The sequence below is a fragment of the Rhinolophus sinicus genome, linkage group LG04 (genome assembly GCF_036562045.2).
Source record: "Rhinolophus sinicus isolate RSC01 linkage group LG04, ASM3656204v1, whole genome shotgun sequence".
NCBI lineage: Eukaryota > Metazoa > Chordata > Mammalia > Chiroptera > Rhinolophidae > Rhinolophus > Rhinolophus sinicus.
The window spans coordinates 177,471,268-177,720,596 of record NC_133754.1 but is presented as its reverse complement, the minus strand read 5'-3'; the positions used below and the strand labels follow the sequence as shown (position 1 = coordinate 177,720,596).

The window sequence follows — 249,329 nt, the reverse complement described above, 5'->3', positions numbered from 1 at the left end:
CGCGTGGCCCTGTGAATGTGGAGCTCAGGGCAGCCGTAGGGCTGGGTATAAAAATGTGGGGGTCAGCAAGAAGAAAATGGATGGCATGTAAATCCATGGTGATGGTCCCTGCTGCTGAGGAGGAGCCACACCTTTAGAAAGGGTGTGTACTCTTCAACTCACCCCAACCCCCGCTCCACCCTCCATTGGCTCTCGACACTGGGTCCAAATGTCATCTGAAGTGGGCCTGCTTCAGTCGATCACATTACCTAACAGGCCACTGAGGCTTCATGCTTTGTTACTGTGGTGTTTTGTCAGGGAGTATTCAGGAATATCATCCAAAACTTGGAACTAAGGCCAAAGGAGGGCAGCTTGTCATTCCAGGATCCTACTGAGTAGTGTTTAAGCCCTGCCCCAGGACTGTTGCATCATCCAGGGGAAACATATTTACTTGAGTTACTATTTACTATGTATTTATGTGTGTAGCGTGTGAAGTTACATGCTAACTTGTAGATTTGGGGCAGGTAAAGATGCAACCCCGTTGCCTATGGTTTATAGCCCTGGAGGACACTCATTAGTTTTGACTAAAAACACCACCATGCTAGTTGTTCTTACTATCACTTCACCATTTCTTACCAGAATCTCTCACCAAGACTCCCTACCAGGAACTCTCAGGAATATCTGGCCCTCTTCATTTTATGATGCTGTGCCCTGGAGGGGTCTTTTTCCGTCAGTTGTGCTGGGTCCTTCCTTCAGCTCTGGAGAATGTCCTTTTATTATTCCTCTGACCATTTTCTCCCTTCCTTTTACTCTTCTTTTTTTTTTTTTTTTTAAGATTTTATTGGGGAAGGGGAACAGGACTTTATTGGGGAACAGTGTGTACTTCCAGGACTTTTTTCCAAGTCAAGTTGTTGTCCTTTCAATCTTAGTTGTGGAGGGTGCCATTCAGTTTCAAGTTGTCCTTTCAGTCTTAGTTGTGGAGGGCGCAGCTCAGCTCCAGGTCCAGTTGCCAATGCTAGTTGCAGGGGGCGCAGCCCACTATCCCTTGTGGGAGTCAAATCGGCAACCTTGTGGTTGAGAGCCCACTGGCCCATGTGGGAATCGAAACGGCAGCCTTCGGAGTTAGGAGCATGGAGCTCTAACCGCCTGAGCCACAGGGCCAGCCCCCCCTTTACTCTTTTAAGAATTCCTAATAGTTGGATATTGGATGACCTGGACTGAGCCTCTAGTTTTCCCTCTCTCTCTCTGGTTTTTGCATTTGTGTATTTTGTTCTACTTTCTGGGAGAATACATCAACTTTGTATTCTAGCACTTCTATTAGATTTTTTATTTTTGTAAAAAGAAACTAATTGAAGCTCTTCATTGATTTTGTTTTTTAAATATATATATAGTGTCCTGTTCTTGTTTTATCTCCCTTAGGACATTATAGTTTGGAGATTTTTTTTCTTTTTAAATTTAAAATTTTTTTTATTGGGGAACAGTGTTTTTCTCCAGGGCCCATCAGTTCCAAGTCGTTCTCCTTCAATCTAGTTGTGGAGGGCGCAGCTCAGCTCCAAGTCCAGTCGCAATTTTCAATCTTATTTGCAGGGGGAACAGCCTACCATCCCATGCGGGAATTGAACCAGCAACCTTGTTGTTAAGGGCTCGCATTCCAACCAACTGAGCCATCCAGCTGCCCCTCTGGCAGCTCAGCAGCAGCTTGTTGTCTTCAATCTAGTTGTGGAGGGTGCAGCCCACTGGCCCACGTGGGAATCAAACCAGCAACCCCGTTGTCTAGAGCTCATGCTCCAACCCAGTGAGCCATCCAGCTGCCTCATGTTGTTTTTTGTTTGTTTATTTTGTTTTGTTTAAATGCTCTTTTCTTTTCTTCATTGTCTTTATTTCCTGTTTCTTTTCTTGGGCTGGTTGTTTCCTTCCTTCCTTCCTTCCTTCCTTCCTTCTTTCCTTCCTTCCTTCCTTCCTTCCTCCCTTCCTTCCTTCCTTTTCCCCCACCAAATAAGGTGCTTCGTTGCCACTAATGAAGCAAAGGCCTGGGGAAATTCATATCTAGTTTCTAGTACTTACTGGAAGTTTCCTCAACTGTCTGGGGGGTCCTAGTCATCCATGCTCTTCCTGAGTGTGTATGCACACGTACAGGACACATTGATTGGTGGGAGTCATTATAGGATGCTGGGACAGTGACGTACTCTTTGTATTGGGGAAATATCTGGAGGTCTTTTCTCCAAAGCCAGTTTTTCCAAAAAAGAATATTCCAATCAGCTACCTGGGGGATAGGTGCCTGGCTCTGGGAGCAGCGAAGGTGCTTGTGGGATGGGTGCTATTGAGGACAGAAGCTCATTTTACCCCCTCCCACCTGCTGTCTGCCCTGTACTTCCCAGAGCCCTCTGCTCTGCCTGGTGTTCCCAAGTCTGGAGCATATCTGGTTCGATTCCTCCAGAGAACAAATGTCCAGTTCCTTACAAGGAGATGAGGGATAAAGAGAAGTTTCCTGACTGTGTACGCAGAGCAGGGGGAGGAGCCTGGCGTGGGACTCCCCGTTTTCCAACCTAGTGCCCTGGCTCTGCCTCCCATCCTGCTGGGCCTCCCCGTCCTGAGCCTCTGGGGGTTCCTTGGGGCTGATCAGCCCCGGTTCACCTCTCCCTCTGCTCTGCCAACGTAGTCGATACTTCTTCACTAGTTTCCATCTGCCAAAGCTTTTCAAATTCACTTATTTACTGGTAATATAAGTGGTAATCTTGTTAGTTTTCTCCTGTCAGTATAGTGGTGTTTGGGGAGGAAATGAGATAAATGTGTGAGGTCAGTACACTTTGTTTAATTAGAAGACTAGTTTGGTTTAAAAATCTAATTCTATTGATTCAATATTTATTCTTTAAAGTGCTTCATGGTGGGTTTTTTTCCTGATTAAACATTTATTATTGATCTCTAGTTTTATTGCTTCAAGGCATAATGTGGCCCCGACTGTTTCTTGGGGTAACATTCTGAGGTTTTCATATCTCATTGTATACTCAACTTTGGGTAATGTTCCAAGTATACTTGAAAAGGTGCGCTCTTTAGATTAAGAGCTTCGTGTGTCCCTGCTTATTAAACCTTATGAATTATTAAAGCCCTCTGGGTTCTTATTGTCTCCTCTATCTGTAATAAACTGATACTAATGGTGTGTTCATGTCAAATGCAATCGTGTTTCTGCCAGTTTTTGCTTCCTATTTGATGCCACTTGCTCCACATTCGGAGGCTCACAGAGGCTCACAGCTTTAGTGCCTTTGTTATAAATGCCTTCTGCCCACATGAGATTATCTCCCATTCATTGCTATTCCCTTGAATTCTATGTTGTGTGACCCCACCCCAGCAGAGGGATGGCAGTCCCCGATCTTGGGGACTGCGGACCGCTGTATAGAAGCTGTGAGGGGGCCCGTGTCTTTGGCAATGAGGTGATGGGCTGGAGAAAGAACAGGAGGTGAGGAGGCAGAGATGGCAGGTCCCTGGAGGCAGTACGCATTAATAAAGGTCGGCTGAAGGGGAGGGAAGAAAACCCAGCTGGACCAGGTGAGACACAGGTGGAGACCTGGTGCTGGTAAAGGGCAGTGAGGCTGAACATTTAGGAGTGACTACGGCCTCAAGGGGTAAGAGGGTAGGGCCCTGGCCAGGGGCTGTCTTGGGAAGGAAGAGGGTCACCTCCTCTCCAGCGCCTGCAGGGATGAGGACTGTGGGAGCCAGGGGAGGGTCAGAGGTCAGTGCAGGCATCTTCCCCCAGAGGCCAGGTGTCGGGACAGAGCCCCAGAAAGCAGTTTCCAGGCTCTCGGCCTCACATAGAAAGGTGCTGGCTCAGGTAGTAAATGGCCATCAACTGTGATTGGATGGCCATCAGCTGTGGCTAGTTGGCCGTCAGCTGTAACCAGTGAGCCATTGGCCACTAATATAACTGCCGAGGCTACGCTAGCAGCAAATGGGGGCTAGCAAGAAGATGGCGGCTGAGCCAGCAAGAGTGGATTGCTGTTAGCAAATGAGGGTTGGCAGAAAGTGGAAGGCAGGTTGTGTGTAGATTGTGTGGCTCCTGCTTCCTGTGTCTCTAACCCAGCTGCCAGCGAGACTACAGTGGTGTGACTCCCTTATCTATGGCTCCCTGGATGTTCCTTTTAGGCCTCACCATATCCTGCGTTCTTATGTGGGGAGCGGGACCAGAGACTCTGCATGACACCCCACGTGACACCAGGAGAATGGCTCTTGGAGCAGTGAGTGTGTGGCTGGGAGGTCTGAGAAGAGGTCCAAGCTCGTCTTGACCTCTGGGGTGTGGCACAGAATGGGGGAGGCAGGAACCCACAGGGGCACAATGGGAGCTAGTTTTTTATTGTCGTGTAGTGTTTAGCTCCCAGAGAGCAGGGGCCATTGCGTGGACCCAGGGCTGATGTGGTCAAAGCACATACGGCCAGGAGAGGGGCCGAGGATGGACACACAGGGCTAAGCTTGGTGGGGAAGCAGCGAAGACATGAGCCTGGGAGGCAAGGAGCCCATCTGAGGACGCACCACGGTGTTATTGTGGCAGATGATGGGGACGGTGTGACAGGGAGGGGTCCTCACAGCAGACTAGAGGTTGAGAGCCCAGGAGGCCAGGGCGCTGCGCAGGGGGCTGAGGTCCCCCAGGCTGACAGTGGGAGGTGGGGGGGAGGGTGCAGTCGGGGAGCAGCAGAGATGGTGGTCCAGGGTATTAACATGTCCTAATGGCTGAGCATTGGAAAACATGGGTTTGGGGAGCAGGACGAAGCCCCACTTCCTCCCCCACAGAACCACAAGTGTTTGGAGCTACCCCAGGGCTCAGACAAGGGGCCCTGGGGGCGGGGGAGGGGTCAGTCTGGAGCAGAAGCAGGGTGGCGAGGTTGCACAGCAATCTGTGGGTGTTCTGCCCTGCCTCCCCGCCCCCAAACCAGCCCTCCCACTGGCTTCAAGGACAAGCCCAGGGGCAGCCCTGGGGCTTCTGAGAATGGTGGACACCTGGGCCCCAAGTCCCTGGCAGGAGCCAGACGCCTGTGCACGTGACAGACCAGGTGTGCACCTGGCAATGTAACCAGCTACATGCCTGCCCTCCACAGAACCTCAGCCCCCACGTCCCTGTTGTTGCTGAGGGGTCCAGCTAGGGCTGGGGCCCACACTTGAACCTCTGAGCCAGTCTCCTAATGTGTTGACCCCTAGGGCTTACTGTGCAGTACCTGGGACCTGCTGGGTAGGACCCAGGGCTACAGGGCTCCCTGTGCAAGGTGCAAAGCCCAACAGGCTTGCGGGCTGGTTTGCTCCCAGCAAAGGCCCTGGGCTCAGCCTTGCAGGTGGGTAAGCTTGGGAGAGCACCACGAGTCGGGGCCTTTCAGGCATCAGAAGCTTAACCTGCTGGTTGACCCTGGGCCAACCTCTTCCCCACCTCCCCACCCCATCCGCGGGCCTCTCCCCTCCTGGCGGCAGACTTCAACAGATGGGACAGCATCTGAAGCAGAGCCTGCCGGGAGCTGGTGTCTGCTGCGGGACAATGGGGCTGTGCTCCCAGGAGGCTGTGGGACCACTAAGGACCTTACTTGTGAGGTGGTCACGGCCAAGCGGAGGGCCTTCGAGCTGATCTGCTCTGCTCCCTGGTGGAGAGGATAACACCAGATCACTAAGTGAGCCGAGACCACCGCAGCCACCAGCTTTAGGGGTTCCCTGTCCACCATTGCCACCAGGGAGAACCAAGTCCTGGACTCTTGGTAAAGGACAATATGAAATATCAGCCACGACTGAGTCATCCCCGGACAACCTCCTGAGACACAGCTGAATAGAGAGGCGAGTCAGGCTTAAAATAGCTAAATAAATCTTTAATATTTCTAATTGCAAATGTACAGAAATTGCACAGCCACAGTCTTAGAACACCAACTTTCTCTGTACATTATTACACAGTTAAAAGTCACAGCTGGAGGGAGAGTCCAGCCAAGACTCCAACATTTGCAGTTTTGTTCTTTTCACATACTTACAAAAGGGGGAGCAGGGAAGTGGTGTGGGGGCTGCGACGGCTTTGGAGCCGAGTGTGTAGAAAAGGGGCTATTTCCCTGGACAGTCTGCCTTCCGCAGACAGACGGGGTGGGAGAGAGATAAGTGCACCCCAGGCAGATGCTCTGAAGGGTGGAGGTGGGGGGGCGTGGAGCTCTGGCCTCGGTTCCCCACCCCCTTACTGGGCAGTTGGAAAAAGTCTTCACTTATAGGAAGTTTGGCAGTTTCCTTCACCCTAAACATAAAAGTGAAGCACAAAAGTCAGGCCTCTGTGTTGGCAAAGGGGGGGAGAGCTTGCTCCAGCAGTCTGGGCTGGGACCTTGGTCCTCCCCAGGCAGGAACTGCCTTCTCTCACTCCCCCGCCCTCCGGGCCCTGCCTGCTGGCAGCATCCACACCAAGACACAGGTTCTGTGTGGCCCGGGCAGGAGCCCCCTTTGCCGGCCCAGCAGGGCATGTGTGCCCATCACCCCCACACAGACAGCACTTCTGCAAAGCAAACAAATAAATGCCATGGGCAGGGCCAAAACCCCAACACCCAAATCCCAAACCTCTCCCTCCTGCCCAATACTGTTCTCTAGATTAAAAAATAAAATACAAACCATCGGAGAGCAGCAGTCCCAGGCAGCCCTCGGCAGCACCAGGACTAAAGGACTATGTACAACCATTAGGTGAAATAGTTACATTACAGTCAAACACCAAGAACATTTACAAAAATTGTCAGACTTGCAATTCAGATAAAAATCTGTGAAGAGTCTGTACACTTTTACAGTTTTTGCACTAGGTAAATAAGGTTCTCGGCCTGAGAGCTCACAGCCCAGCCAAGGGCTGCCAGCTCTGACCCGTCGCCACTGGCCCCCTGTGCCCTGCTGTCGGGCCCTGGGAACCTCCCCCTGTATTGCTAAGACGTGCTCAGTCCACGGTTGCTGTACGAGGCATCAGCGGGAGAGGAGTGGGCTGGGGAGGAGGGGAGGGTTCACTGGGCAGTGGAGGGGCAAGACTGACAGAGGCCTCCCTGGGGCCACGCCCTGCCTGAGACCAGGATGGGGAGCAGGGCCGCAGCCCCCACGGCTTTCCTTCCTGAGGTCTGTGACCCTTGGGGGCCGCCCTCGCCCCACCAGCATGTCTCTGGCCTAAATTAACTGCAGGTTTCATCTAAGAGCCCATCCCCAAGTACGGGCCCAGAACAGGGTGCGGTGTGGTCTGGGCCACCCCTCCCGCACACCCCTGCTGGTGGGCTCTGTGGCAACGGGGCAGCACGTCTCCAGCCCCGGGGGGCAGGAAGGGCTCGGCGCTCTTTCCAAGGGTCTCCTCTGCTTCCTGAGGCTGAGCAGAGGGGTAGCTCTGGATAGGCCCTGACTCTGCTGCGGGGCAAATGTCCCAGCTCTTGTACCCAGGGCTGGGGCTGGGAACAGGGAGGTACAGAGAGACCCAGGCTCCTGCCCACCTAGGTCCCGCAAGCGGGGGCGGGGAGGGCTGAAAAGCTACAGAACAGCCTAGAGCTGAGGAAAACCGGCCCCAGCTGTGGGGTGTGCCCCTTGCCTGTCTGCAGCGCCTGGGTCCTTGGCTGGGGGCCCGGGAAGGGTGAGAAGGAGGCCGGCCGCACACACGGGGCCTGGTGCAGGCCGCTGCTGTCTTGGAGAGGGAGCAAGTCTAACATCCTCCAGGGCCGCTATTTCCCATGCAGTGCGCACGCTCAATTTAAAAGGCCCCTGTGTTCCAGCAAGCGAGCAAGCGGGCTTTTGTTTCTAATGCATACTGTGAAAGGAAAAAAAATCACAGTTATCCACCTTCTCAGGGCCCGCGGGCATTAGAATTTTTTAACCATCAATCAGGAAGATCAGCCTTTGTCTCAGGGTGAGCAACAGCGGCCACTCCCTGCAGGGTCACAGAAGGGCATGCAGCACGCAGAGTGCCGTCTGGGCTGACTCTGCCCAGGTCTTTGGCTTTGGGGGCCCCAGAACAGCAGCCTGGGCCTGGGTGGCAAGTAAGGGAGGCGTGAGGGCCCAGAAGACAGAGCCGTGAGCCTCCCTGGATCTTTTTGGCAGAACAAGGGAGGAAGCGGAAAGCAGGAGTGTGAGAACAGGTATGGGGTAAATCTTCGGTTCCTCACAGCGGGAAGGGTCCCCGACAGGCTGCATGCAGTGGCAGGTGCCCAGCCAGGCAGGGGACACGGAACTCTGGCAGCTCCGTCCTCCCCACCCTCTCCCCGCCTGGTGACCAACCTGTCAGCTCCTGGAACTGAGGGGGCAGGTCCCACAGGGCAGGGGCCTGGCTGCCAGGGAACCTGGGCCCCTAGCTCTTTAATCCCACACCTCTCCGGGCAGCTCCCTCCCTGGGGAGCGTGGGGGGTACATGCACTTGGCCAAATAAAGAAGGAAAGGTGACACACACCAAATTCAATAACCAACAGAGACGTGTTTTGGCTGGCCCCCTGCTCCCACCAGGCTGTCCCACTCCCCACGTGCAGTCTCTTCGGCCTGCACCCAACACGCTTCTTGGGCCGGAAGAGAGGGGAGCGGGCTCCCGCCGCGTCGGTCTCTGCTCCCTCTGTGGCCGCCTCCTGGACCGTGGGCGGAGGGCACAGGGAGATAAGCCTCAGCCTCTTGCCCCCCGCGCTGGGGCTGCAACTGTGGGGTGCTCCTCCCCAGGCGGAGGCCCTGCCCTGGGCCACCAGTCCTGCCTTGCCTCGGGCAGGTTAACAATTGCTGCTGTTTCTGAACTCGCCGTTCTCAGTAATCTGCAATTTGGTGGGGTTGGTGGGGGAGATGCCGTTACGGGTCTGCATGCTGTACCTCTCTTTGAGCTGAGTCAGGGCGCTCATGAGGCGGGCGTTGGCGGCGTCCAGGGAGGCAATGCGCTTCTCCTGTGGACAAAGATGGCGTGAGCTGGGGCCACAGGATGGGAAACAGATCTCCCTGGGGCGGAAGTGCTGGGAAGGGAGGAAGGTGGCCTGGAGGAGATGCAGGGATGGCCAGGAATGCTCCCCGTGCGAAAGGCACTGAGGCTGTGGAGCAGTGGGTGAGTGGGGAAGGGGTGGCCTTGCCACCTGGGCCACGACCGCCTTCCTAATGTCTCCACCGCATCACCTGCTTCTCATCCACACAGAGCAGCTCTAGTGGTGTCATCTATCAGCCACCCAGGGCCCCGAGGGCAGGTGCCCTGTTCATGTGTGTTTGCGTGTGACACAGAGGTCATAGGTCCTAGTCAAGTGTGTGTAGTTGACAGTTTGAGCAAGCCTGGGCCTATTCCTGGGTGAGTGAGAGGAAAAGGGCGCAGCCTTGGGTGAAGGAGACTGGAGGCCAGAGTCTCTAACACGTATCCCTCTCAATGCAGTTGAGAAGCCATAGCTCTGAACAAGAGCAGCCCCCCTGCTCCCTCTGCCCAGCCTGTGTCACCCCCAGCCTTCCCCATTTCCCTCCCAATAGCTCCCGCTCTTTGGTCAGCACCCCTGGTGAAAGGCAATACCCACCAAGTTGCCCCAGTAGGGGAGGAGTTGCCTCACCCCTTTCACAGCCTGTCCTAGAGAGCTTGTGGTCCACCAAGACCCTCAAGTCTGACTTCTCAGAGCAGAGATCCTAGTCTCCTATTCCTTTGCACCTTTGCAGGGGGTATGACTGGGGATGTGGAGAAGCCCAAGTCACCCAGTCCTTATCCCATGTCCTTTGCCACCTGTGGCTGACCAAAGGGCCAGAGCCCCCCCACCTGGGCATCAATGATCTTCTGTTTGGAGTCTACAGCTGCTTGCATCTCTGCGTGGTCCTTCTTCAGCTCCTCCTCCACAGACATCAACCTGCGACCAGAGACAAGAACAGTAAGGCTGGCACCTGAGGGAGATGATGAGGTAGGTGTGGGGTCTGCAGACCCAGGCCATGGTCCCTGCACAGAGGAGACACACTAGGCAGGCCCCTTCTTGGGCCACAGAACCCCCCACACTTGCCTGGGACAGACGCCCTCCAGTTGGACCCCAGCCACTGACTGGGGCTGGACCTACTCCTCCCTTATACTTCGCCTGCCTGATTCTGTTCTGAAATCCCCAGAAGCCCCTCAGGCTGCCCTTTTTCTGATATTCTTCCAGGCGCCAAGGTGGATAGGAGTGGGTGTTGGATCCTTCCTGTCCCCCAGAGCCAGGCAGGTGGTAGTAAGTCATGGGGCCAGTGGTATGGGTGGGAAGACAAAGGCTCTGGAAGGCTCTAGAGCTTTCTCTCCCACTCTGTATTCACTGAAGCTGTGCCAGGCACTCGTGGTAGCGAAATCAATAGAGTAGTCCTTCCCCTTAAGGAGCTCACAAGATAGCAGGGACACAGACTGGCAGACGGTAGTTACCACCTGCACGGGAAGCTTGGGGGCCATGGGGACAGACAGCAAGATGGAGCTAACTGTCCCAGAGGGTGGGGTGGAAGGGTGCACACACTGAACGGACATCTGAAGGGTACACAAGGTCTGCAGGTAGGCGCTGAGCAGAGACGACAGGAGGAATGCTGTCTGCAAAAGCTCAGGGTTAAGGCAAGTGTGGCTCTGTCACCAGCTGCCCCTTCTCTGAGACCCTTCCTTACCTCATTCTGCTGGTCTCATATACCTGTCAATCACTCTTGATCACTCCCATCTTCCAACTCCCTTCCTTTAGCTTTTGGACCCCATGCTCTCTGGGTTTCACTGCTAGCTCCCAGGCCATTGCTTGTAGACAGCTTGTCCCGCCTGCCCCTAGGATGTCAGGGCTCCACAGGGCTCTGCCTCACCTGTTCTCACTCTACACATGCTTCTCAGATGAGCTCATCAGCTCCCACGGCCTCACTTCTGTCCCTACCTTCACAACTTCTCTAGCCCAGCAGAGCAGTCCCCCGACCCCTGGCGAGCACTTGGCCCAGAGCATTGTACACGCACAGGAGGCCAGCGGTGCTGGGGCAGGTACCTCACAGGGCTGTCGTGAGGAGTCAGGGGGTTGGGCATTGGGCCTAATCAGGAGAAAGGGGTGCGTGCGGGGCCACACCAAGGGCGGGGCATTCCTTGTCACAAAAAGGTAGACATGGAGCAAAGCCTGTGAGGACCTGGGAGGGGAGAATGGGGGAAGAGGGGCAGGAAATGGTATTATCAGAAGGGGAATTACACTGGGGGGAGGGACTCCTGCTTCCAGTTGTGGTGAGATAATAGCAACTGGACTTACCCTCCTGCCATTAAAAACAAACAAACAAACAAACTAGAAAACTGGACAAGATATATGAAACAAAGGCTGCCAGACACCGAACAGGCAGTGTAGTATGAGAAGGGAATACACGAGGTGCTCGCTGCCTGGAGTGTCCATGCCAAACACAAGGAGGGAAGGGACTTCCCAGAGTCGAGGAGACCCAGGGAGGGCTGGGAGGTGAGACAGCTAGGATTCGTGTGGCCGTGCCAGAGAGGAGGAAGATGCAAAGAGAACTCCACCTGTCTCCTGAAGGGTCTCTGGCTGAGGATTGGTCTGCATGCCTGTGAGAAAATGGGGCAAGAACCATTGGAAAGGAGTTCACAAAACTACCTTAGGAACGTTCATGCTCCTTCCAAGCACGGTGGAAAAGAGGTACTAACATAGGGGGCCTCAGGCAGAATCCCCGGAAGAAAACTGCCTGAATAGTGAAGCCAGATTTGGCCTAGTTTAAAGGCTGTCTGGGACCCACCCAATAAAGTTTAAACATAAGCCTCAGAAGAATCAAACTAATAACAAGTAACCTTGTTGTGTTCCAGAACAAAATCCAAAATATTTAAAGACACACAAGACATCCAGCACCTACGTAAAATTTATAATATCTGGCATACAACCAAAAATCACCAAGCATGCAGAAAAGTAGGAAAATATAACCCAAAACCAGGAAGAAAATTAATCAATAAAAACAGTCACAGATGATAGAATTAGTAGACAAGGACATTAAAATAACTATTGTAAATATGTTCCACATGTTCAAGAAAATAGAGGAAAGCATGAGCAAGATGAGATTTAAACCAAAGTGAAAGTCTAGAGGTGAAAATACAATATTGGAAATGAAAAAACACTGTAAAGAATAGATTAGACACTGAAGAAGAAATGATTGGTGAACCTGAAGACATGGTAATAGAAATTATCTAAATTGTAGGAAAAAGGAAACAACAGAGCATCAACGTATGTGGGACAACATAAAATAGCCTAACATATGTGCAATGGGAATCCCAGAAAACCGACTGGGGAGGCATGACTATATCCCCACAGATCCAAGAGTTCAACACACTCAAGAAACATGACTAAACCACACCAAGGCACATCATAATCAAAGTGTTGACAATCAATGATAAAGAAATAAATCTTAAAAAAAATTCCAGAGAAAAGCAGTACATTAACATAATGACAGCGGGCCTTCTATTATAGCCAAGGTGAAAGCCAAATTGGGCTCACTGCCTGTTTTTATAAATAGCCACACAACACAAATAATTCTGCTATAATGGCAGAGTTGAATAATTGCAAGACACCATATGGCTTGCAAAGCTTAAAATATTTATTATCTGCCCCATTACAGAAAGTTTCCATCCTCTGCTGGAAGTGCCAAAAAAGAAATAGTAAGTGGATAAAGGAGATAAAATGGAACCATCACAAACACTCAATACAAAAGAGGGCAGGAAGAAGGGGAACCAAACAGATAGTACAAATGAAAAACAAGTATAGCAAGACACTAGGTTTAAACATAATTATATTGACAATTACATTAAATGTAAGTGGTCTAAACATTCCAATTAAAAGGCAGAAACTGTCAGATAAAACTTAAGAAAAATAAGATGTCTGTAAAAGAAACTCACTTTATAGAGACATGTACATGGGTTAAAATTATAAGGATGGAAAAAGACATAGCAGACTAACACTAACTAAAAGAAAGTCGGGGCAGCTGTATTAATATCAAACAAAGATTTCAGAGCAAGGAAAATGATGAGGGCTAAAGAAGGTGCTTTCATGACGTTGAAGACGTCAGTTCATCAACAGTACATAACAATTCCAAACGTGTGTGCATCTAAGAATCGTGTTTCAGTGTACATAAAGCAAAAACCAACAGAAACAAAAGGAGAAAGACAAATCCATAATCATGAATAGAAACTTTAATATCCTTTTCTCAGTAAGTGACAGAACAGTAAACAAGTAGAAAAAAGCCAGTGAAGACGTAGAAAACTTGGGATACTCAACCAAAGTGACCTGATAATCGGTGTTTACATTAGGAAGGAAATATACCAGGACTGGTGAGTGGAAATAAGCGTGTTAAGTAAACCACTGACTTCAGGAGGGCTGGGACCTCTCAGAGAACAGACACAACGCACAGCAGGGGGTTGAGCGGAAAAGTGTTTCCATTCTTGGAAGCACACACATGAAGTCAGCCAAGCGCAGAGCTGGCGGGCACGTGAGCAGCAGGTTGCTAGTCACCCCGGTTATAAGGCCTCTGTTCATGCTGACCATTTTCTAATGGACAAGCCCACAGGTAAGTGAAACAATCAGTAATTAGGAGCAGAAAAACAGGAGCAATTCGGGAAGGGTTTTTGTAGTGGACAAAGCGTGCGGCCAGGTGGGGATGTCCTGCCCACTGCACACGGGTGGAATCCATCCAGATGACAGGCTCTTGTACAATGTTAACAAGCTACAAATCCACACTGTCCCTCTTGTACCGTATCATTACTGTCATAAGGAAGGAAACTCCAGGCATGGGTCTCTGTGGGTTGGCCCAGAAGCTACACCTTGACTGCACTCCCTGCCTACAGACACGGAGGAGGGTGTATCCACCCTACCCACGAGCAGGGAGAGAGAAAAAGGGAATCAACACAGAATCTGATATACGCCATCAATAAAGATGAGAGCCAGCATTAAAACCCACAGTCCCCCTGGAAATCTTCCTGCGTTACCCATGGGCACCTTAAAACTCGACACGTCCAGAACTGGCATTGTCATCCCTCTCCCTCCTCACCCAAACTGCTCTTCTTCCAAAGTTCCCCAGCTCAGTAATTGGCACCATGACACAGCCAGATGCTCCTGGCAGAAGAAGTCTAGGGGTTATTCTGCCTCCTTCTTCTCTCTCACCTCCCACCTTCACCCACTGAATTAAGTGACATCCGGTCCGACGTCTCATGTCCTGCACTGGGACCTCATTGTCTTTCTCGGCGTCCCAATCCAGCTTCTAAACCCCCCTGAGAGCACTTACCAAGACGCTGTGACCCCTACAGGGCCCACAGGCCCTCGGCTGACCTCCCTTCTGCCAGGCCCAGCTCTGCGTCCTGCCAGCAACACACACAGTGCCACGTGGGGCTCCCCACACTCCAGGCTACCTCTTACCTCCAGGCCGGTGCCACGCTGTCCCCACCGCTGGGGTCACTCTCTTCCCTCCCGTCTCCCACTCAGCTCATCCTGCAGCTGACCGGCCCCTCCCCCGACCAGGAGCCTCCTGAAGGGCAGCGGACAGGTCTGTCCCCTGTGCACGTGGGGCCAGGCCTGGGGCCAGAGCAGGGACAGACCACGCTCACCTGCTGATGATGCCCTTCATCTGGATGTCCTTGTCCTCCTGCTGCCGTCGCAGCCGCTCCTCACCCTCTTCCAGCCGCGCCTGGTACTCCAGCACCAGTTTCTGCGTCGTCTCCTCCTGGCACTTGAACAGGGTCTCGTACTCCTCCAGCTTTTTGTTGGAGATTCGCAACTTGTCCTGCAGCACTGCCAGGTCCTGCCAGGAGGGCAGCGTGCCACGGGCACAGCACCCAGGACAAAGAGCACAGCCTCATGAGCCCGAGCAGGAGCAGAGGGTGGGAGGGAGCCCGGCTCGGAACGCCTCAGGCTGTCAGCATCACACGGCGAGGAGACGCCAAGCCTCCCGCCAGCCGGGCTCGCTCCACACCGAGCTCCCCGCCGCCCGCCCTTACAGCTATGAAGACTCAAACCCAGATCTCAGAAGTATGGATTTAAGTAGGGTCTTCAGCTTTGTATAATAAAGGTTAGAATACCCCGGAAAACGTTAAGGAGATCCGACAATGCCCTGTGGGGGCTCGCCAAGAGGGGAAACTGAGGCCCAGAAGGGGAGGTGACCCAATCATACGGAGAGTAGAATGACTGACAGGTTAGGTAAGATCACAGCCTCCCAGCCTCTACCTGACCCTAAAGCCAGGGCAGTGGTGGAGGGAAGTGGGGGAGAGAGAGAGGTCAAGGGCAAAGTGGTCCCGGCTTTCTGGACCTGATTTAGCCCAGCACACTCAGCCTTTGGGGAGCAGAAGGATGTGCATGGCAGCAAGAGAAGCAGCAAGCTGGGAGGCTGTGGGCTGGACGGAGGGCAAGGCAGGGTTAGCACCGGAATCAAGGGCTTTGGCCAGGGTACCGTGAGAACACAGGATTGGGAGAGGCAAGAGCCTCTCCTTGAATCCTGGGTGACGGGAGCCCAGCTCACTCAATGGCAAAGGACTGTCCTCCAAGGTCAGGAGACAACAAAGCCTGCAAGACGCAGCCCTACCCCAATGTAAACCCTGAAGCTAAGCTGGACCCAGAGGGGAGCCCGGCTCTGGGAGAACTGGCCCTGGCCTCATCCTGGGTCTTCTGCTCAGCTGGCCAGAGGGGTGTGGGAAGGGCCAGAAAGAGGCAGGACCAGGTCTCCAGGGAGTTCAGGGAACCAAAGCCTCTTGGGTTTGCCTGTGAGGGTGAGTAGCAAAGAGGATGAGAGAAGCAGCAGCTCCTTCAGCCAAGGGACAACGAGAAAGAGGACACTCCAGCTGCAGCCTGACCCTTACAATCGTTCAGGCAATCCTGGCAACTCACAAATGGGAACTGGAGTCTCGGAAAGGTAGAGCCTGGCCCCAGGTTCATGCAGGGAGCCTGGGGTGAGGCTGGCCCTCCTTGCTCCCCAGCCAAACTCTGGCTCTTAGAGCACTGTGCCCCATGTCCCCTGATCCCCTGCACATTATTATGGTGAAAGCAGGTGGATGCGGTGGACCCAGGGGATGGTGGAGGGGGCGGAATGCAGCATGCACATGGACCTCGCCTGAGGCCAGGGAGGGAGAACGGCCACCCTTAGCTCCATGCCCTTGCCTGAGAGGCTGCTACAGGCTTTCCTTGGCCAAGAGGGGCGAGGGCACCAGAGGTGAGTGGGGGACGTGGCTGCTGTGTGGGGGTCTTGTGCTGCTCCTGTGTTGACCTGGGCTTTGGTCTTCAGGAGACGAGACCCAGCCACAGAGCCGAGGCAGCTGCCCCAGCTGGGAGAATTTTGGAGGACAGAAGCCTCCACTGTCCACCAAATGCTGGATGTGTGTGGTGGGGGAGGACTTGGATATTTTAGAACCAGTTATTTCCCATGGCAGAAAGAAAACATCTCAGTAGCAACCTGACTCCGGCCCTCACCCTGGCTCTTTCTCTCCCAGGCCCTAGTAGAGACGGAGACTGGGAAAGAGCCAGGCCTCGGGCAGGTACCAGCCCTGTGCTGGGGGTGCTCTCCCAGCTGTCTCAGGGACCCAAGCCTCCACCTCCCCACGCAGGAGGCTCCCTCACGGGACTCCATGTATCTCTTTGGCACCCCCGACCCTCAAGTCCCAGATTCTCTGAAGCTCAGCTGCCCAGTCACTTGGGGACGGAGCCTCCCAGAGGTCCGATGACGAACTCCCAGGAGTCTGGATTCAGTACAAGTCCCAGCTGAGTCTCATGTGAAGCCCGTATGGGAAACCTCGGCTCTAAGCTAATCCCTCTTGCTGTTCATCCTCCAGATTCCACTGACCACTGTCCTCAGGGGAAACCAGGGGTTGAGAGGGGATCGGCCATTTGCAGGACTGAGCAGCACCGCCCCATTCAGGGCTCGAGAGGAGAGACTCCTGCCAGCAGCCAAGGGAGGCCACCCCGCCCTGTCCCCAAATGCCAGGGTCCAGCTTTACCTTTTCTGCTTGGCTGAGCTCCTCCTTACTCCTTAGCCTATCCCTGTGGGGGGGGTCTGGGCCCAGGCCCTCGTCTTCTAACTGCGCGTTCATGGTCAAGAGCCAAGCGGCCGTGCGGTCCAGGGCATTGGGGCTCACGGGTGAAGGGCCCTACAATGAAACACAGCTGTGAGGGGCCGGAGGGAGGCAGGGGGAGGGAAGGGGTGGGCATGGCACTGTGTGAGCCATGGGGACAAGTGGCTCAGAGGCACAGCAGGAAGGGAGGGGACCTTCAGCTGACCGGGCACCTACTGATGGCAGCAACTCCCAGACAGCAGCCTGAATCAGACTCAAATGTCCGGGTGGCATCCTGAGCTGCTCTCGGCTGCCCAGGTGAGAACGGGTGAGCTGGCCCCGGCAGACCAGGTGCTCTACCCAGACCACGTCAGTTCCACATACTACGTGCAACCCCTGGATGACAGGAATCACCCAGGTACCCTGCAGCTGAGCTCTGGAGGCCAGCTCAGGGCAGGTATGGGACCTTTGGGGGCAGCTCGACTCCTACCCTGAGTAGGGCTTTAGCAGGCTTGGAAATGAAGATGGACTAACCCTCCTCCTTCTCACTGACCCAGCTGTCTCTCGGGGATCTGGCTGAGGGACCCTCAGGCCGCAGTGTCCCTGGTTCACAGGATTCAGGCAGGGGCCAGTGAGGCCGGGGCCAGTGGGGCTGGGGGAGGGTTGGTGGTATGTGTGGCAGGCTGCTGGGATGGGGCCGAATGTGGCAGCATTCAGCATGGGATGGCAGCTGGGTGCAGGTGGAGATGAAATGACTGAGGAGCAGCATGACATGGGTATGACAACCTGCCTGGCCCTCCGCCCGCCCGCCGCCCGCCAGCAGCACTGACCTGTTTATGCACTGCGCGAGGCTTCAGCTCGGGGCTGTCGCCCTTGGAGGAGGACGACTGCTGCCGGAGCCGGGCTCCGGGGCCAGCCCAGTCAGGGGAGGCCGACGCCAGGGTTCCGCTCGAGGGCCGCGGGTACTGCAAGGTGCTCAGCAGGGTGGGCGGCGTCCGGCCACGGGGGGCCGGGGGCGGGGGCGGGGGTGGGGGCGGCGGCTGGTCGATCCTCCGCTGGGGGCCGGCACTGTTCTGCCGTGGCACCGTGGGCTGCCCGCCCTTTTCAGTCAGTGACATCTGCCTCCGCGCCAGCTCCCCCGGCCGTCGCCCGAGCTCCTCGGCGGCACTGCTGAAACTTCCCAGCTTGGCAGCAGCTGCCAACTCCTCGCTGTTGCTGTGGGAGCTCAGGGAGCTGTGGCCCTCAGAGCCCGAGTCGCCAAGGCCGCGGGGCGACAGAGGCAGGCCGGCCGCCATCTGGTACACAGGGTTCTGGAAGGAGAGTGGTGCCAACAACTGGGGCCGGCCTGGTGCGCCCTCAGAGGTGCCCGGTGTGGTTGGCGTCTGGCCTGCCCGCCGCACTGTGGCCAGCCCTGCCAGGTTCACTGGGGCTGCCCGGGCTGGCCACCCAGCCACCAGCTGAGTTGCAGGGGCCTGCCCGTCGGCAGCGAGGGCGTCGGGCCCCGCCGGGGAACCCGCCTCCCCGTCCAGCGTGCGAGCGTCTTGGAGGTCCACCATGGACAGGCTCTTGCCACCGTTGGCCATCTGAAGATCAGGTTCGTTGGCTTCCGAGTAACTTGAGCTGCGGGCAGGTGAGGGCTGGACCCCGGAGGACCTTGTGACAAAAAACAAGTCCTTGTTTTCGGGGGTTGGAGACGGTAACCGGGTGAAATCTATCAGACTGCAGGGAGACAAGCACACACAGGGAAAGAAGGGGAAAAGAAGAACTGTGAATGCGGCCCAGGCGGGTCCAAACCGAGAGCCCCCGCCAATCCGCCAGGCCTGGGAGGGGGGGCGAGGAAGGAGGTTCAAGGGCCGCGAGACGGGGAGAGTCCCGGGGACCAGTGGTCCAGCTGTAAAACCAAACCACAGCCTGGGCAGCGACCCTGGCAGAAGCCACCAGGGGGACTGAGTGGCTGAGATGGCTGCTCCTGCACAGAACCTCTACGCTAGGGGCCAGTATTGCTAGTACCAGGCCAGGCTGCTTGGAAGGCCCTCTCCCTGCTCAGCTGCATCTTGGGGTGATGGGTGCTGAGGTCTGGAGTGCTCTGGAAAATTCCCCTTAGCTAAGCCAAACCCACAACGCAGTGACTCTCTGCTCTCCAAGGGTCCTGCATGGAGAACTCCGACGTCAAAGCCACAGGGGCTCCCTCTGCCTCTTCCCTCTTGCTCCTGATCAGACTGATAAACGAAGTGGGGGCCTGGTGAAGCCTCCCCTGCCTGGCTTCCTGCTGCCTCCCCCTTGACTGACTGGCAGGCGGGGGCTGGCGTTACTGCCAAAAACAAGGCTTCAGAGGAGGATCCTCAAGGCATGACTCAGGCAGGCAGGTCTGCACCGCGGTGGCAGGCTGTGCCATCCCTGGGTCTTCCAGCCTCTCCCACGCCCCTCCCCAGAAGCCAGCTCCTAGGGACAAGGGACAATGTGGGGGCCGGCTGGACTTCGGAGGGGAGGATGTGGGGGTGAAAAGGGCTCTGAGTGGGCTGGAGGCAACAAGGACTTGGGGGTGTGACATGGGCTTGGAATGGGGAGTTAGAGTTGGCCTGGCCTGGGATGGAGAGAGGAAGCACCAAGCCCCACACGACGAGACAGGCAGGGCAGGCTCTGGCCACGGGGGTCACAGCACTTGCGGGCTGGGCAGCAGGAGGAGCCAAGAGAAACCCAGAGCAGCCGCATACCCGGTCAGGTCTCCTCAAAACCCACGTCTCTCAACCAAGGTGTATCCCCACCTGAACTCAGCTTTACCTCACTTGGTAGGTTGTATGAGTGAACCCCAAGACTCAGAGGGACTGGAAGTGGCACCTGGCTTCTTCCTGGGCCTCCAGTCGTATGCACCACATTCCCTAGATGCCTGATGTCCACACCCTTGCCTGCTTAAAAGCCTGTCACTGCTGCCACCTCTGGATGAGACCTGACACCCAACTCTGCTGCCCCAGCCTCATCCTCAACTACCTGGTTCAAGATGGTCCCTAGTAGGGAGGGAAGTGTACGAATGGGGCATAAATGATTCAGTATAAATACCTACTTTTTCCACAGGACTATCCTCATTTTGACATCAGCGTTCGAGAACATTTGCCTCCCTCACCATTGCGTGTGTTTTATTTACAGGGCACTAACCCGAGGCTAAGGGCTCAGAGTGAGGGCTGGGCCTCAACTCTCTCATTTTCTGGGGCTCCCAGCCTCAAAGCCTTGTAGTCACCCAAGCTCCTGCTAAAAACACATAGCCCTACACACCACTTCTGGAGATTCTGATTCAGGCCCAGAAAATACCAGACCAGATATTTTAACACACACCTGGGTAATGATCTGGAGGTATCTGGGACCAGTAATTGTTCTTCAATTGAATATACTGTCTTTCTCCAGGCCTTCATGCTAGTCCCTCTACCCAGAATGCCTTTTCCACCAATGAAAATGTTTCCTAAAAAGCTCAAAACCACAGTGCCACCTCCTCTAGGCAGCTTTCCCTGATTGTTTCCCCAAACGGAGTTTCACTGCTTAGGGCCTGCACAACACATTTTGAGTCTCACCCAGCTTGTTTTGTAAACACTGTGCAGGCATCTTCCTCCCCAGCTGAGACTGCAGGTGGTCTGTGCCTTGTCTGCGTGTGCACCCCACAATGTCCAGCACACCTGGCAGGCCTTACCCAGAGAGATCATTCTCAATCACCATCTTCTGCAGCCCGGCCGAGATGCTGCTGCTGCCAGAGCCAGGCGTGGAGGCCAGGTCGTTGGTCCCTGCGAGCTGCCCACTGCCTGGGGTGCTTAGTGCTGTATGGACGTCCCTTAGGATCCGAGGCAGGGGGCCCAGTTTGGATACGATGCTCTGCAAAGACACAGCAAGAGGAAGGTGAGACCTGCTGGGGCCCCCTGGGGAGCTAAGCACGCTGCGTCCAATCTGCGAGGAGCCAGGCAGAAAAGCAGACCCTCCCTGCCCCCCACCTGTCAGATCCAGCAAGTCTAGGGGAGTAGGGGGTAGAGCTGCAAATTACATATTTACATATTTCCAGGAATCTGCAAATTACATATTTACCAGCTCCCCAGACATTTCTGGGACAGGGTTTGAGAGGCTCACATGGAGAAGCGCTGACCTGGTCTAAGCCTTTGACCCTGTTCGTCCTACCCTGGTGCCTCCCCAGAGAGGAAAGCCCATGTGGAATCCAGAATTTCCCACACCCACACCGCCCTGTCCAAAAGGCTTCTGGGAGGGCCAGCCCCTCCCATGTCCCCTACTCCCCAAGGAGGGATGGGGGCTGACCCACTTCGACAGCTGAGCCCCAGTGGAGCTGGTCCAGGCACGGAGCAGGCACCACCACATGCCTGTCAGACAATTAACAAATGGATGGCCAGGCGGAGGGTGGCACCTGGGCCCATTTCAACTTCACTGTCATGGTTTAGGCTGATGGTGCTAAGGATTCCGGGCTGGGGGGCTGAGCTCAGGGAAGGGAACTCCGCCTTCACCTGCTTATGCAATGGCTTCCACGTAGGACTTCGTGCAAAAAGAAAATGGGAAAACTTATGCACCCAATAGTGCAGAGACTTGAGAGGCAAAGAGCTTGATTTCAAGTCCCTGCTGCCACACTGTCAGCGGTGAGGGCTGCAGACCGTGCAGAAACGGAGGACAGTGGCCGGCACAGGGGCTCCGTCAGTGGTGGCAGCTGGAGTGACCGGTGTGGGCAGCAGGGAGGAAGAGGGCCTTGGCCCTGATTTCTATTTCCCCTCCTGTGTCTCTCGTAGCCAAAGGGCAGTGGACACAAACGGGCAGAAATGACTACAATAGCAGCTGTCTGTGGTGAAAAGCTGGACTAACCCAAGTGTCCAGCAACAGGGGGCCGGTGGAATAAATTGCAGTCATATGACGAGACAGTCTGCGGTCACCAGAAGGTCACAGTGATGGCAGTACGCGCTACCGTGAAAAGACGTCCACAGCAGGGTGAGAAACGCACATTGCAGTGCACACGTGAGTTCTCACTTTAACACAGACAAAAAGGGAAGAGGACTCTGTGCTTGTGTCTGTACTTACACACACACAGATGTATCTAGAAGCCTGCACACCAGAGTGCCTGAGTGGTCACCTCCAGGAAATCGGACAGAAGTGGGGAGGCCTTCCAGCCCTGCTTCAGCGGGAGCTACTTTTGTAAGCCGGTCTCTTGGAACCCCGGAAAGCAAGATATTCTGGAAGGAGACTGTGGCAGACCCAGCCTTGCTGCAAAGAACCTGTTCACTGTGTGGACGGGGGCTGCCGGTGGGGGTGGGGGTGGAGGTGGGAGGCAGTGGACCCGCAGGCCAAACAGGGGACAACCCAGGTGACCGCAGCAATGTCAGAGGTGTGTGGGGCACACCCATCTCAACTGATGGTCAAGGGCAATTTCTGCAAAGGTTTGTAACTTCCTGCCTGCCACGTGGAGGTACAGCAGTCTCAATCTATCTTTTTCTTATCAGGGGCCTTGAAACCCAGTCAAGGACATTTTTGGAGAAACAGCTAAATCTGGCCACATTTCCCACAGCTTCGTATGTGGAATCCACCCACTCAACACCGAGTGCACAGAGGCAGAGCCGAAACCCCAGTACGCAGAGTGGGCTCCCGCGGCAGGTACTGGCAAGTGAATGTGGCCACCAGGAAACAGGGCCGAGGTCCCACTGTGTGCTGACAGGGCGTGGGTTGGAACCCTGGGCTCTGGCACCGAGGCAGGGCTGCTGATCTGCCCCACTCGAGGAGAACCTTTGCCCGCCCTCTGCTCCAGGGGGGCAAGTACCTGTTCGAGCTGGCTGACAGCCTCCCAGAGCAGCGAGTGCAGGCTGGAGAGCTCACGGCCCAGGTCGATGTAGCCTTCGAAGCCGGCTGTGTTGGAGATGGTCTCAGGGTTGGAAATCTCCAGGAGGAACCGTTGCATGTTGGTCCACTCGTGCTCCAGGAACTGGTTCATGAAAGACATGTACTCTTCCTTGCTGCCAAATCTGGAAAGAGCAGACAGTGGTCCTGGGTTCGAGGTAGGTCGCAGAAAGCCAGCCCCCCCCCCCCCCGGGAGGCCCCCTTCTCTGAGACACCCCCACCTCCTCAGCTCCCATCCACCTTGGGCCACTGTGGCCAAGTCTGAAGTCACCACCAGCACGACAAACCCATGCCGTCCTCGGGGTTCCCGACCCGAAGTGGAGACACCCCCGTTCACCAGACAGCTAAGCCAGAGCCTGGCGTATCATCTCCTTCCCCTCCCTCCCCACAACCGACAAGGCCTGCGGACCTTAGCTTTTCATCACCCTTCACCTTGCAGCCACTGCCTCCTGCATCGCCATCCCCTGTCACTTCTACCACTTTTCTTCTAGCCGAAACCACAGCTACGCTTCCCTCCAGTCTCTCAGCAGCCAGTCCCCCTCCCTTCAAGCCCTCACCCCACTGCCGTCAGGCTGAGCTTTGCAGGACCCAGCACAGAGGAGGGCCACGCTGACCCTTGCTTACAGCCCGCCCGTGGCTCCCCCTGCCCTGCCTAAGCTTGAAGTCCCTGCTGTCTTATCTCCCACTTCTCCCGGCCTGGCGCTTGACGATTCGAGATGCCACGGCACCTTGTCCCTCCAGCACCTAGCCCTCCCCAGGCCGCCCCCCTCACCTCCCCCGCTCCTGCTGCCCTTCCATGAGCGGGTGAACGTCTTGTCGTGACACGCAGCTGGGAGCACGTGTTCTGGGAAGCCTCCCTGTCTCCTCTCCCAAGCGGAGGGCCCCCCTGAGACCGTGCACCTCTAGCACTGCTCTGCTGCTTACTCTGCATTGCCGCCCCCTTCCCCTGCCGAACTGCCGGCTCTGGAGGGCTGGACCAGGTGTGATTTAACGCCCTACAGAGGTGGCTTGGAACTGGGCTCCATCTATGCTTTGTGAATGAGCGACCAGATGACCGAGCCCTTTCATTTCCACCCCCTCGCTCTAAGGTACAGTCAAAAACACCAAAGTGCTTGACGAGCAAGGACATCCTCGACAGCGTGAAGCAAGGACAGTCTGAATCAGCTCAAATGCCCAACCACAGGCGACGGGCTAAGGAAACGGGCCCTTCGCCTCTGAAGGCATGTTAGTCATTCATTTCAAAACGAGGCTCGTGAATGTTAAGTACATGGGAGACTCCTGATGACAAAATGTTAATTCAAAAAAGCAGAAGAAAAAAATATCTTGTCTTCTCACCTTTGAAAATTAAGGAAACACACCAAAATGGCATGTACTTTCAGTAGTGGGAAGGTGGGGTGGGGAAAAGATTTTATTTTGAAAAAGGGGGAGAGGGAGGACTGAGGATGACAGGGGTTCAAGCAGAGCCCCCTGCCCCCCAGCTCTGGGGCAGAAACACCCACGGCCTGTCCCCTGCCCCTGGGGACCCAGCTCTGGGGCAGAAACACCCACGGCCTGTCCCCTGCCCCTGGGGACCCAGCTCTGCACCCGGGGGACGCAGCACTCACTTGGCAAAGTTGGCCAGGTTCTGGGTAACCTTGGCGATGAGGGTGAGGGTGCGGGCTGTGCGGTCATCGGGGTACTCCTGCAGCAGATGGAAGAGTGAGGGCGACATGATGGCTGGGCACAGGAAGCGCAGAAACAGGGAGGCACTGATGAGCCGCTCGCTGATGTCCGGCCGGCCGCGGCTGCTGCACTCCTGGCGCCACGAGGCAAACACTTCCTTCAGCTCCCGTGGGAAGACGCTGTATAGGGACAGACAAGCATGGACCCAGTGGTCAGGCAGTGGCCCAGGACGGATGGCACTGAGCAGGAACCTGGTTCTGGGTCTGACGGAACCCTGAGTTCCAACCCCAACGGCTGTGTGAGCTCAGCCCACTGCCTGACCTCTCTGAGCCCTTTACCCTGCCGTTCGTCATCCATCATCCAGGGCAGGGCTGCTGGGGGAGCTGAGAGGGCACAGTGAGTGCTCAGCAAGCTGACGGAGCACACACCCCAGTGGGACAGAACACAAGCACAGAGGAGTCAGGTCTCTGTCCTAACCGGAACCAACGGCAAGGGCCAGCTCATGGTCCGGCCCCTTCCCAGCTTCCCCAGGGCTCAACCTTTCTCCCCAAACAGCAGGCATCTGGGTCTAGGTGAGGAAAACACAACCCAACAGACCACTGCTCCTTGGTTCCCATCACTGACTTTTGAGACTTACTCCCTTCACTCGAGTAACATTATGGGAAGTAGAGGTTTTCAGCAGAGCTCAGAGTGATCAAGAAGTGGGAAAATCTAACCACAGGGTGAAGACACAGCTCTCTACTTTCCAGACAGGGAAGGAAATGGAGAGAGGGACTTCCCTGGTTGATGTGGGCAGGGTCCCCAGCCCTCAGCTGGGGGCTCTCTCCACTGGGCATCCCTAACCTGCCACAATGAGGCCCCACATGCCAACCTCTAAGTGGCTCTCCTATCTTTTCACCCTAAAAGATGTGCCTCCCACACTGGGGGCAGGCCGAGATCCCGTGCTCCCTGAACCCAGGCTATGCCTGGCTCTGGCATTGGCTCTGGGTGCTCTTCCCAAGTGCCTGGTCCTCCCTGGCCTTCCGTTTCCTCACCCTTCCTGAGAACAAGGCCTGCCCTGCCCAGCTCACAGGGCCATCTTACGGCTGAGACTCCAAGGCCGTGAGAGGCCTTGGTGAACTTGGAAAGCTTCTGCCCAACAAACCCAGCACCCAGCCCGGCAGGCTGTTAGCAGGGCACGTGGGAGCACAAAGGCATGGCCAGAGAGGAAGTGAGGGCAGGCAGCCTTTACCCTGGCCCCCGAAGTGCCTGGCACAGGACAGGAGGGGGCAGACATTGAGTGAGGACATCTATTGATGGACTTGTCCAGAACTGAGTGGTGAGCAGTGCCTCTGGGTCTCTGACAAACACCAGAAAGAGGAAATGGAAATTGTCCATAGATATGTTTCCAAGTGTCCCACACCCGACCCGCCCTGGGAGCAGCAGGGCAGAGTGTGCAAACACAGGCTGGCTGCAGGTGGAGAGTGTGTTCCCAGAGAGTTCAAGTCCCTCTGGTCACTCCTCCACCCCCGGTGCCACAGGTCATTTGTGACCCAGCCTGAGGGGCCAAGGGGGTCCCAGGTGAGCACCTTGTGCAGCCCAGGGGCAGAGGGACCTGGGCAGTGGGGCACCAAACCCACTGGCTCTAGCTATTCCCTCTGCTCCCTCCCCAAGGCTGTCGCTCACCTAGCAGGCCTGTCGCTGCCTGTCCTTAGGGGGCAGCAAACCATTCCCAGGACCCTCCTGTGTGCCCAGGCCCTGAGCTGGTGGATGTGCCCCCCCTCCCGCCCCCAGGGTGCTCCCCCATGTGTAGGAAACGGATTCAGACACAGGCACAATCCCACTCCAATGGGATGACGGCTGGACACGGAGCCCAGGAGCGGGGAGCTGACTGCATCTGGGGACACGAAGGGGGCCATAGACGGGAGCCAGGTGTAAGGTCTTTAAGCAGCAATGGAAGGCGTGTGACGAAAGAAAGGGGTACGGAATAGCTGGGGGTGAGGCTGTGGGGTCAGGAGAGGGGCTCGATCTAGTGGGGAGTGGGATGCAGGTCCTAAGCTGGAGCAGTGACCAAAGAGAAACCCTGGGCAGCTCCTCCAGTGCGAAAATCACCCCACTGCTTAGAGCTGGCAGCAAGATCCCGACCCCGGACAGCCAGGCACGCCACATCGTGAGGAGGCTGGACTCTGCACTAGGTCAGACGGCCACCAGACACACAAACCCCAGAACGGGCAGGCGCCTGGGACGTTAGCCTTGCAGGAAGTGGCCCAGGGACTGATTCTGGCCCTGACTGGCCCTGTCCGAGCAGGCCACACCACACTCCCCTGCTCCTCTCTGGGACTGGCCTCAGCCTGCAGACCTCGCTTCTACTAGAAGCTCAGTCCTTTCTTCTCTGTTCTCTCCAGTCTGCCCGCTGTCCAGGCACCACGCAAGCCCCCGCTGAGCCCAATCACTAGCCTTTGATGAGAGCATCGAGCTACGGACAGACGAGGGCTACGCCATCCACCCACCCCAGGCAGCTGCCCAGGCAGGGCCTTGTCAGTCTCACGCTCTGTGCAGCGCTGGGCACACAGAGGGCGCTCGCTAATAAACAAGTGCAGTGGACTGCCGTCGTGTCCAAATTCTTCATTGTACACACTGCCTATGTTCTGGAACATTCCCTTACATCTGAGAGCTGCAAAAGGACCAGTCTCACAGCCCAGCAAGACTCTGCAGGGTCAGGCAGAGGATGGGTTCCACCCCAGAGCCAGCACTCTGCAGCGGGGGTGCAGGCGTGTCCCTTACGTTGTCCTTACTAAGCCCCAGCTCTCGTTGGTACGTCAGGCACAAGGGAAGAGAGCCCCTCACTAGCACACACGCCCCGCGCCGCGCCTGGCACTGTGGGCACCCTGGCAGAGAAGGACGGGTCAGACGCTGGGCGGGGCGCTGTACTGACCAGTAGGAGTTGATGATCTTGCAGAAGGCCAGCTCGCAGCACATCTTGAGGTTGCTCTGGTGCTCGGGGAGGTCAGCGGCCGTGCACTTGCTCGGGTCCACTTCGCAGTTCTCATCGGACTCGTATAGGGCTTTGATGAACTCGCCTGTGGCCGGGAGGGCAGGGGGGGCAGTGAGGACCTGGTGGGCACAGCCCACCCTCTGCCCACCTGCCAGCCTGTACCCTCCCTACCTAGCGCGTCCTGCAGGTACTTCTGGCCCACCAGCTTGAGGTACTCCTCGATGGCCTTGGTGGCCAGCGTGTTCTCCCGGAAGATGAGGTGCTCGTTGTCCCCACAGCGGTCCACCTCCGACATCATCAGGTCCGTCAGGAAGTCCTGGGGAGGCAGGCAGTGAGGAGAGGGGACCTGAGCAGGATTCCAGACCCGCTCCCTGGCCAGAAGCCCCTGCTTCTCACGGCTGCTCTACTGTCAAGCAGCTGGTGCTGACCCCGGGGACTGCCAGGGAGGGAGGCCAGGGCGACGCGGTCTCTCCTAGGGGAGACGCCTAGATGCTGGTGACATCAGAGCTGGGTCCAGGGAACGGGGAGGCAGGTCTGGGCAAAAGCCACAGGGACACAAGCTCCCCACATCCCGGTCAGACCAGCTGGACTCTAATCCCTGCTCAGCCCTGGCCAGGCCTGGCTGGGTGACCAGAGCAGGAGTCCTCCAGCCACCACCATCGATGCCAAAGAGGACAGAGGGGATGCCCTCTGTCCATCGTACAAGCAACTGCCACTATCTCCCCATTGCTCTGATGGGGTCTCCCGCACCAGACAGACTCCTCCTGTGTGGTCCCTCAGAGAAGGACGAGAGAGGCAGAGGCTGTCCAGCTGCCCTGCAAGGCAGTGAGCCAGTGCTTAAATGGTGAGAGCAGGGGCCTTGGCTGGGGTGGGAAGGGGCGGGCACCACTGGCCGCCTGGCAAACCCAGGTCAGTAGCTCCTCACCGCTGTGGGTCCCAGACTTCTTTGGAGGGCAGCTGTTAAGCCGATGAGCTCTCAGTCCCATAGGCAGGGTCACGGGAAGACCCCAGGAGGGACCTGAGCCCACACCTTCCTTCCTGAGTGGGAGGCTGTGCATTGAACCTGCTGCACCTGCCCAGGTGGGAACTCCCTCCCTCCAGAGCCCCCATCTCCTCTTACCCACAGTCAACCTTGTGATTCGGGGAGAGAAAGAGACAGGCAGGTAGGCAGAGACCCAGGGGAGGGCAAAGGGCAGGGCAGGGGCCACCCGACAGGGAGGCTGCAAGGTGGCCAGCATGGGCCAGGGTTTCTGCTGTGCACAACCTTGGGTCACTCTGAGATCACAAGTGGCTCTTGAAACACGGAACTGAGCTCTAGGCCCAGGAGACGGCCAAAGGAGGGACTGGGGGGGCTGAGAAAGCTGCGATAGCCTCTCTGGGGACCAGTGTAAGGAGCCCTTCCTCACCTACAGGTGATGTGTAGGGTCCCCTTCACCAAACACACAGAGGCAGAGGCAAGCACTGTGTAGGGCCCTGCTCACACCCACGGCCTTCCTGAAGTGCTGGGGTGTGTGCTGGGCCCAGCTGGGATGAGGAACTCTCCTCAGAGCTGGGACCCAATGGGGGAACAGGCACAGAACAGGAAAGTGACCTATCCAAGGCCACACAGCTACCTGGGCCAGATTTGGCCCAAGTCTCCAGCTTCCCAGGCCCCGTTCCTCCTGGGCTGCACCAAGGAGAGAGGGGGTGGCAGGGAGAACTCCAAGGACAGGACACTGGAAAGCCGCAGCCCAGGAGAGCGGAGCCTGGGCAGGGCAGCTTGGCCTCTGCACTGCGGGCCTTCGTCTGACGCTCTGCCCCTCACCACGAACACCCTGTTAGTTCCCAAGTTCTCTGAACAGAGGGGGAGCTCAGACACACGTCACCCCTTCCGTCTATTGCTCCCCCCACCCCACTGAGGGTCGCGGGGGAGTCTGGAGCCCAGCTTCCACCTCCCTCCACAATGAGCACCTCAATCCACCTCATCTCAGCTGGGAGCCCCGAGAGCAAAGGTCACTTCAGATTGGAGCCAAATCCAAGCCAGCCCAGCCCTCGGGGGCCAGGTACTAAAAGAACAAATACCATAGCAGAAAAGGACCCTGCTCGAGCCCCGTGCCTCCCTTGCTCCCTCTGGGGGCCGGGCCTGCCTCAATTCACGGTTTCCCAGCACCCTTCGCAATGCTGACCGGAAAATTAAGGACAGTCCAGCCAGAGGTCCCACTCACAGCCTGGCCCAGTCAGGTCCAAAGGCTGGAGGCGGGGGAAGGAAGTGGTCCGATGATATGGAGGAGACCGAGTGCTCCCGCTACCCCCACGGAGCCACGCTGAGAAAGTTCCTCTCCCCGCTCCCACACTCGCTGCACACCACGAGTCCAAAGGGGCCATAGGGCTCTGGAGGGCAGAAAGGAGGCCAGGGACTTCCAGCCATGGCTTCCCCTCCCCAGGGCCTCTGGGAACAGGTAAGAGGTTAGGGGCACCAGTGGAGTCACGCACCCTGGGCTCCGCCCTGAGGACCCGAGGCCCAGCGCCCAACCTGTGCCTCCCGATCCCAGGCCGAGGGACATTGACACAGGGCAGACCTCATCACAGGCCACTCGGCTCTCAACCCACACCGTGTCCGCAGGGCAAAGGCTCAACTGAGGCCAGCACATAAGCCTTTCTGCAACATGGATGGATGGGCCCACATCCAATCCCCCTCCTCCACTGTGGCCCCCGCAGGCAGCTACCCCGGGGAAGGAGCAGGGTGATGAGGGGGAAGGTCCACCTTTGAGGCCCCCAGAACCATGCTCCACTGTGCTGGGTAGGAAAGTGTTGGGGAGCCTTCCGGAAGGAGCCTACTTGTCTAAAACTAGGTGGGTGCGGCACGGCCTGGCAGGGAGTGAAAGGGGAAAGCAGGCGGGGAGGGGAGAGCGGGTCCCCTCCAGCCCCGCAGTAGGTCCTGCCGGGATGGTTTTAAACAAGTACTGTTTCTGTGGGCTCTGGGGCTGGGGACGACTGTAGCCATGACTGCTGACCGTCGAATGGCCGTAAGAGTGACCGCGTGTGTGAATCTGTGTGTCTGGGTGTGAGACTTAGGGGTGAGGCTGGGGCTGCGACAGTGGCTGTACCCTGGTGGTCACCAGTTGGGGATGTCAACCAAACAACACCTGCTGGACATGTGTGTCTGGGTCGCAGGGACTTCTGTGCTGGGAAAGGCTGGCCTCTTGACCTGCTCCCCTCGAGCCTCAGAGACCAGCTCCCTGGGGTAGTGGGGGAGGCCCCTACAACCCACTTCCTAAGTACAAGCTGCCATGCCATCCATCGGCTCCATACCTGCGCCTCAGCGATCAGATGCACCACGGGGCAGGAGCACGAAGACCCCCACTCCACGATGCAACTCTTGGGTTTAGGGGGCCCACCTGGCCATGACCGGTGCCCCCGTTAGGGCTGAAATCCACGACGCAGACATGGGGAGCAGCAGGCAACCTCGTGCCTCCTCGGGCCTTTCCACAGGGCCACGCGGCGTGGGGGAGCCCTCCCTGGGCCCGCACACGCACCTTCACCTTGCCCGTGCTCTGCAGGATGTGCACCAGGGCCGACGCCATCTCCTCCTTGGTCTTGGCACTGAGGATGGGCTCGAGGGCCGCACAGAGCCCCAGGTAGTGGTTGGTGATGTGCTCGGCAAACTCCTTGTACATCTCCATGGGCAGGATGGTGATGGTCTGGTAACGCGCCTTGATGCGGATCATGGGCCCGGGGCCCTTGCCGCCCTTGGGGTTGGGCGTCACCACCGGGTACCACTTTTCCACGAACTGCCGCCCGGCCACCGAGGTGGCGGGCAGGCTCACCAGGCCCAGGTAACTGTTGCGTTCCTTCTTCTTCTTCTTGTCGGTCTCCCGGTACAGGTGGACGGTGACGGTGCGCAGGGGCGGCAGGTTGTGGAACTCAAAGTGCTCGCCCCAGAAGACATTGTCCGTCTTGAGCTTGCCCGTGGTGCGGGCGTAGAGCACGTCGTCCAGGCACAGCTCGCACAGGTACTTCTTCTTGGCCGGCAGGTCCTTGGCTTCGATCACCCACAGCTTCAGGACGTGCTCCACACGCCGGCTGTTGTCCTGCACACGCCCAAGGGGAACTGGGGTCACTGGGGGGCCGGCTCCCTGCCACCGCCCAGCCCGGAGCTGTGGTGGGGATCCTGGAGGGGGAGGGGAGGGCCAGGGGCAGCTGTGGAGGGAGCCTGACAGTGTGACACGGGGCTGGACCTCTGCTCTGCCGCGTCCTAGCTCACTGATCTTGGGCAAGTGACTGAATCCGAGCCTCAGTTCCCTTTTCTACAGAACAGGAATAACTAGTGGGAGACGAAGGAAGAGGCTCGCACAGTGCTTGGCACACAGGCCGCCACTGTGCTGTTTATTAGCTTTTCTATAAAGTCGCCTAAGACGTGACCACTGCTGAGGCACCTTCTGTACTGACATGACAGTGACCAGGACAGCCCAGGCATCAGGTCAGCCAGGGAGGCAGACACAGCAGCAGGTGACTACAGCTGGGTGATGAAGCTGATGGGAGAGGCCCAGGGACAGTGGCAACAGAGGGCATGAGCCTGGGCTGGCCACGTTCACTGGAGGACAGGACAGTTGTCTAGGCTGGAGCTGGATGGGTGAGCAGGAATCGGCCAGGGGGCGTGGGCACAAGAGACCCAGGCAGAAGGATGGCAGCACCACCTCCCCACCAGCCTGACACTCGGTTCCCTGGCCCAGCCTCCTGTGTGTGGCTGCAAGGCCCACCGCGTTGGTCAGTCTGGCCAACAAACCCTACTGCCCACCTGGCCCTGTGTCGACGCGGCTGCTCCCACCCCCACCCCAGCCCACACCAGAGATCCCCACCCCTGCTCCCTCGTGTCGGAGGCTGTGCTTCTGCTCTGAGTCTAACCTCAATCCCCCGGCTTTGGGGCGGGGGCACAGGCCTACCTTGTTGGGGTGTACCGCTCGCCGCAGGTTCTCCATCCACTTATCCCGCTCGGCTGCTGACCGGCAGGAGAAGCACTTGCTTCCTGACGACGTTGTCACCTACGGGGAAGAACAGGACAGTGTCACAGGGGAGGGGAACACAGCAAGGCAGGGCATGGCAGAAGGCCTCTCGGGCTTGAGGGGCTTCGGCTGCCAGGTCTGCCGCACGACCTCAGGGAGGAGGCAGAACGAGGCTCAGAATGGCCCCTGTAGGTCACATCTGCCGGGGGTGCACTGAGGTCACCGTCCCAGAGCAAGTGACACAGTGGCCCAGCCCTGCACCACCTGGTGCTGTCCTGGCCCCCCACTCCTGCCTCAGCACCTCTGTCCGTAGGACAGTATCTTTCTGACTCCAACCCCTCTCTCCCGAAGATGGGAATAGAGAAGACTTGGGGGGTCTGCTCGGGTCCCAGGGCCATGTTTAACCCGAGTCTCCTTCCTCAGGAGGAGCCACAGGCACAACCATGGGGAGGCATCAGGACCACTCAGGCCTCGGCTCACACCTCCTGACAGTTCTCGTTTGCCAAGTGACAGTGATGGTCACAGAAACTTAACACTTTGGGGGCCAGACTGGAGAAATGAGAATTGGGCTATCGGGGTGTGCTGGGCCCTGGGGTCCTCCCGGCGGGAACTCTTACCCTCCCCTCGCCGTGGGGCTCTTGCTCGTCCTCCAGTTTCTTCCAGGTGACGGAGCCCAGCCCAAACTGCTCCTGCTCTGTTCCCCTGTCCCCGGCACCATGCCAAGAGCTCTGCAGCGGGGAGCCAGACTCCTCCAGCCATTTAAGGGCCTGCACAAGCCACAGCCCCCCTGCTGTGGACAAGTGCCAGGCACCATCTTCAGCCCGTCCCAGGCAAAGAAGTCAGAGCCCACAAGGAGCCCGGCTGGACCACGAGTCTTGAACCAGAAACAGGCACAGGGCTGGGGCACATTCTACTCTTTCCCTGGGGCTGGGGTGCCAGGAGGTTGCCACATTTATCCCCAAATGGCTGATTTTCATTACCAGGCTCATTCCTCTATCAGAGAGCTCCCCTAGTTATGCAAAATTCTTGTGGGTGGGAGTGGGGGGTGAGATGGGAAGAGAATATGAATAATGAGCGAAGCCATCGGCAACTCCCAGGAACACCTGCGACATTCATTACCCTGGTGCTGGCTTGGCCTGAGGCTTGTTGTGACCTCTGACATCTTGCCCTCTCTGGGCCTCAGATTCCCCAACTATAGTGAGGGACCAGACAGGTAACCCCAGATACAGCCCCGCCAGGTTGGGCTGCTGCCTTCTGCTTGCTCTCAAACCTTGGGTCACAGAAGCTAGAGCAAGAAAGGTTCTGGCTCACTTTATAGAGGTGAGACCGGGCCAGAAAAGGGGCCCTCTCCACCATCCTACACTGAATTTGGGGGGTTTCAAAGGAGGGTGAGCAGGTTCGAGACACGGGCCTGGGGCTTGAGCAATTCCGCAAGAGCTTTTACCCCCTTTCACCCCCAGGGGACTTTGCCCTCACCAACATGGAGGACAGAGCTGGTCCATCCTCAAGGAGCCCACAGAGAAGGAATGAAGCCCCCAACCTCCCAGCTCCACCTGGTCTCAGGAGCCGAAAGCTGTGAGCAGATTCTAGGCCAGTGTCCCAAAGCCGAGGCCACCAAGCACTCCAGGAGGGTGTCTGGAGGACCACCCCTGGCCAGGAGAGGCTGCTGGCGCCTGCCCGCCCCGACGTGACCCACCTCGAAGCAGTAGTCCTGGCCCAGGAGGCTGCTGTGAACAGGCTTGATGACCACGTCGTCCTCCATGCTGAGGTCCAGCGCGTCCACTGCGTTGCTGGGGCTGAGCAGGGACTCGTGGGAGCGAGACTCTTTCAGCCTCGGCATCAGATGGGACCTGGGGGGGGACAGCAGCTGTGTCAGGCTGGTCCCTCACTCCCCTCCCTTGCCCTCTCCTCCAGGAGGCCTGCCCAGACCCCAGGCAGGAGGCAATCACTTCCCTCTCAACTCCCACCACCCTTTTCATCTCACGACAGACTTGGCGGGGGAGGGGGCACTGTGAGGGTGGTGTCACAGAGACCCCTTATCAGTCCCTTTGCCCACTGCAGGACTCTGGGTAAGTGGTTCAGCCTCTAAGGGAGCAAGCGGCTGAGGACGATGCCACCAACTCAGGAGTTGAAAGTCAGCATTGAGTACGGGGTAGGGTCTGCCCTGGCTCCTAAGGGGACTCAGAGACCCACGGGAAAGAGCTGACCCCACCCAGGCAGCTTTCCCCACCCCCCTTCCCCTCAGCCCTGGTCCCCATCCAAGACCAGAGCAGCCACCCATTCGTCTAGAATGTCACTGCCAACAAAGCCCTTTCTCATACACCATCCCGCTCCACCCCCAGCCCCACTTGAGGCAAACGAGCCAAACGGACCCCTGATGCACCCATTTTACAGATGAGGACAGTGCGGCTCAAAATGGAAGGGATACAGCCATCTGCACAGTACCCAAGATGCCGAGACTCAGGCCAGGCTGGGTCCACATACTGGGGATTGGGGATCCAGGCCAGGGTCAGTGGGCCCAACACAGGCACAAAGAGCAGAGGTGCCCAAGGGGAGCCCAAACCTGGACTGGCTGGCAGACTTGGCTTCACTGGTCACCGGCTTTGTGGCTCTGGGCAAATGACTATCTCTCTCTGAGCCTCAGTTTCCTCAGCACATCATACACCTCACATAGCACCTGCACCGGTGCTCGGTAGGGTCTACCTCAGAGAGGTGAATGTCCCTTTCTAGAACCAGCAGCACACAGCAGTGCCCACTGGAGCCCCCGGGAGCTGGCATGGAACCAGCCCTGGGCTTAACTCCCCCAGTCCCTCGGCCATTCAGCTCCTGGCCTCCAATGATCCCAGGCTCAGTCCATCAGTCTCTCCCTGCCTCACCAAGCAAAGTCCCTCCCTCAGGCTGGCGAGGCCTGGCAGTATCACCACACACTTCCCCGCAGGCCACACATCCTGTAACCTCCTTCCATGACCAGGTGGGGTAAAGAGGGCTAAAACCACTATGTGTGGGCTCAAGAATCCAGAGACAAGCGGACGGGCTCTGCCCAGAGGGCCTCACAGGCTGACGGACGCCACCTCCCAGCCCCAAACTCCAAATCTCCATGGCAACAGCCAACATGGAGTCCTGTGCTAGGCGCTGCCTGGGAGTCAGAACTGGAACTGGGACCCCAGCCCTTGGGGACCCCACAGCCCAACCCAAGAGACCCAGTCAGTCTTCCCCCAACTGCTCCCCCACGCCTAGCACAAAGCTGGCACACGGTAGGGCTCAGACCACTTGAGCTGTATCGATGCCCTCAGGCAGAACTTCTGAAAGCTCTAGAGAAATGGACAGATCAGAGGGAGCCTGGGAGACAGGCTGAAACCAAGTTAGAACCAACCCAAACCTCTGCAGGGCCCACGCATGGCACTTCTCAGTGAGGCCCAGCCCACTGCATCGCAGCCGGGGTGCCTCTGCTCTTCCAGCACCCTCTCTCTGGGAGGCAGCGTTTCACACACATGCCCTGTGGTCTGCCACGTCACCCCTGCTGGGTGCCGATCGGCTCTCCCCTTGATGAGCCCTCCAGGTCCTGCTCGAATGGCCCAGTCTCCTCCCCCATCATAGCACTGACCACTGCCATGGGTGGGTCTGCCGTCCCCTTCGATGGGATTCCACCCTGGGCTGCCCACCTCAGGGGACAGACTCCACGCCTCCCTCCTGAATGCGGCTTCATACCTCAGTGCACGAGAAGCCCTGCCTTGGATGCTGGGGAAGTCACTTGACCTAGGACTGGCTGGGACCCACAGCCCCCTAGGTGAGCGTCCCGGGCTGAAAACCCAGCCTGCAGGTCGGGATCAGGCGGCTTCTGGCCCAGGCTGGAGACCCTGCCAGGTAAGGATGCTGGGAGTCAGGGCGGGTGGAGTAGGGACCCAGGAAGTGCGAAGGGAGGAGCTGGTACATTCGGGCTGCCTCCTGCCCAGGAAGCCTGAACGAGCTGGCTGGGGAGAGGAAAGGCAGGCTCCGTTCAGTGGACTGGGCCTGCCCAGGGAGACCCAAGGGGCCCCGGTTCTGTAGCCAGGAGCCCGACAGGCCCAGGCCAGACTCCAAAGCAGCCAGAGCCTGGAACCTGTGGCTGCAGAATCCTCCCCTTCCTTCCCACCATTCTACCCCACAAACATGCCCCAGCTGGCCCAGGCCTCACTGGGAAGGTTCCTGGCTCGTAGAGGGCTGTGGGCAAGCTCACAGTAAGGCAAGCTGGCGGCAGCTGGGCAGCCCTGACCCTCGCGTCACCCCAGTGCTTTCCACGTGGGAGGGCGTGCAGCAGGCCCGAGCTCACTGGAAGGAGGAGGCATGGGGACAAGGCTGGCCCGGAGAGGCCTAGTGGCTCCTCCAGGGGCCAGGCTGCTCCTTCCTGCACAGGGGAGGCCAGGCTCCGACCGCCGCCCTGTGCGGTGGCACGAAATCCTCACACTTCCCAGGAAGAGGTGGTGCCATGATTCCCAGGCCACAGGGTAGTGAGACCTGCCCTGGACCCCTAAGCTACTGAGTTGTCTTGGCCAGGGCATGTGGACAGCAGGGTAGGGGTGCCCCAATGGCCCTCTCCGTCTAGACCACAGCAGCACCCTCCTGCCAGACCGGCCCCTCTACCCAACATGGCGTCACTCCCAGCCCTCCGCTCTGCCCTCAAGGCCTGTAGATAAGGCCGGTACTGCGCCCTTCCTGGAACGCCCCCTTCTCCACCTCCCCCCCCAGCACACTGACCAGTGACCTAGATGCTCTTCCCAGCTGGTCCCTGACCGACCATGACCATCCTTGCCCTCTGGGGGCCTAAGCCCACGCTGTTTCCTGAACCTGTGCCACCTTCCCCGCCGAACGACATCCTTCTTTCTCTGTTTTCAAAGCCCAGGCCCAACGCCACCACCACCACGCTGTCCCTGGTCTCTGCAGACAGACGAGAGCTCACACCCAGACCGTGTGGCTGAGCCCCCACCCCACGCCACTTTCCCAGCTGTCCCCTCACCTCATTCTCATGCCAACCCATCAAGACTGAGGTTCCACACCTTCCGCACCTCAGAAAGGCCGGGTGGCTTGCCCAAGATTGCATGGGTGGCAAGAGGCCAAGTGGGATTTGAACCCCATTCAGCAGAGCCCGAGACTAATTCCGTCACCATAAGGCTGGTCCCACGGGCAGGCAAAGACCCACGGCCAGCTGCCCTGCTCACTGGGACCCACTCATTCCAGGTCCAGGAGGAAGAGCTGGGGGTGCTGGCTGGGCAGAGGCAGCCCCTGCCCAGGGCCCAGGAGCCCAGGAAACGTGGGCATGGCACGGGCACGGGCAAAGCTGCTGCTGGAGATACAGCCAGGCCCCAACAGCAGCTCATTGTGAGGCTGGGACGCAGGCACAACGGGACTTTGTCCCAGCTCCTGAGCCACAGCCTTATCTGATAGCTCTCCAGCCAACCCACGAGCTGTTTTCCAACTCCATCCTTTGTTCTCTGAAAAGGTTAGTGACACAGAAGTTTAGCAAATTCCCCATTATTTCAAGGAGGGAGGAGACCAAAAACCAAAATGTGCAAATATCAAAAAGCCCTTTCTGACATGGGGAGGATGTTCCCAGCCACGGGCGGGGTGAGTTGCCAATGGGGTTGTGCAGCCTGGAAGGTAAGAGGCTCAGAGTCACCCTCCAAATCTCAAAGGGGCAGAGCGTGCTGCCCTGTATGCCCCGAGGGCAGGGCCGGAACCAGGAGAGGCCATTCCAGCTCAGTCACAGCTGTCCCCAAATGGGCCTGGCTGGTTTGGTTTAGAGGGAGCAGGTACCCTGTCGCTGGAGGTGTGCAAGCAGGAACTGGGAGACCCTTTTAAACATGCCGCAGAGAGGGTGCCTGCACTGCTAGGGGGCTGTTGGGGTAACAGGCCAGGCAGGCAGTGGAACGAGCGCCAGGAGTGTACATACACACACACACACACACACACACACACACATGCGCCCTGCGGCTGGGAACGGGCAGGAGGGCCTAGTGTCAAGGGGGCCTGGCTATGGAGCAACTCTAGTCTCCACTCCTTATAAAACATGCAACTTGGAGTACTTTTAAGTCGCTCACCTCTCCAGGCCTCAGTTTCCCCATCTATAAGTGGGGAGAATGACTTCCCTTCCTCAAAGGGCTGCTTTAAGGATCAAATAAGATCATGCAGGTGAGATGCTCGGGAGAGCAAGGGTGAATGCAGTGATTCAATCAGTCACGCGTGGCAGTTCCTGTACCCTCTATCTGTTCTACTCACTGGCCTCACAGCCAGACACCACTGTAGGAGAGGGTACAGCTGTGAACGAGGCTGAGGAAGGACGTGCACGCTGTTATCCAGGCTGGCGTTTCTAGAGTAGGTGACACTCCTGACATTTGGGGTGACAAGATAGGGACTTGCCAGGCCATCCTCCGTCCCTTTCCTCTGATGACCCAAATCCCTTAGCTTCTCCATGCCTCAGTTTTCTCCATCTGCAAAGCAGGACACACTACTTCTACACAAATGCTGGGATGCCTCAAAAAAAGGGCTTTAATTTCCTGAAGTGAAAGAAAGGGAGAAAAGCGTACCTGGGAAGTGAGCAGGAGACCCTGCTGCGGGGGCCAGTGTAGTCCCTCTGCCTATGACTCTTGAGCAGAGTCCCCCAAACCCAACCTCCCGCTCACAAGCTTGTGCGGTCCCGAGCCACTTCCCACTGTCATAGCCAGGCCTGGAAGGGGTAGAAATCCCGGATAAAGTTAGTCTCCACAGAGGAGATGCCCATCGAGGGCTGGCAGGACCTGCGGACTCTGCAGTCAGATCAGAACATGCCAGCCATGCTTCTGCCTGGCACAGCCTGGCAGGTCCAGATCGCAGGGCTGGAATCTCTGTCCACGGTAGGATCTGGGTCCTGGTGCACAGTCAGAGCGAGGGCGCTGATCTCCGGGGAACCCAGCGGCAGGACACAAACAGCACAGTGAACCACCCGAAACAGCCAGCAGAGGCATCTGTCTCCAGGCCCAGCCTCGCTTTTCTAGTCTGGGAACGGGCTGCTCAGAAGACCAGCGCTCACTCCTGGCCCAGCTAGGGTCCCAGGGGAGGGAAGAAAAATGCAGCCGCCTAGTGGCCCCCAAGGGATCTGGAGAGAGAGCCTGTCCTTAAAAGGCAGGGAGGCTGGCCACCCAGCTTGGGAAGGCTTCCTGGGATGCCAGCGCCTGCCCTGGGGGCGTGGTCCCTTTTGGCCCTGGGCTGTCGCAGTCCAAGGCAAGGGAGCAGGTCCTAGCAGTCACTGGAAATGTGACCCTGTCCCCATACCCATCCCGAGCCCTGGGCTGGGAGGGGGGCCTGTTTTTCCCCTTGACACCACAGGGCTGAGCTGGCAAAGGAAGATCCACATCCTGGCAACCAAGATAGGAGGCCTGGGAGGCTTATTCGTGCTGTGGCTCCACATATGCTGACGGAATTACCAGCACTGTGACAGCCTGGACTTAAGAGCCACTTACTAAGTACCTACTAGGTGGTCAGCTATGCGACAGGTGTTCTTACTGAGGTAGGCACATCAATGCCTTCTCTGAACAAGCCTGCACAAAAGGCAGCATCGCCCCAGTGGAAAGGGGGAGCAGGAACGCAAACAGGTCGGCAGAGCCTGGGCTGCACACAGACCTTTCCTGCACACACCCCAGGTAACGTAAAGGATTAGATGAAGGAAGCTTCGGGACACCAGAGGAAGCCGAGGCTTGGAGAGAAGAGTGGTTTAGCCAGGGCACACGGTCCAGAAGTGGAAGCTGGGATCCTAGTGGACCACTCACCTTCTGTGGGACGGTCCTGGAACCTACTTCACACTGGGCGAGGCCTGGAGGCCGGGCACCCAATCAGCCCGGGGCTCCAGCCAGCTCCTGTCCTGGACCCTGAATCTCTGCCCGCGACCTGGGGCCCACCCTGTTTGCCTTGGACCCATAGACCTGCTGCACGGCCCTTCCCTCCTCTCTCTAGGCTGCTGTTTCCTCACCTGCTGAGCTGCTTCAGAAAGCGCCACCCCCCACACACACACATGTCAACTTCCTATAAACATAAGGGACCACATACTGACTACTACAGCTATCGCCTCCGCCATCACCATCATATCGTCACAGTGACACCTCATTGCTTCCTGCTGGTGACTTAGGCAACAAAGTCGAGGAGAGACCTGGGACGCAGGGGAGCTGGTTCTGGGCCTCGAACGGGACAGGCACCCTCAACATCCCGGCCATACCCCATCCCCACGCTTCCCAGTATAGCCCTGCAGCCTAATGGACTTTTCAAAACACATTCGGTAACACATTTACCTCCCTACATCTTATTTCTTTTTTTTTGGGGGGGTGGGGGTAGGGGTGGGGACAAAGGGCATGCAGAGAGAGAAGAAACAAAAAAAACTTTCCATCTAATCCCCTCAAGTCCTCCTGCAACCTGAATAATTTTGGGTTTTTAATCAATAGCTGTCAGACTTGTCAAATTACTTTGGGGACCGCAAAGCAGTTTTTAAACATTCATAAACCTCAGTGGAACAGTAAAGTGCCCTGAATTTTAAAACAAGAGAATGTGAGGAACACTCATTCAACAGGATGAAATTTGGGCAAGTCGAAAGTGAGCTGAGGGCCATGTGCCCCTCTTGCTTCTGAGCAGGGACAGCTCTCCACCCCCTCCCTGGTCCCCAGGAGAAAGCACCAAGCCTGGCCCAACTGCTCTGAAAGATCAGGCAGGGTGACATCCCCAAACTGTAAGCCCCCTTAGTCACCCTGAGTAAAGCGCCACGCCCAGCCCGAGGACTCAAACCCCAGCCTCAGCTGCCACAACCCCTGACACTGTCAACCCCAGAGCAGCCAGACCGCAGCCCATTGCACACGTGCTGGCCTCTGCCTGACTGCCCGTCCCCAGCTTCTCCCTTTGGGCCGTTCTTGAGAATGGTTCAGAGCCCTGGCCGAGGTGTTTCCTCCCTGCAAGCTCAGTGTTCTCCTCCCTGGGCCCACTGACATTTCTAAGACACCTCTCACTCCGCCCAGCAGGCAGAGCCCTGCTGGCCCTGCTCGCATGTGGGTTCCCCAAAAGCCTCTGCCAACCGACCCACAGACCCTCAGCCGCTCCCCCACCACCTCCCAGTCCCATTTAAGGAGAGATGACTGCATCTGGGAACAAGCGCTGGCATCCTAGGCTCCAGCCCAATGCTCATCTGCTGTCTCTTTAATTCCAGCCACCATTTGGGACAGAGGGGCTTTGTGGCCTCAAGAAGACAAGAGGCAAAGACAGAAAGGGGAAGGGGCTCTCGGCCAAGGAAGCAGACCTCAGGCTGGCCTCTCCTGTACCCCAGCTTCCTCACCTGTCTCCTGCCAGAGGCTGCTGCAAGTTCACTATGCTAACGCCTTCCAACTCATGGGCTAGTAAGTCCTGCGCCCCCGTATATAGTTACTGAGCACCTCCAGTAAGCCAGCTCTGTTCCTGGGGCCTTGGGACCCCCACTCCCCCTTCCTCCCAAAGCCTGGTATCTGGGAATCCCAGTGGGGCCTCAGAGCTCTGCATCTCAGATTGTCACTAGCAGGAAACAGCCAGGAATACTCAACAGCAGCGAAACAGCAGGAGGGGTGGTGCCAGCAAGCCACAGGCTCCCAGGCCACCAGCAAAGACTGAAACTCAGAGAAATGTCAAAAATAAAATCTGGGGTGTGACTGGTGAGTTCCTCCTGCTCCTAGGGGCCACGCATCAAAGCCATCTGTGACTCTCCTGCACCTACTCACCCAACACACACCATTGCTCCAGGCCCCTGGGAAGGGCACGAGGCAGCCACTGGCTCCACATGTAACAGGCCCCACACACCTGAACCTCAGGTAGCCCAGCTGCCCAACTACAGTTATGGAAACTGAGGCTCTGAGACCCCAAGGGCCTTCCAAAAGCTGAGACGGTGTGACAGACACCAAGAGCCCACCCTCTTTTCCTGCCCCACACTGGCTGACTCTAGGATGAGCTAGCCCTATCTGTCATTTGCCAGCTGGCTGACGGGATTCCAGCTAATAAAACCATACACTTTAAACACAGCTTCCAAGGTGCGTCTCAGCCCATCTCAGCCCCATGGGGCCGCAGTCACCCTGGGCTGCCCACCTCCTCTTAGGCCATGCCCAGCAGCTAAGTCCTACTTGTAGGTCAAGGGCTGGCTCAAAGACCACCACCTCCGTGGACCTGCCCCCGCAGGACTCACAACTCCCTCCAGGGTTTGCCCCTATGCGCCCACCCCAATGTACACCGGGAAGTGGAGGCTCGAGTGGCGAGTGGTGGCTCAGCGAGGCCCAGCAGCTTGCCCAAGGTCAGAGTTCACAGGCACCAGGGCAGGGCTGCAGGCCTGGCATCTGGGCTCCAATTTCAAACGCTCTGCACTGCCTGTCAACGCCTCAGGCTGTCACAAAACCTACAGAAATCGTGTGATCAATTTTCAAATAACTTACAGGAACCCTGAGTCACCACAACTATACTGAGCCCTGCCTTTTCACCTCCTGTATGGCGCTGGGCAAATCATTTCCCCTATCAGGAAAATGGTGAGATGGACACCGAGCTGGTGGGAATGTGATCAGTGAAAGTAGCTAGGACGGAGGGACACTTGTAACAAGCCAGGCAGCTCCTTTATTCCTCACAAGCCTTCTACAAGAGTCTGTAACGAGCCCAATTTCTGACTTCTCAGAGACGGGGACTCCCCAGTAAAGAGTGCCGCATCACAGTGACCTGGCTCCTGACAACTGTCCCAAATATTCACGCTGGAGCAAAACACACTCCAGGCCCAGACACAGCCTGGTCTCCCTCTCCCACCACCCCACCCTGCAGGCCAGTGTTTCAGGGAACAGACGTGGGCAGGGAGAAAGAGGGGAAAAAGAAGAGACTCGCTAGGGGGTTAGGCGCAGATGACATGGACCCCAAATCCCGGCACAGCCTCACCCAGTCCAGCTTAGCCCAGCCCAGTCCAGCCCAGCCCAGGGTTGGGCGACTCAGAGCAAAGGCCGAGCTCCTCAGCTCAGAAAACTTTCCAGCAGTTCCTAGCATTTCCCGTTCTCAGTGGAGCACGCCACAGAGCCATCGGGGCTTGTCTGCAGAAAGAAGCAAATGACACTGATTTCCTCTTTTTTTGAAAACTAAAGACAGCCATAACACTTCTCGGTTTCTTGCTTTTTGGCGGTGCTATCCTAATTGCTTCCACATTCTAGGCTGGCAGTAGATGTCTACAGAGAAGCAGACACCATCCCTGGGGACTCCTCAGCCCCACCCAAGGTTGGCATCTGTGACAGCCCCTCTTTGACCAGCAGCTCCCACCCCTTCACTTAGATCGCCCTGGGCCCAGGAGGCTGGTTGGTGGCCCTGAGGCTGGCAGCCTCCCTCCTTCCAACCTCCGTTCAGGCCACTCACCATCCCTCAGCGTGGCTGCCAAGCTCACCAGGCCCAGGAAACCACGGGGCCAGGCCAGCCAGCCTGTTGCCCACTGTTCCCCACTGGGCCCAGCCAGTCCAACCCAGCTCTGGTCCTGGACATACTACTCCAGCCCTGTCCGCTGGGACTAATGAGGCTAGTTAAACAAAGGCTAAGTTCCAACTCTCTGTAATGTGCTTTTAAAGGGCCAGTATCCCATCAGACCAGTAGGGGACTTAAAGGCACAGATCCCTTTTTCTGTACAGAAAATAGGACATCAAAAAAAAAGAAAATCCCCCCAAAGACATGATCAAACCGAAGGCCTTGGGCTTCTAAGGAAGACTTCAGATGAAATGCACAATAGTAAAAACCTGTATTTCACCCAAAGTTCCCAAAGATCCCCCAAACAATGGGGCCCCATCTTAAAAATACTATCACCAACCTAATAGTAATGGCAGCACTCACTCACTCTGCACCCAGCACAGCACTTAGCATCTCATAGCACTGCCTCCTTACTCCTCACAACCACTTCACAGGAAGGCATTACCTAACCCCCAGCTTACAGAGGAAGCTGCAGTGGCCAGAGGATTTCACAGTCTGCAGCAAAGCGAGGACCCAGACCCAGCCCCAGCCCCGTGAGGTCAGCCAAAGCCAGCATGCTTTCTCCCACCTGCTCCCTCCACCTCCCAGAGGCCCAGCTTTCCCCAGAATGATACCCAAGCCCCACCTGGTCCAGTCACCAGCACCTTTCCTTCATGGGGAAAATGAAGGGGGTCAGGATGAGCAATCACTTGTCACAGATGCCCCAACACTGGGCTTTCATCTGGGCCCCAGCACCCTGTGAGGTAGGTTCTATTCTTTCCCCCTTCTTGCAGATGAGAAAACTGGAAATCATGACATCTGACGCAACACGAAAGGAGACAGAGGCTAGGTCAAGGTGAACATAGGAGGAGGAGGGAGAGACGGGTGTCTGCCAGCCCTGTCGGGGTGGGCACTTCACAAGCCGGCCTCAGTGCCCTCCTGGACGAGTTGCATGGCTAGAGGCGGTGGCAGGTGAGGGGAGCTGTCCTTCCAAACCCTGGGCTCAGACAAGCTGGCCAAGGCCCTCCCACAGTCCACAAGAATAGAGGCGGCAGGGATGGAGGCTCTCCTGGGGCCCCTAGTCCCCAAGGGTGGGCAGGGCCTGCCTGCCTAGCTGGTGGATAAGAGGGGGCAGGGGACAGGAAAGGAGGAAAGATTTGACTGCCTGTGCCTCAGTGCCTAGTCTGGCAAGCCCTCCAATAAAGACAGGCCTTTTCCTGGCAGGCAGAAGGTGCTATATGGCTATCCTCCATCAGAAAGGCCAAAGCCAGCTAGAGTCCTCATGCCTAACTCTGCAGGGCCAGGTTATTCAAGGATTTACTGCCCTCATTCTGTTTCTATGGAGCCTGGCTCTCAAATATGCCTGATGCCCTGTAGCCTAGTGGCTAAGACCGCAGGCTTTGAAGCCAGACTGTCTGAGTTCAAATCTAGGCTGTGCCACTTGTAACTTGTGTCTTCTTAGGTAAGTCAAGTCACCTCTCTGGGCCTCTCTCAGTTTCCCCCTCTGTAAAACAGGCAATAATAATAGTATTTAACCCCACTGAGTGGCCATGAGGAGTTCAGTGAGTTACAGACAAAGCCTAACTCAGGTGAGCACCTAAGAAAGACCAGCCAGATTAGTGCAGTTGAAGGAAGCCGCCGAAGATAAGCTGGAAACCAGTGTCCTGGGTAGTGACCCTGGGCAAGTCACTTCTTTCTCTGGGTCTTAGCTTCTTTCTGTAAAGAGGAGGGGGTCCAACTGGGACCTTAGTGACTACTAGGCAAGACCACCCTCCTACCATGTTTCCCCGAAAATAAGACCTAGCCAGACAATCAGCTCCATTGTATCTTTTGGAGCAAAAATTAATATAAGACCGGGTCTTATATAAGACCCGGTGTTATATTATATATTATATTACATTATAATATTATACCCAGTCTTATATAAGACCCGGTCTTATAGTAAAATAAGACCGGGTCTTATATTAATTTTTGCTCCAAAAGACGCATTAGAGGTGATTGTCTGGCTAGATTTATTTTCGGGGAAACAAGGTAGCACCTCCCAGATGCCTGCCCTCCCCCAAAAAGAGCCAGGCCAGAGGCCATAAAGACTGAGAAAGGCTGGGCAGTGGCTCAAATCCTTTGAAACCTAAAATCAGCCTGCCTCCGCCTCACCCCCAGGCTAACTGGGGTCTGCTGAACATGGGAAGGGAAGAGCAAAAAGCCACGCTGCCTGTCAGGGGGCAGCATAAGGCATCATCTCTCCAGGTGGAGCCCAGCCCCACCTTGGCCTTCTCTGGGTCTCAGTCTCCCCACTCCCCAATGAGGGGCAGGCCCTCTCATCCTCAGATGTCTCCCAGGGGTTGTAGTGCAGCTGAGCTCACTTTCCTGAGGGGAGCTGTGCAGCAGCCACACAAGCCATCCCACATCCGCTATACAAACAGCCTCCCTCAGCCCCAAGGGCCCCCAAGGCTCAACCAGGTTCAAGGCTAGCCTCCTTCTCCCTTCCCAAAGCCTAAAGCAACCAGCATCTGTGCTGGGGAGAGCGGGATGGAGCCCCAGAGGAAACGGGGTGGAGGCAGGAGGAAGGCCCTGCGGCCTTGGCAGAGCACATGGCCACTATTCCTGAGGGGCAGCAGGCCCTTGGGTGGTGCAGGTGCCCCCATTCCGTCTTCCACCACGGGGTTAACCAGTCAGGGAGGGCGGCCTGATTGGGCACTTTGCAGGCCAGAGTTGAAATTCTAGTTGTGTTACTTAGCAACTGTGGAATACTGGGCAAGTCCTTTCACTTTCCGGAGCCTCAGTTTCCTTATGCGTAAAATGAGGAAATACACTATCCTCTGCAGATTAACAGCTGCAAAAACACTGGTTAACCAATGCAGAGACAGCATTAACAAAATAACCTGGGAGCCCAAAAGGTTCAAAGATCTGAGTGTTATTCATTCAATAGACACTAAGAATCCATCGGACCTTAGCATGGCTCCAATTCTACACCACCATCCCAAGCAAACACATCCTAAACTCCCCATATCCAGACAAGCCTGGAGGGAGATCAGGTCCTGGCCACCAAAATAGCCTGAGAAAGACCTCAAACTCTCTGGAAACCAAACACAAAGGAGACTTCCAGAGCAAAGCCATTAGTGTACATGAAGTCTAGCTCTGCTAGAGAAAAGGTGGAAAGACTCGCCGAGCAAACCCAGCTCCAGCTCCAGGACGCTCTTCTTAGGGGGCTTGCCTGCAGAGAGATGGAGCAGGGAGTGGGGAAGGGCAGGGTCAGGTGACCCCACCAGAGAGGAGGAGAGGCAAGGCTAAGAGAGCTGTGAAAGGTCATTTGGGGGAGGGGTCACTCCAACTCTCCAAGTCAGAATCTCTGGGGATTCAGCTCAGGATCCCGACTCATGTCCAAGGTTGGGACCCACTGAGTGAGCTGGTGAACGGAAACCAGAGACTCACAGACTCACAGGAGCCCCTCCGGGACCCTCCTTAACTTCCCAGACTGGCATGTTATGTTATGTTATGTTATACCCAGTCTTTTTTATAGTAAAATAAGACCGAGTCTTACATTAATTTTTGCTCCAAAAGACGCATTAGAGGTGATTGTCCGGCTAGGTCTTATTTTCGGGAAACAAGGTAGCACCTCCCAGATGTCTGCCTTCCCCCCAAAAGAGCCAGGCCAGAGGCCATAAAGACTGAGAAAGGCTGGGCAGTGGCCTGAACTTCGCTGACACTGCTGCTTCCTCTTCCTCACCTCCTTTTTCTATTCAACACACCTGTCCAGACCCCCGTAGTTCTCCTCAAGGTCCCCAAAGGCCTCTACGTGGCCAGCGCCAACCAGTTTCTGTCCTCTCTTTGCTCCATGGAGGACAGCTAGTTCCCTCCCTGAAACGGAGGCCACCACACCCTCTGGCATCCCTCCTCCCGCACAGGTCACCGTTCCTCCAGGTACAGTTTCTTAGGCTCAGGTCCCGGCCCTCTCCTCCAGTAAAGCACTTTCCTTTGGCGAGTTCATGCACTCCTTAGCTCTCATACTTCCAGTGTGCACAAGACTCTTTAGTCTCTATCCCCAGCCCCTCCTCCTCTGAGCTCCTGACTCACAGGTCTCAACACTGGCCTGACATCTCCTCTCGCACGCCTCATGGAACCTCGAGCCTGAAATGCCCACTGGCTCCATCTCTCCGGATAAAACCAAGAGTCTCATCAGCCAGGAATCCTCCCTCTTTGGCCAGAATCCAATCCGTCAGCAAATCCTGATACCTCCTCTCAAACCCTCACACCTGTCCACTCCTCAAACCACCCTGGCAGCCTCAGGCCACCCACTACTCCCAGTCAGGGAGTCCCAGGGACCCTTTAGAAATGCAAATTGATTATAAAACTCCTAGGCTGGCCACCCTTCCACGACTCCCTACGGCACTCTAAAAGCATCCAAAGTCCTCCAGAGGGGGAAGAAGTCAGCAGGAGTGGGCGGCCTACTCTGACCTCATGCAGCAAGCCCCACCCCCACCAGCAGCCCGGGCTTTCCCGCCTCCCTCGGGACTTTGTCCTCAGCTGCCAAGGCGGGAGTTCTTGTTCCACCCCCCATCTCCCGAAAGGCTGGCTCCAGGTGTCTTGGAATTCAGCCCTTCCCTGACTGCCCCACTCCAACAGGTCCTGCCCCACCCCCCTTACTCCCCACTGAAACACCTGGCTTGTTTCCTTCATAGCGTCTTGCTCATACAGCTGGCAAATATTTATTAAGTGCAAACCACGTGCCAGGCACCATTTTAGTCACTGGGAATCCAGATGCTGAACAAAGCAGACGAAAATCCCTGACTTACATTTCAGTGGGGGAACGTCCACCCAAGCTGGAGTTACTTTACTTACGACTACTTGTCTCTCTTGCCAGAAGGTAGGCTCTGTATGGCCAAGGGCTAGGTCTGCTGTATTACTGCATCCTAAGAGAGGCGGGGAGGGGGGTGCTAGCATGGCGTAAGAGCTCAGTAAGTATTTATCAAATGAATATGCAAAAACAACAGGGCAACAAAGGAACCAAAACCAGAAAGACACAAGAAGTCAAGAGTCCAGCTTTTGCTGCCTCCTAGGGGGATGCCTCTCACTGCCCTGGGGGTCTCAGGTGGGCACAAGGCTTCTGCCGCACCCCAGCCCTTCTGGGGGACAAACTAGATACAGAAGTGGCAGCGTTGGTTAGCTGCTGGAGGACCGAGATGACCACAGGCCAGTGCAGTCAGGGAGGGCTCCCTGAAGAGGTGAAATCTGAACAAGGCCAAGCCCCACGCCCCCGCCCCCCAAATTTAGGGAGAGGGAGGAAAACAAATTTGTGTTTTAGGGCTCTGACGTTCTTTGCTCTGGTAGCAAAAAAGAAAAAAACCTTGCTCCGAAAAACCCTTTACTTTTTATTAGTGCCTGGATCAATAAAAGTTTTAGGAGTAAAGCTTCTCTCCTGCAATACTAACTGCCACAGAGACAGGCTAGGATTATTAAACCTGTCTCCAAGAGCCCCAGTGGCTTCCCCTTCTCCCCACATGCGCGCTGAGAGCCTCAGCTAAGGGCCAGCAGGCGAGCACTCTCACTGGCAACACTGCTTAGGGGTCAAAGACCCTCCTCAAAACGCTCCCTGCCAACCCCACGGTTCCCTGGGCCTAGATCACATTCCAGGTGCCCCACAACCTTGCCAGCTTGGGGCTCCCCATCCCCACTTCAAGACTTGAAGCTGTCAGAGAGCAGGGCCTGATTCCCAGGAGGAGAAAGGAGCCCGCCTGCCACCCCCACCCCCCACCTTCAATCTTCTTCCCAAGCCCCTGACAGGAGTCTTCCATTCAGTCCCCTGAGGGGACCCAGACCAGGGTCAGCTAGAAGAAACGGCCCCACACCCTCCAGGTTCTATCCACACCCATCTGAGGCCCGGCCACCCATGGGGAGGAAGCTTCTTCCCTCACCCTGCCCCGCAGAGCCACCCACAGACCTTGGTGATGGGAGCCCTAGCCTCTGGGATGACCCAGCTCTGGTCAGTGGGCGCCCAGGAGCAAAATCCGGTTTTTGAGGATGGTGGGGCCTCCACAGAGCAGATCCTCTGGCCCGGCCCAGGATCTTGCCGAGGTTGTCGCCGAGGAGTCCCAGACCACAGAGGCTCATCCCCAAGGATGCTGTGCACCCAGGCGAGGCTCCCGGCCAGATCAGGGGACCTCTCGGTCCCGACAGGCATCTGAGAGGCGTGCCCAGGCAGGCTTCCTCTTCCTGCAAAGCACACGTTCAATCTGTCTTCCAACTTGAAATTTCACAAATGACTTAAGAAAAGCAGTGGTGACAACATCTAGAGATTTCCGGGTCCTCCTGGGAACAAGTGGAAAATTACAGTCTTCCATACAGGTAACCACATGGCATAACCTCCAGGTCCAAGAAGTCTAGAGAGACGTCTGGAAACAAACAGTTGCTTCCAGCCACACGCAAGAGTCCATCACAGGGCACCTGGGCAGGGTGCAGGCTCAGGGCACCCCCCTCTGGGTCTGAAGAAGCCTCGGTCTGGAGCGGCCCCTTCAAGACTCCTCCCCTAAAGTGCTGGCTCCGCCCAGGGTCATATCCTGCCTGGAGTCCCGCCTCTGGGTCTTTGCACTGGCCATTGTCTTTGCTAGGCCCTAGCTCCAGGCAAGGCTGGTTTTGCCTCATTCAAGTGTCGTCTCCTAGGACAGGCTGTTCCTGAGCCCTCCAGCTAGAGGAGCAATTCCCCCCACCCACCCTCATTTTCTTCATAGCACTTATCTGAAATCACCTTGCTTCCCCCCCTGACTTCCCCCATGATGAGAATGTCAGGTCGGCGGGAACAAGGGACTGTTCACCCTGGTAAGCCTGGCACACCTCGGGCCAGTGCCTGGCACCAGGTAGGCACTAACAGATGTGATAAATGAATAAATGTATCTTTCTGGCGGGTCTGAGACAGGCCTGCTACAGATGTGTAGGTGGGAGTGGGGGTGACCAACACATTGGAGGGGGCGGCACCAAAGCCACCTCCCCAGGGGCAGCTCAAAGAGCATTCCAGGCTTCCCTCAGGCGGGAGCCCCACCCCACAGGCTCTCACAGCAGGGCACAGCCAGCCCACTGGCCAGCGCCCCGCCCACCTGAAGCCATAGGCCCTTTCCTTCCCAGGCCCAGCGGCTGGGGACATTCCCTGGCCAGCTGCCCCCAGCTGCAACCACTTTCCGCTCTGACCATGGGGTGGGACAGGCCCCTCCTGCGCAGGCCCCACCCACATTGGTCTGCCTCTGAGGGGCAGCCGAGCCTGCCACCCACACCCAGGGCAAACACCCTCCCTCCCCTGCAGTTCCATTCAAACATTTTAAGAATGCCAACAGAGAGAGCAGCGTAGACAAGGCCAGGGGCTTACCAACCACAGTCACCAGGCTGGAGGGCTGAGGGGAAGTGGGACTCCCAACTCCCTACACTGATTTGGGACTAGACAGCGGTCTCCTACCTTGGAAGAACTAGGTTCCCAGGCAGCAGTCCTGGATTTAAGTTTCTCTCTGGTCCAGTCCCCTGGCTAAGGAAGCACCTGTATCCTGGGCTGGGCCAGTGGGGAGAGGGGAGGGAAGTCAAAGCAGGTGAGCTGGGAGCGCTGCCCATGTTTGTGAATGCCACAAGACCGTGGGGCAGACAGACCCAGTCAGGCCTGTGGGCAGAAACGCTGCCGCACCCACTGACCTGGGGCTTCATCCTTGGGTCATACTGACCCAGCCCTCACTGAAACGCAAATCCTAGGGAACAGTGCTCCCAGCCACCCCAACATGTTCACCTGGGGTCACCCCCTTTTCCATCCCCCTGCAGAAGCCACAGAACCATCTCGGGCAGGAAACCACCCAGCCTTCCCTTATAGGCACCACCTGGAGGGGCTGAGACTGAGTCCCACACCCAGAATCTCCCTAGTGTGGCTGCCGCACCACTTCCTGATGCAGGGAGATTATGGAATCCCATCCTTCCATGTAAATGCTGATAAAGCCGTGGGAGAACACAGGACCCTGGAAGGAGCTGACTGCTCCACCGCTTCTGTATCCCCAGGCGTCACAAGCCCAGTTCAGTCCCCAGTGGTTTCAGCCTGCTCTAGTTCCTCAGCAAACAGCTCAGCTCTAAGCGCCAGACTGGCAGGCACCTACTGTGTGCAGGCAGGCAGGACTCTGGCTGAGACACCCGCAGAGCTAGTGAAGAGGTCTGACTGTGGCCTATCCCCCAACCTGGGAAGTCTGTGACTCACTCCATCCACTGCTGTGTCCTCGCTTGGGCTCAGCTCTGGTCTGGGCAGAGGTGATCCTAACCACGGGTGATCCAACAATGCCTACAGCCGCCCCGCCCCCCTTCTCAACCCCAGAGGACTCGTAGCCAGCAGTACACTTGGACTGGTCCCTTCTTCTGAGGTGAGGTTTCCCCTTACACCTTTCATTTGGGATGATCAGATGTCTTAAAATTTCAAAACGGGAGGTGAGGCTATAGTCACTGGCAGAGGCCCTAGGGGAGAAGCAGCTCCCTGGGCTCCCAGAGCAGCAGCCAAGGCAACGGGGAGGGAGGGAGCAGAGCACATCTCCGAGTACCTCCTCCAGGGTGCAGGCCCCAAGGAGCTCAATCCCACTTGAGCTCAATCATGGCAACAGAGAGGCAAGGCAGACACTGTGACCACTTTATAGATGAAGACATCAATTCCAGAGAAGCTCAGTCACTTGCACAAGTTGACCCAGCTTCATCTGAAACTAGATATGCCTCACCCAGACAACCAACTGCACCTATTACTCGTCCCCTCTTATCTTCCTCCCCTATTCTAATACCCCTTCCTCCTGGAAGCCTTCCCAGATTTCCCTCAGCAAGAAGCCACACCCCTTGGTTGATCCACAGGGTTCTAATATCTTGCTATAACAAAACAGGCTCCTATGACAGGATCTCTCGCTTTGCATGATAGCTGTCACAGGAGGGGAACATAAGCTGAGAAGATATAAGCCAGGATATGGAGGTCAAAAGATGGATATCCCAAGTTGGGCTCCCCACACGCACAAGCTGTCTGACCATAAATAAGTTGCTTCCTCCATACTCTTCTAGTCTCAGCTCAAAGGTCTGTACAACCTCTTGCAAGCTCCTTCCCATCATCTTGAATATTATGCATAAGTACAGAGTGAGTATACAGTGACGGTCCTTGGCCACGTGAAGCTGGGGGCACTTCAGAGGCTGCTCTGATCCAGTCACTCCTGGTTCCAGCCCCAGCAGTGACCTGGGCCTCCCAATCATTAGGCCCCACACACCCACCATACACCCCTCACCTTTACACCCACCCCCCAGCCACAGGACCTCCTCTTCCATGTTCCCCGTGCACGCCCGGCTCTCGCTCAGGCCACTCCTGCGATCCCCACTGATCCCGTCTCCTGCTCTCATTTACCTTTCAAGCCCCAGCTCAACTACCCCCACCTCAGGGAAGTGTTTCCCAGGGTCCCCAGGCAGAGGACTGTGCAAGCTCTCTCCCTCTTCCTGAATTCCTGGCCTGCCTCCCCCTGTGCTGGGTGCTGCTGGGGGGTCTTCTCAGGGCTGGCTCTCCGGTCCTACACCCTGAGGGGCAACATTCTCCCCATAGTTCAGAGCCCAGATGTCTCATCATCGTTCAGATCTGAAGGTGTCTCACCAACTGGCTCTTTGCAATCCTCCCCCCTCAAGAAGCTTCCCATTTCCTGGGATGGAGAGAGCCAGCCCCAAGGCTGTCGAGGAGCACCCCCAGCCAGTGCCTGTACACCCCTTCATGTCTGGGACGGGGGGGGGGGGCTCTCCTGTGACCACGGCTTTCTTCTTTCTAGAAGCTGTGCGAGGACAGGCCCCCTCTGGCGTGCCCAGAACTGCCTGAGCTAGAAGAGGGTGCTACTGTCACCATGGCCTCAGGCGGAGTGTGTGGGGCTGAAGCAGGCCCAGGACGGCTCAGGGACGCCCTGCACAGGAGGCAGCCCCAGGGCCTGGCTGTTCGTGGATGGGGCGGGGCTTCTCAAGAGACCGGGGCTGCACTTGGCTGAAAGTGAGAAACTAATTTGGTATTAGATTGAGGGCCAACTCTGGGTAGCAGTTTCAAGGTGCCCCAGCTGTTAATTTATGTGAGTACATCTATACTCGTGTGGTTTTATCATCATCAACAAACAACAAACGTGTCCTGGCACCTGCGACATGCCAGGCCTGGTGCGAGGTATTTTACATACGTTATCTTGATTAATCCTCCCAAGAGCCATAAGCTGTGGGTATCCACAGCTACATTTTACTAAAATGAAGCGGGAGCACAGAGAGGTTGGAAAAGCTGCCCAAGGTCACAGAGCTAGTTACTGGCGGGAGCTGGCATTCAGGCCCCTCAACAGGCTGGCCCCACCCTGTCTTTCTGGTCCAAGATGCCAGTGGTCACCATTCCAAAGCCTCTGTTCTCTGTCCCTGGCCACCGCTCATGTCCCCCACTCCCCTTGTTTGGGGGGTGGGGGTTAATGTATATAGTCAGCCCACAGCCTCCCAACTCGAGTTCCAGCCTCCTCTTTACCTGCTCATGCCCACCAGCTCACATCCCCTCCTGCCTCCCATTAAGCCAGCCATGTTCCAGCCTCTCTGGCCACCTCCTCCCACCAATACCAGCCAGTGTGTATCACCCCATGGTTTGTATCACCCCCATCTGCCAGGCCCCCGACCAGTGTCTTGTGGTAATGACTACAGTTGGCAGAGAATCCTGGAACCTTTTCCCCCACAGTGATGTTGACACGTGCTAGCAAAAAATGTACTGTTTCCATCAAAGCATTCAGGGGGAGTAAATTCCCACCCATGTGACACCTCCTCAGAAAAATATAGAGTAAATCTAGTCCACCACGCAGCGAGACATAGTCAGCATTTCTCTTTGTTGGCTGTCACGGTGCCAAGTACTGGGCAACATCTGGCATCGTGTCCCAGGGACTGAAGGCTCTCCAGGGACCGGCTCCAGCTGATGGGCCTGTGACTGCTGGGCCCTCCGGTACAGTATGCGGCGCTCAGCTCGGGATCAGGCCCCTCATCCTTAAGCCCTGCCCCCAGAGGCCCCAATTCCACGGTGTTCACGCCAGAGCCGAGCTTCTGTGACCCTGACTCGGTCACCTGCTACCCAGTCCCCAAGGTATTTTGCATACGTTATCTTGATTAATCCTCCAAAGAGCCATAAGCTGTGGCTCCAAAGCAGGGCCCCGCCCTCACAGCCATCACCCACCATGTCAACACCAGGCCTGATGCCCAGCTTCACACACACAGCCCCTACTTTCACCACATCCCTGAAATGTCAAGGAATTCAAACCTCCCTGAACTATCCCCATACCCACCCCCCAAGCCCCTGGGAACAGCAACAATATTGTGGGGGTGGGTCATAGGGAATTCTGTTTCACTTCCTGTGCAACACTGCCTGAGGAGGAAGTCCGGTGCCAGGCACTGTGACCTGGGTGCCTGGCCTAGAGGTCAGCGGGAGGGGCACAGGGGCTCACTCGGCCAGCCCCACCCCTGGCAACTGGAGAGAACTGCGAGGCTGGAGCAGCCTGGCCTTGGGGAAGGCCCAGCCCTCTGTAGCAGAGAAGATGGACGGGCCACACCCCCATCACACTTCTCAGGCACTTCTGCAAACAGACAGCACTTACGGCCTGTCCCAGGGCCTCCCAGAGCCCTCTCTTGCATACTCCCTGCTTCAAGAGACTGGAACGGAAGCATGTGATTTGATTTCCTCCAAGTGTTTTCTGAGAGTCTGCTGCAGGTATCTTGCACAACGCTGCCATGTCTGATCCTACCAGCCTCCCTCGCATGACATGTGCCAGAGGGAGGCATCCCTGTCCCATTACTGATGAGTAAATAGGCCCAGCAAGGTTAGGCCCAAGCCACACAGCTAGAAAGGGAGTGACACCAGGATACAAGCGAACAAGACACACGGTCTCTGCCCTCACGAAGCCAGCAGTCCAGTGGGGGAGGGCTACGTACAGACACGAGTACCAAACAGAAACACACTAACAGACCGTGGGCCCAGAAGAGGCTGTGCAAGTATCCAGGGCAGGGCCTGGCCCAACAGGGGACCTATAATGACTGTAGAACCAACACATCCTCCTTCTGAGACGTGAGTCCCCTGCCGAGCTCTGGGCCTCACACGTGGTGCACCCCCACTACAGACAGGTGGTGGACATTGAGCACCCCCCACACCTGCAGCCTGCGTCCGGGACCGTCCGGGACCCTGCTCCTGCAAGCCTGCTGGCTGAATGAGCAGAGAGGATGGGCCTCTGTTCCCGAGCTCAGCTTGCCCAGGAATGGCCACCGATACGGAGTTATAATTGGTGAGCCTGGCGGCACGGAGCCCAGGAATACAGCGGGTGGGTGTCGGGGTTGCAGGGGAAACAGCTGAGCACAGCAAATATAGCGCTGACCCAATTCAGTTCTGTTCTGTCTTCGAGAAAATAATTGAGTTTAAATGAATAGGTTTCCCTTGTCCCCTCTGGCCTCGAGGAGGGTGGAAAGAGAGAGAGGGAGACAGGAATACTTCCCCGGGCTCACTGTGGGTTATTTTTGAGTCATTAGGCCTGTGAAAGGTTTCCTTCTTTCCTTGGTGGCCAGTGGGGGTCAGACATGGCTGGGAGGCAAGGAGGTGAAAGCCACACAGGTGGACACAGTAACGATGGGGGTTTAAGTCCCGGCCTCACCAGCAGCTTTATGGAGTGGCCCAGTCAGTCCCCTCAGGCTCCAGGCTTGTCATCTATAGATGGGATCACAACCCCCTCACCCCCGCATGCACACACGCCTCCCGGGATGGCGGGGAAGAACTCGGGGAAGGCTGAGCACACTCTTCCGGGGAGTAAAGGATTCTGGGGCGGCTACAGAGGTCGACTCTTTGCCCTACAGGAATATACGCCCAAAGATGCCACATCTGTTTTTTCCAGAAAAGCCAGAAATCCAGATTTTTCAGGTGAATGTTTTAGGGGTGTTTAAGTATCGGTAACCAATGGAAAAAACAACCACCAAACACACCTTTCCACCTTCTCAGACCAAATGAAACCTGCCTGTGGGCTACGTGTGCCCATGAGTCAGCCATGTGCAACCTCCAATTTAATGACAACACATGAGCAGCAATTTATGACACGCTGGTGTCCTCCCACCTGTTTACTGTCTCATGATTTCCTGTGGCCAGAAGCCCAAACCCGCCCTGCTTGATGGGGAGAGGCAGAGACACTCTCCCCTTCAAGGCGGGACACGAGCACCCCTGTGGAAAGGTGGGTGGGGATGCTGGGGCTGGTTTTACCCTAGAAATTAGGGGGCCCCGTCTCACCTCCTGCACTGCCCTCAACTCCCTGTTAGGGACTCAGCTTCCTCTTCAGCAAAAGAGGGTTTCTGAGAGGACCAAATAAGAAAGAGACAAAGTGAGCACACGTGTCAAGTCTCCCAGAGAAGTAGTGCCACAGAGAGGGGACATTGTACGAGTCGCAAGGCCTCGCTCGGGTCATTTCCCCAAACACCAGCTCTGGGCTGTGTGAGCCCGGGGAAGTTAATTAACCTCTCCATACTTCAGTCTCATCCTCTGTACACGGGAGGTAAGAATCTTTGGGACACAGAGCTGCTGGGAAGATTAAATGAGATGATGACGGTCGAGTGCCTGGTAGGCTGCCTGGCACATAGCAAAGGATCAAAAAATGATAGGAACTCTTATTACTGTTATTGTCAGTGAAAAGCATGCCAGGAAATCCTGACGGGCTGATTACAATAATGTGGCACAACCGGGCAAACTTGTCGCTAACAGATGAGGCCACCTATAATTAGCACAATCATTACGCAAGCAAATGGTGTGGCTTAGATGTTGGAGAAGGGTGTCCTTTGAAGTGTGTTCAAATCACCCCTCCCCTGGCTGCCCGGCCCTCCCCAAATCTTGTTTACACTATTCATTTCATTAGCAAACACTTTCTTCATAAAGCAAGACATAATTCCAAAGCACATATTCAAACCAAAGAGGTTTTAAACTACGGGAGCTCCTGCCCCCCTCACCTGGAATTGTTTGTGCTCTCCCACACCCCCCTGGGTCAGATGCAGACCTGAGGCCGCCAGTTACTGCCTCCCCAGCCTCTTTCCCCAGAGGTCAGGCTGGAGGCCTCGCTAACTGGCTGCCCTCTGCTATGCGCGCGGAGCGGGGAAGAGGACAGGAGGGGCCGAGGCGTGTTCTTGGCATGAAGCAGGCGCTGTTGGGGAAGAAGAGGTTCTCTCTCAGTGGCTTTCCTGTGACCGGGGAGTTCCCTAGGAGCCAAGGCACATACAGTCAGGCCTACCACAACACCTATTTACATTGGAGAAAAGCCAGACTCAAAGAGACGTAAGGAAGCAATGTGCCCAAAGTCACATAAATAGTAAGCTGGAGAACTGAATTCAAACTTGGGTTCATCTACTCCCTCCAGAGTCGGCTCTTTTGGCTTTGCCCTTGAAACTGCGCTTAGCACAGGCCTCTCCACCTGGAGAGGACAGAGTCCGTTAATAATCTAGAATTGATCCCAGAGCCTTTGAACAGGAATCGATCATCAGAGCCTGACCTGGGTTTTCAGTTGAGGCTCACAGAGGTCCTGTAATTTGCCCAGGGTCCTACAGGCAGAAAGGAACAGCCTAGATACTCCAGGCTTCTCGCCCCCAGCTAGCTGCTTTGGCATTCAGATCTTTAAACAGGAGATAATTCAACAGCCTTCCTTCCTTCCCCTTAACAGCTGTGTCAGTATCTTAACCATCCCTGTACCTCCTGGGCCCCCAGCACAGACCTAAGCAGACAAAAGATGCTCAGGAAATGTTTGCTGAACTGTTTTCTTAGCAAAAAAGACAACACTGAACAGCTGGAACAGTGAAGGCACACAAAGGAAGACGGGTGGTGGCTCAGGGGACGGGGGACGAGGGAGAGAGCAGACCATCCTCTGTGGGAGAACCTGGCCATCCCTTTCAAAGCGTTTCCCTGCTGGGTGCTTGCTCAAGAGGCAAGCAGTTAGTTCGCTGATTCTCAGCTTTGGAGGAAATGAAAACAGAAGTCTTAACAGATATGGTAGCCCCTCACCAGCCCTCTGCCGGCTCAGACCACCATCTGAGCTAAATGAAATGTTTGCTTTTCTCACTCCTTCCTGGGCCCCAGAAATTGAGGCTGGGAGAGATGAGTGATGTGCCTGCGGTCGGGGAGTCGTGGAGCCCAGGACCCAGGCGTCTTTGCTCTTTCATCCAGGCTCTCCCATCACCCCACCCCACTCCCGACCTCTGGCTCCCAGAAACCTAAGGGAGCCTTGATAATGATGGTGAGGACAATGGCGCTCCCCTTGCCGCTCCCCCAGGGCCACAGACACAGCCAAGGCACCTCCTCAGTGTGGACACTTTGCTAAGCGCCTCCCCCTTTAAAAACAAACAATCCTCACAGATATCCTGGGAAGTAGGTACAATTATTGCCCAGTTAACAGACAATGAAACTGAAGATCAGACAGGTTAAGTAACCTGCTGGGAAGTGCTGCAGCTGGAATTCAACTCCAGGGCCTGGACTATTAATAGCTCTGCTCTGGGTGGGGCCAGGAAACCCCCAGATGGGGAGTCACAACAAGTGTCCTGGCCAAGAGAGTGACACAATGTATTACCCCTCACAGCACTAGATCCTGCCAGGGGTCATTCAATCCATCCCCCTGCTTCCAGGCAAGGCTGTAAATAAACCTGGAATAGAGATGTGCTTTCTGGGGCTGAGGCTCAGAGGCCTTCCAGAACTGCCCAAGTCCAGCCAAAACATTTTTCAGAGACCACCCTAAATCTCTACTCCCCACCACCTCCCATTCCTAGTCTACCAGCATTCCAGGGCTGGGGACCGGAGCTCCTGGAAGTATCAGGGAAGGACAAGAAGAGACCCTTCCCCTTGAAGATGAAGGGGAAAACGGGGCCCTCAACTGCCGGCTTCCTCCTCCTCCCAGACACCCTCCTGCAGCCACCCTCACACGCAGCCGGGAAGCTGCTTCTAAAACCGCTGATCTGACCAGTACCCACCCCTCTTAAAATCCGTTCCCTGCCTTCCCAGTATCATCCACTCTATCCCCTGCCACTCCACAGGCCCAACACACAACCAGACGTAGGCAGCGACACGCAATTGCCAGGCCTGCCCAGCAAGCCCTTCCCCTCCTTTCTGCAGGCAAACCTTCCACCGGCCTTTACTTCCATCCACACTGTGACCAGACCCCCAACTCCACTGAGCCTCACTCCCTTCTGTCAGCCCCTCTGACCATGGGCTCTGCTAACCCATCTGCCTCGTCCAGCAGCCAGCAGGAGACTGAGGCAGCGCTGGGTGTGCCTGCCCCCTGCCCACGACAGTGAGTGCTGGCTGGCTGGAATCTGCCACACGGGGCTGGCTCCCAGGGACAATGAGGCCAGATCTAAGGGTGACCATTGGAAGGGGAGGCTCTTGGAGGTAGACCTGACTCAGGTTAGAGGAGGGCCCTACCAGGCACAAGCTTTCCATGGACGCCCAACAATGGCTGTGGAGATTCAGAGATGAAGTCATCACTCCCAGATACAGCTGATTAAGAAGCTGTGACGACAATGCAAACAGCAAGGCTGGACACACACACACACACACACTCCCCCACCCCACCCCTCACCACATGTGTCTGCACCCTGAGAAGCCAGGCAGGGCCTGAGCTCTTCTGGGGCACAGATGGTGCCAGGAACCAGAGCCAGTGCAAGGAGCCTGGGCTCCGGTGACACCGCTGGTCTCTGGGAGCTGCGGTGCCCCAGAAGGACACCCACCCTTCTTAGGGACTCCCTTGCAAAGGAGACAATTACAAAGGGACAACAGCTGCCCTGACCCTCACTTATGTCCTCTACCTGCCCCTGGCCCTCTCGGACACCCCCCACCACCACCACCACTTTCTTCTCTCTCTGCCCCCTTGTCCGCCCCACCCCTCCCCAGGGTTCAATCCCACCCACGTTTCGCACCCCACATTTTTGTCCTCTCGTGGGGGGCAGGCCTGCCTGGATTCCAGGGAGGTGGGAGCATCTGCTGGCTAAGGCAGGGCCCTGTGCTACAGACACTGGCCCAGTGCCTGGCTCTCTCTTCTTCTGTGTGACCATGAGCTGGACAAGTCATCTCTCTGGGCTTACCTTTCTCACCTGTACAATGCAGATAGCAATGTGCCTGCCTCATGGGGTAAGATTAAACAACATATGTTGATCTGTTCATTCACCAACCCTGTGTCAGGCCCTATTTTAGAGGCCAGAGACACATTAGGGAACGAGACATCAATTTCCTGCTCCTCCAGGGCTTAGTCTAGTGTGGAGAAGTCCCCCAGTAGACGTATGATAATATCAGGTGAAGGAGATGCTGGGAAGAAACAGAGGAGGGCCCAGGCTGAGAGGGAGGAGGAGACTGTGTTTGATGTGGTCGGATGAAATGAGGAAGCAGGTCACAGACATAGGGGCAAAGAGTGATCCAGGAGGAGGGAATGAGAAGGTGCAGGTCTGCAGCGCCTGCAGGGCGGGCGAGTCGGGGCAGTAAAATCAACAAGGCAGGAGACCAGCCTAGGGGTCCGCTGCAGGGTGCAGGTGGCAGGTGACAGGGCTTGGATTCTGCGGTGGTGGTGATAGTCCACAAAGCACGGTGCCTGGGGCCTGGCACAAAGTGAATCCTCAATATCTGTTCTTCTTGGCCCTGTCCCCCTCCCCATCACACCCTCACCAGCCCTGATACGGGGAGGACTCCCCTCGCTGGTCCCAAAGCTGAACGACTGTCAGGCAGACCTCCTTCCCCGGGTTTCCGGATGACCCAATTCCTGGCTCAAGGTCTCTGGGGCAGTGGCAGGCAGGGCTAGCACTCTGCCCAGACCGAGCTCTCCGGCCTAAGCAGACAGATCTCCTCTGTGTACCCTCCCTTCCCCCACGCAAGGCCCAGTCGTCAACCAGCTCTGTGTCTCAATCCACACAGGGCTTCCACTGGGAAAACATCAGACTCCAAACAAAACAACAGCACCAGTGTTTGCATCACAGATTTCTGAGTTCTTTCCTAGCCAGTTTCTCACGTGTGGACAGGGAGGTACTTCAAGCCCCATCAGATGATGGACCAGGGCTGAGAAAAGCTCCTTGGAATTTTAGTTAATTCCACCTTCTCCAAGAGCTTCCCTGAGCCCAGGCCAGCAACACTCCTGCCTGGGTCTGGCTGCTCCCCCAAGCCCCCCTTAGGGCCAGGCTCCAGGGCCTCTGCATGGCAGCCAGGCAGCCCACCAGCCCCGGGGGAGCTGGCCCCATGAGCGCACACAGGTAGAGACAGTCTCACTGAGGCTGCATGCACCATTCCCACCCCAGGCTGGGCTCCCCCAGGGCAGGCAGCTGATTCCTGTCCCTGTCCCTAGGGCCGAGCACAGGTGAGCCAAAACAGAAATAACTCAATCCCGAGGGTCCCTGGGGAGTGCTGTCTGCACCAGACACCCTGAGATAGGCATCCATCAAGCCTGCCTCCTTTGCTGTCACCCGTGGCTTCCGAATTCAGAGGAAGCTGCCGGGGAGACCATCCCCTCTTCCCTCCACCACCATGGAACTCCCTGGTGCGCACCCCCACCCTCCCCCCAGAGCTGCCCCCTCCCCACCCTAGTGTTCTGGGCCAGACAGCCAGTCTTCCCCTCCCCTCACAGGCCGAGGGGATAAGATTAAGCTAGACAACATGTTTTCAAGCACACAGATACATTTTTTTATAAGCCACAGAAAATCTGCAGGAAAAGCCCCCAACCAGTAGTCAGTGGTGAGGTGGAAGGAGAAATTTCACTTTTTGCCTTGCACTCTCCTGTGTGGCTAGCATCTTGTACACTATGCTCATGTTTTTAATTACCTCTATGTTAAAAAAAGAAGACTGAAGAGTAAAGCGAAGTGAATGCATTTGGCAAGTGTTGGCACCTGTTCCCCTGGGGCCCCATGAGCTCCGGAAGGCCGAGTGTCTGCCCTACGTGTTGTTCCTTCTGCCTGGTTCTCACCAGGCTGGCCAGCCACCCTGCACACTCAGAGAGCAGAGCGAGCAAAAGAAGGAGGGTGCAGGGCAGGGAAACCAGCCAGGAGCCCCTGCCCCAGACACAGGCCTGTGGGGAGCGGTCACCTCACCTCCTCCGTGACCGCCCCACCCCCTTTGCTGTCTCATTCTCCTTTCCACGGACCCCGCCGCTATCCCTATGTCTGTCCACCCCTTGGGCTTCAGTCACCTGCATGTCCTGGCCCAAAGCCCTGCACAAGCAGGTGCTCAATGAAAGTTTGCTAGACACATGGCCAGGACCATCTGAAGGACTGTTTACGCCAGGCGGTCATTTAGAAAGAAATTCGAATCTGGATTAAGGAGGGAGTGGCAGGCAGGGTGGAGAAACAAAGCAAAGTTATGGCTGCAGGCCTCAACAGGAAGATACCCAGACAGGCTTTGGCCAGAGCAGTGCAAACCCTCAGAAGAATGCTGGACCCCCGCAGGGCAGGGGGAGGGGAGTGAGCCCCCTTCTGAGGGTCTAGAACTTCTGGTACCCAAGGAGCTGCACAGCTGGCAGGAGCACAAATGCAATAGACAGGGGGAGGCCTTATGCATGCCTGGGCACACAGACAGATGGACAGCCCCCCAAAGCTGTGTACTTACACGTTTACTAAATAAAGATCAGGATACCGTGTGTTCCAGACATTTCGCTGAAATACGTAACGACCTTTCCTCCCTGCGCTCTTCCCTGACCAAAGCCTCTCCTTCACTGTGGCAAACTGGGCAGGGGACACAGCTTCCGCAGGCTCAGGGGAGATCTGCTAGTCCAGGGCAGCATTTCACACCAGCTAGGACCAGCCCCTCAGCAGCGCATGTGTGGCTTCCACAAACGGGCGTGGCCCCATCGGCCCTGGTGTCCAGTCCCCTTTACTCCAGTCCCCTACCTGTCCTGAAAACATTCGTGCCGATTCCCACAGCCACACCTTTGCCCAGGCGGCTCCCTCACCAGGAGGCCTTGCCTACTTCCCTCTGCCCACCTGGGTTTTATCCAACCCATGCTAAAGGTCTCCAACGGAAGAAGAGTATGGGCTGTATTTGGTCAACATGCATGGTTTGTTTAGCCCACACAGTGTCTGACATTTTTAAGTTTTGAATCAATTGCCAACATATAAAGATGTGAAATTTTAAAATGTCACCAAAAAAGCCCTAGATTTCTGCTTTCTCTTATAAATCGCAAAGCCCAGTGCCATGGCTCAGTGGCTGCTGCCCCCCTTAGCAGGACACACTCTCTCCAGGGTGCCAGTGTCTGGCCACATCTGTGACTGCCTTAGCTAGTGGCTCCTCTGTGACAGGACACAGGCAGGGCCCACAACACACATCTCCCAAGGACACACTCAGCACTGCTCACAGTAGGGACAAAAAGATGCCATGCCTCACGGTGCCCAGGACCTCCTGATTGCTTATCCACTTCCTTGCAAGAGCCCAAGCAGGAACAGACAATGCTCTTCAGTCCTGGGTCCTGTCCCCACGCCCCCCGCAGCAAGGCACACCCGCAGAGGGACACTGAGGGGAGCCTTCAGGGCTGTGTCTAGATTCTCACTCATCAGTATGTGATCTTTGCGTCAGTGGCTGTGTCTTCTGGAGGCCAGTCAAAGCAAGCCCAGGGATCCTGCCATCTCCCTGCCTTCAATACAAGTGGCAGGATTCCAGGGCAGCACACCACACGGATCCCCAGGACTTCTGTTAAACTGAAAAGGAGAAACTCGGCAGCAAGAACTGACAAAGCCAAGGCTTCCTCGATGCCCGCCTGCAGGAGGCCTGCCCCCTTTGAAGCTGGTAGCCAACTCTTCCCTTTTTCTGGGTTTTCAAGGTCAGAGTCACATTGGCAGGAAGGGTTTTCTTTGTTCTCCTGCCTCTGACTTACCCCAAACACAGTCACTGTTCCGGACAGCCAGGTCCTCGGCAGTGACGAAGGAGGCCCTGTTCCTGCTGGGATGGAGTGCTGAGCGCCAACCCAAAGGGCCCCGCTTCCTGGGTAACAGACTCTCTACGGGCCTGGCCTCCCTGGGCCTGGGAGTGCCAACTGTGGTCCTGAGCGCTCACTGAAGGCTGGTCAGAGGAACAGCTGACAGCCCCCAGAGAGGCACCTGCTTGGAGGACGGGCTGGGAGGACGAGTCAGCACGGCTCTGCCCCTCGCTGGCTGGTGTGACCTAAAGCTACTTGCCTCCTTCCTTTCTCTGAGCTTGGGTTTGCCCCCTAATGGGACCTGGAGGAGCCGTGGCAGTCACGGTGTCCCATGCCAAAGTTAATTATTCCAGCGCCTGGCAGAGCACCCACACACAGTAGGGCTCAATGTATCGTTCATGGTGCAAACATTTATTGGGTCCCTGCGCCGTGCCAGGCTGCGTGCAAGGTGCCAGAGGCCCAGAATGGAGGCTGCGCCCTGTGCATGGGAGGTCTGCCTTTCAACATGGCACACAAACAACTGCCATACGTGATAACTGTCAATTATGTGAAGGATCAGAGTGCTGTAAGACTCCAGGGGGGTCCTGAGCTCCCCGACATGGGGGTAAGGGACCCAGGTCTTACAAGAGCGCTACCTCGGGGCTGCAGAACAGCAGAGGCCAGAGTTGGGGCTGCCCGGCTGAAGGCTGCGGGCTACGCCACCCATTTCCCAACAGCCTAAAGAGAGAGCTGTAGGGCTTGGAGAGAAGCCCCGTTTTGTGAAGGTGCCATGTGCATGTTTGTGCCATGTGCACCTGGCCATGAGTGCTGGGGAACCAACAGTGACGTAGCACCTGTGTGGCCAGACCCAGTGCCACTCCTTTTACACACTCTGTAGTGGCCCCCGCCCCTGCTTGCCGAGTAGTGAAAATAATCCAGACTCATAGGGCCCACCTCCAGGGAGGTGATGCCAACCCATCCCCAACAGGCAGTGGTCAGGAGAGCCTGGAGAATCACACTGCCCAGGGCCCCTATTATGTCTGTGCCCCCTACTAGCCCGTGAGACCTGTGTTGAACCACCAAACCTCTAGGTTTCCCCAGCTCCCAGGTCGCTGTGAGCACTTAAGAGACAAAGCACCTGGCACCGAGGGGGTGCTCATCTTCGCACCCATCCTCCGCCTAAGCCAACCCAACACACACTCACCCCTCTGTCTCCAGCTCTCTGACCTGCTGCTCCTGCCTCTCAGAACTTTACTTCTCACCACTCTAATGCTCTGAGCCCTTCCCTGCCTCCCAGAGCAGCCTCATGTCCCGAAGGACAGAATGGTTCTAAGCCAAGTGCTGCACTCGCTCACGGGCTTCCCTCTAATTGCCCTTCTCCCCCCTCTGCCATCTGATGACCTCATCATGTTTCAAGCCTCAACTCCTGCCACTTCCTGTGAAGCCTCCCTAATTCCTGGAGAGCAGACCCAACTCCCACTCACCCCCAAGCAAAGAAGTGCAGAAAGAAGTGGGCGAGAGTTGCTCTCCTTGCGTGTAGGTATCCCTGGGAACACTCCCTCCTCGGCCTCAGCTTCCTTCCTGTACAGGGATCTCCGTGACTTATTCTAAGGCCCTAGGAATAAGCTTAGTCACAGATTTTATTTTGGGGGGTGGGGGAGAAGCTCCAGGTTCACCGGAGGTTCTGGAGGACCCGGGAGGAGCCAGACACTGCCTTGTTCTACCCAAGAGGGCACGACAGGTACAGCTCAAGAGACCCCAGCCAGCGCCCTCAAGTGGCCCCATGAGCTACCACTGGGGAGAGACCCAAGAAGGGAGCACAGAAAATGCGGAGCAAAGAGGGACGTGCATTTGGGACTGAGGAGGGGACAGGGGCAGAAGGAGCTAGGACTTGAAGGTAGGTAGGATTAAACGGGGGAGGCAGGGGGAGGCATTCCAGACAGAGGGAGCAACGAAGACAGGGACCTCCATCCAAGGCACAGCAGTGGCTCATGCATCTCAACGTGTGAAACAAGTGACTCTTCCCAAGGTGCACTGTACACATAAGGCGCTCTGCTGAGCATTTAGCTGCACATATCATTTACTCCTCTCCACACCCCTCTGAAACAGGAGTTGCTATCATCCCCATTTTAGAGTTCAGCAAGTTCGCGGAAGTCACAGACCCGCCAAGGGGTGGAGCCGGGATTTGAACCCAGGCATCCTGGCTGCTTCTGTGTGAGTAAACCGGTGAGGACAAGGGGCTCAGGGGAGGAGGCGGCAGTGAGGATGAGAGTCTGCGGACTCCCGAGAGACTTGTTAAAACCTCGAAAGTCAGCCTTCGTTTTCCCTGCAGCCTGATCCTGAACAGTCCCCAACCCAGGCCAGTGCTGACGAAATCCCCGCGCGGGTGGCCCCACCCACGCATGGGAGCGTGCAAACTGACAGTCTTAGGACCCCAGCTCTGCACTTGCTTTGCATGATCTGCCTGAAGGATGCAGGGAGCTGCTGGTAATGAGTGGGCGTGAGCGAGCCGGGGAGGGAGCTGGGAGAGTGCAGCCAGTCAGGAGCCACGGCTGTCAGCGGCCACACAGACAGGCTGGCGCGGCACTGTTGCCAGGGCAGCCCGGACAGTCTGCCTTCACAGGCGGAGTGATTTCGAACTGGTTGCTCTGCCTGGGCCACCTGCTCAGCGGGCCAGCGCCCGGCCCTTCCCAAACCTCAACACAAAATGTTAGGGGCCTGGTATGGGGGCCACTGGCATGCAAGAACATCAAGAGAAAGCATGGGCAGGCCTCCCATGTTGGAAACAAGTCCCTTGTCACAACACAGCCCAAACAGGGACGTGGCTGGGGGCTCGAGTCTTCTGGGCCAGTTCCAACAACGCAGGCTCATCTTGCAGGATGCCCACCATTAAGTCCTACCTGCCCCTCCTTTGAGGGGCCTGCACCTGCAGCAGTAAGTAGCCATGGGGCTGGAGGGGGAAGGGAGAGAAGGAAGTGACGGAGGGATGGTGGAGCTGAGAGGAGAATGGTACACGGAAGGCAGGACCCTGACTGGACTCTTGCCCAGGCCTCCTCTCAGTGCCCAGCACATGCTGCCATGGGGCAGGGTCTGACATGGCAGCCGGAATAACTCTGGGTAGGGAGAGGCCACCACACCTGGAGAGGCAAGGTGACACGGTGAAATGCAGTTCAGAAAGCCCAGGGTATTGCTAAGTCGTATGTTGGCCACACTGGAACATCTTAAGGTAAAGGACTGACAGTGTGATAAACATGTGAAACTTAAGTGACTCTACCCAAGGTCAGATTCACAGGCACCCCAATCAGGACTCCACCACGCCAGGGGGTAGCTACAGCAAGCCCACTAGTTTTCTACACACCTGCACCATATAGGATGCAGTGTTTCCTTTCATTTAGAAATGTGTTTCCATGGTGCACTGAGTGGCTTCAAATGTGACCAGACCAAAAGTCATAGGGTATCACCATCCTGTGTGAACCAGCCCTAAGGGAAGCTCAGCAAGCCAACCCTTCACAAGTGGCCTCTTAAGGTCCAGAATTCTGTTTGCCCCGAGCCCCACCTCTCAGTGCAAGACCCTATCCCCCAAGCCCATGAAGAGGCTGGCAATCCTGCCATGAGAAAGTGTGGCATCGCCTGGGAGTGGACCAATCCATGGTGCAAGGTGCTTCTCCGTGGTGGAAGGACGGAAAGTGGGGGACTGCCCCAGCTTAGGAGAGGCTGTGAGGCTGCCTTTCTGAGAGCTGGGTATGAGATTCGCCTTCCCTGAAACTCTTCCCGGGAGTCCAGTCCCACCCACTGCTAACCATTAGCAGCTAGAGATTTACAGAAGGAACACAATAGCTAAGCAGTCACCTTGACCTAGGAGAGAGAGAAAACAGGGATGACAAATCAGAAACATATGGTGACGAATCCTCAGGCTTTCTGCTGAGCAGTCCAGGTTCCCCAGGTTGGCCAAATACCACGATGGGAGCCGTGGAACCAAGCACAGGGGACAGCCCATTGTCTACCTGCAAACAACAGTGCACCTGTGAAAACGAGCAGGTGCTCAGGGTGCCCAAGTTGGGATAGAAATTGAGGGACATAAGACTCTGGAATCCATCCATGGCCCAGGTGGAGGAAAGGTGGGGGATAAGCCCTGGCCTAACTCCTTCTGCTTCACAGCTGCCTGGACTCATGTGCCCTGAGTCTGCCACCACGGAAGGAGAGGGTCTAGCTATGCGGAGACCCAAGATTTGGTACCCACAGTCAGAGCTGTGTGGTGACCTTGAAACTCCATCATGAATGGGTCTAACCTGCCTGGCTTTCTCTCTGAAGGAGGGACTGGCTCCCTGAGGAGCAGGAACAAGACCAAAAAGCTGAGCTCGGAGCACCAGCTCCAGGATGCCACCAGTGTCCCTGTCTGGGAGCACACTCGTGCTAGGATAGGGCCGCATCCCCTCTGTCCCTTCAGGGCCAGCCCCAGACCTGCCTGGAACCCCAGAGCAGATGCCCTGCTATTTATCTGAAGAACTAAGCAGATTTCTTTTGGAAGTGGAATCTGAGTGGGACCAAGGGCTCTTCAAGTAGACCAAATAAATACTGCGCTTCGACAGGGGTTGGGGAGTTCTATTTGGAGAGGGGCAGGGAAGAGCCAATCCGGTCTGAGTTTGGGCTGAAACTGGCTTTCCACCAACAGCAGTAGCAAAGCACCTCAGGCCGAGTTCCGGCCTTGTCTGGAGTTCAGGTGCCCACCTGGCTCTGCCCTACCAGTGTCCCTAGGGGCACACTGAGGCCAGATTCCCCAAGTGGGGGCAAGCAACAGTACATCCAGACCCAGATTACTCTGCAGCCTGAGAACCCAACATCCCACCACCACTACCATCCCTCAAAGGCATGAGACCCTTCAAGGGAGGGGAGAATTCAGAACTGCTAGCTGGAGGTCTCAATACTTGAGTGGGTCTCAGAATCACCAGGGGGACAGGGAGCTTGTGGTGAATACAGACTCTGGGGTCAAACTACACCTGTGACTCTTAACTCCTCTGGGTGGGGCTCTAGAATCTGTCTGCCAGGTTCCCATGGCACCACAATGCTCAGCTATATCCAGGCACCCAGACAAGGTGAGATGACCTCTGATGCCCCCCAAAGCCCCCTTCCCAGTGCCCACAGGAATGCTGGGTCTCTCCCCATCTGCTGGTGAACTTCCTAAAACCCTGGGGAGTTCACAGGTCTCTAAGCACCCTCAGCTGACCACACCTCCATCCCACCTCTGTAGGCAGCAGGTAGGCCCCCCTGGTAGACCACACCCATGACAAGCCAGCTGGGATGAATGGTAGGGAATAAATCAACCCACTTCACCGCAGGGAGAACTGCGCTATTTACAGTTTTCTCAAAGAGGAGTCATTAGCTGACTTGTGTTTTGATCATCAGAAATTACCCACGTCATGTTACTATTAAGAGTAAGCAAAACCCCAATAAAGAAGACAGGCCTGGCTTTGGATTGGCAAGGGGACCCCCGACCTGGCGTCCTATGCCTCCCAGCTCAGGAGATTCTCAGGCAGCCCTCTGCAGAGCCCTGCCCTGCAGGAGCGAGGTCCCTGACTCAGGCTGCAGAGACCGGGCAGGGTGGCAGGTGCCAAGGCCAGCTCCCTGAAGCAGGCAGGCATGCACCACGGCTTGGAGCTCCAAAGGCCTGGGTTCAAATCCAGACTCTGCCATTTAAAGGTTACATGATCCCGGGCAAGTCTCTTAACCCTCTTCAGTCCGAGTTTCCTCACCTGTACAATGAGCTAGTACCCACTTCCTAGGATTGCTGTGAGGGTTAATATCACACGGGTCCCACATCCCCAGACCCACTGGGTCTGTACAAGGTCCTCCCTCTGCCCAGGGGCTTCCCTGAGAGCTCAGCTCACTCGTCTCTTCCTTGGCGAAGCGGTCCCCACCACCTCCACACATCAAACCCCCCAGTTCTGCACTCCCACCGCCTTCAGGACATGTGCCTCAACTGCAATTACACATTACCTCTGTGGCAATTCATTCCAGCCTGTCTCCTCTATGAGGGGAGGGGCCGGGCTGGTTTCCCTGAACATTGCACCCTACGGCCCTCACTGAACAGTACTCCCTCTCCTGGACCAGGCCAGCAGAGCTCCCTGCCCCACCACCGGCTCCAGCCTTGACTACTCAGGAACTGCCATGGCCAGCCCCTACAATAGTCAAATCAGTGCCCTGCCCTACCAGGCCCTCCCAGACCATCAGGCACCTCTGGAACCTCTGCATGCCAACAGCTGCTTCCTGGGACCCAGCCTTGCATGGCTCTCCAGATTTCTCATAGTAACACCTTCTTGGAGTTTCGGAAGCAAACCAAAGTCATTTGCCAACTATTTTCTCCCATTAATCTCACAATGCATTTGCTATTTTCCCTCCATAATGACTCATTTAGCAGCAACAGAGCAATTAGGCAGACCACAGAATATTGATTTTCTAAGTGGGAGAAATGTCCGCACAAACAGCTTTTCATGCCTGTCTTGGGCTGTCTCCTGGTCCATGATGGGGCGGACCTTGCAAGGGCTGGGCCGGATATGCGGGCAGGATTCTGGGGTCTTAAACAGAAGCTCTAAAGCATCATGTGTACAAATGTGAGAATGCGTGTGTGCACCTGAGATGACGTAATAAAATGATCATGTGACACACGTGATCTCATGTAGACCACAGAGCCCAACGAGGCAGGCACCATTTTCATACCCATTTTAAAGATAAGGAGACAGAAGTTCAGAGATTAGGTTACTTGTCCCAGATCACACAGGAAGTTAAGAAGCCAGATCCAGACCTAGGTCCAGGTGTCAGCAGAATTCTGCTCATCAGGGTGCCCGTGTGGCTTGCTCTCTATGGCAACAAGGTAGATGTGTCACTTGGGGGCAATGTAGGCATAAAACAGTCGGTCTAGGTTCTGAAGTCACCCCTCAGCCTAAGTGCAGCCTCCAAGCCTAGCGGCTGTAAACAGGTTCACCCCAGGCGGCCCGTGGCCGTCCACCAGGCCTGGGCAGTGGCTCTCAGACGACAGGCCTGCAGAAAGACATGACAGCTGGACGCCCCCGTCCTTGCCTTCCTCCTCCTCCCGCCACCGCAAACCACTACCACCAGCCCAAGACAAGTGCCTACCCAGCTCTGGGACACTTCAAACATAGCCCACCCCATACAAAGAGAGGGCGGAAGGGGGACTCAGGAATGGTTTGATGAGCGGGACATCAGTCATGTTATGCCCATTACCTGTGTATGGCTCCAAAACCAGGCCCCACAGCTGGGATACTACTAAACAAGGTTTTAGCTTACCTCCTACCTCCCGCCCCCAGAATCTTACTCCAAGCAAGCTGGAATGGGGGTTGTAGAAGCAACAAGTCCCCAAGGTCCCAAGGATCAATGCCAGCCAACCTTTACCCCAGGAGTAAATGGTTTCTTGGTAGCCAAAGCAAAGAGGTGAAGATCCAGCCAGCAGACGGTGATTTAAATGCCAACTCTACACCATCTATGTGCCTTTGTGTGAGATAATTACCCTCTCTAAGCCTCAGTTGCCTTATCTGTAAAACGGGATAATTTGCCCTGTTACCTCCTTAGCTGGTAGGAGGGCCAAGTGGGAAATAATAAAGTGCCACATAAATGCTGGCTAGGGAAGCTCAACAAAGGGAAAAGTTTCCAAGAGCTGGCACTGTCCGTGTCCCCGTCACTGAAGACATGCAAGCAGACCCTGGATGGTCCACGTGGATGGGAAACAGAGCATCCCACACACCGTGCTTCCCCCAAAATAAGACCGGGTCTTATATTCATTTTTGCTCCAAAAGAAGCATTAGGGCTACTGTTCAGGGGACGTCATCCTGAAAAATCATGCTAGGGCTTATGTTCCAGTTAGGTCTTATTTTCAGGAAAACACGATACCCTCTTGTACACCCACATGCACATTAGCATATTAAAGGCTCCTAGGAGTCAAGCAGTGAAGAAACTTACTTGCTTTGATCCCTGGATGCTTCCCTGCCCTGTTTGGACTATGGAATCCCCTTATCTCAAGTGCCTGTCAGCATCTGCAAGGATGTGGTGTTCCGGGGAATCCAGTTTGAGAAGTGCTCGTATGGGCGCTTTAGGCAATGACTAGGGGAGGCAGGAAAGAGAGAAAAACCTTTCAAATATACTCTGGCTTGAAGAGACTATAGGACCTTCCCCAACGTCAACAACGTGTCAGGAGCACACCCTGCCCTCAACTTCCCGTTCTGGCATGACAGGGAGACAAACCCATATCCCCAGGGAAAAAATTCCCTTCGACAAAACAACACAAAAAGGGACTTAACCTCAGAAAAGAGTCACTTTCAGGCTACCCTGACCTTAATAAGGCCAGAAACTTTAGGGACTGAAGAAGAGAATGACCTCAAGCAGAAATGCCTCCCATCCTTGCTCTTGCCTGAAAATGCCCCATCACTGCCGTTACCCCCAGGTCAGCAGTGCCTCCCCGGCGACCGGAAAATGGGGCTAAGTCTCCACCACAGTTGATCACACAGCAGAAAAGAGCTTGTGGGACCACACAAAGCAGGAGACAATCGAATTCCAAATCACTGAGTGTTTGAGGCCCCGCTTATCGATCCCAGAGGAAACAAGTGTGCACCACCAGCCCCCCCAGTATGATGCTACGGGGGCACACCCCCCTCCCACCCGGTGCCCCCTCCTCTCTCTGAGGGGCTCATGCCAGGAAAGGCCCAGGAGTCTGGGAACCATCGGCTCCCTGGAAGAGCTCTGGCAAACCCATCCATAATGGTGCAGACTTTGCTCCCAGCAAGGACAGAGCTTTATTAATTATTCAGGGGACAGTGCAATTATGCAAATCAGTGGGCAGCCTCTGTCTTCTACAGGAGTCCAGAGGGGGAGGGGAACGCCCAGAACCCAAGATGCTGAGGGCCAGCAGGGAGCCACCTAGTCCGTAAAAGGGAGTGTAAGCCCCCCAGGCCCTGAGCTCACAGAGGACTCTGCACAGGGCCAGGACCCATCCCACACACAGGACAGTTGGTAGCTGCTTTGAGGAATGGCTCTGAGGACCTGGGGATGCCTCATTCCAAAAAAACATGCCCCATAACTGTTGCTGGGCCAGCAATGCCATCATTCGAGGCTTACTCCTGCAGGTCCTAAAGGCATGGAATACTTCGCAAGTTCCCTCTTAAAAGCACGCTTCTAAGGACAGGTAACGCTTCCCATCAGTGTTTACCAAAGACTGTTCTGCAGAACACTACTGCTCCACAGATGTCAACAGCTGCTCCTGCGATGGGTGGGGGGGACAGGAAGCCCTGGATTAAACGAGGTGAGACTGTAGGGCCTCTAGTCCGAGAAGTCCTGAGTCACAGAGTCAGGATGACCACACGCCTGTGGAAGAAAACATCTAGTCGCACCTCCAGAAGCCTCGGGAACAGAGTTTGAGAAACTCTGGACAGATTGCTCGCTAAATCCCCTGCCCACTCCATCATCCTGTAACTTGTAACTCCCCTGGAGCAGGCTTTCACTACTCCCGTGAACAACCACCATCAAAAATGTGGGCTTCACATGAACAGGGCAACTGGACAAGATTACCGTGGGCAGGCAGAACGGGATTGTTGGCAGAAAGCCGGCCATGGCACTGCCACTGCCCCACCTACTCCCAGCTCTGCACATGCCCAGTGCCATCTCCACTCCACACAGGGCTGTATCAGCCGGGAGCCTGGCTGCATCATCAGGGACCCCGTTCCGCCAGTCTAGCTGAAGGTCTCCGCATCAGCTTCACCCATCTTCCCTGAGGTCCAGACAAAGGCTGGTCTGGGGAGTGCCTGCCTGCTGTCATCACTCTTTTCCCTTCACCCTCCTGGGCAATGATGAAAGTGACCTCTACATGCTGACCTGGGGGGAAAGGGGCGCTGCTATGCAAGGCCAGTTAGCCGACCCATGACCTTTTCCACCGGCCCCACCTCACTCAGCATCATAAATCGATCCAAATGCACCCACAGCTCATGAGCTCTGCCAAGAAGAAATGTGGGGGCCCAGAACCCTGGGGGAGCCCACAGAGAAAGACACTGATAATCACTGATCAACTGCAAGTGTGGAGGGCAGTCAGCGAGCCAGCCCTACCCTCATATCCTGGGGTGCCCACCCAGGGACCAGGAGAAAGACCGCCTCCACTGCCACCTCTATCCCCTCAGGACTTCAGCACCCCCAACAGCCTCCTGCAGAGCCCAAGGACACCGCTTCACCCCCACTGGCAGCTGTCATGTTCTCTCAGGTGGGAGACAGTAAAACACTGTGGGAAGATGAAGCTGCAAATCCCACGCCTGCCACTCACCTGCTCTCTGATGCAGGGCAAATGGCTTTTACCTGTCGGACCCTGTTTCCTCACCTGTAAAACAGGGAGAAGGCAGCACTGTGCGGTGGGTAAGAGCACAGACGTGGGAGCCAGGCGACTTGGGTTGGGATCTGAGGTCTGCCATTCCAGCTGTGCAACTCACGTTTCCGGGTTGCAAACCAGGGATAACCCCAGTGTGTAGCACACAGGCTTCTGTGAGGATGAAGGCAGTTCCTGCCAGTGATGCACGGAGGGCAGGCCCGGCCACCGGATCCGTTACAATAGAGAGGGCCCTGGCTTTGGGTCCACAGAGACCTAGTTTCTAAATTAATCCTGGGGGTAACCCCCAAAAAGTGATTTTACCCCTGAGGCCAGTTTTGTCACCTGTAAATGGGGGGAGGACAAAATGAGAATAACTGGGGGGATTAGAGATGACGAGCATACAACACGCAATGCCTGGCACGCAGGAGGCGCTTCCGACACGGCAGTTACTTTATTGAGGTTATTACTGACAGAGCACACCGTTGGTAAAACAGAGCATCTGAACACAGACCATGCAGACCAGGGCTCGATGGAGGGCTTTCTATAATAAAGCCAGGCCACCTGAGTTTGAGTCCAAGCTCAGCCACTCGCAAGCGGCATGACTTAGGCCACTTGCTCAGTCTGTCTGCGCCTCCCTCTCCTCTGTAAAATGACAGCAGTCATCGCACCTCTCCTTCAGTGCTGCTGCAAGGATGAAATGAGAAAATTGCATGTACAGGCGCTGGGCATGGAGCTTGGCCCATCACGAGGGTCCACTCGAGGGCTGTGGGGGATGGTGTGACCACAGCACCCAGAGAAGGTCGCCACGACAAGTGCAAAGATGAAAAACATCTTGTCCCCACCTGCTGCCAGGGCTCCGTTCTGCGACAGCTCCAGGAGCTGCACGGCCTGAAGGCAGAGCAGCAAAGCCCCTAAGTCTTCACACACCACCCTGTGCTAGCTGCTGTCCTTCCAGAAATCCCAGAATCCTGGGCCCCGACGTATTAGTTTTGCTTTTTGCTGTGTTAAGATGGGGAAACTGAGGCTCAGAGAGACACAGTTGGTAGAGTTAGGTTTTGGACCAGCTCTGAGTGACTGAGGCACACCTCAGCAAGTGGCAGCATGGGGATGGGGCAGCTTCAAATTCCAGCTCCACGCCCGCCAGGCCCAGACTCCCTCTTCCCCTCCTACCCCCATGCCCCCCAACAGGTACCTGGGCTCCTCCATTGAGAGGGCAGCCCACCCCACCTGGCCTGGCTTCTCCCAGTGGCCTCTGCACAACCACTTTCATTCCTGAGCCAAAACCCCGAGGCTGTGCGGAAAGACCTCCACTCCCAGGTAGGGGCCAAGGACACCTGGGCCAGCCCTGAACCGGTGGCTAGTCCTGTCCTCCAGGCTGTCACTCAGTGGCCCCTGGCTTGAATCACAGTATTGCCACTCACTTGATCCTGGTCAGTGACTACATCTCTCTGAATCTCAGTTTCCCCACCTGTAACTGAGGAGATGGCAAGAGTGGGCCTTGGTGGCACAGGTGGGAAAGCACCAGACCTGGAGTTAGCAGACAAGTTCCAATTCCAGATCTGCCCCTTCAGCTCTCTGAGCCTCAACCACCTCACCTATAAAATGCAGGTCGCAGTCACAAATGCCCTAACTGTTCCAAGTTCCCTTGGGAGACCCACAGCACCTTTTCCTAGTGGGAAGCCCCATGCGAACACAAGAGGGGGCTACTGGCACTCCTCTAGGATGGGGAAGGTTTATTTCAAAAGGCACCACAATCATAAAAAGAAAGGGCCCGCATGCTAATGGGGGGATGTGGGGCACCAAACAAGGAATGGATTGCCTGGGCATGGGGTCCACCCCCCATTGTGTGACTCTGGGCTAGTCATGGTCCCCTCTTGGAGTTTCAGTTTCTATATCTGTGAAATGGAAAACAAAAACCCCTCTTAAAAGGAGGGATCAATAAGAACACAGCATGGGCAGTGCCTAGTAGCTGCTGGCACACAGCTAGGGCACACTTCCTTCCACTTCTGCAAAAGAAAGAAACTTTGAGCAGTGCTTCTCAAACTTTGGGGAAACACAATGCCTCCACCAGAGAGTCTAATTCGGAAGGTCTGAGGCAGGGCCCAAGAATCTGCATTTTATCAGGTGTCTCAGGCAATCCCTCTTCATACAGGTCAGCCCTGGGCTGGGCTGACCAGTCCTACTCAGGGGCCAGCCCCTCGCCTTCCAAGTCAAGAGCAGGGTTGTATCAGAGTCAATTCTGGGACTGAATGTCCAGATGAGCTCTGGGGAAGCTGAAAAGAGAAAAGAAGGCAGGAAAGGGAATAAGGAGCCGAGGGGGTGGGGCTGAGAACAACCTATTAATCAACACCCCCCCCTCCGGAAACAGGACTTGTTAAGGCTCACATATTCTTCAAGTGCTAAGAGTCTGCAGCTGCAATACAGTGCTTTGATTACGAATGTCAAAAAGACAGAGCATGAAATTAACTTCCCCTTAGTCAGTGGGCACAGGGAGCCGCCGCACTAATTCACTGCCCTGGTATGAAAACCCCCCACGACACAGTTGCATTAAATCAGGGCCTGTGCTACTGCTATCGGGGTGGCGTCTATATCTCTGCCCACTGTGCTCTTTTACAATCATGCCCAGCCTGCAAATGAGGGCCCTGAGGGTGCGAGAAAGGTCCAGGCAAAAGGCAGGTGTCAGTAACCGGGTGCGAGCCCGAGCCAGCTGGAACAGGGACTGAAGATGGGGCTGGAGAAAGGCCCTCTCCCACGGGGGCTGCCCACTGAAAGAGGGAGCTGGGGGATCACTGTGACAGGGGTAACTCCCTCCACACAGCATCTGATGCAGAGAAATGGGCAAACACACCTTCTAGCTGAGCCAATTTCTACCCTACTAGCCCCACTTGAGAGATGGGAAAACAGACTCAATGGCTTTTCTAAGATTGATCCCACTGAGTAAAGCTTGGATCACGAGCCAAGTTCCTATAATTCCTGAACACCGGTTCGCTCTAGCTTGGCCTGTGACAGTCAAGGGACAGTGTGGCAGCAGGGGAGGGGCGGTGTGAGGGTGGGAACGACAGACCTGCTCAGGCTGCCTTTGGGAGGCCCTCGAAGGAGTGTCGCGGCTGTCCTCTGGCCCCTCCCCTCAGAACTCTGAAGCACATTCAGTTATTGGGCAAAACCTGAGCGCTTCCTCAAGGCACAAGGTAGAGCCTCCAACCAGCCTGCCCAGGCCACCACTATCAGTTGCCGTCTTCAAGGGGACAAGCCCAGGAGTCAGGTGCTTGCAGGCTTCCTGAGCAGGTACAAGTGGGGGTGTCAGGGAGGCCCTATTCTTAGCATACCACAAGGATCATGTTTGACCTCCAGCCTTGGGGTCACTTCTTACCCTCCCCTTCTCCCCAGGAATGCCCAGGATAGTCCCAGGCAGGCTGCCAGGGACCTGAGCAGGTGGGGATCCTGTCTCCCTCTCCTTCCGCTGGGTCCTTACCTCACAAGACCTGCCTTCCAAATGCCAAGGAAGGTTCTTACAAGTGCATGCCCAGGTGGCATGTGTGTGGCCCGTAGACAAGACTTGCTGGGCAGCCGAGGCTGTGCTGTGCCCCCAATATGTGTGCGACGCTGTGCACCCATCCACAAGGTCGTACCGACATATGCCCGCAGAAGACATATGCCCTCTAGCTCAGGAGGGGACAGTAACACAGGCCACCCTTCCTGGCACCCCCAGCTGGAAGGGGAAACTCCACGTCATTTCCATCATAATAATCTCCTTGGGCTTTAAGCCTGCCCTTTGAGGTAGGTGAGCAGGTATGATCACAAGGTGACTCCAAACTGAGCAACGAGGGAAGCACAGGGGTGGGGGGGCTGGCTCCTGGTGGAGATATGGCCTTTGGGGAACCTGCCTCAGGCATTGGGGGTGGGGTGGGGAGTCACAGGGCACCTGTAGGTAGTAGCCCAAAGGCACCTGGAGGGGTAAGAAAGGGGTTAGTTTCATGGCAGAGTGGCCAGTGACTGTCCCTCCCATAGCCCCGGCCTTGGGCATGTCACCTGGCTTCTCGGAGGCCTCAGAAGGCTCGGGGGTCAGGGTGCAATGGTACGGCCTCACCTCAGTCCAAGCTTGCTATGCACAGCTATTCACACACCCCATCTCCAGGCTGGGAATGCAGCCCAGGCCCCTCCTCACAGATGGATGGACTGACTGCCAGGAGACCAGCACACCAGAGGTTCCTCATGCAGAGGGCGCTTTTTCACTCACCCACAGCCTATCATCGCAGGGGAGTGGGCAGGCAGCTCAGAGCAGAGGAGAAGCTAAGTGTGCTCTGCCTCCTGGGAAGGAGTCACCAAGCCAGCCCGGGGAGCTGGGTGTTTTCCCTCTCTCCTGTTCGGTCTCCCTATGATCTCTTCTGTGGCCTTCTAAAATAGCCATTAATTAGAGCCTGGTAATTAACTTTCTGCTTCAAGTAATATTTTGCAAAGGGATTCCATTAAACAGTCTATTTGCATATCCTCAGACATGGGACCTGGAAATAGGCAGGGTTACTTGGGGAGAATGGGATAGGCCCCACGGCACCCCTCAGGCATGGGCTCTCCTGGTACCTAAAGGCAAGAGGGGATTAAGAGGGTGGCTAACCTCATGGCCCAGGTATATGCTGAGCCCTGCAAGGTTCTCCCCAAGAAGGTAGGCAGCTTGTTCACAAAACTGGCCAGCTCAGTGGCCTCTCACCCAGACAGAAATTGCACACAGATATGCATGCACATTTGAGACTTGGCTTAAACACGGAACACACTATACACACATGTAGACGTAAAAAGAAAACAGACACAATAATAATAACGGTAGCCAACACTTACTGAGCACTTCTTAGATTGAACCATATGTCTATATTCAACCTACAAAAACAGCCACTTCACATGGTCCAACCCAATATGAAGTGCCAAACACAAATGCTTTACATGTGATTAATCATTTCAAATGCACTGGCATGTACAGGACATTTACATGTAATATACACACGCACACTCATGAGGGCAGGTGCCCACTTGCAAGACATACAAAAACATGCACAAACAGACGTACATATGCCAACAGATGCTGGTACAAAGACAGGCGTCTCCAGCCTTTGAAACCCCAGCCTGCGGCTGATCACATTCTCACTAGCTAATTTCCACTGTTCCGAAAAATATTGCCCGGCTTGCATCTCTGGAAGATACACGAGGGAGCCACAGATCTAAAAGGAGGGTGATAAAAATGAGAAAGCAAAAAATAAATGGGTTCTTCTCTACGTCCGGGTCGTGTTCTGTGGCTTTCCCCTCCCTCTCTGGAGAGGAGGCTCCGCATCACGGGGCTCACGTGTGGGGCTCCAATCAGCCCTGCCCATGGGGCCCCAAGTACGAAGCTGCAGGTGGGCTGGGACCTGGTCGCAAGGCTTGTTTTTTGTGATGGTCCCACCTCCAGGCCTTTGACTGTGTGCCTCAGTTTCCCTGAATCTCATAGCGCCTTCACTCCCTGCCTACAATGTAGGGCAGAAGACCTCTCCAAGTGCTGTGTAAATACCAGGCCTCCTTATGATAATTATCGGATTAAGAATTTAATCTGATTCTCTTATGGAGAGGAGGGGAGGAGAGAGGGGGAAAAACTGGGGAGCGGTACTTGCAGGTAATTAATGAATTCCCTGCTATATGTCTTGGAAGACAGAGGCCCATTTAACAAAGATCTATCTCCTTGGGGCCTTTCAGAGCAGAGGGAGGCCATACAGAGCAACATCCTCTAAGGGGGCTTGTCAGAACGTTCAGAAGGCAACGGACAGGAATAGACAAGACTCAAAAGGAAAAGCACTACTGGCCATTAAACTCAGAAAACAATATTCAATCACTAACAAGCCAAGAAATGCAAACAACAAAGAAAAACCATTTTTATCTGACTATTCAAATGACAAAGAGTGTTTTCATGATGACACCGAACATTGTAAAGGGTGTGAGGAAACAGGTGAGCACTCTCAAAAATCACTGGGGAGTGTAAATTATTACAGATTTTCACTGGGGGTCATTTTTATCAAAAACCTCAAATTGTTTCTATTCTTTGATTTAATAATTCTATCTCTAAGACTTTATCCTAAGGAAACAATCAGAGACATAGACAAAGATAAATATTCAAGGGCTTAAATACCAGCAACATTTTTAATAAAGAAAGGCTAGATAACCTAAATGCCTAAATGATTAGAAACAAGTATGATCCAATATAAGATGTAATTTTTAAAATCGATTTTTAAAACACATACAGCAAAAGTTTGCTTTCCCAGGTGTAGACCGGAACAAGGGTCACTCCGCCTGGCTATTTCTTGTTTCAAGGTAATAATGATCCTCTGTACAGCCCTTTTCACCTCATAAGGGATGGCAATATCTACTCTCTCTTGGACCTCACAGCCACGCCACAATTGCTTGTTTTCATTCCCACGCTAATGATGAGAAAACTGAGGCTTACCAAGATGAAGTGACTTTTCCCTACCAATATTAAGTACCACTTTTTGAAAACTTACAACATGCTAGTCTAGCCTCTTTCACACATTGTTACTTATAGAATAAAATTTTAGAAACATAGAAGAAATGTGCAAACCTCATGTTAGTTGCAAAGCGGACAGCACTGAACAGGACAGATACTTGCTATTAAATACATGCTGAATATATTAACATTAATGCCTCCACCAACATTATCATCAGGCCCATTTTGCAGACGTGCAAACTGAGACTCAAAAAGGTTAAATGACTTGCCCCAAGAAAGCCTGGCTTCAAAACCAAAGATCACATACTTTCCATTATGCACAGAGACTGTCTAAACTGCACAGTCACCCAAGGGAGGGCAGAGAAGGATCAGGCCCTCACTGTCTATGGTAGAGGAGGGAGAGTGGGCAAGAAAAGCCAGGCCTGGATGCCCAGCCCCTCCTGCAGCTACTGTCAACAACTAAAGCAGGAAAACAGATCCCATCTTCCGTTTTCCCTGCTTCTCATCAAACTTCCTCTCCCCCAGGGACTGCCTCACCCAAAGGGGTAGAAATGATTTCTGCCTACTCAGGGCCAACTGAGGGTCCCTGGAAGCCCCCCTACCCTACTTCCAAGTATCTCCCTCCCCAGGCTCACACTGCCTGGAATCCCACCATTAGTAACTCAGGTGTGGACTCCAGGTAACACATAATCCCTGGGAGAGGTAATCCATCTCTAACTCCACACACAGCAGCCTTGCATCCCTCCACTTGGGTTGCCCACGTTTATGCAATAAGCTCTGCACTGGAAGAATGGGAAGGGGGATACAGTCACTTCAGAGTAATGATGGGGGCAGGGGAACAGGGAGAGAGCCAGAGAGGACATACTCCCACTACGGGTGGAGGACCAGAGTCACCCAGAAACAGTATCAGGAAAAAAAGGGATGAAGAAAATATAACATTGCCAGCTGAACCTCCCAGCTACTCAGGAACATTAATAAATAAATGAGTGACTTAGAAATTATCTTCTGGGAAGGCAGAACCACCACATCCTGGATTGTTTTTACCCACATTAAAACTTCCTTGTAAATGAAGCAGCAACATTTCCAGCCTGCAAAACAAAAATGCTTTTGCCGCACACCTTTCACCTGGAAGCCTCTGAGCAGCATTCATTTCTGCTATTCAGGAGGCATGATTACTGTCCTTGGTGCTTATTTCCAAACCTCCAAAGAAGAAATGAGTGTCTAAGGGTCCAGGGATTTTGGAGACCAGCTGGGAACCTCCCCCAGGACACTTCAGGGGAACACATACAAAGGCTCAAACCTGTGGCCCAGGGGATCGCCAGAGCCCAACTGTGCCCACCAAGCCCTGAGTGCTCTGACTCCAGCCTCGCAACCAGGCATCAGCCCTCTCCCCAAATCAGCCAGCCTCAGTGCCACCACGCCTGGGGCAGACTTATTTCCCAGGCAGCCCAGAACCAACTGGTTTTCAACCTCCAAGTAAGAAAATTCCAGCGCAAAAAATAACCTCCCCTACACAGCAGTTTGCAGAGCACAGCAGACCGCGTGCAACAAAGCCACTTCAGTAGCCATGAAGCAGACAGGTTCCTCCAAAGTCAGAACCCAAATAGCCACCCCCAAGTGCCCTGTGCTATCTACAGGGGGAGGCAACGGGGACCAGGGCTCACGTTTGCCACCCTAGGACCCCCTCCCCCTTCCCATTCTGATCCCCTCACTGAGGCTAGCGTTTCTGCACTTAACCCTCTCCAGCCAAAGGCATGGCAGCCCAGTGGGGGTCCCATAGAGCAGGATTCAACCCCCTCCTCGCCTGCTACGCCAAGCCAAAGGCAGCCATTCTGTCCTCCCAGCCTTCACTAGCACAACCCACCAAGTCAGAGTAGGGGGAGGTGCCTTGCCACTCACCCAGGTTTGGCCATGAGCTTTGGGGGGGTGGGGGGGCTGGGTCACCGTAGTTGGTTTCATTCACTCAACTCCAAACAGGAAAACTCCAGGAGCTGCCCCCCCCAAAGGAAAAAAATACCTGCCCATCCATCCAAGCAGCAGCCGATGAATCTATTTCTAAGCAAAGCAGCAAAGCAGGAGACCCCAGTCCTAGCAAAGCCTATTTCAGCTCCAAGGCTGGGAAGAGAAATTTCAAACAGTCTCTCTGCCTGTCCATGGGAGATTGGGGCTCCCTTCCTGTGCCAGAGAAGTCACCAAGCCAGATTTTGTTTATAGAAAATTAATAAGACAATTCCACACCACTGCCAGTGCCATTCTGCTCCAACCGCTACCGTTTACCAACGTTTCTAGAAATGGGCTTATAGTTTCACTCCCAACCCCCCAACTCCACGCCCCTTCAGCATATGGCAAGGCTGACCTGAGGCCAAGCTGGGCAGGACCTGCGCGAGGTCATCTCGGCCATGCCCCAACCTCTGGCCAGGGTTGCCACCCAAGCGTTCACCGGGCTCCGGCTTCTCGGTGCAGGCTCTCCACTGGAGGGAGGTAAACATGGTACGCACGCTGTCTGCTCCCGGGAGGGCAGACACACTTGGAAGCCGGACCTGCTCTCTCTCCTGCTCCCCGACAACCAACACATGCACACAAAACGGGGTACGTACACAAGCCCCCGCATGCGGGTGCAGAGGGTCCTGACCCCCGCCAAGGAAAGCGCAGAGAAGGGCATGTTCCTGGGGGAGAAAGCCGGAGGCGGGGCCGGGCAAAGGGAGGAAGGCAGCAAACCTGGTGGCCTGCCGCCCAGACAGTAACAAAGATGGGAAGTGAAATTTTCAAAGACGCAGTGGCTGCACCCAGCACTGAGCTCTGGTCTGGCTGCATCCATCTGCCTGCCAGGGCACGCCTGGTCCCCTGGGGCACCACGGCCATCAGAGAAAGGCTGAGGGTCCTGCCTCCGGCTGGGCTTGGCAACTGGGGCAGGAAAGCAGCTGCAGGCAGTGGTAGGGATACACTGGAGAACAGCTCTGGGCTGGGGGAAATGAAAGGTCTAGTAATTCTACAGGGGCTACACTCCGGTAAGATGCTAGGGGTCAAACAGTCACTCAACCTTGGGCAGGAGTTGGGCTGCAACTTGTACTCCTTTGCCTGCTAGAACCAAGGGGGAGCAGAGAGGCAATGTCATTCTCCTCGTGCCTCCCCTACTCATCAACGTGCCGGTCATACACAGGGCACAGCACTATGAAGACAGATGCCAGGGGCCTGAGATGTCGGGTCTGAATGTTGAAAAGGCTCCTTGGTGCCTGCCCATTCTTTCACCTCCATTAGCTGAGCAGGGACACGTTCTAACTGGCACCGGAATCCATCAGTGTACCTGTGCCCAAATGGAAAGGTGCCGTGGCTGGCATGGCTCAAGGAGGGGGACCTGGGCCCCGAGAGACTGTGTCCGCCCAGTGCCCCCGCACGCGGACAGGATGGCTTGCCCTTGCGAGCTGAAGCCTGCTCCCTTGCCAGTGACTCTGGGCCGGCTGAACCACCTCCTCCGCCTCACAAGCCACCTCCCCCTGGAATTTCCACACCCTGCTCCTGGCTTGCCCAGGAAAAGGAAACAGGGAACAGGAGACACCCCTGGGAGTGGAGCAGTAAGGGAGGGAAGCAGCTGCCCAGGCTGGAGAAGATGAGGCTCTTCTTTCCCGGCCTCAGGCAATGCCCCTGAGCTCAGGGCCTGGGCACTGCCCCGTCTGCTCGCCCCAGCCCCCAGCGGAGCACGCGCCCTACTTAGAGCAGATGTGCCCCCCAAGCGGCCTCCTCCCATCCAGATGTTCACCCTTTTCCTCACCACTGGGTCTCAGCAATACCCAGCAGAAAACGCCTTTTGTATCGGACACCCAGGGGTTCCAGAAGCAGGGGGATGGGTCCTGGGGGTGGAAGCGCCACTTCTGTCCCCAGCTCTGGGCATTGCATTGCCCGGGAAACAATGCCCACCTCCGCAAGGCGAGGCAGGACTTCTCCACGAGGGCACTTCCCGCCCGGCCTCACCCGGGGCAGAGAGAAGGGATCTCCTGTCGTGCCCCCCCCGTCCGAGGTGGCCCCACAAGTTGCCGGAGGGCGGCGTGGGGTGCCCTCCCGCTTTCAGTGCGCCCGAGCGCGGCTCTCGCTTTGTCCCCGCGCCCTCCAGGGCGCATCCCGGGGAGGCGGCACGCGGAGGCCGGGCGGCGGCGGCGGGCTCACCTCTCATTGTCCGCGGCGGAGGAGGCAGTGGCGGCAGCAGTGGCGCTCCGGAACCCCGGCAGGATGTGGCGGAAGCTGTGGTTGCGGTCCAGCTTGGGCTGGCTCTTGGTGCGCTTGATAGAGCCCTTGAGGCGGCGGCTGAGGAAGCCCTGAGCGCGGGGCGACAAGAGGGGGAAGGGGAGGCGGGGTTAGCACGGCAGCGGGCCCGGGACCCAAGCGGGACCCGTGCCCTGGCTTGGGCGGCCGCGAGGCCGAGGGCGGGCGCGGGCTCGGGCTCGGCCCCGGCCCCAGCAGCTCGTGGCCCGCGCCGCCCGCCCGCCGACCGAGCGCCGACGGCCCGGCCCGCGCAGCGCGGCCCAGCCCACCCCGCGCCGCCCGCCCGGCCGGGCCCAGCCCAACCCAGCCCGCCACGTCGCCCCCGCCCCCTAAGCCGCTGTTGCCATGGCGACACCGAGCCGAGCCGAGCCTGCAGCGGCCGAGGCAGCCCGAGCCCCCCGGGCGCGAGGGTGGGGGCCGGGGGACAAGGGGGCGGGGCTGCGGATGGGCGGGGACCCCCGGGGTCTTGGGCGCCGCGGCCCCCTCACCTCTTCCCGAAACGAGGTCACACACCCCCACCCGCCTTAAGGAATCCACGCCCCCCACACAGTCCCAGATTGACAAGGCGCTTTCCTCCACCCGCGAGTTCTGTGTTCTCGGCGGCTAGCTGTACAGACTGGGGAAACTAAGGCTCTGAGAGTAGGCGTGCGGTCTTCTGAGGGCCAGCGGCTACCCTGGCCACCTAGACCCCTAACCTGGGTGACTTTCCTTCAGCAGGCGACCATCACTGGCTCTCAGGGTAGAGCTCTTTGCCTGGAGCCCTTGTATCCCAGCAGGGCAACCACCTAGGGACAGGGTCCCTAGCGTCTAGCTTAAGGAGGGATGGAGGGGCTGAGTGTTTGCTGAGCATTCCCCAATGCGTGCTTCAAGATTTGGAGTCAGGTCCCAGAGAAGTCCGGGCCTTGGCTAGAGAGACAGCTGCCTGACCCGACTCATGACGCATGGTAGGGAGGGGCCCCCTCCTGGGAGGAGTATGGCAGACCTCAGCTGGCAGTGGGCCCCCATTCAGGCCATTGGTCCATCTCTACTAGGCTGCACTGGACTCTGAGGACAGAGCTTAACCCCACCCCCAACCCCAAAAGCTCCTGGCCTAATGGTGGGAGGGGAGACAGGTGGTCAATACATACCGACTGAACCAGTCAGTGCCCCCTTTACAGGGGATGGGATAGGTTTGGAGGCTCAAGGGGCCACAGCCTGGAGTGTTCTGGACTTGGAATCCACAGGCTGCTGGAAGGAGAGGAAAATGGGGAAGGGGAATTCCTGAGGGAGGGGTTGTCTGAGAGGGTTCTGGGGATTTACTACCCCAGCCTCAATTCCAGCCTCTCATTTTGAAATCAATGTTGTACACAACCTGAACATCACATTTCATTCATTACACAATAGAGAGTTGACTTAGGGGCCCTCTCTGGTCCAGGGGGAAAGGTAGACAGACATTTGCTGTAAAGTCATGTCCTGTGCGGGATCTGTCCCCCTCTATGGCCCCAGCATCCTAGACATGACAAGGTCAAACACTGGCTGTACACATCATCTCGTCACCCACACAAACAGAAAATAACAGAGAAACATTATCCCTTTCTGCAAATGAAGCAATCTTGCTCAGAGTGGTAAAATGAATCTCCTAAGAACACACAGCTTCCTAGCCAGCTTTTTCCACAGGACCCCCTCTTCTGCCCAGCCTCTTTAAACTTTCACTTTTCCTATCTTTCTCCCCTTACTTTTTCCTCCCACTCAATCTCTCACATCCATCGAAGACCTATTCCTGTGGCCACCTGTCAGAATTCTACACATCCTTGCAAGGCCCAGTTGAAATGCCTTCTCATCCAGAAGGCTTTCCAGTGCAGTCCAATGACTCTCACCTTAGAGTACCCACGAAGGTGCTCTAATCAACTGTAGTTCAGCAAATATCTCTTAAGTGTTAGCTTCAGGAGGGACCATCCTCCAGAGGGGTGACCCACAGGGCAATGCCTGGTGCAGAGGGACCACAAATGGTGGCAGACAAGGGGACAGTAGGCCTTTTTTTTCCAAAAGACACAGCATGAAGGCAGAAATCTACACCTTTACTACATAAGCTCTCCCAAACTTGGCCTCTTGCCAGGTATGGGGGGAGGGGAGATGCACCTGGCTAACTTGGATGGGTTCTTCCCTCACAGGTGTTGTTGTCAAGCGAGTGCCCCCAATGGACTTGTACTTTTTCTTGATTTTTATTTTCTACACTGATGGAAATTGTACAATTTTTACACTCATGTAACACAGAACCATGAAGCATGTTTCACAATTTATGTAGCTCATTACATAGCAATATTGACAACTTTATCCTATTTCTGAGTTTAAAACATGTTTTTTTCTCCCTTCTAGGAGGTTGAGTGAGACATGTCACTTCCTCTCCACACCCTCTTCCTAAACCTACACTTAACGTTCCTCTGACAAGCAGCCTTCTCCTTGAAGCCTACTCTGCATGTATTCCCCCCGCCCTCCCCCCCCCCACACACACAAACTGACCATGACCTTGGGGACTCAAACTCTCTATAACATTCACTTAGTCACCAATTATCAAGAGTCCACTATGTGCTAGGCGGTGACAAAGACAGCCATGAACACTATGACGTGAGCAGTGCACAGATTAACAAGAGGCCAGGAGCACAGATCTTGGGGAGTGATTCTTCAGAACAGGGAGGGTTTCCACTAACCAAACCCCCCACCATACCACATACGTCCACCCTGGAGGACCTTGTGTCCCCCAGAAGACCCAGCTCAGAGCCCTGCATATGGCAGGCTTAGCAAATGCCCATCACCCCAGAAAGCCACCACTGGAAAGGGCCTCAGATCCAAAGGGCCGCATTACGAGGGTGAGGGAGGCCTTGAGAGGAAGGGACTTTCCCAAAGTCACACAGCAAGGTTAGTCAAAGACCCCGGATGTCAGTTCCCTGCTCTGCCCAGCCTCACAGCTATCTTACTGACCTCTGCATGGGGTAGAGGGCCAAAGGCGGCTCCTAACCCAGCCCTAGATGAAGGGAAATGAGCCTTTGCTCCTGTTCCTTCATGGGCAGGTCCCAAGATGTGATTTCTGGAAGCAGATGCAGCCCAGAACTCAGCAAAAGAAACTGAGTGGTCTTCAAGTGAGAAAATCTTGTTCTAGACTCAAGTCAATCTTTAGGGAGGGGCAGTGGGCAAATCATGTCCCTTCTTTAAGTAAAACAGTGTTTTTGATGCCCACTTTCTAGGACTGTGGTAGAGCCCACCAGTAGCTGGGAGCTGGAGACAGGCAAATGGGGTTCAACTCTGGCTCCACAGACCGCTGGCTGGGAGATGGCCGGCAAGGCCCCTCACCTCTCTGTGAAATGGGTGGGGGCCGCAGTGAGAATTAAGTGGGACAGATAAAGCTCTGGACCCTCCTTTCAACACTGCACGGCCTGACTTATCCCACCTTCTCCAGGAGGCCAATCCTGACTACATCAGCCAGACCTGCTGATCACACCCCTTGGGCCAGCTCAAGTCCTTTCACACCACTTGTGTTCAAGTCTTAATTCTAATAAACTGGGCAAATTACTAGACCTTTCTGAACCTCAGTGTCCCTATCTTTAAAATGGGCTAATGGGTAGGCCCAGTGGCTCAGGCGGTTGGAGCTCCATGCTCCTAACTCCAAAGGCTGCCAGATCGATTCCCACATGGGCCAGTGGGCTCTCAACCACAAGGTTGCTGGTTCAACTCCTTGAGTCCCGCAAAGGATGGTGGGCTGCGCCCTCTGCAACTAGTAATGGCAACTGGACCTGGAGCTGAGCTGTGCCCTCCACAACTAAGACTGAAAGGACAACAAGTTGACTTGGAAAAAAGTCCTGGAAGTACACACTGTTCTCTAATAAAGTCCTGTTCCCCTTCCCCAATAAAATCTTAAAAAAAAAAAAGGCTAATAATGATACCTGCTTTATAGGGTTGTGGGAAAGATTACATGAGGTAAGAGATCACCAATAAAATTGCAACTATTATGCAACTAAACACAATGGTTGCCAGCTGTACTATTATTATGACTGATGCTGCTTCTAGTACAACCACTGATTTTTGCCCTAAGAAGGTATTTTTGCCCTGAGAAGTAACCGCCGCAGGTGGGAGTCTGTCTGGGCTCTCTGAGGAGCTTAAAGGCAGCCTGGCAGTGGGGACAGGCCTGGTGTCATGCCCAGTGAATGAATGAAAATGCTTGCAAAATGATGCTGGAGCTATAGAATATCATTCAGTTTGGCAGTTTTGAACTCTTTTAAACAAGCACTTTTTTCTAAAGGGACCTCACAGAGACTCCCGAGGCACAAAGTGCTGGGGCAGGCTGCTCAGGGGGAGGCCTCAGCTTTCATTCACTAGAGCAGGGACTGATGTCTAAAGCTCAGCGAGCAGCCTGTGCAGTCCGTGGGGACGAGGCCTGCCCCCTCCCCAGATAGGGTGCTCTGCCTCCACTCACACAGCCATGCTCCTTGTGCTTCACAGACAGCTGTGTCACTGTGCTTAGGTCAACTAAGCACCAGGGGCTTTTGCACAAGGCTGCTGCCTGGTGCCTCCACCCCCAGCCCATCCCCAGTGATTGGGTGAGGACAACCTGTAGCCTCTGCCCACGTGTGACGGCCCACTGCCTGTTCAGAAGTCCTCCTCCCAAGCTGATCCACAGGCCCCCCTGCGCTTCCATCCACGTCACTGACCAACGTGCAGGGCAGTCCCAAGTGGAGAATAGAGGCCTGCAGCGTCTCTGGCTGGGAGGACCCCAATTCTCGGCAGTTCCCCCACCCATTCCAGCCACTACGCCACCATCCTGCCATCGGGGCCCATGACCCTGCTCCTTCTCCAGGATGTTCTGAGAGATTTTCTCAAGGGTCTTTCAGAATTCCAGACACGTGATTCCTTCATTCACCCATTTCAATCAATTTCAAGCGATGATGATGATAAATTACCAGCCATCGTGCTTCTGCTCTGCCAAGTTGCTCTTTCCCCTGCACACGTCCCAAGGAGGGCTCAATGCCTCTTGCTGGGACCCCTGGGGAAGATGTATGCCATAGAATTCAGAATGTTTCAAGTTTTCCACTGGGTAGATGGAGGCTCAGAGAAGTTAAGCCACTTGCTGAAAGTGGCAGAACTGATCGGTGGCAGAACTGGGAGTGTAACCAGGAGAGTTCTGGCCCAGGGGGTGGGCGGGGTAGGGAGCCCCCTACACATGCGTGTGTGCGCGCGCGCACGCTCGTTACAGGCCAGAAGGGGAACTCACAGCTCAGCCCATCCTCCCAACACTTAGCCCAGGCACTGTGCTGGGCCTCTGGACCGGAGGAAAGAAAGGAAGGTGCACTCACTCCCTGAGTGCATAAGGCTCACAGGTGAGGACCTGGAGGCTCAGGAGGGGGAGCCTTGCCCAGTCTCATCCTCACGAGAGCCTCCTTCCCTGCCCAGAAGGTAGCACCTAGGGAACCAGGGGTTTCCATTCCAACACAACCATTTTGGCACCTGGGAGCCATGTGTCAGCACTGGCCTCTGAGCCACCTTCTCACCTGAGTGTAAAGCACCTAGCACCCAGTAGGTGCTCTATGAAGGGCAAGTTCCTTCCCCTGACTCCCGATCTACTTGGTCTTGCATCCTCAATCCTGCCTTCATCACCTGCTCCCCTTTTAACAAAGGGATCTGGGGTCACTGAAGATGGGTGGGTGGGCCTGACCTGCCTTTGATGCCTACTGAGCCTTCGGTTGCCTACCCTGGCCCCGGAAACAGTGATCAGGATGGAGGCAGCTCCTCACCTTATGGGCCTTCCCTCTGCCCAGCCCAGCTCCTCCTCCCCTGGCCATTTCTAAGGCTGGCACCCAAACTGAGATCATTCAAGGAAGGAGCCTATTTTAATAGGTGTGTCTCTCAGTATCTTTCTGGGGCTTTGTGCAAATGCCAACAGCACACCTAAGTAAACAGGAAAGGCAAGGGAAGATCCCATCCAGATATCACCCCAAGAAAGGAGATATGCTGGGCACACAGGCTGGCAGGCAGACCTGATATCTTGGCAGCCTGGTAGGGACACCTCACCCCACCCTGGCACAGGCTCCAGGAAGGGGCCAGGAGCAGGGTCACAGAGTGAGAGCCAGGAGGGCCCACAAGGGGCTGCCAGGACAACACCCACATAGTACAGACAGGCGCCTGAGGCCCAGAGGACAGGGGACCTGCTCAGAGTCACTATGGCAGGGTCCCCTCTCCTCACTCAGCATCCCACACTTCAAGAGCTTCCCAGGGTCTGCCCATTTCCTCCTGCCAGGTTTCAGTCTTCGTATGTGTATTACGAAGCTCCTTTCCAGCGCTGATATCTGATGATTCTATAAAGCTAGAGCGGCTGCCTTCCACAGCTGGGATCTCCCACCACGGTTCTAACAGGACCAGCAAATTTTGGGGCTTTCCCAGAGTCCTTCTGATGTACTATTCCTCCTCCCCCCTTCCCTGTTCCCAGGGCTCTGGCCTCAGCAAGCTGCCAGGCCTCCCTGGCCTCCTCCCCTAGGAGGTATGCACATCAAAGAGGGTCCCAGATGGGGAATGACTCACTAACGGTGGAATGTCAGACACTGTGACAGGTGAAAGAGGGGCGGCATGTTAAGCCAGGATTAAGCTGGTGCCTTCCTGGTGGCCACCTACTCACAGGCCACCCTATGCTCATAGAGCCCTCCCCAAGCCCCTCCTTTGAAAGTACAACCTCCACACTCCTCCTTACCCAGAGAAGGTGAACAGATACTTAGGTCACACAGAGAACAAACTCATGGGCCACGCGAGCCAGGATGGGGCTGGGCCCTGACACTCCAGGATCATTCCTGTACTAAAATATTACCCAGATAACCACACCTAAACATGTTCACATGGAGAAACACACAGAGCCAGAAACACACACAAAAACACACACGCATACATACAAAGGCATATGGAAGCGGCATGCCCCCCAGGAAATGCATGTGTAAACATACAAGTCTCCCCACCACCACTGCATAAAGACATGTACACACTGACCAACACACACATACACAATCATAAAACACATACAAATACACTGAAGCAAGCTCACAAATATACACACATACTCAGCTGTTATCAGGCACTCACAGAATTACGCTGACACCAGGCCAAACACCCAGGCCCACATATGCTCAGGTTCACGAGCACAGCAGGAAGGAAGAGTGGCCTGGTGCGCTCAAAGAGCTGCGAGCCCAGATCTTGCATCCCAGGGGACAAAACAGCTCCATGCTGCTGACCCCACAATCCCCCTGCTTTGCGCGCAGGGCCTCACTTTGTGCCCCAATCTGAGAACAGCCCATTTGCTTCCCTCACACCCTGAAAGCTTGTCTTCACAGCTCCCTGAACGTGTGGCTTTTCAGAGTCCGGAGGTCTGGAAAGTTGTTCTGCGGGGCCCGACCCCCATCCAGAGCCAGAGACTACTGCCCCAAATATTTCTGCTTCTGTCCATATCATCACACCTGAAAGGCCGCCATTTGACACAGCTCTCTAGGTCCTAGGGTTACCTTAACCTCTAGGAATCCCCAGATAACATGCAAAGGTCTCTCCTCGCCTTCTTTCAAGAGGCGTGGCAGCAGAGAGTTTCACCACCTAATGGCTATGGACCTTAGGCCAGTGACCTAATCACGGCAGTCTGTTCTCCTGTACAATGGGGACAACAGTAGTCACCACAGGTTGTTGTAATGAGTCACTGAGATCACGCGTGTGAAGAAACGAGCCCATTTCCCGGCACACAGCAAATGTGAGCTACTATCATCACTGTCATTGTCATTGTTTTTTATGGCTCAGACTTACCTACCAGGAGCCAGCCCAGTCATTAGTCAGAAAGAAACAGAAGACGGGCGTTTACAGAAACAACCTTCAGAACGCAAATCTACTATCACTGAGAAGGGTGCTGGCTCATGGCTCCCTGGGGGCATGTTCCCTGAGTCTCGCCACGTGCTAGGTCCTGGGAAGGCCAGCTTTCTGTCCTCCAGGATCCCACAGTCCAGCTGGAGAGGTGACCCGGGCCCTTCAGAGACACCCGAAAGGGCTTCCTCACTGCTTTTGTTGCCTCCAGTTCTGCCCCCCTTCCCCATTCGTTCTCCAAGGGCATCTAGAAGGATCCTTTGAAAAGCAGATCAGGTCCTACTACTCATCAGCTCCCCAGGACTCCTGAGATGAAGGTCTAGCTCTTTGGTGAAACCCTTCAGGCCCCTCATGACCCAACCCCTGTGCCCCAGCTCTCCAGGCTTCAGTGGGATGTTGGAAATTGCCAGATCCTCCTGTCATAGCGCCTTGGCCCAGACTGTCCCCAATGCCTGGAATGGAGGCCCCTTCGCCCCGGGGACCCTGTATACCCTGCAGTCTCTCCTCACAGTCTTCTCCTCAGGGGCCTCTCCGATGCCCTTGGGTAGGCCAGGTCTCCGTGCAAACTTCTCACACTTGTAATTACACATGTATTTGTTTAATGCCTCCCCCTCCCACAGGACTGTGGGCACCATGGCAGCCTGTGTCCCCAGTGCTGTCCCCTGGCAGGTATTCCATAAAGACTTCCTGAATGAATTAACAAATATTTATGATATAAAAGAGAAAGGGGAAAGGTAGAGAATGTGATCTGGGAGGATTTTTAAGGGATTCCACTTGGAGTCAATCTGGGTGGGCTTGCGGAGACTATCTGGGGGCAGGGCAGCCACACGCATGCATTCCAATCAGAATCACAACATGGGCAATGTGAGAATAGCGGCAAGTCTGGCTGCCTCAGTGGCCCCTACAGGTCCCTCTAACCTCCAAGTAACACACCTGAGCCCAGGCTTATAACATGGGGCATGACCCTTGCCCCAGTGCATAGTACACCCAGGTTAAGGGGGTCGCTAAGGAGTCCTGAGAGTCTAGAGGAGGGTGGCGCCCATTCAAGAAGAAGGTGGGGGTATGAAAGTGGGAGGGGGGAATGAGGACAGAGGAGAGGCCCTCCTGGTACCTGCTAGTGCCCAGGACTGGGTGGCATCAGTGAACAGAAATCAGACACGTACTCCTGAGGTCTCAGGCAGGGATGTGATAGCCCAGAGCAGCCAGAGACTGATTCACTGCCCTGTAAATCCTCCGCCAGTGACATGTGTCTTAGCATAATAAGCCCATCCCAGAGGTCTGGATGGCCACAGATACTTCATCAGCTCTTTAAACCCTCGCCAGCCCTGACCTCGTGGTGGGGAGTCTGGCACCAAGGGCTGCATGGCTACAGGGAAACTGACTCCATTAAGGCACCTCACTGCTGTGGCCGGATCTCTACTTTCTCCCTCTGTCTCCCTCCAGGCCCTGTCACTGAGGTCCCCGCACCAGCCCAATGTTCCCCGGGTGACTCACTGACTTCAGTGCCTATTCCCCATCACAACATCCCGGTCCTGTGCTCTGTGCACTCTGCATGAGTGAATGCTCTCGGCAGAGGTTGCCCCACACAGTAACAATAAAACCATGCTCAGAGTCAGGAAATCTGAGTTCAAACCCAACTCTGCTAATTAATAATAATGAGGACTATTCCGACGTGCTAATAAGAGTAAGCCAGACATATTTATGAAGCCCTGTCTAAGCTTCAGGCTTTGTATCAGAGCTTTACATAATTTACCTTGTTTAATTCTCACAATGCAATGTGCAGATCAGAGAACAGAGGCTCAGAGATGTCAAGCAACTTTCACAGGGCCACACAACAAGGAAGTGACAGAGGTGGGTTCAACGTAGGTGGTTTGCCCCAGAACCCAAGCTCTTCCATAATTCTCGTACCACACTATGAGGCTCTGAGCAAGCACCTTAGCCTCTCTGACTCAGTTTCCCCATCTGTACAATGAAGGGATTGGTCTAGATGACCTCTAAATCTTTTCCAGCTTGGGCATGTTAGCTTTCCCATCCCAGGTGACAACAAATGGCAAGAACCTTCTGGAGACAAGTTGCTGCTGGAAAGTTACTAATGATGGGACTTCAGCTCTGTGCTGGGCCACAGGGAGCTTCTGTTGAATCAGATGGCTCCACCCTGCCCTTCCTGGCACCCTGCTGGCCTGGGGTAGCCCCAAAGCAGCAACAGCAGGGAAAAGGTGTAATCCTATTTCTCCCTGCACCAAGAGCACCAGCACCCCAGGGTACTCTAGTCTAGGGGACCTGTAAACACTAGTGGGAAGAAGAGGCAAGATGTAGGCAGCAGCCCCATAAATCCACCTGAGTGAGCAGTGCTTTTAAAAGCCCTTTACACTACAGGATACAAAACACACTGTTTTGGGAGGGGATTTTATAGGCTATTTCTCCTCCCAGGTGATTTACCATCTGCAGGCCAGGCTCACCTGGGAGTCCTGCTCCTGAGGGATCATAGGAGCCCATGGGTGGAGTCAAAGGCAATTTCAAGGCCAGGGCTCGTGTCCCTGCTGGGCCTTGCCATCTGGTGGTGGTCTAGGTGACTGGTCCTGACCTCTCCTCCCAAGACGCAAGGAGTGGGGATCTCAGAAGCTAGGAGATCGACGCTCCCCCTCCTCTCCTCACCCTGGAAGGAGCCCTCGAGGCAGAGAAATGGGGAGGGATTGCGGGCAGCAGGGCCAGCTATACAAAGGCATGGAGGCTAGGACAGGCCTGGGAGGCCTCGAATGCAGCTGGGGAACTGTATCTCACCCCTGGGAGCCATCGAAGGCACTGGAGCAGGGCAGTAACAATCACGGCTCACTTTATACGTTCTTTAAGCAATTCCACAGGAAAAGTTACTCATCCCAACGCAGGGCCTTGTGTTGGAAACAGATGTCATCACTGCCACCTCCAAAGAGGGCCTCCTGGCTTAGGAAGCAATTCCTACCTGAAGACTCAGATGTCATTATGTCTGCAATCCAACCCAAATGTCATTTGATGTGATAGAGTCACTTTATTTTCTACCATGGGGGGCAGGGTGCAAAGGTATCTGAGCCTTCCCCCTACATGCTATCTCCTGGGACTCTTGGGAGAGAGAAGGGCCTGCAGGGGCCACAGAGTGGGATGAAAGAGGACACCAGTTCCCTCCTACCCCAGGGTGTCCGCCCTGCACAGACGCCTTCTGACCAGGGGGGGCCAGGACAGCTGGAGGCAGGGGCAGGACAAGATGAGGCAGGGAGACGGGAAGACCCAGGTTCAAATGCCAGCTCTGTCCCTGATTGGCTGTGTGCCATGGGACAATGCACTTCCCCTCTCTGGACCTCAATGTTCTCATCTGTAAAACAGATAGAATAACAACACTGGTTGGCAGAGACTAGGCTGCATGCTGTAAGCAAGGCTCTGTGACACTAACACTCAGGGTCTCGAGCTCAGTGACCTTTAGCAAGTTCTTCACTCTCCGTCTGCCCTGGTTTTGTCGTCTTAAAAAAAGGGGATGTGTGTTATCCGCCCCTTGGGTTGTGAGGACTAAATGAGACAATGCCGGGAGAGTGCTCAGCACAGGACCTGACCCACCAGACTTTGCAAAGCAGGATTTACAATCCCCTATTGTACAGACAGCAAGTTGCTGGTAGAGCTGAGACTGTCAGCCAGACATCAAGTCCAAGCGTGGACCACCATGCCGACTCTTCCAGGATACCTGCCTTCTTTCCTTTCAAAGCAGTGGTGAGGATGGAACACAATGGCTGCAAACCTCCAAAGGACAACTGTGATGGAGTGTCTATTGGCCCAGCCTGGTGACCACAGGGCAGTGACACTGCCTGATAGTCCACATGTTGGCCTGCCCCAGCCTGTGCCCAGCCTCCTGCTGGAAGGCTGCCTCAGCCTCAGACCTTGCCCCACGCCAGTGTCCCTAATAAGGGTCCCCTTTCAGAGGTCCCCCAGCTCTCTGGTCAACCCACCAGTGCCAGGTCCAGCTGGCCACAGACTTTTCCTGATTTGAGCTGCTCCTTCCACCCAACAATGCGCTCTGGGCTTGTTTAGCAGCCAGCTCCCTGTGGCCCGTGGGGGTAGGGTGCCTGGAGGGGGGCCCACAAGCCCCTGGGACTTCAACTCTCCTCTGGGAGTAGCCGCCCAGGCGTCCACTCGCTGCATTCTGCTGCCCCCAACTGGTGGGAAACCACCCTGCGCCAACACCTCCAGCTCCCTCCATTCGTACTCACCACCAGGGGAACTTGGTCTCTGGACCCTTGGGCACCCTGTCACACCCCTCAACCTCCCGGGATCAGGGATGAGCCGTAAAATCTCTGTTAGTGGCAATGTCACTTTACGGTAGCAGATGAGGGGTGCAGAAGGGAGGGCCCGAGGCTCTGGGTAAGGTGTGGGGCAGGGACGAGCACCGCTCACCAGAAAGGGGGACAGGGTATGAACACCAGCTGAATGCTTTTCTTGTGCCAGGCACTGAGCCCTCACAGCTGCCCTGGAAGCGAGGGGCTCCTGTGCCCATTTACAAATGGGGAAAAAGAGGCTCAGAGTTGGGCAACTTGCCTGAGCGATTTCACGGAGGGAAGCTGCAGGGCCAAGATTCAAAGCCTGCCTCACCCAGGTATACTGCTAAGAGGAGCCCACACTGCATCCCCAGAACTCAAGGGGGTAAGAACAGAGGGAGAAAAGCCCCCACGTGGCATCCCACCTGCCAGTGACAGAGCCTGACATTCCACCATGAGTGACTGAAACTTCCAATTGATAAGACTCCTTTTGTGCACGGAACCTGCAGCATACAAAATGGGAAGTCCGTCACTGACACCTTAGCTGGGACCAGTTTATCCGACTCCTGCTGCCCAGCAGGCTCAAGTGCAGGGCTGGGGAAACAGCTTACAGGGATGGCCTGGAGGTACCTCTGGAGGACCCCGGGACAGAAAAATGAGGGGGTGCAAGGCTGTCTTTGTTTCCTTCCCTCTCCATCCTCACCACCCAAGCTGCCTGAGTCAAGCTGGCACTTCTTGGGATGCGGCAGGAGATGCCAAGTCTCCTCAAAGTGGGTTCTTCCCTCCACCCCTGTCCTCAGGGACCCCTACAAGGGCATTCTAAGCTCAGGTGCTGGGCAGCAGGGATGGGCTCCTGACAACCTACTTGAGAAAAGCAGTTTGCTCGCTCCCCCAATCCCTCATCACCCGCCCCACTCCTGGTCTCTGCCCACAGAAGGAGCGCCAGAATCTCCCAGCCGAGTCAGGTATACTGCTCTGAAGAACACATGGCACTCCAGGTCTGCTCTGGCCACCTCCCTCTCTGGGGACTCTATACTCCTGTTAATACAGCCTCAGATCCCATTTGCTCTGTGCGCTGCTGTGGGTCTCCTGTTCCTCACACTTCAGCCCGCCAAACTGCTTCCAGTTCCTTCTATCATAGGCTCATGCTGTTTCCCACCTCCTGGCCTTTGCAGGTGCTATCCTGGCTGCCTGGAATGTTCTTTTCCCTTACTTCGTCAAGGCCCAGCTGACCCCTCCATATTTTTACAGGTAGCAACTAGATGTTAATCCTATTTGTGTCAGTGCTTCACACAGGCCCTGATACAACAGTTGATGTTGATTAAAAATGTATTGAAAGAAAAAAGGAAGGCAGAGAAGGGAGGGAGGAAAATAAGGTAGTTTACAACCACAGTAGGACTGGCACCTCTGCCACTCACTGGCTGCACAAACCTGGACCAGTGCCTTCTCCTCCCTGAGCCTTGCTTTTCTAATCTGTAAAGTGGAGCAAATGAAACCACCTTCCTGTTTCTTAATGGGGCGGGCAGTCTCCCAGCACTACCAAATACCACAGGCCGTCCTCACTTTCAGGCCTCAGACCCTGGCCTGGCCTCAGATTCAAGAGGCTCCAAATGGCCTCTGGCCCCACACTCCTGCCTTCAAGACTGTCCAGGCCCACCCTGGCCACCCTGGATAGCTCCTGCGCCTGGCTTGTCTGGGACAACATTCGCACTGCAGGAACGGGGCTTCTCCCTGTGGAAGGCGGACACAGACCAAAATGATAGTAATTTTCCTTTGCGGTTTGAACAGTTGAATAAAAATTAGGCTCCAAGAAAGGCACAGGTAGAGGGGGCTAACGGTGTGGGGCCTGCTGTCTCCGCCAACCCTCTCATCTGGGGAAAACCATTCAGACACTGGGTTGGGAGACTCCAGCTCACACAGCTCAGTTGAATAGAGGACATCGGCCTCACAGGCAATTTCCTGGTACTGTGAGGAGGAAACCGCGGCACCATCCATGGGACCCCATCTGGGGTCTGGCACTCCTGCCCTGTCACAGTCAGCCATAGCTGCGTGGCTGACATCCCTCCACTGGTTTGTGGGCCACAGATGTAGGTGTGTCACATGCACATGTGCATTTGAGATGGGCCTGAAGCAGCTTGGAGGGGTGGAGGGAGCCCCGGCAGGTATTCCGGGCAAACCTCGCCTCTCTGGGCCTCAGTTTCCCTGTATGTGCAGTGACAGAGCTGGCTCATCTAATCTGTGAGCCTGACCAGCTTTTCTGTTCCCCACCCCAATGCCCAACTGGAGTTACCTTAGCTGAGAAGGGGCACTGATGGGGGCAGAGAGGCAGACCCTGCAGGGAGCAGAGAATGCCACTTTCCTGCCCCTCAAGTCACCCCTCATCCAGGCAGCCTTCAGCCCACATTGTGGGTTTAGCTGTGGCTGGTGCTGGGACTCAGTGGCCAGGAGGTAGCAGTGCAATGATAAGCAGGAGGGAGCTAGCAGGGGCCTCCCAGGGCAGTGGGACCCACAAATGTCCATTCCCTTAAGCCCCTGCCCCCCAGGAAACATGATGGAGGCAGGGAGAAGGGCTCAGCTGCAGGGAAGAGAGAACAGGAAAGAGCAAGGACTGAGGGGCACCAGACAGGGGAATAGAGAGACTTGGGCTTAATTCCACACCCGGCCCCAGATGTGCTGTGTGACCTCAGGAAAGGACCCTCCACTCTCTGAGCCTCAACCCCGCCTCTGTACAGGGAAGGATTGGACCAGATAATTTCCAACAGCCTTTCCTCGTGGTGTTGAGGAGGGTCACCTACAGGCCTGCAGTTTGTATTCATGTGTGTGTGAGAAAGACAGACAACTGAAACATGGGAAGGTTGTTGGAAAACTGCAGGTGTGGGAAGAGGGGTGAGCAGCTGGGGAAACCCCAAGTCTATATCCCAGATATCTCCTGCTGGCTCCACTCTTACGCATGAACCCCTGTGACTCCTGTGTCCTTTAGGGGGAAATCCAAAGGCTTTAGTCCAAACTTCACCCACTCACTTTTCTCTCCAGGCTTCTCTTCTTCATCCCTCCAACTCATTCAACACCCTAATCACAGAGGGTCGTTAGCTTCTTCCAATTCAGTTAGACTCCCCTCTAAATGGAACACCCCTCTCCCTTTGTTTCTAACAAACTCCTACACATTCCTCAAAGCCCAGCCCCAAAGATCCCTCCTCTAGGAATGCTTCCCTACCCTAACTTGTTCTGGGCTCTCACGGCACCCCAGGTACACCTCCATCACAGCTTCAGAACCAGCCAGGGTTCATACAATTGAGCATCCAGCAAAAGGGGATGGTTGAAAAGAACCAACTCACTTCCAGTAGCATCTACAATCAACCTGGTACTGACTTTATCTGCAGCTTCCACCAGCCCCCTGAGACTTCCCCTCCCTGACACTTCTCCATCTCGCAAAAAATAGCCGTGAGACCTAATTTCAGCTAACCCTTCAAATATGACTCTTCACTTTCAACTTCCCGAGGAGGAATCAATTGGCTGTCAAGTTTCCCAGAGTTTCTGCCACCTCCCACACCCGGGCCCTGCCAGTTCTCCTCAAGGTCGATGGGAGGGGGAGGGGCAGAGGAAGGCTGGTGGAAGGACCCAACAGGCACCTCACCTGGGGAGTGTGGGTCTGGGGAAAGCAGTAGGCTGAGGAGACTCATGGGGAGACCTGTAACAGTCACCATCTCCTTACCCCCCAAATCAAACCACAAATTCCTCTAACCTGGGCTGGCAGGTAAGAGGGGGCAGCACGCTGCCATTGCTTAGGGTCCCTGGGCCTCGGGAAGGGAGGTGGGCACATGCAGAGCACGTGGCCCCAGTCTGACAGCCTGTGCAGCTCCAGGGCCCCCAGCTGGCTGCCTGCCTTCCTTCCCTCCCTCTGGCCATCTCTCCCTTCCAGGATTCCCTACTGGTGCAGTCTAGACAGACCTGGGTTTGAATCTCAACCTCACCATCTCTTTGAAGACTGAGAGCTAAAGGTCACAGATGAGCAGGAGGTCCCTTTGGTCCCTTGCTCTCACCTCCCTTTCCCATCCTACCCTCCTTCAGGACCCCCCACAGCTCTCAGGGAACAAGCACCACACTAGCCTGTGGCCCTGGGGAACAATTACCCAACTCCACCTCCAGGTAGAAGAAAGTTGCACCACATGGACAAAAGGTGCCATATAGTGCCCAAGTCACAAAGCTAGTATGAGGCTCAGCCCCAGTTCTGCTGACTTTACAGCTCACTCTCTTAGTTACGGCATCAAAACATTTTTTAAGTGCCTACTCTACACCCAAACCACATGCTGCCTTACAAAACCACCTCCCTTCATTTTACAGAAGGGTAAACTGAGGTTCTCCCAGGGCCCCATGGTCTCCAAGAGGTAGAGGTGGAACCTGCACCAAGCCCCTGGTGTCCTGTGAGGTGACTGCAGTCCTAGGCCAACCAACAAAAGGGATAAGGGCCACCTATGGAGGTGCAAATGGCCAGGACTCAGAAGTACCTCCAGCTGGGTCACCACCTTGGACAACCATCCCCTCCTGGCCTGTTTTCATGGAGGAAGTGGACAGAATGAGACCTACAGACTCCAATATGTTGATTCTCCATTAAACTACATCGTCGCAAAGGGGCACCCCTGTGAGAGGTGGTGACATCCCGTCATCCCTGGGTTTGAAATGACAGCGAAGACAGTAGTTATTCACGTATATCCTGCGGTGTCTCCCCTGCCTCCCCCAGGCAAAATCTTGTTCCCTGAGTTCCCTCAGGGAGCTGCACGGAGCAGCAGTCAGCTGAGCGCGTGCAGATGTGGCTTGTGGGAGCGCATGGGAGCCAGTGTCAGCTCCGGCCATGGGGGAGAGGGTGCGCTTCTGGTCCTGCACAGGATCTGTGTACAAGTCTGTCCCCAAGGCCCATGCCAGGTGCACCTCTGACTGACCCCCAAACACTCTGTTCTCTGGCCTCCACCCTGACCCTCCCCAGATCTTTCCTGTTCTGGAGCCAAAAAGGGAAACACAATCAGATGATAATAGTGAATTTCATCTAGCACCTACCACGGGTCAGACCTGGGCTGGCGCAAAGGTCCAGCGCAGTCCTTCAAGGAAGGCATTCCACACTTCACTGACAAAGACAGGAGGATCAAAGAGGCTGAGTAACTAATGAGGTCATACAGGTCACTGAAGAGCCGGGATTTGAACTCAGATCCCCACCTCTAAACTCTCTAGTCCCCCACCTCCCCGCCAGCTCCAAGTACCAACCTAGGATAGAAACTCAACTCACACCTCTTTCCATAACTGCTGCATACAGTAAAGGACCAAGGTGCCCAGAGAAGGACACAAACATAAATGTCCCCAGTCCGAGCATCCATGCCTGGCTGTCACTCAGGAGCTGCGTGGCACCCGGCAAACGACTTCACCTCTCTGAGCCTCAGTTTCCTCATCTGTGAAACAGGGAGACAAATGGTACCTCCCCTCAGGGTTGCTGTGAGAAGTGGGTAAAACAAAGCCTTTCCATCCTGCAGACCCTAATTGGGCAGGTGGGACGGGACGTCCCGGGTGCCTTGTAGTTCAGAAGGCTGATCCACAGGTGGCTGCCATGCCAGGAAACAGAGCGAAGAATGCAGGAAAAATGCCAAGCCTAGCTGGCAATTAAAGAGCTGCAAATTATAGCAACTTCAAGGTGTGATGACATACCTATTAGAGCAGCAAAAGAAAGGGAAACGGGTAAAAAGCAATGCTGATGAGAGGGTGTGGGGACAACGAGTGCTCCTCCTCACAGCCAGAGGATGTGCTTGCTCACGCTTTGCAGTCAGAGAGACCTGGGTCCAAATTTTGACTCCACCATTTATTAGCAGTTGGAGCTTGGGTAACTTCACCTCTCTGAGCCTCAGTTTTCCCATCTGTAAAATGTGGTGCTCAAAGGATCCGCTTCAGGGTTGTCTCCAGGATTAAAAGATATCACATATGAAACACCAGAAACACAGTGCAGGTGGCTATGTTATTATTAGTCATCATTCCCTAAGGTCCCCTGAAGGCTCCAGGGGTCCAGGGAGGGCAGGACCTGGCCTCTACTCCAGTTAATTTGAGTCAAGGTCACCCAGTGCCAGACTCCCGGCCCTGCTTGCAGGCTGGAGACCATCTCCCAGGGGCCTGGCCACTCCCGGGAAGAGACCCTGAGTCCCCTCTCAGCACAGGCGTCCTTTCCCTCCTCACTGCCCAGAGGCTGATCCACAGGCTGGGACTCAGAACCACCTCTTGGGGAAGCTTGTTAAAATGAAGAGGTCCAGGCCCTTTCTCTGGCCCACTGAACTAAAATCTTGAGGGGGCCTAAGAATCTATTTTGAAAGCATTGTTATGACATACAGACGCGGAAGAATCAGTGGCCTGGAAAAAGCCCCATCCCCTTAGCCTGACACCCAAAGGCTCTACCTGACCCAGATTTGGCCCAGTTTCCCAGCTTCATCTCCCACCCTGTCCTCCAGACCCCTCAACTCCAGTCCCACCAAGCATTTCACCATTCTATAAACATGTCAATTTCTAGTGTGCCTCCATGTTTTTGCAACTGCTATTCCCCTGACCTGTAATTCCCTCTTACTGTCCCTGCCTATCCAATTTCTAGTGACCCTGCAAGACCCAGCCCCAGAGAGCAGTTACCGGAGGACCCCTTTTCTAGTCTACCAGGAACAGTCAGTCACACCTAGTTCACCTGGAATCCCCATATCACAGCATATTGTGACAGTCCGGCCTGTGTCCTCTCTGTTCCTTTCCCCAAAACCCCCTCTTTCCACTGCTCCCCATAAGGCGGGCTCCTCATCCCTTAGGTCTCAGCTAAAATGTCACCTCCGTACCACACCACCTCAAGGAAGCCCTCCTGGTTTTCCCTGCTTTTCTCCTGTATAGCATGTAGCTCTGACACAAGAACATGAGCTCATAAGATCAGGGGCTTTATTTGCCAGTTGCTGTCTCAGCCAGCTCCTTCCAATCAGCCCCAGTCCTAAGAATAGTGCCTGGTATACTACAGGAATGTCATAAAAATTGTTGAATAAATGAATAATGAACAAATGGTCAAACATCCATGTCCCCTATAAACCGTAAGCTCCCAGAGGAAGAGAATATGTCTACTTTTCTGTGTCTCTGGTGGCTGGCAGAGAACTGGACAAAGGGGCACGTGGTAACGTGCCGAATGGGGGAGTAAAGGGACACAAAGCTGTCTGCACGTGTGTGGCAAGGATTGTAGGGACATAGAACGGCACAGACAGTCAGAGGTTAGGGGTCACTGGGTTCTGTTTCCATAAAGTTGTTTAGGTGTGTGCTAGAGGGACCACTAAAACCAACAGCTAAGATATATATATACTGGGTTTTATTGATTCGAAAACATCACCAATTATTTTACGTACCACCAAGAAAGAAAAAACACAGCAATTAAATTATGACACACCACAAACTATAACATGAGAGATGTTAAAATGTGGAAAGAAAAATTGTGCATCTCAGGAGCTGAGGAAGCGTGTGTGTGCTTGAGGGTAGATTTATCTGCTCTAACACTAGCCTCTCTTTTCCCGGCTTGGGTCTGGGCCCCTGGGCCTGCAAGGCTATCTGTCCTCCGCTTGCCCCTCCCTCGCAGGGTGGGACCCCCATGTGGCCCCCAGGGGCGGGGCTGAGCCACAGAGAGGGGAGCAGCTGAGTGATTGGATACCTAGAACAAGGGAGGCTGGATGCTCTCCCGGTCCGTGAGGCTCCAGGAAGGGGGGCCGCGGGGTCACAGAGCAGCACCCAGAGCCAGGTGGTGATGGTGACGCAGAGATAGTTACCGTGACCCGGAACGGCGTAGCAGCTGAGGGCTCCATGCTGGGGCTCTTCTCCGAGAGGCTGCCGGGCAGGCTGCGCCGGGAGCCCGGCCTTTCTTGGGGCGACTCTGTCAACAGAGGGAAAGAGAGGGTAAGCACGGACCACGAAGGCCACCCAGTCAGGCCCTCCTACCATTCCCATCTTGGCCAAGACAGCTGGTCCCCATTAAATAGTACAGCCACTTTGGAAAATAGTTTGGCAGTTCCCCAAAAAGTTCAAGACAGAATTACCACATGACCCAGCAATTCCACTCCTAGGTATATACCCACAAATACTTGGAGCATTATTCATAGCAACATTATTCCTAATAGCCCAAAGGTAGAAGAAATCCAAGTGGCCGTCACCAGGTGAATGGATAAACACCATGGAGTTTCCACACAATGGAATGTCATTCCCCCGTAAACAGGAATGAAAGTTCTGATACTCGCTGCAATGTGGATGAACCTCGAAAACATGCTGCGTGACATAATCCAGACACAAAAGGATAAATACTGTGTGACTCCACTTGTATGAAATACCCAGAACAGGCAAATTCATAAAGACAGAAAGAAGAGGAGAAGTTACCAGGTTCTGGGGGCGGGGGGCTGGGGAGCAGGAGTTATTGCTTTAGGGTACAGAGTTTCTGTCTGGAGTGACGGAAAAGATTTAGAAATGGATACGGGTGATGGTTACACAACACTGTTAATATGCCTAATGCCACTGATTTGTACACTTAAAATAATTTAAACGGCAAATCTAATTATATGTATATCACAATTTTTTTAAAAAAAAAAAGGTTTCCCAAAACTCACACTTTAAACCATACATCTTATGACATAATGAGCTTCCTGTTACTGGACACATACAAGCAGTCCCTTCAAACATGAGAATCTGCGATCTCTGGTTTCCAATTCAGAATTTTTCCAGAGGCTTTAAACCTGAAAGAAGTTCAAGGGCCTGGCAGTTCAAGGTTAGAGGCCAGCTGCTCAGCTCCAGCTGCTTATTTTGGTGTAGAGCAGCCAAAGCTTCCCCCAGTTCGAGAGAAGCTGGAAATCTGGGGGTTTTTAAATATGAAATATTCTGATTTTTAAATGCTGACAGCTTATTCAAAACTTTCAGCCATGACCTGAGCATGCCTGTTTAAAACCTCCCAAGTCAGGCCAACCTGGCTGCTTTCCTTGCTGGTTCCCCCACAACATGCTTGGCATGGCTGCCTCTTTTCCACTGCTCCAGCTGTGGCCCCCAGAGGACTCTCTTCCTGCTCCTTCCAGCCTGACCCATCCCACAGGCCTTGGAGAAGGCGTTTGGTAACCCCCTCTCTGCCCTCAGCATTCAGCCCCCTTTGGCTCCTATAGCAACAGCCAGGCACAAGTCTCCCCAGCAATGCTCTCACTTTGCAGAGAGAGAGAAAAAGAGGCTTCTGCTTGACTGCAGATCTTGTAACACCCACACCTAAGCTGGCGGCATCGCCACGTCCCCAGTGCCCTGCATGAAGCCTGTTGCCTGGGAGGAGCTTGGGAAAGACCTGTTGACTAGAAAAGAAGAAAAAGAACAGGGTGCAGGTTTCCCTGGCTGTGCGAACACACAGGGGTCTGTGTCAGAGGCACACGCACAGCAATCCCACTCACGTTCACATACCTGCTCAGGCTCACCCCCAGGGACACATCCATGAAAGTGTGGACATGTGCAAACACACAGAACATGATGAGGAGCAGGCCTTCCCAGAAGACAGCATAGGCTATTAAGGGCAATGTCTCCACTTTCTGGTCCATTGCCTCTATGCAGCTGATTGGACAGGGGGCCTCAGAAGTGTGGAAGGACAGAGCTGAGCCACTCACCCCACTAGGACAGGCTCCAGCGCTGAGCCCTGGCAATGGCCAAGCAGACAAAGCCACCTTGGGCCTGGGAGAGGTCAGCCGCCTGTGGGGACAGGTTCAGGCCCAGCTGAGCACTGGGCAGGCCTGGGGCAGGGGTTGATACCAGGTCTGAATGTGGACTAGCCAGCCCTGGGCCACCTCTTCCAGAAAACTTCCTCCCCTCCTCAGCCCAGGTACTACATCTCTTAGGGCCATGCTGATTTCCTTGTGGTACTCCCTACTTACACCCTGCCTCACTCTAGGGGAGAACCACTTTTTCTGGGGATTTTCCTAGGAAATTTCTTCCCACACTCCCCAATCTGCCCTCACCTCCCCCCGCCCCGAGAATCCTACCCCCGTCACCTACATCTGGGGTCCACCATAACCACTGTGCCCTACCCAGGTGTGAAGCACCGTGTTCAGCTTCTCAGGAACTACCCTCCCTCCCCCAACACACACACACACACACACACACACCTGGCCACAGCTTCACCACCTCTTCCTGGGCAGGCAGGCCATCATGGCTCTAGGTAAGAGACATGGAGTCACCAACAAGGCTGTGTCTCCTTTGAGACCAAGACTGGTGCCCCACACAACCTGCACGGAGTACCACGTCTTGCCTCCTGGATCAGAGCAGGAGGCTCTCAGAGGTGGCTCGGTCCAATGACCCATCTTACAGATGAGGACGCTGAGACTAGAGGAAGGGAACTTGTCCATGAGACCCTAACCCAATAGGTCTATAGCAAAGACCACCTCGGGTGTTCCCCAAAATAGCCTTCAACTTCAATTCAGAAGCCCTGGCTGCACTCCGTCTACTACATCAAAAGGTAGATGTGAGGAGGCTGCAGGGCAGGAAGGACAGATGTCCACTCTTCCTCCGGCACAGAGCACAGGAGAGGAGGACCCCAGAGCCAGCTATTCTTAACGTCTCGAATCTCCCAGTGGAGGGCCCTGCACTCCAGAAAAAGCAGAAGGGGAACCTGGGTACCTTTCCGGATGGCTTCCACTTGGCCCCAGCTCCATTCTCTACCCTTCTTTGCCCTGTCTTCTGCTCCAGGGGCTGACCTATGTCGACCACACCAACCAAGCTTCTGGGCCCTCCAGCTTCCATGGGGTTTGACCAGTGGGGAAGCCCTAGCGGGAGATCGGGGAAGGGAGGGGCCACCTGGGCTGGTTATCTCCATCCACTGGCAGCCCCAGTCCCAGCTTCCATCAATGACTCTGTCCCCTGGACGCTCCTCTCCCAGGCACCACACTCTCTTCCCCTCCCTATGGCCTCGGTGGATCAGCCCCGGCCGTCACTGGCTCTGGGGTCCTACTCTCCTCTTCCTGCTTCCCCACACCCGCCCACACCTCAAAGTATCCTAGAGTAAGTACCATCTGTTTCCTGCTGGACCCCCACTGATCCACCAGGCGGCATCTCAGCAGCTGAGAACCAGTTCCCACAAGTGCAGCTGAGGGGACCTCCTTTCCCTGTGAACAGGAAACGAGGCTCTGAGAGCTGTGACGTGGTCACACTACACATCACAGACAGTCTGGGCCTGGCCAGGCTCCCTCTCGGCCCAACACCCCAGCTTCCCCATGCTCTCCCCGCAGAACTCATAATCATAACCTCGTGAGTCCCTGGCTTCTGGACCGGCGTTTCTTTCCTTTCATTCACTATCATTCCCCCTAAGGAGTCTGTCTAGATACTTTTTTCCTAGTTTTCCCCCATAAAAACTTAATACCACATATCCAGTATCTTTTATGTACTGTATATATACTGGGCTTTATACAGAAAGAGTGGGTACCCCCCCACACACCTTCTAAGAACCAATTTTTTGCCCACTCAGGAGCAATATTGCCCCCATTGAGAATGCGAGCCCTGGACCCATTCAAATACAGTTCCCACATGACACCTTGGACAGCTATGATGAGCTCTGTTTTCCAGATGCGGAAATTGAGGTTCTGGCAGGCAAGTGACTTCCTCTGAAGTTCCCCCAGCTAGGAAGTAAGAGTATATGCTGAAATCCCCTTAAACGGCCCCCACAAACCCACACTTAGGGCCTCGAGAAGGCTGCAGGTGCCTGGAGTAGGGGCAGGAGCTCAAGGCTGGACGGACTAGAGGAAAGGAGTCAACCCTGACTCTGCTGTGTGACTCCAGACCAGCCCCTTTCCATCTCTGAGCTCAGGATTTACCAACAATCCAGTGAGTCAGGGCGTCAGAACAGTGACTATCTCTATTCCCCACCACGAAACGAAAACCCCCTTAATTGTACACAAGACGGAAAGTTGACCACCTGTGTCCTAACTCTGCCTCCAAGGGTTGAGCCCAAGTCCTTTGACAAAAACACAGCTGCCTTTGGCCTTTGATTTAGCAGCATGTCTTTTTTTTTCGCTTTTCTGTCGTTTGTTGTTGTTTTCTCATTTGGGGAAGCAGACAATGAGACGTGAGACTCAAGCCCCCAGAGGCCTAAGCAACACAGCTGGGTGCAGCATGAAGGTGGTATCCCTAGGGACACAGCCCAGGAAGGGAGAACCTCTTGGCCGACCCGCTAGAGTCCCCCAGACCTTAGAGCACTGGCCCAGGAGTCTTCCCTCGGCTCAAACACACTGTGTGACCTCCACATGACCTCCCAGGCTTCAATCTGCAAAATCAGGCCACAGGACCAGCTGATCCTGGATCCTCTTCCCACTAAAGAGGTCAAAAGAGCCTCCATTATCCCAGGAAGGCTAAGCTATCTTCCTACTCCTGGAAGCCGCAGCCTGAGAAACGCGTTTTAACCTTCATGTGTTTGCAAAAAATAAATAAAATAAAATCAGTTTCATTCAAATGCTGCTGGCTTGGTTGCCATGGATACCCCCTAATCATGAAGGATGACTGTTACTTGTTACCATGGAAACACGGAGGCCTGAGGAACATCCTGTAATTTCAGACAAGACACCAAATTTTACTTGTCGGGTTGCAATGCCCAGATCTTACTGCTTAAAAAACAGGCAGAGGCCACAACCTCTAATACAGACATGAGGAGAAAAGAAGTCAGCACAAGTGTAGGAAGAAGAGGTGCGTGCATGTGCTAGACCTCAACAGTGATCAGGAAAATGCAAATTAAAACTACCAGGTACCTGGAAATGTAATGGCTCTGTGCGATGTCAGAGGGATAGTGGAAGTGGGGAGGGGGGTTCACACAGTGTGAGGGATATAAATGATAAACATCTAAGTATTACTTTGTCTTGTGTACCTGAAACTAATTTAAAAATAAATAAATAAAAAACTACCAGGTACCATCTCATACCTTTCATGTAGGTAAAAATGACTAAGAACAGTGACCCCAAATGTTGACAGGGACGTAGGGAACTCTCTCATCACTGCTGGTGAAGTGAAAAGTGTTTGGAGAACAAGTAGACAATAGCTAGTGGGAACAGACACACACACTTAGCGGGGATCAGAAATTCCCTCCTACCTGTCTGTCTAGTCTAGGAAATGCCTCCTCCTTGCACATGAAGATGTGCACAAAAATGTCTACTGCAGCACTGTTCACAGCAAAATGTTGGAAGTAACCTGAATGTCCACCAATAGGGGAATGGACGGCTGCACCTTGGGGCAACCATTGTGTGGAATACTATACAGCAAGGAAGAGGGAATGATTGAGGGACACACTGTTTGGAACTACAATGGAACACAATGGCACTACAAAGGACCCAGTTCTATAAGATCAACAAGTATAAAACTCAGAAATATGAGGTTGAGTGAAAAAAGTAAGTTTCAAAAAGAAAGTGCAATCCATTTATGCATATTTTCTTTACAAGAATGTTCATAGCAGCTTTATTTGTAATAGCCCCAAACTGGAAACACCAAAATCTCCTTCAACAGGTGAATGGTTACACAAATTGAGGTACATCCATCATGTGTGAGGCAGAATAATGCCTCCTCCCAAAAAAATCCACAGCCTAATTCCCAGAACCTGTGACTATGTCACCTTACATGGCAAAAGGCACATTACAGGTGTAATTAAGGTTAAAGACTTGGAGGTGGGAGCTTATATTGGATTATTCCAGACAGGAATAATCTTAAATGTGGAAGAGGAGGCAGAGGAATGAGTCAGAGATAGGATGATGAAAGAAGAGGCAGTACAGAATCTAAGCATGAGAAAAATGATGGAAGAAGGTGGTCACAAGCCAAGAAATGTGAGTGACGTCTATCTAGAAACTGCAAACAGCTTCAGCTGACCACCACCAAGAAAACGGGGACCTCCATCCTACAACCACATGGAACTGAATTCTGCCAACAATGAACAGGCAATGAAATGGATTTTCCCCTAGAGCCTTCAAAAAGGAACACAGTGCGCTAACACCTTGATTTTATTCCTTCAAAACCCATATCAGACTTCTGACCTACAGAATGGTAAGATGACAAGTCTGCATCATTTAGGCTGCTCAGTTTTAAGGCGTTACAGCAGCAATAGGAAACCAATACACATACCATGAAATACTACTTAGCAACGAAAAGGGAATGGCTATTGCTGTACACAACAACTTGGGTGGATCTAAAGGGCATGATGCTGAGGGGAAAAAGCCAATATCAAAAGGTCACATATGTCGTGTATGATTCCATTTATAAGGCATTCTCAAAGTGGTAAAGTTTTAGGGATGGAAAATAGATTAGTAGTTGCCAGGGGTTAGGGCTGGTGGGCAGCAGGCAGGGGGGTGTAACCATAAAGACGCAGCACAAGAGAGATGTTTGTGGTGATGAAGTAATCTTGTATCTTGACTGCAGTGGTGGTTGCACAAATCTACATGTGATAAAACAACAGAGAATTATATGCAGGCATCTCACCAACATGCAGAAAAGGCGAGAAAGGCGGGACAAAGGCAGCCTCTGACTTCCAGAAGCTGGCCTGCCATTCACAGTTCTGCCATGTTCTTCTCCCATTGGATATAAACAATCTCACAGGATATCAACCTCAGCCAAAGTCACCATGATCAAGTGAGACAAAACAAGGCCACTTCATAATTGTGTCTAAGCAACCGACAAAAGCCAGGTCACTGCGCCACCCACAAAATCACAGACATCCCCTCCCTGGCGAAAATGAGTGACTGCTGCTGCTTAACCAAGGAGAGCTTTACCCTCATGCTTGCCTCCTCTCCTTAGAGACTAGATTTGAAATACCCCATCATAGAATTGCCCTGCTTTCTGACAGCAGCCAAGCTGGCATGAACCCCAGTGCCATAGACTTCCCCAAAATCACCCAACCAAAAACCCAAGTCCCATAGCAAGTTCTTTCTACCACACTCTTACTGAGATGCCCCATGGTTCCCTATGGTGTATGTTCTCCCTCAATGCAATGAGTAATCCCACTTTTTCAACTAGAGGTGTGTTTCTGGTGGGTCTTTGACTGGAAGTCATTGGTCCTGGAGGACACTGTGCTATAATTACAGGCAAACTGGGTGAAGGGTACATGGAAACCTCTCTGTACTGTTTTTGCAACTGTAATCATTTCAAAGTAAAAGGTTAATACATAGCCTGTTAAAATACATGGAATCGTATCTGTGTGGAAACAATTAAGATTTCTATCCCGAGAAACTAACTGCAGACATGTATTGGCATCCAGTCTTAACTGAGTGCAGACAGTGTCCAGCCATCTAGAGGTGAGAAGCACAGGAATAGAAAAATCACTGCAAAGGCTTACCCTGGACTCTTTAGCTGAAATACATTTGCTGTCTATGTGATTACATTAATATGATGTTTTTACTTTCTGTGTGTAGGAATGTGCACTTACTCACATAGAAAAATAACACGAACAGTACTCAAAAACTTGTTCTCAGAGGTTCTCTTTAAAGAATGAGATGAGCAATGGGTGAGAACAGATGACTGTACCATTTACTGAATGAAGAATTATTCAGACTTCCCAAAACTAATAGTAAAATTAAAAAGTATAAATACGTGGTATACCGAATCAGTAGAATTTGTGCCGTCCGAATACATCTGAAGAGGAAAAAGGAAAAGAAGCAAGAGAAAAAAAACACACAAATGACATCAAAATCAACAGCAACCCAAATGACAGATGATTAGAGAAAGTGCATCAGGAAAGTCCAAAAAGTGGACATAGAAACAAACCTGTGGGTAAAGAAACATAGCTTCCAAGCCTGGAGCACCGAAAGACTAGTGGCCCCTGCCCCCCAACCTTGGGACTGGACAAAGGTAAAATCACCATGGCAATCGGCCATGGAGTCTCCAGATTGTTAGGCCTTACCTGACACAGCAGTCTAGCTGGTGTGTGTGTGTGTGTGTGTGTGTGTGTGTGTGTGTGTGTGTGTAGCACATCCATTCTGTTATTATCTGCTCTTAACAGTTAGATAAATGAAGATTAAATTTGCCAAAATATTGCATTGATAGGTTGGTAGGTCGCCTGCCTCCCATTGCACACTTTTTTCCAGTTCAGCCTTTCGTTATCTTTGGGAAAGCAAGGAGAGGTGTTCCTTAGAGGTTATTAAACCTTACCCACCTGAGGTAGGCAGAATAATGGTCCCTAAAGAGCCCATGTCCTGACCCCTAGAACCTGTGAATATGTTACCTTATATAGCAAAAGGGACTTTCACAGATGTGATTAAATTAAGGACCTTGAGATGGGAGAGTATCTGGGATGGGCCCAGTGTAACGCCAAGGGTCCTTGTGAGAGGGAGGCAGAAGGGTAAACGAAGGCAGAGAAGGAGGTATGATGATGGAGGCAGAAGTGGAAGTGATGTGGGGCCATGAGTTAAGGGGCAGCTTCTGGAAAAGGCCAGGGAACTGATTCTCCCCAGAACCTCCAGGAGGAACGCAGTCCTGCCGACCCCTTGATTCTAGCCCAGGGAATGTAACGTCAGATTTCTGACCTCTACAACTGTAAGATAATAAAGCCGTGTTGTTTTAAGATACTAACTGTGAGAGTAGGAAACCAGTACACCCACTGATGAAAGCACAACTTATTCTAACTACATTAAAGGTAGCAGGACAGCAATGCCAGATCATCGCCCAATTTAGGACTCTTACCTCTCCCTTTCCAAATCTACAGCTCCCTTAGAAAAGGAGAGGCACTTCCTCTTAGAAATATAACATTCATCACCACATATACTGCAGACTTCTTTTTCTCTCCATATGCACTCGTTATCAAATGACGTATGTGATCAGGGCATACACTCAAAAACCTCAAAAGTAAACGGCACCTTTGTTGGTTATGTCATAATATAGCTTAGAGATGGTTTCACGTCTGTACATAGAGAACATTTCTTTTTTTAATATTCACTCGGCACCCTGTGTACTTATCCTTAGTATGGAGACTGATTACATTAATAACACATCTTTAGGGTTTATAAGTTTTAATGATCGCACTCCAGAGGGAACCATGATTATCAAAACCCAAATATCCATATGTATTATTAAATTCATCCTATTTTTCATTAATTCCGAAACCATAAACCATCTTTTTGTCCCCAAATTCCTCCTCAGTACTTAAGGTTCTGCCCTTTTGTTTAAAAACTGTATTATTAAATCAGAACAACATAGCTATATGATGCAACAGGCTTTTTTTCCAACAAATTAAAATGGGTATACGTTTTAAGAGTGCATATATTGATTTTTACGTATAATTTTAAACTCTCTTTACCTTTCTGTATTTGACAACTTGGTATTCAAATTTTAAATTATCTCCAAGTTTCCAATTTAATGATTTAATACTGAAGCAAATATCATTCTTTGTATAATGTTTAGCCTGAGGAACTGCTGACCCATAGATTGTATATCAGATCCTGTAAGGGACATTAAGTCATAATGTGGGAAAACCAACAGAGTAGAGCATTTTGTATTGTAGAATAGACCATCTGTGAGTGCCCTAGGAACTTGGGGGGAAAGGGAATCGATGCAAACACAAGAAGCTCATGCTACCTGCTGTGCCATGAGCTAGGAGTCCATTGTCTCTGACCCAAGAGCTTCACGTCTTCAGTCAGCACCCATAAAACTCTACCACACTAGGTTATTAGCTTGCAAGTAGGGTAAACTCTCCACCCTTCACAGTAATGAACAAAGGGCATCAAAAATACTTAGGAATAAATTTAACAGAACAAGTACATGATTAATAGCTTAAAAAAAAAAAAACATGTTGTTGAGAGACATTAAAATCTAAATAAATGGAGAGACACACTGCATTTGGGAAGCCTCCATATTGTTAAGATGGAATTTCTCCCCAAACTGATCAATGCAATCCCAGTCAAAATCCTAGAAGGCCTTAAGAAAACACTGACAAGCTCAATTTTACATTTAGATGGCAAAGCGAGGACCTAGAATGGCAAAACAACCTGGAGGAAGAAGAAACAGGTTGAGAGATTTGTATTCCTTGGTTTCAAGACATACTGTATCATCTTGGAATATAGCCAAAGTAATCAAGATAGTAGCATGGTATTAGCATAAGGATAGACACATAGATCGATGGAACAGAAGAGAGTACAGAAATAGTCCCACACAGATATGGTCAATTGATTTTTGAAAAAAAGTGCAAAGTCAATTGATGGTGGAAAAGATAGTTTTTAAAAGAAATAGTGCTAAATCAACTGGGTTTCAAAATGTAATAAAAATGGACCACCAGGAAATGTGGAGAAACAGATCTAAGAGGGACAGTGACTATGCCACATATGCAATGCTTTTATCCTAAAACTGACTCCTGAAGTAAGAAACATCAGCTCCAACTTTAATAGGAAGAAACTGGGTGTCGTGCGGGGTGGCCTGCGGGGTCTCAGCTCCCGCTCCCCACATGAGAACGGGGGATATGGCTAGGCCAAAAAGGAACACCCACGGAACCATGGATAGGGGAGTCACACCACTATAGTCTCTCTGGCGGCTGGGTTAGAGACACAGGAAGTAGTAGCCACACAATCCCAATTGACTAACTGGTTACAGCTGATGGCCAACCAATCACAGTTGATGGTCATTCACTACCTGAGCACCAGCACTTCCCCACGCGAGGCCGAGAGCCTGGAAACTGCTCTCTGGGACTCTGTCCCCACACTGGGGTTCAGAAACACCAACTGAAAGGACCATGACCCCATACCTAGGAAATGCAGGGGCAGAATTCAAGCCCAGTGATGTCTGAATCTAGGGGTTGCCCCAGGATGAGAAAGGAGCCTCTGTGCACAGATGAGTGAGAGGACACCGGGTCCCAAGATATCCAGGAAGCTGAGTTTCCTCCCTGCCCTTGGCTTCTCTCTCTACCTTTCCAGGTCGCATCCCAACCCTGGCTACAAGGCAGAAAAGAATGCCTTGCTTGATTTTACGTTTTATTTCTATGATGTTGGGTGTGGGGAAGGGAAGGAGTCATGAGACTCTGGAACAGCGGTAATCTGTTGTCTCCCAAATGGAACTGGATCAGAGTTCAAGTTATCTTTAAGTTCAGGACATGGTTCAGATCCAGTGGAAGTTGCCCACTATTGCTGGGGGGTGGGCTCCGCTGGGAGAGAGCCATAGAGTGACCATACAGGGTTGGGGTCCAGGGCCCCTTCCCAGCCTAAGAATCATCAAAGTGGAGCACAGCAGCTTCTCAGAGGGGACGTGGAGGGCTTAGGCTGCTGGTACTTGGTGGCGGGGAGAGGGAGGAAGAAAGAGCCAAGGAGATGCGTTCCTCCCAGTTATATCCCAGGCTCCTATGTAAGCCTCTCCAAGAGGACAGTGCAAGGGTTTGCCCCCTGGCCCCTGACCCCTGACTGGCCTCGTTGCAGTGTAAGTCCTACAAACTTTTCAGCCTCTGTAGACACTGTCACCAGCTCTTCTTTTCACCCCTGCTCCGGAGTCCCTTTAACAGCTGCCGTTGACAATACATACTTCCCATTCCTCAGCCCGACATGTACCTCGCTTTCAAAGAATTCCCAGCCTTCCAGAAAACGGGATTTCCTGGTCACTTCAAGGATCAATGAAGTAGCCTGAAGGCTTCTCTCATCCCTGGGTCTCTTTTTTCTCTTTTGCTTTCTGAGGATTTCTAGGAATGTCAGTCTGCAGTGTCACCTTCTCCATTTTTGTTCCTGAGTTTTCTCCTGCGACTCTGCTCTGTCGCCGCAGGGCCTATTCCAGGGCTGGCAGAGAGCTGGTATTTATGCTGTGCCACTGGAATTCAGGGAAGTAAGGCGGTCCCAGGGGGCAGACATGGGCTTGCTCCTCTCCGCTGTGTAGTTTCTCTATATTCATTTTTTGAAACACACAGTGCAACACTACACCTTCTGAAGCATTTGCATATGTAGTAAAAGCTTAAAAGCACCTGTGGACAGGACACACACCATCGGGAGGCTGGTTATCCTGGGGGAGAGGGAAGGAGGCTTTAGCTCTCTCTCAGGAGTCAGCAAATTTTTTCCACAAAGGGCCAGAGCGCCAATATTTGAGGCTTGTCTCAACTACTCAACTCTGCTGATATGTCATGAGGGCAGCCACAGACAATATGTAAATGAATGAGCCTGGCTGTGTTCCAATAAAACTTTGCTTGTGGACACTGAAATTTGAATTTCATATAATTTTCACGTTATAACATTTCATTCCTCTTTTGATTTTTGTTTCAACCCTTGAAAAAGGTAAAAGCTATTCTTAGCTTGCAGGCCCTACAAAACAGGCAGCAGGCTGGATTTGGCCTGTGGGCTGCACTTTGCTGACCCTTGCTGTGCCTGCATCATTGTATTCCTAAGAAAGAAAAGAGAAGAGAAGCAAGTATGGTAACGTTCACATTGGTGAAATCTGAGAGGGGAGTGCATGGGTCTGTGCAATATTATTTCCTATACTTTTCTGTACTTTCAAATATTTCAGAATTTTCCAAAACATCAAGAAAGAAAGGGAAAAGCCTGGAAATAAGCCCCAAAGGTCCCCAGATCAAAGGTGATTTTTGTTTTCTTCTCTTCTATACTGGATATTGTTTCTTTAATCCTGGGAGTTGAAGGAAGAGGGAAACAACATTAAACATATTTTTTTTAAAAAGAAGAGATGGGAGGGGTTTGGCCCATAACCAGTGGTCTCCCCTGGGGACCGTGGGTCACCCATGAGCCTCTTCTAAAGCATTCCCAATAAAGGGCTGCCCGCCCCTGGCCCTAGCACTCCAGAGCCTTCTCCCTTTGCCGACAGCACTGCCTGTGGGCGTGGGACCCCAGAGCCACAGCCTGGGTCCTCTGAAGCTCACGGTCCCCTCCTGGGAGAACTCAGAGGTTGCTGCTGATGGGGGAGGGGGCTCTGGTCCCCAACCTGCTTGTTGCTAAACAAGCAACTCTGAATAGGTGCCTAGACACCAGGTGGAACTGTGACTGCATAATTAGTTAACGGGAAACCCAAGCTTCTCTCAGACCTCCATTCCCACCAAACTTCTCCAACACTGTCCAGTCCAGTTCTGCACGCCACCACCCCAACACTCCCACTATTTGACCTCCGGTGGCCTCAAGTACCTTTCCCACCATTCTCCTGAAAACGCTCCTCAAAGTCTCCTCTGCCCAGTCTGGTGCCACCCTGCAGCATCGCAAGCCAGGGCAGGCCTGTTAGCCACGCCCACAGCTCTGCTGGTCCCTCTCCCCACTTGCCTAGGCTTTTCCAAAAGCCTTATGCCACCACCAGCTCCCATCCCTCTAGCTGTAAGGATGACCCCTGGGCCTCTCTCTCCGGAGTGCCAGGTTCCCATCATTTGGGAATTTCAGGAGCCAGTCTAATTCTCATTAAGAAAAACTATGCACGAGGTGGCATAATCGGGGGGCAATGTGGGACCGCTGACTTCTGGCCTTGCCAAACACAACGTGAAAACAAACAATTATCACCATTCTATATTTCACAAAAGGAATGTTCTAACCCCCAAAGGAGCCCAAAGACATCATGTCAGACTAAAGGAGAGTGACCGAAATGGATTACAATGAAACGGATGTCACAGGAAACTCACGACACTGGCCTTGCTGTTCTCATTTTGCTGCCAGTCAGGGAAAAAAATGTGCCAGTCCGACCAGCATTGATCCTCAGATGGGGGTGGCGGCCTCTCCTCTGTGTCACCTTCTCCAGACTTGTCAGCTCTTATCAATTTGCCCTCTGCCTCCCTGAACCCAACACCTGCTGGATTCCTCCAGGATCCCCCAGGAAGCACCTGGCCGGGCCTCCAAACCCTGCATCATCTGAGTGCTCTGGGATACCTCCTCACCGGCCGGTTACTGCCACCACTCCCCAAAACTGTTCTAGTCCTTGTCTCCCTGTCCCAGCTCAGACCCATCGCCTCTTGTACCTGGACGGCCAACACAGTCACCTATAATCACTGGTACCCACTGTTACTTCCCCACTTCTCCCTGCACCATGCCAGTCTGGCTTGCTGGTTGTCAAAAGTCATTCACCTAAATCACGGCTCTGATAAGTATAGTGAGGGTCACATATCCTGGACTCTGCCACTCAGTTGTTGCGTAATGCTGAGCAAGTCACTGAACCAGTGTGGGCCTCAGTTTTCTCATCTGCAAAATGGAGCTGGTATCGGTGAGAAAGGATTTAATGAAATGATGCATGCAAAGGACTTAGAAGACAGCCTGGCATTAAGTGTTCAAAAAATTGAAGTCATTGTTATTGTAATTACTGTTATTTTTTAAAACCCTGCCTTGGATTCCCTGCAGGTTGACAGGGAGAGTTCCAACCTCGTGGCTCACCATTCAAGACCCTGCCTACCCTTCCAGTCACCATCTGCTAACCTGATTCCAGGACTGCCTTCCCCTAGGCTCAGCTCCCTGAGGGTGGGGGCTGACCATATCCTCCTCGGTCGCCCCGGCACAGGATCCGCAAACAGTAGGTGGCTCACTAAAGCTCTGCTGCTCTGAACAAGAATAAGTGACACTTGTAGCAGGCTCCGGGGGAAAGCAATGCCAAGGAACCATCTGGATGGTTCTGATCCCCACAGGCAGCACATTTTATTTCTAGATCAGCCCTAATAGAGCTGAAATTAACCCCTCAGGCTGTGGATGAACAGATAATGACAATTCATCCACTCTGTAATGATAGCCTCTGCTGTGCCACATTTATTTGTTAGAAGTGCTTCTAAGCCCAGAGACATTTAATAACTTGTCTGAGGTCACACAGCATTTATGGTATAGTCGGGACTCACCTGGCCCACGCCTGGGCCAAACTCAGTCCCTGGAATAGAGGTATAAATGAATAGAAAGCCACTTTTTCCTAAGACTATCCCAGATTGCCAATTTATTGGTTTCTGAGTCAGCAAGAAGCCCCATCTCTGGCTGCCCAGCTCCCTCCAGGGGCCCCACTTTCTCTTCTTCTCCCCTCTGCTCCCTCATCCTCCCAGGACTTAGGGGAGGGGGGCAGAGCCTCACAGCCCCCACACCTCCCTCCCTGCACTCTGCCTTTTTCATTTCATAGCCGTGTCAACACATCACCTCCAAGGACCAAGAAAAAGAAGTAACACAGCCCAGATGTCAACGGTGCTCTCCTGTCTGTCAGGGGTACGAGGGGAGGGAAATAAAAGCTAACAAGACTTCCAAAAGCAAAATCCCCAAACCTCCTCCAGGGTACCCAGCAGCTGTCAAAGTCAACATAGGAACCTGGTGAAAGGGAAAAACCCATCCTGAATAAAAGTCTGGCAGCTGTGGAGTCTGGGACAGAGACCACACAAGGGTGCATTTCCAAGGGCGTGATGGGCTCCTCACAGGCTCGTCTATTCTGCTACCGCACAGGTTGTCTGTCTAGACTGCAGAACCAAGCCTGTCTTTTCTGAGGACCACGTCTACCTTTTTTCCTTTTTCGTTATTATTATTTGGAGGGCTATTGAGATTCCCTAGCATCCTTATTTATGCAATCAGAGGAAATCGCAGCTCAGAGAGCCGCTCCCAAACTCAAGGCCACGTGGGCCAATTTCAGATGGATAATTAAATATTGAACAAACGCTGAAATGCTTCTACTGGCTTGGGATGGCTAAAAATAACCACCCTGCCACTCCATGCACGGGCATCTCGGCTGCTCATTCTCAAATTCCTCCTCCCAGCATCTGTCAATGCCAACCTTCCTGGGGAACAGCAGGGGAAGGGGGGCAGGAACTGACTTCCCAAATACCTCCTTCACAGAAAACAAAACTTCAGCTCCCAGCAAGCTCTCAATGTTCCTGACCAGGAAATACTCTCCCTTTCCTGACATTTAATCAAGTGGCCTCGAGAGGAAGGTGCAGGGGAAATATCACAGCCGTTCATTGCTTTTCTTTTTAAAATAGTCAAAAGGCTTCATGTCATTTCTAAGCGAAACACGTATGAGATCCAGGATGTGAGCACATTTGTGTCAAGTTACACAGGAGCCCCCGACCCCAAGATGACCTAACAAGGATCCCAGCTGCCTCAGTTTCCCTATCTGGCTAATCTTAGGAAAAGCAACAAACAAAACCAACACCAAAATAGGATGCAAAGGCATTTGGACTCCAGACCTGGATCTCCCATTGATATATTTACATGACCTTGGACAAGTGGCCTTTGATCTATGGGTCTCGGTTTCCCCAGTTGTCAAGGGGAGCAGGTAGCTCCCAGTGCTTAGCTGAGCTGCAAGAGACCACAAGGGTCCGTCCCTCCAACATCCCCCATCAGCAGCTGAGCAAAGCAAGCTCCAGCCCCTCCCTGTACCACCAGGTTTCAGTAAGAACAGATGCAGTGGGGTAGAGATAGCGCACCCAGGGAATCAGGACGCTAAACGTAAACCACTGAGATCAAGGGTACACTCTGGGCCCATCCAGTCCTCTCTCTAAATCACACCAACCGAAGATAAGAAGCACTGGGCTCCTAAGGATGGTCTAAGTGTCAGCTTTGGAGTCTACCAGCCTCAGTTCAAACCTTGCTTTACAGCCAGTAACTTCACCGCCCTGAGCTCGGTTTCCTCACCTGGCAAAGGGAAGTGATGATAAAGACCCCTACCTCTTAGGAGGGTTGGAGAGGTAAAATGAGATATGCAATAACAGGTGGAGCTTTTGGCCCAGGGCCTGGCACACGTTCAGCGAGGTAAAAAGAAGCTATGATCTCCCTTATTATTAAAGGTGATGAGGATGGGCCAGAAACACAAAGGCCAAGAGACCGACATTCCAGCAGATGAACTAGGGCCTCTGGCCTCCCTCTGGGACCTAGATATCTCTGGGAAGAGGGCCTCAGGCTGGCTGCTTTTCTCCAGGGACTTCATACCAGGGGCTGCTGAGCCCTCAGCACAAAGGGACTTGGTGGAGAAACAGGGCTGAGGCCGTAAGACCTGAGAGCTGCCCAGGGAATGGACATAGCTGGCAGACATGACTGAGAGCAGGATACAGGGGTGAGGATGTGGGAAGAGACTGGGGGATCACCTGAGTCAGCCCAAGCAGGAAGCCACGCACGAGGACTAAACCCCAGCGATGCCAACAGGGTCATTCCCCTGCCTCCCTCCTGAGTTATGGCCAGGATTACGGGAGATGGTCCAGAACACTTGGTGGAGTCGCTGACTGTGCAAATCAGAGAGGAGAAGGAGGTGGCCTCATCTAAGCCAAGGTCTAACCCAAGAAAGATGTGCCTGCCCATGGAATAGCAAGGCGGTGCATTTACAAACTCAGGGTCTGCAGTCAGGCAGACTGGGGTCCACTGTTTCTGAGCTGTGTGATCTTGGACAAGCCTCCCGCTCTCTGGAACATAGTTCCTCACCATAAAATGAGGATAATACCAGTCTTCATCTCACAATGTTGTCGCGAGCATTAAATGAGAGAAGGCAAGTAGAGTTAAGCTCACTGTCAGGCACTGAGCAACCAGGAGCCATTTTTTACTTTCATTACACGCCATAACAGGGAGTGAGCTTCCAGTCCCTAAGGTATGTAAGAGTGAGAAGGGTCTGGAGAAGCCGGGGTCAAGCTCCAAAGGAGGGATGGTGTCTCGGCAAGAACAGAGGAAGAGAGAAGGCAAAAAAGGGTATATGTACAATTTCAGAGGTACATCCAAGTTGGGGGTAAAGAGCCAGGCCTTGGGCCCCTGGGGGGACATTTAAAGACTGGGGGAGGGGGTACAAGACACAGCTAGCCCCCATCCTCAGAGCTGTTCTCAGGCTGGTCCAGCCCACAGGGTCCAAGCTGTTAGCCAAGGGCCACTCAGCAGGTCTCACTGAAGCCAGGGTCCCCATGGGAAGGTCCCAGCCCTGCTCTTCCCTCTGGTGGCACACAGGCCCTTCCCTAACTACTATTGCTACCAGCTAAAAAGCAGTTGTGTCAAACCAGCACCCCTCCTAACCATGTCACTGGGGGCCAGTAGCCCTAGATTCCATGCCCTACTCTGTGATGGTGGCTCCTCTGTGCCTCAGTGTCCCCATCTGGGCCGCAAGGGTTGGATCGCTCAGCTGCCAAGTTCTAAGCCCTGAGCAGGGACCACCAGCTCAGGAGGTCAGCCCTGGGTCCCTCCTGAGGGCCCTTCTGCCTGCATTCCTGAGTGTGCCAGGGCGCTCCTGGGAACCCCCTCCTAAAACCCCCACAGACAGACTCCAGCAGATCCTGAAAGGAAAGAGGCCCAGGTGGAGGGGAGGGGACCACACAGAAGCCAAGGCACAGGGTCAGGTATGGGTGCAGAGGAGGAACTGGCTGGCTCAGGAGAAGATATCACCAAGGCCCCAGCACCCCAGCAGGATGGACCCCTGGAAACACTCAGGTGAAGCATGAAGAGAATCAAAACTTTCTATGAGTGTGGGTCTGGACATTCCAAGAGGTCTCCCAATTACCCCTGCTTGACAGATGGGGAAACTGAGGCCCTGGGATATGCCAGAGTCACAACCAGCTCATGGCTGAAATGGGAGTAGGGCCTCTATCTTCCACTAACCATTGCTCTATTCCCCCAAAAGTGCTCTGTGCCCCAGAGCACCTAAGGATGACAGCATACACCATTCATCCCCAGGTGCCCCCGGTACCTAGGCTGGAGCCCAGCACATAGTAGGTGCTCAAGACATGTTTATTCACTGAATGAATGGGCCAGATTTTATCCAGAGTGAGAGGAAATGTTGCATTTCCCCCAGCAGCCCTGGGGGACAGATAGATCAGACAGACAGACAAAGCTTTTCTTGACCTTGGTGTGGGTAGATGAGAAGGCACCCTACTGGGGACAGGGCCCCCTCAACTCCATGGGCCATGCCCAGCCTTCAAGAGGACTTATGATCACAAAGCATTGTGAAATGGCCAGATGACCCCTGCCATCCAAGGGTCACTGTTTTCACCCTGCCTCTGGACACTGTCAACAGCATATGGGGAAATTGGGGCCCAGAAAAGGGAAGAACCTTGCTTAGTGCCCCCTCTAGTCAAACCAGGAGGACTGCCAGGACTCTGCCAGGGACAAAGTACTGCTCTCAAGTCCATAGTGAGTCCCCACCCACCACTCCAGAGGGGCAGTGGGAGCATGGGCAGGGATCTTCCTCAGAGGTGGCAGCCTGGCCACAACCCTCGCCCCAGCTGGTCCCTGCCTCCAGCCAACTCTTTCCTGCACTTTCCTGTTTCTGAACAAACACCTCGCCCACAATGTCCCAAGTTCTCGGTCATTGTTCTTCCTTGATAGTGGCGGAGGCCAGTGGATGTGCAGTAAGGGTCTGAATGGGCTGCGGTGCTGGGTACCACCCCCTCCTCTGGGCTCTGATGTCACCACCATGGGACCAAGCCCCCATGAAGATAGAGAAACTGAGGCCTGAGGTCAAGAGCGACAGGCTCAAGGCCATCGGGTCACTCTCCCAGCATGAGTTACCACCTGGGTGGGGGTGCTGCCCTCAGGAAGGGTGGTCCTGGGGGCTGAGTCAGGATCTGCGGCTATAATGGAGGAAAGTCAGGGGCTGCTCCTGCTGCCCCCTACCCAGGTGGGTAGGGGGTTCTAGCATCCACCTCTTACCCTGCCAGGCAGCTCTTACCTGCCTCCCGCCATGACTCTTCACCACACTCCCATTCCCAGCTATTCCCTATTTCCCATTCCCCACCCCACACCCTTTCCTCGCCCCAGGATGAACTCTGTCTACAACACCCAAGACATTTTCTTCATCCCTGTGTTTGCACAGGCTGTTCCTTCCACCCAGGGTAAGGACAACAATAGTTCATACTCAACTGTGGCCTAAGTCTCAGGCAGCACATGTATTCGCCCTCATTACTTCAACAACCACTTCCCCCATCAGTGTCATCACTGCCCCCATTTACCAGATGAGACCACTGAGGCTTTAAGAGGTAACTAGCCAAAGGATAGTTTTGTGCAGAGCTGGGGCTTGAACCCAGATCTGACTTAACCACTCTCTGCTGAGGGAAATCCTATCCATCTTGTGAGACTAAATTCAAATGTCACCTCCTCCGTGAAGCTCTCCCTGATTTCCCCAGATGTCACTTCTGTTCAGCAACAGTCTCCTCCCCACTCCCTGCAGGCTGAGTTCCTTCAAGCCTAGGATACAAAACAGGGGCTCCCGCACAGGCAGGGCCTGGGAGCTGGGGCTCAGGTGACACCCAGACACATAGATTGTCTCTGGCCCAGTCAGCTGAGCAGAAGGGCGACTTCCAGTCCTTTCTGTGCCTCTGTGGTCAGGAACAGAACCAAGTGAAGAGTGAAGGGGAAGGTCATGCAGGGCACTTAGCAGGGGCAGGACAGATGCAGGAGGACTCTCAGTGGCCTGAGCATTATTGCGCATTTATACAACTCCCAATTTTCACAGCATGAACCTGTTTCTTCATGGAATCCTCCACATACTGCTAGCCCCTTTTTACAGTTCAAGAAACTGAGACTCAGAAAAGGGAAGTGACTTGCCCAAAGTCACAGTCCTTGAACCCAGATCTCCAGTTTCCCAGACCAAGACTGGGGAAGAGGCTAGCCAGAGGCCACTTTGAGAAAGGCAAGAGTAGGAGATGGATCACAGGCCCTGAGAGACCCTTGAAGACTGAACTACCAGCAAACTCCTAGGCATACTCCCAGCCTCAGCTTGAACCCTTCTACGCATGGGGAACTCACTACTTCAGGAACTCCCTACTTCCTGAGGAAGCCTGTGCAATGTTGTTCATCCCTGAGCGTGGGAAAAGTCTCCCCCATGGGGGGGAAGGGGAAAGCAAATGAACTTTACTGATGGGTAAAGTTCATTTATGCTCACACTGACAAGAAAACTGAGGTTCTGGGGCAACACTGCAGGGCCCAGGGCACACAACCAGCATCTGGAGGGAGGGGATTCAACCCTAGGTCTGTCAGATTCCAAACACAGATTTACTCACACCCCTCTCTGATCAGGCACCAGGCCAGCCTTTCCCATTCCTAAGACAACCTGATGGTGTAAAGTCGGCCCAGGTCCCTGCTGGATACTACCAACCCCCCTCCTCCCTCCTGCCAAGGGCACCACAGTGCGCCAGAGCCTTTCCCTGGGACTCCCCCCCAATTCCAGGGCCTCTTCAAAGGCCTCTCCTTCCAGGGGGCCTCCCTCCCTCCCATCCAGCCATAGAAGGAAGTACACCCCCCACCACCATCCGGCCCAGAAGGCAGCCCCCTGGATCACACCCGTTTCCAGCTGAGGATCCAGTTACTGGAAAAAGAAAACGCTGCTCAAACCTCCCCCTCCTCTCAGGCCAGCCTCCAGGGCTTGAGAGAAACTCTTTTCAAAAGAGGTGGTGCCCACCCACTGGGAGTGGTCCCAGATGGATCCTTAAAAGCCGCGGCTCCTTTGAAGCCCAAGATCCCAGGGACAGGGCTCCCTGAAGTCCACCCAACTGTCCCTCCACCCAAGAGGTGCAGGAACCTGCTGAGTCCCTGAGGAGGTGGGGGCGGGGGGCTACGCTGAGAGACCAGGGCAAGAAGGCAAGGTGCGGCAAAGCCGAGATCCACTCAGGAATGCTTTATTGCCCGGCTGCTGAGCAAACTGAGGCAGAGTTGAGCAGGAAGTGGAATCTCAGAGGTGGAAGAAAGAGAATCCTAGACTGTAATCTCCCCTTTCTCTACCCGTGGCATAAGGGTCTACACTAGAGTCTCAGTTCCCCCACGAAGGTGGAAGATGAAGGAGAAGCTGGGGTAATGGGGCTCAAGCAGACACAGTAACGGGCAACCACAAGGGGCGGCTGAGGGGGTCCCGGGTAAAAACAAAAAAAAGGATCCAGGGTCCTTGGCATCCCAGGGCATCAGGTGGTGAAGAGAGGTAGGCAGGGCCTGGGGGGTCAGGGGTCGGGGTGGCGCCTACCCCTGGAGGGCCGGGTCCGGCTGCGGGATCGGCTCCTCTGTCGCTGCAGCCGGGGCCGCCGCAGCAGCCGGTAGTAGTAGGAGGGCCTCCCGGTGCTCTTCCTGGCGCTGCCGCCCGCGGACATGCTGCCGCCCGCCGGGCACCGGGCCGGGCCTGGGCGCGCTCACACGGGCCCCATCGCCCGCTCCGGCTGGCCCGGCGGGCGTCCCTGCGTTCTCCAGAGCGCTGGTGCGGCTGCCGCCGAGGCCAAGGCTGCCCCACAAAGTCGCTCAAACTCCTCCTCCTGCCCCCGCCCTCCCAGGAGCAGCCGGCCCAGCCACGGGGACCGGGGCCCGGCTGGCACCCGCCCCGAAAAGTCAGTGCGGGAGAAATCCCGGCCTGGAGTCCGAGGGGCGAGGCAGCCTGGAGTGCCCCGGGACCCCAGGCAAGCCCCCGGGAGAGTCACCGTCTCCACGCCCGCGCCTGAGCGATGATGCCCAACCTCGGGGCACACCGGGCGCCCCATCCCGCCGACGGATATAGAGAGTGCACACCCGCAGGTGTGCGCTCCCCGGAACTGGGCAGGGCGCAAGCGAGGCGGCCAGGCGGACACTGTATTCCGGAGCCGGTCACCTTCAATCAGGGTCCGAATGAGGCTGACGCCGCGGGGCCCGATTCTGCCACTAGCGCTTAGGGCTGAGTATCGACCGGCAAATACACTGTTCCGCTGGCCCCTGCCCCAACCAGGTTAAACGGACTTCTTTTCATGCAGGACACTTGCCTAGTCTTTACATTTTAAAAAATGTCCCGTGTGATACACATGTCATGGTGCATACTTCAAACACATAAAAAGTGGAGAGCACATAATGAACACCTATGTATCCAGCGAGGTTTTGCCAAATCTAAACATTTGCCCCCTTGGATCTAGACCTTCCCCAAATAAAAACCCCACAGATGCCACGGGGCATGCACAGCAGCTCTGGCAGGCCTGCAGGCTGGGCAGAAGTGAGGCTGGGAGAAGGGGGACAGCTAACTCCCTCTACTGCACCCTGCTGAAACTCTATCTCCACTCACTCGCAGCTCAAGAACCTTCTATGGCTCCCTAGAGTCCAAAAGCAACAAGTCCAAACAACCTTCCTTGGTGTTTGAGACTCCCACGATCTGGTTCCAACCAAACCACTCTTCAGCCTCCCCTACTTCTCCCCTACTTGTCACTCCCAGCAGAGACTGCCCTCCCACCTACTTCCCCCTGCCTGGCCAGAGTCCATCCCCCTAGGGCCCACCTCCTCTAGCCTTCCCTGACCATCCTGGCCCTTGGTGGTCTCTCTTTTCACTCTCCCTTGCCCCCGCAGCACCATTTATCTTTTAAATTATTCAGACAACCACCTGCCTGAGCTCCATCCCCTCAAGTACATAAGGGGAAACTGAGGCCCTGACAGGGAGGTCTGACTTGCCTCGGCTGGAGGCAAAGTAACTGAAACAAGTGGTCTTAGCCTCGGATTCCCAACGCGGTTTTAGGGGTGTCTTTGTGGAGAGTCACACGAAGGTGCCTGAGGCAATCTGGATGTCCTCCAAAACAACCGAAAAGGTGGGGCCTAGAGGGGGCGGGGCAGTGTGGGCAGGAATCCAGGCCGGGTTTTGCACCTCACAAAGGAAGCCCCCTCCCTGGCTCCCTCAGCCAGGGGGAGGGCCCCCAGGTCAGGAGGAGCTTGGATCACAGCTGGAAGCCAGGCGCCTTCCCAGGACCAGGGGGGAGGGGCAAGAGGAGTATTGCTCCTCCAAACCCAGTCTGGGTTGTCCAAAGCTATCAGCAACCCTGGCCCCTTTCCCCAGAGTACTGGCCAATCCCTCGGGAAGATGGAAAGCCCAAGGCCTGTAAGGACCCCATGGCACCCTTTGGGTTACGGATTGCTCTGGCTCATTCTCCATAGCAGACATTGGCAAGGAGCATCTTTTACAAGTGCAGAGTCCCCTGGGAAGAGCTGGACCCAGACCCTCAGTCCAGAGGCAAGCTGTGAATGTTCATAGCATGCATCTTCCTCCCCAACCCTGAGCTTCCCCTCTCAGGTGGGGCTCCCACAGCCACCTACGCACCCTTGGCACTTCTAGGAATGAATAACCTTCACTCCAGGCCCAGCAGTGTTGGGGAGTGGAGGAACAGAAGACTCCTAGGAAGTCTAGCTCACGGTGGGGGCAACAGTCCTCTTCCCAGGGCCTGGAGTTCGTCTAGACCAGTTTCCTTCTAAAAGCAGGAATCCCCTACTCAGCCAGGTTCTAACCTTCCTTGAGGGGATAAGAGGCTTCTTGCCAGCAGTGGCTGGGATGACTGGGGGAGGGGGGGCCTGCAACAAGCAGATTTAGGTGTGTGTGTGTGTGTGTGGAGGGAGGTGGGGGAAGTAGCCAGGAACTCAGGATTTCATCTGTAAATACAGGTGGGCTCCGAAAGTCTGGCATGGTCTCTCTGCTTATACTTGGGTTTTGCAAGTCCTTCCCTGTGCCTCAGTTTCCCTGCCTACAAAGAAAAGCTATGGACCTCCAACCTATCTGCCTTGTGGAAAGAGAAGTGTCGCTAATGAAAAGGAAGAAGGTTCTGCATTCCAGGCCTTGGGATGGTGTGGGCTTTGCCAACCACCCAGGCTGGAATCTCCACAGGTCTCAGGTGGGTTCTCAGTAGGTACCAGCTGACATACTGAGTCAGAAGGGAGCCGGTGGCAGGGCAGGAGGTAGTAGAAAGGGGGCCTGGGCTCCCTGCCCCTCCTCCTAGCTCAGGACCCCCAGGGCGAGCAGGCAGACAAAGGCTGCTCCCTGCACACCCAGCAGAGCATCTGGAATCAATCCTGCTGTAGAAAAAGCCACCCACCCCTCCCACTACCCCTGTGGCCTCCTCCCTTTAAACAGAAGCAGTCCCCCTTCCGGAGACTGCCTAGACTGGAGGAGGGACACCTGAGAATGCTCCCCCCACCACCACTTCCTGGACAGACCCCCTCTTAGGCCCTGCTGAACCGTGAGCCCGGCCCCCTAGGGTTGATAGTCTGTCAGTGGTCTTGTTCTCTCACCTCCTTCTTGCCTCCAGAGGGGCTCCGGAATAGGCCGTTTCCACCTCCCCCACACGCTGCTTTAGGTGGGGGTCAAAGCAGCAGCCTCCATGCCCCTGAGTCTCCAAATCACTTGCAGCTCATTAAAAGTGCATATTTCTGGGGTTCCTCCAAGACTTTTGATTCAGTGGGTCTGAGTGGGGCCTGGAACTCTGCTGGCTAAATAAGATCTGAGCCGTCTCCAACCACCACCTTCGCCAACCCTCAAAAGCCCCCAACGGTACACTCCCACAGTATTGAAGAAACGGACCCAGCTGGGTCACAGAGCAATCACCTCCCCTTGTAACCCCGCCCACTCCACCCAACCTGATCTGTCTGCTTTTCAGCCTCCAAAAGCTCCATGCTCATTCCCACCTCCCTTTGCCCTGTTGGTCAGATACGGCTACCATGAAGCTCTCCTTTCTGCACCCATCTGGTCAACTCCTCCTTATCCCTCAGGACTCAGCAAAAACATCACCCCATTAAAGAAGTCTGAGCCCCAGTGAGAGACACCCCTACCTGCCACACCCCATCAATTGGTTTGAATAATGAGGACGCAGAAGATTCGGGAGGATGGACCTACAGAATTTCCCTCGGACAGAGAACCATCAGCATCTGGGTGTCCTGAGAATTATACCCTGCTGGCAAGGAAGTGGTAGGTGGCCTAAGACGGGGGCTGGAAGCCTAGGTACACCATAGGCCAGGCCAGGGCTGGGTCACAGGGGCCCCTGATGCAGGGGAGGTGGCCAGCCCAGTGCAGTTTCCCATCTTACTGGGGCTGTTAGGTTTCCAGTAACTGAGGAAGAAGCAAAAGTAGCCTGTGTCAGTATTACCCTCGAAACGCCTTAAATTGCCCGTAAAGAACGGTTTTTCTTCTAGTCGTCGGAGAGATCACCCATTTCTTCAACTGAGCGCAAAGCCAAAGGACCTGGCCTTTCCTTAGGGCCATTTTGTGCAGGAGGAAAACAAGACCAACAAAGACCAGTTATCTACCATGAAACTCCCTCCAAGGAGGAGAGATGCTCACACCTGGAGGGGACCCCAGAAGTCCAAGACTTCTAACATAGGAAGCTTACAAGTTTGGCCTGGGAAGCTTTGTCTGAGATTTAATACTAATAAACTGTTCAGAATTTACTGTGTGTCAGACCCTGTCTGCAGCATTCTATGCACATTCTCTCATTTAATTTCACAACATTCCTATGAGGCAAATGGTTACCACCTTCATTTTACAGAAAATATTGGGGGCACAGAGAGGGTAAATAAGTTCCCTAAGGTCACACAGCTCGTACTAGGAGTCAGGATTTGAACCCAAATGGGCTGGAAAGACAAAGTCTTAAGGCTGAGCAGGACTTAATGCAGAGATGAAGGAGGGGCAAAAGCCGGGAACCTTCCTTAAAAGCCAGTTTTGACAAGGAACAGGAGGAGGTGAGGAGGGACGGGAATCCTGACAGGGGAAACACTGGAACCCACACCAGGCCCGACACAATGGGTATCTGGAGGACTCAGACCTGTCAGGTTTCCTGTCGGGACAAGGGTGGGCAGTGGTGACCAGAAGTCCCCAGGCAGGCAGCTCTGTACACATCCGCCTGGGGCCTCCCAGGCAGGTCTCAACCTCAGAGTCACCGCAGCCCTAGGCAGGGGTGTAAGTGGGGGTGTTGCAGTATCATTCATGGTTACGGTCATGGGTCTCTCTGCCCCAGGAGGCGGCCCATCTGGCAGGCAATGACAGCTTCCTGCGTCCACTGTTCATCCGGGAACAAGGCTAGACCAGTAGGACCTTCAGGAGATGGGGGAGGCTGGAGTGGGGGAATTGCACCACGGGTGGAAGATGCAGACAAGTCCTCTGAAGTCACAAGCTCTGGAACCCAGCCAATTGTCCACCACCTCCGCTGCTCCCTGGGACTTCTCCCTCTAAAGCCCCCAACGAATTTAATGACATCTGATTGCCTCTCCCAACCAGCATAAAGTAGCATCACTCCTTGCAGATGGGAAGGAAGACCAGGGGAGGGAGTGACTTGCCCCCAGGGGAGGCGGCTGGGGTTTGCCCCAAACAGAGCTGCCAAGACACGCTTTCCCCCTCAATTACCTGGATCACCACTCCAGAATGCCTGATGCATTCTACCCATAGGTGCCCTGGGCTTCCACTCCAGACCAGCTGCCCCCGAAGCTCAGGGCTCCAATCCTATTGTAGTTGGGGGAGGCTGGGATCCAGTTTTTAGGCCCCAGCCCTCGCCCCTCCTTCCACACCCCCACCCTAGCAGCCGGCATTTCAGCCCAGATGGCCAGGCCTGGAGCCACTCTCTTCATGTACTTCCTCTCCCTGCCCTGACCCAGAAATGCTGCCAAGCTCCAGGTGGACCTACAACCCTCCTTCTCCAGACCAGGCCTGGGGTTGAGACTCCAGGTCTCCAGGCTTCTTCCTCTCCTTCCAGTTGAGGGACCCAGACAGCTCCATACTCACTGGGCCACCAGAGGGGGTGGCATATGGTCCCAGTGTGAGGTCAGAGAATGCCCTCCCTTCCCAGGCAGGCATGCCTGGTCATCTGTGAACTATTTCATGGCTGGCACTGGCCTGAGTTCCCGGGGGATGAGACTCATTCAATCCCGGCAGATCCCACTGAGGAGGGCAGATGAACAGACCCAGTAGCCAGCTCCTAGGAAGGGAGCTGAAAGAGTGTGGGATTTGGAGTGAGGAACAAGCACTTCTTGGCTGTGTGACCCCAGATTAGTGCCTTCACCTCTCTGTGCCTCTGTTTCCTCAACTACAGAATAGGCATGATAATACTTATACTTGTGAGGTGTGAAAGGTTGAATAGCATAGTTGTTAGTCCTGTCACAGCCATATTCCCAGTGCACAGAACAGTGCTCGATAACCATTTGATGAATGAAGGGAGCTGGGCTCAAAGTCCCCATTCTTTTTTCAAGAAGGGCAGCTGTGGGACCTGGGACAGGTGACTTCCCCTCTCTGGGCCTGGGCTTCCCTCCATGTGACATGTGGACAGCAGGCTGCAAAGTTGACTTTCAAGCTGCAGCCTGGGGCTGGTCAGGAGGCCAAGCTGTAAGTCCTGACACTATGGCGTAGTTGGCACAAAATAAATGAATGGGTGAATGAATGCCTTTGCTTTGCCATGTGCCTTTGAGCAAGTCCCCTTCTGTTCACAGCCCCAGCTTCCCCTCCAGGAAAATGGGGTTGGCCTGGGTGGTCTTTCAGAACCCCTGGGCACTGACACTCAAAGCCTCTGTGCCCAGTTCAGAACAGAAACGTGAGCCACAGCAGGTGTTACAGGAGGAGCAGTGTACGCCAGAGCCGTGGTTCTCGCACTTGCTGGCCTTTCCTGGAGATCCCAGCCAGACCATAGCTGGCGTTCTAAGGCTGTGTGGGTTAGGGTTAAATGTAGCTTCTGCAGCTTGTCACCCCTCAACTCCTTTGGAGAGTGAGAACAATGCTGGCCCTGCCCCCACCCTAGGAATAGCATTTTGTCTGGAAATTCCACCAGGGGTAGGAGGAAGGGCTGGGGCCCTAGAATTTCTGTGCCTACTCATACAGGAAGTAGCTGAAAGTTTGGGGCCAACGAAAACAAGCTCAAGGTCATCCTGGAAATCAGCAGCCCAACTCTCCCCAGGGCTGGGGACTTGCCCCATCCCCAGGTGGGGCTCTCCTGGTGATTAATAATTAACAGAGGGGCGGGCGGTTGCTCAGTGGTTAGAGCGCAGTGCTCATAACACCAAGATGGCCAGTTCAATTCCCACATGCACCATGGAGAAAAAAACGGCTTGAGCTTGGAGCTGAGCCGCCAGTGGGCAGCTGGTGGTCTCAGTGGTTAGAGCGCAGTGCTCGTAACACCAAGGTCACTGGTTGAATTCCCAAATGGGCTGCACACTCCACAACTAGATTGAAAACGACTTGACCAGGAGCTGAGCTGCAACCTCCACAACTAGACTGAAAAAATGACTTGACATGGAGCTGACGGGTTCTGGAAAACCACACTGTTCCCCAATATTCCCCAGTAAAAATTTAAATAATAATAATAATTAACAGAGAGAGACAGTCAGGAGGGATGGTCCAGGACCACAGCCAAAGGCCTAAGAGGAAGCAATATTCACTGAGCCTTGTCTGGCATACCTTTGATGACAGGGAGCTCACTACCGAACTGGCCCCTGTCCTCAGAAAGTCTGAAGGTGAAGCTACCTTCCCACAACTAGGAGTTACAGAAGGTCTTTAGAGATCTAGTGGTCATCCCACCCTCAACCCAGGGTTCAGAAGGCTTGCCCAAGATCACTCAGACACACCCTGGGTCCTTCCTCAATTTATGGCAGCAGAAGAAGCTGTTCCAGGCAGAGCCAATAGGGGAGTTGGGGGTGAAGCGTGGGCTTCAGCCCCACCCCCACATCTCTCCAGGCTTAAATGCCCTAGTTAGGGTTTAGGGGACTGACCTCTGGCTGACTTTTATTAGAAAGCCCAGAGGACATGGGTGGGGGCCCTGAGTTGATCTCAGTGCCACTGAGAGCCCTGGGGAAGCAGCCTGGGTTATAGAGGCCTCTACACAGCCCCTCTGACATGGCCCTCTCCTTTCCCCCTGTAGCCTCTGCCCAGGAAGCTACAAGGTGGCTTCAGAATTTTCTGCACCTACTTTCTCTGACCTCGTGCTCCCTGTGCCCTCCTGGTGCCCCCTCCCTCACACCCAGCACGCTTAGACAGGCCTCTGTGCACACAGACCCAGAGGTGGGCTCTTTCCAGGCCCTGCCAGGCTCAGACCCAGTCACCTGGGGCCCTCAGGAGGTGCTGGCTCCTGCTGCCCCCTGCCGGCCATGGAGCCCTAGAACAGAGTCCCTCCTGGCCCTGAGGCCGCCATGGGGAGAAGTAGCCTGGCTGTGCCCACCCCCGGGGCCCCAGGGCAGCATGACACAGGGTCCCAGTCAGCTGAGTGACTTGGGCAAGCTATCCATTCCCCCTCTCCCCACCAGGGAGAGTCTGGTTTAGCCCACCTGGGAAGGAGCCCAGGAATCTGAATTTTAACCAACAGGGGGTGGGCCCACGCTGACCTCACTGGCCCACCTATTGCTCTCTGTCAGGGCCCCCTGGTTCTGTATAAAGACTTCTGGGACCCCAGCCCCTGATAGGTCCCAAGCTTTTTACAAACTGTAACCTGTCCCCTTTCTCAGCACCCTGTGGGAGGCAAGGATTCCAACAGCAGGCAAGGATTCCAAGCCTCACAGTACAGACGGACACACTAGGCTCAGAATGGACAGAAACAACCAGTTTGCCCAGGTCCCATTCCACAGTGAAGCTCCCAGCTTCCCCTCCCTCCCCAGGCTCCCCAAATGCGGTCTAGATTCTGGGACCCAGCAGGTCAGCTCAGGCTGGGCAGCAGCCCTGACTGGTCCCCTTTGTCTTGGTCCCTGTGCCCTCTGACCTCACCAGGTCCTAGGCTGATTAAAATATCCCCTTACACCTCTGATAGACCTAGTGTCACCTTACAGGCCTGGGAGGCACACAGTCCCATCTGAGGCAACACTGCCAGCTTGGTGCTGCACTCTGGCCACCGCTGATCAGGAGCTGGACACTGCCAGCACAGTGGAAACTAGAGAACCTTCACCCAAAGTGTTTGCACAGACCAGCCAGGAGAAATAAAGACCCAGAGGGGAGAGCCTTGCCCAAGGTCACACAGGACACACTTACTAACCCCAATACAGTGCCTACTCTCTGCCAGGCAATGTTAACTCAGTAAGTCCTTGTAACAACCTTAAGGTAGACATTGTTACTCTCCCATTTTACAGGCACAGAAAGGTGACTGTAGCTGAGACAGGACTCAACCTCATATGGCCTGGGTCCTGATGGTGGCCCTGTGCTGCCACAAAAGGTCTCCCTACACCTGTCCCCAGGTAATTCACCTGCCTGCCCCTTTTCAGGTGCCAAGAAGACAGAGCCATTTGTGAAAAGATGTCCTGTAACAATAAGGCCGGGCCTTGGCTTCCAGTCCCAGCCCCGGGGTATCGGTCAGTGGATGCTGCCCCAGCCCCTTCCCCAACCTCAGCTCTTCCCACTCCCTACACCTACCCTTCCTCAGCCACCCTGGTCCCTAGCACCTCACCACTTCTTTTCCTCATGCCTTTGCTCCTACTTTTTCCCATCCCTAGAACACAGGACATGGGGCATGCTTTCTAGACTCTGAGTCCCCTCTGAGAATGGATTATTGCTAGCTCCAAATTCTATCAATAGAGTCTATCCACCTCTCTCTATCTCCGCTGTCATCACCCAAATCCAGATCACAAACTTTGGGGACTCCCACAGCCCCTAACTGGTACCCCAAATCTTTCCTTGACTCCTGAGTCTATTTTCCACAAGGCACCCAGCGTGAGCATTTTACAAAGAGCCCTCTGTCCTAGCCACCCTGGCCCCACTGGTCTTTGGACACTGGTTCATCTCTGCCCCCAGCTCTCCTGAGCCATCTGGCCTACTCCCACTCACTCTTCCTTTCCCAAGAAACCACCCTCCTTCCCGCTCCAAATTCACTGCTCCACCCCCCCACCCCACCCCCAATGGCCTTCCACATCATTTTCTCCAGGCTCCCTGCACCTTTCCTCCAGGAAGCTCATCGCATTGTGCATTGATATCTATTTTCTGATGACTCATCGCACATCTGTCTCTCCTGGCACACTGCTCCCCCGAGGCTTGGGACCTGTCTGCTCACCAGCATAACCCTAGTGCCCAGACCAGGGCCTCCAAATGGCTGCTGCCAATCAGAAGGAGAATGGGGGCATCACAGTCGTATTTGTAGAAAAGCACGGCACACGTGCTGGAGACCTCTGGGCCTCCGTGCATCTTGAAGCTCCGGGGCTCACAGCAAAATGGGGCCAATGTCCTCCACCCCCATCCCAAATAAGTCACAGCTCAGGACTTATTAATTTTCCTCCCCACAGGTTCCAGTGCTTTTCATTCTGTGATTTATAGTCCATCCAATAAATTTCCCCCATTATCTTTCACATGCAGCGTGCTGCCTTTCTGCCATTTAATAATACATTTGGCTCCCTGGGACTCTCCCTGGAGAAATCTTAGGCTTGGCTCTAATTCAGGAGCAGGCCCATAAGGCCACGCGGGATTCTGAGGGCCCCTTTCAGAGCCAAACCTTGAGCAGGTCCGAACCTCACACTCAGGGCTATCTGGGCAGGGGCCCAACTCCTCTTCTCCCCCCTCCCTCCCTTCTTCTCTCTGGCAGGGAAGTCTGGCGGAGAGAATGTAGGCTGAGCTGTCCGGTGCCCACTGGGGCCCTGGTGGCCAGTTTTAAGCCTGGAGACTCTGATGCTTCCCTATCCAGCACCAATGCTTTCCAGAGGCTCCACAGCCATCATCTTGATGTACCTCTCCAACTCCCCCAGCAAGGCAGGAAATCATTAGACCCATTTCACAGATGAGGAAACTTCTGCAATACAGGGAGGTTGCATCCCAGCCCCTTACCCCAATGTGATGGAGGAGATCTCTGAGGGTGTCCCTCTGTGCCAGGCTATGTGCCTAGTGCTTGACTTGAATCGTCTTACTGCATCCTCACAGCCACCTTTTAGAGGCAGAAGGTACTGTTATGCCCATTTTACAGATGGGGAAATCAGACTCAAAGAGAAGCGATTTCCCTAGAGTTGTACAGGAAGCAAAAAGCAGTGCCCCAAAAGACGTTCTACTGGAGTGAGGGATGTGCAAGGTCTAGAGGATACAGGGCGCACATAGCTCCAGGCAGAGCTACCCACTCAAAAACAGAAAGCGGCAGGAAATCAGGGAGACCTCAGGGCTTTAGGGTCTGACAGCCCAGGAATTGCAATCCCACCTTTGGTAGCCCTCAGCTGTGTGACCTGAGGCAGGACCCTTAACCTCTCTGGGCCTAATCTCCCTACTCTGTCCTCCCAGGACTATCACAGGACTTGCATGAGGCAACACGTGGGAAGCTGCTTTGTAAACTCTGCATTCCTGGGCCATGTCATTATTGCGCGTTAATGAGACATCATTCAAAGACCTGCAGGGAACAAAAACCCCTGGGCAGCTCCCTGTGAAGAGTAACCGGCCACTCCAAACCTTGCAGGGACCTGGGCAGAAGACATGGGCTCCTCCTCAGACCACAAGCTGCTTACCTCACTCTGGTACCAGGAACCTCACACCCAGGCTCAGGAACAACCAGGCAGCCCTCCGGCTCTTGCTGGCTGGGGATGCTGGGCCGAGGGGTATTCTAGGCCAGCCTGGGGCAGGTCGCCCTCTTCCCCTCAGCCCTCAGCCATAGGTCTGCTTTCCTCCCCTCCTGCTTCTGAAAGTTTCTGCTCCTACTTTCTAGTTTCTGTGGCAACCACCTCTCTTCCTTTCATTGTTTGCCTCTCGTCAGCTACTTTGCCATCTCAAGAAGCAAGTTTCTCTCTTCTTTAGGCTAAAAGGAGAATAAAAGTGGGCTGGCCAGGAGAAAGAGGACAGAGCGAGCCAGGGCTAGGAGGGGAGAGGTGACTTGTGGGGTGCAGCCAGGGGGCTGGTGCAGACATGGTTTGCCCCCAAACAACCTCTGGGCCCCAGAATGCACACAGGGTCCTCCCCAGCTGGCTGCTTCAAATGGGACCTTCCCGCTCAGAGTGCCGGCCCTGCAGGGTTGCTCAGGCTGGGTTGTCAAGGCTTTGCAAGTTGGCTGGGCCTAGATGCACTTCCTATTGTCTTGCCTTCACGCACAAGTGCCGTGTGTTGAGCCAGCCTCCAGCCCTGTGCCCCATTCTCTCTGCTTTTATGCACCCTTTCCTTCCCAAGGCCTGGCTTAAAGTACCCTCACGGGAAGTCCTGCTTGATGGCCTACCATGACCACCATCCCCATCAGGGCTTCTCTCTCCTCCACTGTATCTGTTCTCCCACATCCTAAACTTTCTCCCAGGCGTCCTTCTGCCCTGCATGCGGGCAGGGCATCTGCACAGCTAACCCAATTCTCCCTCACTCCATGTCCGAGCAAGTCTGCAGGAGTCCGCGCCGAACCTATGGCCAGAGAGATGGGGGCTCCAATGGGTTCTACCGCCAGCTAGTTGAGGCCTTTCACAAGTTTGCTCTAGAATTTGATGTTCCCCTTGGTCAAATAAGGATGGAACCTGCTTTCTCCTGGGCCATCAGAGACTGAAGTGAGTTTGTGGGTTTGAAAGAGCTTGGAAAACGCTGAACTGCTGGGCTACATCGGAATTATTTGTAGGCACTGAATTACTGCCATCCGATGAGTGGCCTAAAGGCCTCCTTGACCCTACAGGTCTGCTGGCTCTCTTTCTCCACCTGCTGACCTCCAGTGGCATTTACTGCCCATGTCCAGCCAGCTCCACACCAAGGCCGGCACTCCACACCAGTCACCCACCACCAACTGCCCCGACAGAGAGAGAGAGAGACTGACACACCTGGGGCCCCACAGGCCTGGCCAGGGGCATGAAGGCACCTCTGAGGCACAACCAACCCAGCCCATATGGTGGGGGTGGGGGTGAGGGTGGGGGAACAGCTTCTTCCCAGCCTAGCTGGGGCTGGGGGCCACACCTGGGGCCCAGAGGTAGCCCCAGAAAGGACTCTCCCCAACAGACCAACTGGGCCGTCCGCTGCCTTCTCCTGTTCCACTATCCACTGCCTTTCCAGGCCCGCCCCTGAGCCCGGACCACCAGAACTCATCCTCTTCTCTGATGGACGGAGCGGGCTACCCAGTAACACCTCCCAGAACTGCTCTTTCCAGAGAAAGTTCTCCCCCAGCCCCCAGCATCCAGCACCTCTTCCCTTCTCTGGTGGCGATGAATTTCACCCCAACTGCCCACCCAGCCTCAGACCTACAGGTCACCCCTTCCAAACTGCTCACAGAAGCGGCAGTTGCCCAGGCTTATGCTAGGATGGGGTGGGGTGGGGGGCTCCTGTGTACACTTTGGGGACAATTTCACCTCCCTCCAAAGACCTGCAGAATCGGAAGGCTTTAACCAGCCTCAGGAAAAAAAAGAATAAAGACTTGAGAAATGTCGGAACTGAGTGAGTAAAGACAGAGCCGCTGTAGCAAGCCGGAACTGCCTCTTGTGCCCCCTCCTGTTCTCATCTCCTTTGCCTACTCTACTGATGGTTCAAGAGCCCAGGATGCCCAGAGATGGCACTGGGAAGCCAAGCCATTCAGCTCCCACACTAAAGTGCATGGGAGACACTTCCCAGGAGCTGACATTTGAAAACTCATACAAGCACTGGCTCAGTCATGGGAGGGACACTGTGTAGGCCCCCGGGGCCTCCGACACAGTCCCGTCCTCAGGGAGCTGACAGTCTGGTGGAACACATGAACTCCCACAGGAACCCACCAACAAGGGCCAAGGCAGAGGAAGCATAAGGAAGCGAGTAACTGGGCAATGGGACATCAAGGAAGGCTTCACAGAGGAGGTGGCATCGAGGCCAGGCCTTTGGGTAGGAGTCCAACAGGCAGAGAGTGTCAGGGCAGGGAGGGAACCCACTGAGGATTAGAAGCAGCCTGAGAACCACAGAGAGATTTAACTTGACTTCCCTTTTCCCAATGCCAGGTGGTTAGATGAGGGTTTGGGCTTAGAGGACACTGGCCCTGTGTCCAATTAGTTGGGCCTCTTCAGCCAGGCAGGTGATAAATCCCCCAAGATGGCCCAAAAAGAGGCACTTTCCAAGCTGGTTCCTGAGACCATACCCTGGGGCAATGTCTGTTCTGGTCATTGTCACGGGGCAGTGGCCTGAGAGTGCCAAAGAGGGATAGACCATGCCAGGTCTTACAAGCCCTGAAGAAAAGAGTCTCCTCGAGTTCCCTAAACAGCCCATTCCGGGATTTCACGCCACCCCACGGTCCGCCAGGAAGTTCTTCTCCCTATCTAACCTACATCTCTCTTGCTGAAATGTACACCCACCTTGCTTTGGAGACACAGGAATTACAAAGCACAGAAGCTGAAAAGCCTCACCAGGCTCTCTGTTTGCAGCAGAGGTGGGAGTGGGGGTGGGTCAGTAGGCACAGACGCCACCCCAGGCTCTGAAAGAGAGGACAAGGCCCCTTTGTGTGCATGATTAATTTATAGGCCTGGGGAGGGCTGAGCTAGCGGGAATATCCTCTCTCTGGGCCTCCGAGGCTTCCCTGACCCAATTTAGAAGCTGCGTTATTGTGTTGTTCGTGTCAAACCTTCCCGATGAGGTCTCTATTCCCAGCGTGCTCATGAATTTTCCGGGGGTTTAATAGTGTACAATCTGAGAACGATTTATTAAGAAGATTAAACCCCCCAAATATGCTTCCACATGCTGTACAAAACACGGCAAATTTATTCTCTGGCGTCAGTGGGCTCCCACTGCCCAGAGCAGCACGATCACTCAGCAGAATTAAAGCTGGAATCCTTTGACCTAGAAGGGAGGAAAGCCACATGAGGTGTGAGAGCCACAGTCACGGACCAGGGTGAGTGTGGAAAAGTACAAATGAAATTCCAGGACCCCAAGGCTCAGTCCCAGTGTGCGCAGAGCCCATGTTTAAAGACCCTGCCTTCCTCCTCCGCCCCCAACCTTGCCCAGGGCGTCTCTGCTCAGCAAGGGCTCCAGGCTCACAGCAGGACACTGGTCTAGACATTTCCTGCTCTGAGACTTGGCAAACAAGAGGAGCTCCTGATGCCACTCTCTCTGAGCGCGCCTCTGAGATCTGAAACCTCAGACTTGGCTTTTCTTCACCCTGCAGCCCCTCCCGTCTGATCTGTCCCCAGGTCTGTCTGTTTTATTACTGGTGAAGAAACAGTCATAGCTCTGGAGCGTCTCACCCTTATTCTGTGCCAGGCACTGTGCTGAGCTTTAAATGCGTCGTCTCATTTCTCACTCACAATAACCCTGCCAGGCAGGTGCTCCTACCACCGTGTGTCTCACATGAGGAAAGGAACTTTACAGAGTAGAATCGACATGCCCGAGGCCGTGCAGCTAATAACCCACATAGCTGGGATTCAAACCCTGATGTTCAGACTCCAGCACCTGAGGTCTCATGGATCTTCCACCTCATTCCGTGGCTGGGACGACTCTCCTTTGTGGTCCCATGAGGACCCTCAGTTTGGGCTCAGTTTAGGTCTCCAAGTCCCCTATTGGATGATTGCTCAGTCTCCCTGCTGGCTAGCCAGCCTCTAGCCACATCTCCTGCCGACAGCTCTCTACCCAGCAGCCAGAGGGACTATTCTGGAAGCCAAACCTCAGCACCTATCACTCCACTGGAGAACCTTACCGTGGCTCCCTGGGCTGACAGCACAAGGTCCAAGCTTCTTTGCCTTGCATTCCCGGCTCCCACTCCCATCCTCCCTCTGCTGTCTCTCCCATCACCTCCTCCACGTTCATAGCACGTGCCCCCACGTCTGGTCTCCATGCTGGTGCCTGGGCCTGACATGCTTTTCGCCGTGTCTCTTACTTCATAGTTCTCAAGGCCCAAATCCAATAACACTTTCTCCACGAAGCCATCTAAGAATCAGGTCCCTGCAGTAGATGTGACTTTTCCCTCCTTGGAATCCTGACAGCACAGGGCTCAGTGGCCCCTTGGACAGTTGCATATGTATAGATCTGCCCCCGCCCCACACCCCCACCCAGCCGAGGAGCCCCCAGGCCCAGCACACAGCTGGGTACATGGAGCAGGCGGGTTCAGTGTAGACATCAGTCCACTGACGACAGGACAGACATCTTGACCCTGTGAGTGAGGGGAGGCAAGATTGGCCTGTGTGCCCAGCCTGTGAGTTTCTTACAATTTTGGTGCCACAGACCCCGTGACTTCCAGTAAGGCCTCAGACCGCAACTCAGAAAAAAAAAGAAGAAATGTTTTTAAACGCATAAAATAAAATTCTAAAGATTACAAAGGAAACCAATTACATTGAAATATGGTTATCAAAATATTTTTAAAAACACTCATTGCAGTATATGTGCTTCTCTATTAACGCCCTAAATAACAAGATCGTTTTAATAACTACTGTAATTTTGAAGTCTGATGAACAAAAGCATTATTTCAACATAGTCACAAAACTATACTACGTATGACATGACAGTTTCTGTGGTTTCTGTGATTTCTACGAAATCATAAAACAGCTAATGCCACTGTGGTTTGTCACCTACATTGTGTTTGAAAAAATTATAATTTGTAGTTGTAATTAGAGGTAAATGAAAATAAAGGTGGGATTTGTTTTGCCTGTCCAAGTTTAAGGAAATTGGATTTCACCTAAAGTCCCCTGAGGTTCTTGGTTAAGACCCTCTAGCTTAGAGGAGGGGGCTTAAGGAAAAAGAGCGGGTGTGTCCTGGAGCCCAGATTCTGGCTGTGTTCTGCCTGGCATATTTCTAACCTCCTAGGTGCCTGTGTCCACCCACCTGTCTCAGTCAGATCACGGAGGAACCAAACCCCATGCCCACAGGCTGGTTGCTCCAGCTTATCCTGAAGCCCCTCAGTGGAGTAGGCTTGGCAGAGCCCCATGGAGAATGACCCCTTGGAGCCACTGTGCCCCAGACAGCCAAGCTCAGGGCCTCAGGGTCCCTGGCTGCCTCCCAGGGAATTTGTTTTATGTCCCGTAAGAGCAGGGCTGACAGGTGATAAATTGCCAAGGAAGGCTGAAATGGGCTCAGACTCTCTGCCTGGCGCCTGCCCAGCCACCCTGCTGTACCCATCACTGCCCTCTCAGGAGGGATGAAAACATCATTAATTCCCAGGAAAGAAATGGCGCCATGAGGATGTGCCCAAAGGCTGCTCGATCATCTCTGGCCACATTTTCTAAGTGTAGCACCAAGCCTGGCGGCCAGCTGTCAATCCTCACATCCCTCTGTCACCAGCAGGCTGGCCTCTCCTCTTCCCACATCCCCCACAGCCACCTTTCAACCTGGGTCCTGCCCCCAAAGACTTCTGACCTATCCACTGTTCCTGAAGGGATTCCTTTTTATAAACAGAGCCCCCAAATAGTGCTCCCCAGATGGGGGTGGGACCTGGGAAATCAACACTATACCTTTGTTGCCTTCACCAGCATGAGTGCATCACCTCTGAACTCCACGCAGGAAGTGTCTCTGGCCACACTGGATGCCACTATCGTCTCTAGTCATCATCCCACGCCACCTGACTGAATCACCTGTATGGTACACCATACCAGTTACCTTGTACAGGTCTGTGCTACCACTGTCTAAGCTAGAGCTCAGGCAACCCTCCAGCCAACGTGTGAGCAAAGCACTACTATCCCGTTTTACAGACACGGTAACTGAGGCTCAGAGAGGTTAAGTGGCTAGTCCAAGGAAGCAAACTGACAGAGTCAGGGTTTGAGTTCAGTGTCTGCTTCCAGATCTCTCCATTAGCATCTTTTTAGCCCCCGAGTGCTCCCCCCTGCAACCATAGGTGGCCAGAGTCTCTATAAGGAGGTTTGCAAGGCACTTCCATGTATCCCTCCCTCTCTTTCCTGCCTCTGCTCAGAGCCCAGAGACTCATCTCCAAACTCCTGCTGTCCCCAGTACCACCTCCTCCAGGAAGCCTTTCCTGACTGACCACCCTGTGCAGAGTCAGAAGTTTTCCAGTGCCTCCTGGCCCTTAAGAGAAGCACCACGGATGACCACTAGCCCTGCCTGTGGGTAGGAGCTGAATGAGTCTCTTCCTCATCACTCCCACCACCACACCCCCAGCCAGACCCAGACACCTCACAGGGGCTCTTCCAAGATGAAAGACGAGGAGAATCGTGCTGGCAGATGAAGGAGTGAGCCCATGGCTCAATGCTTGTGCCAACCTTTCAGCAGAGGAAGATTTGCTCACATGCAGGCAGGGGGCAGCTGCCCCAGGATCACTGAATGGGGCCCCACCTGACCAGACAACCAGATTGGCTAGGAATTGGCATTGCATGGGCCAAAAGAACAAAGTCTGCAGATGCACTGGACCTGCACACTACTCCAGAAGAACACAGAGAAGCACCAGACGAGTTCAAGGCCATAGCAAAACCATGACTTCTGCTCCGAGCTCACAGCAGGAATAACAGCACTGCCATTCCCGGCAACAACCACTTTCCTAATAAACGTGCTTTCTCAGGACAGAGGGATGCTGGCACCTGAGCCTGGTGAGGCCCACAGAGGATCCCCTGAAACACTGTATGGGCCTCAGACACCCCCTGAGTGTGGCTAACTCGAGCACCACACCCTCAATTGCAGAAAACTCTATACAGCAAATAGAAATAGCCAGGAAGATGTCCATGTCTGACTAGGGAAGCCATTCCAAAATATCTTAGTGAACGAAAAAAAAAAAAAGTTGCAGCATAAATGATTTTTTTTTAATTGTTGAACAGATTCATAGATTTTTCTAAGGATCTATAGCTATACGACAGCACAAAAGAACACTGAGAAAAGCACACTCTAAATGTCTCCTGAGGGTCCCCCAGGCTGAGTCCTGCCCCTTGGAGCCGGTGCAAGCCCTACCTCAGCCGGAAGCCAGCCCAGCTCTCGATACTGGAGAAGTTCATGACCATGTGCTTCATCATCCGCAGGAGGCAGGAGTGGAAACTGCCACAACCTTTGAGCCTCCTCAGCAGCGTCTATCAGAAATTAAAATCCATAAAATGTCCATTCTAAATTCATATATTCTCCTTCGGCATTCTATCCCTCAGATAAACTCTCACACGCATGCAAGAACAGACGTACAAGCATGCTTACGCATCCGTTTGCAGCAGCAGCAGCAAAAAAAAAACCAAAAAAAACCAAACTGTAAACATTACTTATGTCCATCCCTGGGGGCTTGGCTGAATAAATTACGGTCCCCTCTGAAAATGGAATCCTGGTGGCCGTCTGCAGTGTGAGGTGGACATGCAAGGACTGACACGGTGCACTGCAAGGTGACAATGCAGGGTATGCCCCTGGATGGACAGGTCCCTGAAGCACGGAAACAGGTTCTCGCATATTCTTCCAAAAATAAACAGTGGTTACGGTGGGAGGAGAGAGAGAGAGAGAGAGAGACTGTGTGGACTGTGTGAGTGTGTGTGTGTGTGTTGAGTGGGGGGCAAGAAAGGGGACAGGTTTCATTTCCACTTTACACCCTATGGTAACGTTTGGTTTGATTTTAAATCATGGACTATACTGTTTTTATATATTAGAAAACAGATCGCAGTGGGGGGTGTTGGTAGTGGCAGAGGCTGTGCACGTGGGGGGCAGGAAGTATATGGGCACTGTCTGTACTTGCTGCTCAGTTTTGCTGGGAACCTAAAACTGCTCTAAAACAGAAAGCCTATTTTTCATTAAAAAAAAAAAAAAAAAAAAAAAAAAAGATGAAAAGCCTTTAGGAATTAAAAACACACATAACTTTATCCTCCAGAGTCAGAATGCTCCAGGTTGCATCTCCCTGTGCCTTTCTCATTCTCAGGCAAGTCCTAAGTTTCATCCTGCCTCCCCCGTGGGGTGGGGCAGAAAGGTGGAGCCACCCAACTAAAGCTCAAACTGGGCGCCCCCGTGGAGGTCCCAGCTTTGCACCTCTGCTCACAGTATTTCACCTCCCTAGAATGCCTCTGTACTTTCATGTACCTATTCAGATATCACCCTTCCTGAATGCCCATTCCAGGTACCCTCACCCCCCTGAAATGCAGGCTCTCTGAGGACAGTCTGTCCCAAATATTTCTTTGTAGCCTCCAGGGTTGGCCAGTGCCTGGCACAGAGCAAGGGCTCATTAAACATGTACCAAGTCAATGGATGCCCTACTGAACACATTAACATTTCTAAAAGCCCGAGCACTGTCTGAACATCTCTCTGGGGCTACTCAATTTGCCTTGAATTATGATGCCACCTGCCATTAGCAGCAGTGAACTCCTCAGAGGGGTTCCCGGGCCCACACCCCCCCCATGCACGCCCCAGTCCTGTCGCTCATCCAGCCCAGGAATCACAAAAGCAAATGCCAGCGTGAGCCAGGAAGAGAAGAGAATGCGCGAAGTAGGCAGGCCAGACTACAGGGAATGTGCTCACCCCAGAGCTCCGGGGTGCTACTGGAAAGCAGGCCCAGAATGTCCGGATGATCCAACTTCCAGAGCAGCTACCAGATTTTAACGTAAAAAACCACCTGACTATTAAATGCAGGTAACTAATTCACATCTTAAAACAAACAAACAAACACCATACAGGTTAAATCACATAGGGCTGCAGGCCAGATTCAGCCCAGCCCCCTGCCTCTGGTGGCTTCAGGGAACAGCAGCTCAGAATTCAGAGGAGCCATAAGTAAAAAAGAAACCAAAAGGCAAAATGCTCTCCTTGATCCTGCCGTCCCTTCAGCCCTAATAGCCCCAGAGCCCACACCCAAACCTTAGCGCCACAGGGGACTCAGAGAGCAGCAGTTCTGCCCAGGCTGTTGGAGGGATGCTCGGCAGTCATAAGGGAGAGAACCCAGGACCCAGGAAAGGGCCATAGCCTGTAAAGGCTCACTCTTATTGTGACAAACAGGGACAGCTAAGCCTGGAGGAGGTGAGGGATGCAGACCCATCACGGAAGGGCTGTGTGTCAAAGGCTCTTCTCCCTCAGCCTCCCAACCATGCCTTTGATGGGCAGGAGGAAATGATGAGCCTCAGAACTGCCCAGGACGGCCTGGTACAGAGAGAGGCACACTCTTCTCCAACCCACTAAGTCCCCAGATGACAGAAATTAACCCTTATGGAGCATTTAGTACATGCCTGGCACCATGCTGAAGACTTCAAATAAGTTCCTGTCATTTCACATTCTCAACAATCCCGGAAGGTCATTATTATCAGCTCCCCATTTTACAGAGGAGTAAACTGAGGCTCAGAGACGTGACCTGACGTGTCCAAAGTCACCTAGTAAGTGATGCAGCCTGGATTTGGCTGTAGGCAGTCTCTTCCAGCGCTCTCAGCAGCCTCTGTAGCCTGCTCCGGGACACCTTCCTTCCTGCTGTCCAGAAACCTCAGTGATTACTGCAGTGTGCCAGGTGCCAACCCATCCTGGGGCCACCAGGAACAACCCGCTCCTGCTCAGGGCAGCCTAGCTGGGAACCGTGGACTCTGCCTGGAAGAGCTGCTTCAGGGAGGATGGGACCCTGAGCCAGAGCCAAAAGGGGAGGAGGATCAGGATGAGAGGTGCAGGGGTGAGCAGTGGGCTGGCTGCACCAGGAGGGAGCCCAAGGCACCCCCAAACTTTGAGGCTGGGGTCTGGGAACTATAGTTCAGACAGAACCAGTTGGGCTTGGCCCAAGGCAGGTGAGAGAACAGGCAGATGGTTTCTCTCCTGAGAGAATACGCAAATATGGGGGGAAAGGAAAGAGACAGGTAAAGACCATTTAAAAGCTTAAAGTTTAAAACCTACACTTGGGGTTCCCCAGTCCCCAAGAGGTGGAAACCTCTTGCCCGCGGTAAAGATCCACAGGTCTGACACTAGCACCCTAGTTGTTATACTGGGGTGGCGGTCACTCAGACCTAGGGTGATATTATGAGCTGAAATGTGTTCCCCTAAAACACATGTGTGAAGGTCCCAATCCCCAGTCCCTCAGAATGTAACTGTATTTGGAAATAAGGTCTTTAAAGAGGTGATTAAGTTAAAGAGGCCTTTAGGGTGGGGCCTAGTCCAATCTGACCGTGTCCTTATAAGAAGAGGAAATTGGACTCACAGAGGACACCAGGTGCCCACGTGTGCAGAGGCAGCAAGAGGATGGCCTTCTATAGGCCTCAGAGGAAACCAACCCTGCTAACACCTTGACCTTGGACTTCCAACCTCCACAACTGTGAGAAAATCAATTGTTATTGTTTAAACCACCCAGTCAGTGGTATTCTGTTATGGCCAGTGTCGCTGAAGAGCAGTGAGGATGGGGAAGGGGATGTGAGCAGGGGCCCACGTCTGGGCTACCGGTGACTGTAAGAGCAGTGAGAGCTGGGAGCAATGCGAACCACTCCATGCTAAATTACAAACCACACGTGCCTTGGCTGCTGAGAGAGCACACACAGGACAGAGTCCAGTCAGAAGCATCCTGCAGTCACACACGACACAGGATGGCAGCCTGGCTCTGGATGTAGCAGGGAGGCTGGGACAATGGACAGACAGACTTGTGGCTCTCTACAAGGACCCCTCTGATCTTCCCCTTTCCCCCAAGCAGCCACTGTCCTCACCCCAAGAGAGCACCCAGGAGTCAAAGTAAGTCAAGGCCCGGTGGCCTTGGCAATAGCACTTATCCCCGCCCCTTCCCCATATACCCCACAGGACCTGTCAACCTCTTGGACAAACCTGTCCCAAGCTGACTGTGAGACAATCTCTTCCAAGGAGCCAAGCGACTGTGAGGTTTCCTCTTCCCTGGGGGTGGGGGGTGGGGTGCTAGTGGTATTTTTAAGCTATTAACAATTGACATCTGTTAATTATTAGTTTGTCCACGTCTGTTTTGTTCTTACCCACACCATTGCTCAATCCACCAGCAGCCCTGGTCCTGAGAAGTGGAAATATTACCTCCTAACAGAGAGGTGGGGAAGCAGAGGCACACCCCCATGGCAGGCAGTGGGGGGCTGGCAGTCACTAGGCCCCACGCATCTAACAAAACCCAGGTGGCCTTCTGGATACTACATTATAAGGAGAAGAGCAAGCTCTGTACCAGGTCCTGGGGGTCCCCATCCTGGCCCCCCTCAAGCCCCACAGTCCTGAGGCACCCACTTTGTCCCTGGAGAGGCAGCCCTCCTAGCCAGGCCAGCTCCTTCTCTTACAGACCCCACATATTTCCCCAGCAGACAAGCTACAAATGTTATAGATTCTACGGCAGAACATTCCACAGGAGCCAAGGGAAGGGTAAGTAGCACAAATAGCCATGCTATTCTGGGTGGAGGCAAGGGGCTAGACTGCATGGTATGGACACCTGTATCTCCTCTGGCTTTGTGAATCTGATCACACAAGGGTAGGATCTTGACAGGCAGGCACAAGACTGAGAGGACAGCATTCCAGGCAGGGGCACCTTGAGAACAAAGGTATGACAACAGGGCAGGTGGGAGGCCATGGAGCATTCAGCTGGCTGAGCTCCTGGGTGCAGACAAAGGAGCTGTGGGCAAGGAGGCTTCTACCAGAGTCTAGAGGACGCTGAAAATTAACCTGAGATGCCCAGACTATACCCTGGAGAAAATAGGGAGCCCCTCAAGACCACCGATCATAGGAGTGACCCACAGACCGAGGTTTAGAGCACCCCGCTGGGGCAGGGTGGAGAGGGATGGGGAACTAGGCAACATGACGGAAAGCTGTGGCTGGGTTATCCCCAGTGGACAGCGGGTGCAGGGATGGAGGCAGGAGTCAGTGTCAAAGGGGAACTACCAGTCTTGCATGCAGGAGGAAGGAAGGAGAAGAGGGCGAGCACCAGACTGGGGCTGCCTGGCCCAGGGCTGGCTAGCGGAGCCTTCGCCTGAAAGAGGGAACTCAGGGTGGGGGGAGGAATGATCAGGGTGGGAGGAAGTGGCTTTAGGAAAAGGAGTTTCATGTTGGACCAGTTGATGTGCCTTTAGAGCACCAATGAAAAGCACTTCTCCCTCTGGAACTCAAGAGAGAGGGTTAGGAATAATGGGAGTTGGCTCAGGGGTCATTGACACCTTGGGCATGAATGGGGCTCCCAGGTGAGAGCCAGTAGGTGAGAAGAGGAGGCCCCCGGGGCAGACCCTTGGAGAACAGGAGGCATCCACAGAGAAGCATGCAAGGGGCCAAGAGGGTATGGAGTCTCGGAAGACAAGAGTCAGGATATTGGAGAGCTGATGACCACCCTGGGCATGCTAGTGGAGGCCCTGAGCAGTAATGATATTATATTCATCACAGATCCCATCTGTTGAGTTCCTTTTACATGCCAGGCCTGTAGAGACCTGACCTGTCTCATCTACTTCACTAACACCTCCAAAATCCACTGGGGTGAGCATTGTGATCCCATTTTACAGATGGGAAGGTCAGCAAAGAGTGGCTCAGTCGTCAGCTAGTCAAGTCTGGTCCTGAACCCAGTGGAACTTCAGAGGCCACACATACTTCTATTACTATGTGGAGTGAGGGGAAGGTCAGCGTTTGCTGCCAGTCAGTGGCCCATATTTTCAACAGGGAAGGGATTCCTAGGAGCCAGAAGGTGAACAGGTAGAAGCAGACAACTATTCTTCCAGCTGGGAAGAGTGGAGGTTGGTTCTGGCAAGTTCCTCTAGTCGTTGACCCCAGGCAGCGGAGTGGGAGCCGCCCATCTGAACGGAAGGATCTCGAAGGCTGTAGAAGGGGGCCAGAGCCCGGAAGGACCTTTAGTTCTTGTTTTGCCTTAAGGATCCAAACTTGGAAAACAATGACAGCTAAAAGGGATTTGATGACTACAATTTTTGACTATTGCTAAGTTTAGCACTCAGGGTGGGATAGGCACAATGACATATGATACGCAAACCCGGACTTCCACTACCAGCCCAATGTTGTATCCTGGTTCCCTGTTTAACTCCTCTAATTCCACATTTCCAAATAATAACAACGATAAAACATTTCCAAATAATAACAAGGAGGACTTAAAGATGAATGAAGATTCCCATTCAGTACCTTAGGACCTAACACCTAAACTAGAAAGGGCAATGTCTAAGCCAAAGGAATCAATTACTAATGGTGGAATTTCCGGCACCAGAGTTAGTTTGCAGAAGCTCCTGAAATCATACCAGTTCTCCATCTGCACTAAAACAGTGCTTGGCACATGGCAGGCACTCAATAAATATGTGTTGACTCTAGATCGGAGACAATCTGACATGTGGTAGGCACTCAGTAAAAATGTACCCCTCTAGTCAGGGCCTGTGCAGCTCCCGATTACATAGTCAAAGGACAGGAAGGCCTCCCTGGAGCCTCGGAGAACCAGAAGACACACCCTCCAATAATCTCACCCCTTCATCACATCCCACAACATTATAATTTATCCATCAGTTCTATGGGATAGTATTACACACCCCCACCACGCCTGGGACCAAGGCTCGCGCACATATCACTAAGCACATATTTCTGCTGGGCCAAGCTGTGACTTCAGATCCTTCTCAGTGCCCAGTGTCTGCTTCGTTTTGCCTGTAGGAGATAATGTGTGTGCCACCTGGATGCTGTGCCTCCAATGTAAATTCCTCCTGTGGAGAAAAATGTTTCTAGAGAAATACATTGAATTTACCAACCATTTGTGACCTGGATATCATGTGTGTATGGGTCTTTTGTTTTTGCCTGCGTTTGCTACTCCTTCTTCTGGGGCCAGCATCCCAATATTCCTTGGAACCCCCTTTCCCCACTCCCAGTTCAGTGGAGAAACAGCTTAGAATTGGGGGGAAGTGGGAAGAGAGACAGATATATTCTAACTAACTTATTGGCCTCCTAAGTTCTTTAGATACGTGATGTCATAAAATCCTTTTAGCTTTGGCCAGCTTGAGGGGGTATTTTTGCCTCTTATACCTGCAAGAACCCCAGCTAAACCCCGTGTAAGTACGGATTTGGGTACTGAGGGGTGATCCCAAGGTGACAAAGTGTCCCTGTCTTTCACGAGCTTCCCAGTTTAGGAGGTGGTTAAGCACAGACTCAAGTAAGCATTCACAGTGCCTGCTCCAGTGAAGAGCTGTGATGGAACCAGAAAAAGCACCCCCGCCCCTGAGTGCCCCCCTTCCTCTACCGGGCAGCTGATGATCTCCCAATGCCCCACTAGAGCCCACCGAGGTCCTGGACCAGAAGTCGGGAAACTAGATATGAGGTGGTAACTTGGACAGATCACCCTGGGCCTCAACTTCCTCATCTGTAAAATGGGGATGAAAATGCTACATGACACCCAGACAGAAGGTTGTGGAAAGGAGTTCAATGTACAGACCTCACAGGGATGGGTGGTCATCAGACAAAGGATAGGCCACCTCTGGGGCAGACCCAAACCTGTGCCCCTTGGGTCTGGAGAGGGAGGGCTGGAGGTAGTGAGGCGAAGGCAGACTCCACTGCACCACGTTGCCTCCTCCAGACAAACCCCAGATGAGAGAGACCTGAGGAACGTTCTAATCCAAGCTTTTCCTCCCATGTCCAGAGCATTCACTCATTTGAAATTGGGCCTTCTCCGAACATTTGCTGGGGGAGGGGCATTTGGCGGAGGAAATCCCCCACACTGCCTTTTTATCCACTGAGTAGATCAACCTTCCAGTGTCATCGGGCCTCCCCATGCTGAGGTCCTCCCTTCATGCTGTTGTCCACATCCCCATTAAGCCAGACACCCTACCCTGCCCTTCCTCCCAGGGGACAGAGGAGTTCCAGGTGGCAGGGTCCAGAGCCAGAGGAAAGGTCAGGCCGATTTGCAGCAGCTACTCTCCCTCAAGGAGTCACCGCTGCCTCCCTGGCCCTCTGGGAGGCCAGAGGGTGAGGGCCAGGGTCAGGGTCGGGCTGGGGCCAATGCCCAGGACTGACCTGCCTGTGGCGAGGGGCGTCCAAACCCATCAGACCTGACGCCTCCCTTTCAGCTTTTCATTTCCTACAGCAAACCTGCCCCAGTTACAGAGACAGGCAAGTTCCCATGCAGCCCACGCACCTTCAAGCCAAGAGGGAGAAAATTCAAAGGTAAGAAAGACATTAATTCAGTCACTGCCCCACCCCCACCATCACCATCACCAGCAGTGCTGTTGGCTGCCAACACCTTGGAAGATGCCTCTGTGGGCATCCCTCTGCCTCTGCACCAGCACTCGCTCTTAAAACAGCATTCAGTTCTGAATTACCAAAATCAATTACTCCAAGAAGGAACTCAGGCAGACAGGCGCTAGAATAAAGACAGCAGATAATTCCCACCGTCAGGTAATTGCTCCCTTGAGAATTTCAGATAATAAAAGAGGAATCTTAAAAGAGAGCATTTTCCCCCAGAAAGGAAGGGAAGACTGTGCATTGCTGAGCAGAGGGCTCTTCTCTTCCTTGCTGTCTTCTCTCCCCTTCCTTGGCTGTACCCCTGCAGCACTAACCTACAGGAGGGTGACAGGAAGCCACGGGGATCAGGGTAGGAAACAGGTGGCCCTGGGGACAGTGCTGGGTTCTCAGAGGACATTTGACGCTCATGTCTCTCCTTGGCGGGGATACAGACAGGGCTCTTGTTGCACGTAGGCTCCGGCACACAGATTGGCAGCTAATCTCTCTATTCCACGTGTCCATCTCATATCCTCATAGGCCAAAAGCTGTTTGAGAGCAGTTCCTTGGATGTCACTCCCAGCCCCTCCTCATCACCTGGCCTCAGGCATCCACATAAAGGACCTGTCGATTGATCCAGGAGGTGATGGAGGGGCACACAGGTTTACCAGGGTCCAGTTACTGAGCCCTCTGGGCCTTGGTTTCCTTGATGTAAAATGGGAGATAGCATCGAAATATTATGTAGATGTCACAATGCCTCATCCCCAAGAATGTCACAAAGCCTTGTCAATAGGTATTCCAAGAATAAAGTATCCCATGGTCAGGGGTTTGGAGAGTTCTGGGGTAAACAAAGGTCAGCAGGTTTCTTCACTGCAGGACTTCTCAGAGCCTTTAAAATTGCTCACGTGGATTGGTACTATACAAAGGGGCACAAAGTATGCAGCCTTTTCCAAAATTCCTTTTCTACAACGCTGCTCACCAGACTGCCATTGCATGGAACATACTTGGGCCGACAATGGCTACAGACATGAGGCATAACAAGAATGTAAAGGCATTTAAAGGGGACGATTGGGGGCTACAGGAAAACTTCATGGATGGCACAGTGCTTGAAATAATTCTGAAGGAAAAAGGAGGGGCAAAGACAGGGTAGGGGACATGCCACACAGAGAGGACGGCCCAAGCAGGAGCCAGGCGGGAGCACCCTGGTCATGCTGGTCCTGGTTGTTAGTGGAGAGAAGTTGGTGAGGCTACAAAGTCAGGCTGGGAGGGTCTTGGGGAAAAGAAGAAGGTGAGGGGTTTTTTTAAGATCCCTGAGCAAAAATAATGGCTTACTTGTAGGAGTACTTAGCATGTGCTGGCACTGTGCAAATCCCAGTTCCTACAACACTCCTAGGAAGCAGGTGCCATTGTAGCCATCGTTTTAGGGCCAAGGACAAGTTAAGTGGCTGCGTTATCCACACAGTGACTGAGTGGCAGGGCAGGGATTGGCAGCTCCCAGCATATCAACGTCAGAACCATGTCCTTAACCACTGCACTTCCCTGCCCAGAACCCAGTGCCAGCAACACCATCAAGGCGTGGAGAAGAGCTGAGACTCCTCGCCGTGGGAAGCCTTCTCCCTCCACGGGGATTGATTCACACTCCATCGGCCAGTCCGCCCCCAGTACAGACAGAAATCATTCGTTCCAAATATGTTAAAGGAGTCTGCAACCACCCCCTCCTGGAACGGACAGGAACGTGCCAAAACAGCAAGTTGGCACCGACAGACATGTGGCCAAACCCATCAATATCCTCGACAAGATTTATGCTTCCCAAGCACGTGGCCCACTGCTTGATTTATGGGGCCTGTGGAGCTATTCTAAGAGGGAGCAGACCGCTCCAGGCGAGGGAGGCCTCGTCCTCACCAAATATTTCAATAATCATCTCAATCACAGTAAAGAAAGCACCGGGCCACTTCCTGCTCTTGCTCAGGGGAGGGGGAGGGGGGAGAAAGGAAGTGAAATTGTTTGCCTTAATTCAATCAGGTAATTAACTAGACAATACAAACAGAAATTCCAGCAAGGATAAAAATACTTAAAATCCCTGTCCTGCTTGGGGAGGAGGATGTCAACAACAGGAACCCAGTGTCAGAGGGGAGAAGGGAGGGCGGAGAGGTGTGTCCCCCAGCTAAAAACAACAGTGCCGGCCGCCGTTTATAATGATGGGCACTGACCCTGTGCCAGCTGTGTGATAAGCACTTTCTATGCATTACCTCACTTACGCCTCAAAACAACGCGATGAGGTAGGTGTCACTATTATCCTCATTTGACACAGGAGGAAACTGAACTCAGGCAGTGAAATGACTTGCCAGAGGGCACACCATGGAAGTGACAACTAAGTGAGGACTCATCTCTGAATTCAAAGTGTTTCTTCATCCACACCCCTCTGTTCCCTCTCCACAGGCATGCCAGAGATAAAGGGGCTCTAGCGATGTTCCTGTCTAAATGGGGAAACTGAGGCAGGGCTGGACACCTCTCCCTCGCCCCCAAGCATCCTGACTGCCAGGCCTGGAGCCTCCTCCCAGCTGACCTGGCTGCAGGGCTGCCATAGAGAAGCAGGCAAGATTGGGAGAAGTGATTTTACAATCCTGTCTGCAGAAACCTGGGCAGCTGTCCTCCTGGGGCAGGCTCCAGCCCCACAGCCTCCAGGAAGCCCCTGCCCTCTGCCTTCTTGCCCTCCCCACACACCAACCTGTGGCCTGACAAACACTGTGCAAGCTTTCTCCCTAAGGGTGGACCCTGGAGGTTCTCAGGAAGGAGGGAGGCACTGAACCTCACACCCCACCTTCACCGGGCAGGCCTGCTTCAACAAACACTCACCCTTGTGACTTAGATGGCAGAAGCCAGCTCTAGTGGAAAGTGAATGACAACCAAAAGGTAAACTGCTATTCAAGCGCCTTAAAGAAATATTTCCCTCTATTATCTCCTTTCTCTATGCTCCACTGTCGCTCGCTTCAAAACCATACTTGAAAACCTTTTGGTTTGGCTAATTTGAGCCACTGCACATCTTTACAAGAGAAGTAAGTAGTTCATATAAGTCTCTTTAATTCAGGCGTTTCTATACCCAGAACTTCCTTCACCAGAGGCTTAATCACACCTCATTTCTCCGCATTTACACTTTCACAGGAGTCAGCCCAGCAGCTGACGGCACAGGAGGCAATGACTGACCCCCGGAGCTGTGGAGCAGGGAAGACTTTCATTCAAACTCGAGCTCTGCCCCTTCCCAGCTGGGTGACCTTAGGCAAGTCACTTCTCTCTGGGCCTCGGTTTCCTCATCTGTAAAATGGAGATAACAGGACCTCGAAGATCTGGTGTGGGATTCAAATGGGCTAATTCTTAGAAAATCTTGAGCCCAGTGCCTGACCCATGGAAAGTACTCAAAAAATGTGAGCTGGAGCAGTTGTTACTACAGCCCAGGGAGGGTCTGCACCTTGCTCAGGGTCACAGAGCAAGTGCGAGGCAGAGCAGGCACTAACACCAAGTTCTGGCTGCTGGTCCAAGCTCTTGCTCGGCACAGAGCCACTCTCCTGGGAATCTGTGAGATGGTAACGCCCAGGGGCTTATCATGGCCCAGCAGCTTCCCCAGGCCTGCAGTACACAGGCCAAGTACAAAGTCCCATCCAGCAGGTTTGTTTTTCTTACACACACACACACACACAAAATCGACAAGTGCCTCAGAGTGAAAGTTCCCAAACCTTGGCGTCCTCCCCCATCCAGAGGTGAGTAGTGATCTCATCCCTGTGACTAAGCCGACGCCCGCCGACGCCAAGAGACCTCTCTGAGAACCCGCAGGCTTGGCGCTGCTGGCTTCCAGCCCCAGGAGGAGCCAGGGCTGCAAAACTGGGATTCTCACACAGTTGGGAGGCCCTGCTCCTGGAGCCCAGAAAGGAACAGAGTGGCCCTGTTCCAAAGCAGGGTGGTGCTGTAGCCAAAGACCAGGATGGAGCTGGAGACCTGGGTTCGAGTCCCAGCTTTGCCATGAACCTCTTGTGAGTTTTAGGGAAACCCAGGCCTCTGTCTACCCATCTCTAAAATGGGTGGATTATAGATTTCTAATGGTCTGTCCAGCCCAGATCTGGTTTAGCCCCAGTCCTGCCCACCAGGGGCCTCTGGGCTAACTGGGGAAGGAGCAAAGAGCTAATAAAGATATAGATTAGAGGACAATGGGCATTAAAATGTGCAGAAGGGGAGGCCAGTGTTGCTGGAGTGGTTGGTGCCGGCTGCCTGGAGGAGCCAGGGCCGGATCAGCGATCCTAATGGGAGGGGGGTGGAGCTGGGAGCAAGGAGCCCAGTGTCGGAGGCACTAGGGCAGCCTGCAAAGGCTTCAGGGTGAATCAGGCCAGAAGAGGAGAAGAGCCTTTCCCCAGAACTCAGCTACCGCCTCCTCCCTTCCTCTGAATTCCTCCCATAATGGGGAAGATAGATAGACAGACAACCAGGAAAACCTAGATTCAAAAATAGAAAAAACCAAGAAACCCAGATATAGACTTTGCCCAGAACTGGCTCCTCCCAGAACCCAGAGGCAGAAGAAAATGGGGTCCTTCCTCTTCTGTGGTGCTGGGTTCCAAAGGAGAGGCGTGGTTGGACGGGGTGGCTTCTGAGGATTTTTAAAAACATGCTCTACCTAACACCGTAAAATGACACCTGTAGCAAAGCCGGGCTGTAGGGGTGGAGGGCACCCCATTGCAGTGCACTGTTGATAAAGCAGGGAGCTGCTGAGCTCTGGAATCCTCAATGGCTCCCCGTTGCCTACAGCCTCATGTTCACTGTCCTTATTATGGCATTTAGGTCCTCGATTGAAGGTCCTGATGGTACTTTCCTGCTTCACTTCCATCACTTCCCCACCTCCTGCTTACAGCCTCTAGCTGTTCCCTTACCCCATCATGAACCTTTGTGTCCTGGGGCCTTAACCCATCCTTCAGTCCTTAGTCTCTCACTGTCCTTGCTGATTTGCTTAATAATCTACCCCTGTGTTTCAACCAACCCCCAACCCCCTTTCCTGTAACCTGTCAACTTTAGACTTGAATTAGGCTCTCCGCAAGAGTAAAGAACGCAGACATAGGGGCTGGGGGACAGACCTAGGTCCTGCCACCAAATTTTGGGTACAGCCTCAAGAGAGGAACTGGACACACACTTCCACGAGCTCCTTTACGAAGTGGGCAGTGCAACTTCTACCTACGTCAGTGGCTGCTGAGCCACTCTGAGATAATGGAGCCAAGGGCTCTGCACAGCCTCAAGTGAGACACGAACTTGGGGATGGCTATTTTTAACTCCCCACATCCTGGCCAGAAACAAATCCGTCACACACCCTGGAGATCCCTATCAGGGGGGCTGGCAGAGACTTTTGGGAATTCTCTCCTCTCGGAAGCAGCGCCAGCATTGATGGCTTTCCCTCTGCCGGGAAAGGCTTACAAGGGCTTGCTCTGGCCAGAGCCAGCTTCCATTATGCCTGGCAGGGCCCTCACTGCCCCTGTCAAACAGCCATTTCCTGGTTGGACTAGTTGTCACATATTCTCCAGCCGGTAACAGCCAGACAGGGTCACCAAAGATGCTGAGAAGCGCCATTCATTCATTGACTTGTTTACCTCACACTCCTGCATGTCTCCCGCTGCGGAGGTGGGACCTACTGCAGGGTCAAGCAGAGGGGCCAACCATGAGGCACCTGTGTTAGGATGCCCAGTCTAGGGGCAGAGTCAGGGGTGGAGACAGATAAACTGACAGAGCAAAAATGAGTGGGACAGTCAATAACAAAGGCATCATGGAGGCTATGAGGCTCCAAGAGGCCCTGCCAGCCTCCAACTGGGCAAGGGACTTGGGTGGCATCTGAATGTAAAGCCAATCCATCATCAGTCTCATTTGTTTTCCTCCAGCATCCCCAGCAACCCTCAGAACTTACTTCAAGATGGGTCTCTAATAAGTAGCAGTCACCGTAACCCACAGGGAGATGGGAGCTTCCTACTTCAGGGCAGAGAGCTCCTGCCTGGTGCCTGGCCCCCCTGTGCGGGTGTTGACTAAACTCATAAGGACATTGCCCATTCTCCCTGGTCCCACCTCGCCTACCTGCCACTGCCTGAGTTCACGCTCATCAAATGATGGGAGCGGGGAAAATGACTCCAGTACAAGATTTTCACAGAAAAAAAAGCCTCACTCTGAATGGGGCCATCAACATGGAGCGAGCCCTGCCCCCTCGGAGCCCCGATGGGGCGCGATGAGCACCACACCTCGAGTAAGGGAAGCCAGTGCAAGTCCTGGGCGGCCTCTTTCTGGCTGTGTGAGCTGAGCCGAGCATCTCCTCGCTCAGAGCCTCGGTTTCCTCGGCAGAAAGTCACGTGGGCACCGAGAGAAGGACTTCATTAAACAAGGCCCTCGCGTGAAAGCACTTTACAAACCCAGAGGTTTTATAGAAATGTTTCGTATTTTAGCATAAATTCTTTGTCCTCATTTTTGCTCTTTCTCTTTTGGCCTCTGGGACTCAATGACCCTCTCTGAACTCAGAGACAGTTTCCCTGGAGATTCTGGCCACAAATAACTGTGCAGCCCTAGGAAAGTCATGTGACCCCTTGGTGCCTATGGGGCCACATCTGTGGGACCCCACACCATCCCAGTGACCCCCAAGACCCTTCATAAGTATTTTGCAAACTCTCTCATGAATTCTAAGGAATCAGGTGGGTTTGGGCTAGCTCATTTGGGCCCTGAAGTTCAGCCTGCAGTCAGGAACTGACGCCGTGCTCTTTTCAGAGCTGCTTCCAGGCTGCTCTGTCTTTGATGGCACAAAGCCATAACAGATTTTTTTAAAAGCAGATCAAGAGCGATCCAGAGGAGGCAGGAAAGTCTTTTTTCACACCAAAGGCATCTCTCTGTCCCTCCCTCTCCTGGAGCCAGCCTGGCCTGGAGGACCCCCCACCTGTTTGCCTTGGAAAGCAGGGTATAGGAAAAATGCTCTGAGGTAGGAGCAGAAAAAACAAGCCCAGTCACAAGCCAGCTCAACTCTACAAGGCTTTCTGAGCCCCCTTCAGCTCCCATCCACAACCCCCGTTATCCCCACAATCACCTCCTGCAGTATTCCTAGACCAAGAAGGGCCCTTGCCTGGCCCCACCCACTTTTTGAACACTGAGAGGAGAGGTAAGGCCAAGGCCTTGCCTCTAGAAGTTCAGAGCCCATCTTGGAGACAGGGAAGCTACTGATGAACTGTAAGGCAAGGTGGCTGATAAGAGCTACAGGCCAGGACCGTGCAGGGGGACAGCTCACCCTTAGGAGGGTGACGAGACCAAGTAGAAGTGACATCTGTGCCAGACCCAGAGGGGCAGGAAGAATTTGGGCAATGAAGCAGTGGCCAAGAGAGAAGGGCATCCAGGAGTCACAGGCAGAGACCAGGAGTAGAGCGAGAAGAGGGAGGCAGGGAGAAAAGCTAAGTGGGTACGGGGCCCTCATCACCAAGCCAGTGAACATGGGTTTGACAACATGGGTGGGTAAAGGGGAGCCAACCCCAGGGAGGGAAGAAGAGACGTGATGGAGGGGGAACTGAGGGCAGATGGCTGGCAGAGGCTGCGGTTACCAGGGCCTGCTTTAGGAGGCCAGGCTACCGGGGGCCCGCCCTGGGCATGGAGAGCAGACAACTGGATCCCCTCGGCCAGCTGCTCGGCTCCAGGGAGAAGGTACCGCCATCCCGGCACAGACACCATTTGGGAGGGGCCAGGCTTGAGAAAGGCTGGGGACGCCCACGGGAGAGATACATGGTGGCTCAGGAGGGAGATAAAAAACTATTCCACACCCTCTTCGTCTCTTGGATAAGGGTATTCTGGGTTGAGGGGGGGCTCAGCTGGGTTGGTCTCAGACGCCATGCTCCCCTTCAGCTCCTATCCACAACCCTCAGTCATCTCCACCATCACCTCCTGCAGTGTTCAGAAGACAAAATACTGTAATTCTGAGGCGAGCAACCTCACCCCACCCTAGGCTGCCTCCTGCTGCCCCCCTCCAAGCTCCCTCAGCTTGTTGGACACTGAGCCCCCCAAAGCCTTTCTGACTGGTTTTATAACAAGCCCCAGTGCAGTACCCTCCAACCCAACCCAACAACTCACTCAGATCCAGAGCCCATCATGGACCCCACCCCCGGAAATGCAGGAAAAAGGGCAACCTGTGAATGTCAACGTTGGAAAGAATCTCAGCAATCTAACTAAACGCCTTCCCTACTCCCCTTTACAGACAAGAAAACTGAAGTTTTAAGAGCTGACCAGCCCTGCCCAGGATCACATGGCCCAGGGGTGGCCCAGTCAGAACCCAGGTTTTCAAGGTTCCAGGCAAGGGCTCTGGCACCAAAGCCACGGCCAGGTGGGGCAGAGGAACAGTGAGGTTGGGATGCGGTGCAGAAAGGCCTATGCTTATTGTCAAGGGACCTTGGTTTGAGTTAGAAATTTGCCACCATCTCCATGCACACTGACGTGAGAGCTTTGGCCATGTCACTGCAGCTTCCTGCAATCCAGTGACTTCTTCCATAAAACAGGTGTTGGATAAGTCTGCGCTTTCTGCAGGAGCAAACAGGATCCAGGTGGGACAAGGGCTCTGCACAGCAGAGCTAGGAGATCAGGTCTGGGATGGTACGGAGGCCTAGGCAGGCGATTCCTTTCCCCTCATCCTCCCAGCAGCCAGCCCCACCCAGCCAGCCTCAGGTCACGCTTTTCCCCAGAGCTGCCCACGGACCAACAGAGCAGCCTCCAAAGGGAAGGAAGGATAGATTTCTACTGGATTTTACAACTCAGATGCACACATGGCAGACCCACCCCTGTCCCCTCCCCAAAAAATTGAGGTACAGCACCTCCTGTCTGAGAGGTCAGAGGCCATCACAGAACCATGGAGGGGGAAGGGATGTGTGAGGGGTCCTGCCCACCTGTCCTGAGTCCCTACTACCCTGGCTGAGAAATCTGAGCACAAGGGCCTCATCCAGAGTGTACCCATCCTTCTAGAAGCACAGGTCAGAGGCCTTGAGTAGTGGGGAGTGAGCAGTGCCCCCCAGGAGCCACAGTTTGCTGCCATGCACATCCACTTGTGGCAGGAGAGGCCTCAGCTGGGCACCTCTATCCTCCAAGCGGCTGCCCCATAATGCCTGCCAGCCACCCAGGAGGCTTCCAGTAGCACCCCACCAGTGGCCGTAACATCATGACCATTTTACAACTGGGTGAAAGCCCCAGAAAGGAAAAGTAACCAGCTCAAGAGAGGGAAGCCAAGACTTGAATTTAGATCTCTTGGACCCATGTCCTATATTCTATTCCTAGGGGGATTTTAGAGCTATGGTTCTCAAACTGTGGTGTACATGAGAATGGCCTGGGCAGTTTTCAAAAGTGCAGATTCCTAGGTCTGGAGTAGAGGTGAGGAATTCTGCATTTCAACAAGTGCCCAAGTGATTGTGATAAAAGTACCATCAGCACACATCTCTCACACACACACACACACACACACACACACACACGCACACCCCCATGGGAACCCAGGACAAAAGTAACGATTAGAAGCTTGGGCTCTAAAGGCAGATACTAGGTTTAGGATGTACCCCAGCTCCTTAAAGGTTATATGACTTTGGGTAAATCTCTTAACTTCCCTAAACCTGTTTCTTCATATGCAAAATGAGGATAAGAAAATAACTTCATGGGGTTGTCTCAAGGATGCAAGGAAATAATGTGTGTAAAGCCCTCAGCACAGGACCTGGCATATAATAAACACTCAATAAATGGTGCTACGATCATTGCGAAACCCAGTTCAGTGTGTTAAATGCCTAAAGGAAGGAAAAGAATGCCAGGCACTGGGGGACTGCAGTGGATAATTGAGCCAGTAAGAGGTGCCTGCAGGGTTGTACTAGAACCAACCAGTGGATAGAAGTAACAGGCGCACAGATTTCCGCTCCAAACAGGAAGAATTTTTTAACAAAGTGGAGTTGCCCAATCATGAAGCCAGCTGCCTGGTGGGCTGTCACTAGAGGATCCCAGAGAAAAAAAAAGACTAGCTGTTTACCAGGTAAGGAAGATTGGGGAGGGGGTGGCCTGGATAACCTAGAAGGTGACTTGGGGCCAGTTTCTGCAGGTCAGCCCCTTTCCCTGTCATGCTGGTTAATTAGTACATTTGCATCTCCCTGATATTTACAGGGAACCTTTACTTCCAAGCATCCAAAAGGGATGAGGAGAGATCAGTGGTAGACAGAAAGCCTATACCTTATGAATAGTTCATGACAAGGAGGGAGACGGAGGGGCTGTCTTAAATCTGAGGTCTACAGATTATGCCTCGGAGCGTATGTGCATCTGTGCACTTTTCTCAAAAGGGTTTGTTGAGAGTGGTAGGTCCATACCAACTTTTGACCAAAGGGGAAACTGAGGCACAAACGGGCTGGGTCCCTCAGGCAGCAAGAGGGCCCACTCTCTAGGATGCAGACTGGCAGCCCAAGGCTGTTGTCTTATGAGCCAGATGCTTTCCATGCCTTACTCTCAAAAGCCTCACTAGATCCCCCTGGGGTGGGACCCTTGAGCTCAGAGAGGTTAGAAAACCTGCGCAAGGACACACAGCTAGTGAGCAGTGGAGCTGAGGTTTGAACCCAGGTTCTCTGGGCTCCAGAGCCGGTGTCTGGTTTTTACCTCTCAGGTGTTTTGTCCTAGGTCAAGAAAAGATTGAAAGGAGTTTGGCTTTGACATTGAGGGGAAATGTTAAAGAGGATGGTCCTCGTAGGTGACAAGCTATCTACTCATCCACCCTCAGTCAAAATTAAATTCTAGTCAAAATTAATTCCCCCCTTAAATAGCAGAAGGGGGCGGGGAAGAGGAGCGTAGTTTCTATATGACTCAAGCCAGAAACCTCAAAAATATGGGCCGCTCAGAAACCAGAAAACTTTTCCCACAATCATTCCCACTAGGCAGGGAATTGGGACCTGGATGGAAGGCTTTGGTGCCTATTGCCACTCTGCCTAGCTCAAGGTGTTTTCATGGAGGGCAGGGTTCAAGGAAGCCCAGGAAACCAAAAGGAGACCTCACTCGACTCCGCCCCCTCCCCGAAAATTGAGGAGTAGCAACGGGTTTAACAAAACAACACCCCAAACCTGGGTGCCCTGGGGTGCCTGACTCTGGGCAGAGAGGAGTGGCTATCCAATCACCAACCCCTCAGAGTGGGCTGGGGAGGATTTGAAGTTTTGGGAAACCACTGGAAGCGTTGGAGTTGGGAGGCTGGAGATCCCCCCCACCAACCCTCAGCTGGCTGCGGCCCCGCTAGGTGTGCCTTCCTTGTAACACCCACAGCGATTCTCCCCCAAGGACCCAGAGATACAGGCAGGGCGCACAGGAAAGTTTCAAGGGTCAATACACCAGGTAGACACCCTGGTGGCACCGGGGCTGTAACGTAGAAGGTGTGAGTAAAGCAAAGTCGCGGCCCACTCCCCTGTCCTGTACCCCCAGTATCTCCTACCAGGCCCTCCAGACCCTCTCCAACCCTAGATCCCTCTGGGACCGCTGCAAGCCCCCGGGCCCACTTCATCTTGATCTTACCTCTACCCGCCAGCGGGGCCGCTCGGCGCTGCCATCCCACAGGCGCCGGAGCCGGCCCAGGGCCAGGGTCACGAGGCAGTGGGATCGCGGGGTCGCCAGGTGGCAGGAAAGTTTCCGTAGCTCCAGCCAGGCGGAGCACAGCAGAACGGGCCAAGCAGGCGGCGGGCCGGGCAGGAGTGCGCTCTGGCCAGCTCCGCGCCTCCTCCTGCTCCTGGGTGCTCCAGCTCCCGGGCTTCTCTGGCCACCCAGCCCGCCCAGCCCTGCCAATCCGCAGGCCCAGCCAACCGCAGCTCCGCCCGCCCCGCCGGCACAGAGCGGAGGTCGGGAGGGGAGGGGCGGGGGCGCACCTGTTTGACCAATCCACCCCAGTACTGCAACCCCGCGGGGCGGGACTGGCAGGGCGGACCCCCTCGGCTCCCGGCACACGCCTCTTGTCCCCGCTTTGGTTCAGGACTTAAGACGGGCCACACACCCCCTCCTTTCCACCCCCGATCTAGGCCAGGCCACACGCCCCTCCGCCCCCACTCTCCAAGCCCTGGCCCCGCCGGGTACAGCGCATCGGCTGTCTCAGCTAGCCCGCCCAGGGCCTCTGTGCCAGCCGGACAGCGCTCTTCACCAGGCCCTGAGGATTTCAAAGATAATACCCCGGCTTTCGCCTGGAGGCTCTCGGGGCACGCGACTGAGGAGTGGACCAAGACTCTACCTTGCTCACCCCTCTAACAGTCTACATCGCCCTCTCCTCCAAGGATTTTCACAGTCTGCTGACCCCTTAAACTTTGCTGTGGGCCCCTGCCTCCATCTCTGAAAGCAGGGGCCGAGAACTGATGCTAGATGCAGAGATTTGGGAGATAATGGGGGGTGACGAGGAAGGCACCTTCCCACCAACATAAATTCTCGAGGACTTCATCTGGGTTGGAGTAAATGTCTCCAGAATGCTTGCGATCCTCTTTAAAGGGTTCCCCAACTTCTCTTGGGGTCACAACAAATATTAAACCTTGACGATTTTTTGTCCCATTTTCCAGATAGGAAGACTGAGGCCAAAGGGAGATGATCGCTTCTCCGACCCTGGTGGTGAGACTGCAACTTTTCAAACTAAAGGTAAGTGAACAGAGAACACCTGGCTCTTCTCCACAAGCCCTGCGCGGATGCTTGGGGTCTCCTCCACCTCGCCCCCCGCTGCGGACCTGGGGTGGGGAAGGAGAAAGAGGCCCCAGCAAGTGCCTGGGAAGAGCGATGGACACGCCCGCAGGCGGCCCGGCCTTACCTCCGCAGCAAATTGTGTCCTCGCAGAGCACGCCGGCGGGAGGCCCCAGCAGGGGCAGGGAGGCCCAGGCGAGCGCGCGGGAGGCCGCGCCGCCGGCTCCCATCCCGGACGGCCTCGGCGGCGCCTCGGCCCGCGGACCTGCCACCCTTCGCGGCACCTGTGGAGACAGCGCTGTGCCTGCGGACACGGCCTCGGGGGTGGGACGTGAGCCAAGCCCGGGGTGGGGCCGTGCGGGGCTGCCCGGGCTTCTTAGACTGTCGCGGCTCGGACTCCCACAGTCGTGGCCCCGGCTACCGGCGGGCTCAGTTCGCACTGGGCAGGGCGCTATTTTTAGCGAGAGCTGCTCTCCCAGTTGGACAGACAGAACCAGTTAATTTGGCCGCTGGGGAAGGGCTTGCACCTGTAGCTCCCCGGAACAGCAGCCGCAGCTCTACTGAAAGCTGATCCCTTCGCATTCCTGCCTTGCGAGGCGGGAGGGCGGGAGGGCGGGAGGACGCCTGTAATTCCTGGGGGAAGCCAGCATCCTCTCTGAAGGCAGCGCCTGGGCCCCAAGTGCACGCCCAGCATGGGGCTCTTTAAATTGACTCTGAAACCCCACCAGACTTCCTCCTGCTGACCCCAGGCCTCAAACCACTTCCCACAAAATGCGCACTGCAGGTCCCACCCTCCCTACTGGTCTCCAGCACCGGGAAGAGGCCCCCAGACATGGGGTCTAGACCCTAGCACCAACAAAAGCTGACACGCACACATCGCTCAGGAGCTCCTGGTTGAAATAAGGAAGGAAGGAGTGAAAATCATAGTCCAGATGAGTGGGTGGGTCAAGTACAGCCTGGGCAGTATTACTAGCATGGATGCAGAAGGTCGCTTTGAAATCCTGCAGAACCCCGAATCTTACACTTTCTGGCTGTGTGACCTCTGCAAGTTATCTCACCTCTGTGACTCAGTTTCTTCTTCTGCATTAGAAGCCCAAGAGACAGAGTGTGAGAAAGTCTTTGTAAATAAAAGCATGACGTGGATGTTCATGTAATGAGGGATGACGAAAAGGGTGCAAAGATGAATAAGACACGGGTCTTCTGTCTGGCCCTTCTAATTCAGGAGAGGAGGTTCTGACGGCCTAAAAAGGTACAATGAGACTGGATGATATTAGCTCAAGGATAGATAGATAGACAGATAGGCCAAGGGACTAGAATAGAGGCTGCAGAAATAGACCCACACATGTGTGGAAACCTGATACATGGCAAGAGGTGAGGCTGCAGTTCACTGGGGAAAGGGTGGACTGTGCTACAAACAGTGATTTATAGAGCAATTGGCTGTTCATATTGGGAAAAAAAATTGAGGTGGAATCCCTACCTCACACCGTGCATAAAAAAATCAATTCCAGGTGGATTAAAGACTTAGATGCTAAAAATATGGAAAGATTCCTTGTAATACGGAAAGATTTCTTAAAGACCTTTGTGTCTTTAGGCATAAGCTATTAAGAAAAATATTGATGCATTTAATAAAGTATAAAACCCTTGTTTATCAAAGCAACATATTGGGGACACAATATCCAAAATATACAAAGATCTTCTACAAATCAATTTCAAAAGAAACAAGAGATAATTGGGCAAACTATATGAACAGATAACTTGAAGAAGGGGAAACATGAATGACCAATAAGTGCATGAAAAGATATTGTCTCACTCGGAATAAGGGAAATGCAAAATACAACCCCAGTAAAGAGCCGTTTCATACCTGTGAGATTGGAGATCAGCAAAGACGTAGGGATAGCAGAGAGAACTCTCATACAGCGCTGGCAGGAGGGGAAATGGGTACCACTACTCTGGAAAACAATTTGACAGCATCTACCGTAGACATGTCGCAGATGCATGCACCCCAGCGACCCAGAGACTTGGCTTCTGGGGTAAGCCTACAGAACCTCTTGCTCATTGCAGCAGTTTTAACCCAGTAAAGAGTCTGAACAGCCTCAGTGCCCATCAGGGAAGAATGCATGAACAGACTGTGGAGCCCTCAGTGAAATTCTATACTGCAGTGAAAATAAACGACTAGAGCTCCCTTATGAACTAGTACGTGAGGGGTGGGGAGCAAGTTGCAGAAAATCAAATAGTATGATGTATAATTCATATAGATTTTTAAAATGTGCAAAACAAAATGATGCCATGTAATGCTAAGAATGCACATACATGGTAAAAGTATAAAGAAACTCAGAGGAATGATAGATAAATACACCATTCCGGGAAGAGTTTCTCTCTGGGGGGAGGGAGCTACAATGGATGATGGGAGGGGCTTTAGTCATATTGGTAAGGTTTATTTCTTGACCTGGGCTGTAGCTATACAGATGTTTTCTTCATAACTTTTTTTTTAAGGGACAGAACAAGCATGATAAGAATCCACGTGAAATCCAGTCCTGCTTTTGAACTTCAGTTTTCTTATTTTAATAATGTGGTCATGGTGGCTGTGACGTGCTCAGCACAAAGCCCCTGGCTCGTGGTGAAGTGCTCAGTAAACTGTACGAACATGAGGGGCCTGCTCCCGTCTCACACCCTCGTCCCAGCCAGCTGAAGCCCCCACACCCAAGCACCACCATGCAGCCAGTGCTCCTAAGCCCCCACCTCTGTCATACCTTCATGCCTTCCCACAAACTGTTTATTCTTCCTGGCATTCCTGTCCTTCGTCTCTGCCAGGCAAGGGCCTGTGTCTCCTATTATGATCCAGAGCAGCCATTTCAGCCTGTGGGAAGCCCCTGGGAGCTCTTCACTGGCTCTCCCAGACAGAGGGTTCCCACAGTGGCCTCCCACCCCACGGTCTGTGCTTATCACATTGTGGATTGTTGTTGCACCTGGTTATGGAGCTGTCTCCTCCCTGAGCAGACTGTGAGCTCCTCTAGGTCACACACCTTGTCTGAGCCACTAGTGCTGCCCCACCACCTGCATAAAGCCTGGCCCCAGAAGGTTTGTTGAATGAATAAAGGGCTGAGTGGACCTAAATACTCAAGAATAAAAGGGGCCATGCCAAACTCTCAAAAGGAAAGCAATCTCACATACAGATCTTCACTGAGTGTTCTTGGGAGGTGCTGTGACCTTTGGGGTCAGAGAGACCGGGGTTCACATCCAGGATGAGCCACTTGCCAGCTCTGTGCCCTGGGGCACGCTGTATCCTTCTGTGCCTCAGTTTCTGTGTCTGCACAACCAGGATGTGACTGGGGCTTGTTGCAAGGGGTTCTCATGAGGATTCAGTGAGATAATAGAGGCAAAATGCGTGGCCCCATTTTTGGAACAGGTAGTAATTATGTGACTATTGGCTAAGAGGAAGACGTTTACGGGGAGGCTGAAGGAACCCTTTTGCGTTCCTATGAAAGTGGGAGGCTGAAAAACAATGTCAGAGGGTGTTCTCCAATTCTGAACAAAAGCACGCGCCTGGAGGCTGGCCCAGAAGATGGAAGGGTCAGAAATTATGGTCCTGGGGCTCCTCCCTCCTGTCCTTTGTCCTACCCCTGGGTGAGGGGCTGTGCAATATTTCAGAACCACAGATCCTCCTCCCTGTCTCCCCACATCCACTCTGGCCCCCTTCAATCTGTTCTCACACGTAGTCCAGAGATCCCAATCTGGACCCATCTTTTCTTTGCCAGCTTCCATCTGTAGGGGTGACAGAGCCTGCGGCACCTTCCCCAGGGATGCGTCTGAGACGATTTACCAAATGCATCGTCTGCACTATATATGCAAAATCCACATATGTCCACTTGTTGGGAGCTTCCATCACGACAACATAGAGGATGGCAAATGGCTTATGGTCCAGACTCTACAAGATGAATTGGCCAGTGTTAGATGTTGTACAAGCAAATACGTCAAGTCACCAGGGCTACATGGTCACTGGAAAAGAACACTCTGCGCTTCACGAGTTCAGAGATTTTCTGAACTAACGAGCTGATCCTCTTTGATCCAGATCGCACTGGACAAGGTAATATTATCCCGGTGACATGGACATTAGGCCCTTCGTCCCATGCAAATGGCCATGCAAGGCAGGAACCTCACTCAGCCTAAAGTCTGCTATTTCAGTGCTTTCTCAGAAAGGTCACCAATGACCTTCTTGGTCATGCCAAAGGATACCTTTTCCATCTTTTTCTCTCCCGAACTCTTGGCTATACTTCACCCCCTGGACACTCTCTGATCTTTTCCAACTCTCCATCCTCTCCCAGTTTTTCTCCTAGTTCTCTGGTCCTCTCCTTGGCTCCCTCATTTTATTCCACTGGGCTACAAAAGCTGGAGTTTGCGATGGTCTGTGTCCCTCTTATCCTTCCAGACTCTCTGCACAGACAACTTCAACTGCATCCAGTCCGAGGGCTTAAACCGCTGTCCTTATGCCGGTGAGTCCCAAATGTTTATTTCCAGCCCAGTCCAGGCACTGTCTATTGTCTCTTGCTGGGACTTTAGTAAGAACTGAGCTGGCTCCCTACATCCAGCTGGGCCCTCTCCTTGTTGGTCTCTTTCTATGGCTTCCATGAGGTTTTCAAAGAACAGATTCAATCATATCATCCCACCCCAGCTTAGAAGCTTTTTCAATGGCTTCTTATTGTCTTCATGTGGCCTAGCAGGCCCCATGTGGTCTGGCTCCTGCCCACCACCTCTCCAGCCTGGCTTCTTGCCATCTCCCCCCTTCTGTCTGCCTTCATCCAGCTTCTAGGTCCCCAGTTATGCAAAGCTTCTTCCCATTACACAACCTGTGCACACCAGCTTGCCCTCTCCGAAACACTTTCCTCCATCCCTCTGCCCAGTTCACTTCTTCCCATGGCAGTTTAGGTGTCAAGACCCCACGAAAGCCTTCCCTGGCCTTGCGTGGCATGATCACTGGACCATTGTGTTGCCCTCCCGGGGCTGGATGTCCCTAAAGACAGGGATCATGCCTGGTTTCATTCATTGCTGCACCTCTTCCCACCCCCAGCAAATGCCTTGGCACATAGTAGATGCTCAATAAATGTTGAACAAGTGAATGAATCTGTGTCTGCTTGTACACCTCCAGGGCTCAGCTGCTCATCATCGTTGGACACTGTTAATTACCAGAAATTTCTACATCTATGTACAAATACATAGACATGTGCACAAATGTGAGTGTTCTGCCCGGTGCTCTGAGTGTTCTCTCACTTAATTCTCACTACCAACTCTGAGGTGATTCTGTCATTAATTTCCACTTGACAGGGGAGGAAACGGAGGCTGAGAGTTTAAGCAATTTGCAGAACATCACACAGCATGTAAACGGCGGAGCCTGTACTCAAACCCAAGTCTGTTTGGCTCCAAATCCTGGACTCTATAACTGTACCACACTACTGTATTCATGCACACAATGTTGCATCTTCGTGCCAACTGACCAGTTGCTTTATCTCTTATTGGGGTGGTGGGCCCTCACTTGATGATGGAAGTGAGATTCAAAACCACATGAACCAAGGCATCATATGATGAAGACCCCGGCCCACAGGAACCACAGGCAGGGGTGACGTGAATAGAGAGGGAGAGAAGGTAGCAGAGAAAGCTCTGATCCAGTGTTCGTGTGCAAGGCAGTGAGGGTTACATAGAATCAGCGGTAGAAATGTGCAAACCTTGCTCCTGGCTGAGGTGGTTGAGAATTAAATACCCAGAAAGAATGTGGCTGGAGTCAGACTCTACGAATGGAGGAAGGACCAGGAGAGAGTGGCATGAGGGTGGCTCTGCTTCCCAGGGCTGGCCTGTTTTGAGGGGCACAGCCCTACCCGAGTATAATCAGTCCCGGGTGCTTTGCTTCTGCCTCTCCATTCTCTCTCACACCCACCCCTTCTGTCCCTGGATTCCCCAAGTGCCAAAGTCAATGTCGACAGGGACCCCTCTGTGCCAGACTCTGGGCTTGGTGTTGGGGACACAGATAAACAGAACAGTGAGTTGCTCACTTGTGCAGGAGAGAGACAGTCAGGGCCCATGGTGCACCCCCGGGGCTCATGGGGTGGCTGTGGGGGCCCTGATGGCAGCCTGGGCCAGTGGGCTGGAGTGGTGGCTCCAGGAAAGTCTTCCAAGGAGATGACCTCTGAGTGTCTTAAAGGAGCAGAGAGAGAACCTACCTCACCAGGCAGAAAGGAACAAGTCCATGCAAAAGCCTGGCTGTGTGAAATGGCCCAGTGTGCTCAGGATGGCAATCAAGCAGCTATAAGAGATGGGGCAGGAAGAGAGGCTGGGTCGGTCAGCAGGGGCCCTGCATAGCGCTCAGGAACAGAGCTGGGACATTGGGGGATCTACTAGGAGACCTTAAGCAGGGGAGGGATAGTTGTGCTTGAGTTTTACAAAAATGCCTTCATCTGGAGGAGGAAGGTGGATTTAAAGGACACAGACTGGACGCTAACAGAGGAGAGGGATAACTGGGAGCGGGGAAGGGAGGACAGACAGCCCCCCAGAGGGGCTTGGTCAGAAGGAAAAGAAGAGATCGGGTGGTTGCCAGAGGGGAATATTTTGGGTTGGGGGTGGTGGTGGACACTGTGACATGCACCCCAGGCCCCCCCCTTCAAGAATACAGGACCTACTCCCCCACATTTAGGGAGGCTGCTTCAAGATGGCCCTCAGCTATCAGCCCTCTTCGGGGGTGCCCACCGCACCTGAGGTGACATGTCTCTAGGGGTGTCCCACATCCAGTGACTGAGCATTCCAGGGCCCCTGCCCCTGCTCATACGTAGGGTGGGCTGAGGGCTGCACTGAGACTGCTTGGCAGCTCAGCTTCTCCTTCGGCCTGACCCTGCTTCCCGCCCTTCCACAGTCCGTCACAAACCTTCTCCTTAACACGGTTGAGAGCCTACTTCCTGGGGAACCCACCCTGTGACAGGAAGCATGGGAAGCACTTGCTATGTGTCCTGACCCAGGAGGGAATGGAGCTGCCAGTGAGCGAGGTGAGCAATACTCAAGGGAATGAACGATTTCTTAGTATAAATGCGTCCCATGCAATATTCAGGACGTACTTCTACTCAAAAATTATCCACCATTTACTTTATCACATTCTGACCCCCTCCCTGCTCGCCACCTACGAGTGGGTTCCCCACACTGCAGCCCACGAACTTCTGACTCCATCTCTCCCTTGCAGTGGCTCCCCACTCTACAAGTCCTCAGTTGTTCATTCGAGGCCCTCTATTGTCTGATCTTCAGCCACCATCCCAACCCCAACTCCCTTCCCCTCACACCCCCCTTTAATCTTCTGCCTCTGGGTTTTTGCTCAGTGGTGTCCTCTGCCTACAGTGCCTTCCTCTATGTCTATGCTTCCAGGAAAGGCCCCAGGCCCCCTGGGTGGATGGAACTGTCATCTCCACTGATTAGAAGTGGTAACACCTCGGGCAAGTCATCGCACGTCTCTGAGTCTCCATTTCCTTGTCTCTGAAATGGGCACGATACTGCCTGTCTCAGGTTGCTGAGGAGATGAGACCATGTTCAGAAAGCACCAGACACACTTTCAAACGCTTGATACTACCCCTGCCTGTGCCTAGGTCTGTGCCTTGTACCCAGTGGACACAAATTCACGTTCATTGAATTGACCCAACTCCAAGGTCCTGAGCTTTTATAGTTTGACTTGCGTCTTGGAATTATCATGCCCAATAGTGGAACTTAGACAAATTCAATTTCCTATATTAATATGATCTGAAAAGAGATGAATAATGAAGCCACTGCAACTCTGATTACCTAACAGGTTTCTCTCCTAGTGGATGAGGGACCAAACAGGCTCCCCAGAAAGGGCCGTTTTGGAACCAAACATGGTGCCCAGCCCTTCCAGTTGGAAGCAGGTAATACCCGCCACACATGTTTATCTCAAGCCCTCCCAATCCCAGACCACAAAAGGTGATTTCTTATAACCATTAGCATAATTACCCAACTGCAACACTATAGAGAAGTGATTAGATGAGCCTGTGATTTTTGCACAGTTATTCGTCTCAAGTAAGTCACCTGAAGTTCATCTGCCATCAGGATTCATGGCTGCGTTCTGTAATCATAGGGAATTATTTTGCTAATAACAGAGGTACCTTGATCTAATTTAGTTTTAATGCCAGGAGGTACCCTCCCAGAACAATCAGCTCCAGAGCCATTCCAATTGCCAGGTTTGTTACACATTCTGGAGAGAAGATTCAATTCAAGGAGGCTGAAGTTACTTCTTTATCACCCAAAGTCATCTAGGGGCGAAATGGAATCCTACACTGCGTTTGCAGAAAAATGCAGGGAGAGGCCCAGCGATAGGGAGCTGATGGGGTGGGGGGCAGCGAGCAGGGTACAACTGGAAGACATCACCAATGGGTGAGGACCTGTCTGAGTTAGGACCACAAGGCATTCCCTGGGAGAACCCTAAATTTTCTTCCATTTAGTCATTATCTCATGCATTCCTTTATTCCACTTTTGGAGTTTCTCCTTGGCAAGACCTAGTCTCCACTGTTATTTGGGTACAAATATTGATAACAAACACTTATACAACCCTATTCTAGGCATTTTACACATGTTAGCTCATTATATCCCCTGAAGCAGAGGAGGGAGTATTCTATTATCCCCCATTTTACAGATGGGAAAGACGAGGCAGAGAGAATAAGAAACTTGCCTCAAGTCACACAGCTAGTAAGGGGTGTAGCTGGAATGTGAACCTTAGACCATGAACTTCCTCAAGTTCATAGGCAAGGAAGAATCCTGAACCTACCAGGATGTTTCAACCCCTACTCTGTGCTTTCATTCACCTTTTACAACTACTCTGGGATGGGGGTGTTGTTAGCCCCACTTTATCAAGGAAGATTCTGAGTCTCAAGAGAGGGTTGATTTGGCCAAGGCCAACACAGTGAGTAAATGGAGGAGTTGGGAATTTGAACCCTGAGATTCAGGTGCTGTACCTGCCTTGGCTAAAACCAGGAAGTCTGTGCGGTGTCTATGAACAGTTTGGGAAGCAGGCTGGGTATAATGTAGTTAAACTAAGTGCCACCCAGTTCTGCTCTTCCCTTCCCGTTTTGGGGCAGTTCCTCTTGCCACCCCCACCCCTTGCGCCAGAAACCAAGTGTCCTTTGTTGTCATTCCATGTTACCAAACCACCTACTTTCAGATTCCTATTCATTCACTCATATGTTTGTGCCTGCAGCAGAGGGCTGCGTGGGTCAGTGCAAGGGCCAGGAGGCCCACGTGGCTCTGCCACGCCTTCCTTTCCAGGCCTTGGTCTTCCTGTCTGTGCAAGAAGGAGGTGGGTTAGACCAGTGCTTTTTAAACTGACACAGAACCCTCATTTCAAAGGAAAAATTTCAAGCAAGCCCAGCGTTTACATAGGATAAAACTGAGCTTGCTCTGGGCAGAGTTGTGTTGGGGGAAGGGGGGAGTCTCCCCTACTAGGCAACTTCTGGGCATCTGCTTGCCACCCCAGGACTCCTCCGACACAGATGGAAAACCACTGGCCTGGACAGAGTGGTGCCCTCAGGACAGAGACCGTTGCATCCAACACACCAGGCGCCCACTCACTGAGGCTGGGGAGGCTTCCTGGAGGCAGTGATGACTAAGGGGCACCAGTGCATGAGTAGGAATTAGCCCAGTTTGGGGGGATTGCAAGTGGGAGGAGGCAGCATTCCAGGGTCAGAAGAGAGGGGTGGAAAACCATGGAGGCCTGTGGAGGCCAAGTGTTTGAGGTGCTATCAGTTACTTGGTCTGGCCGAAGCACAGGGGTGGGGGGCCATGGCAAGTGGGGTGAGATAAGTGTCCTTGAAGGGCTGTCCGAGAACTGTGGGCTTGATCCTGAGGGTCATGGGAGCCAGCGGAGGTTTTAAGCAGGGGAAGTGGTGAGTCCAGACATGTGTTTTAGAAGATCATCTGACTGAACAGGGTCGGGGGTGGGGAGATGGTGAAAATGGGGCTTCCCCTTGTCACCTGTCCAGCCCTCACACTCCCTCAGCACTCTCCACAAAGCCCGGGATCCCTCTGAGGCTCAGCATGTTGGCAGGAGGGAAGAAAGGCTTTGGGCGCCAGCCTGGAAGGCAACCTCTGACCCCTTTGCCTCCAGGACCTCTGGTCAGGATGAATTTGAAACTCCATCCCACTGGCTGGGATGCTTTCATTTCAGGGCCCCTAAAAAGGGCTTGTTGTGAGCAGGAACACAGGTAGGTTAGCTTCCCCACTCCCTTCCAGCACCTTCTGTCCAAATCCCTGGCTCAGACAAGCGCCTGCCCCAGCCTTACAGCCCCTCTTGGCCCTGGATCACTGCCCAAGGCCACCCCCCCACCCCATGCTGAGGTGGGGGAGGGAGGCTCCAACCCCAAACACAAGCTCTTTTGTTCCACCCCTCCACTCAGCCCTCAGCCCTGCATCTGAGTTGGTGGAGGTTTTCCTGGCACTCAGGTCAGCTGAGGGATGTGGCCTGATGTGGGCCTGAGGTGCTGGGGACAAAGGCTGGGACAGGCCATTTCAGGCTGCAGCTCCGGGCCCTGTCTCTCCCCGGCTCAAATCCCTCCCGTGGCTCTTGCTTACTCTAGGGCAGTGGTTCTTAACCGGAGCAACTTTATCCCCCGGGGGAACATGTTGCAATATCTGGAGATATTTTGGGTTGTCACAACTTGGGCTGGGGAGGAAGGCTGGTTGCTATTGGCATCCCGTGGGCAGAGGCCAGGGCTGCTGCGAAACACCCTTCGGTGCACATGACAGCCCCCCATGACGAAGAATGATCCAGCCCTAAATGTCAGGAGGGTCAAGGTTGAGCCACCCTGCCTGAGAGTAAAGCCCCCGGACCCCATGACTTCATCTGCCTAGTCAGCCTTCTGGGAAGTGACCCCCATGCTTCTGGCTGGACACTCCCGCCTCTGCACCTTTGCTCCCTCTGTTTCCTTTGATGGGGCTCCTCCTGCCTGCTGCCCTACACTTACCCGAAGCTCATTTCTCTCCAACCCTTCTGCTTGCCTGGAACCGCCCTCCCCTGCTGCCCCCTCCCAGAGCCATCTCTGATCCCTGATTGGCACCTGCCAGCTTTGAGTCTTAGTTTGCACATCTATGCAGTGAGTGGGCGAGTTGTGTGGAGTCCCAGGCCCTTGTAGCTCTGACACATTCCCCACTGCCTCTCCCTGGCCCAGGACAAGGCACCTGGGGCACTCAGTGCAGATGCAGACGCAGAGCTGGCTTTGGAGCCAGCAGAACTGGGGTTCAAATCTGGACTCTGCCACTTCCTGGCAGTGGGACCAGGGGAAAATCACAAGGCGTCTCTGTACCTCAGTTTCCTCCTCTGTGAAATGGGCTAGGTTTTTCAGGGAGAGCTCTGTGAGCTGTGTTATTTCCCTTTCTTTCTTCCCCGGTTCCTTCACCGCCAGGCTGGTTTATCTCCTCTGATGAGCACAGCCCTGCCGCCTGTCCCGTTGGGGCCAAGAGGAGGCATATTGGAGTTTTCTTCCTACACTCCTGAGAAGCTGAGCTTGCACTGGGCTCCGAGGCCCTGCTCCAGGAAAGCAGAGGCTGAGGCCAGGGAGCAGTGAGCCCGGGAGTACTGCTGCCTTCTTGGCGCTCACCCTTCTTGGCCTCTCTCCCTGATGCACTCTCCCCAGCCTCCTCCTGCCCTGGGCTAGGTTTCTCCAGAGGTGAGCAGCCCCCCAGACTAAGCTGAACTGGCTCAGGGGAGGGGGCACTGTGTTGTATAGAGGTGTGGTTTGGGGTCTTAGGAATTCTGGGGAGACAGAACAACCTGTCTCCCCCCTTAGAACTAGTCATGGCTCCCTAGGCGCAGGATAAAACCCAAGCCCCTGACCCTGACCCTGCTAAACTCTCCAGGCACCTCCTCCCAACCCATTTGGATTTGGGGGTCCAGTGCCACTGAATTGCTCAAGGTTCCCAGTGGGCCACTCTGGTTCTCCACCCCAGACCTGTTCCCTTTGCCTGCTCACTGCCTCCTTCCACCAGACCAAGCCCTGGTTATCTTGAAGCCCAGCATCCCCCTCTTCCTAGAGGCTTCCCTGCCCTGGGCTGTCATTGTAGCTTCTGGCAACCGTCCTGAGCTCTTCCCTGAGGATAGGGACCCAGCCTGTGTTTCCTGGGCCTCCAGGACCTGGCAGGAGCTAGCCCAGAGGAAGTGCTCAGCAGGGAGCCTGGAGGCCCTGAGGGGGTGAGGTGTAGAGGAAGGGACAGAGCCCTGGAAGGTGGTCCGCAGGCAGGTGGACGGCTGGGGATACAGAGCCTGGAGAGGGACTGTCCTCAGTGGGAAGTTGAAGGAAAGGTGAGAAGTGGAGCACAAATGGCAGTGGGAGCTCAAGCCTCTTTCCCCTGTTGCATCCCCAAGTCTGTTTGACTCAATGAGGAAAGGAGCTCCTAAGGAAGCGGAGGGGGCAGGGCTGTGATGAGGGCAGTCCCAGCAGGAGGGAGGCACAGAGGCAGAGATGGAGCAGTAGACAGTGGGTACTGACCATCCCTCCAAGCTGTCAGAGGCCCAGTCGGGGAGGAGAGTCCCAGAAGAGAGGGTACAGCCACCCCTGCTTCACCCGCCACAGAGCTGGCTAAAGGAGAGACTAAAGGGTCTCAGAGCAGACACCCTCTTAGGTACCCTGGCTTCCAGGCCATAAAGTTGGCACAGCCACTTAGTCAAGGACAGTCTCACCAGGAGAGAAGGATCTCTGCCCCACTCTGTCCCCCCTGGGGAGGACACCAGGAGGGAAACCAGGGACAGGCCTGGGACAGCCCAGAGGGCTCCTGAGTGGGGCCCTGACCCTGCCAACCACGGGCTTCAGGAGGCCAGAGCCCACCCCCAGCCCCTCCCTCCTGACCTGTCTGGCTACCTTCTAGTTCCACCTCACACTGTGGTTTTTAGGTCCCCTCCCTCCACTGCCACCTCTGACAGCTGCAGCTCTCCACTCTTCAGTTCCTAACATTTCCCCATTAGCAAAGGCAGGACAAGGCCATGTATCTGAGATTTGGATTGAGGGAGAGAGAGGGGAGAGAGAGAGAGAGAGAGAGAGAGAGAGAGAGAGAGAGAGAGAGAGAGGAAGAGAGCGACCTGGGCAGATGTGGGGTGGGGGCTGGGGGACAGGCACGCCCTTGCAGGAAGCTGGATCCCTTGAGCTGGCTTTTCTGGAGCACAGACCCACTGGTTCTGGAGCAGTCTGTGGAACAGGGGTGGCAGTGTGGGGCCCTCATGAGTGCACACACACACACACACACACACACACACACACACACAGCCCACTGGGATGTAGGTCATGGGCTGGAGTGCCTCGGGCAGGCAGGGACAGTGAGTACCCAGCCATCCAGACACACTCTTCCAGATTGGACAGAAACGCATCCTTCCCTCTGCCTGCCTCTCCCCACTGCTTCTCTGTGTCAATCTGACCCAAAGACTCTCTAGGTTGCTGTTTAATTTTCCCCAGAATCCCACTGGCTGAGAATGTTCTGTGCAGGGTTTCTTCTCTGTGCATGTCAGTCCCTATGCGGGGTAATGTGGAGTCTACAAGAGATGGAGGCCCCACCTAGAAGACGTCCAAGGCATAGCCCATGAGAGGTCCTAGGACAGGAGGCACTAATGACTCAGAGGGTACAGGCAAGGAGAGAACAGAGCAGCCTCAGCCCGGCCAGTCAGGGCTGGCTTCCTGGGGGAGGTGGCAGGACCTTACTGGGCAGTTGAGTGAAGGCTTCAAAAGCCTAGGAAAAACAGTGGTCCTGATGCAGCTGGGAATGCCCCAGACGTTCCCATCCTCCACCCTGGAATAAGGGCCTCTCTAGAGGTCACATCAAGAGGGACCATCACAGACTCTTCTACCAAAAAACCCTGATGGCCCTGCAGTCCCCTTAGAAAAAGCAAGCCCCGGATATCACTCCACCTCCCATCCAGAATCTGCTCTTTTCATCTGCCCTCTCCGTGTAGACACCAACATCCCCTGCCAGGTCACCGTGACCGCTTTCCTCACCCCACCCCACCTCAGCCTCCAAGGTTTCAGTCTGGCTCTTGGAGCAGCTCACAGCCCAGAGTTGGAGACAGGTACATGGGGAAGTCAGGGAAGACTTCCTAGAGGAGGTGACTCCTGAACTGAGACTTCAGGATGAACAGGAGTGGCCAGGTTGGGGGTAGGAGTAGTAGGGAGAACTGAGATGGGGGAGTGTTCCAGGCAGGGCAACAGCAAGTACAAAGGTGAGGGAGGAGAGAGAAGATGGTACATTCAAGGCAGAGATTGAATAACGGGGGAGTGGAGAGAAAGAGGGGTGTGGCTGGAGACAAGCCTGGAAGCATCATCCAGTGGTCAGATGACGGACCACCTTGAGGCTGTGTTAGTGAGGTTAGGCTTTATCCTGCTGCAGTGGGGTGCTCTGTAGGACTTTAGGATGCCTGTGAGTGGCTCCCTTTGACTGTACATGGAGGATGAGTTCGGGGTATGGGTGGAGATGGGGAGCCCTGGGAAAGGGCAAGGAGTCCATGGTGAGAGCAGGGAGATGGAGAGTTGGGGCAGGTCTCAGGACCACTTAGACAGAATGGACATTGAGTGGTTCTGGTTCCTCCTCTCCGGGGCCCCATCTTCCCGTTCTGTAATGGGGGATGGACAGGAGGACCCTGGAAGACCCTCTCCCTTCAGCCTAAGAGTGGGAGCCCTTTGAGGTGGCTAGTACTGTCCCCACCCCTCTGATGGTGTTGAGGCTCGGAGAGCCATGGGCGCAGGCCCAGGGAGGTAGAGCAGAACGGACGCCCTGGCCGGTGCTGTATGTGAGATGTACCATTCAGGAGGGAGCCCACCAGAGGCCTGCGGAGAGGACTAGGGTGAAATGGCTTTGCTTTCTAAACAGCAGGATCTCCTCAATGAGCCTCTCTCTCCTTCTCCCAGCAGGAGCCCCTCTCTCTGGGGGACACCAGCGCCTCTCTCCTGAGCTTTCTCTTCCGGGCCCAGGGACTGCCCTCCCACTCTCCCTGGGCGTCACTTCCTGGCCTTCTTGTGAAGCCGGCTGCTCAGGCTTGGGTGCATAAATGATTTAAGCCCCTCCCCCGCTGGCCTCATTGTTCTTCTTTATTGGACTAGTCTCCTAATTTAGCCTCTACCCAGAGTCCCGTAGGGCAAGAAGGGGGGTTCCACCACTCAACCACCTGCCCAGCTGGAGAAGGTTAGAGGCCTAGCGTGGCGGGCCAGCAGGACTGAGGCTCCCCTGGGCTGAGGATTGGGGGCCAGGATAGCCAGGGGTAGGGGGACAGCCCAGAGTGGTAGCCAGAAGCAGAGGAATCTGGGAGTCCTGGCTTTGAATCAGGAGTGCCCCCACTAGCTTGTGGCCTTGGGCCCTTCTAGGCCTCAGTTGTTTCATCTGAGTAATAGGGTTGTTCCCCGCTCTGTGAAGGGTCACTTAGCACAGAGCTGGGCATGTAGTGAGAGCTCAGTAAACGGGGTCCCTGTTCTGCCTCTCTGGGCTCATTTCTTCACCTGTGAAAGGACCTCATGTGGGAAGTATGCCTTCTATTCCTTCAGGCTCTTGAGGACCAGCCAGCTGGACCAGGGCAGACCCCTAGAGTGAGATTAAAGGAACCTAAATTTGGCATTCCTTCCCCACTCTAGCTCAGTCAGACTGGCATCATTACCTCAACTTCACAGACAGGGAAACTGAGGCTTGCTGAGAGCCCAGGACTTTGCCCAGAGCCTGTTAAGTTAGCAGAGCCAGGAGGAGGCCCCAGGCTCTCATCCCTGAGAGGCAGGGCAGTCTGAACAGCGCCCATGTCCCAGCACTCCAGCCACAGTCACAGGCTCAGAGAAGGACCTAGTGGGCACTGGTTCAAAGCACGGGCTCCGGGGCAGGACACACCTACATGACTCTCAGCTTGGTCCTTCACTAGCGAGATGACTTTGGATGAGTCACTCAGCCTCTCTGAACTTGTTTCCTCATCTCCAACATGAGAACGATAACACCAACCTCACAGCCTGGGTTGGTGGAAGGGGGACGTGGGATGAAGAATGGGACGCACGTGGCCAGGCACATGCTGTTATTTTATGATTGTTTTCTATTTGTCACCAGCCGAGGCAAAGCCGTTTGGTGACATCTTCAGCTTCTACCCCCCTCACAGGAAGGGCCAAGGAATGGTGACATCAGGCCTCCTGACAGCTTCCAGCTCAAAATAGCCCTCTCTTTAGACTGACCCTATCCCATTACAGCTGTTTCTGTGCTCGCTGTTTCCAGCTGAGATGACGCCTTTGGTTGTGGCTTCTGCCACGTTGTGCTCATCCCTTGAACTCCTCCAACAAACCCTCCCGGGGAGGCAGGCTTTTTCATGGGCAAATGAGGGGCCTCCAGGTGGCAGTTCTGCCACAGTAAAGCATTCAGTGTGCCGCAAAATAAAGATCCTGGGCACTGGACCGACGTGGGTTAGAATCACTGACCTTACTGTATGATCTTGGCCACCACTTAATTCCCTGGGCCTCAGTGTTCTCATCTGAAAAATGGAGCCAATAACAACCCACCAGGTTTGTTGTGAAGACTCAAGCAGATAAGGTACATAAAGGACCTTGCATGGCATCTCACCTGGAGTGGTCACCCAGTAAATACTACTGGTTATTATACCTGCAGCACTTGGAAGTTTACAGAATCACCTCCATCTGCCCCACTGTAGGGCCCCCAACTGGGGCAGGTGTCCTTGCTGGTTAACATCAGGAAGAAATAAGCTTTTGGGCTGCCCATTCTGCCCCTAGGATTTCCAAACCAGCCCCTTCTGGAGTGTGTATCTGGGCTTCTGTCTGAGCCCAACTCCCTGCTCTATGAATCACAGACTTCCCCCAACAGGTGTCCAGCCACACACAGTTTTACCCCATCACTGCTCTGGAGCCCCGGCACAACCAAGGAAGCAAGCAGGACAGGCCTGAGTCGGCCCATTTTTCAGAGAAAGAAACTGAGGCTGAGCGAGGAGAAAGGACTAGGCTCACAGGGAGGGAAGAGGGTGCCAAGTGCTGAGTCGGATTTAGAATCTTAGATAGTCAGAGCTAGAACATTCAGAGGTATGGAGGACAGCACTCTCCCCTGACAGCCAAGGAAACAAAAGCTCAGATGCCTGAGGGCACGGGGCAAATTAGCAGCAGGATCCAGCTGGTGCCATTCACTCATTCACTCCTTCCTTCCTTCCTTCCTTCCTTCCTTCCTTCCTTCCTTCCTTCCTTCCTTCCTTCTTTGATCTAGTGAATGTGCATTGAGCACCTTCTCAGGGCCAAGTGCTATGCAGGGGATACAGTGGCAAACAAGATGCAGCTTTAGGGATTGTGTGGTCTTAAGTGGGAGTCAGGCCAGCGACCAGGTGATAAAAACACACCCTGGCTGGGGAGGCACCAAGAGCTGCTGGCAGTGCACGGGTGGGACGTGGCAACTTCGAAGTGGAGGATGGCAGGACCCTGTGAGAACCCAAGAGAGAACGTTCTGCTGAGTGAGTTTCTCCCTCATCTGGCCCAGTGTCAGGCCTCCCTCTCATCCCCTTCCGTGGCAATCAGAAAGACAGGAAGGAGGTGCTTCTCTGAGCTGGACTCTTCATGCAGCTCTGAGAGGCCCAGGCCAATGAGGGTCTGTCAGACCTCGTCTGACCCTTATCCCAATTTACACATGGGGAACTGAGGCCCATCCACAAAGCGCTCTGCTGGGGTTCGTGCGCAGTCTCTGAGCTCCCTTCTTCCCCTTGCCTTCCTGCCTCTGCTTGTTGTATAAAAGAAATCCCTGCCCCTGTGTTTGCCACTCCCCCTAGCTGTGTTAGTCCTCACTAGCCTTGCTCTCAGGGTCTGTCACCTCAGGACCACCCAATGGGGCGCTGCACAGCTCTGTCTGCTAAAACACCATGTATATGGCTTGGGTCTCCAGAACATCAGTCAGTGGCTGGGGATGTGGCCAAAATCCTTTCAGCCTCTGAGCACCTGGTGAATGGAACCAGAGCTCAGGATATCCAGCAGATGGAAGAGAATTTTGCTTGGCTTGAATCAGGGAGGGGGGTCCAGGGCCCTGCGCCCAGCTCTGCCTCTCCCAACCCTGTCCTTACCGAGGCTCCTGAGCCCCCAAGGAATTCAGCTCGCCAAGCCCTGACCAAAAGCATCACTCTCACTAGAACTCTCTGAAGTTCTCCAGCCTCCGTGCCTTTGTACCTGCTGTTCTCTCTGCTTAGATTGCCTTTCCTCACCTCTCTGCCTGGGCCAACTGAATTCATCCACTCACTCATTCAACAAGTATTTGTTGGATGCTTACTACACGCCAGACAGAGAGCTATGCTCTGGGGATAACAGCTGTCAGAGAGCTTGGAGATTGGTAAGGGCTACAGGGCTTCACACACACACACACACACACACACACACACACACACACACACACGTCATGAAAATGAGAACAGGTCCTACAAAGGAAAAGAGACACAGAGTGGGATCCAATTGGATGGATTAGGGAAGCAGAGTCTAGGGAATTCTTCCCTGAGATGACTTTTCAGTTGCATTTGAGAGGAGGAGGAGGAAGAGTTAGCCTAGTGAAGAGTGAGAGGCACAGTGTTCCAGGCAAGGCAACCAAATGTGCAAAGACCCCGGGGTGATAGCTGGTTTGGTTGAGTGTGAAGAAGGCTGGGTGAGGAAGGATCAGATCACGCAGGGAGGCAGAAGCAGCAGACCTTGGTAAGGGACCATGTGGGTAGCAGGAAGAGGGAGGTGTCCAAGAGGAGCCAGAAAAAGAGACTATGCAATAGGTGGGAGACAAGCATGCGAGTGGCCTATCCCAGAAGTCAGGTGAAGAAAATATTTCACGAAGAGTCCTCTACTTCCTTAGTGGAGGAGTCACCTCCCCCAGGAAGTCTTCCTGGACTCCACATGTGATGGTAGGAGTTCCACAGTGCCCTGGCCTCCCTCACCAGAGCACTTATCTCTCTCCCAGACTAGCCTAGGAATATCACAAAGGCAGAGACGGTTTGACTTGGTTCTCCAACCCCAAAACTTAGTCCAGGACCTGAAAGTAGTAGTTGTTAAATGAATGAATGTAGAACCAGGGCTCAGAGAGCAAGTGACTCTGAGGCCACAGTTTTCCTTTGCTGCCCTGGTGCAACACAGCCCCTTCAGCTTTGGACTTCCAAGGTAAGCAAAAGCCAAACCCCTCTCGGCTAAATCTGGGATGATTCCCAAAGAGAGCCTGGGCTCTCCTCCATTCCTGCCTAACAATTCCTGTGGCCCCCTCTCTCCCTTTGCCGCTTTCTCCTAGTTCCCAGGCACCTTACTGACTGACCAGTTTCCAGAAGGCCAGCAACAGGATCCCGCAGCAGGTGAAGACAAGGGGTTGTGTGTGCACGGGGCCCTTCCATCAGGGTGAGGCAGCCACAGTCTCCAGGCAGCAGCCTTGCCCTGCCCAGAGCCTGCCACAAGCCAACCCTGAGTGACAGCAAGTCGGATTCGTGGGTTCCTGAGACACTGCTGGGTTCCAGGTGGGGAGATGGAGCCCCGGGAACCTTGCTTGGCCATGGGTTGCTCCCCCAGGCAAGGGTCTGTGCTCTCCGTAAGGCAGCATCCAGGTGTCTCTGTGCCAAGCTTCAGGGGAATACCTCTGGAGGCAGGCAGCCTGTCACACACCCAGGCTGTCTGCCCTCGCTTCCCCCAAGGAACTCATCACTCTAAATGCAGTCTCGTATCATTTCTCTGTCTCCCATTCAAGGCTGGGAGCTCTTCCAAGGCCTCTTCCTCTCTCTCTCTTCTTCTCTCCCTCCCTCTCTTTCCCTCTTTCTTCCTCCTAAGAAGCACAAACTATTTCTTAGGCTTGAGCTCTTCATTTCCACACCCCTGACCCTGACACACAGCTTGGCACATAGGGGCCACTCAGCTGCGTCCACTGGCCGCCCAGCTGCCCAAAGATGCCAGGTCCACAGGCAGGGCCTCACCAAGCTCTCCTGAGGGTTATAGCTCCAAACGTGGCAAAGGGCCCCTCTCCCTGGAAAGCGCTGAGCTCCTACAGGAGGAAGGAAATTTGGCCTTGAATCTGTGCCCGGAGGCCAGGACTGCCTGGCGTGGGGAGGAGGCGGGGAGAACTCAGTTTTCTTAGCAAAGCACTGTGGTCCCAGGAGGACCTGGGCTCCCAAAAGGCTGATCCAGGCTGGAGTGAGGCCACCTCTCAATTGGACCTCCCCTCTGAGGCCAACAGGGCCTGCTCCCTACTGAGCCCTAAAACCTGCTGCCCCCACACCCTGCCTCACGCCCTCAGCCACACTCTTGTCCTCCTGCTTCCCTACTTTGCGCTGTCCAGAGATAGCCAGAGTGCACCTAGCCCAGGGGGCAGCAGCCTGGCCCGGCTGAGCAATCGGATCTTTGTTACCTGCACCCCCGGGAGCCCCAAGCCTGCAGGAACTGCCACAGCCAAGTCATTCTGAGACTTACAAGTCCCTGTCCTGGGTTCTCAGCAAGGGCTCTGTCCCAAGCAGCTTTTCCCCAACAATCTGCCCAGGGTTTCCAGTCACAGCCCCTGGGGCCCTGCAAAGCGGAGAGCGCTTTCAGCCTGGCTTTAATTACAGGCAACGTTCCTGTTGCTGGCCCATCTATATTTATCTGCAGGATCTCACTAATTAAATTCCCCACAGCACCCGGCAGGCCTGGGGAGGGGACAGCGAGTGAGGCAGACAAGCAGGGGGGCTACAAACTTCCTTCCTTTCCTTCTTGGCCAAGAGCAAAACAGAAGCAGCCGGTACTCCCCCCAACCCCCACCAACCCTGCCAGTGCCCAGAGTCCGAAGGGCTGCCCAAGGCTCCACTTGGGAGCCTGCAGCCTTGTGCCCCTAACCCCGGATGCCAAGACCCGACAGTGCCCAGCTGCCTCCCCGCCTCCCCACTTCAACTCAGATTCCTGCAGCAAGCAGAGAAAAGTCTGCCTGAGCAGCCCTGAGCAGCGGCTGAATCCCCAACTCTGCCACTTTGCCAGCGCCCTTCTTACCGTAAGAGTCGTCTTGGTCCAGGAGAGAGTCGGGCTCCATGGCGTATGGGCCCCCAGCCCCTGGCCCCACCTGATTTATGAACCGAGGCTGTCTCCATGAGCGTCTGGGTTTCTCCTTTTGTATTCCATCTGGCGGCTTTTCCAACTAGATGACTGGGTACTCCTGCAAGCAGGCCCCTTTCCAGCCCTCGCCTTCATACAGTACATTTAAAGTAGCAGTAACCTCTTTTTCCTCCCCCTGCAGCCAGTCTGGAAACATTAGAAGGGACTGAGGCAGCGAGATGTCTAAAATAGGAAGACGCCGGGGACGATTGGCCGGGCTGCCCGCGACGCTGGCTGCGGGGATCTGGCCCAGCTGTGCAGATGGGAAAGCTAAGAGGTGAGGCTGAGCTAGGGCTTAGCATCTGGAAGCTGGCTCTGGAGCCCCGGGGGTCTGTGGGAATGGGGGGAGGCCAATCCACCGTGGGAGGGGATAAGGGTCTGCTCTGTTCACCACCCAGCACCCAAACCCCAGGGGCTTCTCCCAGGGCCTGCTGGAACCTCCCACTCAAATCTGTTCTACAGACATTTCCTGCAGTGTGGGGGATGCAGAAATTGACTCATCCATCCATTCAGTTAGTCACTAAGTGTTTTTTGAGCATCTTCTCTGTGCTAGACACTGGGCCAGGTGCTCAGTTTGCAGCAGGGAGGTAGTCTTGCCTCATGGAGCTCACAGGTAAACAGGTCACTGCAATGCAGTGTGTGTGGTAAGTGCTGTGTGAGCACAGAGAAGGGCTGCCTCATCTGGCTGAGAGAGGTGGTCAAGGAAGGCTTCCTGGAGGAATGGGCACCTAAACTGAGGCCTACAGGATGAGTAGGAGTTAGGTGAAGGAGGAGGGAGCAAGGGGGAAAGGTGTGCCAGACGGAGGGAGTGGCCTGTGCAAAAGCCTCAAGTTGAGATGGTACAGGGGGCATTAAGTTCCAAGTTGTTGGAGCAGTGGCTGAGGGAGTTGGTGCAGAGAGATGGGACCAAGGAGGCCAGCAGGAGAGGATCACGCAGGGCCACTCAGGGACGTCCTCAGGCCTGACCCTAAGGATAATTCATGGAGTGACATATTCCAAGTTGTCCTTTAAAAAGACCTCTCTGCTACTGGAACAACAGAAATAGCTGTGACACTGGTACCACTCATTATGCAGCCACCAGAGCTGGGCACTGTTCTGAGTGTGGCCCCACACTGTCTCACGCACTCCTCAGTGATTCCTCTAGTAGAAACTCTGGCTATCTTATTTTACCGATGAGAACAAGGCCGCTTAGAGAGGTGAAGTGACTTGTGCAAGGCTTGTGAGTAGCCTCCAGGGCAAGCCTGGACCCCAGAGAGGTGACAGCCTTGGTGCTGGGTGACGGGGCGGGGGAAGGGAGATAAAGATGCATTAGATAGATTCAGAGTACAGAACAGGGCCCTATGCTTGGAGAAGAAGGAGTGTGTCATTTGGGCCCAATCAGGGAAGGCTGCCTGAATGAGGAGGCATGTGAACTGGGCAGAGAGAAGAGAGCTGAGCAGGGGAAGATGAGGGCATCCCAGGCAGAGGGAAGGGCACAAACAAAAGCATGGAGGCAGGAAGGTCGCACTTAATGACAAGTGACTGGGAGAATGTCAGGGGAGATGCACTAGTTGGGGTTGGAGCAAGAAGGACCTAAATGACAGCCTAGGAGTGTGGGTTTGGTTCAGGGGCGACATAGAGCCTCGACAGGCATTTGTTGCACAGAATGGCCTCCTTATACTGAGCCAGAGGGGCCATCAAAAGGAGGGAGTTGGGAGACAGAGAGATAAGCCAGGAGGATGGCCGGAAGTCCCAGACCAGGGTGGCAGGGAGGGAAATACCCAGGTGCTCCCAGAGCAGCCAGTGGCTGCTACTGTGTTGGCCCAGACTTGGGGAAGCTCCTTTTGTCACCTTTCATCTCTCCCTACCTCTTGAATGACAGAGATCTCAGCTCCCAACCTCCCACTGCCTTAATTACAGGGAGGCCAGGCCCTACCCAGGCAGCTGCAGGCACCAGGTTCCCTGGTCTCCTACTCAGTGGGGCGGGGAGCAGGCTGCAGTGAAGGGAAGGGGTCTAGGAGTTGGGGTTTGGCCCACCTCTGCAGGGTCCCCGGGTTACTGGGGGCTCTGGGGCCCATTTGCACATATACACCCGTGGTCTCTATATATAGTGCGGTGGGTTCATTTCCGGGGTCTCCACTTACCACCTAGATGGCAATAATTACTCCACCCTTGGGAGTCTCATTGGTAGAATGGGGGTACTCATAGCCCTTTTTCATAGGGTGGTTGTACAGATTCCATGGGATAAGGTGCATCAAAGCCTTAGGGCAGGACATGACCAGGCGGGAGTGTCTTAAACACTCAAGAAAGGGTAATACTCATCCTTATCCAAACTTTTACCATCCTAACAGCCTATAAAAGAGGCGAGGGAGGTGGGGAGAACATGGGCCCATTTTACAGATGAAAAAGCTGAGGTTCTGAAAGAAGGGACTTGCCTTGAGGGTGTCATGGGGAGGCTCAGGATGCAGCCATCACCAGACTGTGCCCCCAGAACCTACTCAGAGAAGGAGGTGGGGCTTGGTGGGAGGGGGGCCTGGGCCCCAGTTCTGGCTGTGCCTCCAGGCATCGGTACAAGCCAGGGCCAGGCACTTACCCTCCCTGGGCCTCACTTTCTCACAGGTCAAGGTCAAAGCAGGATTAGCCTGGCAGCTCCCAGCCTCCTAATCCATTTCCCTCTTTTTATGAATTAGACATGTTTAAGTGCAACCAGAACTCTGGGCTCCAGGCATTCATTCACTCACAATCAATCTGTCTTGAGCACTGAGCTCCGCTTGCTTTCCATGGTGACATGACACTGCAGACAGACCCGTGTCATCCTGTTCAGGGGCCACACCACGTCCCGCCCTTTAGCTATGCCATACCTGATCGGAGCCATTGCCCGACTGATGGACGCCAAGTTGCTGCCAGTCATTCAAGGTGACAAGACTGCGAGGAGTATCTCACACGTACTCTGGCACATCTGTCTCATGACCTCTAAGGTGAAACTCCTGGGTCACGAAGTGCCGGCATTTGTACATTCCTGGCATGGCAGCAAAGGGCATTCAAGCCCCATTTGCTTCTTTGATTCGTCGTGCCAACAGTTATGGAGTGCTGATTCTGTGCCCGGCCCTGTGCTAGGGGCGAGGATGATGGCGTCCCTACTCTTGTGTCATTTACATTCTAGCTGCAGGAAGGCATGCACTTCAGATGGAGAAGAGTGCTAGTCAGAGAACTGAAACAGGGCCATAGGACAGAGCACGACAGGGCACTGCTTGCAGTTAGGGGGTCTGGGAAAACCCGCTTGAGGGGATGGCATTTGAGCAGGGACCTGATCAATAAGTTTGGGAGAGACCGAGCGGGACTGGGCAGAGCAGGACGGTCAGAACGACAGCCAGTCTGGCTGGGGCTGGGTGGACAGGCAGGAAAACGGTCTGAGAGAAGAGGAAGGCCACAGAAGCCACTTCACAGAGGCCTTGTGGGTCAGACAGTGTGGGGGCCACTGCAGGTTGGAGCAGGGGAGTGACATGAAAGGTTGCTGTGGGCAAAGTGGCCCGAGGAGGGGCCAGATAAGACACTGCTGCAGTCTTTGAGGCGACGGATGCTGGGACGCCACCGGGGTGTTGGTGGCAGGATGGAGAAAAGCAGATGGATTGAGGATATGTGTAGGGCCCTCGGCTGGGCTGAACCATCAGATGTGGAGGAAGGGAAAAGAGGATGGAGATCAAGGGTGAGTCCGAGGCTTTTGGCCTGAGCGCCGGATTGGTTTACAGAGCTGGGGGACACCCTGGGGGGAGGGTTTCAGGATGGGGATCTCAAGCTCTGTTGTGGGAAATTTACACAGACACGTGGACATGTTGAGGGGGCCATTCCTGACTGTAGGATTGGAGCTCAACAGACCAGTGGGCCTGCTGGGCCCAGATCTGGGAACCGTAGCTCCGGGCTCAGCCCAGTGCCCAGCCCACTGCACCGTCCTGTTCCAGCAGAAGCAGGGATCCCCTGGTTCCAGACTTGACTTGTCGCTCCATGTAAAGAAAGGGAGCTAAGTAGTCACAGATGGTGACTGGCCCCAAGTCCAGCTGCATGGAGGAATGTCAGCAGGAGTGGGGGGAAGGAGGGCCCAGCAGTGGGCATAGGGGAGAGTCAGCGGGCACGCGTGGCTCAGCCTTCCCTGCTGCAGAGGACAAGCCAGCAGGCTGGCATGGAGATGATGCTGTGTCTGTCCCACTCACTCTCTCTGCCCCTGCCATGCCCTGGGCTGGGCCGAGCCTGGGAGCCAGGCACGTAAAGGAAGAACGGAAACCCAGGGATCTAAATGCTAGAGGAGCAAATCAGGCCAGAGGAGAGCCACCTCCTCAGCAGAATCAGAAAAGCCTTCGTGGAGGAGGCGCCAGCCAAGCTGGACTGTGAGGGATAACGAGGCGTTCCACAGGCAGACGCGAGGAGGAAAGGCAGGCAACACTATTTCTTGTATGCACCAAGGCTTAGAGACAGCCAACGGCCAGGGCTACATGAGCTTTCAACTTACTTTCTGCCCTAGGTTCTGTTTTCTAGCTAAATCCTGCTATCCAAGGCCAAACAGAGTTCCATGGGGATGGGGGGGGGGGGCACCGTGTCTTGCTCCTCCTGGGTTCTGAGCGGGGTGGAGCCTGACCCCAGGCTGAAGCACCTTCCTGACCCAGGACACAGCCTGATGCATCTGTGTTCAGCTCCGGAGCATCCTGGTGGGGTTTCTCAGGTGAGGACAGGTAAGCCTGCCTGGGTCCAACTCCCAGCTCCCATTTACCAGCTGAGTGACCCTTGGCAAGTGATTTTACTTCTCAATGCCTCGGTTTCCTCACCTGTAATCAGAGGATAAGGCCAGTTCCTGAACGGCTGGTAGGAGAATTAATGGACTGATACAGGTAGAACTTAGCCCAGAGCCAGAGGAAGCACTCAGTACATCTAAAATCCAGAACCCTCAGGACGGCCTTCAAGGCCCCCCCATCCCCTCCTCTCTCCCCTCTCCTTACTGCATCAGCCCCTTCCTCCTCCTCTCTTCTCTCCCCCCTCTCCCTCCTGCCCCCTCTCTCTTTACCCTTCCCCCTCTATCGCCCCCCTCCCTTCCCCTCCAGCCCCAGTGTCCTTTCCTTTGTTTGAACCAACCCACACTCTCTCACCCCAGGGCCTGGCCACTTCCTGTGCTTGGAGGAGACTCTCTAGAGCCTCAGCCTTCTCTGCGTTCAGGTGTCTGGTCAAATGCCACCTCCTGACCAGCTCTCTAAGATACGATGCCCCATCCCCTGCCCCTCCCATCACTCTCTAGCCCCTCCTGCCCCCAGCTTTCCTTTTCTCCCTGGTGCTTAGTATCCCACCTGACATTATATTACATATTTATTTGTGTATTGTCTGCCAGCCCCGCTCTGCTTTCATGCAAGCTCCATGCTGTAACCCCAGCACTTAGAACAGTGCCCAGCTGAGTAGACCCCCAATAAATATGTGTTGGATGAAATACTGCTGGAAAAACTAAGTGTTAGCTGTAATTGTTATTTCCCCCCACTGCCTCCTGCCTTGATTCATAAGCTACACACCAGGAACGCTCACTGAGAACCAGGGCTTCTCACATCGAGATGCTCCTGTCGTGTTTCTCCCCGCGTCTTAATGCTTATGTGGCTGTACTGGGTCCTCCCTTCTCATTAAGGGCTGGGACCCCAGGAGGGAGACTAGAAGGTCTTCTATTTGGGGGGCGAGGTGTACTGTGAGCCTGGCACTCTCTATGCACCTCACTCATCAACTTTCTAAAAGAGGTTCTCTGAGTCCCATTTCACAGATGGGAAAACTGAGAGTCTACACGAAGTCCCTGGCAGAGCTGGGGGTTGAGACCTTGTCTGCCTGACCAGAATGGCCTAGTGGCCCCACTGAGCACCCAGCAGTGCCTCCCAGACAAAGAGGAAAGGAACGTGTCTGGATGGGGGTGGCAGGGAGGCTTGGAGGTAGGATCATCAAGAAGGAATGTCTGGGCCAGCCTTTCACCTGCGCCCCCCCTCCCACCTGGTGGCCCCACTTTACATCCTGGACCCCTCCAAACTACCGCCTTTCACCATCTCCCGTGTATAAGGAGAGGGTCAGCTCTGCTTTCTTGGCTTGTTCAAAGGCCTTGAAACTGAGGGTTGGCATCTTTTAACAAGTTCTGAGCCAGCTGGCAGGGGACAAGGGCACGTTAGAGGCTGGCCCTGTCATCAGCTCCATGGGGCAAAAGGGGCTGGTCTCCTGATGACAGCAGCTCCGTGCGGGCATGGGTGCCGTGGTGAGTTCCTGTGTGCTCTCAATGCCCTCAGGGAGGAAACCAGGACTCGGAGAAGGGCAGTGCACAGCAACCTCACACTGCCAGGAAGTGGCAGGAGCAAGGCCCAGTTTCTGGGGGCGGGGTTAGAAATTTGAGTCCTTCGTGGTGCTGTTGGGCAGGTTAAGGAACTTGACCTGGGGATGGTGGTAGTTGTGCAGCAGATTCCAAGGCCCAGGGTCTCAGCCACGATGTACGGTGGCTCCTGGTACTGCACAAATGTGAGGCTGGATTATCATTAAGGAAACTCAAACCTTTCCGGGAAGAAGGCAAGCTCGAAATATGCTGGAGTGAGGGGATTTCTGGACTGCGGGAACGGGGATGGTGGTTTGGGGTCCTTCAAGTTCCTGAAATCATCAATTTCATGATGAACAATGGGGCTCAACGTGAGGTGTCCTGCTGCTGGGTCCCAGGGCCCTGCCTTGGTTCCAGGAAGCCCTGGGGACACTGGCACACTCTGCATTCCAGCAGCAGGGTGCGACTGGGCTGGCCTGAAGTAAAGGGGATCACATCTCTTCCCCAAGCCCCCAGAGCATGTCCTTGATGGCACCCAAATGCCTGGTCACCACCCTGAGAGAACCTCGGGCTTCCCAGAGCCTCAGGATGGAGGCTCATGGAGTGCACCCCCTTGAGAGAGCAAGAATCTCCTCCATGACATCCTCGATCCAAACTCTGCTTGCTTACCTCCCAGGATGGGAGACTCACTCCTGTCCGGCAGTCAGTTCCCTCTGACTCTGAGTAAGGTCCCTTCTCAATGAAGTCATGCTGTGTCCCCCTGTCGCTGCTTCACACTCATCCCAGATGACTCTCCGTGGTCACATAAAGTAATTCTGCCCTGGGGGATGCCCCTGCAATCATCAGAACCCACACATGAGCTCAGCTCCTGCACTCCACCTGACCCCACCCCACTCCTTCCATGCCCTGGCCAGTTTCCAGGTTTTGTGGTGAATCAGGAAAACAACCAAGAAGGCTGGAAGCGTTTTACCCACACGACCATGACGGCAGTCCGTGCAATTCAGCAAACTTTAGCCAGAAACTGTGCCAAGTGCTGGAGACACAAATGAATCACAGTCCCCACCCATGACGATCTCTACTAGGCTAGGGGGTGGGAGGGTAGGGAAATACACCCCACCACCCCCTGATACCCCCATCCCTGCATCCGCCAGGAGGTGGGACCAGCAGAGTGAGCGCCCCTTCCAGGTCACAGGGAGGGCTGGGAATGACCTTTTAGGATGGCTAGTTTTCCAACAAGTAGACCAGTGCAGACAGCAGAGAGAGAGTGTATGTCCAGTGATGGACTTGACAGAGCCAAGGCCAAGCAGTGGAGCCACAAATCTGGCTGATTTGCTTGGACAGAAGGGACCCTACATCAGGGATCAGCAAACTGTTTCTCTAAAGGGCCAGATAGTAAATGTTGGAGGCTTTTGTGGGCCACACAGCCTCTGTTGTAACTACTAACTCTGCTGTTGTAGCGCAAAAGCAGCCATGGACAACAACACATAAATGAATCAGTGTGGCCGTGCGCCAACACAACTCCATGGGTTGACAGTGAAACTTGCATTTCATATGATTTTCTTGTGTCGTGAGATAGCATTCTTCTCTGGATTACTTTGCAGCCATTAACAAATGTAAAAAGCATTCTTAGCTCACTGACTGTACAAAAACAGGCAATGAGCTGGATTTGCTGACCCCTGATCTCTGTGTTTGGGAATCCTGGGAGATTGTGCTTGAAAGTTGGGTAGAAGAGGTCCTTGAGAGCCTCGGTGATGAACTTGCCATTCACCCATCAACCCACCTCCCCTCAACCCAACGGCCATCAAGAAGCTAGAAAAACGTGCGTTTAGATCAAGTGCTGAAACATACATAGGAGCGATTTCTTTAAAAATATGTTTCCAATTACATAGGAATGAAAGCTTATTGCTAAAAGAAAAGCCGATAAAGGAGTACATACACTAACAAGGAAATTTCCCTTCTAACCCCACTCTGTACCCGCAGTGATTGTGGTTAGGGGGTGGTGCGTGGGAGTCCAGCCCCTTTCCTACGCACACGGACATGTATGCATGGACACACACACACACACACACACTCAGACACACGCTATGTGTTTATTCACATGCTCTTTCCATATGATTGTTCTTTGACATGCTTTTGTCACTTAGCAACACAACCCTGAATCCTCCCATCTCTGTACATGGATCCATCTCTTTGATTTGTTTGTATCTGCCACCAACTTTATATGGTGAGCTGTGCCACCATTCACCCCGCGGTCCTCTACTGAGGGACGTCCAGGCTGGGCCCTGTTTTACATGATTACAAGCAGGGCTGCCATGACCTGCTGAGCACACACATCTATTTCTGTGCACCAACTTGAGTATTTTTCTTGAAGAGATTCTCAAAAGCAGAACCGTTGTGTCAAAAGGCATTAGAACTTAAAATCTGGATGACTGAGGCATACTGCAGCAGTTTCTTTTCATTGCTGGTAATAAGCATGTGAATCCGCTGCGGCCTGCGGGGGAGCCCTACAGGCCAGTCAGGATCTGAGACCTCAGCATCTCAAGCGCTCCTAAATGATTCTGGGTCTTGGATATCTCCAGGTGGACAGACATGCCTCCTCCTGCAGAGCAGGGCCTGGGACACCTGTCCAGTCAACACCTTGGTCCATCCCTTCACCCAGCCATCCACACGTCCACCCATCCAACCCTCCCATCCACCTATCGGCCCATCCATCCATCATCTCTCCACCCATCCCTCCTGCTTTCCTCCCTCCATCTACCCATCCATTCATCTATGCCCTCAGTATTTGTTGAGCACCGATGATGGCTTGAATACTCCGGTGTTGTCGGTGAATGCAATCACATTCCTGCCTTTTCAGTCTTCACTGTCTGGTGAAGGAGGGTCTATATGTGTCAGATACTGGGAATACAGTAGGAGCCACAACAGAAAACATCCCTGCCCTTCCATATCTACATTCTGGTGGAGGAGACAGGTAATAAATACATAAATAAATGTGATATGTTGGCTGGTGAGAAGGGGTAGGAAGGAAGATAAGGCAGAGTGAAGGGGCGAGGAAATACTGGGAGGCAGATTATGTGGTCAGGGGCGGCGTCTCTGAACAGAGATCTAAGAGCAGTGGGTCAGGGCAGTTGTGCAGACAGGGGGGGTGGGAGTGTCAAAGGGAGGGGAACCACAGCCAGTGCAAAGGCTCTCAGACGAGATGTTCAGGGACCAGCCAAGGAGGCCAGCGCTGGGGTGGAGAGCAGGTCAGCTCCTGAAGGTTGTGAAAGCAGGGAAGGGCGTGGCTGTTACTCCAAGTGAGGAGGGGCCTGAAAGCTCTGGGGCTGAGGTTGGCCATCACCTGATGTCCAGACTGGCTGCTGGGTTGGGAAGAGAGCGAAGTGGGCCAGGCCTGAAGCAGGTGGGAGACAGGTCAGGAGGCCACCGAACTTGAGCCAAGGAGAGTTCTTGGACCAAGTGGTTGGATGGAGGTGCTGGGAAGGGGTGGGACACTGGCATATTTTGAAGGTAGCCATGGGCTCTCCTGATAGATTGGATGTGGGGGTCATAAAAAGGTGTGAAGGATGGCACCAAGGTTTGAGCTTCATGAACTAGAAGAATGGGGACTCCACAGGAGGAGTCGGTTGGAGGAATGAAGTTTGAACTAACAGCTTGACCTGGACTTGTTCAGTTGGAGGTGTGCATAAGCCATCAAGTGGAGGGGTGAGGAGCAGGTTATAGGGTGGAGCCTGGAGTTGGAGAACAGGTTCAGGCTGGAGATAGAAACATGGGGGCGGTCAGCATGCAGAGGGGGTTTAAAGTCACAGGCCTACATGTTGGTACCGAAGGAGACAGTGGATGGGAAAAAAAGGAGGCCTGGCGGCCCAGGCCTGGGGCATGCCAACATTTGAGGGCAGGATGGTGAGGAAGGACCTGTCAGGAGAACCGAGAAGGAGCGGCCAGTGAGCAGGAGAAGGAGGGCTCAGGGAGCAGGGACCTGGGAGCCAAGGGGAGAAGGGATCTCAGCAAGGAGGGCATGCCAGCTGTGCCAGGTGATGAGGAACCGAGTGACCTGGGGACTCAACACTGACCACCAGGATTGGCAACTCAGTGTGACACAGACAAAAATGTGGGAGCCTAGGTGACTGTGGGAACCCCAAGGAAGGGCACTGGACCAGGGAGGGCTTCCTGGAGGAAGGGATGTCTACGCAGGAGCCTGAGGGATGAATACACATTTGCCAGGTAGAAAGGGAATCGCCAGGCCAAGGACTCAGCACTAAGGCCAGGAGGAAAGAGCGGCCGCAGCTCATTTGGGGAGCTGCAAGTTAGTGAGTCTGGCTGTAATACAGGCTGCGGGAGGTGTGAGGGGCAGATGGGCGGGGTGTTGTCCTCACAGGACCCTAGAGAGATAAGCAAAGCAGGTGGTGGGATCGTTGATGGAGACCAGGCTGTGGTGATGGGTGAGTAGGTGGGAGAGGGAGGAAGGGGTGGGGTGGAACCAGGAGGAAAAGCAAATGGGGGAAGGGTGATGAATTCAAATGAGCTTAGCGTGCTGAGGAAGTTTGGGGGAGACGACCAACATCAGTGGGGCACGTGGACTGCACATTGGGGTCTGGGCGGCAACTGCATGTGTGGGGAGGATGCTGGGCAGAACTGGCTGGAGCCGGACCACCCAGGCACCTCCTTCCTGTGCTGCTTGAGGTGAGTGGTGTCCAGCCACCTGCTGTGTGCTGGGGAGGGGCCTGGGCAGCCGGCAGCCATTGCAGTTTGTGTCCCCTGGCAGCAGGAGTCCAGTGGTTTCTCTGGATGGGCTGTTGTAGCTGTACCCCATCCCCCGATATCCCTCCCATCCACAGCCCACAAGGCACTTTTGCCACGCCCCTGGGGCACCGCAAAAGGAAGCCCCCTCCAAGCGATATACACTCATGAACATTGATTCACAGAACAGTGATTTATGGAGCACCTACTAGGTGTCCCAGGATCCTGCTCTGGGAGCAATGACAACCCAGGCAAACAGGCATCTGCCCTCATGGGCCACTGTCCAATGGGGGAGGCCAGCAAGGAATACATAATTTGAGTCAAGTGTGTGGTACTGGGAGAGGGAAGCCTGCGGGTGCCGCAGGGATCAGAGGGGCTTGCAGAACGAGGCAACACTTAAACTCGAGGTCTGAAGGTTAAGTCAAAGTTAGCCAAGAAATAAAAGGGGGTGGACAAGGGTCTGAGTGAATAGGAACAGCATGTGGAAGGCTCAGAGGTGAGGGAGAACATGGCAGGTGGGAGGGGCTGAAAGGGTTCAGCGGGATGGAGTGTGGGGCGCGGGGAGGTGGTGGTGTGTTGGGGTATGGGTGTGCTGAAGAACCTCAGGAGTCAGGCTTAGTCACTTGAAACTTCTCCTGAGGGTGATGGGGAACCCCCGGAGTGACTTGCTCAGATGTGCACGTGGGAGAATTCAGAGGCAGAGAACAGAAACACCCAGTCTCAGCCCAGAGGTACCCAGGATCCTCTCATGCAAGGCAAGATCCCCTCCACCCTTTTGTAGTTCCCTTGGCAGGTGAGGTGGGTCAACATGGCTCACATTCCTCCAGGGACCTAGCACTAGCTACGTTTGGAGACAGGTCCCAACGACAATGTAACAAGCCCTGTGAGGGCCCCGCAGGCATGCTCTGGGAATCCAGTCTTGTCACCCAGAGGCACGAGGGCATTGAACTCTGCGCGGGGAGGTGGGTTGCGCGGCACCACCGCACGGATAATGGCCTGGCAGCCGGCGCTGAAATGCTCCGGATGCCCGGGAGCTACCTACGGGGGCGACAGGCTTGTTGCGTGTGAGCGATTCGGATGCCACCTGGTAAGACTGTAGGCCGGACGCTGAAGAAATAAATCTGCTCATGAGGATGCGCCGCCCCCTCCCCACCACTACAGCGCCCCACTCCCTCCCATCCCACCCCCAAACCTCCGCACTCGGAGCGGGGAGAGGCTGGACTAGCGCCGCAGCACCACCGTGTGGGCAAAGCGGGTCGCGACAGCAGGAGTCTGTCACTTAACTCGAGGTGCTTGCTAAGCGCTGGGGAGAAGGAAGGAACCCACGTCATAAATGTCTTTCCAGGCTGCAAGGTACACCAGGGACTAGTCTCGTTACATTTAAAAAAATTTTTTTTTCAAAATGGAAATACATGTGCGGCCTGTTAGTGATTTGTAATTATTTAAGTAATACACGCTTGCTGAAACCATAGACCGGTTTATAAGGCATAAGTAGTTTCCTCCAGCATTCACACACCCCCGCAGACAACTACTGACTGTATTTTGGCAAATAAGCTTCCAGATGTTTTTCTACAGAAAAAAATATGTATAAATTTCTGTTTGTCCCACCTATTTTTCTGTTTCCTTTTCTTTTTTTATGTATGTATACCTATATATGCAAATAGCATCATAGTATATGTGCCTAGTCTTCCACCATTTTGTTTTTTAAATTTGTTTTGATTAACTATGGAGTGGTGACAAAAGATTATTCAGTTAATATATGTAAAGTATATGAGTCAAGTCAAAGTAAACGCTGCGTGCCTACCACCCAGTTCAAGAACATTTTTATTACCTTTGACGTTTCTTTTATGATTTTTTTTTGGGGGGGGTTAAAATATATTTATTTTTCTCTCCTACCTCACCTTACTCCCAGTGGATTTGGTATTTTTTTAAATTAATCCACACCATCTCTTTATTAGCTTGTTAGTTTTCCATTCTTTTGGTGCTTACTCTAGAGATTTACATGTGTCCTTGACTTATTACAGTCTAATATAAATTAGTACTCTTACCACTTGAGGAAAAATGCAGGAACCTTGGCCACTTAAAACTCCATTAACCCCCTCCTGACTTACATGCTATTATCATCTGGTACCATCTGGTATTTTAATTCTTTATATATTTAAACTCCACAAGAACATATTCTTATTGTTTTATACACACAATATTTGTTTAGATTAACCACCTATTTTCTCTGTCCATTGGACTTCATTTCTTCCTGTATCTCCCAGTTTCCATCTGGGATTTGTTTTCCTCTGCCCCTAAATCATCCTTTACTAATTCCTTTGATGGAGGTGAGCTGGCGATGAGTTTTCACCTGTCCATAGTATCTCTATTTCACCTTAATTTTTGAAAGACTTTTTTTTGCTGAGTATATCAGGTTGGCAAGAGAAGGCAAGAAATGAGATAAAAGGGGTGGCTGGATGGCTCAGTTGGTGTGCGAGCTCTGAACAGCAAGGTTGCCAGTTCAATTCCTGCATGGGATGGTGGGCTGCGCCCCATGCAACTAAGATTGAAAAGGGCGACTGGACTTGGAGCTGAGCTGCACCCTCCACGACTAGATTGAAGGACAACGACTTGGAGCTGATGGGCCCTGGAGGAACACACTGTTCCCCGTATTCCCCAATAAAATTTATTTAAAAAAAAAAGAAATGAGAGAGAAGTAATAGGGAATAAGTGTGACAAATAGAAAACAAACAGTAAGATGTGAGACATAAAGCCAAATATACAGCAATTATGTTAAATGTAGGTACATTAAATATGCCAATTGAAAGACAAACATTAACATGTTGGATTAAAAAAAAACATATGCTGCTTACAAGAGAAAAATGTCCAATATAAGGCTACAGAAATGAGGAAAGTAAAAGGATGAAAAAAGTTATACCATGCAAATACTAATGGAAAGTAAACTGGTGTAGTAGCTACGTTAGTATCAGCAAAAGTAGAGTTTAAGAGAGGGGGAAAAAAAATAATGCTAAAGCTAAACAGAGCTATTCACAGTAAATTAAAAAATTCAATTTATCAAGCAGATACAACAATTCTAAATTTGCATGCAATTAATAACGTGGCCTCGAAACATAGAAAACAAAACTCAAGCAAACTAAAAGGAGAAACAGACACATCCACAATCCCCCTGCAACTGATAACATAAGCAGGTGAAAAATTAGTAAAAACGTCAAATATCTACAGGAACATCACAGAGCTGATGCCGCATTTGTTTTGTGCCATCCTATCAGGGGGCTCAGGGTTTTTATTTGCCTCGTTTCTGAGAGCTTGATTAAGACGGTATCTGCTAGGCTTCCCCACTGTAAAATTACTCTTCTCCATTTGTAGTTAGTATTTTGTGGGGCAGTTACTTTGAAATATGTAAATACCCAACGCTCTATCACACTTTCAACTTATGCATATCATTGTAGACTTGTACTAGCAGATTGCTGTTTTATTCAGTGGGTTATAGCAATATAGCCGCATGAGCATTGTCGGTTTATTATAATCAATATTCATTTTGATGCTCAAAGTCTTCCAGATTTGGCCAGTGGGCACTCCTTTTGATATGTCCTTTCATTCTTTGTGCACTTTCTTACTTTTTGGCACAACAAGACATTTATTTATTTCTACATCTATGTATAGATATTGACAATCATGAGCTCTAATTTCTGTCCAACACTGCAGGGTTCATTCTAGACAAGGGTGGGGTAGGGGTGGGCCCTGTGTGTGACAGGACACTCCCTGGGGTCGGGTTCTCCTGGGCTTGGGGCCCAGAGTGGGGATGGGGGTGGACTCTGGAGATTGGCAGCTGGGGGAGCCTTGGCCATGGAGTTGAAGGAGCCTTGGAAGTTGTCCTTGCAGAGTCTGTGGGGAGGAAAGCAGAGCGTTGCCATGGAAACCAACCCACTCCAATGGGAGCTCATGGAGGTTCCCTGAATAAGAATTCCCATCTCTTTCAGGATGCTGTTTCTTCCCCGCATCTGCATCTCCTAGAGAGTGTGGGCATGTGTGTGTGCACATTTGTGTGTGTTCGCGTGCGTTGATGTTTGTCATGCACATCTGTGTGTGGTCCCTGTCACTACACAACCCATCAGCCTGGCTCTCTTTTACAGGCCTTTGCACATGCCATTTCCTCTGCCTGGAACATTCTTTCCCTTCCCCACACTACTTTTGCCCGTGCTCATTAAGAGTAGGCAAAGGAGCCCTCTCCCCTGGGCAGCCCTCCCTGACCCCCCCATGTCTGGCCAGGAGCCTCTCTGGTGTTCCCATGAGCCCCCTCTGTGGGTGCCCTTCTTCCCCAACACCGGTCACTTGGAGGAGCTCTGGTTGTCGTGTCCATGGGTTCCTCAAGTGCGGCACTGGGTCTTGTCTATCTCTATGTCCCCAGCACCAGGCGGGGACCTGGCCCAGAAAATGCTTGTTGAATAAATGAAGGAAGGAAGGAAGGAAGGAAGGAAGGAAGGAAGGAAGGAAGGAAGGAAGAAAGGAAGGAACAACCGCTTCTGTGGAAGGATGTGAAACCCTGGCAAGTCTTCCCTGCTCAACTCAAGAAACCAAACTGTCGCAGAGCTGGCAGGTCTCTTAGAGATAAATCAAGAACCAGCACTATGGGCTCCACCAGCGAGTTTGTTACCATAGAAATTCACCTTCCCAGGCCCTACCTCAGACCCACTGACTCAGAGTCTTTAGGAAGAGTCCCAGGTGATTCGAATGCACATTGAAAGGTGAGAAGCGCTGCTCTCGTGGACCCCCACCTCCCATTTTATAGGCAGGGAAAGAGAGGCCTGCAGAGGGGAGAGAACTTGCAAAGCAGTGACAAGCCTGGGACTTCAGGCCAGGTGGCCTCCTCCCAGGTGCCAGGCTCCTGCCCGTGCCCCTCATGCTGCCACCTCTCTTACATGCACCACCTTTGGGGCAGTCTTGGCCTCAGATTCCAGACCCTTCCCTTTCCACCTCCTGAGGTCTTTGCAAAGAGCTCGCACTCCCCCTGGTGGGAGTAGGAAGGGATGGGCTGGCCCAAGGGGCCCTCATTTTCTCCACTCTGTCATCTTCCCCTGGCACCCTTTACCTGGCCCGGGAGAAACTTACTCTTATCTTAGCACAAAAGGCATGCTTCTCCTGAGCGATTGGTTTACCTTCATTATAAGAGATTGTGTAAGTGGCTACGATTCCATCTCTGTGCCACCCGCTAGGAAGCTTAGAGCTGAGGTGTGACCCTCCATAGCAAGAGCGGAATAAGGGAACTCAGCACCTCAGACCAGAACTTGCAACTGCGTGTCCCAAAAGTTAAATCCTCAACGAATGAAACTATCCTGAATGTTTCACTCCTTCGAAATTATACTCCTGTTGGGTTTGTTCAAAGAATATTGTTTTTTCTGAATGTATATCTGAATTTTTTTCATGTAAATACCTTGTTTTATTTACCATGACTCTCCTCGTTTCCAAGATGTATACCTTGGATTATTTTTTTGAATCTACATTATAAGCATCGCCCTCCGTTGTGCTTTCCAACACGATTTCTGGAAAGATGTGGTGTGTGTGTGTGTGTGTGTGTGTTTTCTGTGTGTGAAATCGTGTGTTGTATCCACGTATAAAGAATATGTAAAACGGATGGGAACTAAGATGAGTCATCACTCAGACAGGGCTGGTGGATTCTCCACTCATTTCTTTATGCCTTGAGTAGATGATTTAAAAAAAAAGAGCCAGGGGCAGCCCGTTTACTCAGCGGTTAGAGCGCAGTGCTCATAACACCAAGGTCGCCAGTTCGATTCCCACATGAGCCAGTGAGCTGCACCCCCCCACACACACAACTAGAGTGAAAACAATGACTTGACATGGAGCTGATGGGTCCTGGAAAAACACACTGTTCCCCAATATTCCCCAATAATGAAAACAAAAAATCCATCTTCAAAATTTCTGAGTCTGTGGTCTTATTTCCACCCCAGTAGATCCTTATGGTGTTTTAACTTTATATTCCTGCTTCCTTTGTGCTCCCCATCCTTGTGATTCTTTCTTCTTTTTCCACACTCATATCTTCTGCTTTGGTTGTACCTTATTCATCCGTGGAAGCTGCCCAGGATCCTTTCTGCAGCAAGGCAGGGAGCAACTCAACCAGCCAGCCTGCCTACAACCCAGTTGCTGGACTCTCCCACCTGGCCCCTTGTTCTTCCAGCACCAGCCAGAAGGTGGCACTAGGGTGCTCCCAAATGTCACGCGAGGGGCTGGGGGCAGGGTGACTCCAGGCACTGGGTGGACAGTGGCTGCAGATGGAGGCCTTGGGGACCGCAGAAGAAAGGGGCTGGGGCAGAAGGGAGCTGAGAAAGGGCAGCACCAGCGTCCTGCAGGTAGGGCTGGTCCTCGGGCTCCCTGAGCTAATTACTGTCAGGTAAGTACTCTCGGTCCACGTCAGGAGTAAATGAGAAAATAGATCAGATGTGCTCAGTGCCTGGCACACAGTAGGCACTCAGGATATGTTGGGACCCTTCTTCCTTGTGTTGTCCTGGAGGTATGGGTGGCTTTGCTGCTTAAAGGACCCGTGTCTGGGGCCCAACCCAGACACATGCTCCCACCACTGCCTTTCTCCCATCATGGTGAGCTCCTCTCTCTGCAGGACAGATCCTGCTGAACAAGGCAGATCCTGTTCTGTTATAGCTGCTCCTTTCATGGTGAAATTCAGGGGGTGGAGAGATGGTAGGAATAGCTGCACCTTGTTCCACTTCCCCTTGTTCTTCTGGTTCTTCTCCCAGGAGAGGAAGCCAGTGGGAGGGGCACTCTGCAGAGTCTGCACTGCCCCCATTAGTGAGCTTCAGGGGAAAGAACCGGAAAACCCGAGTTCGCACCTGCTGCTCTGGTTAAAAGCCTGGGCTTTGGTATCAGGCAGACCTCAGACCGGTGCTGGCATCTGGATGAACACTGCTCTGCTCACTGACTTCCTGACCTTGGGCAAATGGCTTAACCTCTCCCACCCTCAGTTTCCTCATCTATAAAATGGGGACAGTCATAGTTGTGAGGACTCAATGGATAAATGTATGAGGTCAGACAATTAAGTTGCCAACTCATCCTAGAAGAAGTGCTACATATCTCATTGCTGAATATCACTATGGTCACCTTCGAAGTACTCCCCTTGGGAAGCTGTGGACTGACACCAGTGCCTAGTCCACCCTTCAAAGCAATTCTGGAACTCTTTTTCTGGAATGGCCATCAGAGGGTCATTGTATTACACTTGATGTCCTGAATGTCATCAAAATGTCTTCCTTTCAATATTTCCTTTCTCTTCAGGTAAAGAAATCATTGGGGGGTCAGATCAGGTGAGTAGGGAGGGTGTTCCAATACAGTTATTTGTTTACTGGCTAAAAACTCCCTCACAGACAGTGCCCTGGTGCATTGTCGTGATGCAAGAGCCATGAATTGTTGGCAAAAAGTTCAGGTCGTCTAACTTTTTCACACAGGCTTTTCAGCACTTCCAAATAGTGAACTTGGTTAACTGTCCAGTTGGTATAAATTCATAATGAATAATCCTTCTGATACCAAAAAAAGTTAGAAATATCATTGCAACAAGTTCTGGAACTTAATTGTCAGACCGCGTAAATAGGGTGCTCAGCCTGGCACCTGGGCTACGGTACCAATCAATGCTGCCTGTCACTATCACTCGGTTTTGTGGAATGACCCAGGGCAAGCAACTTGGTCCCATGGAGCCTTGGTGTCCTTTCTTGCAAAATGGGGCTGTGGAGTCCCCCACAGCCCCATTCAATACAAACAATGTATTGAATGCCTAGAATCAGGGGTCCTAAGACTTCAGGGATTCCCAGAATGAGGACCTAGTGACAGCTGTAGACATCAGTTAGCTTTGCTGTTCAACCGCCTCTCTTTTCTTGGGGCAATCATACCCTGACATTGCTTTAGGGGACTTTGTGCCCCGGCCCACATGTTTCATAGTAGCACATGCTACCTCCCATCCTGGGGGCGGAACACATGATCTCGGCTAAACCCCTCACGATTCCAGCCATAATGGGCAGTTCAGGGGTGGACCTGGGACCTGCATCAGGTAATCAGCACAAACAGGGCTCAATCCCAGGGCTTTGGTTTGAGATGTGAAGGAAGAACATTATCCTTCCCACCGGACTCAGTGCTGAGGTGATGGGAGCTGGACAACGGAGCCACCCCAGGTGAAGCAGGGAGGGGCCAGCAGCCCTGGGGACATTGTTTGAGTCTGGAATCCGCTTGTGCCTGAAGCCAGATCCATCCGCGGTGTGAGCCATGTTTTGTTTAAGCCAGTCTGGGTTTTGAGTCACGACAACAGGAGAGGTTGACCGATCCAGGCAGAGCCCTCCTTTTCCGAGCAGACCCTGGGTGAGCGTCACCATCCTCGGTTTCTGTTGCCATGTCACCACCCCGTTTCCCCCACAGCTCTGACTCCCCACTTCCCAAGATGAAGAATGCTCTCCCTCAGTCAGTATCAGGGAGTCGGGCTACTCAGCCAAGTTCGGTTCTTCCTGGAGTCCTTCAGGCAGCTCAGCTCTAGCCCCTGTTCTCATCTCTGGCCCAGAACATGGAACAAGCCCCTCGTCAGGAAGGGACCCTTCCTGAGGATGTGCCCACTGCCGGTGCTTCCTGTGTTGGAACGCAGCCTCCCATCCCCCCAAGTCCCTCTCTCTAGAAGTCAGCCCACCACCTCAAAGTTTGTCTTCTAAGTATCCCCAGACCCCACCCTTGCTCTCCCCATGGAAGCTGCTCTGGCTCAGGGCCCACGCTGTCACCTGCGCTCTTGCACCTGCCTCTTCCTCCTGGTGGCCTGGTCTCCGTTGTCATCTCCAATGGCGCGCCATCGTTTGGGACTTAGAAACTCGGGAGACTCCCAGCTGTTGGCCTTCAGGGAGCAGGGTGAGGAGAGAGGGCGAGAAGTCCCACTGTTCCGGATGCATATCCCTTAACCCCTCTTTTCAGTCCTGTCCATCCCTGTGGCGGCTATTTGCAAGTCTTTGCAGTTTAGTTCCTCCAAGAAGAAACTGATGCTCTTCTGCCTGTGGGTCTAGTCATTTCTACCTATAAGACCCCGGGGAACAAGTGCTCTGTGTCCAGACTTCCCACCATCCCGTCCCCCCAAGACCTGGGCCTCTCCCCGATGCTTCTGGGCGCGTTGGCTCTCTCCTCATCATCTGCTCTGCAGGCACCTCAGGTTGTAGCCACGAGTTTACCTACTTCTCTGTTAGCATCCCATCTTCCAAAGATGTGTTGAAAGTTTTTTTTCTGATGGTGCGTCCTGTCCCAGCTTCTTTGTCTTTATGAGTGGGTTATACCTTTATTCCTTCGCTGTCAGTTTGATGGGGTCTGAGGAGGGACCGGGGATAAATGCCTGTGGCCAATCTGCCATGTCCCCGTGGCTCACGGCTGAAGTCCAGGAAAGAGAGGCCTCTACCTCTCACTCCCTCCTCACCCCTTCCCACCTGGCCCCTGCCCTCACCACTTCACGGAAACGCTCCCTGGCCGGGTCTCTAGCAGCCAAACCTACCAGACTACTGTTTGCTCTCACAGGACTTGACGTCTTGATAGCACTTGACACCTCTGAACTCACTCTCCTTCCAACTCTGTCCTGACTTAGCTCCCGGAGGAAACACAATGTCATGACGACCCTTCCTGCGTTTCTCCAAACCTCTGGTCTCAGTGTCCAGGTCTAATTTGCTGGCTTCTCTTCCTTCCGCCTCCTCTAAACTGTTAATATTTCTCAGGGTTCAGTGCTTAGTCCCTCTCCCTTCTCACCTTATATGCTTGCCCTGAGCGTGCTAGTCCATTCCCATGGTTCCAGTGGTTTCACTCCGAAAGCTGATCTCTGCCAAGGTCCGACCTTCACCCCTGCCCACGCCTGAATTCCAGACCCCCACCCCCAGCTATCGCCTGGACATCTCTTCTTGGACTCAGCTTCTCCCCCTCCCAAACCTGCCTCTCTTCCTGTGCTCCTAGCTCAGAGAAGGTCACCACCGTCTGCCTAGTTGCCCAGAAATTAGGTTGTCATCCTTGACTGCCCCGTTTTCTCAATTTCCACACTCAATTGATCACCAAGGACCACTGACTTCACCTCCTGAATAAATCTCTCTCCGTCCATCCACTCTTTATCCCTACACTTCTCTTTTAGCTGGTCTCCCTGTCTTCAGTCCTGCCCTCTCAGTCTATCCTGCTTGCTGCCCATTTCCGGTTAAAATGCAAATTAGATCATGTCATCACCCTTCTGAAAAGCCTCTGATAACTTCCCACTAGCCAGGAATTAAGACCAAATTGCCCCCAAGGCTGGATTTGCCAGATTTAGCAAATAAAAATGCAGGATGTCCAGTTAAATTGGAATTTCAGATAAACAATGACTTTTTTTTTAAGTGTATGTCCCATGAAATATTTGGCATTAGGACTTCCATGTACTGGACCCTTTCCAAACCCCCAACCTCGTTTCTTGCTACACTGTATCTCACATCTGACATTCGAGACAGCCTGAAATGCTCAAAAGCCCCGCAAATGGGTCAGACATTTCCTCAATGACAGGCTCTTCGAACCTGTTGCTCCCTCCACCAGAAAGGCCATGCTTCCTTCTCACCCTGGACAACTTCTGCTCAGTTTTGGGATCTCAGCACACAGGGATCCCTCCTCCAAGAAGCCTCTCTGCTCTCTCCCAATGGATTGGGTTTCTTTCCTGGCTGACCAAGGCCCCAGTGTTTCCATAGATGGCAGTACTGCACCCTCTGGACTGTCATGTCAGTTTGTTCTTTGTCTCTCTCCCCTGCAGTCAAGGAGTCACCAGCAACTCTGTGACTTTCCACATCTGGCCCAGCCGGCACGGCCCCATCTAGCTGGATGCTCCCGAGGGCCCAGAGCCTTGGCCAAAGCCCCAGCTTTCTTCTTGCTGTCTTGGCCTCGGTCCCAGCCTGATGGTTCACACCCCCTCTGTGCCTGAGTTCCCATGAAAAGTGGCCTCCACCCCTAACCCCCTCCCTGCCCAGAGCCAGGGCCAAATTACAAAATGCTGAGACAATGGAGGCTCCAAGCCAAATTTCCAACAGGCCTGCCGTTAAATCTCCCACAGCATCTGCCTGTACATCTGGGGACAGACGCTGGCAGCTGAGGCCACAGACAGCATGGCTGTCTCGCACTGGGTGTGCCTGGGCCTTCGTGGGAGTAGAGGGGAGAGAGCTCAGACCTAAAGCTAGGACATTTGGGTTTGAATCCCAACCCTTTACCTTTCTAGCTGCCCGGAGACTGTGCAAATGAGCACCCCCACTTGAGCCTCAGTTTCCTTGTCTGTAAAATGGGAATAATAATGCTTATCTCACAGGAAATGCCATCAAAGAATGATGCCTAACACACACAAGGACATACGCCAGCAAACAGGACACTGGCCTTGACCTTTGCTTGCCTTTCTGGAGGTTGGTGGTAGCAGGACCCAAGGACCAGAGTTCTCCTAGTAGGTGTCTTCTACCAGAATTACTACCGAAGCCCAAAAGAAGAAAGGAGGAGGATTCTCAGATCCCACGCTCCACCCCGAACATAGGCTCCAGGCAGCCTCTCCACTGTGAAAACAACCTCTGTGAAGTCAACAGCCTGGGTGAATGCACTACAGCTAACAAGTCAAGCTAAAGATGACGATGACCGAATAGGGAAGCAACAAAGGACAGAGGACAGAGCACAAGGCCAGGAGTTGGAAAAGTGGGGGCCTCCTCTCTCCTCAAGGCTGTCCCCTCTACCCTTCCCTCTGCCCGAGCACCCTTCAAACCCCAGGAGACCTATCACTGCTGCAGAGCAGGCTGTGTTGACCCACTCTCCAGCTCTGGAGGTCCGGGTCCTTGGGAGACATTTTTGGGGAACTTCTTAGTCCTTCTCACCAGTTAGATCATTGATTGACTGACCCCGTTGTTTATGTCCCCAACTGAAATGCGAAGAGACAAAGGGATGGGAAAAAGAAGGGACAGAATATCCAAACACTGTGGGACAATGACAAAAGTGTAACGTGTAATAAATGGGAATACCAGAAGGAGAAGAAAGAGAGAAAGCAGCATTAGAAATTTTGGAAGTAAGAATTTTCCAAAATTAATGACAGACACTCTCTGCCTCCCCCTCCAAACTGTAAGTGCCTCCAGACAGGACTCTGTCTGTTGGCAAATAACAATAACCCAAAATGTTCAGGATGACATTTACTAAGTGTTTAAATACACACACACACACACACACACACACACACACACACACACACACACAGAGACTTCCAGTTCCAGCTGCAACATGTAAAGAGCTGCGAGTCATCACTTTCATCCTCGCAATAAGAAAAAGCTGAACAAACTGCAATGTTATATCCATCAGAGAACTGAGGTCACAGGGCAAACTTCACCCTGAAAAGTAGAGAGAGGGGAAATACAGAGAATCACAGCCTCCCAGGGAAGTGGAACCGGCTGGAGCCGGAACTGGCAGGAACACGTCTGATGGTAACTGATGGATGGCTAGAGGTTCAGTGTGGACTAGGTGAAGAGTTAAAAACTCTTAGGGGCCCAGCCTTGTTTGTGGGTTTCCTCTGTGGGAGTCTACCAGGTTCTCACGGTGAAGACTAGAGAGAAATTCTCTCATGCTTCCCGTAGGGGCAGGGGACCAATAACCTTCTTCAAGTACACCCACATGTTGTCTGTAACAAGGAAGTGCAGCCCCCAAGGAAAACTGCTTTGCCAGAGTCTTATCTGATCTGGATGAAGGGCAATTAGACAACTCCAAAGCCTTCCTGTCTCACATTAGGGGGCGACGACGTGGGGGTGGGGGCTGGGAACCAAGAAATGCTCTGAAGGTCGCAGCCCAGGAACTCAGGCCCACTACAAAAACAACACAAAACAATAAAGCAACTGGGATTTAATCATAAGACTATATAGAATGCTTCTCCTCCCCACCACATCAACAGGTATAATAACAGTAGATTACAGTTCAGAGAACTGCAAGACAAAGATGCCAATTAAGAAAGAATTCACAGTATAGGGATTATCATCAATAACACTGTGATAATCATAGTATATGGTGTCAGGAGGTACCAGACTTACAGGGCTGGATTACTTCGTAAATTACACACACGTCTACTATGTTTACCCGAAAATAAGATCTAGCCGGACCATCAGCTCTAATGCGTGTTTTGGAGCAAAAATTAATATAAGCCCCGGTCTTATTTTAATATAATATAAGACCAGGTAAGATATAATATAATATAATACCGGTCTTATATTAATTTTTGCTCCAAAAGACGCATTAGAGCTGATGGTCCGGCTAGATCTTATTTTGGGGGAAACATGGTAATCTATGTTTGTAGACATGGTGTACTATGCTGTACACCTGAAACTAATATAATATTGAATGTCAACTGTAATTGAAAATTTTTAAAAAGAAAGAATTCTTAGGGAAAACTAAAGACAACAGGAGAGAAATAGCAAGGAACTAGAAGAAACTGAAGCCTCTGGCATCTACAGAAAGCATTAAAGACAGCTTAGCTCCTAGCCAGATTAGGATAAAACTCACACTAAACACTTGATAACTTCAGTTCCTAATTCCAGATAGATCATGGCCAACTTTCAACAAAAAATTACAAGACATAACAAAAATTTAAAAAAAGCAAAAGAAAAAAGAGTGTGAAGAGACAAGACATCAGAACAAGATTCAAATATGATACAGGTTTTGGAATTATCACGTAAAGAATTTAAAATACCTATGATTAATATGCTAGGGGTTCTAATGAAAAAAGTAGATAACATGCAACAATAGATGTGTCATGTAGGCAGAGATGGAAACTCTAAGGAAGAATCACGAGGAAATGCTAGGAATCAAAAAATTGTTATAGAAATGAAGACTGCCTTTGATAGGCTCATTTAGTAGACGAGACACAGCCAAGGAAAGAATCAGTGAGCTTGAAGATGTGTCAATAGAAATGTTCCAAACTGAAAAGCAAAGAGAAAAAAGAATGAGAAAAAAAAAGGAACAGAATACCTAAAAACGATGGGACAATTATAAAAGGTATAACATATGTGTGATAGGAATACCAGAAGAAGAAAGAGAAAAAGGAGCAGAAGAAATTTTGGAAGTAATTAATAATGGCTGACAATTTTCCAAAATTAATGACAGACCCCCCCAAGACACAGATCCAGGAAGCCCAGAGAACATCAAGCCGATAAATGCCAAAAAAAATAAAAAAAATAAAAAAATAAAAATAAAAAATAAATAAAATAAAAAAGACACCTAGGCATATCATATTCAAACTGCAGAAAATCCCAGAGACAAAGGGAAAATCTTGAAAGAAGCCAATAATGAAAAATACCTTACCTATAGAGAAACAAGGGTCCCAATTACATGGGACTTCTTGTCAGAAACCATGCCAGCAAGAAGAGAGTGGAGTGAGATAGTTAAAATGTTGAAAGAAAAAAGACCACCAACCTAGAATTCTGAATACAGCAAAATCATGCTTCAAAAGTGAAGGAGAAATACTCTCTCAGACAAACAAAAACAGAGGGAATTCACAAGAAAGGCTAAAAGAAGTTCTTCAGAAATAAGGATATAGGCCTGAAACTGGAATCAACATAAAGGAAGAACGTCAGAGAAGGTATTTTGTGTTTTTTCATGTGGTCAGTCAAGTGTAGCTACAAAACCAGACACAGGCGAGGGCAGGAAAACAATGTTTATTATACTCATAGTTCCTAGAGGTAGGGGCCCAGCACGCATACCACACAGGGCCACATGGGAAGGACACCAGGGTGGTCAGGAGGCCAAAGACAACAGTGAGGGAAGGAAGCACTTAGGCCATAGCCTTTCATGGGGTTTCCATAGGAGAAGAAAGGCAGAGCAGAGCAAACAGTTTAAGACTGGCTAGTTTGAATAATTCTAGGATGGCCTGTACTTGCTTGGCACGTGGCTCTGGGATCGTGAATGCAGGGGAATGATGTCTCCTGGGATGCATGGGCCATGTGGGGACCTGTGGCTGGGTTAGTTAGTTTGCAGATCAAAGGCTTGCTCCTGGCTGAGCCCTTTGCTCTCTCTAAGAATTCGCTAGCCCAAGGAGAGGCAGTCTCTCTTCAGCCAGAAAGGTTTTTTTAAGATGTCAAAATAACATAGTAGGCAGAAAACAATTTTTTTTAAATAAGTAAATAAAAATTTTAAAAATAAAATAAAATTTAAAAAATAAAAAATATATACCAACAATACAGAAGGAATAAATGAAGGTAAAACAAAGTCTCGTTTTTCTTATTCTTAGTTGGTCTAATAGATAACTGGTAATAATAGGAACAACAGTGTGTTGGGTGATTGTAACATGGAGAAGTTAAAAGAATGACAGCATTGTTATACGGTACTTTCACCACCTGTGAAGTGGTAGATTGTTATTGGAAAGTGGACTGAGATTATTTGTAAATGTATACTGCAAACTCTAGGGTAACCACTAAAGACATTTTTTTAAATAGCTTAATTGATGTGTTAAGAGAGGAGAGACAATGGAACTATAGTAAATGCTCAATTAAAACCAGAGAAGTCAGATAAAGAGGGAAAGATGAAAATATATGTACAAAGATTTCTTTCACTGAATCACCGTCAAGAAATGTTTTAAGGTGCTGATGACCTGGCCGGATGGCTCAGTTGGTTAGAGCGCGAGCTCTCAACAAGGTTGCCGGTTCAATTCCCGCATGGGATGGTGGGCTGCGCCCCCTGCAACTAAAGATTGAAAACGGCGACTGGACTTGGAGCTGAGCTGTGCCCTCCACAACTAGATTGAAGGACAATGACTTGGAGCTGATGGGCCCTGGAGAAACATGCTGTTCCCCAATAAAAACTTATAAAACAATAAATAAGATAAAGTAAAGTAAGCTATATGTACAAAGAAATATAAAGAAAATGAAAATGGTGTATAATCCCATCTTCCAGGCAATCAATATTAAAATCACATTAAAATAAGAGTAGGACAAATGTGGTCGTCAGACTGAGCTGCAGACAACATTGGAACCTCTGGGTTCAGCGTGGCCATGTTTCTCCTGTCTTACCTCATCAAACAGAAAATCCGGGTCTACACCCTGAAGAAATTTGATGCCATGGGACAACAGACCTGCTCAGTCCATCCTGCTCCATTTTCCCCAGACGACAAATACTCTCGACACTGAATCACTGTCTAGAAATGTTTCAAGGTGCTGAGGACCCAGCAACCACGCCCTGTCCTCTGAAGGTCCCTTAATTTCATGTCACCTGCTATCCCTCTGAGACTTTCTGAACCCAAGCTCTTCAATCTGTGAGCCTTGAAGCCTTCTTACCACCCTTGCTCTTGGGAATCTGGTGTCACCATTTACCTTTGATCATGCTGTGCGAGGCAATCATGGTAGCATCCCCCTTAAAGGGAATATGTTTGAATCTTCTTTTAATAATTATAATGATAATAATAATAATAATAATAATAATAATAGAAAATGCTAACAATACAGTCACACAATGAAAGCAAATCTCACCCCAACAGTCTCTTTCCCATTGTTAGTTTCTTGTGATTCTATCCAGAAAAAAATGTTCATGTTCATAAATATTGCTTACTGGGGACCACTTTCTCATTTAGAACTTTTCACTGCTGCAAAGGATGCTACAAAGAACCTTCTTATACATTTGTCTTTTTAAAAACCTTTTCGTTTGAAGTAAGTTTAGACTTACGAAAAAGTTGCAAAAAATAGTACACTCTTTACCCAGCTTCTCCTAATGCTGACATCTTATATAATCATAGTACAGTTACCTGAATCAGGAAATTAACACCATATACACAATAGCAATCTACAGTTTTTCCATTATGTCCTTTTTCTAACAGGCTTTGTTGAACAAACTCAAAAAACAGTCTGGAGGCTTTGCTAGAAATAAGTAATAAAGATTTATTCAGGGGTCTTAGAATTTTCAAAAGGGGAACACAACTAGGCCAAAACCCAGAAGTGTTGCAAAGAAGAAATGTTAAAGATTCTTGTGGTAAAAAGTGCATTCTTGAGAATTATCAGTCCTGCATTCTCAGCCCTAGGATTGGTCCAGGACGGTTAGTTATTAGTCAGATGTCAGGCAGTCTGGATGATGGATGACAGGTTGTCAGGAAGATGGGTGCCAGGAGGTTGGTCATGTCTGATGGTCTGGATAATGGATGGCAGGTGGACGTATACACGAGTCTTCAGGAGGTAATCAGAGGCTTATCTGGAGGTTTGGCATATGTCCAGATGTATATCTACGCATTGACATAGGTCTGGAAAGTTCAAAAAGTTGACATTCCCAGGCTAGTCAGGACAAAAACAGATCCTTTCCTCAGGCCTCAACTTTCATGTTATGTTAGTCATGTCAGTGCCTTGGTTCAAGTGATTCCATTTTATATATTCCCTGTCTTCAATCTCTCCTCAGAGCCAATCCAGGATCCCACATTGCGTTTAGTTGTCATGCCACCTTGGTTTTCTCCAACATGTGACAATTCCTCAATCTTTGTCTTTCATGACCTTGACACCCTGGGAGAGTTTTGGTTATTTTGTAGAACATACCTAAATTTGCACTTCTGTGATGTTTTCTATGATTAAGGTAAGTTGTGTATTTGGGGCAAGAAAACCACAGGCGAGATGATGCCATATCCTTCCCAGTGCCTCTTAACATAAAGTTCATGATGTGCGTTTTACTGGTGATGCTCTCGTGGGTCAGGAAGCGGCTGCCATGTTTCTCCTCCATCAAATTACTATTTATCCTTTGTAATTCATAATCCCCTTATGGGGAGATACCTTAAGATGATGCAAATATCGTATGTTTCTCATCATACGTGGCCCACTAATTTTAGCATCTATCAAAGCTTCTTGCCTGCCTCAAACAATACTCAGTGTGCACCTAGTGGTTATTTCCATTATTTCTTCTACATTTGTTAATGGACATTCTACTGTAACACAAAGCTCTCCCTTCTCCCTCATTTCTTTATCTAATCATTTAGTACCATAAACTTATGAATATTCGTTTTATTCTGTGAGTCATAATCCATTACCATCATTATTTATTTTGTTGCACAAATTGTCTCAAACTTTGAGTCCTTCTTCGCTTTCTGGCACCACAAGGCGTTCCAGGCTCATCTTTTACTTTCCCCACACCTGTCCCAGAATCAACCATTTCTTTAAGGAGACCTGATTTAGAAACAAAAATCTGGGCACCAAGTGCCCTCATTGCTCTTGCGGTGTACTATATTTCGAATGTCTGTGTGTCTCCGAAATTCCTATGTTGAAATCCTAACTCCCAAGCTGATGGTATTAAAAGATGGGGCCTTTGAGAGGTGATTAGTTCATGACAGTGGAGCCCTCATGAATGGGATTAGTGCCCTTAGAAAAGGGACCCAAGAGAGCTCTCTTGTCCCTTGCATGGTGTGAGGACAGAAGACTGTGTCCAGGGCTCTCACCAGACATTAAATCTACCGTCACCTTGATCTTGGACTTTCTAGCCTTCACCATGGTGAGAACTAAATTTCTATTGTTTATAAGCCACGCAGCCAGTCTATCGTATTTTATTATAGCAGCCCTCTCAGCAGATAGAACTAGGAAATACGTTGATGTATATTCATGCATATATATATATATATATGGTCTGACAATTGAGTTCGCAAACTTGTTGCAACGATGTTGCTAACCTTTTTTTGATATCAGAGGGATTATTCATATGAATTTGTACAAACTGGACAGTTAACCAAGTTTACTCTTTGGAAGTGCTGAAAAGGCTCCATGAAAAAGTTAGACAACCTGAATTTTTCATCAACAACTCATGGCTCTTCCATCACGACAATGCACCAGCTCATATGGTACTGTCTGGGAGCCAGTAAACAAATCACTGTATTGGAACACCCTCTTGGTCTCTCTAGACTTCACTTGTTCCACGTTTATGGGCACGGGAAGTCTCTTCCAGCTGTGCCGTTAGAGCATACGATGCATGACTAAGGTAGTGAAATGTGTGTGTGGCCTCTTCCTTCCTTGCCTTTCATGATCCCTCCCACTTCTTGCTGTCTACCGCTCTATTCCAGCTCCACACACTACAACAAAAAACAATAATAACAATAAGGGCTACAACTATTTCTTGAGCACATGACATGTGCATGATGGCATTGAATCCTTACAAAACCCACCTGTGGTAGGAACCTTTACTATTCCTATTATACCCATGGGGAATCTGAAGTCCGGGAGCTTTGGTAACATGCCCAAGGCTGCAGCGTTCTAAATTGTGGAGCAAGACTTGAACTCATGTCTGTCTGACCTCTGAGTTTACACAGTTATATACTTGGCAGAATTTTCTCCCTGTCCCCAGGGCACATTCCTGTAAACCTTAATGCATTGCTGACCAAATCATCCCGTTCCTGATGACTATAAGTAGCTGCTCTATGCTCAAACAAATCAGAGCGTTTCTACCTCAGGACTTCTCAGCACTGTGTGTGCTCTGTGACGTTCTGCAGACAGCTAGCCAGGTGCCGAGTTGCCTGAACTTGTGTAAGCGTGGAACTGTTTTTTCTTGCAATATTTGCTAACATCGCATGTATTAATTCTTTGGGCCATACCTTAACTAATGTGACCCAAGAAGGCCTTTTTCCTCAGAGGTAATTGTGTTTTTCTAGGAAGCTTGCAGCCTGGATACAATCCATGGGCCAAAAGGGTAATACTCAGTCCCTGAAAGAGCTGTCGGGAGAGTAAAAAAAGCGTCAGAAACTTGGCTTCCTGTAGCTAATTTGAGAGGCAAGCTGAGGCTCCTTCCCCTTTCACACAGTGTAAGGGAGTTTGGCCTCAGCTGCATTTCCTCTGGTTCAAGAGGCAAGTGCTAAATATGGTCTCACTTGTGCCTACTATTAGAAAATGTTCTCCGCCAGGCCTTATGGGAAATATCTGCAAGGCCCCAGAGATAAGGAGATTCTATCAGAACTCCTCTTTTGGGTGATAAATGCTGCCCAGGGCTGCTACCTTGCACCCTGTTAGTATACAGAGTACATGAAGCAGTATGGGTGCTGCTCCCCCAGTCTGTGCTGCTTCTCTCCACTTCCTGAGCCAAAAAGGAATGCTTTGTTCTGCTGAAAATAAGGAAAAGGGAGAATGTCAAGAAACGGGCCTCCAAATTCTTGCAATTCCAGCCTTTTTCAAAAGGTCTTAATGAAAGTTATTACCAAAAAAATGAAAAATAAAAAGTTTGATTTTAAAACCTAAGAGAGAAACATCCCAATCTGATATTTTCAGGAAATTCTGGGTTAAGTAAAATGTCAGAGTTTCCTTTGCTACAGGACTTGTCAGGGCCTTTAGTACACTGAAGTCTCTGTAAATCCAAGAAGGAGAAATGAGCTGAGGCATTTTTTAAACTCTTTTCACTGTAGAAGGACTTCGTTCCCCCTTTTTTGAAATAACTGTTTCAGGAAACTCACTGGGAAACTCTGGTGCAAGACTGTTTTCCTAAAAAAAAGTCAACTTTCCCCAAGGATATATGGAAAACATCACTGTCCCCCTCCCAGCTTGAACCATCATTCCATTGCTGAGACTGTTGGGACTCTGGGGCAGGCCAGCCCACCAGCCTATGGGTTCTGGAATGAACAGTGGTATTTGTTGAAGTTCTAGGATGTATGGTTGCTGAACTGGTTCAGTATGTGTGTCTGAAATGCCTCAGTTTCCCCTGTAGCTCTCGGGCTGAATGGGACTATCATTTCGAACGTCAGCATATTTGGCCAGTCTAGTCGCTGCTAGTTGTGGCTCCTGGGACCTGGACCCTGCCTGTTGCTCCAACTACTGGCTAGGAAACCACTATAAATGGTGTGACGCCCATCCCACAACTTCTCGTCATTTTTGCTCAGGCTTCGTGGTTAAACAGAAGGGAATTCTTATTTTGACTCTGCCACTCCCGGTGAGTGATAAGACCTCTTCTATGGCTGATCATGTACGCATTATAGGAAGTTATGAGGTGTGTACTAAATAAAGTATGTAATGAGCTTAGCCCAGTGCTAAGCACGTGGTAGGTGTGGGTTAGTCCCTTTTGATTGAGTGATCCCAGCTGTGCCATTTGCTGGCTGTGTATCCTTGTGCAATGTACTTTTTGACCCTGAACTTCAGTTTTCCAATCCCTAAAGTAAGAACAATCATGCATATTTCAAGGAGTCATTGGGAAATTGAATAAGATAATGCATGAAAATGCTCTTTGGAAGCTATGAAGCTCTATGTAGTTATAGTAACCATGGTAACGGCAATGAGTTAGTGAATTGTAAAGTTGCTGCACCAACCACCAGGACCCCATTCTAAATCCCTGGGGAATTCTGCATGCTTGGCAGCAATTCCTATGCACTGACAACTATTCATCGCACAGATATTTTGGGCTGCCAACTCAATGCCAGATTCCAAGCTTAGTCTGGGGACACCTATCAAGAACTAGGGTGGGGATGGTATTTTGCCCTGCTTGTGAGCTAACTTGGATGCTGGCAGAAACCCAAGACTCTTGGGTCAGAGACACAAAACTTTATTACCCATGGCATGGCAAACGGGCACAAGTGTCAGCATATTTATACCAGTCACTCTTCCCCCCAAGTCCCACGGGGGTAGGGTTGCCCAATTTAGAGGATAAACATAGAGGGCACCCAGTTAAATTTGAATTTCAGATAAATAATGAACACTTTTTTTTTTAGCATGTCTCAAATATTGCCTGGGACATACTTATCTTAAAAAGCATTCATTGTTTAACTGGGTGTCTGATATTTCACTAGACAACTCTACACAGGGATGGCTCACATGTTGTACTACAAGAGATGAGTCCTAAGCTTAGAGAACCTAAGACTTTTATAATGAGCTATAGGCACACCTGCCTTTTCATTCAGAAAGTGATAACTCTGTCTTTCAAAGTTGTTTGCTACACAAACGTTCTTGAAAAGACAGTCTAAGACAAAAGGCAGTCAGTGGCTCCGCTTGCAAGATTTGAAAGATCCATGGAGAAGTATCTCCTAGCTGTGGTTTCGGTCCCCTGGAGTTAGTATCCTGAAATAAACGCTTGTCTCAGGGGCTGGGTTTCATCCATATCCTTCCCCTAACCTCTCCCACCCCCACCCAGCCACAGTCTGCCTCCTTTCTGGGGGCAAGGGAGTTATATGGTAATTCAGGTGTAATTCTGCCCAAATAAGAGGTGGGTGAGAATATATACCCTCCTCTTCCAGTTCATTCAGCACATGTTTGTCTGGGGCCCACCGTCATGGAGGCACCAGGTGGGCACTGGGGCTGCAGGAGGGGAGGAGACTGACTGGTCCTCGCCCTCATGAAGCTTACAGTCTGATGCACTTGTGAAGGGGACTGAGAGAAAAACAACAGCTCCTTTCTGTAAGGAAGCAGCTCCAGTGGTGACAGCTACCACAGCTCAATTCTCCGCCTGGAGGCCTCACCGTCTGCCGGTGGCTCTCCGATCCTCCTGTCTCCAGTTCCCCTCCCCCTCACTTCCTCCTGCTGATATTCCACTTTTCCTTGGAAAATTTTAGCTCAAATCCTGTCCTCTCCAAGAATCTTTCTCAGAATGATGCTTGCCTTCTTCACACTCCCATGGAAGATTCCAGCCTCACTTTGAGCACCAATGACAACTGCTTTGTATCAGAAGGATAGGGAGAGACTCAGAGCCTCGACATGGGTCAGATTGCCTGGGTTTCTGGCCAGGCTTGGCTACCGTAAAGCTAAGCAACCCTGGGGAAATCACTCTGCCTCTCTGGGCTCTGGCTCTCTCATCTGCCCAGAGGGATCATAGAGAGGATTCAATGAGATAATTCAGGAGAAAAGCCCGACACACAGCAAACGCTCACTGATTAAGTCCTAGTGGAGACAATTATGAAAAATCACTATCGCATTCACTTTCTGTTGATTCCTCACAATAGCCCTACCTGGCATGTATTATAATCCCTATTTTACAGATGGGGAAACTGAGGGTCAGAGGCGTGAAGTGATTTGTCCAAGCAGTGCTAGTAAGTGATGCAGCTGGGAGCTGGGACTCAAACCCTGACTGGCCTGACTCCAGAGTCTGTGTTCTTCCAATAACAGAAAACCTGTGGGGCCTGGGAGCCAAGGTCACCGAAAATGCTGGCTGTGGCTTCTGGAAGGTGAGGCACCGTGAACCCAAGAGGTGAGATTTTCCACTCTCAGCTTCCCTGTACAGAGCTCTGGTTGGCAACCCTAACATCTTTGCTTGCTGTTCCTCACCTCCATCCTGGGGCGAAATGGGCTGTCTGCAAGATGAATAGACTCGGCAGACATTTGTACCTCTGGTTGTCGCGCCAATGCTGTTTACACCCTCCACTGTCCAACCCTCGCACCTGCCAAAATCATCCCTTAGTAAGTCATTCTGAGCCATCACAGAACACCAGCGGATCATTTCCTTCCATTCTTGATCTGCCTCCCCCTCCTTACCCGATCCGACCCCTGACCCATGGCCTGGCTCCAAAGCTCACAGATCAGCCCTGAGGCCTCCTGCTTGCCTAGGGCTGGTGTGCTGGGGAGAGCCAGGTCTCCCAGTTTCCTGAGAGGCCTGCCTGAGATGCTGAGAGTTGCTGAGAGCCACAGGTTGGAGAAGAAGTGGGAGGGAAACGGTGCTTGGCTTGGGTCGGTGGACGCAGCCTGCCCCTGACCCCCCGGGGGTCACATGGGCCAACAGCCCTCTCTTCTTCTAAGTTCTGGTGACAAATACAGACTCTTCCACCTCAGGCAGCAAGTCGTATCCCATCTCCTTTGAGTTCAGTTACCCAGCTGCACCCCTCTAATCCCACATGGACAGGAGGTTCTGTATCACACTCTTAGATGTTGGGGGACTCGGGCCACTGCCCGATATCTTACAGCTGCTGCATGCCTGGGCCCTGGCCCTCGACATCTGTCCACTGTAGCCACCTCCTGTTGCCCAGTTTCTGGTTCAGGCCACTGGGACCCTTCCTAAGAGGAGGTGCTCAACTGGCAACTTCATCCCCACTGTGCCATCTCAGCCACTGGTGCAAGTCCTCAACGTCTCAGTGGCCACAACCCACAAGGTGTCAGGGGCAGCGAGAATGGGTCCAGGCTTCTGCACCTCTTACGGCCCTGCCCATGGCCCCTTCCTCAGCCCCAGGAGCCCACCCAGAGGCTGAGTGCTTTCTTTTGCACCATCTAGAATCACTAAGGGCATGTCCTGCTCCTTCTTCTGTTGTCAGGCTCCTGGACTTCTCAGGAGGGCGGGAATTTGGAAATGCACCAGGAGGTTTACCTCCTTGGTAGGGTGGGGGCTCAGGCCTCCCTCAGGTTAAGAACGTCTTTCATTCCTTACTGAACTAACTAATCTCTCCTCCCTGCAACACACACCAGCTCATACCAGCTGACTGAAGGAGCAGCCTTTCCCCAGTACCCAGGAAACAAAACTCCAGTTAGGCTGTCTCTGGTCTGGCTCTTTGTGCTCATGAGAGCACCCCCAGCCCGTAGCCAGTCCCCACAACCCCCCTGAGACACGGGGTCATGAATCCGTTTCAGAGATAGACAAGCACTTCCATAATCGGAATGGCTGTCACTTGCTGAGTGCACACAAAACACTTCACATGTATAAGCACACATCACATGGCACTGCCTGTCCCGGACAGCTGCTACGAAGTGTTTAACACTCTCCACCCCCAGCTCTCCATCCTGTGTTCATTGTTCCTGGAAGTCCACAGCCTTCCATAGTTTGTTTTGTGTAGGCTAAACTTCTTTAACAATTAGACCCACAATGTACTGACCTAACACAATAGAAGTTTATTTTTCTCTCAGGATAAGATCTAGGGGACTCCAGGTTTATGGGGTGGTGGCAGGGCCCAGGCTGATTTGGATCTGCCATTGACCATACATGGTTCCCGAGGTCATCCCACAAGCAGGGAGGGGCTTGTGTGGGAAGTTTCCTGGGCTCGGCCTGGAAGGAAGTGGTACTCATCACTTCCACTCACATGCCACTGGCTCCAGCGCCATCATTTGGCCACACCTAACTGCAAGGGAGGCTGGGGAATGCAGCTCGAGCCCAGGAAGAGGGGGAAACGGAGCGCCACGCATAGCTGGTAACCTCTGCCAAACCAAGCGCTCTCAAATCCTTAGCTTTTCTTCTTTATGTGTGGTCGCTATTTTACACTGCCTTGACTCAAACAGGAAACTTAGCTCTGTGAAGTACACACACACACACACACACACACACACACACACACTTTGTATTAAGCACTGTGGAACTGGCAGATGTTACTGATGATTTGGGTGTGGAGAAGGGATGGGGTCGTGTTACAAACATCTTCTGGGGAACAGTGGCAATACACCATTATTCTAAAACTCTCCTTTGGTCACCCCATGGCTTGCCTGGAAGTCTGGCTGGTCTCCCCTCCCTGGTACCAGCTCTCTCCATCTTTCTGGCTCTTCTGCTCACCCCTAACCTCTTACTCTTCCTTTTTTTCCCCTCCTTCTTCCGCCTCCCCCACCCCCCACTCCGGTTCAAGCTGGTGTTTCTCAACCTAGTTGTGTAGGACACAGCTCCCTGGCCCATGCTGGTATTATGAACCTTGCACTCCCCCCGGCTGAGGCAGTCGGTTGCTGGTCATCGGTTGGCCACTCACTGCAGCTCTCGCCGGCTGCCGGCCACTCACGCTGGCCACTCATGCTGGCCACTGGCCCCTCCTGACAGCACACAGCAGCACACAGCAGCCCGTGGCAGCACTCAGCAGCCCACAGCAGCTCATGCCAACCTCTAGCTTCTCACGGCAGCCCAGCTCTAGAGAGAGCTGTTGTTCACAATCTTAGCTGCAAAGGGTGCACATCACTAATCCATGTGGGAATCCAACTGGCATCCTCGGCGTTAGGAGCACGGCGCTCCAACCACCTGCGCCACCGGGCGGAGAGAAGGATTGGAAGAACAAGTCAAGATGGCATGGTAAATGCTCTGCTTGCTTCATGCCATGAACACACGAAAATTACAACTACGTTATAGAACAATCAACCTGGAGAACCATCTGAAGTCTGGCTGAACAGAAGTCTTATAACTAAGGATATAAAGAAGATGCCACCTCAAGACTGGTGGGAGGGGCAGAGATGCAGAATAGGCCCCACACCTGTGTGTGTGGCAGATGAAAATTGGGAGCGATAGCTCAGCTACGGAGGGTCCCCATGGAGGAGCAAGGAACCCCAAGCTCACACCAGGCTCCCCAGCCAGGAGTACTGGTGGTGGGAAGAGGAGCCCCCACAACATCTGGCTGTGAAAAACAGGGGGGATTCCGACCGTCTGGGTGGAATGGAAGGTGGCGAGAAACCCAGCCATCCTCTTAAAGCGACCCGCATAGATTCAATCACTCGCAGGTACTCACCCTGGGCTCGGGCGGAGAGACAGTGACTCGGGGAGGCATTGGAGACATCTGGGGGACACACAGAAGTGTGTGACTTCAAGGTGTGAGCTGGAAGATAGTTGCCATTTTCCCTGTGTGGAGTTATTTTCCCCTGCAGCTGACAGGCGGGCGCCATCTTTCCTGTGTTGAGCCCACTCCCTACACTTATGGCCAAATCTGAATCTGATTGGCCGGTGAGCTCTGCAGCTCTGCCCTGCTGATTCACTGAGACCCCGCCACGCCCAGCTCCTACTGTAGGAGGATTTATCGGCAGCTGAACCTTACCGGAACCGGCAAATGGCAGCAGGTGGTAGCAGGCCTTGGTGTGTCCTGGCTTTTTGCAGAGTTATCCCAAGCCCGGTACTTGTGACAGCCATTCTCAGTTCACAGTGTGGCTTCTCCCACCTGCCTCCAGGTCCAGAACAACAAGGTTGCTGGTTCAATTCTCACGTGGGATGGTGGGTTGCACTCCCTGCAACTAAGATTGAAAATGGTGACTGGACTTGGAGCTGAGCTGCGCCATGCACAACTAGACTGAAGGACAATGACTTGGAGCTGATGGGCCCTAGAGAAACACACTGTTCCCCAATATTCTCCAATAATAAAAAAAGAAAGAAGAAAAGAAATATATCCCAAATGAAAGAACAGGAGGGCTGGCCCAGTGGCTCAGGTGATTGGAGTGCCGTGCTCCTAACGCCAAGGTTGCGGGTTCGATTCCCACCTGTGCCAGTGAGCTGCGCCCTCTACAGCTAAGATTGTGAATAATGGCTCTCCCTGGAGCTGGGCTGCTGTGAGAAGCTGGAGGTTGGCGTGGGCTGCTGTGAGTGGCCAACCAATGACTGGCCAGCCAGGAGGAAGCACAAGGCTCATAATACCATCATGGGCCAGGGAGCTGTGTCCTACACAACTAGACTGAGAAACAATGGCTTGAACCAGAGTGGGGGTGGGGGGAGGCAGAAGAAGGGGGGGAAAAAACAGAAGAAAACTCCAGAAAAAGAACTAAACAAAATGGAGGCAAGCAACCTACCAGAGACAGAGTTCAAAACAATGGTTATAAGGATGCTCAAGGAACTCAGTGAGAACTTCAACATATAGATAGTAAATATAAAAAAGGACATAGAAACCATAAAAAAGAACCAGTGAGAAGTGAAGAATACAATAACTGAAACGAAGAATACACTAGAAGGAATCACCAGCAGACTAGATGAAGCAGAGGATTTAGTAATTTGTAAGACTAGGTAGCAGACAACACCCAATCAGAACAGCAAAAAGAAAAAAGAAAAAAAAAATGAGGAGAGATTAAGAACCTCTGGGACAATATCAAGCATAACAGCATTTGCATCATAGGGGTACCAGAAGGAGAAGAGAGAAAGCAAGAGATTGAGAACCTATTTGAAGAAATAATGACTGAAAACTTTCCTAACCTGGCAAAGGAAATAGACATACAAGCCCAGGAAGCATGCAGAGTCCCAAACAAGATGAACCCAAACAGGCCCACACCAAGACACATTATAATTAAAGTAGCAAAGGTTTAAGACAAAGAAAAAATCCTAAAAGCAGCAAGAGAAAGGCAACTAACTTATAAGGGAGCTCCCATAATGTTGTTAGCTGACTTCTCAACAGAAACTTTGCAGGCCAGAAGGGATTGGCAGGAAATATGAAGTGATGGAAAGCAAGGTCCTACAACTAAGGTTACTCTACACAACAAGGCTATCATTTAGAATGGAAGGTTAGATAAAGTCTTCCCAGACAAGAAAAAAACTAAAGGAGTTCATCACCACCAAACCATTATTACAAGGAATTTTAGAGAGACTTCTTTAAAACGAAAAATAAAAATAAAAAAATAAAAAATATGAACAGTTAAATGGCAATAACTATATATCTATCAACAATTACTTTCAATGTAAATGGATTAAATGCTCTAATCAAAACATAGGGGGGCTAAATCATTAAGAAAACAAGACCCTTACATATACTGCCTACAAGAGACTCACTTCAGATTGAAAGACACACACAGACTGAAAGTAAAGGGATGGAAAAAGATATTTTATGCAAATGGAAACAAACAAACAAAAGCTGGGGTAGCAATACTTATACCAGACAAAATAGACTTTAAAACAAAGACTATAACAAGAGACAAAGAACGACCTAGTAATCCCACTTCTGGGTATTTATCTGAAGAAACCCAAATGCTACTTTGAGGGGACATGTTCATCCATATATTTATTGCAGCATTGTTTACAATGGTCAAGATGTGAAGGCAGCCTGGGTGTCTTTGAATGGATGAATGGATAAAGAAGAGGTGGTACATAATGGGATATTACTCAGCCATGAAAAAGAATGAAATCTTGCCATCTGTGACAACATGAATGGACCTAGAGGGTATTGTGCTGAGTGTGATAAGTCAGACAGCAAAAGACAAATGTCTCATATGATTTCACTTATAAGTGACATCTAAAAAACAAAATAAATAAACAAAACAGAAACAAACTCATAGAGACAGAGAACATTTTGATGGTTGCCAGATGGGAGGGGGGTTGGGGGTGAGTGAAAAAGGGAAAGTACAAATTGGTTGTTACACCGTAGTCATGAGGTTGTAGGGTATAGCATAAGGAATATAGTCGATAATTTTGTAATAACTATGTATGGTGTCAGATGAGTACTAAATCTGTCAGAGTGATAGATAGGAGGGGGGTTGGGGGCAGGATAAAAATGGTGAAAGGATTAAGAAATACAAACTTGTAGTTATAAAATAGACATTGGGATGTAATATACAGCATAGGAAATACAGTTAATAATATTGTGATAGCATAGTATGGTGTCAGATGGTTTGCTGGACTTATTATGGTGATCACTTCTTTAGCATGGGGAATAAAATCAGTAATATGGTAATAATTATGTAGATTAGGTGGGTCCTGTTGAATAACTATGATGTACACCTGAAATTAGTATAATATTGTATGCCAGCTATATTTTAATAAAAATCTTTTTTTAAAAAATGTAAACAAAACAAAAAGAACTCCCAACCCCAAACAGAGCCTTCCTGTGTGTCATGTATCATGCTGAAGAGGTGCCCAGCTTATCACATCCAGGCTGGTGAGTCTCTGGAAGAAGCCTACCAAGGTGTTTTGCCCAAACAAAGACAGTTCCCAGCTATTAAACTAAGCAGTGCCAGCTGTAAAGACAACTTTCTTTGTTCACATTATCAGTTGCCCCAGCAGTTGGCATTATTACCTCATTTTACATGGGAGAAACTGACACCAAGAGAAGGAAAGAACTTGCTTAATTAAACAGTTGGCAAGTACCGGTCTTGGCTCTAGGGCACCAGGGCATGGGCTGGGTGTGGCTGAAGAGCATTTCTTTGGTGGTCCGCACGGTTCTAGGACTTTTCATTTCTTTTTATTTGACCCAGAAGTTCTCTCCATTTTACAGATAAAGAAAACAAACATCAGAGAATAGCTTGTCTGACGTTTGCAGTGAGCCAGACTACTCTCCCCAGCCCAGGTAGTTTCCTTACGTGGGGGCAGAAGCCTGGAAACCTGGGTCTCAGTTCCAGCTCTGCTTTTGATTGCCCTGTGAGCTTGGATAATCCCTTCCCAGGGCTGAGCCCATGGGGTTGGAGTGAGCAGTTCCTCCCAGCGCTGATGTTTAGGAGGCTGGGATTCTATGTCCATCAACTCTGCTGATGCTGCTTTAGCCACATCTGCAGGGACGGCTCAGAGAAGCCAATCCACCACCTACCGCTGCAGGCTCCGTGAAGCTCAATTTTGATACCCAGTCTGCTGGCTCAGGATAGACTTGACAGGAAAGGAGGCTGCATTTCCTGCCACCTCTTATCCCATGTCTCCTCCCACCACAGTTCCACATGCTGCCAGCCACCATAGACCTATGATGACCCAGAATTGCTTTCTAAATAACGAAGAGGGCTGAGTTCCTGAGGAAGGAAAATATTGGATCATAAATAAAGCCAATTTGAAAACTCCCTTCTTGCTCTGGTCTTGGGGGTGGTACAACTTCAATGCTCCCCACCCCTCCTGCCCCCGCTTCCCAGCACCTGTCCCACCTTGGAACAATCAGAAAACTTTCTCCTTAGGTGACCATCTTATCCCAGTTTGCCTGAGACTTGCCTAGCATTTGAAGAACCCCCTCAGTCCTAGTCAAACCGAGATGTTTGGTTACCCCACTCTCAGTGTACTTTTCATATTTTCTACCTTAAGATTTGCGTGGTGATTAAGAATTCGTGCTCTGGAGTCCACTGGACAGGGGCTGAGTCCTGCCTCTGACCTTATCAACAGGGAAGCATCGGGCAGGTGATTTCTCCTCCCCAGTCTTAGTTTCCTCAGCTGTAAAATGGGCACAATAAAAACAGTTAGCTACAAAGGGTTGGTATGAAGATGGACTGAAATAATGTTTACTGGTATCTAGTCCCTCAGATCATAGAGATGACAGAGATCTGGCCACACACAGGAGGATGGAATTAAATGTTAGACAGCTCTCTGAAAGGTGCTAAGGATCTAATGGAGGTCAGGGCTGTTTAAGTCTCCAGGCATGACAGGAGATATGTGAGGGATGAAGGGCCGTTTGGGTGGGGCCTTGAGAGATGAGTAGGAGTTCTTTCTTCAGGAGGAAAATAAGGAAGAACATTTCTGGATGAAGGAAACCTACTGGGGAAGTGTGTGTCTGGTCAAATGTAGCTGAGCTGGAACTACGATTTCTGGAATTTCCTCTGGGTTAGGATTTACCCTAAAAACAATTTGCATGAGGTTTGGAAAGTGAAAGTGGATGCAGCTGAGCATAAGCTCAGGCGAGCAGTACAGACACGGTTGCAGCTCACGAGTATTGACATAAATCTCCTGGCTCTTTTTTTCTTGTTGGCAGGGTGATGTGGCAGCCAGGCCAGCACCTGTTGCAGCTCCTGCTGAATTTTCTTCAGCTTCTGTCACCTCTTGAGTCACTTTCTTCACCAAAGGCTCCAACTTCTCCTGCGAGTCAGCCACATGATGGAAGCTAGAGGCTTGGACACGATTTAGAGAACAGTGTGGGTTCCAGTTTATTCTCGTGGGGTCCAGCCTGCCTCGCTCTCTCCACCTCCTGACCATTTTCCTTCTCTGTTGCCTGCCTGCTGGCCTCAGACCTGACACTAGATGCAGAGGCCACAGCTGTGCATAAACCATCTGTGCAGCCATTATGCTCCTATAAATAAAGTCAGCTCCCTAAATGTGTGATTTCCTATCACTCATAGTGGTTCTGCTTCTCCAAACAAACCCCGACTGATACTGTGTGACTGCAGGCCGAGAACTGGGAAAATGGGGGTGAGTGACGGGAAATGAAGATCGAGAGATGGGCTGGGGTCTGGGGACCTGAAAGTCATAAATGGCTGGCCAAGGGACTTACAATTTATCCTGCCTTTAATGAGGAGCCACTGCAGGTTTTTGAGGAGGTAAGCGACATGGCCAGAGCCCCGATGTCCCTACTCTCTTTAACATGCTTGATTCCTGTGTTTACCTATTTATTACTTGATTACATGTTTATTACAAGCCAAACCCTGGGCTCGGTCCTGGGAAAGATACAGAGAGGGTCAGACATGGATCCCACCCTCCAGGGGCTCATAGGCATGTATGAGTTAAGTCTCTTACATGAAAAGGAACTCCAAGGCAGAGAGTGGTCAGAACCACGAAAGGAGAGCTGGCAAAAATAGAACATTTCCTCAGCTCCAATCTGACTTTCTTAAACCACATGTCTTCTGTACTTCCCCAACCCAGGCTGAGTAGGTGATGTTTCCTTCTTGGATTGGCTTGACAATGTTAATCCCTCATTATCCCAAGGAGATGAAACACTTGGGGCTTATACTAAACAAACAGAGATTTCAAAATTATTTTTTCCTCTTGTTTTCGTTTACCTCTAAGTGTGGGTGGATCTGGTTATTAGTAGGGATGGGCCAGGGAGAACTTTATCCCTAAGTCCTGGGGGTCCTGGCTGGTCAGAGTTGGGATTCAGATACTTTGTACATGCGCCCAATTAGGTGACCACCCAGCTGTACCCACTGATTTATAAGAGGGCTAAGGAGCTACCTGGAAGGGAGAGCTGTGTCCACAATCAGATTCAGACATATGCAGGTATGTGTGGCAGAGCAGGGTGGAGGAAGGAGGGACCAGGACTAGCAAGGCACTCACGTGTTTTGTCCAGAGGGCAAGGGATCTGGTGTGGCATAGCGGACTCCGCCACAAGGCCGGGGTTTGAGGGGGAGGGTCTCAGGGAGTTATGGCTGCTGTCGGAAACTGCCCTCATCCCCATGTCCTCGTGGGAACTGCAGGAGCTGCCTCACATAAGGGCCCACAGAGGAGGTTGAGCCTTCTCTTTTGTAGCCTCAGGACAAGATTTTCCTTTATAGCCATATGATAAGCCATGGCAGCCCTGTGAGGCCTGCGTGTGTAGGTGGCACTGCTACAGGTGGAAACTTGAGGGCAGAGCCTCAGAGGCATAGAAATGGCTGTGGCAGATGATGTCTCCTCCTTGGCCAGCAGCAATGTTGCCATCGGCATCAGTCACTTTCTACTTCCGACAGCCTTGACCATGGCCAGGACATGGAGTGGCAGCCAGGACTGACGCATGCGTGATTATAGCACACTTTTGGGGACTGGAGTTCTCGTGTGAGCGGGTGGAAGGTTTCCAACCTGCAGAATTGAAGGCTAACTGTTAGTGGGACATTATCCATATCCACCGGTGACAAGATCTGGGAACGTTGGGTGACATGAAAATAAGGACGGAGCTCATGAAAGGATGGTAGAGAATTGGAAATCTTGTCTTGTGTGGGAGGAGGATGTAAGATTTGGTGGCACCTGGGGAGGGAAAACTATTATAGGTGGATGGTGTGCAATCCTGGGGGTGGGAGGGAACTATTACTTTCTTCTATGGGGCTATCACGACAGAGAAGGTGCAGACATTCTACAGTACTGGGGAGGTGGGAAGGAATCAGGATCAATGGGAAAAAGCCATGGGGTGGCAGGGTCTCCTACAACCCAAGGAAAACATTTCTAGAGCCAGAGCCCTTCAGGAAATGGGGAGCACCTGGCCCCACAGGATTCTAGTGGAGGTGGGATGCTTAAATGGTGAGGACGCTGAGAACTACCGGACTCCAGGTTCTGGGTCTCATGATCCAGTAAAATTAAAACAACAACAAGAAAATTATTCTGGGTACAACATAAGTTTAACACCAAACAAGGGAAGAAGAACATACTCATATCCCTTTCCAAGAGAGGATTTGCTTTTCAAAAAAACAGAATACGTCACAATACATATATCCAGTTTCTGTTCACACAATGAACTTACTAAGGAATCACAACTGGCAACAAAAGCTTAGATGAGCCCTGGAAACATAATATCAAGTCAAATCATAGAAGGCTTACAATGTGACACCATGTGTATAAAAGTTTCAAAATTAGGCAAAACTAATACATTGTTTAGGGGCAGATATAACTGTGGTAAAACTAATTTTGAAAAGCAAGGGACTCAGAAACACAACTTTGGGTAGTAGTTACAGTTGAGGGGAGGCAAGGGGGTAGGATGAGGGGAGCACACAAGTGGCTTTGACAGTACTAGTGATTTCTAGGGTCTAAGCTCGTGGGTGAAGTGCAGATGTTTGCTTCATTATAATGCTTCATGACTTCATAGTGTGACATACATTACTGCCTGTAGACATAGGCAGAGAGCCTGAGCCACGAGCTCTGGGCTCTGGGGTTTTGTCCTGGCTCTGCCACCAATGGACAAGTCCATTACCCTCTCTGTACAATGAAGGTGTAAGATGCCAGTCCCTTTGGTGGATATCAGGGCAGGGAAGTGCCTCGGTGGAAGAACTGCCATCCACCCACGCATCACCCCTCCAGGAATCACCCTCTCTAGCTCGGGGTCTACCCTGTCTTCTTCCAGTGTGGCTGCCCCCAGGGAGCTAAGCTTGCCACTGTCTTTACGCCCCACCTCAGTTCCACCCTGCAGGATTCTTTCAGCAGCAATGACCATGTGGCTATGGTAGACAGCTTCTAATATGGCCCCAACAACCCTCACCCCTAGTATCCATGCCCTCATGTCATGCCCTCCTTCTGAGTGTGAGCTGGACCTAGTGACTTGCTTCTTATAAGGAGAATACAGAGAGTGATGGATGTCACTTCTAAACTTAGATTGCAAAACAAAAACCAAAACCCAGTAGCTTCCATCTTAGGTGTTTTTTCTCACTCTCTCACTTCTTACTCTGAGGGAAACCAGTGTGCTGTGCCCGTTTCAGCCTATTAATAACCAGTGTTGTATCAGGACCAGCCCTTGTGATTCTTATTATGAGGGCAAGATGCTGTTCAGCAATAACCATCAGGAAACTTTGAAAGAAAAGGGTTATTCCTGACAAGACCTGGGCATTGCACAGAGCGAGAATGCAGGTAGAGAGAAAGAGAGAAGAGAGAGCCTGGGGTTCTGCTTTTATTGGGGCCCAGGGTGGGGGCCTAGGGTTTCGTGGGCTCACTCTTTAAAACAGGACAGCAGGAATTTAAGAAGAAACAAACAAGTGGCCCAGATGGTCAGTTATTGAAATCACGCAAAATCTCTAAAACAAAGGAGCCTCAATGAGGGGAGCCGGCCTAGCTCTTCAGCTAGTCCTGTGGCTGGCAATGTATTTATTGGAGATCGCTATCTTTGAAGTGGATGCCTCTTTGAAATGGATGCCATCAAGGCTTTTATCAGGCATTTGCATTGAAAAAAAAAAAAAAGACAAGGATTACACTACAACCCGTTGCCATGTTGTCCTTTGGTGTGTGGAGAGGCCTATGAGGCAAGGAACAGAGAGAGGCCTCCAGTCAACTAGCCGGGAGGAACTAAGACCCTCAATTCAAGAGCTGATGAGAAACCAAATCCTGCCAACAACCACTCAGGTGAACTTAGACACGGACCTTCCCCAGCTGAGCCTTCCATTGAGACTGCAACTCCAGCCTCAGGAGAGATCTGAGCCAGAGACACCCAGCTTTCTGATCCCAGAAACTGTGAGATAATTAATGTTTGTTGTTTTAAGCCACTTCATTTTGGGATAATTGGTTAAGCAATTATGGATAACTAACCCAGTGGCTTTTCCCCTTCCCTCACTAACCCCGATGGACCCTGGGCTCCTCTGATTCTGCTTCACTTGAAGTCATTAGACCTGTTCTCCAGCCATTTGTCCCTCTATTTTCTGCATTGTTCTGGGGCAGGGGCAGAACCTGTCTAGCTGCCAGGGTCTTTCAGGACTTCTCTCTGTGCCAGATTTCGACTCTGGGGCATCCCCTTGGATGGAGGATGACAGCCCAGCCCAAAGTTGGGTTGTGGAGGATACTAATTCTGAAAACCTCTGCAGGTTTGCTATATAATTCTGGGTGGCGATTTGATCTCCCTCCTGTTTCTCCCTCTGGGTGGCAGGATTGCCAGCGATGCTGTCCCCTCTCCAGTGATGGTTGTTACGGAGACAGCAAAGGGGTGTCTACAACTTCTCCCTGGAAGAGGCTTCTTGTTCACCGATCTACGGGGCCGTCTACTTCCACTGTTGCCATGGAAAACAAGGCTTGTCAATGGAAGCTCAGAGACGCAGTCAAATTATGGGGGTGGGAGCCATATGGCCGACCCCAGCCTCCCCCTTTTGGCCTGCACATGGCCTCAGAGCTAAGTGCCTGTTCCTCATTTCCTCCAACATGCAACTCGGGACTGCCTCTGCCTCATTTCTCTACCACCCTCTCCACTGTTCCCAGTGCAGAGTAGATGCTCCTAAAGGACCATTGGAAAGAATGGAGGGAAGATATTAGGAGAAAAGGACCCTGGATTTAGAGTCAGATCTGAGTTTGAATCTCAACTCTGCTATTCTCTTGATACATGATATTGGGCAAGTCAATTCATATCTTTAAGCCTTAACTTCCTCATTTGTAAATGGGGTGAACCATTTCTGCTTTAGGGTGTTTCAAAAAAAAATCTTTATTGTGGTAAAATATATGTAACACAAAGTTTACCACTTGAACCATTTTGAAGTGTACACTTCATTCACATCAGTACATTTTTCATTGTTCTACAACCATCACCATCATCCATCTCCAAACTAAAACCCTGTACCCATAAACAGTAACTCCCCGTTTCCCTCTCCCAGCACTCCCTGGCAACCACCATTCTAGTTTCTGTCTCTAGGTACCTCCTATAAGTGGAATCATACAATATTTGTCCTATGTGTCTAGCTCATTTCACTTAACTGCTTTAAGGTATTTTGAAGCATAATTGAAAACGTGTGTGACAAGTCCGTCCAGGGGCAGGTCAGCGTGGGGTGGGCACTTAGAGACGACCGTGGATGAAAACCTGTCAGGACAGCTCCATCTGTCTCCTGTCTCCAGGCAGGAGGAAGAGGATGAAAGAGGGAGGAGCCCACTTTGCACGTGGGCGATCGGAGTCCTGGGAAGGGAAGCAGCTGGCCTGGGTCACATGCTGCCCAGTGATAAGGTCCAGACTGCAGATTGTTCTGCCTTAAGAGACGCCATGTGGTGAACCAGGAAACCCAGGATCCCCTGGGCATTCAGAGCCACTGCCGGATATTCTGCCATTAGGTCTTCATCGCTCTGGGTCTCAGTGGTTTTTGATTCCCAACTTGCTCACGTCTGTCTCTCCACCTGCCTATCAGCTCTTCAAAAGCTGGGGCCCTTGGTGTGGCCAGTTCGATCCCCACATGGGCCACTATGAGCTATGCCCTCCTTCACAACAACCATTAAAAGCTGGGATCCTTGCTTATTCATCACGGTACCTCTTGAATCTTCAGGGCACTGTTGTGATCAGTACCTACCAGCATTAATCGGTGTGGACAGTACCCTCTTGGAACGCAAGTACTCCTGGGACGTGCCTATCTCCATCCGGGACCCCTGGAGCAGTGTCTCTTCCAAACCAAAGGCCTCTTTCCCCAGTTCTGCCTCTGCCTGGGCAAGAGAGGCCTGACAGGGGAACCTGGCCCTTTCCTGACTGCATTAGAATCATCAGGGCCCTTGCGTGTTAGTTTCCTACCGCTGCTGAAACGATCACCAAACAGTGGCTTAAAATGCACTCATTTATTATCTTATAGCTCTGAGGTCCGAAGTCTGACACAGGTCTCACCGGCCTAAAATCAAGGAGTCGGCAGGACTGTGTTGCTTCCCGGAGGCTCTAGGGGAGATTGTTTCCTTGCTTTTTCCAGCTCCAGAGGCTGCCACATCCCTTGGCTTGTGGCCCTTTCTCACTTTCCAAGCCAGGGATGAGGGGTTGAGTCCTTGCATTGTATCACCCCAACCCCTGCTTTTCTTCTCAGACTCTTCCTCTGTCTCCATCTTCCACTTTTAAAAACTCTTGTCTTGGGCTCACTCAGATAACCCAGAATTTTTACATTTTATTTTGAAGGCCAGCTGGTTAGCAACCTTAATTGCATCCATCACCCCAATTCCCTTTTCCATGTAACGTAACACACTCATAGGTTCTGGGATGACGGCATGGATGTCACTGGGTGTGTGTGTGTGTGTGAGTATTCTGCTTCCTCACCTTGTTGCAATGTAGAGTCCTGGGCTCCACCACAGACAGAGATGGAATCACTGCAGGTGGCTCAGGAGTCTGCACTTGATGCCTGGGCAGCAGGAAGGAAAGAAAGGGGACGGGGAGAAAGCAGAGCCAGTGGAGCTGATGGGGTGGGGGTTCCTGTCAGGGCTCCACAGACCCATTTGCTTCCAAAGGGTCTTCTTCCCCTGCAGCCTATGCAACTGTGTCCCCCTCCTCCTGCTCAGAGAAGCTGGAAGCCCCAGAGCAGGGCTGGGGCGGGCCACATGGAAGGTGGCTTAAATCCCAGGTCTGAAGTGTGTGTATATGTTTGCATGTGGGAGGCGGGGAGTGGGGAGGCAGGCAAGGTGCCCGAGAGAACCCCAGCTTCTCAGGTGGGTCCTCCTGACTCCAGAGACTTGCCTTTCTGCTCTGAGGGCCCTGTGCCACCCCGGTCACCTTCAGTCTGTTTATAAGACCCAGGTCAGTTATTGGTACAGCTTGTAGTGGCAACAGTCATTTCTAGGTGTGTCTCTTTGAGAGCCTAAAATACCTGTGTTCTGAGTCACCTGGGGGCAGTAAGGAGAGTGTGTGGGGGACCTGCTGGAGCATGCAGAGGAATCCCAGATGGGAGAGAGGATGTCACAACCAGGTGGAGCAAAGTCATTTTGTCATGAGAAGAACTGGAAGGAGAGACTCCAATGAACTGGAATGAGGAGGGTCCTGTCTAAAACCTTTAGGCCTCCACTGCTCTCTGGGTAACAATAAGTTTGGGGCCCCTCCAACCCCCATCCTATCTTACCCCGGTCTCCTCCCCCCATCTTTCTTCTGACTCATCTGATTGGTTTCCTTTCTGTACCACATATGTACCATTCTTCTTTCCTGTCCACCACAGGCCTTTACCTATGCTGTTCCCTTTTTCTTTAACATTTTTCCCTCTCTCACACCCTTGTTACTTTCTACGCATCATTCAGACCCCAGCTCAGTCATCACATCTTCAAGAAAGCTTTCCCTGTCTTCCTTAAGCAAGTCTAGATTTCTCTCACCCAGAGCCCTTGAGGGTACCCTGGCCTCTTTCACACTCTGTACCTCTCTCACAATACTCTTCTTGATGGCAGTTGCTATTTCTGTGGTTGTTTCTCCTTGGTTATCTCTCCCACCAGGCTATAAGCTCCCTTAGGGCAGGAACTGTGCTGGCTTTTGCTTATCATTGCATCCTCAGTGCCTGGCACACAGTAGGTGCTTAAAAATATTTGCTGAATGAATGAAAGGAGATGAACAGTTGCACTGTCTCAAAGCAGAAGGTGCTTCTTTGGAGGGAGGGAGCTCTCCATCCTTGAGGAGCATTCAAATACAACTGGGAATTTGCCTGGAGGGAACATTTGTGCAGAGCGGAGTCACACATGAGATGAGTGTCCCAGATGAGCTTTCCAGTTCCTTTCGCCCCCAAGAAGCCAGAGTGCTGGGAAAAACACAGTGAGAGAGCTGACTACTGTCAGAGACGCCCAAGTAGACAAGTGATGCAACTTGTTCTAAGCACTTTACTCTCCATTATTTCATTTTTCCCTCCACTAGCTTCCATTTTCTTATCTTAAAATTGGATAATAATAATTGTACCCCAAGCCATGGGGTTATTGTGTGTACATAATAAGACATGTCTGGTTCAAGTGTTTTCCTACTGTCTTCAGCTAAGCTCCCAAGAAGCAGAGCCTGGGAGGGCCTTCTTGTGAAAGCTACTTACTGGGAGCCTGTTCTCAGGAAAAGAGCGTTGAAGGAGGTGGGATGGTGCAGGGAAAGAAAGCTAAAGAAGAGTGTGGTCTTGGCTGGTGATTAGCTTAACCTGGTCCCTTGGGGAGCTCTAGAGTGAATTGTATCAGAGTGGGTTCCATCTGGAGATAAGAGCACTAACTTTCTATGGCCCACAAAAGGCAGCAGTCATTGGATACTGGGTGCTCTGGGGGGACATGACCTCCCAGGCACATGACTTCCATTTGGCCAGGACAGGCAGGGGGCAGCTGTGACCTTCGAAGCTGGAGACAGGTGCAGCGCGGGGGTGGAGGATATCTGGACAGCGTCCACTGCACATATTTGCGGCCTCATCCCGCTTCCCCGGCATCGGGGGACTCAGCCTTGATACCAGGCGTCCCGTTTGCCAGTGAGGAAGTGGGAGCTCTGAGAGTGTCAGCCACTCGTCCAAAGCCTCCCAGTCCACCAAGCACTTGACCGCAGGTGGTATCTCTCCAGATCTCCTGCCCTGTCCATCCCTGCTGCAGGTGCTGAGGCTCACCTGGCTGGGGAAGGGACCTTGCCCCGCCACGCAGCAGGGAAGCATGAGCGCCAGGGGAGGGAGGCAGGACAGGGGCTCCCAGCATGGCGCCAGAGCCCTGGCGTTTCCTCCAGACCCTCAGCATCAGGCCCGCGGTGCACACAGCCTCACAGCACACACCAGAGACGGGCACACGTACTAACCTTGCAGACGAGCTCACAAACACATACACGCACCCACTGCTTCACACTCAGCCACGCACACACTGACACATGCATTCACATTTCAAAGGCAGCCTCACACCTATGTGTGGGGACACGTACTTACAACACACACACAGATACCAATATCTGTACCTCACCCCCACCACGAGGCACAAAAGGGCCCATTCAGATGAACATACAGGAAAGCACACTCAGCCACACATGTGCATACCTACACAGACTCGCTTAAACATACACACATACGCTGCCATACATAGTCATTCAATGATCACATATTGATTGAGAGTCTAATATGTGCCAGGCACTGTCCAGGCATGCACATGTGTGCACACACAGATACACAATCAAATACATCTGCACACACGTAGAAGCACACTCAGGCATGCACAGACACATGTGAGTGTGCACACACACGTAGACAACAAATACACACAACTGCTGTCTAAGCACACACTCTCATTTGGGTTTTTTCCCAACGTTATTGAGATATCATTGACCACACGGATTGATTTCTCAGTACGTGAAGGTGATAGAGGGGTATTATTTCTAGGGAGGTCTTACCTTGGTGGCTTCTTACTGCATGTCCTAACCACATCCTTTCTCCATTTCCTACTCTCTCCTCCTTTTTTTCCCTCTCCTCTTCTCTTGTCTCCCCTCTGTCTTCTATCTTTCTCGGGAGATGGGTGGCTACAATGCTGTATTACCTTTATAAGAAATTCCACTTGAAAATATTTTGGGCCTGGATTTCGTTCTATCAGTGCATTGATTGCTCCAACTCTTTCTCTTTTGTTCAGATTAACTGACTGTCTTTAGCTGAGGGTGGGGCCAGACACTGATGACCTCCTGGGAAAAGAAGAGTGAAATCTGTCCTGGAACCTAAAGTTCGCAGAATTTGGTTAGAAAGCCAGGAGAACAAGGAAAGGGTTTAGTCTTTGGCCATAGGGTGTATCCCTTGTCTCAACTATCAGACCCAATCCACTCACCTTAGAGAGAAAAGATTGAAGCTGGGGGAAGAGGCAGAAACTTGTTTGAACAAGGGCTTTTACCTAGGAGTCTATCCTATTCTGAGCAATTTCCCTCATACCAGCCACATCAATCAACAGCCTAATGGGGCTGAATGATGAGGTGGTGGTGGTGGTGATGCTGGTATTGGTGGTGATGCTGGTGATGGTGATGGTGCTGGTATTGGTGGTAGTGATGAGGTCATCAGCTCACATATACTTACTTCCTGCCAGGCTCTGTTCTAAACTCTTTAGTAAATTATGACTCTCATTTTTCAGCTGAGGCACAGACAGGTGACATCCCTTGCTCAAGATTACATTAGTAATAATGCCGGGCAAACTCAGAGAAGACATTGATACCCCATAAGCAAGACACCAGAGCAGAGAATGGTCTGGGGAGACCCCTCTGCTAGGTCACTATTGTCATCTGGCCAAATAACTCTCCAGACAATCCACCAAAAGAGCAGTTCACTCGGAAAAGAAAAAGAAACAAACCACCACAGCAGTGGGAGAACACGCTCCTCTGGCTGGGCTCCCAAGCAGCTGCTCACGTGCAAAAAGAGAGCCTCTTCACCAGATGGCCTCTATATAAATGGATCCCTCCCCTGGAAGCTACCACAAAGTTTCAACAGGATGTCAGGACTAAAGAGTTAACAAGGGGCCCAGCGCCGCCCATGGCCCTCCCAGCCCTATGGTTAGTCATCTTAAGATGCTAGTTCATTTTTGTCATTGTACAGATGGGGCATCTGGAGTCCAGGGGAAGGGACTTACTCAGGTCACACAGCAAAATGGCGGCAGAGTCTCTTCCAGGGAGAGCTCTGATGCTGACAAGCAATCAAACCAGCACTCTTCAAGACAGAAGGGGCCATGGCTGAGTCTGGCTTGACTGGGCTGAGGAAGTGGAGTCAGTCAGAGAATCAACATGAAATGCTACTTGTCAAGCTTATAGCACAAAGTTGGGCACTCAGCAGGCCTTAGGTAGTGCTGGTTCCCTTCCTGTCCTAGAAAAGAGACTGGGCCCAAGCGCTGCAGAAAGAGGTAAAAATGCTGTCAGCATGCAGATTGCCACCCACTGCACACAGGGCATGTGAACTTGTATCCCAGGCATAGGGCCTGGACTATATAGCAGGCACTCAATGAATTGTGCCCATTTGCAGAGGGAAAAAGTCAATGTTATAGCCAACTATAGGATGGACAAAAGCAGTGACATCTTCTAGAAATGATCCATGGTCAAGGCAGGAGTTCAGTTTTGTCCAGGAGCCCAGCACAAGCTGTATACAGTGTGTGACAGCAGCCGCCATAGTGAGCATTCAGAATGGAGGTTATCCCCTCACCTGCTGTGCAAAGAGAGATGCAAGACTAGATCTTTAGGTACCAGAAGTTAGGTGTTGCCTATAGTTAAGATTTGAGATGGCCCAAGAACGCCCACCCACCCTCAATACCCTCCTAATTGCTTCTTCCAATTCCTGACATTCTCTCCTTTGAGATCCATTCCTCTGTGTCGTGATAATAATCATAGGTCTCATACACCACCAGGTGCCTCACATACTTCATCTCACTGGACCCTGTGAGGTGGGATTCCTCCTTATACAAATAAAGAGACTGCGGTTCTAAAAGGGGCAGCATCTTGCCCAATGAGCCCAGCTAGTAATAGTCAAGCCAAGATGGGGGCCCAGCTTTGTTAGAATTCAGTCCTTTCTCTCTTTGCTGGGGCTGTTACCGATAACTCTGGGGTCCTCCAGTCTGTGACATCAGCCTTCAGAAATGTGGTGGTGACATAGGGCTTGCATGTGGGACTCCTCCAAGGAGCTAGGTGTGTGAGCCTGCAGGCACGATGGGTGGTAAGATAGAAGATGAAGCAACAAGGAGCTATGAGACTGCCTGATGGCGGATACCTAGACCCAGGCACAGAACCTCCGAGCTGGGACCTCTCAGCAGGGTCACAAAGCAGAAAAACAAACCAGGCTCCTGGCACGTGTTTTTTTGACAGCCCCATAGATGGTAAGCCAGGAGATATTTTTTAAATAGACTTTCTTAGTTAAAGAAGTTGTTTTGTTTTGTTTTTCACAAAAAACTATCTAAGAAGTACATGCTTACAATAAATGGAGAAGTGACTGGGTAGGAGGGGGTGCTCCCAGGCAGAAGCAACAGCAGGTGCAAAGGCCCACGTTTGGATTGTGCTTGATCTCTTTGAAGGACAGCATGAAGGACAATGTGGCTGGAGCACAGGGGCAGGGAAGAGTGGTAGGAGGTGAGAGACCAGGAAGCTGGGTTGTGCCATGGCTGAATTCTGCAGGATGAGGAGGGATTAACTCAGGAACATGCAGAGGGAACAGCACAATTGGAGATGGGGGGACCCCATTCCTGCAGGGTGTAGTGACTGAAGAATTCAAAGGATCTCTTTACATAATTGATAGGAACTCACACTTATTTGGTGCCTAAAAGAACACACACTGTCTCATTTTTTACGTCTTCACAAATCCCTGGGAGGTAAAAATAATTATCCCCATTGTAAAGATGACAAAACTGAGGCTCAGAGAGGTTAAGTGGTTTTTATTCCTCTCCAGGTCACACAACTTGTGGAACTGCAGGGATAGGACTGAACCCCAGGCTGATCCCAGGCTTGTTCTAGGACAAATTTTACTTCCAATGCCCAGAAGATAGCATTTGAACTCTTGAGAAGACCCAGTGCATTTAACGTTTTTCAGTTGTGTTTTTATTTTTGTATTTAATTTTAAAAACAGACAAGACATTGCAAGGAATAAGAATACAAAAGAAAAAGAACAGTTTACAATGAAAGTTTCCCTCCCATTCCTCCCCTCTTATCTCTATAACCTTTTTTCAAAGGTTAAGCAGAGAACACTTTTAAAACTGTGGAATGTTACTTTTTAAGTTTGGTTGCACAGGTAAAATTTTATTTCATCTGGTAAAATTCTTTGGCCCTGGGAACACTGACAGTTAAAATGAACCCAACCCCAACAGCTTTAAAATACTTGGCTTTCTGTTTCTGCCTTTTAAAACGAGATCTATGTAAATGACAGAGGTGGAATTTAATGTTATTAGAAAACAAATGACTTCCAAGTACAAAAATCAAGTAAAAAGATATTTTCTTCCCGGGAAATGACTTTTAACGGCATTTCTTTGGTTCAATAAAAGACAGAGAAGTTGATGGGCCTCCAAAGAGCCAAGTCAGCTTCCTGTGTCCTGGGCTTGTTAATTCCTCTCATCTTATTTACTGTCAAGCTGGAAGGAAAGCAATCATCTGATGGCAGTCCCAAGTCAGAAAGCCTTTCCCTCCTTTCTTCCTTCCTCCCTTCCTCCCTCCCTCCTTCCTTTCTTCCTTCCTCTCTACCTGCCTACCTCCCTTCCTCCCTTCCTTCTTTCCATCAATGTAAGAAATGTCCAAACCTGTAGAAAATTTTTATGAGTTTATCTGAGCCAAACTGATGACATATGCCAGGGAGCAAGATCTCAAATGCTTCAGAAAATGACAGTTTTGCAGTTTCTTTTATGCATTTGAAATTAAGGAGGGAACTTAAGGAAGACGACGTGAGGGTGGGAGAAAGCAAGGTGGAGACTGGATTACAGGATAGTTAACAAGGTTTTGTGCTCTCTTGAGGGTGGTTACCCTTATTTCAAAGGTGTGTAACCCTACGTGCACAGAAACAATGAACAGGGCTTGCTTAAGGCAAAGAGAAATCTTTTACTAAAGAAGTTATATTCCTGGGGCGTGCCTACCCACCATGACCTGCCCAGTCAGGAATTTATGATTACATCACCCTGTGAGGGTACTTTTCATAGAACCCCCCCCCCTTTTTTTTTATCCACAGACTTCATGTTTCAGTGGTGACCGTGACAGCAGAGGTGGGAGTAATCCCTTCAAACACAACCTCCATCATGCCACCCTCCCTTCCTGGGGATCCTCCAGAGGCCCCCTTCTTATGGGAAGGACAAAATGCCAATCCCTGGTCCTACCCCCTTCAAAGCCTCTCTGACTCCAGCTTGGGCCCTTGAGTCCCAGAGCTGACGGCCCAATGCTCTCCTGCTGGGTGGACCTTGTCTTCCCATCTGGCCTCTGTGTCTGCATGGGCAGCTCCCCTGCCTGCAGCCTCATCCCAGGTGCTCTCTGCTCACCCCCACTTCCTCCAAGACTCGGCTCTTACATTCACCTTCTGCTTTCCCTGACTAACTCTACCACTTCCAGTAGCTACTGTAAAGCACCATCCCACTCTGGAACCAGGGGTTTCCCTACCCGTCTAGGGCTAAGAACCACGTGAGAGAGTTAGGAGTGAATGAAACCCAGCTCTAAAAATTCCTAATTTGTGATTTTAAGGAAGTCAATCCCCCGTCTGAATTTCATTTCCTCATCCATAAATCCTGTAAATCGAGGTGTGTCACTGGCCCTCTCACCCAGTTCTAGGGCAAGTTTCACCTTTTTGTGGAAAGGCCTTATCAAATTCTGGGAAACTTGTCCACCCCACCCCACATTTATTGACATTTCTCTTCCGCACCGAGGTCTCAAGGTAGCAATTTTCCCTGCTAAGAATCTTCTGGATTTGCCTTCCAAACTCTGCCTCACTGAAGTGTTTCTGAGAGGGAGAATCTGAGGAAGAACGGGACGTTGGTCAGAGAGGAAGACGCGGCCTGAGGACGGAGGTTGGCTCACTGTCTAGATAAGGCAGGCATATAAGGAATCTTACTACCTGTTCTTCATCCGTCTATGCACCTTATACCATGCTAAGGTCCAGCTGCCTGCGCTTGAAAAAGTTAAAAATCAAGAGACAGTGTTGGTGGAAAGAAAACGGTGTATGCAGAATGCCGGCATTTTGGGAGGATGGCGGACTCCTGTCCAAAGCCCATCTCCGGGTTCCTAGACCGGTCAGAAGGTTTTATAGGTATACAAGAAGAACAAAGGAAAGGGGGCGTTGGTCAGGCAGGTCTGAGGAGGGCGGACATCCTTCCTGGGGTCTGGACTGTTTGAAAATAATGTTATCTCTGGACTCCGGACTGGACCTCAGAGGCCTGGGGCTTTATGTGTGTTTCTGTGCCTGGGAGCTTGAGGCTTAAGAAATTGCTCTTTCCAGGTTAGGACTCTGTTGATTAAATGGACTGATGAGATATGGGTAGCCTTGAGAAACGTAATAAAACAGAGTTCTTCAGTAAATCAGTGAGGGGAGAAACAAAGAGAAATAGCTGAATATCAGAGCAGATCTAACTGCAAAGTGGCTAGGTTCAATTGCAGGTGGCTGGATAGCGGGCTTTGCGGGGAATCAAACTGTAATAGCTAAGTCTAATCACGTTACTGACTTACCAAATTTCACCCTTCCACACTCACGTCTTCATTTGGTCAATACATGCACATTGCATGTCTCTTGTGTGCCAGTGCCAGGTATGTACTAGGGATGTAACGTGATAAGACAGATGTGACCACTGACTTCTGGAACATGTTGCTAAACAAAAAGTTATATCCAGACAGTTATGATAAGTGCCATGAAGGGGACATACAGGGACCCTGACCTAATAACATTTCACCTAGGACTTGAGTCAGGTGTAAAAAAGAATATTTGTCTTTTCCTGTGTGTTTGCAGGAGTTCTTTGCATATTCTAGATAACAATCCTTTGTTAGTTATTTAGGTTGCAAATATCTTCTCCTAATCTCTGATGTGTCTATTAATTTGTTGCAATATCTTTCCCACATGTTTTATATTGTAATATAGTAAAAATTTACCCATGTTTTTCGGTATCAGTGCTGTGTGCGTGTGTGCATGTGTGTTTAAATAAACACTTAGCTATTCCAGAGCTTCATGGTATGGTTTCTTTTTTTTTTTTTTTTTTTTTTAAGATTTTTATTAGAATGTAGCTAACACAATATTATACTAGTGTCAGGTGTATACCACAGTCATGCACTAAAGAAGTGATCAACGTAAATCCAGCAACCATCGGACACTGTATCACACTCTCACAATATTATTGACTATATTCCCTCTGCTGTACATGGTGATGTCTGGTTGAACAAGTGCCCAACTCCCCCCTCCCTCCTTTGTCAAAACCATCTTCATTAAATTGTTCTTTCATATGAATTTTAGGAGTAGCTCATCAAGGTCCACAAAATCTCTGTTGGGCTTTGTTTTGAACTTGTAGGCTGATTTGAAGAGAATTGCCGTCTTTATGATGTCGCAGCTTCCCAGTACGCTCACGTGCTCACACCCACCGCTCTTTTCCCTCCACCTCAAGGCTTTTGTACATGGCTCTGCTTGAGTCGCTCTCTCCCAACATTTCACCTAGAGAACTCCTTCTTTCCATCGCAGGGTCCTCTGCACCCTGTGTGTCTCCCTCAGAGCCCTGATCCATTGTCCTGAAATCATTAATTAGGTGGCTCTTGGTTTAATGTCTGGGCTTCAGACTCTTCCATGCTGTCTCGCTTGTTTGCCTTCATGTCCTTAGCTGGAAGAACAGGACAGGGTCGCAATAAATATTTGTTAAAAGGAAGAAAGAGGTAGCAGGAGGAAGTTCTGGCCGCAGAGCACTTTGGCCGTACCTAGAGAGATGGTCAACAGTTACTTGCCTGTGCCTTGGCTTTCCTTCCCTGAAAATGGGAATGCGATGAGGGTGTGCTGAGGATTAAGTGAGCTCAGGTATGTCTGAGGCTCTGGGAATGAAGCCTGCTCAGTGATCAGAGCTACTGATCTGCCTGTCCTCTTCATGGATATTCAGCCTCACACTCTTGTGATGCTCCTACAGGCTCCAAATTCCTTTCACCAACAGTTATCTCTTATTTTCAACGAAGCTTGTCTTTTTTTCCTCAAGGAGGGAGCAGCTCACAATGGTTCATGTGGGGATCAAACCATCAACCTTGGTGCTATCAGCCCCGGGATCTAACCAACTGAGCTTACCAGCTACCCCAACAGTTATCGCTTTCTGATTTTACTTCTGCCCCAAACTAGTTCTTTTCCCCCCATTTTGCATATGAGGAAATGAGTCTCAGAGGAGAAGAATGACTTATTTAAGGCCTGAAACCTTTAACTCCTGACCCCAAACCAAAGTATATAATCTTTTAAGGTGTTTTCTAGCTCAGACATTGCCAGCAGAATTGCTAGATTTTGAGAATGTCACGGCTCCTCTCAAAACAAAACAAAACAAAAAAACTTCGAGACTCACAGTGTTGACTTAAATTATTTTTATTTTATTATTATTGAAATAGGTGTAAGTCTAAAGTCAAACGTGAAGTCCTCACGCTCATAGCTCTATAAACCAACCATGATACTCAAATAAATCGAATGCAAACCCAACCAGAAAACCAATAAAATCCAAATTAATACGACTGAAAATTTGTTGTTGAAATCAAGCCCCTGACATCAGGTTTAAAAGGAGCAGAGAAATATTTTTACATGTTTTGTTTCCTCCACCATGTCAACATAAGAAATGTCCAAGCCTGTAGAGAATTTTTACGAGTTTATTTGAGCCAAACTGACGACAATTGCAGGATAGTTAATAATTAACGTTTACAGCACACAAAGATGGCATTTGGGCAACAAGATAACAGTGAGGTGGTCTGTGGTATCTCTCTCACATGTGGGTGAGCCCTGAGGGGTTCTGGGAAAGGAGATTATTCTGACATTTCAAAGATATATTATCTTAAATGAAAAGAACAAACAATAGATAAGCTCACTTAAGGTAAAGACTGACCTTTGTTAAAGAAGTTACGGGCCTAGGATGTGACTACTGGCCATAACCCGCTTTCTAGTTATGAACTTTTGTGTTCAGATCATTTGATGTGGTTACTTTTGGTCTCTGAGTTTGTAAGGCCTGCCATGCTGGCCTCTCCTGACCTTGTCAGGTTTCATATGCAGCCCCTTTTTCATCCACAGTCATCATATTTGATTTTGAAAATAATGAGCCATCAGTTGAGGTACTATCAGAGCTAGTCATAGTTTCCTTAAACAAACAAACAAACACACACACACAAACTCGTTTGTCATCCAGTTTGATGTGCTGAGCAATCTAAACAATGCATTCTCAAATGCAGTAATTCATAAAAATGGGAACCAATACACTTTAGTAGAACCTCACTCATTGAATATATACCGTGATACTACTAAGGAACCATTACAAGTGTGTTCACCAAAGACAATAATGGCACAGTTTATGCCTTAGCAAAGGCCCCACCGAGCTGATCGCTGTGGAACTCCTCATTCCTGGGGTGCTGTGAGGCCCTAAGGATTGATTCTCCCACCACTCTACTCCCCTGGACCCCTCAGGAAACTTCAGCCTCCCAAATACCAGCCAAGACGACACCTGGGCCGCCTGCAGCCTCTGTGCGTCCTTCAAGTATTCAGTCAGGCCTCTGTTCTTTTCTCCTTAGCACGAAACAGTTAAAATTATACATCAGGTCCATGCTCTGTGCCACTTTCATGGAACTGTAATTTGTTACAGTTCCAGTGTACTAAAATATTTAAGAAGCTAATCTCCTAATCTCTGAAATTGATGTTCAATGGCAAACGATCCCGTCAAAAGGAACTTTTGAATTTCCACTGGTAAAATAGATGGTCCTGAGCGCGAGGCTGGGAGTGAGACGACTGTTGTCCTCACAGGGTAAGTGAGGGCAGCCGGATGTGCCGACATCAACTCACCAGAAGTGAATCGCTGTCATACTGGCGCAGCAGCACAAACTCTGAAACAGATTTTTTGTCGTTGTGATGTTCCCTTG

General features: G+C 52.7%; 1 protein-coding gene, 1 long non-coding RNA gene and 1 pseudogene across 10 annotated transcripts; 2 read left to right on the top strand and 1 right to left on the bottom strand.

Annotated features, from left to right (window-relative positions):
- Positions 1–5,792: 5,792 nt before the first annotated feature.
- Positions 5,793–188,468, bottom strand: DAB2IP (DAB2 interacting protein). Of its 9 annotated transcripts, XM_074330948.1 has the most exons (17): positions 127,808–128,080; positions 105,784–105,887; positions 85,749–85,897; positions 34,095–34,248; positions 32,339–32,437; positions 30,932–31,486; positions 27,588–27,732; positions 27,357–27,501; positions 24,385–24,621; positions 22,704–22,905; positions 20,595–20,773; positions 17,746–18,634; positions 16,862–17,011; positions 14,486–14,679; positions 9,689–9,776; positions 8,779–8,849; positions 5,793–7,741 (listed from the first exon to the last, which is right to left on the bottom strand). In XM_074330948.1, the coding sequence occupies exons 1-17, from the start codon at positions 127,929–127,931 to the stop codon at positions 7,732–7,734; spliced, it is 3,495 nt and encodes a 1,164-aa protein (XP_074187049.1). In that variant the 5' UTR covers positions 127,932–128,080; the 3' UTR covers positions 5,793–7,731. The 9 variants fall into 9 exon arrangements, with proteins under 9 accessions (XP_074187049.1, XP_074187048.1, XP_074187052.1 ...); XM_074330947.1 differs by lacking the exon at positions 127,808–128,080 and adding an exon at positions 188,086–188,468 and having other exon boundaries at positions 5,793–8,849; XM_074330951.1 differs by lacking the exon at positions 127,808–128,080 and adding an exon at positions 165,965–166,163 and having other exon boundaries at positions 5,793–8,849.
- LOC141571182 (uncharacterized) lies at positions 20,667–22,513 on the top strand. The gene is made up of 3 exons (XR_012495927.1): positions 20,667–20,797; positions 21,685–21,880; positions 22,390–22,513. It is a non-coding gene; the product is annotated as an uncharacterized LOC141571182 (long non-coding RNA).
- Positions 188,469–215,247: 26,779 nt separating the features above from the next.
- On the top strand, positions 215,248–215,442 carry LOC141571365 (H/ACA ribonucleoprotein complex subunit 3 pseudogene; annotated as a pseudogene).
- Positions 215,443–249,329: the final 33,887 nt, after the last annotated feature.

Bases quoted from the DNA above. Each gene is read 5' to 3' on its own strand.
- DAB2IP (XM_019731231.2), bottom strand. From the start codon at position 127,931: ATGTCCGCGGGCGGCAGCGCCAGGAAGAGCACCGGGAGGCCCTCCTAC. The intron at 105,888-127,807 runs GTAGGCGCCACC...CTCTGTTGACAG, and splicing joins CCGGACCCGGCCCTCCAGGG to AGTCGCCCCAAGAAAGGCCG. The intron at 8,850-9,688 runs GTGGGGGGGCTC...CTTTGTCCACAG, and splicing joins AGAAGATCATTGATGCCCAG to GAGAAGCGCATTGCCTCCCT.